Source organism: Opisthocomus hoazin, chromosome 9, assembly GCF_030867145.1.
Source record: "Opisthocomus hoazin isolate bOpiHoa1 chromosome 9, bOpiHoa1.hap1, whole genome shotgun sequence".
NCBI lineage: Eukaryota > Metazoa > Chordata > Aves > Opisthocomiformes > Opisthocomidae > Opisthocomus > Opisthocomus hoazin.
In genome coordinates, this window is record NC_134422.1 from 36,583,000 (window position 1) to 36,865,433 (window position 282,434).

The 282,434-nt window shown below is 45.3% G+C and overlaps 12 protein-coding genes and 5 pseudogenes across 35 annotated transcripts; 3 read left to right on the forward strand and 14 right to left on the reverse strand.

The window, feature by feature from the left end:
- Positions 1-1,089: 1,089 nt before the first annotated feature.
- LOC104327544 (UDP-glucuronosyltransferase 1A1) lies at positions 1,090-75,691 on the reverse strand. Of its 7 annotated transcripts, none has more exons than XM_075429628.1 (5): positions 74,834-75,691; positions 4,843-4,974; positions 4,489-4,576; positions 3,461-3,680; positions 1,090-2,144 (listed from the first exon to the last, which is right to left on the reverse strand). In XM_075429628.1, exons 1-5 carry the CDS (start codon positions 75,668-75,670, stop codon positions 1,847-1,849), a joined length of 1,575 nt encoding a protein of 524 aa, XP_075285743.1. In that variant the 5' UTR covers positions 75,671-75,691; the 3' UTR covers positions 1,090-1,846. The 7 variants fall into 7 exon arrangements, with proteins under 7 accessions (XP_075285743.1, XP_075285744.1, XP_075285740.1 ...); XM_075429629.1 differs by lacking the exon at positions 74,834-75,691 and adding an exon at positions 60,495-61,370; XM_075429625.1 differs by lacking the exon at positions 74,834-75,691 and adding an exon at positions 56,099-57,022.
- LOC104331067 (UDP-glucuronosyltransferase 1A1-like) lies at positions 12,455-26,968 on the reverse strand. Of its 3 annotated transcripts, none has more exons than XM_075429631.1 (4): positions 25,831-26,750; positions 24,019-24,303; positions 16,716-16,779; positions 12,455-12,546 (listed from the first exon to the last, which is right to left on the reverse strand). In XM_075429631.1, the coding sequence occupies exons 1-4, from the start codon at positions 26,689-26,691 to the stop codon at positions 12,470-12,472; spliced, it is 1,287 nt and encodes a 428-aa protein (XP_075285746.1). In that variant the 5' UTR covers positions 26,692-26,750; the 3' UTR covers positions 12,455-12,469. The 3 variants fall into 3 exon arrangements, with proteins under 3 accessions (XP_075285746.1, XP_075285745.1, XP_075285747.1); XM_075429630.1 differs by having other exon boundaries at positions 12,455-12,567; XM_075429632.1 differs by lacking the exons at positions 12,455-12,546; positions 16,716-16,779 and adding an exon at positions 16,786-16,992 and having other exon boundaries at positions 25,831-26,968.
- On the reverse strand, positions 30,459-31,859 carry LOC142362421 (UDP-glucuronosyltransferase 1A1-like; annotated as a pseudogene).
- Positions 32,723-33,659, reverse strand: LOC142362420 (UDP-glucuronosyltransferase 1A1-like; annotated as a pseudogene).
- On the reverse strand, positions 35,848-38,930 carry LOC104337109 (UDP-glucuronosyltransferase 1A1-like). Its single transcript, XM_075430893.1, has 2 exons — positions 37,958-38,930; positions 35,848-36,222 (listed from the first exon to the last, which is right to left on the reverse strand). The coding sequence occupies exons 1-2, from the start codon at positions 38,816-38,818 to the stop codon at positions 36,085-36,087; spliced, it is 999 nt and encodes a 332-aa protein (XP_075287008.1). The 5' UTR covers positions 38,819-38,930; the 3' UTR covers positions 35,848-36,084.
- LOC104337119 (UDP-glucuronosyltransferase 1A1-like) lies at positions 49,337-50,674 on the reverse strand (annotated as a pseudogene).
- On the reverse strand, positions 51,019-52,074 carry LOC142362392 (UDP-glucuronosyltransferase 1A1-like). The gene has a single exon (XM_075430478.1). The coding sequence runs from the start codon at positions 52,039-52,041 to the stop codon at positions 51,103-51,105; it is 939 nt and encodes a 312-aa protein (XP_075286593.1). The 5' UTR covers positions 52,042-52,074; the 3' UTR covers positions 51,019-51,102.
- LOC104337128 (UDP-glucuronosyltransferase 1A1) lies at positions 54,113-55,187 on the reverse strand. Its single transcript, XM_075430479.1, is given in 3 exon segments — positions 54,113-54,555; positions 54,558-54,643; positions 54,646-55,187. Coding segments are annotated over 3 exon segments (882 nt in total). The 5' UTR covers positions 55,154-55,187; the 3' UTR covers positions 54,113-54,267.
- Positions 63,871-97,381, reverse strand: LOC104337167 (UDP-glucuronosyltransferase 1A1). 3 transcript variants are annotated; one of them, XM_075429633.1, is made up of 3 exons: positions 95,333-97,381; positions 92,938-95,049; positions 63,877-64,142 (listed from the first exon to the last, which is right to left on the reverse strand). In XM_075429633.1, exons 2-3 carry the CDS (start codon positions 93,781-93,783, stop codon positions 64,080-64,082), a joined length of 909 nt encoding a protein of 302 aa, XP_075285748.1. In that variant the 5' UTR covers positions 93,784-95,049; positions 95,333-97,381; the 3' UTR covers positions 63,877-64,079. The 3 variants fall into 3 exon arrangements, with proteins under 3 accessions (XP_009941370.2, XP_075285748.1, XP_075285749.1); XM_075429634.1 differs by lacking the exon at positions 63,877-64,142 and adding an exon at positions 79,823-83,455; XM_009943068.2 differs by lacking the exons at positions 92,938-95,049; positions 95,333-97,381 and adding an exon at positions 66,300-67,202 and having other exon boundaries at positions 63,871-64,142.
- LOC104337178 (UDP-glucuronosyltransferase 1A1-like) lies at positions 67,256-69,569 on the reverse strand (annotated as a pseudogene).
- Positions 70,973-72,122, reverse strand: LOC104337189 (UDP-glucuronosyltransferase 1A1-like). The gene is given in 3 exon segments (XM_009943087.2): positions 70,973-71,275; positions 71,278-71,615; positions 71,618-72,122. Coding segments are annotated over 3 exon segments (858 nt in total). The 5' UTR covers positions 71,835-72,122.
- LOC104337211 (UDP-glucuronosyltransferase 1A6 pseudogene) lies at positions 78,212-79,156 on the reverse strand (annotated as a pseudogene).
- A 72-nt stretch (positions 97,382-97,453) lies between the features above and the next one.
- Positions 97,454-102,599, reverse strand: LOC104338528 (UDP-glucuronosyltransferase 1A9-like). Its single transcript, XM_075429635.1, has 2 exons — positions 101,669-102,599; positions 97,454-101,534 (listed from the first exon to the last, which is right to left on the reverse strand). Exons 1-2 carry the CDS (start codon positions 102,512-102,514, stop codon positions 101,517-101,519), a joined length of 864 nt encoding a protein of 287 aa, XP_075285750.1. The 5' UTR covers positions 102,515-102,599; the 3' UTR covers positions 97,454-101,516.
- A 5,797-nt stretch (positions 102,600-108,396) lies between these two features.
- On the forward strand, positions 108,397-152,071 carry USP40 (ubiquitin specific peptidase 40). Of its 10 annotated transcripts, none has more exons than XM_075429895.1 (33): positions 108,397-108,482; positions 108,875-108,915; positions 110,804-111,020; positions 111,567-111,634; positions 112,643-112,756; positions 113,330-113,494; positions 114,055-114,201; positions 117,770-117,913; positions 118,819-118,947; positions 125,257-125,358; positions 125,710-125,817; positions 127,512-127,833; positions 128,343-128,424; positions 129,473-129,644; positions 130,469-130,553; positions 131,703-131,773; positions 132,900-133,219; positions 134,191-134,317; positions 135,071-135,128; positions 135,806-135,859; positions 137,540-137,628; positions 138,310-138,396; positions 139,168-139,204; positions 140,776-140,840; positions 141,419-141,493; positions 143,825-143,951; positions 145,051-145,145; positions 146,409-146,527; positions 147,306-147,371; positions 147,613-147,823; positions 147,963-148,058; positions 148,915-149,009; positions 149,430-152,071. In XM_075429895.1, exons 3-33 carry the CDS (start codon positions 110,822-110,824, stop codon positions 149,536-149,538), a joined length of 3,738 nt encoding a protein of 1,245 aa, XP_075286010.1. In that variant the 5' UTR covers positions 108,397-108,482; positions 108,875-108,915; positions 110,804-110,821; the 3' UTR covers positions 149,539-152,071. The 10 variants fall into 10 exon arrangements, 8 of the variants coding, with proteins under 8 accessions (XP_075286010.1, XP_075286008.1, XP_075286011.1 ...); XR_012764993.1 differs by lacking the exon at positions 108,875-108,915 and having other exon boundaries at positions 108,398-108,482; positions 149,430-151,592; positions 151,669-152,071; XR_012764992.1 differs by lacking the exon at positions 108,875-108,915 and having other exon boundaries at positions 108,398-108,482; positions 149,430-149,755; positions 151,427-152,071.
- Positions 152,072-155,054: 2,983 nt separating this feature from the next.
- On the reverse strand, positions 155,055-160,103 carry LOC104338693 (anterior gradient protein 3-like). Its single transcript, XM_009944760.2, has 7 exons — positions 159,965-160,103; positions 158,888-158,951; positions 158,445-158,497; positions 157,632-157,708; positions 157,069-157,132; positions 156,232-156,315; positions 155,055-155,104 (listed from the first exon to the last, which is right to left on the reverse strand). The coding sequence occupies exons 1-7, from the start codon at positions 160,101-160,103 to the stop codon at positions 155,055-155,057; spliced, it is 531 nt and encodes a 176-aa protein (XP_009943062.2).
- Positions 160,104-167,190: 7,087 nt separating this feature from the next.
- Positions 167,191-235,571, forward strand: TRAF3IP1 (TRAF3 interacting protein 1). Of its 5 annotated transcripts, none has more exons than XR_012765040.1 (17): positions 167,191-167,376; positions 168,146-168,214; positions 172,463-172,624; positions 174,501-174,641; positions 174,800-175,270; positions 176,484-176,561; positions 184,736-184,811; positions 191,293-191,385; positions 197,494-197,587; positions 198,348-198,431; positions 199,065-199,185; positions 199,321-199,357; positions 200,198-200,274; positions 212,477-212,700; positions 215,419-216,720; positions 227,855-229,041; positions 232,347-235,570. XR_012765040.1 is itself a non-coding variant. In XM_075430711.1 (15 exons), the coding sequence occupies exons 1-15, from the start codon at positions 167,254-167,256 to the stop codon at positions 215,582-215,584; spliced, it is 2,016 nt and encodes a 671-aa protein (XP_075286826.1). In that variant the 5' UTR covers positions 167,191-167,253; the 3' UTR covers positions 215,585-216,733. The 5 variants fall into 5 exon arrangements, 1 of the variants encoding a protein (XP_075286826.1); XR_012765041.1 differs by having other exon boundaries at positions 197,497-197,587; XR_012765042.1 differs by having other exon boundaries at positions 167,263-167,335.
- A 9,952-nt stretch (positions 235,572-245,523) lies between these two features.
- On the forward strand, positions 245,524-259,833 carry ASB1 (ankyrin repeat and SOCS box containing 1). The gene is made up of 5 exons (XM_075429950.1): positions 245,524-245,594; positions 245,708-245,854; positions 247,750-248,052; positions 252,535-252,920; positions 254,751-259,833. The coding sequence occupies exons 1-5, from the start codon at positions 245,557-245,559 to the stop codon at positions 254,882-254,884; spliced, it is 1,008 nt and encodes a 335-aa protein (XP_075286065.1). The 5' UTR covers positions 245,524-245,556; the 3' UTR covers positions 254,885-259,833.
- Positions 259,834-282,434: the final 22,601 nt, after the last annotated feature.

Consider the following 282,434-nt stretch of genomic DNA (forward strand, 5'->3'; position numbering starts at 1 on the left):
GAAATGAAAGCCATGGGACGGGCATTTTGATTCTTCCTCCTTTTCTCTCGGCTCCCTTCTTCCACCTACACAAGAGGTTTTGAGTTGAAAAAAAAAAACAACAAACCCTGAACAGCTGCAATTGGGATTTTTTTTTGTTTTAATTCTGTTCATCTGATCTGAAATTAAGGGGGTTTTCTCTTGTCCATGCGGAGAAAGTTGCTGGACCGATCCAGAGCCTGTTTGCAGCAGGATACTCGGACAAAAGCTCCATGAGGACATTTTAAAGCGGGTATTTTTGCATCAGACAGCTGCTGGAAGCCAGCCCCATGCTCAGAGACGACTGAAACCACTGCGGTTGGTGGTGTGATGGGAACTGCAAGGTCTCACTGGGTCTCGTTTCCAGAGGCACAGATGCACTGCTGTCATCTGGCTCCAGCCAGAACCACGGGGACAGCCAGAGCTGTCACCGCAGGAAGGTGTGGAGCTGCAAAAGCTGCAAAAGCTGCATTTCAAAGGCAGGTCAGCTCTCGTGCACTGCAGGGACTCTCCGCGTGTCCCAGAGAAGGGTTTCCTTGCTGTTTACTGGGGGCAGGAGGAGGGGAGGGAAAGGCAGAGGATGAAAAGCAGCAGTCAGCGGTGGTGCTGGCCAGGTTGCAGGTGACATGAATGCCCATGAGAACTGGGCAGTGCAGTGGGGACAGTCTGAGGAGGAGAGGAACTGTCTTCTTGAACTTAACAGCTTTCATCTGCTTTTTCAAACAGCCATCGAAAATAACAGCACCAGGTACTTGGCCGGACTCCTGTGCAAACGAGGGCTGCCATGATGTCCTGGGATGCCCCAGCCTGTTTGGAGCCCTGAATATTAACTTATGTGTAAGGTCTTTTCTGACTCTATGTAGTGGTGGGGGCTGTGGCAGCCTCAGGGTGTAACCTCCCAGCAAGGACCAAGTCACCAAGCAGTGAGACAGGAATGCCGAGAAATAGCTTTTGTGCATTGGAGTGGCTTTCACACCGTGGGGTATTGAAACTTTCCCTTCTCCAGGTCTCTCTCCATGATCAAACAAGCGTCCAGCCCCATATCTCTCGAGTCAGAAAACACAAGAGCCGTTATTGTTAGTATTGGGGATTTATTTATAGGGCTGGGGTTTGGGTCTTTAGCTGAACATCACTTACAAAGAGTAAATCAGCTGGGTTTTATAAACATTGTTTACAAAGGTTTCATCACCTAACAGGTAAGCTCCAGATACAGCACTCTGCCTGATGGGGAACTTGGGTGAAATATCAGTGGCTTTACAGCCACTTCCCTGCTGAAACCTGGATTTTGTTCAGGGTATTGTAAACACACACAAAACCCGTTTAAGATGTGCATCTAGCTTTGCTTGTGTGAACACATATTGTCAGTGCATAACATTTGCCTCTTCTATAACAACAGCCATACAAAGATTTCTAAGTAAGTGCTTGATAAACCTGACAGCCAGACAGTACAGCAAACGGTTCTGCTAAAGCCCTTGAAGCAAAATCTTATGAAAGCCATATGTGTCAGCCGTGTATCTCTCCATTGCATATAGAGGTTAAAAAAAAATAGTGACTGTGAGTCCTCTGTACACCAAGATGTGGAAGCCAGGACTCACACTAATATCCTCCCAAGTGACTGAAGCACTCCTATACAGCTTACTTCTAACAAACAATTCTTAATTAAAAGCAAAAATTATGTCAGTGAAACAACCCCTCCTGTGGTGCTAGTTTAAAGGAACTCTATTATTTCCTGACTGAAAGTCAGCAATTATGTTAGTGAGCTTTGAGATGTTCTCTGATCCTTCTGGTGTGGAGCAGAGGCCTTTATTCTTAGCACTGGTTTCATTTGCTATTGGGACTTTGATTTGGTTGGCTTTCTTGTTCTTCCCTTCTTGCAGCACCACCTGCGGCAGCAGAACAGGCAGCACTTCACAGAAATGAAGAGGGAGAGGAGCACCACGGCGAGGAGGAAGGCGATGACGTCCAGGGAGTGGTACTGGATCCAGTTCAGGTCATGAGCAGCAGGTCGCAGATGTGGGGCCCCTTTGTGTCTCATTACAAACTCCACCCAGTGCACGGCCAGGTCCAGGGGGTGGATGGGTCTGTCGAGGTGAAGTTCTGAGAGACGCTTGATGTTCTCTTTGTACCTGCCGAGAAAAGACGTTGGGTATTTTCAGTGACTTGTGCTGCTAAGACCGAGTTCCCAGAAAAGCAGGATGCAGTGTCAGTTGTCTGATGCCCCACTGGGGCTTCTCTGGTGGTAGTCCACACCACCACACCCTTGTGAGAAGGGTAATGGCAAAGTTATGGGTGCAGAAGCGTGCTGTTTTCAGTGACAAACAAAGCAGAAAAGTTATTAGAAAAAGAAGGAGAAAAGCTTAGTTTGAGCTGTCAGCAAAATGGGCTGAAGGATGGAGGCATCTGACTGAAATGCGAGACTGGGTGTAAAAATGCTGTCCAGGTGAAGAACAAGGTGTAGTAGTATTATTATTATTATTGCTATAAGAACAATTGTTAGGAAACAACGGCAATAAGGTGCCATTTCTCAGAAGCATGGTAGGAAAGAGGATGCCAAGGACTGAGAAGCCCTAGTGACAACAGAGAATGGGAGTGGGGAAGAGGAGGGTATGTCTTAAAGCTCTTCTTTGCTGTGATGCCTTAAAACACCTTGGGCATGCTGAATGCAATAATACGATGCCTCAGCGTACCCGCACATGTTCCACCTGAACTGTGCTGGAATTGTCCAGCCTTGCTGAGCCAGGCAGCAGCTGGCTGGGCTCATACAGTTCCTTATGAGCACTAGGGGGGAAAAAATGACTGAGAAAACTGGTCTGTAAAATAAATGAGTGATAATAGCTATGTTTAGCAAATCCTGCCAGCTGGAAGGCAAAGCTTCCTGACGCAGTACAGCCTCTGGACTACACAAAGGCACTGCCACTTGTCTCCTTCCTCCTGCTGCTGTGCAGACAGCATCTCTGGGCAACACTCATGCAAAGAAAATCAGCCAGGCCATTGAATCTTTCAGGCTTCCCACTGACTCACGTCACCACTGATTTGGGGAACAAAAGCAGTTTGCCACATCTCCCTTCACCGACTGCCTCTTTTGCAACATGGTGTCAACGCTGTCTGCATCACTGCCTGGTAAATTTGGCTTTAAGCAGGTGACGCATCTTTTGTCAACTTGATTTCTTCCATTGCACTTATACCCCATCTTCTCTGATACCTGCATCCTCTCATATCAGCCAGTTCTTGTCACCTAATGATTATAATCCCAGGCATCGAGAAGGACGGCACTGTTACAGGGACAGGACAAGGTTAACCCAGGGCAAGCATCAGCTTCTCCATGATGTAACTTTGATATAAGAAGGCACATGAGAACAGATTAGCATTCTGTTAAGCTGGAAGCTAGAGGGTTGGTGTTCCACAACAGTGGAAGGAGAAGGGCTGTGTTTCTATTACTGACTTTTTATCATTAATAACTGCTTTCAGGGCAGTGGATATGTCGTTCGAAGTCATTTCAAGTATATTCAGTGTCAGTCCTGCTCCCCGTGACTCGACTCGCTTGGCGTTGTCCATCTGGTCTCCAAATAATGGCATTAGTACCATTGGCACGGCATTGCATATGCCCTCGTAAACACCATGTGAGCCTCCATGGGTAATAAAGGCACGAGTCTTGGGGTGAGCTGCGGAGGAAAGAAAGACTTGTTTAGCTATTTGATTTGTGAAGTCACAATAACACATCCCTGGGGGAAAACTTGCACAAAAACGGTACTGGTCGCTAGAAATCAAGAACATAGGGCTGACATGTGCCTCATTACTTATGGACAGACTTAGGGCTGCAGAGAACAGGACATTACAGCAGATTGAATGAACCTTGGGTTGTAGAGCTCTGTCTTGGTTTGGGTAAGTTCTGGAAAGCCTTGGATAATCCTCCAAAGCTTCTCAGACTTCAGGATGAAATCAGAGCCAAGTGAGGTTAGAGATGATGTTACCATTGCTTACTTTTTTACCATGTTTTCCATTTGCTGGTGTTGGAGATCTCCCACAGCTGAGCCCCATTGTCTAACCAACAAATGCAGTCCTGGCAATAGCATGTACAATTTTACCACTTGAAAAGCCCAACAACCTGTCTGGAAATGTTCACTCGGGGACCTTAAATTTTATTTTCAGTCCAGTAGACAAAACCATGACAAAAATCCATGTCTGGGTGTTGAGACTGGCTAGTCGAAGACCCCAATTTTTGACAGTAATGGTAGTCAAGTGCTGGGACACCTTTCCAAAGAGTGTTGTTTCACAATTTGGCAATTCTGAAGTTGGATTCAGATAAGTTTCTAAAAGATGAGCTCTGGTTCAAATAGCCAAGGCTGCAAGGAATTCCTGTGACACACAGTCATACAGGGAGTCAGCACAGATGATGCTAATGGGGCCTTACAACAGCATTATCGGATTAAAAGACACACGCTGGTATCACTCAAGGTATCTCAGACCTACCTAGAAGATCATTCTGTGGCAGCCATTTGACGAGCTTTACGTTCTTTGGCAGGTTGGGGGGCACCTCTCCTCCGTATCGCCACAAAACCTTTTAAGAGAAGTAAACCCAATGTCAGTTCTCAGCAACTGGCCTCTTGCTGCTCCTCAGTGGGTTTGAAAAGCACAGCTAAAAACATCAGTGGGGCACAAAACCTGTTTCATCGTGCAGAGCAGCTGGGGTGATAGTTTCTTCTGGCATCAGGGAGCAGGAGGAGGAAGGGAGGACCAAGCACACTGAAAGCCAAAAGTAATAATGTACTGTATTTCAAAACAGTGTTGAATTTCTGTGCTGGAAGGGGGAGAGGGAAACCGTACCGTTTGAGGGACTGATCCCAAGGCATCTGCGATTGCTATGGCTTTTTTCATAGGAATCTCGGAGACCATGGAGCCCAGCGAGAAGACAACGATGCCATGTTCTCCAGAGGCATTCACAATAGCTTCAAATTCCTGCCAACACAAAGCACATCCTTAGTTAAAGTCCCTTCCATGTCATACGCTGCAATTTTTGTCACGTTCCCAAAAAATCTATCTGCAAAGGCAGTGAAATGAACAGTCAACACACTAAGATTATGATCACAAAAATTAGTTATCTATATGAAAATGAGTCCTAGGAAAAAACAAATGGGCACAGGTGGATGAACAAAGTTATGGAGGTGTGTGAGTGTTTGCAGAATTGAAGCCTGAACCGAGATTCAGTATGGATGTGAAAAAAAATTTACTTTAAAACAGTCGTGTAGCAAAGCCTGCCTGCTCAAAGACATCGGTTTCTGTGCAATAAAAAAGATGCTGTAACAATTAAGGAGATCAATTCATCATACTTTTCCTGGCAACCAATCCCCAGGTGAATACATTGTGGTTTATTTTCACATTTATTGCAAGTCGGATGCTCTGGATTTAGAGTTGATGTTCTTCTTTTCAGACCATGCAGCTGCAAGAAAGAATTAAGATTTTGAAAAGTGTTCTGACAGCAGATAGCTCTAATATCTGGATTTATTGAGTCTACTTTGAGTATGATAATATTGAACCACAGCCAGTTTTTTTATCTGTTTTGTTTGGTTGGTTTAAATAAAAGATGGACTAGGAGATCTGTCACTGGAATCCAGGAACAAAAGGATTCATGTGAAGCACAAAAACAGCCAAAGGCAGGAGCAAAAATCCTGTGCCATAGATAAATATTTGGTAAAGGCAGGGAAGGAAAGACAAAACTGGAGGGAATTGTTGCAGGTATCATTGTTAAATGAGTGTAATAGAATGAACTAAACATTCCCGTAAGTCTGGCAATTGAAATTTTATCTCTAGGGTCTGAGGTGATAACTGAGACTGACTGTCTTCATTGACACTCCGCTATGTATTTTTGTGGCTGACCAGAGTGCTGCGGCCCTCTGTCTGAGGCTGGATCCCAAATCGAAGGAGCCGTCGAAGGTTTGGCGATAGCTGCACCCTGAACAGCAAACCTGATGCTCTGCTGGTGGCAAACAAGTTGCAATGTAGCTCGAATTTTAGGGCTTGGTTCTGTTTTACCAGGTTTCTCTGAAGATGCGCTCTCCATAAAGGCATCGTAGATGTCTGGTTCAGAACTTGTGGCTCAGTTCTGTACAAACTCAGATACCTGGGAACTGCAAAATCCTTCCCAATCTATATATGTGCTTTTGGTACAAAATTCTTTGCCAGTTCCTGATGCGGTGGAACAGATACAGCGATTTCAGGGAGCATTTAGGCCTATTTATTTTCTGTGGGACTAGTCACATCAGTTTTACTCTGTTCTTTAAATGGTTTTGTGTGCCAGGATCTGACTTTCTGCTCAGAAATGCCACTACTATTCTGAAACTTTTTGCATCCCTGCTTTGGAAATCCGTGGGTTATTTTACCAAAGTCTTTTTAAACAGCAGCTTCTTGTATCAGTGGGTGCTGCACACGACCTTTATGAAATAACTGCAGTGGACGCTCGCTGAAAAATAAGAGCAAGCCCTAAGAATTAGGAGGATTCCTTAGTGGCAGATATCCCATATTCAGGAAGTTTGGCATAGTTCAAGCAAAATACCGTTGCAGTCCAGATCTGGGACAGAGTATTTTATACAAAAGAAGATGATCTCTTGCTGCTTCACTGGCTGGTGGGTATTGCATTCAGGTCTGCCCCTAGCTGAAATTCCTGCAGAAGTGGTCCCCTACTCGAGGGCAGAAGACTAGCGTGATTTGACCTGCTGCATTTCCCCAGCTAGCACCAAGTCTTGTAAACAGTTATACGAAATTAAATTACTGGAAATAGGCTGCTGGAAAATATTGAGGGAAAAACCCAGCTTTTCATGCATGCTTCTCTGGGAACCTGGACGTCTCCCACAAAATAACTGACGACTCATTGCACCAGGGGTGCAGAGGTACAAAGTGCTTTCCTAGCCATTTCCACCTGACTCTTTCTCCTGTTGTTATTTGTTACTGCCGGGAGCTCCACCTCATGGTGAGAGCAAACAGTGCAGCCATAGCTAAACTAGGGAAAAAGAGGTAACTAACCTGCGATAACGCTTTTTCCTGAGTGCAGCTAATGCCTCCGATCAAGACCATGTTCGGCATTAGGGGCCTGGGGTACTCAAACACAAAGTCATATTTCATAAGCCAAATAGATGCGTGGCTCAACAACTCGAGCACTGTTGCCTCGTGTTGGAGGAATTCTTTGATCAAACGATCGTACGGTGAGTAAAGCAAGCTGCAAGCCAGGGAACTGCTCAGGGTAGCTATGAGATTGCCCAGGCGTTGGAGGAACGCCATGCGGTCCGTGTAGCGAGTGAAGAACCTAGGAATGTAAGAAGGAGGATTTGGGCAGAGGGTAGCGTGGAAGTCTAGGCTGCACGGCAGTCCCCGTACGAGGTACACAGAAGGTAAGGAGAGGTGTTCGGCCACTATCTGTCCACATGGAAAAAATGGATCCATAAAGACAACATCAAATTTGCTTTCTTCGAGGTATTCGATCAACTGTTTGTTAGACAGAAGTTGTTTGCAGGAATCAAAGAACATGGTTGTAATATTTGCTATTTTTGAGAATTTTTTCAAGAAGGGTTGAGGTGTGAAACTGCTATAGCCCAGCTTTTTAAATTCTGCCTCCACATACTCCTTGGTGTAAGGCACAGAGTATGTTTTCAAGGTGTAAAGCACCGATGAGTCTATCCGCAAATTTATCTCTGGCGCGACCACCACGATTTCGTGTCCCCTCTGTCTGAGCTGCTCCACCACCGGCCGCATGCTGAGCCAGTGGCTGCCGTCGATAGGTATAACCAAAAGCTTTCCAGCTTCTGAAAAGGTCCATAAGAGCAGGAAAAACACAACCCAGGAGGCAAGAGAATTAAATCCTGGATTTGAAGAAGTCATTTTCCTTGTGCTGTCAGCAAAGTTTTGAAGAGCTGCAAAACTATTGCAGGAGGAATGAATCGTGGTGTACTTTGCACTTTAACCTTAACTAAGGTGTTTAATTTTTAATGGACTGTATGTTTGAGGGCAGAAATGTGGGTAATTTTTAACCGTGGGCAAAGGTTGGGTTTATCATCTGTGCACAGTGAAGGCTTTAAGTAACTGGGTAAAGTTGAATGCTTGAATTAAAGTTAGAGGATTCAAATGCTGGAGGGAGAAGTGTTAAGCAACTGGCAGTATGTCGCACGGAAAGGCTGAACAGACTCATGAATGGGAGGTAACGCCTGACCAAGCAATCGCTATCTTACTAGCGCCCAGTTAATTATCAGCTCCCTGCCTTGAGTCTGCTCTGCTGAGTGGGCACAAAACTTGAAACAAAAGTCTGAGCTTTGGATTTCCTTGCACTCTCAAAGTCTAAACAAGAAGCAAAGATTGACAGAGATTTGATACAGAGGGCCTTGATAAGGTTTATCTTCAGATTTGGTTCTGTATCATAGCGGTTATCAAAGTGAAAGCCCTGAGTCTATAGTAGTAAATATGATGCAAACTTAGCAATAACTTCTGCTGTTGCATCACCACCATGGTCTGAAAAACAGAATAAAGAACTTGCATCTTCATTATTTGCACAGCCTGCTAGGGAGATTTAAACAAGTTAGGAAAGGAGGGTAGACAGTTACAATCCTGAAGGCTTCTTTTTCCAGTCATCTTCTTAGCATCTTCTTTTATCTTATCATGCTGTCTTACAGTGCTTCTTGCACAAATTCAGAGCGCCCTCTGTTGTCTTTGTTTGCATACCCTGCTAGGTTTTGGGGTATCCATGCACCTTAACAGTCTCCATGGTACAGTATAAGTGCCTGGGTATATCCACAGAGTTAATTCCATGTTTCCATTTTTTTCCCAATCAAGTCACCTGCAATTAATCAATATTCTACAACTGTTAGGGGTATTAAATCCTATGACCTAGAATTATTTTGTCATTTATCTAGGTATAGCATGAGTGCCATGATCGTCTAATATTATGATGATATGCTTACAACAAGCTAAGCTATACCTAGGCAGCTACATAGTTTAGACAACTTCACCTAAGCTCTCACTGAGAGAAACCCTTCAGCTGCTTGCAGTGCAACAGAACTAAGGTCTCATAATCATCTACCAGAGCCTGAGATTCCCACTCCCAAATCATGCCATCCTGGTATTCAATCACATATTGCCTCAGACACAAATACTACTATAGGAAGCACTTAAAAAAGCAAATCTTAATTATCACTAATACATGCTGTAATACCCTCAACAAAAACAATGACAAACCTTTGATAATGACTTCTTCTGCTTACAGTTGATGCCTCCAACATAGACCATATTTGGCATTATTGGACGTGGATACTCAAAAACAAAGTCGTATCTCATCAACCAAACGGACGCTTTGCTAAATAGTTCCAGTATTGTTATTTCTCTGTGAAGAAACTCAGAAGCTAAGTCCTTGTATTTTAAATAAAACAGATAGCAAAACAAATTCTCTGAAATCCCAGTCAGGAGGTTCTTCACACGCTCTGTAAACATCATGTGATCTGAACTGGACGTGAAAGTCCTCGGCACATAAGAAAAAGGACTGGGACACTGGGTGGCTTTGTAGTCGAAGGTACATGGAAGACCACGCATGAAGTAGACTGAAGGGAGGGAGAGATATTCAGCAATAATTGGTCCACAGGGCAACACAGGATCCATCATAATGGCATCAAATTTGCTGTCATTGAGGTACCTCATTAGTTCCTCATTGTATAAGAGATGCCGACAAGAAGAAGAGAACATGCTGGTCACTTCTGATATATTGCTGAGTAAAAATGTAAATTTTTCTAGAAAGGAAGGGTTTTCAAAACTGTTTTCACCGATGGAATGGTAGGTTCTATCCACAAACTCCTGTGTGTAAGGCACAAAGTACGTTTTGATGGTGAAAGATTGTGAGCTTTTCATGAGCAAACTAGCTTCAGGAATCACCGCGACAATTTCATGCCCCCTCTCCCAGAGTTTCTCCAGAACCACACACATGCTTAGCCAGTGACTTCCATCCTGAGGCATGACCAAGAGCTTCCCACCTTCTGCCAAACTCCAGAAAGAAGGAAGAAGAACAAGGCCGGTGTATATCTGGTACCTCCACATAACTGTCACGGGGCTGTTAGCAGGAAAAGAAATGAACTGTTCCTTCTAACATCTTCCAAGCAGCATATAAAAGTAAAAAATAGTTGTATGTCATGTATATAAACTGATGGTCTTTAAACTTTACCTCTATAAAATGTTCTCTAAGACGGGTTGTTGGAGTTCAAAGATCATGTTTCAAAAGGTGATAAAGGAATTCATGAGTGCTATCAAGGGATCTAAAGCAAGAAGCATTTCCATGCATTTATGATATCTAAATGATTCAGAACAATTGGCAGTGGTTTTGATTAGCAGAGGTCGCAGTTGTTCATAAGCGGATTTTTCTGGATCAGGGTTGTTTGAAGTGAGTCACTGTGCACTTGACTGCCCTGTGCCAGATTAAAGTCAGGAATACTGCTTCCCAACTTGCATGGCCACTCAGCTTCTCTAGTGAGCTTGTAATACAAGAAGCATGTTGCTCTATTGACGTGAAAGACCTAAACCTCCAACTTTCTTTCTTATGCCTGTGCTCAGGAAGGTGCCTGGAGTTCATACAGGACACTCTAGGTGGCAAGCAGGAGCTGGCACACCAAGCAGTGCTGTCACCAAAGTTTGGGTAACATATTAACCAAACACCGTTTTATATAAACAATGATGCAGCAGAATACGCGGTTCTTGCTCAAGAGAGGCCATAAGAGTTCGCAGGTGAGCGGTTAAAGGCCAAACATCTTTTTGATAGCAACGATGCAGCACAATATGCGGTTCTTGCTCAAGAGGGGCCATAAGAGTTTGTAGGTGAGCGGTTAAAGGCCAAATATCTTTTTGAAAGCAATGATGCAGCAGAATATGCGGTTCTTGCTCAAGAGAGGCCATAAGAGTTCGCAGGTGAGCGGTTAAAGGCCAAACATCTTTTTGATAGCAACGATGCAGCACAATATGCGGTTCTTGCTCAAGAGGGGCCATAAGAGTTTGTAGGTGAGCGGTTAAAGGCCAAATATCTTTTTGAAAGCAATGATGCAGCAGAATATGCGGTTCTTGCTCAAGAGAGGCCATAAGAGTTCGCAGGTGAGCGGTTAAAGGCCAAATATCTTTTTGAAAGCAATGATGCAGCAGAATATGCGGTTCTTGCTCAAGAGAGGCCATAAGAGTTCGCAGGTGAGCGGTTAAAGGCCAAACATCTTTTTGATAGCAATGATGCAGCACAATATGCGGTTCTTGCTCAAGAGGGGCCATAAGAGTTCATAGGTAAGACGCTATGGGCCAAACGTTTTTTGAAAGTTCTTAATAACAGCTATTTTTCAAAAGAAGCTAATAAAGTTTGGCTGTGATAGGAGCCAATGGGAAGTCCACACTTGTCTCCTGTGCTTACCAGAAGAAGGGGAGAACAGAGTTTCTGAGCTGCTTCTGCATGTGCTGTGAGAAGATTTCTAAGCCAATCCCCCCCAACCATGTTGGAAGTCCTGTTCTCTGTAACATGCAACCGCAGCCTACAGCTACTCAATGGGGAATAACAATGATGACAGAGCCAAGCTTTTCTTGATAGCAGTAAATTGTATAATTGGGGCCACAAACAGCACAGATTCAGACTGAATATTTGGAAAAAGCCTTTTACTTCTGAGGTTTTGAAAGTTGTGATTCTGTGATAACAGCATGGCTGACACGATCTGATGTGGAAGAGGGTCTCACTCCAAGGACTTGTTTAGATATCCAAATCAGGTTGTTTTGAATGGGATTGAAGTCCTAATTATTCTTGATAACCTAGGCTGAAGCTGCAGCAAATGATGCAATGAAAACCCAAAGGGTAGACAGGTGAACGAAACAGGTGCCTATAAACAAAGCAATGTCCTTCGATAGGGTGAACATGCAAAGGCACGTGAAAACTTTCAAGATAAACATAGAGAAGCAGGTATCTGCAATTTGTGCTTTAAAAAAGGGCCGGAGGAAGCAGATCTCATCTGCCATTAAGGCATATTTCATGGAAAGGGAAAAGGTGGATGCTGAAAGTTTGCAAGTTTACAAAAGCAAAGTAAGATCCAGGAAAGGTAGCAGAATCACAGAATGTTCGGGGTTGGAAGGAACCTCTGTGGGCCATCTAGTCCAATGCCCCTGCCGAAGCAGGGTCACCTACAGCAGGCTGCACAGGACCTTGTCCAGGCTGGTTTTGAATATCTCCAGAGAAGGAGAATCCACAGCTTCTCTGGGCAGCCTGTTCCAGGGCTTTGTCACCCTCAGAGTGAAGCAGTTCTTCCTCATGTTCAGACGGAACTTCCTCTGCTTCAGTTTGTGCCTATTGCCCCTTGTCCTGTCGCTGGGCACCACTGAAAAGAGTCTGTCCCCATCCTCTTGACACCCACCCTTGAGATACTTACAGGCATTTATAAGGTCCCTTCTCAGCCTTCTCTTCTCCGGGCTAAACAAGCCCAGCTCCCTCAGCCTTTCCTTGTAGGAGAGATGCTCCAGTCCCCTCATCATCCTCGTAGCCCTCCGCTGAAAAAAAGCAATTGCTGACTGGAGAAGAGAGATGAGTTTAGATCCCCAAACAAGCACATCTGACCAGAGAGAGCTCTGAACAGTTTCTTCATGCTGTGCAGCAGCCTGGAAGAGTTGTCTTGGAGCAGGTAAGTGATGGGAACTCTCGTTCATGAAATGTCTACCTTTGCCAAAGGTACCTGAGTGTGGTAAGGGCATTCCAAGGCTACTACTAAGTATGTCCTAAAGAGTTTCTTTCGATAGGAGGTTCTTCATGTGGCATGTTAAAAAAAGTGATTCTCATAAGCCATTCTCTAGACAGCAAGGACTGCAGTGTCTAAGGAAACTGCATTAAAGAAGAAGGAGTTTCAGACATCAGTGTAGTCCCATTCTGCAGCCTGTTTAAGCAAAACTTTCCACCTGACAGTAGAGGTGATAATTAAATGACCAGAATCTGAAGGAGGTGGACAGAAGGTATTCTCATGTGCCAGACACTTAGCTTCAGTACCTATGTGTGCACTTTAACATTTCAGCAACAGAGAGGAAAACATCTCAAAGCGATTCAGCATTCCATATGCCCTAAGGCGGCAGTTAACAGGTAGTTAACCTGGAGTGGCAGATGTACTGTTCCCTATGCTAACATACGATGGGCCCTCAAATCTCATATTTGATATGTAATATCTTCCATGCAGTCTTGAAGTTCTGCTAACTTTTCACCCAAATGTGTATTGTCTGTATAACACTAATATCTAATGCTATAAAACAACATTAAAGAGGTAAAAAAAAAAACCAAAACCCACACCTTAAGGCTAAAGGCATGTTCGTAAAAGTTTAAAAGGGTGAAAAAAGGAGAAAGTAAAGCTAAAGTACAGAGTTGAGTGCCAAGGTTGTATGCTGGAAAAGGCACAGTAAATATCTCCAGTTAGGGGAATCCATGATTACATCTTTCATAATTTTACAAATCTTGGCAGTCAGAATGTGCCTCTTATTAACCACCCAAATACTCTTTAAATTCATAGTTTTTATCTACAAAAACATCCGCTGGTGTTGAGAGGCATTTTCTTTTGTGTGCATGGTATGAAAAAGCACTGCCTTTTCTTTGCTTTAAGCTTGCTGCTGCCTCATTTCAGTGTTAGTCATAGGTCAAATATTGGGCGAAACTGCATATCAGTTCCCCTTTCACCTTCACTACACTTTTCAGGGTTTTATAGATCTCTGTCATGGATCCTCTGTCATAGTTCTTTTCATAGGTTTAGCTACACAGCTTATTCCATCTCTGCTTTTGCGGAACAAGTGTCAAGTCTGACTGCTTTTAACAATGCTTCATTTTTACCGTGAGAGATCCAGCTTTTTCTGAGAAATGAGCCCTATTTCACTGTTCTGCACAGCAAACACCTGAAAAAAAATTACTTAACAGGAATAGCTATTTCAAAAAACAGAAACTATGATGTTACTCTACAAAGTGCAAAATATATTTGAATATACATTTTAAAAATCTGAAATAAATCCCACATTCATTTTATAAGCATAAAGTAACCTAACTGGTATTTTTATGATGCCAGTTGATACTTTAAAATAAGGAGTGTCAGTGGTCTTCAAAGAGAATGCCACAAGCTGGAGAAATGGGCCAACAGGAGCATCATGAAGGTCAGCAAAGGCAAAAGCAAAGTTCTACTGCTGGGATGGGATAACCCCATGCCACAGGACAGGCTGCACTTCAGCTGGACAGAAAGCAGCTCTGCAGGAAATAACTCTGGAGTGCTTGTGCGCAAAAAGTTGAATATGAGTCAGCAGTGTGCCTTTGAAGCCACAAAGGCAGTAGCAACCTGGGCTATATGAGTAAGAGTGCAGCCAGCAGACTGAGAAAGGTCATCCTTCTCCTCAGTTCAGCACTTGAGAGACATCTGAAGACATGTACCCAGTTTTGGGCTCTCCAGTACATGAAAGACATTCATGTGCTGGAGCAAGTCCAGCAAAAGCCAAGAAGATCATTAAGACCTGGCGACTATGATGTACAAAAAGGGGCTGAGAAATATGAACTTTCTCAGGTTACAGAAGAGAAGGCTAACAAGAATTATTATTCTTTCTGCTGTCTTTCACTACTTCAATGGAAAGCCATAATGAAGACAAGGCTGTACTCTTCTGAGAGATTGACAGTGACAGGACAAGAGGCAACAAACGCAAGCTACAACACGGAAAATTCTAATTGAATATAATAATAAATTAGATATAATACAGTGTTTTCACTATAAGGGTCATAGATCTTCAAAACTTGACAAGACATAGACAGGAACAACCTGAACTAGCTGGACCTGCTTTGCCTAGGAGGCTTACTGAGACGCCTGCAAATGACCTTCCAAACTAAGTATTTTATCAGTCTATGAATTCAAAACATAGAGAATCCTTTTTAAAGAAAAAAAGACAGGAACACAGAGGACATCAGCAATGACAAGGTGGACCACAGGATGAGCAAAGGTCTCCTCAGATTAAAGTCTGCCTTGCACCACATCAACAGTCCCGAGCTAAGAGTCCCTGAGCCACCTCCCCTAATGTCAAAGCTGCCGTTCAGCAGAGGCACATGACCAATGGGGAGTTTCCCAGAGCTAAATTAATTCACACGAATTTCTCCATTTTGATACTGTGATATTCAGATGCCTTCACTGAAAGGAAAACTGCAACCTCTTCACAAAGCAAAAATAATTTGAAATATTCTTAAAGGAAGAGACATTTCTAACAAAACCTGTGATACAACATTTCAGAGTATGTAAAAGCCTGCAATAATGACAAGAAAAAGCATAGTACGGCCCACCTGAGTTAGGTTCTTGTGAGCACAGTTTACTCTACTAACCATCCATAATCATGTTGGGCATCAATGGTCCAGGATAGTGGAACACAAAGTCTAGCTTCATGAGCCAAATAGGAGCCGAATCGAGGGTTGACTGAAAAGCTGAGCATTGCCGAATCTATCAGATTCATGAAGGAGATGCACTGCTACCCTGGGACTATATCCATCTGCAAATCAAGAACTCTGGTGATTGATAGCACCTTCCAACCCAATGTATTTTTTGAGTCTACCGTATTCCAAAACACAGGAAAACCCTCTTAACAGATAAAAAGTGGCTGAGGAATGAACACCAAGCTTTTCCTGTCTCTTTGGGATGAGCAGCTCCACTGCCTGACTTGTGCCGAGCCAGGGACTTCCATTCACTGGGTTTTCTAACAGGCTTCTACACCCAGGAGGAATGCTGGGAAACAAGGAGTCCTGGTGCAACTGGCAGCCAAGGCTGAGAGAAAAAACTTCTCATCCGTATAAGTGTAAAAACAAGAGTCGTCTGCCGTAAAGCCATAGGAACACTGATTTTTCTGGAGGGTACTTGGCTGTGAAAGTCACTAGATCTAAAGAAGATGCTTGCGGAAGCTGAGACGCTCGTCAGCTAAAGCAGGGCAAAATACATTGCCAAAGATAAGGAGGATGCCACAGCTGAGACCTAGCACGCGCTGTCACGCCATTGTAAACCCGATAGTGGAATTAAGTGCCAGGACAGAACTTGCAGCTTAGATCCCAGAAACCAGCTTTATGCCTATGGGCAAGTCACTCCAAGCAGAAGCACAGTGTGAGCAGCAGTGCCCGCGAGATCAGTGAGAGGAGGAGGAGGTTCACAAAGCAAACATTGCCATGGGCTCTTGCTGCTGCAGCAAGTGAAGTGAACAATCTGCCATAGGAAATTGGTTGTTCTCCTCCCAGCAGACAGTCAGAGAAGGCTCACAAGCACACAGACATCCTCTAAGTAAAGAGAAACGAGAAAGAGCAACCCGGGGTTTTCGTATAGACAGTTCCTCCATGGCACACATCTTATGCCCTTCCCACCATTTTATCTTTCTCCTAGCACTAGCAAAGAGTTGCACTCATCAGTTGGTGACAGGTGTCTGGGGAGAGGTTTCTGAGCAAAGTAATATTAGATTAGGACCTCCTCAAATCTATGCGGAGTTCAGTAGAGCTATACCCATTCAAAACACCACCCCTATGTTTACAGTGTGATACTCAAGATACAGTCATGGAAGGGAGTACTGGCATGTCTGGGCAAAAGAAAAGCAGTATGAAGCAGTTTACTATCACTCACTTAAAGAGAACTTGGATATAAGGTTCTCTAGTGAACATGGGGGAACAAAAATCAGGCATGACCCACCTGAGTTAGCCTTCTGTGAGCGCAGTTTACTCCTCCAGTGATAATCATGTTGGGCATCAATGGTCTGGGATAGAGGAAAACAAAGTCTAATCACAGAAGCCAAATGGAGGCCTTGCGTAAGAGATCTGCCACAGTCACATCCTGCTGGAGGAACTCAGAAGCCAGTTTTGCATATGGTTGAATGACAAAATCACAGAGAAAATAATTTGGTATGTCAAAGATTAGATTCTTCACCCGCTGCAGAAAGTTCATGCGGTCTGTATGTTCTGTGAATGCCCTGGGGACATAAGAAGGGAGATTGGGACACTGAGTGGCTTCAGATTCTAAACCACACAGTATTTTGTACAAAAAAAAAAACGGAAGGGACTGAAATATGCTCAGGCAGGATGTGCCGCAGGGTAGCATAGGGTCTGTAAGGACGGCGTCAAACTTTCTTTCCTCAAGATATCTGAGAAGCTCTTTGTTGGACAGTAAGTGTGCACAGGTAGAGAGGTACATGTCAGCAGGGCTTTTTTTGACCATTCGTAACTTTTGACAACTCTTTCCACAAAAGATGTTTCTTCAACTACATACTCTGAACATGCCTGGAAATTTCCATGCAGCTCTACCTGTGTGGAAGGGACTGGGTACATTTTAATAAAAAAATTCTTCCTTGGCTTAATATGTAAATTTATCTCAGGTGCAACGACGACTATTTCATGCCCGTTCTGACTGAGAGCGTCCAACACCTCCCGCATGCTGAGCCAGTGACTCCCATCCACTGGCACCACCAGCAGCTTCCCACCAGCAGCCAAACTGAGCACAGACAGGAGCAGAACCAGCGTCGCCGTGACCTGCGCATGAACACTAAGCACCGGGGCCATTTCTGCAGCAACCTGGTGAGTGCTGCCCAGAAAGCAAACCACTGGCAGCACTGAAGCAACAGCACCAGCTACACACTTTTAAACCATTTGTGCTTCAGCCTAACTTGTGATCCTTGGAGGTATTTGCTCTGTGGTCAATGGATAATCCCTGTTTTGATAAAAGGCTGCATAATAAAGTACCAGAGTCCAGCGATTTACGAGGGCGGGTGTTAAACTTGGATACACCAGATAAGCCCCATGTGTTTCTATCTCAAAAGCTTTTGCAGCACTATTGCCTTTGAGCAGGATCTGCCAGCCCACCATAGACCCTTCAGGCTCAGGCTCATGGAGACTGAATTTTTCCTCACATCTCCCATGGCCATCACCAAGGCAAAATCTTCTGAGGCCTGCTTGTCAACATAGACGATGCTTTTTACCCTGAGAGTCCACAACCTGCCATATTCCTGCTGATTCCAGCTTGGGAAATACCCATGTGAAGGAGAGGACAATAGAATTGGAAAAGGAAGTAGTGGTAAGGCAGCAAGGGTGCCCCAGGACACACACCTGATGTGCATTTCTCAGTAAATACCAGACCCTACTACAACAATTTCCAAAGCTGTGTGGATTATACCTAACTGCGAGGCTTTGACAGCCCCTCAGACTTGCCTGCTGCAGATCCATCACTCGCAAAGGGAGACAGTACCAAGCAACTCAACTCTACAAAAAATGCCTTTGAACACGTGTAATGAAAGAGGCATCAACAGAACATACTTTGTAAGTGAAAAAGTGTAGCTGCCTACACGGAAAATGGATAGTGTGGAACAAAGTGAGAGAAAAATAATTACTTTCACAGGTATTTGCCTAATTCACCTGAAATGGGAAATTTCTTCATATCTGCAATACAAAATTCCACTCATAAACACAGAAGTCTACCAGAGCAAGAATTGAAAACAGAGAATGACCCACCTGAGGCAGCTTCTTGTGAGCGCAGTTCATTCCTCCAATGAAAATCATGTTGGGCATCAAAGGTCTTGGATAATCTAACACAAAATCTAACCTCACGAGCCAAATAGAAGCCTTGCGTAAGAGATCTGCCACAGTCACATCCCGCTGGAGGAACTCGGAAGCCAGTTTTGCATATGGTTGAAAGAGAAAATCACAGAGGAAAAAATTTGGAATGTCAAAGATTAGATTCTTCACACGCTGGAAAAAGTTCATGTGGTCTGTAAGGTCTGTGAATATCCTGGGGACATAAGAAGAGGGATTGGGGCATAGACTGGCTTCAGAATCTAAACCACATGGTATTAGTCGCAAAAAAAACACAGAAGGGACTGAGAGATGCTCAGCCAGGATCTGCCCGCAGGGTAGTACAGGGTCGAAAAGGATGGCATCAAACTTGCTCTCCTCAAGGTATCTGAGAAGCTCTTTGTTGGACAGTAAGTGTGCACAGATGGAGACAAACAAATCAGAGAATCTTTTCAAGCCTTTGTATCCTTTAAGAAATCTTTCCACAAAAGATCCTTCTTCAAGTGAATCTTGTACAAATGCCTGGAGATTTCCATCCAACTCTTCCTGTGTGATAGGAACTGGGTACATTTTCATGACAAAATTCTTCATTGGCTTTATCTCTACATTTATCTCAGGTGCAAGAACAACTATTTCATGCCCTTTCTGCCTGAGACTGTTCAACACTTCCCGCATGGTGAACCAAGGACTCCCATCCACACAAGTCACCAGCAGCTTCCCACCGGCAGCCAAACTGAGCACAGACAGGAGCAGAACCAGCGTCACCATGGCGTGTGGATGAGCACTAAGCACCGGGGCCATTTCTGCAGCAACCTGGTGAGTGCTGCCCAGAAAGCAAACCCGTGGCAGCACTGAAGCAATAGCACCAGCTCTGCACTTTTAAACACTCATCTCTGCTACAGCTTTACTTGTGATCCTTGGAGGTATTTGCTCTGTGGTAAATGAATAATCATTTGTTTGGTAAAAAGCTGCATAATAAGCATTCATTCCAGCCAAGCCCACAGGCCAGTGGCAAGTGACACACCAGGTAACGCCCATCTGCTTCTATCAGAGGAACAGTAAGGAGGGCCCCAAGAAGGAGGCAAGGGTGCTTCTGGGTGGGTCTCATAGCTTCCCTTTGGCTGAACCTTTTGCAAGTGCAGGAGGTGTGTCACATCCACATCAGCCCTCAGCGTAGCAGAGGCTAATCTCTCCTCTTGGAGATGTAAGACCTGTCCCGTCTCTCCCTCTCTCTTTGAAGACTCATCTCTAGGATGCCTGTGGCGCCATAACAGATGTGGAAGAGTTGTTTAAGATGGTTTCTAGACTGCAAAGACTGATGAAGGTGGAAGCATGATGCCAGGTTTTTCTGCAGGAAACATCACCCACACTAAGCGGTCCTTTCAGCGTCTGAGACCTGCCTCGGGGGATGCAGGGCTGGCTTTGTGAGCTCAGACGATAAAGAGAATCATAGAATCATAGATTCATAGGAAGTTTTGGCTCGGAAGGGCCCCTAGAGGTCATCTAGTCCACCCCCCCCCCCGCAGCGAGCAGAGACACCGCTAACTAGATCAGGTTGCTCAGAGCCCTGTCCAACCTGGTCTTGATTGTTTCCAGGGATGAGGCCTCCACTACCTCTCTGGGCAACCCTTTCCAGTGTTTTACCACCCTCATTGTAAAGAATTTCTTCCTTATATCCAGCCTAAACCTACCCTGTTTTAGTTTAAAACCATTACCCCTCGTCCTGTCACTGCTGTCTCTACTAAAAAGATTGTCCCCATCTTTCCTATAGGCTCCCTTCAAGTACTGAAAGGCTGCAATCAGGTCTCCCCGCAGCCTTCTCTTCTCCAGGCTGAACAAGCCCAACTCTCCCAGCCTGTCCTCATAGGAGAGGTGCTCCAGCCCTCGGATCATTTTTGTAGCCCTCCTTTGGACCCGCTCCAACAGTTCCATGTCCTTCTTGTGCTGAGGGCTTCAGAGCTGTACGCAGTACTCCAGGTGAGGTCTCACCAGAGCAGAGTAGAGGGGCAGTATCACCTCTCTCGACCTGCTGGCCACGCTTCTCTTGATGCAGTCCAGGACACAGTTGGCCCTCTGGGCTGCCAGCACACATTGCCGGCTCATGTCCAGCCTTTCGTCTATCAGTACCCCCAAGTCCCTCTCAGCAGGGCTACTCTCGATCCTTTCATCCCCCAGCCTGTATTGATAGCGGGGATTACCCCGACCCAGGTGTAGGACCTTGCACTTGGCCTTGTTGAACCTCATGAGGTTCACACAGGCCCACCTCTCCAGCTTGTCCAGGTTCCTCTGGATGGCATCCCACCCTTCTGGTGTATCAACCGTACCACTCAGCTTGGTGTCATCTGCAAACTTGCTGAGGGTACACTCGATGTTGCTGTCCATGTCATTGATAAATATATTGAACAGCACTGGTCCCAGTACGGACCCCTGAGGGACTCCACTCATCACTGGTCTCCATCCAGACATTGAGCCGTTGACCACTACCCTTTGGCTGCGACCATCCAACCAATTCCTTATCCACCAATCAGTCCACCCATCAAATCCATGGCTCTCCAATTTAGAGAGAAGGATGTTGTGGGGGACCGTGTCAAAGGCTTTACAAAAATCCAGACAGATGACGTCCATTGGTTTTCCCTTGTCCACTCTTGTTGTTACACCATCACAGAAAGCCCCTAGGTTGGTCAGGCAGGACTTGCCCTTGGTGAAGCCATACTGGCTGTCTCGAATCACCTCCCTGGCCTCCATGTGCCTTAGCATATCTTCTAGGAGCATCTTCCCAGGCACAGAGGTGTGGCTGACAGGTCGGTAGTTCCCAGGGTCTTCCTTTCTACCCTTTTTGAAAAGGGCCACAATGTTTCCCTTTTTCCAGTCACTGGGGACTTCCCCTGACTGCCATGACTTTTCAAATATCATGGAGAGTGGCCTGGCAACTACATCAATCAGTTCCCTCAGGACTCTGGGATGCATCTCATGAGGTCCCATGGAATTCTGTACATTTAGGTTCCTCAGGAGGTCCCAAACATGATCTTCACTTACAGCTGGAGGAATTTTACCCTACTGGTCTCCTTCATGCCATCCATCGATGCAGGAGGGGTGACCAGAGAGGTTGCCAGTGAAGACTGAGGCAAAAAAGTTGTTGACTACCTCAGCTTTCTTCTCATCTGCTGTTATCAGAGATATCTGAACACTCCTTGAGGGGGATTTTCCATGAAACACTTCAGGGCTAATTCTGGCTTCTTTTTTGTCACTGGCAAATCTTGGCTGGTGTCCAGCAGCAGTGGAGTTGCATAAATGCTCAGGTGGAAAATTACAGTGTGCATGAGGATGTCTGTAAGACACCACAGCCACCACCACCACTTGGAGATGGGTTGTATTCCCCAGGCAGCCTTGGTGACCTCACCCCATGGCACAGGCATCTGAATAATATGACTGAAGAGACAGCCAGGGCACTAAAAAGAAAAGCTCAACTCTCCAGGCTCTACCACAGAGCAGCAGAGGAGGCTCTCCAGTAAGAACTGTGTGTATTGCTATCTTCTATGTCCAAGGCACCCAAAGCACATGCCACATCTGAAAGGTTAGCACAATTACCAAGGCTGCATCCGTCCCCTGAGTGCTAGCCGTGCTGTGCTGGACATGTCGAAGCAGACCCCCCTCCATTGCTCCATTCATTAGGACTGAGTTTTTGAGCCTGGGAAGAGCTTTTAAGGTTTTGTGGGCCATCCCATGGGAACTCCTTATAAGAGAAATCCAGCAGTTTTCCGTACTGTCCACAAATTCTGACAATCCCTTAGGCCAGTGCATACAATGTCTCATCATAGATCTTCACTGGAAGAGCCTAGATTTTTCTCTTCAACTGAGCATACTTTAAAAATGAAAAGATACAGCTGCCTACACAGAAAATGGAAAGTGAGGAAGAAAGTGAGAGAAAAATAATTTCTTTCACAAGTATTTGCCCAACGCACCCTACACGGGAAATTGATTCCTATCTGGATCACCACCGCAGTGATTTGAGATTAGGGAAGAGAATGGCACCTTCTCAACCACACTGTGCTGAGGGATGCACACATAAGCTCTTGTTGGTTCTTGTTGTCAAAAAGTTAAGAGCATTTATATTACAGGGATGTAGCAATGCTGATGCTTCCACTGAGGACCATTACTGGCCTAGGATATGCAAACCAAGGTAACATTTCTTCAGCCGAATCGAGGAATGACTGAAAAGCTGGGCATTGCCGAATCTGATAGGATTCATGAACGAGATACACTGCTACCCTGGGAATATATCCATCAGCAAATCAGGCATTCTGGTGATGTATTTTTTGAGTCTACCGTATTCTGAAAACGCAGGAAAACCTTCTTAACAGGTAAAAAATTGCAGATCATGCTTTTCCTGTCCCTCTGGGATGAGCAGCTCCACTGCCTGACTCGTACCGAGCCAAGTGACTTCCATTCACTGGATTTTCTAACAGGCTTCTACACCCAGGGAGGGGCAAATGCTGGGAGAGGAGGAGTCCTGGTACAACTGGCAGCCAAGGCGGAGAGAAAAACACTTCTGATCTGTATCAGTGAAACAACAAGAGTCTTCTGCCATAAAGCCATAGGAACACTGATTTTTCTGGAGGGTACTTGGCTGTGAAAGTTACTAGTTCTAAAGAAGATGGTTGTGGAAGCTGAGATACTCGTCAGCTTAAGCAGGGCAAAATACATTGTCAAAGTTAAGGACGATACCACAGCTGAGACCTAGCAGACTCTGTCAAGCCATTGTAAACCCGATAGTGGAATTAAGTGCCAGGACAGAACTTGCAGCTTAGATCCCAGAAACCAGCTTTATGCCTATGGGCAACTCACTCAAAGCAGAAGCACAGTGTGAGCAGCAGTGCCCGCGAGATCAGTGGGAGGAGGAGGAGGTTCACAAAGCAAACGTTGCCACGGGCTCTTGCTGCTGCAGCAAGTGAAGAGAAGAATCTGCCATAGGAAATTGGTTGTTCTCCTACCAGCGGACATTCAGAGAAGGCTCACAAGCACACAGTCATCCTCCAAGTAAAGAGAACCGTGAAGGATCAACCCGGGGTTTTCGTATAGACAGTTCCCCCACTGCACACATCTTAAACCTTTCCACCATCTTTTCTTTGTCCTAGCTCTAGCAAAGAGTTGCACTCATCAGTTGGTGACAGGTGTCTGGGGAGAGGTTTCTGAGCAAAGTAATATCAGATGCGGACCTCCTCAAATCTATGTGGAGTTCAGTAGAGCTATACCCATTCAAAACACCACCCCTATGTTTACAGTTTGATACTCAAGATAGCGTCACAGAAGGGAGTACTGTCATGTCTTGGCTAAAGAAGAGCAGTTTGAAGCAGTTTACTATCACTCAGTTAAAGAGAACTTTGATAAAAATTTCTCTAGTGAACACAGCAGAACAAAAATCAGACATGACCCACCTGAGTTAGCCTCCTGTGAGCACAGTTTACTCCTCCAGTGATAATCATGTTGGGCATCAGTGGTCTGGGATAGTGGAACACAAAGTCTAATCGCAGAAGCCAAATGGAGGCCTTGCGTAAGAGATCTGCCACAGTCACATCCTGCTGGAGGAACTCAGAAGCCAGTTTGGCATATGGTTGAAAGACAAAATTGCAGAGGAAATAATTTGGTATGTCAAAGATTAGATTCTTCACCCGCTGCAGAAAGTTCATGCAGTCTGTAAGGTCTGTAAGGTCTGTGATCCCCTGGGGACATAAGAAAGGGGATTGGGACATTGAGCGGCTTCACATTCTAAACTACTCGGTATTTGGTGCAAAGAAAACATGGAAGGGACTGAAAGATGCTGAGGCAGGATCTGCCGCAGGGTAGCATACGGTCTGTAAGGACGGCATCAAACTTTCTTTCCTCAAGATATCTGAGAAGCTCTTTGTTGGACAGTAAGTGTGCACAGGTAGACAGGTACATGTCACTGGTTATTTCTGCCTGTTAATGAAATCTGACAAGTCTTTGCACAAAAGATCCTTCTTCTAATATATCCTGTGAAAATGCCTGGAAATTTCCATCCATCTCTTCATGTGTGAAAGGAACTGGTTACATTTTCATGACAAAATTCTTCGTTTGCTTTATGTGTAAATTTATCTCAGGTGCAACGATGACTATTTCATGCCCTTTCTGCCTGAGAACATCCAAAACGTCCTGCATGCTGAGCCAATGACTCCCATCCACTGGCACCACCAGCAGCTTCCCACCAGCAGCCAAACTGAGCACAGACAGGAGCAGAACCAGCGTCGCCGTGGCGTGTTGATGAGCTCTAAGCACCGGGGCCATTTCTGCAGCAACCTGGTGAGTGATGCCCAGAAAGCAAACCACTGGCAGCACTGAAGCAACAGCACCAGCTCCGCACTTTTAAACCATTTGTGCTTCAGCCTAACTTGTGATCCTTGGTGGTATTTGCTCTGTGGTCAATGGATAATCACTGTTTTGATAAAAAGCTGCGTAATAAGTACCAGAGTCCAGCGATTTACAAGGGCGGGTGTTAAACGTGGGTGCACCAGATAAGCTCCATTTGTGTTTCTATCCAAAGAGCTTTGGCAGCACTATTGCCTTTGAGCAGGATCTGCCAGCCCAAAATAGACCCTTCAGGCTCATGGAGACTGACTTTTTTTCTCAGATTTCCCATGGCCATCACCAAGGCAAAATCTTCTGAGGCCTGTCTGTCAACAGAGACGATGCTTTTTAGCCTGAGAGTCCACAACCTGCCATATTCCTGCTGATTCCAGCTTGGGAAATACCCATGTGAAGGAGAGGACAATAGAATTGGAAAAGGAAGTAGTGGTAAGGCAGCAAGGGTGCCCCAGGACACACACCTGATGTGCATTTCTCAGTAAATACCAGACTCTGCAACAACAATTTCCAAAGCTCTATGGATTATACCTAACTGCCAGGCTTTGACAGCCCCTCAGACTTGCCTGCTGCACATCCATCACTCGCAAAGGGAGACAGTACCAAGCTACTCAACTCTATAAAAAAATGCCTTTGAACACGCATTATGAAAGAGGCATCAACTGAACAGATTTCATAAGTTAAAAAGTATAGCTGCCTACACAGAAAATGGAAAGTGAGGAAGAAAGTGAGAGAAAAATAATTTATTTCGCAAGTATTTGCCTAACTCACCCTAATTGGGAAAATGATTATTATCTGCAATGCAAAATTCCACTCTTGTAAACACAGAATTCTACTAGAGCAAGAATTGAAAACTGAGAATGACCCACCTGAGGCAGCTTCTTGTGTGCGCAGTTTACTCCTCCAATGAAAATCATGTTGGGCATCAAAGGTCTTGGATAATCTAACACAAAATCTAACCTCACGAGCCAAATAGAAGCCTTGCGTAAGAGATCTGCCACAGTCACATCCCGCTGGAGGAACTCAGAAGCCAGTTTTGCATATGGTTGAAAGAGAAAATCACAGAGGAAAAAATTTGGGATGTCAAACATTAGATTCTTCACCCGCTGGAGGAAGTTCATCCTGTCTGTCAGTTCTGTTAATACCCTGGGAATATAAGAAGGTGGATTGGGACATTGAGTGGCTTCAGAATCTAAACCACACGGTATTCCTCGCAGAAAAAACACGGCAGGGACTGAAAGATGCTCAGCCAGGATGGGCCCACAGGCTATTACAGGGTCTGTAAGGATGGCATCAAACTTGCTCTCCTCAAGATATCTGAGAAGCTCTTTGTTGGACAGTAAGTGTGCACAGCTGGAGAACGCTATACCAGAGATTCTTTTCATGCCTTTATATCCTTTAAGAAATCTTTCCAAAAAAGATCCTTCTTCAAGTGAATCTTGTACAAATGCCTGGAACTTTCCTTCCATCTCTTCCTGTGTGAAAGGAACTGGGTACATTTTTATCACAAAATTCTTCGTTTGCTTTATGTGTAAATTTATTTCTGGTGCAATGACGACTATTTCATGCCCTTTCTGCCTGAGAACGTCCAAAACCTCCCGCATGCTGAGCCAATGACTCCCATCCACTGGCACCACCAGCAGCTTCCCACCAGCAGCCAAACTGAGCACAGACAGGAGCAGAACCAGTGTCAGCGTGACCTGCGGATGAGCACTAAGCACCGGGGCCATTTCTGCAGGAACCTGGTGAGTGCTGCCCACAAAGCAAACCCGTGCAGCACTGAAGGAATAGCACCAGCTCTGCACTTTTAAACCATTTGTGCTTCAGCCTAACTTGTGATCCTTGGTGGTATTTGCTCTGTGGTCAATGGATAATCACTGTTTTGATAAAAGGCTGCATAATAAGTACCAGAGTCCAGCGATTTACAAGGGCGGGTGTTAAACATGGGTGCACCAGATAAGCTCCATTTGTGTTTCTATCCAAAGAGCTTTGGCAGCACTATTGCCTTTGAGCAGGATCTGCCAGCCCAAAATAGACCCTTCAGGCTCATGGAGACTGACTTTTTTTCTCAGATTTCCCATGGCCATCACCAAGGCAAAATCTTCTGAGGCCTGCTTGTCAACAGAGACAATACTTTTTAGCCTGAGAGTCCACAACCTGCCATATTCCTGCTGATTCCAGCTTTGGAAATACCCATGTGATGGAGAACACATATTAACTGGGAAAGGAAGTGGTAATGCAGCAAGGGTGCCCCAGGACTCACGCCTGATGTGCATTTCTCGTTAAATACCAGACTCTGCTACAACAATTTCCAAAGCTCTATGGATTATACCTAACTGACAGGCTTTGACAGCCCCTCAGACTTGCCTGCTGCACATCCATCACTCGCAAAGGGAGACAGTACCAAGCTACTCAACTCTACAAAAAATGCCTTTCAACACGCGTAATGAAAGAGGCATCAACTGAACAGGCTTTATACGTGAAAAAGTATAGCTGCCTACACGGAAAATGGATAGTGAAGAAGAAAGTGAGTGAAAAATAATTTCTATCACAAGTAATTGCCTAACTCACCCTAAATGGGAAATTTCTTCATATCTGCAATAAAAAATTCCACTCTTATAAACACAGAATTCTACCAGAGCAAGAACTGAAAACAGGGAATGACCCACCTGAGGCAGCTTGTTGTGAGCGCAGTTCATTCCTCCAATGAAAATCATGTTGGGCATCAAAGGTCTTGGATATTCTAACACAAAATCTAACCTCACGAGCCAAATAGAAGCCTTGCGTAAGAGATCTGGCAGAGTCACATCCCGCTGGAGGAACTCGGAAGCCAGTTTTCCATACGCTTGAAGGATAAAATCACAGAGGAAATAATTTGGAATGTCAAAGATTAGATTCTTCACGCGCTGGAGAAAATTCATGCGGTCTGTAAGTTCTGTGAATCCCCTGGGGACATAAGAAGGTGGATTGGGACATTGAGTGGCGTCAAAATCTAAACCACATGGTATTAGTCGCAAAAAAAACACGGAAGGGACTGCGAGATGCTCAGCCAGAATGGGCCCGCAGGGTAGTGCAGGGTCGGAAAGGATGGCATCAAACTTGCTTTCCTCAAGATATCTGAGAAGCTCCTTGTTGGACAGTAAGTGTGCACAGCTGGAGACAAACAAATCATAGGATCTTTTAATGCCTTGGTATACTTTAAGAAATCTTTCCACAAAAGATGCTTCTTCAGACAAATCTTGTAAAAATGCCTGGAGATTTCCATCCATATCTTCCTTTGTGAAAGGAACTGGGTACATCTTCATAAAAAGATTTTTCGTTGGTTTTATGTGTATATTTATCTCTGGTGCAACGACGACTATTTCATGCCCTTTCTGCCTGAGACTGTCCAACACTTCCCGCATGGTGAACCAAGGACTCCCATCCACACAAGTCACCAGCAGCTTCCCACCGGCAGCCAAACTGAGCACGGACAGGAGCAGAACCAGCGTCGCCGTGGCCTGCGGATGAGCACTAAGCACCGGGGCCATTTCTGCAGCAACCTGGTGAGTGCTGCCCAGAAAGCAAACCACTGGCAGCACTGAAGCAATAGCACCAGCTCCGCACTTTTAAACAACCACCTCTGCTACAGCCAAACTTTTGACCCTTGGAGGTATTTGCTTTGTGGTAAATGAATAATCATTCCTTTGATAAAAGGCTGCATAATAAGCATTCATTCCAGCCAAGTCCACAGGCCGGTGGCAAGTGACACACCTGGTAACGCCCATCTTCTTCTATCAGTGGAACAGTAAGGAGTGCCCCAAGAAGGAGGCAAGGGTGCTTCTGGGTGGGTCTGATTGCTCCCCTCTGGCTGAACCTTTTGCAAGTGCAGGAGATGTGTCACATCCACATCAGCCCTCAGCGTAGCAGAGGCTAATCTCTCCTCTTGGAGAGGCAAGACCTCTCCCATCTCTACCTGCCTCCTTGAAGACTCATCTCTAGGATGCCTGTGGCCCCATAGCAGATGTGGAAGAGCTGTTTAAGGTTACTTCTGGCATGAGAACACTGATGAAGATGGAAATGTGACAAAAAGGATATGTTAAGCATCAAGGGAGTTAAGCTGAGTACTACAAGTTCCTGCAAATGCACAGATGAATGATGGTTCTTAGGAAGTTCACCCATGAGATGTGTGGCAGCCTGAAGAGCTGGACTTGGAATAGCCCCTTGAGGCTGGTGCAGAAGGTGTGCTCTTTTGTTACACAATGTCTGTGTCCACCTCCAGCATGAAAGCTGAAGGAGTTGGAGGATACAGCTGTTCCCTCATCAGCCTGCTAAGACTTCTTCTACAATGTCTTTTCCTCTGAGACATCCTAGATGGGAAAGGTCCACCAACGTCTTATTTTGGGAGCAGTGCTGGGTCCATCTCCTTCCTTTTCTCCCTGATGTTTAGTGGGACACCTGTGCTTCCAGATGCAGGGGCAGCTATTTCACACTGCTTCTGCCTGTACACATCTGCAAGCATGCAGAGCCACTGACTCCCACCTACCTGCCCAGTTAAGCAGCTCCTTGTGAGGCAAGGGGCCTGGCAGAGAATCAGCCCTGCAGCGATTTGAGATTAGGGAAGAGAATGGCACCTTCTCAACCACACTGTGCTGAGGGATGCGCACATGAGCTCTTGTTGGTTCTTGTTGTCAAAATGCTAAGAGCACTTATATTACAGGCATGTAGCAATGCTGATGCTTCCACTGAGGACAATTACTGGCCTAGGATATGCAAACCAAGGTAACGTTTCTTCGGCCGAATCGAGGGATGACTGAAAAGCTGGGCATTGCCGAATCTGATAGGACTCATGATGGAGATGCACTGCTACCCTGTGAGTATGTCCATGCGAAAAACAGGCACTCTGCTGATTGATGGCACCTTCTAAACCAATGTATTTTTTCAGTCTACCGTATTCCAAAATGCAGGAAAATCTTCTTCACAGGTAAAAAATGGCTGAGGAATGAACATCAAGCTTTTCCTGTCCCTTTGGGATGAGCAGCTCCACTGCCTGACTCGTGCCGGGCCAGGGACTTCCATTCACTGGATTTTCTAACAGGCTTCTACACCCAGGGGGAATGTGGGGAAAGAAGGAGTCCTGGTGCAACTGGCCCCCAAAGCTGAGAGGAAAAAACTTCTCATCTGTATCAGTGAAAAAACAAAAGTCGTCTGCCATACACCCATAGGAACACTGATTTCTCTGGAGGGTACTTGGCTGTGAAAGTTACTAGTTCTAAAGAAGATGCTTGCGGACACTGAGACTCTCGTCAGCTTAAGCAGGGCAAAATACATTGTCAAAGCTAAGGAGGATGCCACAGCTGAGACCTAGCAGGCTCTGTCAAGCCATTGTAAACCCGATAGTGGAATTAAGTGCCAGGACAGAACTTGCAGCTTAGATCCCAGAAACCAGCTTTATGCCTATGGGCAACTCACTCCAAGCAGAAGCGCAGTGTGAGCAGCAGTGCTCACGAGATCAGTGAGAGGAGGAGGAGGTTCACAAAGCAAACGTTGCCACGGGCTCTTGCTGCTGCAGCAAGTGAAGTATCTGCCATAGGAAATTGGTTGTTCTCCTACCAGCGGATAGTCAGAGAAGGCTCACAAGCACACAGTCATCCTCTAAGTAAAGACAAAGGTGAAAGAGCCACCCGGGGTTTTCATATAGACAGTTCCCTCATGGCACACAACTTGCACCCTTCCCACCATCTTTTCTTTGTCGTAGCTCTAGCAAACAGTTGCACTCATCAGTTGGTGGCAGGTGTCTGGGGAGAGGTTTCTGAGCAAAGCCATATCAGATGCAGACCTCCTCAAATCTATGTGGAGTTCAGTAGAGCTATACCCATTCAAAACACCACCCCTATGTTTAAAATGTGATACTCAAGATACCGTCACACAAGGCATTACTGGCATGTCTTGGCTAAAGAAGAGCAGTTTGAAGCAGTTTACTATTACTCAGTTAAAGACAATTTTGATACAAAGTTCTCTAGCGAACATGGGAGAAAAAAAATCAGGCATGACCCACCTGAGTTAGCCTCCTGTGAGCACAGTTTACTCCTCCAATTATGATCATATTGGGCATCAGTGGTCTGAGATAGTGGAACACAAAGTCTAATCGCAGAAGCGAAATGGAGGCCTTGTGTAAGAGATCTGGCACAGTCATCCCACTGAAGGAACTCAGAACCCAGTTTTGCATATGGTTGAAAGACAAAATCACGGAGAAAATAATTTAGGTTGTCAAAAATTAGATTCTGCACACGCTAGGGAAAGTTCATGCGGTCTGTAAGGTCTGTGAATGCCCTTGAGACATAAGAAAGGGGATTGGGACATTGACTGGCTTCAGATTCTAAACCACATGGTATTTGGTTCAAAGAAAACACAGAAGGGACAGAGAGATGCTCAGCTGTGATCTGCCTGCATGGTAGCATAGGGTCTGTAAGGACGGCATCAAACTTTCTTTCCTCAAGATATCTGAGAAGCTCTTTGTTGGACAGTAAGTGTGCACAGGTAGAGAGGTACATGTCAGCAGGGCTTTTTTTGTCCATAGATAACTTCAGACAACTCTTTGCACAAAAGATCCTTCTTCTAATATATCCTCTGAATTTGCCTGGAAATTTCCATGCAGCTCTACCTGTGTGAAAGGCACTGGGTACATTTTCAATACAAAATTCTTCTTTGGCTTTATGTGTAAATTTATCTGAGGTTCAACGGCGACTATTTCATGCCTTTTCTGCTGGAGATCGACCAAAACATCCTGCATGCTGAGCCAATGACTCCCATCCACTGGCACCACCAGCAGCTTCCCACCAGCAGCCAAACTGAGCACAGACAGGAGCAGAACCAGCGTCGCCATGACCTGCGCATGAACACTAAGCACCGGGGCCATTTCTGCAGCAACCTGGTGAGTGCTGCCCAGAAAGCAAACCACTGGCAGCACTGAAGCAACAGCACCAGCTCCGCACTTTTAAACACTCGTCTCTGCTACAGCTTTACTTGTGATCCTTGGAGGTATTTGCTCTGTGGTCAATGGATAATCACTGTTTTGGTAAAAGGCTGCATAATAAGTACTAGAGTACTTATTATTTACGATTTACGAGGGCGGGTGTTAAACGTGGGTGCACCAGATAAGCTCCATCTGTGTTTCTATCCAAAGACCTTTGGCAGCCTTATTGCCTTTGAGCAGGATCTGCCAGCCCACCATAGACCCTTCAGGCTCACGGAGACTGAATTTTTCCACAGATCTCCAATGGCCATCACCAAGGCAAAATCTTCTGAGGCCTGCTTGTCAACAGAGACAATGCTTTTTAGCCTGAGAGTCCACAACCTGCCATATTCCTGCTGATACCACCTTTGGAAATACCGGTGTGAAGGAGAAGACAATAGAATTGGGAAAGGAAGAAGTGGGGGTGCCCCAGGACACACGCCTGATGTGCATTTCTCGGGTAATACCAGACCCTTCTACAACAATTTCAAAGCTGGATGGATTACACATAACAGCGAGGCTTTGACAGCCCCTCGGCCTTACCTGTTACACATCCATCACACACAAAGAGAGACAGTACCAAGCTACTCAACTCTACAAAAAATGCCTTTGAACACAGGTAATGAAAAAGGCATCAACTGAACAGACTTCATAAGTGAAAAAGTATAGCTGCCTACACAGAAAATGGAAAGTGAGGAAGAAAGTGAGAGAAAAATAATTTCTTTAACAGGTATTTGCCTAACTCACCCTAAATGGGAAAATGATTCCTATGTGCAATACAAAATTCCACTCTTATAAACACAGAATTCTACCAGAGCAAGAACTGAAAACAGGGAATGACCCACCTGAGGCAGCTTCTTGTGTGCGCAGTTCATTCCTCCAATGAAAATCATGTTGGGCATCAAAGGTCTTGGATAATCTAACACAAAATCTAACCTCATGAGCCAAATAGAAGCCTTGCGTAAGAGATCTGCCACAGTCACATCTCGCTAGAGGAACTGAGAAGCCAGTTTTGCATATGGTTGAAAGAGAAAATCACAGAGGAAAAAATTTGGAATGTCAAAGGTTAGAATCTTCATCCGCTGGAGAAAGTTCATCCTGTCTCCCAGTTCTGTTAATACCCTGGGAATATAAGAAATGGGATTGGGATATTGAGTGGCTTCAGAACCTAAACCACACGGTATTCCTCACAAAAAACATGGAAGGGACTGAAAGATGCTCAGCCAGCATGGGCCCACAGGCTATTACAGGGTCTGTAAGGATGGCATCAAACTTGCTCTCCTCAAGATATCTGAGAAGCTCTTTGTTGGACAGTAAGTGTGCACAGCTGGAGAACGCTATACCAGAGATTCTTTTGATGCCTTGGTAACCTTTAAGAAATCATTCCAAAAAAGATCCTTCTTGAAAAAACTCTTGTAAAAATGCCTGGAAATTTCCATCCATCTCTTCATGTGTGAAAGGAACTGGGTACATTTTTATGACAAAATTCTTCGTTTGCTTTATGTGTAAATTTGTCTCTAGTGCAACGACGACTATTTCATGCCCCTTCTGCCTGAGAGCGTCCAAAACCTCCCACATGCTGAGCCAATGACTCCCATCCACTGGCACCACCAGCAGCTTCCCACCAGCAGCCAAACTGAGCATGGACAGGAGCAGAACCAGCGTCGCCATGGCGTGTGGATTAGCACTAAGCACTGGGGCCATTTCTGCAGCAACCTGGTGAGTGCTGCCCAGAAAGCAAACCCCTGGCAGCACTGAAGCAATAGCACCAGCTCCGCACTTTTAAACACTCATCTCTGCTACAGCCCGACTTGTGATCCTTGGAGGTATTTGCTCTGTGGTAAATGGATAATCATTTGTTTAGTAAAAGGCTGCATAATAAGCATTCATTCCAGCCAAGCCCACAGGCTGCTGGCAAGTGATACACCAGGTAATGCACATCTGCTTCTATCAGAGGAACACAATGGAGTGCCCCAAGAAGGAGGCAGGGGTGCTTCTGGGTGGGTCTCATAGCTTTCCTCTGTCTGAACCTTTTGCAAGTGCAGGAGGTGTGTCACATCCACATCAGCCCTCAGCCTAGCAGACGCTAATCTCTCCCCTGGGCAAGAGCTGTCCCTTCTAGTCTTGAAGACTCATCTCTACTATGCCTTTGCCCCCATCTGGAGATATCGAAAAGCTGTCTAAGGTTACGTCTGGAGTGAGAACACTGATGAAGACAGACATGTGACAAAAAGGATATGTTAAGCATCAAGGGAGTTAAGCAGAGAACTACAAGTTCCTGAAAAGCCACAAATGAATGATGGTTCTTATGAAGTTCACCCATGAGATGTGTGGCAGCCTGAAGAGCTGGACTTGGAATAGCCCCTTGAGGCTGGTGCAGAAGGTGTGCTCTTTTGTTACACAATGACTGTGTCCACCCCCAGCATCAAAGCTGAAGGAGTTGGAGGATACAGCTGTTCCCTCATCAGCCTGTTAAGACTTCTTCTACAATGTCTTTTCCTCTGAGACATCCTAGATGGGAAAGGTCCACCAACGTCTTATTTTGGGAGCAGTGCTGGGTCCATCTCCTTCCTTTTCTCCCTGATGTTTAGTGGGACACCTGTGCTTCCAGATGCAGGGGCAGCTATTTCACACTGCTTCTGCCTGTACACATCTGCAAGCATGCAGAGCCACTGACTCCCACCTACCCGCCCAGTTAAGCAGCTCCTTGTGAGGCAAGGGGCCTGGCAGAGAATCAGCCCTGCAGCGATTTGAGATTAGGGAAGAGAATGGCACCTTCTCAACCACACTGTGCTGAGGGATGCACACATGAGCTCTTGTTGGTTGTTGTTGTCAAAATGCTAAGAGCGCTTATATTACAGGGATGTAGCAATGCTGATGCTTCCACTGAGGATCATTACTGGCCTAGGATATGCAAACCAAGGTAACGTTTCTTCGGCCGAATCGAGGGATGGCTGAAAAGCTGGGCATTGCCGAATCTGATAGGACTCATGATGGAGATGCACTGCTACCCTGCGACTATATCCACCTGCAAATCAAGCACTCTGCTGATTGATGGCACCTTCTAAACCAATGTATTTTTTCAGTCTACCGTATTCCAAAATGCAGGAAAAACTTCTTAACAGATAAAAAATGGCTGAGGACTGAACATGAAGCTTTTCCTGTCCCTTTGGGATGAGCAGCTCCACTGCCTGACTTGTGCCAGGCCAGGGACTTCCATTCAATGGATTTTCTAACAGGCTTCTACACCCAGGGGGAATGAGGGGAAAGAAGGAGTCCTGGTGCAACTGGCATTCAAGACTGAGATGGAAAAACTTCTCCTCCATATCAGTGAAAAAACAAGAGTCTTCTGCCATAAAATCATAGGAACACTGATTTCTCTGGAGGGTACTTGGCTGTGAAAGTTACTAGTTCTAAAGAAGATGTTTGCGGAAGCTGAGACTCTCGTCAGCTTAAGCAGGGCAAAATACATTGTCAAAGCTAAGGAGGATGCCACAGCTGAGACCTAGCAGGTTCTGTCAAGCCATTGTAAACTCGATAGTGGAATTAAATGCCAGGACAGAACTTGCAGCTTAGATCCCAGAAACCAGCTTTATGTCTAAGGACAACTCACACAAAGCAGAAGCACAGTGTGAGCAGCAGTGCCCGCGAGATCAGTGGGAGGAGGAGGAGGTTCACAAAGCAAACGTTGCCATGGGCTCTTGCTGCTGCAGCAAGTGAAGAGAAGAATCTGCCATAGGAAATTGGTTGTTCTTCTCCCAGCGGACAGTCAGAGAAGGCTCACAAGCACACAGTCATCCTCTAAGTAAAGACAAAGGTGAAAGAGCAACCCGGGGTTTTCATATAGACAGTTCCCCCACTGTACACATCTTATGCCCTTCCACTATCTTTTCTTTGTCCTAGCTCTAGCAAAGAGTTGCACTCATCAGTTGGTGACAGGTGTCTGGGGAGAGGTTTCTGAGCAAAGAAATATCAGATTCGGACCTCCACAATTCTATGTGGAGTTCAGTAGAGCTATACCCATTCAAAACACCACTCCTATGTTTACAGTGTGGTACTCAAGATACCATCACACAAGGCATTACTGGCATGTCTTGGCTAAAGAAGAGCAGTTTGACGCAGTGTACTATCACTCAGTTAAACAGAACATTGATATAAAGGTCTCTAGTGAACACAGCAGAACAAAAATCAGACATGACCCACCTGAGTTAGCCTCCTGTGAGCACAGTTCACTCCTCCAGTGATAATCATGTTGGGCATCAATGGTCTGGGATAGAGGAACACAAAGTCTAATCGCAGAAGCCAAATGGAGGCCTTGCGTAAGAGATCTGCCACAGTCACATCCTGCTGGAGGAACTCAGAAGCCAGTTTTGCATATGGTTGAAAGACAAACTCACAGAGGAGATAATTTGGGCTGTCAAATATAACATTCCTCACCCGCTGGAGAAATTTCATGCGGTCTGTAAATGCCTTGGGGACAGAAGAAGGGGGATTGGGACATTGAGTGGCTTTAGATTCTAAAACACACGGTATTTGGTACAAAAAAACCACGGAAGGGACTGAAAGATGCTCAGCGAGGATCTGCCCGCAGGGTAGCATAGGGTCTGTAAGGACCGCATCAAACTTCCACTCCTCAAGATATCTGAGAAGCTCTTTGTTGGACAGTAAGTGTTCACAGGTGCACAGGTATATGGCAGATGTTTTTTATGTCCATTGATAACTTCTGACAACTCTTTCCACAATAGATTCTTCTTCAAATAACTACTCTGACAATGATTGGAAATTTCCATCCATCTCTTCCTGTGAGAAAGGGACTGGGTACATTTTCATGACAAAATTCTTCGTTGGCTTTATGTGTAAATTTATCTCTGGTGCAATGACGACTATTTCATGCCCCTTCTGCATAAGAACGTCCAAAACCTCCCGCATGCTGAGCCAATGACTCCCATCAATTGGCACAACCAGCAGCTTCCCACCAGCAGCCAAACTGAGCACAGACAGGAGCAGAACCAGTGTCGCCATGGCGTGCGGATGAGCACTAAGCACCGGGGCCATTTCTGCAGCAACCTGGTGAGTGCTGCCCAGAAAGCAAACCACTGGCAGCACTGAAGCAATAGCACCAGCTCCGCACTTTTAAACAACCACCTCTGCTACAGCCCGACTTGTGATCCTTGGAGGTATTTGCTCTGTGGTCAATGAATAATCATTCCTTTGATAAAAGGCTGCATTATAAGTACCAGAGTCCAGCAATTTACGAGGGCAGGTGTTAAAAGTGGATACACCAGATAAACCCTATTTATGATTCTATCCAAAAAGCTTTGGCAGCCTTATTGCCTTTGAGCAGGATCTGCCAGCCCACCATAGACCCTTCAGGCTCATGGAGACTGTCTTTTTTTTTGTCAGATCTCCGATGGTCATCACCAATGCAGAATCTTCTGAGGCCTGCCTGTCAGCAGAGGCAGTGCTTTTAAGGCTGAGAGTCTACAACCTGCCATATTCCTGCTGATTCCAGCTTTGGAAATACCCATGTGAAAGAGAAGACAGTATAATTGGGAAAGGAAGCAGTGGTAATGCAGCAAGGGTGCCCCAGGACACACGCCTGATGTGCATTTCTCGGTAAATACCAGACCCTACTAGAACAATTTCCAAAGCTCTATGGATTATACGTAACGGCGAGGCTTTGACAGCCCCTCAGACTTGCCTGCTGCACATCCATCACTCGCAAAGGGAGACAGTACCAAGCTACTCAACTCTACAAAAAATGCCTTTGAACACGCGTAATGAAAGAGGCATCAACTGAACAGGCTTCATAACTGAAAAAGTATAGTTGCCTACACGGAAAATGGAAAGTGAGGAAGAAAGTGAGAGAAAAATAATTTCTTTTACAAGTATTTGCCTAACTCACCTAAATGGGAAATTGATTTCTATCTGCTGTACAAAATTCCACGCTTATAAACACAGAATTCTACCAGAGCAAGAACTGAAAACAGAGAATGACCCACCTGAGGCAGCTTCTTGTGAGCGCAGTTCATTCCTCCAATGAAAATCATGTTGGGCATCAAAGGTCTTGGATAATCTAACACAAAATCTAACCTCACGAGCCAAATAGAAGCCTTGCGTAAGAGATCTGCCACAGTCACATCCCGCTGGAGGAACTCGGAAGCCAGTTTTGCATATGGTTGAAGGATAGAATCACAGAGGAAATAATTTGGAATGTCAAAGATTAGATTCTTCACGCGCTGCAGAAAGTTCATGCTGTCTGCAAGGTCTGTGAATCCCCTGGGGACGTAAGAAGGTGGATTGGGACATTGAGTGGCGTCAATATCTAAAGCACAGGGTATTAGTCGCAAAAAAAACACGGAAGGGACTGAGAGATGCTCAGCCAGGATGGGCCCGCAGGGTAGAAAAGGGTCTGTAATAACGGCATCAAACTTGCTTTCCTCAAGATATCTGAGAAGCTCCTTGTTGGACAGTAAGCGTGCACAGTCGGATAATACCTCATCAGAGACGTTTTTTACACCTTTGTATGCTTTAAGAAATCTTTCCAAAAAAGATCCTTCTTCAAATAAATCTTGTAAAAATGCCTGAAAAACTCCGTCTGACTCTTCCTGTTTGTAAGGAACTGGGTACGTTTTCATAACAAAATTCTCCATTGGCTTAATGTTTAAATTTATATCTGGTGCAACGACGACTATTTCATGCCCCTTCTGCCTGAGTCTGTCCAACACTTCCCGCATGGTGAACCAAGGACTCCCATCCACATATGTTACCAGCACCTTTCCACCAGCAGCCAAACTGAGCACAGACAGGAGCAGAACCAGCGTCGCTGTGACCTGCGGATGAGCACTAAGCACCGGGGCCATTTCTGCAGCAACCTGGTGAGTGCTGCCCAGAAAGCAAACCACTGGCAGCACTGAAGCAATAGCACCAGCTCCGCACTTTTAAACACTCATCTCTGCTACAGCCTAACTTGTGATCCTTGGAGATATTTGCTCTGTGGTAAATGAATAATCATTCCTTTGATAAAAGGCTGCATAATAAGCATTCATTCCAGCCAAGTCCACAGGCCGGTGGCAAGTGACACACCAGGTAACGCCCATCTTCTTCTATCAGAGGAACAGTAAGGAGTGCCCCAAGAAGGAGGCAAGGGTGCTTCTGGGTGGGTCTCATAGCTTCCCTTTGGCTGAACCTTTTGCAAGTGCAGGAGATGTGTCACATCCACATCAATGCTCAGCCCAGCAGGGGCTACTCCCTCCCCTGCTCAAGAGCTGTCCCATCTCTCCCTCTCTCCTTGAAGACTCATCTCTAGGATGCCTGTGGCCCCATAGCAGATGTGGAAGAGATGTTTAAGATGGTTTCTAGACTGCAAAGACTGATGATGGTGGAAGTGTAACCAGGGTGATAGAATCAGTTGACTATAACCTTGAACAGTGCTGCTATGTCCCTGGTACAGCCCGACCCACCTAGACATTAGGTCTTGGAACAGAGGGTCTAGTCTCTAGGTAATCATTAACGCTAACCATAGTGGGTAACTGTGTTTTTGTCAAGAGAAATGATGGAGTGTGGTTCTGTGAAACAGACTGAAGAAACTGACCAGGTTTGCCAAGATTGCGAGCCAAGCAGGTAAAAGGTAATTCCGGCAGGGGGAGATCGCGACCACCGACTCACTGACCCCCTACTCAAGTAATACCACCTACTCAAAAAGGAACAATGGAAGAGGGTAACTAAGTCTGCGCAACAATTTACGTAAGAAGCAAGAAAAGTTTACACCAATCGCCAAAGAGAATAATATTGAATATGCATGAATAAAATAAATATGTATATTTTTGATCTATATAAACTGCACGAAAAAGGTATGAGGTATGCATGTTTGGTGGAATTATCCCCCGTGCATCCAGCGCTGCAATAAAGAATGCCTGCCTTTTAACACTACATTGGTGTAACGAGGTTTTATTCCCGGATTTTTGGTGACAGTTTCTGGCGTCCCAGATGGGACCCCATTTGTGAGTACCAACGGATCCGTGGGATCACTGGACCTCCAGCCAGCATCGAGAGTTTCTCAAGGAGAACCTCTGATCACCGGACCGAAAGATTCCAAGTAAGTCCCCTGGAAATTAACTAAGGCATTCTTTTAGCAAGTAACAGAGCTCTTGGTGGGACGTGGGTTAAAGTCCCACAGGAGGTCAGTTAGAGTCCCACTGAAGCCTGCTCGTAAGTCACAGTGAAAGCCATGCAGAGTTGGGCTAAAAAGATACCTCTGTTGGAAAGTCTCTGCTCAGTGAAAGCCGGTGGAGTGGGGCCCAAGGGGGGAGTCTTCAACAGGGGGGGGTGAAGTCTCCAAGATTGGGATCTCCGGCAGGGAGCTGGGATCCCAGAGGGAGCTCCAACAAGGGTTGGGGTCCCTCTGACTAGTGCCTGTTATAGTGCACAATCACAACCACTGGTCGTTTGGGAGATGGGCACATTTCTGAGTAAAAAGCCCATCCCACGGGGTACACCTTTGGGATGTATTCTGAAACACTGGAAAGATCTGGGGGGTGATCCTTTGACTCAGAAGAAATTGATTGAGTACTGCAGTCATTGGTGGCCAAAGTATACCTTGGAAAGTAGGGAAAAATGGCCAGGGAATGGGACACTATGTTATAACACCATCTTGCAAATAATGTTGTTTTGTAAAAGGAAAGGTAAATGACGTAATATATGCAGATCTGTTTTTCACACTGATAAATCATCCGGAGTGGCAGAAGCAGTGTGGGATACATCCACATGATTCTGTGGTGATGGTTTTAAAGAAAGGAAAATCTGAAGAGGATTTTTAAAAGTGTTGTTCTGCTTGTAGTATTGGTAAAAGGTGTTTAAAATATGGACTTGAGGAAGATTATGTTAAGTTAATGATTGTACCTTGCCGGAGATGGGGAGATGATCAAGAGGATCAAAATTTGGAAGCTGATAATCCTTCTGCTTCTCCTATGGGAGGAGGGACAGGGGGATTCAGCCCGGTTTCAGGAAGGACACGGGGAAGGATGGGGGGGGGGGGGTGGCTGAACCGGCTCCCTCCAAGCTCCTCTCCGGGAAGCGTAGGGACTAATGGTCCAGTAGTAGTGAACGTTCTGTTTTCAATAACTGATTTAAGGTCACGGAAAGAGGTTGCAGGTACATATCGGGAGGACCCTGAAAGGGTAGTGAAGGTTATTGAAACAAAAATTAGAACCCAAGACCCTGACTGGAATGATATGCAAGTGATATTGGACACTTTGCTCGATGATACTGATAAGAGAATGGTATTGAATGCTTCTAGAAAACAGGTAGAGGGAGCGCATGCTCACAGGGATTTACAGGGAACAGTGGATCAGAATTTCCCATCCTCAGATCTTGAATGGGACCCAAATCAGCTGGGACCCAGGGGAATGTTAACTAGATATCAAAGGTGGATTTTATTTGGTGTTAAGCATGCGATGCCAAAAGCAATAAATTGGTCAAAAATCTATGAGGTGAGACAAGAACTAAATGAGTCCCTTTCAGCCTTTATGGAGAGACTGAAGGAGACTGCCCGAAAATATACTAATTTGGATCCAGAAAAGCCAGAAGAAGCAACACAGTTGGCCTCCATATTTATGGGTCAATCGGCCCCTGATATTAGAAAGAAGCTCCAGAAATTAGAAGGACCTGAATCGAGAGATTTGGGTAAGATGCTTGAAATAGCTTGGACTGTGTATAATAATAGAGAGAAAGAAAAGGAAGTGAGACAAGCGCGGAGGGATGGAAAATTATTAGCAGCCTTAACTGAAAATAACAGAAGGGGTAGGGGAAGAGAACGAGAAATAAATGTTGGAGAAAGAGGGAAGGTGAATCTCCGATTGGCACGAGATCAGTGTGCTGTTTGTAGGGAAAGCAGGCACTGGAAAAGGGAATGTCCTAAAGCTGGAGAATTAGATCCGACTCTCCGTGCAATCAAGCTGATCACTCTGGATGAGGAATCATGAAGAGGACAGGGGGAGTCAACCCTAGCTGAACCCGTGGTTACATTGAAGCTAGGGAATGAGGAAGTAGAATTTTAGTAGATACAGGGGCCACTTATTCAGTATTAAACACATGTAAAGGGAAATGTAGTCATAAATTTGTAGATGTTGTTGGTGCGACAGGGCAAAGAGAAAATAGGCCTTTTTTAGAGCTGTTGAAATTCAGAATGGGAAAACAGTGGGTAACTCATCAGTTTCTATATATGCCTGAATGTCCATTGCCTTTGTTAGGAAGAGATTTATTAAGCAAATTAGAGGCACAAATCACTTTTAAAAATGGGGAAATTGAATTATTGATACCAGAATCAAAAGCCGTAGAGGCGAGAGTGTTTATGTTACAGGATTCTTTTAAGGAGAAGCAAATTCCAGAAGAGGTGGAAAACGCAGTAATCCCCTTGGTTTGGGCAAATGAAGTTTCGGGACGGTCCAAATTGGCAGAACCGGTAAAAGTGACCTTAAAACCTGGATCCAAACCGGTAAGACAAAAACAATATCCTATTAAGTGGGAGGGTCGAAAAGGATTAGAGGGGTTAATCACTAAATTTTTGGATTATGGACTTTTGGTAAAATGCGAGTCAGAATATAACACTCCTATATTACCGGTAAGGAAATCTGGAGGAAAAGAATATCGACTAGTCCAGGATTTAAGAGCTATAAATCAGATAGTTCAAGATATACATCCAGTAGTAGCCAATCCCTATACTTTACTGACATCTCTGAAAGAGGAACATACATGGTTTACTGTACTAGATTTAAAGGATGCCTTCTTTTGCATACCTCTAGATATACAAAGTCAAAGCATATTTGCTTTTGAATGGGAGAGCCCTGCAACAGGACAAAAGATGCAATTGACATGGACTGTACTTCCACAAGGATTCGAAAATAGCCCCACAATATTTGGAAATCAGTTGTCAAAAGAATTAGAAATATGGAAGAAACAGAACCAGGAAAAGGGAACATTGTTGCAATATGTGGATGATATTCTGATAGCAGCAGAGAGCAAGGAAGAATGTTTTGAAATTACTATCAGTTTATTGAATTTTCTGGGCCAAGGGGGATACAGAGTTTCCAAAAATAAGGCCCAGATAGGAAAAGAAGCAGTGATTTATTTGGGATTTGAAATATCTCAAGGGCAAAGACAATTAGGCAATGAGAGAAAAGAAGCCATTTGTCAAATCCCAGAACCCAACAGTCCAAAGGAGCTGAGAGCTTTCTTGGGGATGTTTGGATGGTGTTGACTTTGGATTCCAAACTATGGACTATATGTGAAACCACTCTATGAAGCTTTAAGAGAATCCAAAGACTTGTATCTGACATGGACACCTGAACGCCAAAAATCATTTAGGGAACTTAAAAAGGCATTGATGATGGCCCCTGCCTTGGGTTTACCTGATCTAAGTTTACCTGATCTAATCAAACCTTTTAAGCTGTTTGTACATGACAGGCAACACCTGGCCCTTGGAGTGCTCGCACAATGTCTGGGGTCCTGGAAGTGACCAGCAGGATACTTCTCTAAACAACTTGACAACGTGAGTAAAGGATGGCCGGGATGTTTACGTGCTGTGGCAGCAACGGTATTGCTAATTCAGGAAGCACGAAAATTGATTATGAGCCAAAAGATGGTGGTATATGTACCACACATTGTGGTAACTGTTTTAGAACAAAAGGGAGGTCATTGGCTATCCCCCAGCAGAATGCTGAAATATCAGGTTGTCTTGCTGGAACAAGACGATGTGGAATTAAAAACCACAACTATTGTAAATCCAGCAATGTTTCTGTCGATGGAAAATCCAACAGAAAGTCTAGAACATGACTGCCTGCTAACTGTTGAACAAGTCTATTCCAGCAGATCGGACCTGAAAGATGAACCTCTGGAAAATCCTGATTTGGAGTTATTTACGGATGAGATCAGCTTTGTGAAAGAAGGAAGATGAACAGCCGGATATGCTGTTGTCACCACCACCGAGGCACTGGAGTCAGGAACACTACCTGCAAATACCTCGGCACAGAAAGCAGAACTGGTGGCGTTGAAGCAAGCCTTGCGAATGGCAGAAGGAAAAAGGGTAAATATACAGACTGATTCCAAATCTGCAGCTGGCGTGATTCATGCTCATGGGGCTATCTGGAAAGAAAGAGGACTGCACTCAGCCCGAGGATCATCGATAAAACATAAAGAAGAAAACCTCCAGCTCTTAGAAGAGGTGCAGAAGCCAAAAGGAAGTGGCGGTAATGCATTGCAAAGCTCATCAATTTGGTCAGACAGCTGTAAACATACGTAATCGATTGGCGGACAAAACAGCAAAGGAGGCTGCAGAACGAGGTATCCTTGCACTAGTATCAGTAAAACAGATTAAAATCCTGAATCTGAAACCAAAATGTAGTAAATTGGATGAACAATTGACAGAACAATTAAAAGTATCACAAAATACAGAAGGGTGGTGGGTAACGCCAGAAAAGCAGGTAATAGTAACCCCGCAAGTTATGTTAGAACTTGCGAAAGAAAAGCATGCGCAGACACATTGGGGTGTAGATGCTATGGTCTCGAGTTTAAAATCATCTGTAGTGTGTGTACAAATGACGGGAATAATTAAATCAATAGTGGCTAAGTGTCCAATTTGTCTCAAAAATAATCCCTTAAATCGGAAAAAGGCACCCTTAGGACTTAAGAAGCAAGGTAACTCCCCAGGAGACTATTGGCAGGTTGATTCTTCTGAATTTCCCAGGCAAAATAGATTTGAGTATTTATTAGTATTGATTGATACATTCTCTGGATGGCCAGAAGCCTTTCCTTGTCGCACCAGCAAAGCAAGAGAAGTGGTTAAAATATTGTTAAAAGAAATAACACCAAGGTTTGGAGTACCAATAGGCATGTCTTCTGATAGGGGACCACATTTTGTAGCAGAAATAGTTCAACAAGTAAGTAAAATTTTAGGAATAAATTGGGATTTGCATATCCCCTGGAGGCCACAATCAAGTGGGAAAATTGAAAGGATGAACCAAACATTAAAAAGACAAATAAGTAAGATTTCTCAAGAAGTATCTTTAAAATGGCCACAAGCCTTACCATTAGCACTCCTGAGAATCAGAATCCAACCAAGATCTAAAGATGGTGTATGTCCATACAAAATCTTGTATGGCAGACCTTATCAAACTCTTAATCCCAGGGGATATGAGAGCAGCACGGGAAACAGCTTTAAAAATTTATTTGATTTCTTTAGGAAAAACCCTCAAAGCACTCCGAAAATACATTGTGCTGACCAGATCGCTTGCTTTGGATACACGTGTTCATCAGTAACAACCAGGAGATTTTGTGTACATAAGAACTTGGTACTCTGAACCACTGCAGGAGAAGTGGAAGGGACCTTTCCAGGTACTGTTAATAACTTACACTGCTATCAAAGCAGAAGGATTGGAACCTTGGATACACTATACTCGAGTGAAGAAGGCCCCTTCATAGAGAATCATCAATACAGATCCAGAGACTGCAAAACTGATCTTAAAATATATCTAAAAGAGGAGGCTATCATTGTAAAATATGGAAAGAATTAATTCTGATTTGGAAACTGATGATGATGGGAGCATTGTTTAAAGTATTAAAAGTGAAAACAAGAAGTAAAGATCTGCTGTCAATAAAAGCAGAACAGTTAATATACTTCCCAAGAACTCTGGAAGAAAATTGGCTCGACAAAATTTTCAATGGATTGGGGTGGAATCTGAGTTCTTGGGTAAAATCCTTAATTAGTACTGGGCTACATTTGTTAATCATCTTTTTACTGATATTACTCATTTATTATTGTTTAAAAAGGAACTCATCAATAAAACAGCCTTCAATTGAACGATTATTCAGACAGTAGCCAACAGACAAAATTTAAGTGATTCGGTCACGACGCTCCCACCACCATATAGTGGATAGTGGATAATTCAATTGTTATAACATCATTATTGACAGTAGAGTATTCAATTAGTGTATAACTAAAATATAATTTAGGATAGAAGTATTGAAAAAATGGTTATTTCCAAACTTCCAAAGGGAGGAAATGTAACCAGGGCAATAGAATCAGTTGACCATAACCTTGAACAGTGCTGCTATGTCCCTGGTACAGCCCGACCCACCTAGACATTAGGTCTTGGAACAGAGGGTCTAGTCTCTAGGTAACCATTAACGCTAACCATAGTGGGTAACTGTGTTTTTGTCAAGAGAAATGATGGAGTGTGGTTCTGTGAAACAGACTGAAGAGACTGACCGGGTTTGCCAAGATTGCGAGCCAAGCAGGTAAAAGGTAATTCCGGCAGGGGGAGATCGCGACCACCAATGCACTGACCCCCTACTCAAGTAATACCACCTACTCAAAAAGGAACAATAGAAGAGGGTAACTGAGTCTGTGCAACAACTTACGTAAGAAGCAAGAAAAGTTTACACCAATCGCCAAAGAGAATAATATTGAATATGCATGAATAAAATAAATATGTATATTTTTGATCTATATAAACTGCACGAAAAAGGTATGAGGTATGCATGTTTGGTGGAAATGTCCTCCGTGCATCCAGCGCTGCAATAAAGAATGCCTGCCTTTTAACAATACATTGGTGTAACGAGGTTTTATTCCCAGTTTTTCGGTGACAGAAGCACGATGCCTGGTTTTTCTGCAGGAAACATCACCCACACTAGGCACTCCTTCCAGCGTCTGGGACCTGCCTCAGGGGATGCAGGGCTCGCTTTGTGAGCTCAGAGGACAGAGAAGAGATATCTGAACACTCCTTGAGGGGGATTTTCCATGAAACACTTCAGGGCCTAATTCTAGCTTCTTTTTTGTCACTGGCAAATCTTGGCTGGTGTCCAGCAGCAGTGGAGTTGCATAAATGCTCAGGTGGAAAATTACAGTGTGCATGAGGATGTCTGTAAGACGCCACAGCCACCTCCACCACCTGGAGATGGGTTGTATTCCCCAGGCAGCCTTGGTGACCTCACCCCAAGGCACAGGCATCTGAATAATATGACTGAAGAGACAGCCAGGGCACTAAAAAGAAAAGCTCAACTCTCCAGGCTCTACCACAGAGCAGCAGAGGAGGCTCTCCAGTAAGAACTGTGTGTATTGCTATCTTCTATGTCCAAGGCACCCAAAGCACATGCCACATCTGAAAGGTTAGCACAATTACCAAGGCTGCATCCGTCCCCTGAGTGCTAGCCGTGCTGTGCTGGACATGTCGAAGCAGACCCCCCTCCATTGCTCCATTCATTAGGACTGAGTTTTTGAGCCTGGGAAGAGCTTTTAAGGTTTTGTGGGCCATCCCATGGGAACTCCTTATAAGAGAAATCCAGCAGTTTGTCGGACTGTCCACAAATTCTGACAATCCCTTAGGCCAGTGCATACAATGTCTCATCATAGATCTTGACTGGAAGAACCTAGAGTTTCTCTTCAACTGAGCATACTTTAAAAATGAAAAGATACAGTTGCCTACACAGAAAATGGAAAGTGAGGAAGAAAGTGAGAGAAAAATAATTTCTTTCACAAGTATTTGCCCAAGCCACCCTACACGGGAAATTGATTCCTATCTGGATCACCACCGCAGTGATTTGAGATTAGGGAAGAAAATGGCACCTTCTCAACCACACTGTGCTGAGGGATGCACATGTAAGCTCTTGTTGGTTCTTGTTGTCAAAAAGTTAAGAGCACTTATATTATACACATGTAGCAATGCTTATGCTTCCACTGAGGACCATTACTGGCCTAGGATATGCAAACCAAGGTAACGTTTTTTTAGCTGAATCGAGGGATGGCTGAAAAGCTGGGCATTGCCAAATCTGATAGGATGGATGAAGGAGATGCACTGCTACTCTGTGACTGTATCCACCTGCAAATCAAGCACTCTGCTGATTGATGGCACCTTCTAAACCAACGTATGTTTGGAGACTACCGTATTCCAAAACGCAGGAAAAACTTCTTAAAAGATAAAATATGGCTGAGGAATGAACATCAAGCTTTTCCTGTCCCTTTGGGATGAGCAGCTCCACTGCCTGACTTGTGCCAGGCCAGGGACTTCCATTCACTGGATTTTCTAACAGGCTTCTACAGCCGGGGGGATCTTAGGGAAAGAAGGAGTCCTGGTGCAACTGGCATTCAAGACTGAGATGGAAAAACTTCTCCTCCGTGTCAGTGAAAAAACAAGAGTCTTCTGCCATAAAACCATAGGAACACTGATTTCTCTGGAGGGTACTTGGCTGTGAAAGTTACTAGTTCTAAAGAAGATGTTTGTGGAAGCAGGGCAAAATACATTGTCAAAGCTAAGGAGGATGCCACAGCTGAGACCTAGCAGGCTCTGTGAAGCCATTCTAAACTCAATAATGGAATTAAGTGCCAGGACAGAACTTGCAGCTTAGATCCCAGAAACCAGCTTTATGCCTATGGGCAACTCACTCAAACCAGAAGCACAGTGTGAGCAGAACTGCTCACGAGATCAGTGAGAGGAGGAGGAGGTTCACAAAGCAAACATTGCCACGGGCTCTTGCTGCTGCAGCAAGTCAAGAGAAGAATCTGCCATAGGAAATTGGTTGTTCTCCTTCCAGCGGACAGTCAAAGAAGGCTCACAAGCACACAGTCATCCTCTGTTGAGGTTGATGTACCTTGAGAGTTAGCATGACTAGGCCACTTAAGCAAAACAGTTAGCATAACTGAACAGGCCGCTGGAAAGGGCAGCTAAGAATAGCAATTGAGAAAGTTCTGATAGTGCACATGATGTGGGTTAGCAAAAACAAAATGTGTTCAAGGACTTGGAGGCGGCCTGTTGCTACTGGCGTTACTGCATACTTACCAATCATAAGGCAATATGGGGTGCGTGAACAGCGCGTGATTTATGTCTGTAGCCTATCCGAATAAGCGTGATCGTGTGTACAGATATGAAAAATGTGTATAACCACGCAAGTAGAGCAATAAAGTGAATCGACTGTGCATTGCATCAATGTGTGAGAGTCATTCCTGTCCTGGCATGGATGCTGAAACTCGGCAATCCTCTAAGTAAAGGCAAAGGTGAAAGAGCAACCTGGGGTTTTCATATAGACAGTTTCCTCATGGCACACAACTTGCACCCTTCCCACCATTTTTTCTTTGTCCTAGCTCTAGCAAAGCGTTGCACTCATCAGTTGGTGACAGGTGTCTGGGGAGAGGTTTCTGAGCAAAGAAATATCAGATTCGGACCTCCACAAATCTATATGGAGTTCAGCAGAGCTATACTCATTCAAAACACCACCCCTATGTTTACAGTGTGATACTCAAGATGTGGTCACGGACGGGGGTACTGGCACGTCTTGGATAAGGAAAAGCAGTTTGAAGCCGTTTACTATCACTCAGTTAAAGAGAACACTGACACAAAGTTCTCTAGCGAACATGGGGGAACAAAAATCAGGCATGACCCACCTGAGTTAGCCTCCTGTGAGCGCAGTTTACTCCTCCAATTATGATCATATTGGGCATCAATGGTTGGGGATTGTGGAACACAAAGTCTACTCGCAGAAGCCCAATGGAAGCCTTGTGTAAGAGATCTGGCAGAGTCACATCCCGCTGAAGGAACTCCGCAGCCAGTTTTGCATATGGTTGAAGGATAAAATCACAGAGGAAATAATTTGGGATGTTAAAGATTAGATTCTGCACGCGCTAGAGAAAGTTCATGCAGTCTGTAAGGTCTGTGAATGCCCTGGGGACATAAGAAAGGGGATTGGGACATTGAGTGGCTTCGAATTCTAAACCACATGGTATTTGATACAAAAAAAACACAGAAGGGACTGAGAGATGCTCAGCCAGGTTCTGCCCGCAGGGTAGCATAGGGTCTGTAAGGACAGCATCAAACTTGCTTTCCTCAAGGTATCTGAGAAGCTCTTTGTTGGACAGTAAGTGTTCACAGGTAGACAGGTACACGAGAGGTTATTTTTGCCTGTTGATATAATCTAACATTTCTTTCCACAAAAGATGCTTCTTCTAATATATCTGCTGAAAACGCCTGGAAATTTCGATGCAGCTCCTCCTGTGTGAAAGGGACTGGGTACATTTTCATGACAACATTCTTCATTGGCTTTATGTGTAAATCTGTCTCAGGTTCAACGGCGACTATTTCATGCCCTTTCTGCCTGAGACCGTCCAACACCTCCCTCATGGTGAACCAAGGACTCCCATCCACCCACATCACCAGCAGCTTCCCGCCAGCAGCCAAACTGAGCACAGACAGGAGCAGAACCAGCGTCGCCATGACCTGCGGATGAGCGCTGAGCACCGGGGCCATTTCTGCAGCAACCTGGTGAGTGCTGCCCAGAAAGCAAACCACTGGCAGCACTGAAGCAATAGCACCAGCTCCGCACTTCTGAAATAATCATCTGTGCTACTGCCTGACCTTTGACCCTAGGAGGTATTTACTCTGTGGTCAATGGATAATCATTGTTTTGATAAAAGGCTGTACAATAAGTACTAGAGTCCAGCGATTTACGAGGGTGGGTGTTAAAAGTGGATACACCAGATAAGCCCCATCTGTTTCTATCCGAAAATGTTTGGCACCCCTATTGCCTATGAGCAGGATCTGCCAGCCCACCATAGACCCTTCAGACTGTCTTTTTTTCTCAGGTCCCCCATAGCCATCTCCAAGGAGAAGTCTTCTGAGGCCTGCCTGTCAACAAAGATGATGCTTTTTAGCCTGAGAGTCCACAACCTGCCATATTCCTGCTGATTCCAGCTTTGGAAATACCCATGTGAAGGAGAAGACAACAGAATTGGGAAAGGAAGAAGTAGTAAGGCAGCAAGGGTGCCCCAGGACACACAATCTGAAGTGCATTTCTCAGTAAATACCAGACTCCGCTACAACAATTTCCAAAGTTGTATGGATTATACATAACTGCCAGGCTTTGACAGCCCCTCAGACTTGCCTGCTGCACATCCATCACTCGCAAAGGGAGACAGTACCAAGCTACTCAGCTCTACAAAAAATGCCTTTGAACATGCGTAATGAAAAAGGCATCAACTGAACAGGCTTTGTAAGTGAAAAAGTATAGCTGCCTACACAGAAAATGGAAAGTGAGGAACAAAGTGAGTGAAAAATATTTTCTTTTACAAGTATTTTCTAACTCACAATAAATGGGAAAATGATTCCTATCCGCAATACAAAATTCCACTCTTATAAAGACAGAACTCTACCAGAGCAAGAATTGAAAACAGAGAATGAATCACCTGAGGCAGCTTCTTGTGAGCGCAGTTCATTCCTCCAATGAAAATCATGTTGGGCATCAGAGGTCTTGGATACTCTAACACAAAATCTAACCTCACGAGCCAAATAGAAGCCTTGCGTAAGAGATCTGGCAGAGTCACATCCCGCTGGAGGAACTCAGAAGCCAGTTTTCCATATGCTTGAAGGATAAAATCACAGAGGAAATAATTTGGAATGTCAAAGATTAGATTCTTCATACGCTGGAGAAAGTTCATGCTGTCTGCAAGCTCCGTGAATCCCCTGGGGACATAAGAAGGGGGACTGGGACATTGAGTGGCTTCAAAATCTAAACCACATGGTATTAGTCGCAAAAAAAACACGGAAGGGACTGAGAGATGCTCAGCCAGGATGGGCCCGCAGGGTAGTGCAGGGTCGGAAAGGATGGCATCAAACTTGCTTTCCTCAAGATATCTGAGAAGCTCCTTGTTGAACAGTAACTGTGCACAGCTGGAGACAAACAAATCATAGGATCTTTTAATGCCTTGGTATACTTTAAGAAATCTTTCCACAAAAGATGCTTCTTCAGACAAATCTTGTAAAAATGCCTGGAGATTTCCATCCATCTCTTCCTGTGTGAAAGGAACTGGGTACATTTTCATAACAAGATTTTTCGTTGATTTTATGTGTATATTTATCTCTGGTGCAACGACGACTATTTCATGCCCTTTCTGCCTGAGAACGTCCAACACTTCCCGCATGGCGAACCAAGGACTCCCATCCACACATGTCACCAGTAGCTTCCCACCAGCAGCCAAACTGAGCACGGACAGGAGCAGAACCAGCGTCGCCGTGAACTGCGGATGAGCACTAAGCACCGGGGCCATTTCTGCAGCAACCTGGTGAGTGCTGCCCAGAAAGCAAACCACTGGCAGCACTGCAGCAATAGCACCAGCTCCGCACTTTTAAACACTCATCTCTTCTACAGCCTAAGTTGTGATCCTTGGAGATATTTGCTCTATGGTAAATGAATAATCATTCCTTTGATAAAAGGCTGCATAATAAGCATTCATTCCAGCCAAGTCCACAGGCCGGTGGCAAGTGACACACCCGGTAACGCCCATCTGCTGCTATCAGAGAAACAGTAAGGAGTGCCCCAAGAAGGAGGCAAGGGTGCTTCTAGGTGGGTCTGATAGCTCACCTCTGGCTGAATCTTTTGCAAGTGCAGGAGATGTGTCACATCCACATCAACACTCAGCCCAGCAGAGGCTAATCTCTCCTCCTGCAGAAGCAAGACATGTCCCGTCTCTCCCTCTCTCCTTGAAGACTCATCACTAGGATGCCTGTGGCCCCATGTGCAGATGTGGAAGAGCTGTTTAAGGTTACTTCTGGAGTGAGAACACTGATGAAGACGGACATGTGACAAAAAGGATATGTTAAGCACCAAGGGAGTTAGGCTGAGTACTACAAGTTCCTGCAAATGCACAGATGAACGATGGTTTTTATGAAGCTCCCGAATGAAATGTCTGGCAGCCTGAAGAGCTGGACTCAGAATACCCCTTGAGGCTGGTGCAGAAGGTGTGCTCTTTTGTTACACAATGACTGTGTCCACCCCCAGCATGAAAGCTGAAGGAGTTGGAGGATACAGCTGTTCCCTCATCAGCCTGTTAAGACTTCTTCTAGAATATCTTTTCCTCTGAGACATCCTAGATGGGAAACGTCCACCAGCGTCTTATTTTGGGAGCAGTGCTGGGTCCATCTCCTTCCTTTTCTCCCTCACGTTTACTTGGAGACCTGTACTGAGGAGTGCACACGTAAGCTCTTCTTGGTTCTTGTTCTCAAAAAGTTAAGAGCACTCATATTACAGCGATGTAGCAATGCTGATGCTTCCACTGAGGACCATTACTGGCCTAGGATATGCAAACCAAGGTAACATTTCTTCAGCTGAATCAAGGGATGACTGAAAAGCTGGGCACTGCCGAATCTGACAGGATTCATTAAGGAGATGCACTGCTACCCTCGGGCTATACTGTATTCCAAAACGAAGGAAAACCTTCTTCACAGATGAAAAAATGGCTGAGGAATGAACATCAAGCTTTTCCTGTCCCTTTGGGATGAGCATCTCCACTGCTTGACTCCTGCCGGGCCACGAACTTCTATCAGGTTTCGCCACCAGGGGGAAAGGCTGGTAAAGAAGGAGTCCTGGTGCAACTGGCAGCCAAGGCTGAGAAAAAAAAGCTTCTCATCCGTGTCAGTGAAAAAACAAGAGTCTTCTGCCATACACCCATAGGAACACTGATTTTTCTGGAGGGTACTTGGCTGTGAAAGTCACTAGTTCTGAAGAAGATGTTTGTGGAAGCTGAGATGCTCGTCAGATTAAGCAGGGCTAAATACATTTTCAAATCTTAGGAGGATGCCACAGCTGAGACCTAGCAGGCTCTGTCAAGCCATTGTAAACCCGATAGTGGAAATAAGTGCCAGGACAGAACTTGCAGCTTAGATCCCAGAAACCAGCTTTATGCCTATGGGCAACTCACTCAAACCAGAAGCACAGTGTGAGCAGCAGTGCCCACGAGATCAGTGAGAGGAGGAGGAGGTTCACAAAGCAAACATTGCCATGGGCTCTTGCTGCTGCAGCAAGTCAAGAGAAGAATCTGCCATAGGAAATTGGTTGTTCTTCTCCCAGCGGATAGTCAGAGAAGGCTCACAAGCACACAGTCATCCTCCAAGTAAAGACAAATGTGAAAGAGCAACACGGGGTTTTCGTATAGACAGTTCCCTCATGGCACACATCTTATGCCCTTCCCACCATCTTTTCTTTGTCGTAGCTCTAGCAAACAGTTGCACTCATCAGTTGGTGGCAGGTGTCTGGGGAGAGGTTTCTGAGCAAAGCCATATCAGATGCAGACCTCCACAAATCTATGTGGAGTTCAGTAAAGCTGTAAGCATTCAAAACACCACCCCTATGTTTACAATGTGATACTCAAGATAGTGTCACGGAAGGGAGTACTGGCACGTCTGGGCTAAAGAAAAGCAGTTTGAAGCAGTTTACTATCACTCAGTTAAAGACAATTTTGATACAAAGTTCTCTAGCGAACATGGGAGAACAAAAATCAGGCATGACCCACCTGAGTTAGCCTCCTGTCAGCACAGTTTACTCTTCCAATTATGATCATGTTGGTCATCAATGGTCTGGGATATTGGAACATAAAGTCTACTCGCAGAAGCTCTATGGAGTCCTTGTGTAAGAGACCTGGCACAGTCACATCCTTCTGGAGGAACTCAGAAGCCAATTTTGCATATGGTTGAAAGACAAACTCACAGAGGAGATAATTTGGGCTGTCAAATATAACATTCCTCACCCGCTGGAGAAAGTTCATGCAGTCTGTAAGGTCTGTGTAAGTTATGACAATGCCCTGGGGACATAAGAAAGGGGATTGGGACACTGAGTGGCTTCAGATTCTAAACCACACGGTATTTGGTGCAAAGAAACTTGGAAGGGACTGACAGATGATCAGCCAGGATCTGCCCGGAGGGTATCATAGGGTCTGAAAGGACGGCATCACTTGTGCTCTCCGCAAGATATCTGAGAAGCTCTTTGTTGGAGAGTAAGTGTGCACAGGTAGACAGGTACACGTGAGAGGTTATTTTTGCCTGTTCATAAAATCTAAAAACTCTTTCCACAAAAGATCCTTCTTTCAACATATGCTCTGAAAATGCCTGGAAATTTCCATCCATGTCTTCCTGTGTGAAAGGAACTGGGTACATTTTCATAAAAAAATACTTCATTGGCTTTATGTGTAAATTTATTTCTGGTGCAACGACGACTATTTCATGCCCCTTCTGCCTGAGAACGTCCAACACTTCCCGCATGGTGAACCAATGACTCCCATCAACCCACATCACCAGCAGTTTCCCACCAGCAGCCAAACTGAGCACGGACAGGAGCAGAACCAGCGTCGCCGTGACCTGCGGATGAGCACTAAGTACCGGGGCCATTTCTGCAGCAACCTGGTGAGTGCTGCCCAGAAAGCAAACCACTGGCAGCACTGAAGCAATAGCACCAGCTCCGCACTTTTAAAACAACCACCTCTGCTACAGCCTAACTTGTGATCCTTGGAGGTATTTGCTCTGTGGTCAATGGATAATCCCTGTTTTGCTAAAAGGCTGCATAATAAGTACCAGAGTCCAGCGATTTATGAGGGCGGGTGTTAAACGTGGATACACCAAACAAGCCCCATCTGTTTCTATCCGAAAATGTTTGGCAGACAGATTGCCTTTGAGCAGGATCTGCCAGCCCACCATAGACCCTTCAGGCTCATGGAGATTGAATTTTTTCCTCAGATCTCCCATAGCCATCACCAAGGCAAATATCTTCTGAGGCCTGCCTGTCAACAGAGATGATGCTTTTTAGTCTGAGAGTCCACAACCTGCCATATTCCTGCTGATTCCAGCTTTGGAAATACCCATGTGAAGGAGAAGACAATAGAATTGGGAAAGGAAGCAGTAGTAAGGCAGCAAGGGTGCCCCAGGACACACACCTGATGTGCATTTCTCAGTAAATACCAGACTCTGCAACAACAATTTCCAAAGCTCTATGGATTATACCTAACTGACAGGCTTTGACAGCCCCTCAGACTTGCCTGGGCACATCCATCACTCACAAAGGGAGACAGTACCAAGCTACTCAACTCTACAAAAAATGCCTTTCAACATCTGTAATGAAAGAGGCATCAACAGAACATACTTTGTAAGTGAAAAAGTGTAGCTGCCTACACGGAAAATGGAAAGTGAGGAACAAAGCGAGTGATAAATAATTTCTTTCACAGATATTTGCCTAACTCACTCTAAATGGGAAATTGATTCCTATCTGCAATAAAAAATTCCACTCTTATAAAGACAGAACTCTACCAGAGCAAGGACTGAAAACAGAGAATGACCCACCTGAGGGAGCTTCTTGTGAGCGCAGTTCATTCCTCCAATGAAAATCATGTTGGGCATCAAAGGTCTTGGATAATCTAACACAAAATCTAACCTCATGAGCCAAATAGAAGCCTGGCGTAAGAGATCTGCCACAGTCACATCCCGCTGGAGGAACTCAGAAGCCAGTTTTGCATATGGTTGAAGGATAGAATCACAGAGAAAATAATTTGGGATGTCAAAGATTAGATTCTTCACGCGCTGGAAAAAGCTCATGCTGTCTTCAAGATCTGTGAATCCCCTGGGGACATAAGAAGGGGGATTGGGACATTGAGTGGCTTCAAATTCTAAACCACATGGTATTAGTCGCAAAAAAAACACGGAAGGGATTGCAAGATGCTCAGCCAGGATGGGCCCGCAGGGTAGTGCAGGTTCAGTAAGGACGGCATCAAATTTGCTCTCCTCAAGATATCTGAGAAGCTCCTTGTTGGACAGTAAGTGTGCACAGTGCGAGAACGCCAAATCAGAGATTTTTTTCATTCCCTGGTATGCTGTAAGAAATCGTTGCATAAAAGATCCTTCTTCAAATAAATCTTGAAAAAATGCCTGGAAATTTTCATCCATTTCTTGTTGTGTGAAAGGAAGTGGGTACGTTTTCATGACAAGATTCTTCGTTGGTTTTATGTTTATATTTATCTCTGGTGCAAGGACGACTATTTCATGCCCTTTCTGCTTCAGTCTGTCCAACACTTCCCGCATGGTGAACCAAGGACTCCCATCCACCCATGTTACCAACAGCTTCCCACCAGCAGCCAAACTGAGCACAGACAGGAGCAGAACCAGCGTCGCCGTGACCTGCGGATGAGCACTAAGCACCGGGGCCATTTCTGCAGCAACCTGGTGAGTGCTGCCCAGAAAGCAAACCACTGGCAGCACTGAAGCAATAGCACCAGCTCCGCACTTTTACACAATCTGTGCTACAGCCTGACTTTTGATCCTTGGAGGTATTTACTCTGTGGTAAATGAATAATCATTCCTATGAAAAAGGCTGCATAATAAGCATTCATTCCAGCCGAGTCCACAGGCCAGTGGCAAGTGACACACCTGGTAACGCCCATCTGCTTCTATCAGAAGAACAGTAAGGAGTGCCCCAAGAAGGAGGCAGGGGTGCTTCTGGGTGGGTCTGATAGCTCCCCTCTGGCTGAATCTTTTGCAAGTGCAGGAGATGTGTCACATCCACATCAACACTCAGCCCAGCAGAGGCTATTCTCTCCTCTTGCAGAAGAAAGACCTGTCCCGTCTGTCCTTCTCTCCTTGAAGACTCATCACTAGGATGCCTGTGGCCCATGGCAGATGTGGAAGAGCTGTTTAAGGTTACTTCTGGCATGAGAACACTGATGACAACGGACATGTGACAAAAAGGATATGTTAAGCATCAAGGGAGTTAAGCTGAGTACTACAAGTTCCTGCAACTGCACAGATGAACGATGGTTTTTATGAAGTTCCCGAATGAAATGTGTGGGAGCCTGAAGAGCTGGACTTGGAATAGCCCCTTGAGGCTGGTGCAGAAGGTGTGCTCTTTTGTTACACAATGACTGTGCCCACCTCCAGCATGAAAGCTGAAGGAGTTGGAGGATACAGCTGTTCCCTCATCAGCCTGTTAAGACTTCTTCTACAATGTCTTTTCCTCTGACACATCCTAGATGGGAAAGGTCCACCAGCGTCTTATTTTTGGACGAGTGCTGGGTCCATCTCCTTCCTTTTCTCCCTGATGTTTAGTGGGACACCTGTGCTTCCAGATGCAGGGGCAGCTATTTCACACTGCTTCTGCCTGTACACATCTGCAAGCATGCAGAGCCACTGACTCCCACCTAGCAGCACAATGAAGCAGCTCCTTGTGAGGCAAGGGGCCTGGCAGAGAATCAGCCCTGCAGCGATTTGAGATTAGGGAAGAGAATGGCACCTTCTCAACCACACTGTGCTGAGGGATGCACACATAAGCTCTTCTTGGTTCTTGTTGTCAAAATGTTAAGAGCACTTATATTACAGGGATGTAGCAATGCTGATGCTTCCACTGAGGACCATTACTGGCCTAGGATATGCAAACCAAGGTAACGTTTCTTCAGCCAAATCGAGGGATGGCTGAAAAGCTGGGCATTGCCGAATCTGATAGGATTCATGAAGGAGATGCACTGCTACCCTGTGACTATATCCACCTGCAAATCAGGCACTCTGCTGATTGATGGCACCTTCCAAACCAATGTATGCTTTTGAGACTACTGTATTCCAAAATGGAGGAAAATCTTCACAGATAAAAAATGGCTGAGGAATGAACATCAAGCTTTTCCTGTCCCTTTGGAATGAGCATCTCCACTGCCTGACTCGTGCCGGGCCAGGGACTTCCATTCAATGGATTTTCTAACAGGTTTCGCAACCAGGGGGAAATGCTGGTAAAGAAGGAGTCCCAGGGCAAACGGCAGCCAAGTCTGAGAAAAAAAAGCTTCTCATCCGTGTCAGTGAAAAAACAAGAGTCGTCTGCCATACACCCATAGGAACACTGATTTTTCTGGAGGGTACTTGGCTGTGAAAGTCACTAGTTCTGAAGAAGATGTTTGCGGAAGCTGAGACGCTCGTCAGCTTAAGCAGGGAAAAATACATTGTCAAAGCTAAGGAGGATGCCAGCGCTGAGACCTAGCAGGCTCTGTCAAGCCATTGTAAACTCGATAATGGAATTAAGTGCCAGGACAGAACTTGCAGCTTAGATCCCAGAAACCAGCTTTATGCCTATGGGCAACTCACTCAAACCAGAAGCACAGTGTGAGCAGCAGTGCCCGCGAGATCAGTGGGAGGAGGAGGAGGTTCACAAAGCAAACATTGCCATGGGCTCTTGCTGCTGCAGCAAGTCAAGAGAAGAATCTGCCATAGGAAATTGGTTGTTCTTCTCCCAGCGGATAGTCAGAGAAGACTCACAAGCACACAGTCATCCTCCAAGTAAAGACAAATGTGAAAGAGCAACCCAGGATTTTTATAAGGACGGCATCACACTTCCTCTCCTCAAGATATCTGAGAAGCTCTTTTTGGACAGTAAGTGTGCACAGGTAGACAGGTACATATCAGAGGTTATGTTTGTGCATTGATAAAATCTAACAACTCTTTCCATAAAAGATCCTTCTTTGAATATATGCTCTGAAAATGCCTGGAAATTTCCATCCATGTCTTCCTCTGTGAAAAGGACTGGGTGTATTTTGATAAAATAATACTTTGTCGGCTTTATGTATAAATTTATTTCTGGTGCAACGACGACTAGTTCATGCCCCTTCTGCACTGAACCATCTAAAACCGCCCACATGCTGAGCCAACGACTCCCATTAAACAGTACCACCAGCAGCTTCCCACCAGCAGCCAAACTGAGCACAGACAGGAGCAGAACCAACGTCGCCGTGACCTGCGGATGAGCACTGAGTACCGGGGCCATTTCTGCAGCAACCTGGTGAGTGCTGCCCAGAAAGCAAACCCCTGGCAGCACTGAAACAATAGCACCAGCTCTGCACTTTTTAAACACTCATCTCTGCTACAGCCCGACTTTTGATCCTTGGTGGTATTTTCTCTGTGGTCAATGGATAATCCCTGTTTTGATAAAAAGCTGCATAATAAGTACCAGAGTCCAGCGATTTATGAGGGCGGGTGTTAAAAGTGAATGCATCAGATAAGCTCCATCTGTCTTTCTGTCCTAGAAACTCTGGCAGCCCTATTGCCTTTGAGCAGGATCTGCCAGCTCACCATAGACCCTTCAGGCTCATGGAGACTGACTTTATTCTCAGATCTTCCATGGCATCACCAAGACAAGATCTTCTGAGGCCTGCCTGTCAACAGGGATGATGCTTTTTAGCCTGAGAGTCCACAACCTGCCATATTCCTGCTGATTCCAGCTTTGGAAATACCCATGTGAAGGAGAAGACTATAGAATTGGAAAAGGAAGAAGTGGTAAGGCAGCAAGGGTACCCCAGGACACACGCCTGATGTGCATTTCTTGGTAAACACCAGACCCTTCTACAACAATTTCCAAAGTTGTATGGATTATACCTAACGGCGAGGCTTTGACAGTCCCTCAGACTTGCCTGCTGCACACCCATCCCTCACAAAGGGAGACAGAACCAAGATACTCAACTCTACAAAAAATGCCTTTGAACACGCATTATGACAGAGGCATCAGCTAAACAGATTTCATAAGTGAAAAACTATAGTTGCCTACACAGAAAATGGAAAGTGAGGAACAAAGTGAGAGAAAAATAATTTCTTTAACAGGTATTTGCCTAATTCACACTAAATGGGAAAATGATCCCTATCCGCAATACAAAATTGCACTCTTATAAACACAGAAGTCTACCAGAGCAAGAATTGAAAACAGAGAATGACCCACCTGAGGCAGCTTCTTGTGAGCGCAATTCATTCCTCCAATGAAAATCATGTTGGGCATCAAAGGTCTTGGATAATCTAACACAAAATCTAACCTCACGAGCCAAATAGAAGCCTTGCGTAAGAGATCTGACACACTCACATCCCGCTGAAGGAACTCCGAAGCCAGCTTTGCATATGGTTGAAAGAGAAAATCACAGAGAAAATAATTTGGGATGTCAAAGATTAGATTCTTCACGCGCTGGAGAAAGTTCATGTGGTCTACCAGTCCTGTGAATGTCCTGGGGACATAAGAAGGGGGATTGGGACATTGAGTGGCTTCAAATTCTAAACCACACGGTATGCCTCGCAAAAAGAACACGGAAGGGACTGACAGATGTTCAGCCAGGATCTGCCCACAGGGTAGAAAAGGGTCTGTAATGACGGCATCACACTTGCTCTCCTCAAGATATCTTAGAAGCTCTTTGTTGAACAGTAAATGTTGACATGTAGACAGGAACATGGCAGAAGTTTTTTTTTGCCGCTCATAAAATGTAACAACTCTTTCCACAAAAGAACCTTCTACAAATATATCCTCTGAGAATCCCTGGAAGTTTCCATCCATGTCTTCCTGTGTGAAAGGGACTGGGTACATTTTCATGACAAAATTCTTCATTGGCTTTATGTGTAAATTTATCTCTGGTGCAACGACGACTATTTCATGTCCTTTCTGACTGAGATGGTTTAAAACCTCCCGCATGCTGAGCCAATGACTCCCATCCACCGGCACCACCAGCAGCTTCCCACCAGCAGCCAAACTGAGCACGGACAGGAGCAGAACCAGCGTCGCCGTGACCTGCGGATGAGCACTGAGAACCGCGGCCATTTCTGCAGCAACCTGGTGAGTGCTGCCCAGAAAGCAAACCACTGGCAGCACTGAAGCAATAGCACCAGCTCTGCACTTTTAAACAACCACCTCTGCTACAGCCCGACTTGTGATCCTTGGAGATATTTGCTCTGTGGTAAATGAATAATCATTTGTTTGGTAAATGGCTGCATAATAAGCATTCATTCCAGCCAAGTCCACAGGCCGGTGGCAAGTGACACACCTGGTAACGCCCATCTGCTTCTATCAGAAGAACAGTAAGGAGTGCCCCAAGAAGGAGGCAAGGGTGCTTCTGGGTGGGTCTGATAGCTCCCCTCTGGCTGAACCTTTTGCAAGTGCAGGAGATGTGTCACATCCACATCAACACTCAGCCCAGCAGAGGCTAATCTCTCCTCCTGCAGAAGAAAGACCTGTCCCCTCTCTCCCTCTCTCCTTGAAGACTCATCTCTAGGATGCCTGTGGCCCATAGCAGAAGTGGAAGAGCTGTTTAAGGTTACTTCTGGCATGAGAACACTGATGAAGACGGACATGTGACAAAAAGGATATGTTAAGCACCAAGGGAGTTAAGCTGAGTACTACAAGTTCCTGAAAAGGCACAAATGAGTGATGGTTTTTATGAAGTTCCCCCATGAGATGTCTGGCAGCCTGAAGAGCTGGACTCAGAATAACCCCTTGAGGCTGGTGCAGAAGGTGTGCTCTTTTGTTACACAATGACTGTGCCCACCTCCAGCATGAAAGCTGAAGGAGTTGGAGGATACAGCTGTTCCCTCATCCGCCTATTAAGACTTCTTCTACAATGTCTTTTCGTCTGAGACATCCTAGATGGGAAAGGTCCACCAGCGTCTTATTTTGGGAGCAGTGCTGGGTCCATCTCCCTCCTTTTCTCCCTGATGTTTAGTGGGACACCTGTGCTTCCAGATGCAGGGGCAGCTATTTCACACTGCTTCTGCCTGTACACATCTGCAAGCATGCAGAGCCACTGACTCCCACCTAGCAGCGCAATGAAGCAGCTCCTTGTGAGGCAAGGGGCCTGGCAGAGAATCAGCCCTGCAGCGATTTGAGATTAGGGAAGAGAATGGCACCTTCTCAACCACACTGTGCTGAGGGATGCGCACATAAGCTCTTCTTGGTTCTTGTTGTCAAAATGTTAAGAGCACTTACATTACAGGCATGTAGCAATGCTGATGCTTCCACTGAGGACCATTACTGGCCTAGGATATGCAAACCAAGGTAACGTTTCTTCAGCCGAATCGAGGGATGGCTGAAAAGCTGGGCATTGCCGAATCTGATAGGACTCATGATGGAGATGCACTGCTACCCTGTGACTATATCCACCTGCAAATCAAGCACTCTGCTGATTGATGGCACCTTCTAAACCAATGTATTTTTTCAGTCTACCGTATTCCAAAATGCAGGAAAAACTTCTTCACAGATAAAAAATGGCTGAGGAATGAACATCAAGCTTTTCCTGTCCCTTTGGGATGAGCAGCTCCACTGCCTGACTCGTGCTGGGCCAGGGACTTCCATTCACTAGGTTTTCTAACAGGCTTCTACACCCAGGGGGAATGAGGGGAAAGGAGGATTCCTGATCCAACTGGCCCCCAAAGCTGAGAGGAAAAACTTCTCATCCGTATAAGTGTAAAAACAAGAGTACTCTGCCATAAAGCCATAGGAACACTGATTTTTCTGGAAGGTACTTGGCTGTGAAAGTTACTAGTTCTGAAGAAGATGTTTGCGGAAGCTGAGACTCTCGTCAGCTTAAGCAGGGAAAAATACATTGTCAAAGCTAAGGAGGATGCCACAGCTGAAACCTAGCAGGCTCTGTCAAGCCATTGTAAACCCGATAGTGGAATTAAATGCCAGGACAGAACTTGCAGCTTAGATCCCAGAAACCAGCTTTATGTCTAAGGACAACTCACACAAAGCAGAAGCACAGTGTGAGCAGCAGTGCCCGCAAGATCAGTGGGAGGAGGAGGAGTTTCACAAAGCAAACGTTGCCATGGGCTCTTGCTGCTGCAGCAAGTCAAGAGAAGAATCTGCCATAGGAAATTGGTTGTTCTCCTCCCAGCGGACAGTCAGAGAAGACTCACAAGCACACAGTCATCCTCCAAGTAAAGACAAATGTGATAGAGCAACATGGGGTATTCATATAGACAGTTCCCTCACGGCACACATGTTACGCCTTTCCCACCATCTTTTCTTTGTCCTAGCTCTAGCAAAGAGTTGCACTCATCAGTTGGTGACAGGTGTCTGGGGAGAGGTTTCTGAGCAAAGAAATATCAGATGCAGACCTCCACAAATCTATGCGGAGTTCAGTAGAGTTGTAAGCATTCATAAAACCACCCCTATGTTTACAGTGTGATACTCAAGATAGCGTCACAGAAGGGAGTACGGGCACATCTTGGCAAAAGAAAAGCAATTTGAAGCAGTTTACTATTACTCAGTTAAAGAGAACATTGATACAAAATTCTCTAGTGAACATGGGAGAACAAAAATCAGGCATGACCCACCTGAGTTAGCCTCCTGTGAGCACAGTTCACTCCTCCAGTTACGATCATATTAGGCATCAATGGTCTGGGATAGTGGAACACAAAGTCTAATCGCAGAAGCCCAATGGAAGCCTTGCGTAAGAGATCTGGCACAGTCACATCCTGCTGGAGGAACTCAGAAGCCAGTTTTGCATATGGTTGAAGGACAAAATCACAGAACAAATAATTTGGAATGTCAAAGATTAAATTCTTCACCCGCTGGAGGATGTTCACGTAGTCTGTAAGGTCTGTAAATGCCCTGGGGACATAAGAAAGGGGATTGGGACATTGAGTGGCTTCAGATTCTAAACCACACGGTATTTGGTTACAAAAAATACACGGAAGGGACGGAGAGATGCTCAGCTGTGATCTGCCTGCATGGTAGCATAGGGTCTGTAAGGACGGCATCAAACCTTCTTTCCTCAAGGTATCTGAGAAGCTCTTTTTGGACAGTAAGTGTGCACAGGTAGAGAGGTACATGTCAGCTCTGCACTTTTAAACAACCACCTCTGCTACAGCCTAACTTGTGATCCTTGGAGGTATTTGCTCTGTGGTCAACGGATAATCACTGTTTTGATAAAAGACTGCATAATAAGTACTAGAGTCCAGCGATTTACGAGGGCGGGTGTTAAACATGGTTGCACCACATAAGCTCCATCTGTTTCTATCTGACAAGCTTTGGCAGACAGATTGCCTTTGAGCAGGATCTGCCAGCCCACCATAGACCCTTCAGGCTCATGGAGATTGACTTTTCTCTGAGATCTCCCATAGCCATCACCAAGGCAATATCTTCTGAGGCCTGCCTGTCAACAGGGATGATGCTTTTTAGCCTGAGAGTCCACAACCTGCCATATTCCTGCTGATTCCAGCTTTAGAAATACCCATGTGATGGAGAACACAAATCAACTGGGAAAGGAAGTGGTAAGGCAGCAAGGGTGGCTTACGACACACGTCTCATGTGCATTTCTCAGTAAATATTAGACCCTACTACAACAATTTTGAAGAACTGGCTGAATGGCAGAACTCAGAGGGTTGTCATCAGCGGCGCTGAGTCTAATTGGAGGCTGGTAACTAGTGGTGTTCCCAGGGGTCAGTACTGGGCCCAGTCTTGTTCAACTTCTTCATCAGTGACCTGGATGGAGAGTTAGAATGTACCCTCAGCAAGTTTGCTGACGACACAAAACTGGCAGGAGAGGTAGATACACCAGAAGTCTATGCTGCCATTCAGCGTGACCTGGACAGGCTGGAGGAGTTGGGCAGAGAGGAACCTGATGAGGTTCAACAAGGGCAAGTGCAGGGTCCTGCACCTGGGGAGGAACAACCCCATGCATCAGTACAGCCTTGGGGTGGACCTGCTGGAGAGCAGCTCTGTGGAGAGTGACCTGGGTGTCCTGGTGGATAACAGGTTAACCATGAGCCAGCAGCGTGCCCTGGTTGCCAAAAAAGCTAATGGGATCGTGGGATGCATTAGGAGGAGTGTGGCCAGCAGGTCGAGGGAGCTTCTCCTTCCCCTCTACACTGCCCTAATGAGGCCTCATCTGGAGTACTCTGTTCAGTTCTGGGCTCCCCAGTTCAAGAAAGATGAGGAGCCACTGGAGAGAGTCCAGCAGAGGGCTACGAGGATGGTGAGGGGACTGGAGCATCTCTCCTACGAGGAGAGGCTGAGGGAGCTGGGCTTGTTCAGCCTGAAGAAGAGAAGGCTGCAAGGGGACCTAATATATACTTACAAATATCTGAAGGGTGGGTGTCAGGAGGATGGGGCCAAGCTCTTTTCAGTGGTGCCCAGTGACAGGACAAGGGGTAACAGGCACAAACCGAAGCATAGGAAGTTCCATGTGAACATGAGGAAGAACTTCTTCCCTCTGAGGGCGATGGAGGACTGGAACAGGCTGCCCTGGGAGGTTGTGGAGTCTCCTTCTCTGGAGATACTCCAGACACGCCTGGACAAGGTCCTGTGAAGCCTGCTGTACGTGACCCTGTTTTGGAAGGGGAGTTGGACTAGATGACTCACAGAGGTCCCTTGCAACCCCTAACATTCTGTGTGATTCTGTGTAATTTCCAAAGTTGTATGGATTATACCTAACTGCCAGGCTTTGACAGCCCCTCAGACTTGCCTGCTGCACATCCATCACTCGCAAAGGGAGACAGTACCAAGCTACTCAGCTCTACAAAAAATGCCTTTGAACATGCGTAATGAAAGAGGTACCAACTGCACTGACTTTATAAGTGAAAAAGTATAGTTGCCTACACAGAAAAGGGAAAGTGAGGAACAAAGTGAGAGAAAAATAATTTCTTTTACAAGTATTTGCCTAACTCACCCTAAATGGGAAATTGATTTCTATCTGCTGTACAAAATTTCACGCTTATAAACACAGAAGTCTACCAGAGCAAGAACTGAAAACAGAGAATGACCCACCTGAGGCAGCTTCTTGTGAGCGCAGTTCATTCCTCCAATGAAAATCATGTTGGGCATCAGAGGTCTTGGATAATCTAACACAAAATCTGACCTCATGAGCCAAATAGAAGCCTTGCGTAAGAGATCTGGCAGAGTCACATCCCGCTGGAGGAACTCAGAAGCCAGTTTTGCATATGGTTGAAGGACAAAATCACAGAGGAAATAATTTGGGGTGTCAAAGACTAGATTCTTCACACGCTGGAGAAAGTTCATGCGGTCTGTAAGGTCTGTGAATCCCCTGGGGACGTAAGAAGGGGGATTGGGACATTGAGTGGCGTCAAAATCTAAACCACAGGGTATTCCTCGCAAAAAAAACACGGAAGGGACTGAGAGATGCTCAGCCAGGATGGGCCCGCAGGGTAGTGCAGGGTCTGTAAGGATGGCATCAAACTTGCTCTCCTCAAGATATCTGAGAAGCTCTGTGTTGGACAGTAAGTGTGCACAGTTCGACAATATCAAATCAGAGATTTTTTTTAAGCCTTGGTATCCTTTAACAAATCTTTCCACAAAAGATGCTTCTTCAAATAAATCTTGTAAAAATGCATGGAGATTTCCATCCATCTCTTCCTGTGTAAAAGGAACTGGGTACATTTTCATAACAACATTCTTCATTGGTTTTATGTGTATATTTATCTCTGGTGCAACGACGACTATTTCATGCCCTTTCTGCCTGAGACTGTCCAACACTTCCCGCATGGTGAACCAAGGACTCCCATCCACATATGTTACCAGCAGCTTTCCACCAGCAGCCAAACTGAGCACAGACAGGAGCAGAACCAGCGTCGCTGTGACCTGCGGATGAGCACTAAGCACCGGGGCCATTTCTGCAGCAACCTGGTGAGTGCTGCCCAGAAAGCAAACCACTGGCAGCACTGAAGCAATAGCACCAGATCCACGCTTTTAAACACTCATCTCTGCTACAGCCTAACTTGTGATCCTTGGAGATATTTGCTCTGTGGTAAATGAATAATCGTTCCTTTGATAAAAGGCTGCATAATAAGCATTCATTCCAGCCAAGTCCACAGGCCAGTGGCAAGCGACACACCTGGTAACGCCCATCTGCTTCTATCAGAGGAACAGTAAGGAGGCAAGGGTCCTTCTAGGTGGGTCTGATAGCTTCCTTCTGGCTGAACCTTTTGCAAGTGCAGGAGATGTGTCACATCCACATCAACACTCAGCCTAGCAGAGGCTAATCTCTTCCCTGGGCAAGAGCTGTCCCGTCTCTCCCTTTCTCCTTGAAGACTCATCTCTAGGATGCCTGTGGCCACATAACAGATGTGGAAGAGTTGTTTAAGATGGTTTCTAGACTGCAAAGACTGAAGAAGACGGAAGCCTCATGCCAGGTTTTTCTGCAGGAAACATCACCCACACTAAGCGGTCCTTCCAGCATCTGAGACCTGCCTCAGGGAATGCAGGGCTGGCTTTGTGAGCTCAGAGGACAGAGAAGAGATATCTGAACACTCCTTGAGGGGGATTTTCCATGAAACAATTCAGGGCCTAATTCTGGCTTCTTTTCTGTCACTGGCAAATCTTGGCTGGTGTCCAGCAGCAGTGGAGTTGCATAAATGCTCAGGTGGAAAATTACAGTGTGCATGAGGATGTCTGTAAGACACCACAGCCACCTCCACCACCTGGAGATGGGTGGACTTGCCCACACAGGCTTGGTGGCCTCACCCCATGGGACAGGCATCTAAATAATATGACTGAACAAACAGCCAGGGCACTAAAAAGAAAAGCTCAGCTCTCCAGGCTCTACCACAGAGCAGCAGAGGAGGCTCTCCAGTAAGAACTGTGTGTATTGCTATCTTCTATGTCCAAGGCACCCAAAGCACATGCCACATCTGAAAGGTTAGCACAATTACCAAGGCTGCATCCGACCCCTGAGTGCTAGCCGTGCTGTGCTGGACGTATTGAAGCAGACCTCCTCCATGGCTCCATTCATTAGCACTGAGTTTTTGAGCCTGGGAAGAGCTTTTAAGGTTTTGTAGGCCCTCCCATGGGAACTCCTTATAAGAGAAATCCAGCAGTTTTCCGTACTGTCCACAAATTCTGACAATCCCTTAGGCCAGCGCATACAATGTCCCATAATAGACCTTCACTCAAAGAGCCTAGAGTTTCTCTTCAACGGAGCATACTTTAAAAATGAAAAGATACAGCTGCCTACACAGAAAATGGAAAGTGAGGAACAAAGCGAGAGAAAAATAATTTCTTTCACAAGTATTTGCTTAACTCACCCTAAACAGAAACTCGATTCCTATCTGCAATACAAACTTCCACTCATGTAAACACAGAGGTCTGTTAGAGCAAGAATTAAAAAGAGAGAATGACCAACCTGAGGCAACTTCTTCTGAGCGCAGTTTACTCCTCCAATGATAATCATGTTGGGCATCAAAGGTCTTGGATTATCTAACACAAAATCTAACCTCACGAGCCAAATAGAAGCCTGGCGTAGGAGATCTGGCAGAGTCACATCCCGCTGAAGGAACTCAGAAGCCACTTTTGAATGTTGTCAAAAGAGAAAATCACAGAGAAAATAATTTGGGATGTCAAAGATTACGATCTTCACTCGCTGGAGAAAGTTCATGCTGTCTGCAAGTTCTGTCAATGCCCTGGGGACATAAGCAGGTGGATTGGGACATTGAGTGGCTTCAAAATTTAAACCATATGGTATTGGTCGTGAAAAAAAAACACAGAAGGGACTGAAAGTTGCTCAGCCAGTCTTTGCCCACAGGGTGTTACATGATCAGTAAAGACAGCATCAAACTTGCTCTCCTCAAGACATCCGAGAAGCTCTTTTTTGGACAGTAAGCGTGCACAGGTAGAGAGAGTACTGTCAGAGATGGTTTCCAGCCTCTGCTATACTTTGAGAAATCTTTCCAGAAAAAATCCTTCTTCAAATGTATCCCATGAAAAAGAGTTGATACTTCCATCCTCCTCTTTCTTTGTTAACAGTGTTGGATACATTTTCATAATAAAATTCACTGATGGTTTTATATGTTTTTTTATCTCAGATGCATCGATGACTATTTCATGCCCTTTCTGCCTGAGACTGTCCAACACTTCCTGCATGCTCAGCCAATGACTCCCATCCACCGGCACCATCAGCAGCTTCCCACCCGCAGCCAAACTGAGCATGGACAGGAGCAGAACGAGCATCGCTGTGACCTGTGGATGAGCACTAAGCACCGGGGCCATTTCTACAGAAACTTGGTGAGTGCTGCCCAGAAAGACTATTCCCAGCTCCACGTTTATAGTCAATCTGTGCTGTGCTTTCTCCGGGTGATCTTTAGACTTATTTGCGCTGTGGTAAATGTATAATCATGGATATGGCAAAGACAGAATAAAGGGTGTTAAAGTCCAGCCAATTTGACAGACAGTAGTCAGAGCAGCAGCCAGTCTTGGAAACACCTACTTCTTCCTATGGAAGGACACTGGCATTTAAGGAAATGAGGGTTCTTTCCACCAGTGGTCTGCTCAAAAGTGCTTATTAACGGATGCTTTATTTTCCAAACAAGAATTTTCAGTATAAGAAAATTCCTCCCCTCCTGCCATCTAAATTATTTTGTATTTGTAGAAGATTAGGAAAATAGTAATGCTTCTCACCATTGGAAATGGTCTAGTTTCATTATCAGTTTTATATTTTGACACTATAATGAAAATGGAAAATTGGCTATCAAAGTTAATTTCCCTGAAAAGCCTCTTTTTGGAAGGATGAAGGCAGGAAGGAGGAAGGAGAAGGCCGTGTTTTTTGCCAGATATATTTAAAACTGGAATAGCCACTCAGAAATACCATTCTGTATCAGTCTGGGAAGATCATGCTCCAGGGCAATGAAAGCAAACAACATTAAGGCATAGACAAGATTTGCAGACAGTCAGCCCTAATTATGAAAATTATTGCACAGAAGTAATTTTGACCATGCGTAATTTACTATGAAGATTGATAGTACACGCCAGAATTCTTTTAAGTACAATTAGTCAACCACTGCAGCTCTAGGTACACCTTTTGCAGGGAAACTTTTCAGAAGGCAGCGTAAGCTATTGCAGATGCTCAGGGCTGGCTAGCAGCTACATAAACCTCCAACAGTTTTGCAGAAAATTTTGTAAGGAATCCATGCAGTGAAAGCATAAGCCTAGACTGACAAAGCAACCAGAACATTACCTGTCAACTGACGTGTTATGACATTTTATTTCTAAATTCTGAGAGGATGATTCTATTAACTGAAAAGATTCATTGTTTTTACAAATCAGTTGTGACAGTAAAACAAATAGTTTCAGGTAAGTATACCGATCTGTCAAATACAAGCAGCAGACCTGCCTGGTAAGACAGGGATCACCCTCACTGGTGGCTATGTGCCTCGTTAGCGAGAGTGCAGTGATAAACTACTTCCACCTAGCCCAAAGAAAACAATTGTGTAAGCAAAAATGCTTAGATTCTACTAATGCTATAGAAAAGTAACTGCAAGAGTGGGAGAGAATTAAACCCAGTTTTTCACCTATTTTCTTTGTCATTATAGTATACCTTACTGCACGTATAAATCCCACAAACTCATGTATACAATTATATACACACAGAACACTTGCAAACAGCATTCTCCCTTCAAAACTTAATCTATTTTATCAAGGAAATTACTGACCTAAGATAATGGCTTTTTCTTTCCACAGCTTATACCTCCGATGAAGACTCTATTGGGCATCATTGGCATGGGATACTCAAAATCAAAATCAATTCTTTTAAGCCAAATGGATCCATGGCTTAAGAGCTCCTTCATTGTTACTGGTCTGTAAAGAACATCTGAGGCCAGTAGTTCAAACGGCAAATAGGCAGAATTGCAAAGAAAGGATTCTGATGATTTCAGAAATAAGTTTTCCATGTGCTGGATAAACGTCATGTGATCTGAGTTGCCTGTAAATGGTCTTGGGATGTAGCAAGGGGGGCGTCTGGACACAGGGTAGCCTGCAAATCAAAACTGCAGAGGAGTCCCCATAAAAAGAAAACAGATGGGATAGAGAGATGCAGAGCCAGTGTTTGTCCACATGGTACAACAGAATCCCTGAGAACAGCATCAAATTTACTCCCTTCAAGATATTGCATCAGATCCTTACTGTGCAGTAAACTGGTACAGGAGGAGACATAGAGACTGGAGATGACTTGAACTTTTTCATAAAGCACAGTAATTCTTTGAAGAAAAGGTCTTCTCTCAAAAAGATCGTTAGCAAATGAACGCATGCTTGCTCCCAGTTCTTCCCTAGTTAATGGCACTGGATATATTTTGAGGGTGTGTCAGATGCCTTCACATTCAAGTTTACCTCCGGTGCAACAATGACAATTTCGTGCTCTTTCTGGCAGAGGGCCACCAGCACTGAGTGCATGCTGAGCCAGTGACTCCCGTCCATCGGCACCACCATCAGCTTTCCACCATCAGCCAAGCAAATCAGAGACAGGAAAACCAAAACTCCCACAAAATCTAAGTAACTGTGTTTACTTACATGAGCCATCTTCTAGACATCCAAAGCCCGTTCATCTGCCCTGACATAATAGATTTTAAGCAGAACCACAGCCCCCTTCCAGATTCTTACATTCCCCCTTAACGGTCGGGCTTTCCCAGCAAAACCGGTCACCAGTAACCATTCAAAGCACGGATGATTCATTTAAGCAAAGTGATAAATCAACTTGGATTGGGCAGAACTGTGCTTGGTATCTGAGGCTCCCTTGGGATGGGTCCTTTCTGATTGATTCCCTGTGGCCATTGATGTTAGACTGAAAATAAAATCAGATTTCGCGAAAACAAAATCCCAAGTCTTTGAGTAGTGCTGGCGCTTGGAAATAACTGGGCTTGCTGAAAGCAGGTGTTCAGATACTTTCTTGCTTTCCTTCTTTTCTTTGTTTCTTTTTGAAAAGCATTTTACAGCTGTTCCGGATTGCTTGTCAAGTTTAAGTTAAAATCAAATTATAAAATTATGCCACTGTACTGATAACTGTAAATGTAACAAATGTAACATGTAGGGGATGCTATCACTTCAGGTGGTCAGAAACAAGTCTTGGTTCTTTGTGAATAATTGGGACGGTTGCAAGACAAGGGATTCCTGAATAATCCCTTTAGGCGCCTGGGCCTTGGGAGAACAGGTATGCAAACTACAGAGATAAGGAGGCTGCAGGATAATCTGAAGACCCCCGCTGAGAGACACCAAACAAACATGTGCGAGGGACATTACCATATATTAATGAATTCTCGGAAAAGCCATTACTATGATACACATTTCTTGGAAATGTAATGAATATGTATGTTAACATAGCATAAATACCTAGTAACTGTGTCTCTTCGGTGCACACGTTTAGAGGAGAGATCCCCCGTGTGCCCGGCACCGCAATAAAGAATACCTGCTTAATAGTCTGCCGACTATTGAGTCTTCAATTCCGGCTTTTCACGGCATCATTTCAGAACAGTATCTGTGCAAATCCTAAGGAAGAGGCTCTGTGATTTACCTACATACAGCTCAGCCCTGGGGCCAGGTACAATATCACGGACAAATTTCTTACAATAAGCAACACTGCAGCAGAGGCTTGCATCAGCAAGGGAAAACCACTGAATCCGTGCTGTCATGCATGACACTTCTTTGTTCTCATCCTGACCTATCTCTCTGTGCCTCTCTCTATCATTTTCTTCTTCCAGGAGCAATATGAAAGAAAAGCCACTCAGTTCCCTTTGTACCTAATTAAACACAGGAAAGCCTGGACAGAAGTGGCCAGTAACACTTCTCTTGTTTCAGGCCAGGAATTGATTTTAAATGGTAAGAGGTGGTGGCATTACTTCAGATGAAAAACTAAAAGCAAGATACCATGTCTGAGCAGTTAACAAGTACTTGTGATGATAAACTTTTCAATCCGCAGGATTATATTTTGCAGTTAGATGAAACTGTGTGATTCAGAAGCATAGTTGAAGAGAACAAGAAATCAGAACCGAAGAATCAGCACTTCTGCAATAAACATTGCTGCTGGACTATGATCTTTGGCCCCTGAGCAAGGTAAGAGTGAGAGTGAGCTTTGCCTTCAGAGGAGAGTCTGAATTTAAGCTGGAGCTGGCCCATGGCCGTGCCTGCAGGCAGGATTGGTCTCACTACTTTCCCAGAGGACCTGACTGGGTTTGTGTCTGAGAAGCCATTAAGCAGATCTGACGGACAGAACAGATGGGAAAAAGCACAACCCTGATAAAAGTGGCCATGTGGGGGGTTGTCAGCAATTTGAAAGAGACTTTTGTGAAAAAAGCAAGATCTGAACACCAGCAGCTCAATAGAAATAAAGGTTACTTTCAACGGGCAGCATTAGGTGAAGTACCGGGAGGAGCAAAGCAAAGCCTGAGGGCAGTTAAGGTTGGCTCCGGGGAAGATGTGCCAGGCTTGTAAAATGCAAATTTGTTTTCTTGTGAAGCTTCACTCATTCATGCAAAGGCCGAGGAATCTGAGGGAAGAGTAACAGTGGTGATGGCCAGGAGGAATCCATTCCCTAAGACTCAGGGAAGACTGGCAATTGAAAAAAGTTCAAGAGAAGAATAGAGGCGAGTCTCGTTATTTTCAAGTAATGTTCACAAGGGATAAAACTTTATCCTTGCTAGGAAATAATGTGATTTATTGCTGAAACAGCTGGATGACACTAACTAAAGATTAATCATCTGCTGAGAAGAGCTGTCTCCTCCTATATCTCCTTTTCTACTTAATCTCTGGCTTCACATGAGGTTGTTCTACCTACAGCACAAGCAAACAAGAATATACATCACATCCAGCAACAAACTAACATACATCATGAGTACCAACAAGCTGACATACATCACATGCATGCCTTTATCAAATGGTTTTTAGGCCACAGATGCCCATGCAACCACCCATCAACATTTCCATATCCAAACTAGATGTCTCCTAAAAGTGCAGTTGAGAATTCAGCTGTCTAGTTTTTGTGATGGAAGCTGTTGTTAGACCAAAAACTTCACCACAAAATATTCAACTCAAACACAAGACTGCTGTTACAGAAAAGAGCACATGATACTATTGCACATAATTCAGCAAGTTTTCAGTCTATCTGACTGGATAAGCAGCTAATGCTCTTGAAGAAATAGTCTACAGTCTCCTGTGTGAGGCAAAGAATTTTTGGAAGAGCTGTTATATTCACGTGCCTTTTTTGCATTAATTCCTGGGTGAGGTGGTCTTTGTGTACCTGACTTCATCTGGAACTAAACACAGCATAGTACGTGATCTGCTCACCGAACAAAATCCCCATGTTGGGGAGACCCAAGGAAAGGAGGTGGAGTCACATCATGTTCTCCTGGTCAATTGTACCACTCCGATTTTCATGTGGATTGGCTATACAGAAAGCATTAATCTAAATTACCTCTTTAGGTGAGAAATGTCCCTATCAAACACGCTCTTAGACCTCACCCAGATCATGCAGATTTACAACTGCCAGAACTTTTCCCTTGTTATACCTTTCCAAGCCAGTCACTGACCTGAGATAACACTTTCTTCTGTCCGCAGTTTATGCCTCCAATGAAAACCATATTGGGCATTACAGGCATGGGATACTCAAAGACAAAGTCAATTCTCTTCAGCCAAATGGATCCATGACTTAAAAGCTGTGTAACTGTCATCGGCTTTTGGAGAAAGTCTGAGGCCAGGCTTTCAAATGGTGAAAAGATGATACCGCAGGTGAAAGACTCTGAAATGCTGATCAGGAAGTTCTTCACTCTCTGAGGGAATGTCATATGATCTGTATTTTCTGAGAATATTCGTGGGACATAGGATGGTGGGTCCGGACTCCGAGCAGCATGAACATCTATGGCACACGGGACACTCCGCAAGAAGAAAACGGTAGGGATAGAAAAGTGCAAAGCAATTATCTGCCCACAGGGTGTCATAGGATCTGTAAAGATGGCATCAAATTTACTTTCTTCAATGTATTTCATCATCTCTTTGTTGTACAGTAAAGACCTGCAGGTAGCTTGAAACATGGCAGAAACCTCTCTGAAATTATGCCAGGTATTTATAAATCTCATCAGGAAAGACTCTTCGCTAAAAGAGATTGAAGTAAGTGAGAGCAAAAGCTCTTCCATCGCTTCTTTTTTGAAAGGTGCAGGATACGTTTTCAATTCATATAGCCCCGTGGAATCTATCAGCATTTTGCTCTCTGGTGCGATGACAACTACTTCATGACCTCTCTTGCTCAGCTCAGTCAGCGCTTGCTTCATACTCAGCCAGTGGCTGCCCTCCATCGGGACCACCAGCAGTTTCCCAGCAGCAGCAGGGCTCAGGCAGCACAAGAAGGGGAGCAGCACTGCCACCAGCATGTTGCAAGCTGGACGGACAGAAACCCATGCACAAGAGAGGCGAGGGGTGGTTTGCAGGCTTTTGTAGCTATGCTCCACCTATGCAAACACACCACTTGGCAGTGCTTTCTGACGTTACCACTGCCCTTCTGACTTGCCTCACATTTCAAGTGTTCACAAGTTTGCACGCAACAGCAGTCACGGTAGGTGATTAATGATTACAAACGGTTGAGACGAGGTTCGTACTTCAAAAGCAGGTTTGCGTGAGCATGAGAAAGGTGTGTTTCCCACCATACACTTCACTCTCCCAAGCTGAGAATGCAGCTCAGTGCTTCAGCCTTCTCCCCATACTAGGATCACAGCCTCACGACATTCTTACCAGCAGCAACCCAGCAACATTTACTGCCATTTACTGACAACATGCTCTAAGGTACCTGGGAATCCATGAAAGTAATGAATGCACAGAGTGGGTGGACAGAAAGACTGCTGGCGTTGCCCCACATGATAGTACTGGGTCTATGAAGATTGCACCAAAATTACTCTTTTCCATCTAGTGTTGGAGTTCTCTGTGCCACTGAGGCTGTCAGAGTAGTCACAGTGTGTAGTAATTTGGTGGGTTTTTATAAGTCCTTTCTTTCCTAATGAAGCTGAGGCAAATTGTACAATGAAACTTAACTTATAGTAAAGATAAATAAGAGAAATCAATGTTAAAGTTCCTGTTAAAGTTTTGGGGTTTCCTTTTTTTTTTTTTAATAACCAGAACAGTTGGTACAACAGAAAAATGAATTATGTTTTTCACTGATGCCAACATGCATTTTTTTTGAAGATAAGCAGCCAACAGAAAATCTTTCCCCATGTCTACATATAACTTCTATCTAACCTCTTGCCCCATTGGGTATAAAACTATGTTGCAAAACTATGTTCACCATTGTACCTCAGATAACATAAATCAACAACATGTTTCTAATTCATGAATTCACAAGTTCACAGCCCATGTCAGTTCAGTTCATGACTGAAACAGTTCACGAACGCTGTGGGTCCAGATCCTTCTCAGTAGTAAACTGCTGGGGTTTTAAATATCGGTGATAACCTCTCACTGTAGAAGTTTAGAAGGAGATGGCTCGGCAGGTGCCTTTGGGATACAGTTTGCTCCTCCAGGTCATTCAGGGCTCTACATCACTGGTGGAGCTTTCTTTCGTGTGCATTTTCTGCATGCTTATTTTCAAGCCTGGTGGGAAAGCTTTGAAGTTATGGAGAACCTGCCCTCCAGAAAGAGCAGCCAGCTCCATCACCCACACTGTCCCCATATCGAAAGTTTATGACACAGGAGTAACTTAATGGGAATTTTCAAACAGCTCAGAAGAAGCAGACCTGTTGCTCATAATCTTTGAAAAGGCTGTCAAGTGAACACTAGAAGACGATGCATTCAAGCTAGACTGACAGATGAAGACAGTGTCTTGCATTTCCCATGTGGGTCATTTATAGACATCTGCTTGGGTCTTTTAATATCCAATCAGTGATCTTTCCCACTCCTGTCTCCATGTCTTTTTGAAAAACCTGTTGTGAGCAACTGCTACTCATTTTCCTTCATTCGAACACGTATTACCAGTTATAATGAACCAAGTGGCACTACAGACTGTCCTGATAAGAGGATTGGCTCTGCTACTTCCAACACAAGCACTAAACACACTTCTCTGGACAAAAGGGGAGGGTATTAGGGCTTTCTTCTACACTATTCTGTTTCAGGGGCACTCACAATTTGCAATACTTGAAAAGACCCTTCCAGCTATTGATCTGCTATAGAATATGCTGTACTTGATTCAGAGACCCGTTTGGCACCCAAAAACCTGAATGAAAATTTACAGAAGACATCCAAACCCAGAGAAGCTTAAAACCTTATTAAATAAGCTCTAAAAGAAGGGGAAGAAATTATTTTAAAATGTATTCTTTTTAGAGGTAGCTATTGGCACCTTGACATAATGGGAAAGACATAAATGAATTAATCTGGCAGATGGATGTGACAGAAAAAGAACTGATGAATAGCTAAAATCTTAAGTCCAATAACCTCCAATGTATAGGAGAGTCCATGAGACAGCTGTGAAGGGAGGACACCATGAGGCAGACAGAGAGCAGACCATGTTTATGAATGTTCCTCAGGCTATGCTTTCAGTCTTTCAGAGCAATATAGCCAAGTCCTCCAAGTCCGGCTTTTGTTGCAGGGAGAGCTCTCATAGAGATGGACATGGCATAAGAAACTCAGACAAAACAGAAGCTAACAAGTCTGGCTCCTGTTGGGGAGGAAAGTTTGCAACTCACCAAAACTCAAGTAAGCTTCAGTTCAACAAAAGAAAGAGCTTATCATTTGCATAAAAGTTAGATGTCACTTAAATTCCCATATTCTATAAGGCTTTAGGTTTGCCAGGATATGACATAATCTGAATGCTGGGTACTAGGAAATAACATTTCTGCATCATTTCTCACTAGCTTTCTATCTTTAAATACCAAGGTGTTGACAGTTAGGTTTTCATGTTCTCGCCTTTTCAATAAACACAAAATAAAATTTTATACCTGAGAGAGATTTTTCTTCTGACCACAGTTTATCCCTCCAATAAAAACCATGTTTGGCATCACTGGTCTCGGGAACTCAAACACAAAATCATATCTCATTAGCCAAACAGATCCATGGCTTAGGAGGTCTGTAGCTGTCACTTTCTTTTGAAAAATCTCGCATGCAAGCTCTTCAAATTGCGCGACCAAAGGCTGACAGTAAACGAACTCCAGCACACGGACCAGCATGTTCTTCAAGCGTTGAGCAAATGTCATTCTGTCTGAATTATTCAGGAAGAGTCTGGGGACGTAAGAAGGAGGGTTTGGACACTGGGTAGCTTCAGAATCCATACCGCAAGGAAACCCCCGCAAAAAGTAGACAGAAGGAACTGAAAGATACTCAGAAATTATCGGTCCGCACATCAGAATTGGATCTGTGAAAACCACATCAAATTTCTCTTCTCTCAAATACTTCATCATTTCTTCGTTGTGCAAAAGGCTCTTACAGTTGGTGAAAAAGAACCTGAAAATTTCTACAATGCTTTTATACATTGTAATAATAATATTCAAAACAGATTGTTCAACAAAATGAGCATTAACAAATGACTTCAGTGCAACAACTAAATGGTCCTCTGCATAAGGTATTGGATATATTTTCACTGTATAATTATGAGGCTCCTTTGGCTTCAGATACAAACTTGTTGACGGTACAACCACAACAACTTCATGTCCATTTTGCTGGAGTTTCCCCACCACTGGCTGCATGCTGAGCCAGTGACTTCCATCCTGAGGTACCACTAGGATCTTTCCACCTTCAGCAAAGATTAAAGATGATGTCAGAAGAAGAAATATCCCAGTATGCTGGTAAGAACACTGAAATGGAAGAGCCATTTTGCTGCAAATAAACTGGAGAGTTCTGCTCTGGAGGTATTCGACACAGTCCTTTACACGAGGGTCCATGCAAGCTTTATCTTAGCTGCGGGGAACTTACTGGTTGCTGAAAAAAATATTTAACTTCCAAATATTGCTGTGTTATCCTTCAATATTTAACTGTAGTTGCTTATATAAAAGGGAAGTGGAGCACACTGTTTTTGAAAAAAGATGTCCCCCTGTGCACTTCTTGTTAATTTTTAAACTTGGAAGTATGTCAGCACATTCCTTCCTTCATGAAACTAAGACAACCAGGGTCGTCATCTTGTAATAATACTTGTGGTTAATACCATTGACTTGGTAAGTATGCAGTGAGGAAACAAGCCTGGTTTTGCTACCAAAAGCAACCTTTAAAATAACACCCAGCAGAGTGAATGGAAATTGCAACACAATTTCTTTTAGCCTGAGAACACCTAACCAATATGCAGAAGGCTGATGTTAACCTCCTATCTCCTGGAAGCAGTCAAACCTGCATGTATTATGAATATATCACAGATACCAGGATGCACCATGCAATCCCAAATCTGCAAAGAACAATCCCATTTGGCTTTTATCCCCATGGCACTTGACAAAAAATAACTAAATTGTGGGTTCGGGGAAAGTGAAAGGAAAGGAGGCCTGCAGTGACGTTTTGGGACACAAAGAAGCAGACTTGGTCTTTAGTCACTGTTCTGAAAACTCTTTGAATGTATTGTGAGCAAGACAAAAATTAGGAGGAGATATGATATCTTTTACTAGTCCCACTGATAACATACAGAGAGAAAACCCCAACAAGGAAACTAGGCATCTGAGTTCTCCTCCCTTCACAGATACAGGCAGTAACATAAGCAACCACACACAGGTGTCTCCTGGACCTCTTCAGCTGTGAGCCCTGATGGAGCTGCAAAATCTCCTTTCCTCTTCCACATTCCTTGCTGGGCAGCAGCCCAACTTTGATCAGAAAAGAGATCCCCTCCTGCTTAAATTAGCCAGGAGCTTGGTAGTTGGACCTGTGGGTTTGAATCCACTCGTAGGGAGGCAGAAGCTAACTCTGGAGTTCACTGTTTCCTGAGGGAGGATCTGATTGCTGGGCTATTATAAAAAGCTAGCTTGGGTTTCCAAGAAAAGCTCTACTAGGGTGGTGTGATCCCTTGTTTGCCAGCGTCCCCTGCTGTCCTGTGGGAACGTGCAGTGAACTGAGGCCCTCAGGGCTGGGCTGGAGGAATGTTTTGTCCTTATGCAAGTAAAGGCATTGCCAGACCAAAGTCTTTTGGCTGGTGCTAAGGAAGAGGTCCTCGTGAAGAAAAGAGCTGATGCAAAACTATCAGCAGCACAAAGTTTTTCCTGTTCCTTCCTTTTGTAGCGGTGGTGGGATTCCCAGCACCTTCAGTATGGAGAAACAAACGCTTACGGCCTTAGGCAATGGGGCTTGTCTCAGTGGACACCCAAAGGGTGCTCTGTGTAGCTTCACACTGTCATGGGCACATGGAGAAACCAGCTTTAGACATGGAGAACTGATTTCTAGAGTGGGCCAGATATGGGAGAGTGAGGGGCAGGGAGCAGTTCTGTAAGGCACAGACTGAAAGCACGAGACTGAACAGATTTACAAATAAATCTGAATAAATGCTGGAGATTTGGAGATAAAGAGTGTATTGCAAGTGCTGAGCTAAAAAGTGACCAAATCCATTTGGAACTTGCTGTTTGGTGTGGGTTTTTTTCTGCACTTGCATATGACCTTCAACAGCAAAATCAGTTGGCTGAAAACAGCCAATACAAAGTTCATCTTCCACTGTCTGTAAATCTCTTGCTAGTATGGCTACACTTTCTTACAGACTCCTTACTTTTTGTACCAGAACACCAGGGCAAAAACTGTGGAAAAGGTAAGGCAGCAACAGCAGGAACAGAAAAAAATTTAAAAAAAGAAAAATTAGAGGTAAACAGAGGAGAGACAAAGAAAGGATTAAATTCTGAGGTTAACACAGAATCAGCTGAGGTCAGATCTAAGCTGGGTAATCATTATTCAGAAAATTAACAGACTGGCTCATTTTTCAGAGCAAGATGGTAGGTTTACAGGTGTTTGCTGTTCATTATCCAGTAGCAAAGGGCACCTGGGCCCCTTGCAGCTTTGAAGGGTGTGGTGCTGGTTACTGACTCCAGTTGTATGTGCAGAGAAGCCTAGTTTGAGGAACAGAGGCTTGAAAGAGTGAGAACTGTGTGCGAGCTCCTGGTATTGGGGAGGAAAGGCTTTCGCACTGGATACGAAGGACAGAAATTTTATGTTAAACAAAGTTGAAGCTTGAGTGACTCAAGACTGCAGATTTCTTTTCCTCCCAGGAGTACCTCTCACCACAAGGCTTGTGTGGGCTACTTCAGGCTGTCTCTTTGAGCTGGCAGGCAGCGTTGCAACCATGGAGCCGCTCTGAGGAGTTGAGACTGCTTGGACCGTGAGCCATAACCATGTTGTGGGGTTTGGGGGCAGGTGTGCTTACCCCTCGCCCTGTGATTGCTTGAGCTGGAAAAGGTACTAAAACTCTCTCAAACCGCTTATCTCTGAGTTGAACTGGTTGCGATGTGTGGATTTCTTCCAGCCTGAGCAGCCATCAGCGAGTGGCACTAAGGGAAGAGGATAGCAGATGGATAGCTCAGCAGCTACTTGTTATATGAGCAGCACCAAAACTAGAACTCAAACCAAATGATTGTTGAGACAGCCTGGAAGTGTGGGTTTTATCTGCTGGATTTGCTTTCCTGTTGTTAGATGAGATTGCTCACTCCCTCAGCTCTGGGTCTTGCAAGCAGGAACAGGTTGATCAAAGGCAAGAGTAATGAAGCAATTTCATTTCCTGGGTTTTGGATGATGGGTGAGGCTTATACATGGAGGAAGTCTTGTGTAACTGAACCCACTCCTTGTATTTTTTAATGCTAAACCGTGTCAGGCAAAAGGATTACAGGTACAACGCATGTTGGTAGCTTCTGATGTGAACCTGCCTGATTCCCCCCTTAGGTTTTACACACTATAGAGATACACTGGCATTTGCCTGCACAGGAGAAGATAGTATGTAGTTTGGCTAGCATGACTTCAGTGGAAAAACAACCCATAAAAGTGATGACATGTTGGCTGCAAGTTGGAAAGTAATCTTACTCTAAGTCTTTGCAAGAGCGAGAAGCAGCAGGCAGCTAAGCAAATCACAGGACACAGATCATTTCTAGGGGCAGCCCTTTAATAAGCCATAAACAGAAACCATACAAAAATGATAGTATGTGATCCTGAAATTATGACTCTATACTAACAGAAAGATGACATTTAAGGTTGCCCAAGTAACTGTAATTGGAACATTTCCTAACTGTTGTAGGGCAATGTGTTTGATATTTGCAAATATAATACTGTTATAACCTTTCTAGATTTTTGTACATAGACTGCCGTTGAATATTGTACCTTCAGACTCACATGACAGAAGGTGTTGTAATTTAACCAGAAGACAAACTTCCCATGGAATGGGAAACTAAGGCAGTAGTGCCATTTGAGATGAGGGAATTTTTGTTGCAAGAACTATGTTTTACATCTTCACTCAGTATCTCTTCTTCAAAATATGGGAGGCACAGGGTTGTGAACAAAAGCAGACTGAAGAGGACAGTGAGATGAACCGTTCGGTTAGAGCAGCTGTTTCAGGTTGGTCTATACTGTGCATTGAAGACATACAGTGCACGACAGTTAAACTTTCCTTTTCAAAAGTAGTGTTGCTTTTACTTGCCTGATGTTGTGTATTTTTCCATTGCAATATAAGGCAGGTGAAATTATTGTCGGCTTTACTGTGTGTTCTGCATTTGCAATATAAGGCAGATGAAATTATTGTCCGCTTTAAAGGTGCTCAACTGCCTTTACAAAAGCATAGTAAACAGATGCTGATGTGATACCAGGCTGCTCTGAACTGCCACTGCGTTCATCAACACCTTGAATATTGCATGGAAAAAGCAACCCTAGTATTTGGTTCATGAACGGAGTGATGACTTCAGTGCTGAAAATGAAGGGTTCCCCTATAGCTGTACTAATCCTAGCTACCCATTAGCAAATTAACAGTGCCCGCAGACATGATGGGATCCCTTCTGAGGCCACACAAAGTGACATTTGGATTGAGCAGATTTTTGAAAAGCATCTCTCTGTGGACCAGATATTTGTTCGTGCTTTGTTACTGCTTAGTGGATTTTTTTGGCTGCTTGCCAAAGTCCTTGAATTCCACTTTAATTGCACATTTCAGAGGACCAGTTAGAAATGTCTCTTTCTCAGAGCTTCCCAGATGCTGCTGGCTCTGGCAGGAGAGTTTCAGAACAGGACCTGTTTTCTTAATCCCTGTGCTGGAGGGACAAATGACAGCATCTTTATTCAGTTGTACTTCTCCTTTAATTCACTACCTACTTAAATCCTACTCAACTTAAATTTTAATGTTTTAAGTTAACCGGTTGTTTAAATGAGTAATGGCTGTTTTAGGTTAAAGAAAACAGGACCAACTTTGAAATGTTGCTATAGCTTAATGTTTCCGAACTTTGCTTTGGTCAAACCATAGGAACTTTGTTTTTACAAGCTGCCCAAAAAAGCAAATTCGCGTTACCTTTGGCTACAGATGAGATATTTGTCAAAGTGTCTCAGGGCTCACAGTCCAAGTTCATTTGCGATGCCCCTCTAATGAGGGACCACTTACCGTGCCAGCCTTCAGGTCCTTCTGGAGTCATGAGAGGATGAGGCTGGCACAGGACCTCTGCTCAGCCAAGACACTGCGTCCAGTTTCCTGCGAGCCTTGTATTAACCCTCCAGACACCCTGGGACTTGGCAACTGGATTTATGTGTCTGTTGATGAATATGTAATTGATATGGAGATGGATGGCTATGCAAAGTTCAGGGCAAGAGGAAATCCGGCCTGGGGCAGACAGTGCGGTTATCTTAGTCAATGAGTAAGTGCAGCTTGTGTTCCCCCATGCCCAGTCCTGCAGTCTCATGTTTCTCCCACTGCCTCTGAGACTGCAGGTTGTGGACGATGCTTATGGCTCAGGAGGGTCAGGAAACTTGGGATTTAATTCCCAGCTCTGTGCTGAATAAGACCTATATGACCAGTTCTGCCAAAGCACAATCTCCTCAGCACCCCGATGCCTCCAGCTCCAGAGCAGGTACTCCACGGGACCATGTGAGATGTGGCAGAAAGGAGCGCTCTCCTGGAATACGGACATAATGCCCCCTTCTTCTGCCTGTGGAAAACTATGGCAAGTGGTGTAACTGTCCTGGGTTTGGCCAGAACAGGGTTAATTTTCACCGGACTCCAGGAAGGGGCACAGCCGGGGGGTGGGGGCTGACCCCACCTGGCCAAACAGAGCCCGGTATTCCATACCATGTGACGTCACGCTGGTTTCCGGTGGGGGGGGCGGCGCGGCGGGAACGCACTCGCGGCTTGGGGGGGCGCAGCGTTCGTCCTGTTTCGGGAGAGCGGCTGTCTGTACGGTTCGTGGTTGTGTTTTCTCCCTATTTGTATCGTTGTTGTTCCTGTTTTCCCTCTGTTTGCTGTTCTGTTAAACTGCCCTTATCCCGACCCACCAGTTTCTGCCTCTTTCTTTCCATTCTCCTCCGAACGCCGGCGGGGGGAGGGGCTGCCGCGTGGCGCTTTTGTTGCCAGCGGCAGCCGAAACCAAAACATTAAATTGGCGCCCAAGCGTTGGGCAGGGATAACGGCAGGGCTGAGCAGCGGGTGTTAAAACTGTTTTCTTACGTTTTGTTAAATTTTGTCATACGCATTTTTCTGTGTTAAATAGTCGCCGGTAAAAATGTTTCTGTCTTTGATCAGATGGCTGTGGTTTTTGAATCCTTATTTGCAGTATGTATTCAATGCCGTGCTGTTCATCATCGCTGGGAAAAAGATCAGGATGATAATTTTGCTCTACTGTACGATATTGACTTATGATATGATAACATCACTGTGCATGAAATTAGTCTTGTATTTGCATGCGGCACTGCGGTCATTTCCGTACCTCGGATCCTATGTCTTAGATTTTGTTAATAATCAAACCCAGCCTGTGGGGAAAACCGAAGGGGATACCTTCCCCCACTCTTTCGCTCCCCCTCTCTTCCTCAGGCTGGTCCTAACTGCTTTTGAGAATTTCGAGTACCCGTGGGATGCTCAGGGCAGCACTCTCCTTTTGTTCTGCCTGCTGAACGGGTTCTGGGTTTTGTTTAGGGTTAAGCAAGTCGTTAAGAACATCCTGCAGAGACCTGCCCCGGGGCTGGATAGCTGTGAGTGGCTGGGTGTGTGGGACAGCACGGGCAGATGTCTAGAGCAGTGGGCACCACCGGTGTGTTTTAAACTCACCCCTGAACAAATACAGAATCCGGACAATCTGGTAAAATATCTGAAAAAAGTGTGCTGCCACCCTGGGAACTCCAGAGAGACACAAATCACCACAATGTGCTGGGGTCTGGCCCATGCCTACCGAGCCATGTTCAACACTGTTCAGTGCCTTAAAGGGGAAAGGGGGGGAAGCGAAGCGGCAGGCGCTGCAACTGGCGCTGCCCCCCCAGCCGGCCCTGCAGCCCCTCCAGCCCAGCAGGCAGTCACAGCCCCCCAGACTGGCACCGCCGCTGCCACAGCTGCAGGGTCTGCCTCGGTTTCCCTGGCAGGCACAGCAGCTGCTCCAGCCCCAGCTCCAGCTGCAGGCAGCGTGGCTGAGCCCAATGACCAACCTGTGCCGGTAGCAGTCGCCCCTGTAAAACTAAAGAAAGACGCAAAGAGAGCAGATCGCTCCGGGAGGGATGACGATGAGCCAGGGTCATCACGGGAGATAGAGACAGAGATCATCACCCGGTCCCTGTCCCTGGGCGAGCTGCGAGACATGCGGAAAGATTTCAGCCGCCACCCAGGCGAGCACATTGCCACCTGGCTGCTGCGGTGCTGGGATAACGGGGCCAGCAGCTTGGAATTAGAGGGCAAGGAAGCCAAGCAGCTGGGATCCCTGGCCAGGGATGGGGGCATTGACAAGGCCATTGGGAAAAAAGAACAAATCCTCAGCCTCTGGAGGAGACTTCTGTCAGGCGTGAGGGAGAGGTACCCCTTCAGTGACGATTTTGTATGCTATCCTGGCAAGTGGACCAATATGGAAAGGGGTATTCAGTACCTGAGGGAATTAGCTGTGCGGGAGCTGGTTTACTGTGACACAGACGATGAGCAGGTACCCACAGACCCAGATGAACTTAAGTGCTCACAATCCATGTGGAGGAAGTTTGTGCGGAGCACACCCTCCTCACATGCTAACTCACTGGCAGTTGTAAACTGGAAAGGTAAAGACGCACCAACAGTGGATGAGGTGGCTGTCAGACTCCGCCAATACGAGGAAAGTCTCTCTTCCTCCCTTGTCTCAGCTGTGAATAAACTGTCCCGACAGTTCCAGCAATTCAAAGAGGATATGTCCTACTCCCCACCTGTGCGGGCCCGCATCTCAGCTATTAGGGGCAAGCGTTTCTCTGCTCAGGAGAGAGAGTACAGAGGCTACACACCACGGGGCACCCTGTGGTTTTACCTGCGTGACCACGGAGAGGACATGAGGAAGTGGGATGGAAAACCCACCTCAAGTCTAGAGGCACGAGTCCGTGAGTTGCGAGGTAAAACAATCACCAAAGGGGATTCTGTTAGGAAAAGTGCCACTCCAGTTTCCAGAAGCCAGCTCTCCAGACCAGGTAGACAGTTTGACCTTGATTCCGATCCTCTGGAGGGGACCTCCAAGTCATTTTTACAGCAGGTGAGCAGCAAATTCTCTGACGAGGATTAGAGGGGCCCTGCCTCCAGCCAGGTGGAGGAAAGGGACAACTGTGTCTATTGGACGGTGTGGATTCGGTGGCCTGGCACGTCAGATCCACAAGAGTATAAAGCTCTAGTGGACACTGGTGCACAGTGTACTTTAATGCCATCAGAGTTCAAAGGGTCAGAGTCCATTTGCATTTCTGGAGTGACGGGGGGGTCCCAAGAGCTGAGTGTACTGGAGGCTGAAGTGAGCCTCACTGGGCAGGACTGGCAGAAGCACCCCATTGTAACTGGCCCCGAGGCTCCGTGCATCCTTGGGATAGACTATCTTAGGAGAGGCTATTTCAAGGACCCAAAGGGGTATCGGTGGGCTTTTGGCATAGCTGCTGTGGAGACGGAAGAAATTAAACAGCTGTCCATTTTGCCTGGTCTCTCGGAGGATCCTTCCGTTGTGGGGTTGCTGAGGGTTGAAGAACAACAGGTACCCATCGCAACCACAACGGTGCACCGGTGACAGTATCGTACCAACCGAGACTCCCTTCTCCCCATTCATCAGCTGATCCGCCAGCTGGAGAGTCAAGGAGTGATCACCAAAACTCGCTCACCCTTTAATAGTCCCATATGGCCAGTAAGAAAATCTACTGGGGAGTGGAGACTGACAATAGACTACCATTGCCTGAATGAAGTCACACCACCGCTGAGTGCTGCTGTGCCAGACATGCTAGAACTTCAATATCAGCTGGAGTCAAAGGCAGCCAAGTGGTATGCTACAATTGACATCGCTAATGCATTCTTCTCCATCCCTTTGGCAGCAGAGTGCAGGCCACAGTTTGCTTTCACCTGGAGGGGCATCCAGTACACCTGGAATCGACTGCCCCAGGGGTGGAAACACAGTCCCACCATTTGCCATGGACTAATCCAGACTGCACTGGAAAAGGGTGAAGCTCCAGAACATCTGCAGTACATCGACGACATCATTATATGGGGCGACACAGCGGAGGAGGTTTTTGAGAAAGGGGAGAAAATAATTCAGATCCTCCTGAAAGCCGGTTTCGCCATTAAGCGAAGTAAAGGGACCTGAGCAAGAGATCCAGTTTTTGGGAATAAAATGGCAGGATGGGCGCCGTCAAATCCCAATGGATGTCATCAACAAAATAGCAGCTATGTCTCCACCAACCAGCAAAAAGGAAGCACAGGCCTTCCTGGGTGTTGTGGGTTTTTGGAGGATGCACATCCCAAATTACAGCCAGATTGTGAGTCCTCTGTACCACGTGACCCGGAAGAAGAATGATTTTGAATGGGGCCCTGAGCAACGACAGGCATTTGAACAGATTAAACGGGAGATAGTTCATGCCGTAGCCCTTGGTCCAGTCCGGTCAGGGCAAGATGTTAAAAACGTGCTCTACACCGCAGCCGGGGAGAATGGCCCAACCTGGAGTCTCTGGCAGAAAGCACCAGGGGAGACTCGAGGTCGACCCCTGGGGTTCTGGAGCCGGGGATACAAAGGATCTGAGGCCCGCTATACTCCCACTGAGAAAGAGATTCTGGCAGCATACGAAGGCGTTCGAGCTGCTTCAGAAGTGGTCGGCACTGAAGCACAGCTCCTCCTAGCACCACGATTGCCGGTCCTGGGCTGGATGTTCAAAGAAAGAGTCCCCTCTACGCATCACGCCACCGATGCTACGTGGAGTAAGTGGGTCGCTCTGATCACCCAGCGCGCCCGAATGGGAAACCCCAGTCGCCCAGGAATTCTGGAGGTCATCATGGACTGGCCAGAAGGCAAAGATTTTGGAGCATCGCCAGAGGAGGAGGTGACACGTGCTGAAGAGGCCCCACTATATAACCAGCTGCCAGAAGATGAGAAACAGTATGCCCTGTTCACGGATGGGTCCTGTCGCATTGTGGGGAAGCAGCGGAGGTGGAAGGCTGCTGTATGGAGCCCTACACGACAAGTCGCAGAAACTGCCGAGGGAGAAGGTGAGTCCAGCCAGTTTGCAGAGGTGAAAGCCATCCAGCTGGCTTTAGACATTGCCAGTCAAGAGAAGTGGCCAGTGCTCTATCTTTACACCGACTCTTGGATGGTGGCCAATGCCTTGTGGGGGTAGCTGCAGCAATGGAAGAAGAACAACTGGCAGCGCAGAGGCAAACCTATCTGGGCTGCCCCATTGTGGCAAGATATTGCTGCCCGTCTGGAGCAGTTGGTTGTAAAAGTCCGTCACGTGGACGCCCACGTCCCTAAGAGTCGGGCCACTGAAGAACATCAAAACAACCACCAGGTAGATCAGGCTGCTAAGATTGAAGTGGCTCAGGTGGATCTGGACTGGCAACATAAGGGTGAACTCTTTATAGCTCAGTGGGCCCATGACACCTCGGGCCACCAAGGAAGAGACGCGACATACAGATGGGCTCGTGACCGAGGGGTGGACTTGACCATGGACACTATTGCACAGGTTATCCATGAATGTGAGACATGCGCTGCAATCAAGCAAGCCAAGCGGGTAAAGCCTCAGTGGTATGTGGACGATGGCTAAAATATAAATATGGGGAGGCTTGGCAGATTGACTACATCACACTGCCACAGACCCGCCAAGGCAAGCGCTATGTGCTCACAATGGTGGAGGCCACCACCGGATGGCTGGAAACCTACCCTGTGCCCCATGCCACTGCCCTGAATACCATCCTGGGCCTGGAAAAACAAGTCCTGTGGCGACATGGCACTCCCGAAAGAATCGAGTCGGACAACGGGACTCACTTTCGCAACAGCCTCATAGACACCTGGGCCAAAGAACATGGTATCGAGTGGGTGTATCACATCCCCTACCATGCACCAGCCTCGGGAAAGATCGAACGTTACAATGGGCTGCTAAAAACCACTTTGAGGGCAATGGGGGGTGGGACTTTCAAAAATTGGGATACCCATTTAGCAAAGGCCACCTGGTTGGTTAACACCAGGGGATCCACCAACCGGGCTGGTCCTGCCCAGTCAAAACCTCAGCGCCCCGTAGAAGGAGATAAAGTCCCTGTAGTGCACATGCGGAACATGTTAGGGAAGACGGTTTGGGTTAGTCCTGCCTCGGGCAAAGGCAAGCCCGTCCGCGGGATTGCCTTTGCTCAAGGACCTGGGTGTACCTGGTGGGTAATGCGGAAGGATGGGGAAGTCCGATGTGTACCTCATGGGGATTTAATTTTGGGCGAGAATAGTCCATAAATAAATTGTATAAAGTTAGTTGTTAAATAACCCTGTCACTGTCTGTTATCACTGTTATAATTGTTATATTTTGTACCAGTAGTAGCATAGTAAGAATTCTCCAGATTAAAGAAGGATGGACTTTTTCGATGAAAACCTAGCAGAGCACAGCGATGATGGAACTCGACCTGGTTTTCAACAACTGGCATCCAGCAACTTCATCAAGATCAACATCTCCTGCAGACTGTGGGCACGGGCTGCACCAGATACATCAGCCGTGAGCTCCGGATGCAGCAAGTGACCGCCCATCACCACACATCACCTCCCCTGCCATGGAAGACCATAACGACAGAGGGAGCCCGAAGTCATGGATTAAATGAACTCAACGGACACTGTAGAGTGATGATCCATAGACTAAGGGAATGATATCTGGAGACAGGAGAAGTGGTGGTGATCAACCGGACAATGGGGGACCTGGGCATGACGTAGATGGTATGGAATAAGGGGTGGATAATGTCCTGGGTTTGGCCAGAACAGGGTTAATTTTCACCGGACTCCAGGAAGGGGCACAGCCGGGGGGTGGGGGCTGACCCCACCTGGCCAAACAGAGCCCGGTATTCCATACCATGTGACGTCACGCTGGTTTCCGGTGGGGGGGCGGCGCGGCGGGAACGCACTCGCGGCGTGGGGGGGCGCAGCGTTGGTCCTGTTTCGGGAGAGCGGCTGTCTGTACGGTTCGTGGTTGTGTTTTCTCCCTATTTGTATCGTTGTTGTTCCTGTTTTCCCTCTGTTTGCTGTTCTGTTAAACTGCCCTTATCCCTACCCACCAGTTTCTGCCTCTTTCTTTCCATTCTCCTCCGAACGCCGGCGGGGGGAGGGGCGGCCGCGTGGCGCTTTTGTTGCCAGCGGCAGCCGAAACCAAAACATTAATAGAAAGGTCTGAGGCTTAAGCTCCGCATGTGAGAAAAGAAAGTGCATCTTGCATCTCTTGACTCTTTCCTAGTCATCCTAACTTTTTGTTTTCTTCTCTGTTGAGCAATGGGCTACCGGGTTGCACAGAATTATCTAATCTTATCATATGATTTTATTTCTGAACAGTAATGATCGACCCACAGTTTACCACTGTGTATGGATAAGTAGATTTTTTTTTTTTTCCTCGCATAGGACTCACTTCACATTTGTTTACACTCTACATTATTGCCTTGCTTCTGGGCACTGTTCAAAGCAAAATAGGAGAAACTCCTCTGCTCTCTGCAGAAAATGTAGTTAGAAAAGGCAGACTGAGGATACACAAGGTTGTTCAAGGTTTGAAACGTGTGATTTCCACCAAATGACAAATGTGAGTGTGAAGACAGGAGATGCCAGGTATAAAATGAGGGCAGGATGGCTCTACCCTCGTAGCAAGCTACAAACTCCTTGCAGTTCTGAGACCTTCAAGATACAGAAGTAAAGACCTACGTCATGCAACCAGCAAGAATTTGCCTCTTAAATCTCAAACTAAGAAATGCCCCTCTTTTGAGACTAACATGAGAGAATGCCTTATTTACAATATTATTCTAATATTCTAATTTAAAATACTATTCTTTATTTGCCTTATTCTTTATTCAGTTCAGTGGACTCTGCATAAGCCTGTCAAAGAGTATAAAAGAAATCTGAAAGAAGAAAGAAAACACCTGTTCAGCTCAAAGATATTGTGCTGCAATTGAGCAGTGATATCGTGTGACCACAATTCAGAAGTGAGGGAGCAATTTCATAGCAAACAGATTTGTGTCCTGCTTTGTGCCTGGAAAGAAATGTTGGGTGTTCTTAATTGTCTTAGACACTACATGGTAACTATGAAAATAGATTTAAATCTCTAGATTAGCGTTCAAAACTCTGCAGAACAATTCTGGTAAAAGCAAATGTCAAGAAATAGGTATGAAAGTTTCTCTGCATTTTGCATAAAAGTGTCTTTTGCCAAATACAAGCTTTTGGGTTAATTCTTCCCATTTCAACACGACATTTATGTTTCACCATAATCTACAAACAGAAACAGCTTAGCAAAGACAGCCAGTTTGAAAACCATGTGTCATGAAAGCAGAGCCAAAGCAAATTATCTGACTTCACTGAGCCTAGAGTTAAAAACAAAAGATGACTCTCAGAGCATGGTCTTTGGGGTTTGGTCAGGTGAAAGAAATATATGTCAGACTCCATGAAAATGAAATCAGAACTGTGTCTGGTTAGTGAATAATATGCATTCACTGAGGACAGTAATTTCTTGCTGGCAGATGAAGTCCATTTTTTGTTGGACTTCTCAGGAAATCCTCATTAATTCCAAGAAGTCATCTCTGGCTCCGGGGTGACCTTATAGCAGCCTTCCAGTACCTGAAGGGGCCCACAGGAAGAATGGAGAGGGACTATTCACAAGGGTGTGTAGAGATAGGAGAAGGGGAGATGGCTGTAAACTAAAAGAGGGCAGATTTAGATTAGATATTAGGAAGAAATTCTTCACCATGAGGGTGGTGAAACACCGGAACATGTTGCCCAGAGAAGCTGTGGCTGCCCCCTCCCTGGCAGTGTTCAAGGCCAGGCTGGATGGAGCTCTGAGCAACCTGGGCTGGTGGAAGATGTCCCTGCTCATGGCAGGGGGGATGGAACCAGATGATCTCTAAGGTCCCTTCCAACCCTTACCATTCTATGCTTCTATAATTCTATGATCTGTCTCCATCAAGGTAATTTGGTTTCAGCCTGTTGAAAACAACTGCCAAAACCTGGTTGTATTAAATCATTACCAGAAGTAAAAAAAAAAAAAAAAGCCAATAGCACTATAATTCCAGAAATGACGTAATCACATTTCTTTGAATAATGTATAATCTGGAGGAAAAAGAACATACCTGAGGAAGTGGTTTCTTCTCAACACAGTTTATACCTCCAACAAAGACCATATTGGGCATCACTGGTCTGGCATACTCAAACACAAAGTCAAATCTCAGAAGCCAAAGGGAAGCAGAGTTCAGGAGGTCCAGCAGGGACACATCTCGCTGAAGAACTTCGGAGGAAAACTTTACTGCATCTCTGTAGTAACTATCACAGTACCAAAGCTCTAGGAAGGAAACTAGTGCATTTTCCACTCTCTGGAAGAAAGTCATGCGGTCCGAGTTGAAGGTAAATGTTCTCGGGGCATAGGACAGAGGGTCTGGGCACTGCGATGCTTTATAGTGTAAGTCACAAGGAAGTCCTCTCAGGAAGAACACAAATGGAACAGACAGATAATTAGCAACTGTCACTCCGCACATAAAAATGGGGTCTGTTATGACAGCATCGAAGCCACTCTGGTTCAAGAACTGCAGGGTCTCCTTGCTTTTGAACAGGTCCTTGCACTGAGCATAGAACACACGGAAAACGTGCACTGACCTGTCGTATAGTGATAGAGCGTTCAGCGGGAAAGGCAGGTCCTTCAGGTGAGCGGCAACATACTCCTGAAAGGGATCATTCAGGTCTTGTAATGTGTTAGACACTGGATATGTTTTCACCGTGTACGCCTGCGTCATCTTCATTTCCCAGCTAACTTCTGGTGCAAGCACCACCACTTCGTGTCCTTTTTCGACGAGCTTTTCAACAACTTGCTGCATGCTAAGCCAGTGGCTTCCTACCATGGGCACCACCAGGAGCTTCCCTCCATCTGAGAGGCCAGGAAGGAGGAGGATAAAAATCCAGGCACAGCAAAGCTGCAAAGTCATATTCCTGTGGTGAGGTTATGGACTGTGAAAGTCTTCTCCTTCAGGCTGCAGCTTGAAATGCTTTTGAAGGAAGCTGACGGGTTTATCTGTTGATTTGTGCTGCTTTGGCATTATCTTCTAGTTAATAATTTACTGCTCTGGGTTGTGGTTTGTGTGGGTGTTTGTTTGTTTTTTTTTTTTTCATTATTTGTAGAGCCAAATGCAGTGACCTCATCCCACGCTGAGTCATTGGAGTTCCTCGGCGTTCAATGGAGAATTAGCTCCTCAACATGCTAGTCAGATTTCTTAGGACTTCTCTCTCGATCGTTGACATGTCCTGTCCTGATGCCTTGGCCAGGACTAAGGAAGGCAAGTCTGGTGTGAAAAAGTCCAACACCACAGTAACAAATGAAAACAGCCTCAACAAATTTCGTTGTGGTTGGAGATATGGGTGTGCAGATAATTTCTCTGAGGACAGAACAGGAGGCCCTCAGGATAAAGGGAAAGGGCAGATGAACCAACTCTTCTGAGCTAGCAGGAGTCTCCACAGTCTACAGACATCAAGAAGAGACACTGAGAGAGGCTGACCAGGCAGCTGAGGGCAGAGATCTGTGAGCTGAAGCCCAGCTTCTTGCTTCAGAGCAGTAACGCAGTTGTTTCACAGCCTACAAGACAGCCCTAAGGCAGCTGAAAACTCCTCATCACTTGCCTATACATCGAGTAGAGGCCAGACATAAGACACGTACTAAATGTGTTTTAAGGACTACTACTCCCTGTATGGCTTGGACTGTTCGGTTTAGACTTGGGTGTGAGCTCAGGTTTCAGCCCTGACTTAGCTAACAAGCAGCTTCAGCCCAAGTGTGGGTTCTTAAGAGCCATCGGCTTTACAGCATTGCTTGTGATGTTGTCGATGCAGAAAAGATTAGATGCCCAAATAGCACCGTGCCTTGGAAAAATAATGCCACCTAGGATACTTAGAGCCATGGAGCCTCTGTCCCTCAGGCACACAAGTTCTTTTTTGTCCCTTCCACACCATGCTCAATGCAACAAAATTCACTGTGTATTGTTTTCTCCATGTTTTCCTATCAGTCTTTATATTTCTTTTCCCCATTTTACAATGTCTGTAACTTTGCCTTGTGTAGAGAAACTACCAAAGAAAGTGGCAGAGAGCAGTTTTCTTTCAGGGTAACTTTTCAGAAAACAAAATATTTGAGCTTCAGAGTAGGAGGAGAAGGTCTGAGGTAAAAGTGAAAAAAAGACTCTCAGAATCTTTTATGTTATTATAAACTGTAAGGAAAAAAAATACGAATAATAACTAATCATTGGCAAGATGACCAGTTTAGCAAACAGCATCTTCTCACAAAAAAAAGGTTAATTTGTACATTTTGTAACTGCACCCCCCCCCCCCGCCCCATTTGCTGAAGAGGGGTAAGCAGAGAACTGGTAGGGACATGTCCTGCCCTCCCCTCCCTTCCCACCAGGACAGTTTGGCAGCCAAACCTCGCAGCACTCCTGACATGAAGAGAGTGCCTGCAAAGGCAAGCCCAGGGCAGGTGAAGTTAATCAGTACCTTAGAGGAGATTCTGAGTGTTTGACAGTTTGCCAGCAACTCCCTCTGTTGGCTTGGTTACCCTGGCAAGGGTTTCGTGATGAGGTTCAACTTCGCTGGATTCACGGGAGCCGGGGATAAGAGTTGCTTGCTGCTCACACGTTGTCACCAGTGAAAGAAGGCAATCGGACCTCGAAATTTGGGTAAGAAGCCGCATAGATGGGGGATGCCGGTTGTGTATATATTGTGAGCAAGACAAAATTTAGGAGGAGATATGATATCTTTTACTAGTCCCACTGATAACATACAGAGAGAAAACCCCAACAAGGAAACTAGGCATCTGAGTTCTCCTCCCTTCACAGATACAGGCAGTAACATAAGCAACCACACACAGGTGTCTCCTGGACCTCTTCAGCTGTGAGCCCTGATGGAGCTGCAAAATCTCCTTTCCTCTTCCACATTCCTTGCTGGGCAGCAGCCCAACTTTGATCAGAAAAGAGATCCCCTCCTGCTTAAATTAGCCAGGAGCTTGGTAGTTGGACCTGTGGGTTTGAATCCACTCGTAGGGAGGCAGAAGCTAACTCTGGAGTTCACTGTTTCCTGAGGGAGGATCTGATTGCTGGGCTATTATAAAAAGCTAGCTTGGGTTTCCAAGAAAAGCTCTACTAGGGTGGTGTGATCCCTTGTTTGCCAGCGTCCCCTGCTGTCCTGTGGGAACGTGCAGTGAACTGAGGCCCTCAGGGCTGGGCTGGAGGAATGTTTTGTCCTTATGCAAGTAAAGGCATTGCCAGACCAAAGTCTTTTGGCTGGTGCTAAGGAAGAGGTCCTCGTGAAGAAAAGAGCTGATGCAAAACTATCAGCAGCACAAAGTTTTTCCTGTTCCTTCCTTTTGTAGCGGTGGTGGGATTCCCAGCACCTTCAGTATGGAGAAACAAACGCTTATGGCCTTAGGCAATGGGGCTTGTCTCAGTGGACACCCAAAGGGTGCTCTGTGTAGCTTCACACTGTCATGGGCACATGGAGAAACCAGCTTTAGACATGGAGAACTGATTTCTAGAGTGGGCCAGATATGGGAGAGTGAGGGGCAGGGAGCAGTTCTGTAAGGCACAGACTGAAAGCACGAGACTGAACAGATTTACAAATAAATCTGAATAAATGCTGGAGATTTGGAGATAAAGAGTGTATTGCAAGTGCTGTGCTAAAAAGTGACCAAATCCATTTGGAACTTGCTGTTTGGTGTGGGTTTTTTTCTGCACTTGCATATGACCTTCAACAGCAAAATCAGTTGGCTGAAAACAGCCAATACAAAGTTCATCTTCCACTGTCTGTAAATCTCTTGCTAGTATGGCTACACTTTCTTACAGACTCCTTACTTTTTGTACCAGAACACCAGGGCAAAAACTGTGGAAAAGGTAAGGCAGCAACAGAAAAAAATTTAAAAAAAGAAAAATTAGAGGTAAACAGAGGAGAGACAAAGAAAGGATTAAATTCTGAGGTTAACACAGAATCAGCTGAGGTCAGATCTAAGCTGGGTAATCATTATTCAGAAAATTAACAGACTGGCTCATTTTTCAGAGCAAGATGGTAGGTTTACAGGTGTTTGCTGTTCATTATCCAGTAGCAAAGGGCACCTGGGCCCCTTGCAGCTTTGAAGGGTGTGGTGCTGGTTACTGACTCCAGTTGTATGTGCAGAGAAGCCTAGTTTGAGGAACAGAGGCTTGAAAGAGTGAGAACTGTGTGTGAGCTCCTGGTATTGGGGAGGAAAGGCTTTCACACTGGATACGAAGGACAGAAATTTTATGTTAAACAAAGTTGAAGCTTGAGTGACTCAAGACTGCAGATTTCTTTTCCTCCCAGGAGTACCTCTCACCACAAGGCTTGTGTGGGCTACTTCAGGCTGTCTCTTTGAGCTGGCAGGCAGCGTTGCAACCATGGAGCCGCTCTGAGGAGTTGAGACTGCTTGGACCGTGAGCCATAACCATGTTGTGGGGTTTGGGGGCAGGTGTGCTTACCCCTCGCCCTGTGATTGCTTGAGCTGGAAAAGGTACTAAAACTCTCTCAAACCGCTTATCTCTGAGTTGAACTGGTTGCGATGTGTGGATTTCTTCCAGCCTGAGCAGCCATCAGCGAGTGGCACTAAGGGAAGAGGATAGCAGATGGATAGCTCAGCAGCTACTTGTTATATGAGCAGCACCAAAACTAGAACTCAAACCAAATGATTGTTGAGACAGCCTGGAAGTGTGGGTTTTATCTGCTGGATTTGCTTTCCTGTTGTTAGATGAGATTGCTCACTCCCTCAGCTCTGGGTCTTGCAAGCAGGAACAGGTTGATCAAAGGCAAGAGTAATGAAGCAATTTCATTTCCTGGGTTTTGGATGATGGGTGAGGCTTACACATGGAGGAAGTCTTGTGTAACTGAACCCACTCCTTGTATTTTTTAATGCTAAACCATGTCAGGCAAAACGATTACAGGTACAACGCATGTTGGTAGCTTCTGATGTGAACCTGCCTGATTCCCCCCTTAGGTTTTACACACTATAGAGATACACTGGCATTTGCCTGCACAGGAGAAGATAGTATGTAGTTTGGCTAGCATGACTTCAGTGGAAAAACAACCCATAAAAGTGATGACATGTTGGCTGCAAGTTGGAAAGTAATCTTACTCTAAGTCTTTGCAAGAGCGAGAAGCATCAGGCAGCTAAGCAAATCACAGGACACAGATCATTTCTAGGGGCAGCCCTTAATAAGCCATAAACAGAAACCATACAAAAATGATACTATGTGATCCTGAAATTATGACTCTATACTAACAGAAAGGTGACATTTAAGGCTGCCCAAGTAACTGTAATTGGAACATTTCCTAACTGTTGTAGGGCAATGTGTTTGATATTTGCAAATATAATACTGTTATAACCTTTCTAGATTTTTGTACATAGACTGCCGTTGAATATTGTACCTTTAGACTCACATGACAGAAGGTGTTGTAATTTAACCAGAAGACAAACTTCCCATGGAATGGGAAACTAAGGCAGTAGTGCCATTTGAGATGAGGGAATTTTTGTTGCAAGAACTATGTTTTACATCTTCACTCAGTATCTCTTCTTCAAAATATGGGAGGCACAGGGTTGTGAACAAAAGCAGACTGAAGAGGACAGTGAGATGAACCGTTCGGTTAGAGCAGCTGTTTCAGGTTGGTCTATACTGTGCATTGAAGACATACAGTGCACGACAGTTAAACTTTCCTTTTCAAAAGTAGTGTTGCTTTTACTTGCCTGATGTTGTGTATTTTTCCATTGCAATATAAGGCAGGTGAAATTATTGTCGGCTTTACTGTGTGTTCTGCATTTGCAATATAAGGCAGATGAAATTATTGTCCGCTTTAAAGGTGCTCAACTGCCTTTACAAAAGCATAGTAAACAGATGCTGATGTGATACCAGGCTGCTCTGAACTGCCACTGCGTTCATCAACACCTTGAATATTGCATGGAAAAAGCAACCCTAGTATTTGGTTCATGAACGGAGTGATGACTTCAGTGCTGAAAATGAAGGGTTCCCCTATAGCTGTACTAATCCTAGCTACCCATTAGCAAATTAACAGTGCCCGCAGACATGATGGGATCCCTTCTGAGGCCACACAAAGTGACATTTGGATTGAGCAGACTTTTGAAAAGCATCTCTCTGTGGACCAGATATTTGTTCGTGCTTTGTTACTGCTTAGTGGATTTTTTTGGCTGCTTGCCAAAGTCCTTGAATTCCACTTTAATTGCACATTTCAGAGGACCAGTTAGAAATGTCTCTTTCTCAGAGCTTCCCAGATGCTGCTGGCTCTGGCAGGAGAGTTTCAGAACAGGACCTGTTTTCTTAATCCCTGTGCTGGAGGGACAAATGACAGCATCTTTATTCAGTTGTACTTCTCCTTTAATTCACTACCTACTTAAATCCTACTCAACTTAAATTTTAATGTTTTAAGTTAACCGGTTGTTTAAATGAGTAATGGCTGTTTTAGGTTAAAGAAAACAGGACCAACTTTGAAATGTTGCTATAGCTTAATGTTTCCGAACTTTGCTTTGGTCAAACCATAGGAACTTTGTTTTTACAAGCTGCCCAAAAAAGCAAATTCGCATTACCTTTGGCTACAGATGAGATATTTGTCAAAGTGTCTCAGGGCTCACAGTCCAAGTTCATTTGCGATGCCCCTCTAATGAGGGACCACTTACCGTGCCAGCCTTCAGGTCCTTCTGGAGTCATGAGAGGATGAGGCTGGCACAGGACCTCTGCTCAGCCAAGACACTGCGTCCAGTTTCCTGCGAGCCTTGTATTAACCCTCCAGACACCCTGGGACTTGGCAACTGGATTTATGTGTCTGTTGATGAATATGTAATTGATATGGAGATGGATGGCTATGCAAAGTTCAGGGCAAGAGGAAATCCGGCCTGGGGCAGACAGTGCGGTTATCTTAGTCAATGAGTAAGTGCAGCTTGTGTTCCCCCATGCCCAGTCCTGCAGTCTCATGTTTCTCCCACTGCCTCTGAGACTGCAGGTTGTGGACGATGCTTATGGCTCAGGAGGGTCAGGAAACTTGGGATTTAATTCCCAGCTCTGTGCTGAATAAGACCTATATGACCAGTTCTGCCAAAGCACAATCTCCTCAGCACCCCGATGCCTCCAGCTCCAGAGCAGGTACTCCACGGGACCATGTGAGATGTGGCAGAAAGGAGCGCTCTCCTGGAATACGGACATAATGCCCCCTTCTTCTGCCTGTGGAAAACTATGGCAAGTGGTGTAACAGAAAGGTCTGAGGCTTCAGCTCCTCATCTGAGAAAAGAAAGTGCATCTTGAATCTCTTGACTCTTTCCTAGTCATCCTAACTTTTTGTTTTCTTCTCTGTTGAGCAATGGGCTACCGGGTTGCACAGAATTATCTAATCTTATCATATGATTTTATTTCTGAACAGTAATGATGAACCCACAGTACACCACTGCGTATGGATAAGTAGATTTTTTTTTTTTTCCTCGCATAGGACTCACTTCACATTTGTTTACACTCTACATTATTGCCTTGCTTCTGGGCACTGTTCAAAGCAAAATAGGAGAAACTCCTCTGCTCTCTGCAGAAAATGTAGTTAGAAAAGGCAGACTGAGGATACACAAGGTTGTTCAAGGTTTGAAACGTGTGATTTCCACCAAATGACAAATGTGAGTGTGAAGACAGGAGATGCCAGGTATAAAATGAGGGCAGGATGGCTCTACCCTCGTAGCAAGCTACAAACTCCTTGCAGTTCTGAGACCTTCAAGATACAGAAGTAAAGACCTACGTCATGCAACCAGCAAGAATTTGCCTCTTAAATCTCAAACTATGAAATGCCCCTCTTTTGAGACTAATATGAGAGAATGCCTTATTTATAACATTATTCTAATATTCTAATTTAAAATACTATTCTTTATTTGCCTTATTCTTTATTCAGTTCAGTGGACTCTGCATAAGCCTGTCAAAGAGTATAAAAGAAATCTGAAAGAAGAAAGAAAACACCTGTTCAGCTCAAAGATATTGTGCTGCAATTGAGCAGTGATATCGTGTGACCACAATTCAGAAGTGGGGGAGAAATTTCATAGCAAACAGATTTGTGTCCTGCTTTGTGCCTGGAAAGAAATGTTGGGTGCTCTTAATTGTCTTAGACACTACATGGTAACTATGAAAATAGATTTAAATCTCTAGATTAGCGTTCAAAACTCTGCAGAACAATTCTGGTAAAAGCAAATGTCAAGAAATAGGTATGAAAGTTTCTCTGCATTTTGCATAAAAGTGTCTTTTGCCAAATACAAGCTTTTGGATTAATTCTTCCCATTTCAACACGACATTTATGTTTCACCATAATCTACAAACAGAAACAGCTTAGCAAAGACAGCCAGTTTGAAAACCATGTGTCATGAAAGCAGAGCCAAAGCAAATTATCTGACTTCACTGAGCCTAGAGTTAAAAACAAAAGATGACTCTCAGAGCATGGTCTTTGGGGTTTGGTCAGGTGAAAGAAATATATGTCAGACTCCATGAAAATGAAATCAGAACTGTGTCTGGTTAGTGAATAATATGCATTCACTGAGGACAGTAATTTCTTGCCGGCAGATGAAGTCCATTTTTTGTTGGACTTCTCAGGAAATCCTTATTAATTCCAAGAAGTCATCTGTCTCCATCAAGGTAATTTGATTTCAGCCTGTTGAAAACAACTGCCAAAACCTGATTGTATTAAATCATTACCAGAAGTAAAAAAAAAAAAAAAAAGCCAATAGCACTATAATTCCAGAAATGACGTAATCACATTTCTTTGAATAATGTATAATCTGGAGGAAAAAGAACATACCTGAGGCAGTGGTTTCTTCTCAACACAGTTTATACCTCCAACAAAGACCATATTGGGCATCACTGGTCTGGCATACTCAAACACAAAGTCAAATCTCAGAAGCCAAAGGGAAGCAGAGTTCAGGAGGTCCAGCAGGGACACATCTCGCTGAAGAACTTCGGAGGAAAACTTTACTGCCTCTCTGTAGAAAGTATCACAGTACCCAAGCTCTAGGAAGGAAACTAGTGCATTTTCCACTCTCTGGAAGAAAGTCATGCGGTCCGAGTTGAAGGTAAATGTTCTCGGGGCGTAGGACATAGGGCCGGGGCACTGCGATGCTTTATAGTGTAAGTCGCAAGCAAGTCCTCTCATGAAGAACACAAATGGAACAGACACATAATTAGCAACTGTCGCTCCGCACATAAAAATGGGGTCTGTTATGACAGCATCGAAGCCACTCTGGTTCAAGAACTGCAGGGTCTCCTTGCTTTTGAACAGGTCCTTGCACTGAGCATAGAACATATGGAAAAGGTGCATTGAGGTGTTGTATATTAATAGAGTGTTCAGCGGGTAAGGCAGGTCGTTCAGGTGAACGGCAACGTACTCACGAAAGGCATTATTCTGGTCCTGTAATGTGTAAGACACTGGGTATGTTTTCAGCATGTACGTCTGCGTCTTCTTTACCTCCCAGGTAACTTCTGGTGCAAGCACCACCACTTCGTGTCCTTTTTCGACGAGCTTTTCAACAACTTGCCGCATGCTAAGCCAGTGGCTTCCATCCATGGGTACCACCAGGAGCTTCCCTCCATCTGAGAGGCCAGGAAGAAGGAGGATAAAAATCCAGGCACAGCAAAGCTGCAAAGTCATATTCCTGTGGTGAGGTTATGGACTGTGAAAGTCTTCTCCTTCAGGCTGCAGCTTGAAATGCTTTTGAAGGAAGCTGACGGGTTTATCTGTTGATTTGTGCTGCTTTGGCATTATCTTATAGTTAATAATTTACTGCTCTGGGTTGTGGTTTGTGTGGGTGTTTTTTTTTTTCATTATTTGTAGAGCCAAATGCAGTGACCTCATCCCACAATGAGTCATTGGAGTTCCTCGGCGTTCAATGGAGAATTAGCTCCTCAACATGCTAGTCAGATTTCTTAGGACTTCTCTCTCGATCGCTGACGTGTCCTCTCCTGATGCCTTGGCCAGGACTAAGGAAGGCAAGTCTGGTGTGAAAAAGTCCAACACCACAGTAACAAATGAAAACAGCCTCAACAAATTTCGTTGTGGTTGGAGACATGGGTGTGCAGATAATTTCTCTGAGGACAGAACAGGAGGCCCTCAGGATAAAGGGAAAGGGCAGATGAACCAACTCTTCTGAGCTAGCAGGAGTCTCCACAGTCTACAGACATCAAGAAGAGACACTGAGAGAGGCTGACCAGGCAGCTGAGGGCAGAGATCTGTGAGCTGAAGCCCAGCTTCTTGCTTCAGAGCAGTAACGCAGTTGTTTCACAGCCTACAAGACAGCCCTAAGGCAGCTGAAAACTCCTCATCACTTGCCTATACATCGAGTAGAGGCCAGACATAAGACACGTACTAAATGTGTTTTAAGGACTACTACTCCCTGTATGGCTTGGACTGTTCGGTTTAGACTTGGGTGTGAGCTCAGGTTTCAGCCCTGACTTAGCTAACAAGCAGCTTCAGCCCAAGTGTGGGTTCTTAAGAGCCATCGGCTTTACAGCATTGCTTGTGATGTTGTCGATGCAGAAAAGATTAGATGCCCAAATAGCACCGTGCCTTGGAAAAATAATGCCACCTAGGACACTTAGAGCCATGGAGCCTCTGTCCCTCAGGCACACAAGTTCTTTTTTGTCCCTTCCACACCATGCTCAATGCAACAAAATTCACTGTGTATTGTTTTCTCCATGTTTTCCTATCAGTCTTTATATTTCTTTTCCCCATTTTACAATGTCTGTAACTTTGCCTTGTGTAGAGAAACTACCAAAGAAAGTGGCAGAGAGCAGTTTTCTTTCAGGGTAACTTTTCAGAAAACAAAATATTTGAGCTTCAGAGTAGGAGGAGAAGGTCTGAGGTAAAAGTGAAAAAAAGACTCTCAGAATCTTTTATGTTATTATAAACTGTAAGGAAAAAAAATACGAATAATAACTAATCATTGGCAAGATGACCAGTTTAGCAAACAGCATCTTCTCACAAAAAAAAGGTTAATTTGTACATTTTGTAACTGCACCCCCCCCCCCCCCATTTGCTGAAGAGGGGTAAGCAGAGAACTGGTAGGGACATGTCCTGCCCTCCCCTCACTTACCACCAGGACAGTTTGGCAGCCAAACCTCGCAGCACTCCTGACATGAAGAGAGTGCCTGCAAAGGCAAGCCCAGGGCAGGTGAAGTTAATCAGTACCTTAGAGGAGATTCTGAGTGTTTGACAGTTTGCCAGCAACTCCCTCTGTTGGCTTGGTTACCCTGGCAAGGGTTTTGTGATGAGGTTCAACTTCGCTGGATTCACGGGAGCAGGGGATAAGAGTTGCTTGCTGCTCACATGTTGTCACCAGTGAAAGAAGGCAATCGGACCTCGAAATTTGGGTAAGAAGCCGTATAGATGGGGGATGCTGGGGGTTGCGCAGCCTCAGGGGAGAGGGGCTGTGCTGGACGGCCACAGCGGAAAGGAGGGGTGGTGGGTCAGCACAAGCGCTGCCTGTGGCCCTGTGGCCCCGACCACCGCGGGACACAGTGAGTGAAGAATACAGGAATGTGGTCAGAGCGTGCAGGGATGTGACAAGGAAGGCCAAGGCCCACCTGGAATTGAAGCTGGAAGGGGATGTCAAAACAAGAAGGGCGTCTTCAACTACATCAGCAGCAAAAGGAAGGCTAGGGACAATGTGGGGCCGCTGCTGAATGAGGCGGGTGTCCTGGTGACAGGGGATGCAGAGAAGGCAGAGCTACTGAATGCCTTCTTTGCTTCAGTCTTCAGTGCCAAGGGAATCCCTCAGGAATCCCAGGCCCCGGAGGTAAGAGAAGAAGCCCACAGAGAGGATGACTTTCCCTTGTTCAAGGAGGACTGTGTGAGGGATCGCTTAAGTGATCTGAACACCCACAAATCCATGGGCCCCGATGGAATGCACCCACGAGTGCTGAGGGAGCTGGCGGATGTCATTGCTGAGCCACTCTCCATCATCTTTGAGAGGTCCTGGAGGACAGGAGAGGTGCCCGAGGACTGGAGAAAGGCCAATGTCACTCCAATCTTCAAAAAGGGCAAGAAGGAGAACCCAGGAAACTACAGCCGGTCAGGCTCAGCTCCATCCCGGGAAAGGTGATGGAGAAGCTTATCCTGGAGGTCATCAACAAGCAAGTGGAGGAAAGGAAGGTTATCAGGAGTAGTCATCATGGATTCACCAAGGGGAAATCATGCCTGACCAATCTAATAGCTTTCTACAATGGCATGACTGGCTGGGTAGAGGAGGGGAGAGCCGTGGATGTTGTCTACCTTGACTTCAGCAAGGCTTTCAACACTGTCTCCCATAACATCCTCCTAGGGAAGCTCAGGAAGTGTGGGCTGGATGAGTGAACAGTGAGGTGGATTGAGAACTGTCTGAATGGCAGAACTCAGAGGGTTGTCGTCAGCAGTGCTGAGTCTAGTTGGAGGCTGGTAACTAGTGGTGTCCCTCAGGGGTCAGTACTGGGCCCAGCCTTGTTTAACTTCATCAATGACCTGGATGAAGGGTTAGAATGTACCCTCAGCAAGTGTGCTGATGACACAAAATTGGGAGGAGTGGTGGATACGCTGGAAGGCTGTGCTGCCATTCAGCGTGACCTGGACAGGCTGGAGAGTTGGGCAGAGAGGAACCTGCTGAGGTTCAAGAAGGGCAAGTGCAGGGTCCTGTACCTGGGCAGGAACAACCCCATGCACCAGTACAGGCTTGGGGTGGACCTGCTGGAGAACAGCTCTGTGGAGAGGGACCTGGGAGTCCTGGTGGACAACAGGTTAACCATGAGCCAGCAGCGTGCCCTGGTTGCCAAGAAAGCTAATGGGATCCTGGGATGCATTAGGAGGAGTGTGGCCAGCAGGTCGAGAGAGGTTCTCCTTCCCCTCTACACTGCCCTAATGAGGCCCCATCTGGAGTACTCTGTCCAGTTCTGGGCTCCCCAGTTCAAGAAAGATGAGGAGCTACTGGAGAGAGTCCAGCGGAGGGCTACGAGGATGGTGAGGGGACTGGAACATCTCTCCTATGAGGAAAAGCTGAGGGAGCTGGGCTTTATTTAGCCTGAAGAAGAGAAGTCTGAGTGGGGACCTTATAAATGCCTACAAATATCTGAAGGGTGGGTGTCAGGAGGATGGGACCAAGCTCTTTTCAGTGGTGCCCAGAGACAGGACAAGGGGCAATGGGCACAAACTGAAGCAGAGGAAGTTCCGTCTGAACATGAGGAAGAGCTTCTTCACTCTGAGGGTGACGGAGCACTGGCACAGGCTGCCCACGGAGGTTGTGGAGTCTCCTTCTCTGGAGATATTCAAGACCTGCCTGGACAAGGTCCTGTGCAGCCTGCTGTAGGTGACCCTGCTTTGGCAGGGCGGTTGGACTAGATGACCCACAGAGGTCCCTTCCAACCCTGAACATTCTGTCAGCACTTGCAGCAGGCAAGGGGCCCGCTGGGCCACCCTGGGCTCGGTGGCACCGCAAGGAAGGCAGCTGCAAATGTTTCCTCGTTGCAAAGAGGGAGCCGGTCTTCTCAGATCACCGGCCAGGCTCATCCGTACTCCCAACCCCATGGCCCAGCAGGTGTCGGGTCTCCCCCAGGCCCGTGGTCCACCATGGCAGCGCAGGCCTCGGCCTCTCCATGGCATCCCTTGCCCCACAGCGGGGCAGAGTCAGCAGCAGGCGGCCTCCCTTCATGCCCCGCAACCGGCAGGAAACCTGGACATCTACAAGTCTATGGGGCCAGATTGATCCACCCAGGAGTGCTGAGGGAGCTGGCGATGGAACTGGCCAAGCTACTCTCCATCATCTGTCAGCAGTCCTGGCCAACAGGGAAGGTCCTAGGTGACTGGACGATCGCCAGTGTAACACCCATCTACAAGAAGGGCTAGAAGGAGGATCCTGGAAACTACAGGCGCGTCCGCCTGACCTCGGTGCCAGGGAAGGTTATGGAGCGGTTCATCTTGAGTGCGCTCACTGGGAATGTGAAGGACAACCAAAGGATCAGGCCCAGCCAGCATGGGTTTGTCGGTTCATGAAAGGCAGGTCCTGCTTGACCAACCTGATCTCCTTCCATGAACAGGTGACCCGCCTAGTGGATGAAGGAAAGGCTGTGGATGTTGTCTACCTGGACTTTAGTAAGGCCTTTGACGCTATTCCCCACAGCATCTTCCTGGAGAAACTAACTGCCCATGGTTTGCATGGGTGTACTCGTTGCTGGATAAAGAACTGGCTGAATGGCCAAGCGCAGAGAGTGGTAATGAATGGAGTTAAATCCACCTGGTGGCCGGTCACGAGTGGTGTTCCCCAGGTCTCAGTTTTGGGTCCAGTCTTGTTTAACATCTTTATCGATGATCTGGATGAGGGGATTGAGTGCTCCCTCGGTAAGCTTGCAGATGACACCAAGCTGGGTGGGAGTGTCGATCTGCTCGAGGGTAGGAAGGCTCTGCAGAGGGATCTGGACAGACTGGATCGATGGGCTGAGGCCAACTGTATGAGGTTCAACAAGGCCAAATGCTGGGTCCTGCACTTGGGTCACAACAGCCCCACTCAACGCTACAGGCCTGGGGAGGAGCAGCTGGAAAGCTGCCTGGTGGAAAAAGACCTTGGGGTGCTGGTCGACAGCCGGCTGAACATGAGCCAGCAGTGTGCCCAGGTGGCCAAGAAGACCAATGGCATCCTGGCTGGTATCAGGAATGGTGTGGCCAGCAGGAGCAGGGAGGTGATCATGCCCCTGTACTCGGCACTGGTGAGGCCGCACCTCAAGTACTGTGTTCGGTTTTGGGCCCCTCACTCCAAGAAGGACATTGAGGTGCTGGAGCACGACCAGAGAAGGGCAGCGAGGCTGGTGAGGGGTCTGGAGAACAAGTCTGATGAGGAGCGGCTGAGGGAGCCAGGGCTGTTTAGTCTGGAGAAGAGGAGGCTGAGGGGGGACCTCATTGCTCTCCACAGCTGCCTGAAGGGAGAGGGCAGCGAGGCGGGGGTTGGCCTCTCCTCCCAGGTAACCAGCGACAGGATGAGAGGCGATGGGCTGCGTCGGGGAAAGTTTAGATTGGGTATTAGGAAGAATGTCTTTATGAAAGAGTGGTCAGGCCTTGGAGCAGAATGCCCAGGGAGGTGGTGGGGTCACCGTCCCTGGAGGAGTTCAAAAACCGTGTGGATGTGGCACTTGGGGACAGGGTGTAGCAGGCACGGCAGAGCAGGGCTGACGGCGTCACCCGACGGCCTCAGAGCTCTCTCCCAGCCGCGGTGACTCCGTGACCCGACCCCGGGAGGCCGCGCGCGGGCCTGGCCTCCCCTCCCAGCGGGCAGCGCGGCGCCCTCCCCGCGCGCACTACGACTCCCAGCAGGCTGTGCGCGCCCGCCCAGGGCCCGCGTTCCCCGCCCGACCTTCGTTCGCGCCCGTTCCCGTGCCCCGCGGTTCCTCCGCGCCCCGTGCGGAGGGTGCCCCTCGCTCTCTGGAGCGGGGAAAGGGGCCGCTGTCCGCTCTCCGGGGCTTGGCCAGGTGCGTGATGTCCCGGTGACGCGGCGGCCTTTAGGTCCCAGCGTGCTTTGCGCGGCACCACTACAAAGATGGCGGCGGCCGTGGGGCCGTGGCGGTAGGCGCCGGCTCGGCGCGGTTCCGGGTGCTGGCTGTGAGCGGTGAGTCGGGAAGCGGGAGAGGCAGGCCGGACCGGGGTACCCGTCCCCGTCCTCTGTCGGTGCCGGTGAGACGGCGTCTGAAGTCCGGGCCGAGCGCCGTGGGGGCCGCAGCGCTGTCGGGAGGGCCCGGTTGCGGCCGGTTCTGCTCGGGAGTGCGATGGGGTAGGAGGAGAGGTGCCAGACACGAGTCACAACGTGGGAGGCTCCCATCGGAGAGAGGGAATGTCGGGCGGGGGCTGAGAGGGGCTTTGGGATCTCCTTTCGTGGAGTCATTCCGGCTTTGGCAGGGTGCTAACAGGGGATGTGCTCTGAGTTGGCTCTGCTTCTTGAGGGCGTTCAACCAGAGGCATCATCCACAGAGTCGTACTAACCTCTTACTGTATGACTTCTAGGGGAAGGAAGCTGCTAGCAGCAGTGCTTTGAGGATCCTGAGGTAAGGAGCGAGGGAGGATTTGGCACTGTCCTGCTGAAGCGCTTCTCTGGAGCCGTGGGTGGGTGCAGCAGGCTGTCAGAGAGATGTTCGCTGTCTCCTAGATGTGCGCTGTTTTGTGGTGAAGAAACCGATTAGGAGCAAGCCGTTGTGCATTCGGATGAGGAAAATAGGAATGGTCATGATCTTTGGATGGTTAAATATTAAAGTGCAGCAGGCCCGACTGAAAAATAAATTAAGGCTGAGAGGCAGTTTGGAAAGAGTGATAAACCTAGCAATTACGTCTTGAAGCGTGGGAGGTGGGATCTTTGCAGGTTTTTGAGGGTTTTGTAGGTGATCAAGATAGAAGAGCTGCATTCAGAGGAGAAAAAACTAATGCAAAGAGATCAAAATTATTTCTTTCTTGTCTGTGTTCGTTAAGAAGGATCTCTAGCCATGTAATTCTACTTTGTGGGGGTTTACAGGGAGATATCTTTTGTATGAAGTGCTGAAGAAGCATTATAGAATAAGCACAGTCAACACTGCCACACTGCTTCATAGTTAGCTGCTCTGAGCATAGCCTTTTGCCTAAAAACTGCTCTGCTCTGGGAAGGACCAAAATGAGCTTAATGTAGTTCTGTTTTATAAAAGGAGTTTTAGGAGATGCCTGAAGAGCTATGAGTTGGTTGAACAGGGAGCTATCAACTGCATTTGGATTCTCAAAAGGCATTCGAGAAGGTTTGCCACCAAAGGCTCTGAAAGAAGTTAAGCTGACACAGGAGAAGAAAGTTATTGCTTGATGATATAATTAGCTAAAAGGTGGGAAACAGAAGATCAGCTGTCACCGAGGGGAGTGAGGGGGAGTTTTTTGTGTCTTTGCTATGGCCTGTGTTCAGCATATCATAAACTGTCAGAAATAAACAGTGAATGCTGAGATGATTAATTTTTCTTGTGACATCGACTAATATATTGCAGTAGAGACAAGTGCCATCAGTGAAACTTTAAAGTCTTTATGCTAATGGGCAGATGAATGAAACAATAGCAGATAATATTTGTTGTAGGTGAGTCCAGAGAGGTGTAGCATGGGGCAGAGACGATCGCAGCCGTACAGTTATATATATACACACATGTATTTCTGTAAAGTGTGTGTGTAGTGGTGGGGTTTGACGTGAACATATGGGAGTGAGACCTTGAGGTAATAATAAACCTTCCTTAAAAAAGGTTAGTTAGTGCTCAGCAGTTGTACAAAAGGAGAACAAAGCAGAGCATTATTAATTTGCTATAGGAAGCTACGGTTTGCAGAGTTCTTGAACATTGTAGGTAGATATGGTCTTCTGATCTCAGAAGCAGGTAAAGGAGGAGCGTAAGGGGTTCAGAGGAGGTAGATAAGGGTAATCGAATATAGAGGATGAGCTCAGTTGTAGGAGTGAATACGTCTTTGTGGAGGCTTTTGTCTGGAAGAGGTGTTTGAGTGGACCATGGTAAAGAACTGTAAAACTGCAAGTGGAATGAAAGTAGACAGGAGAATGGTTATTCACTGATTCAGTGTAACTTATTGATTACTCACTGCTAATACAAGAGCTGCAGAATACCAAATGAAATTACGGAGTGGCAAGTACAAGAGGAAAGGGAGATAGCTTTGGGAATCCTGATATATGCTAAAATGTCACAAAGCTTCCAAAAAGGACTGAAAAAAATTCCCTGAAGAATGAGTTTTAAATCACCCTTTTTTCATATTAATGTACACTTTTGTATGGATCTGACATTCATTTTTATAATGAACAGAATAAGATGAAAAAAGTTACAAGTTCTTTAGTCAGGGCTGAAAGGTTCATCTTGGAGGATTAGAGGTGGATGTATTCAATTGCAGGTTTTGTTAGTAAACAGAGTGTTAAATATTTTTTTTTTTAAGGACTGTTTTGCCTTCATAATGTTTGGGGACTTATTTGAAGAGGATATTTCCTTTCTATCAAATAATCATTGTGGAAAAGAGAAGAAATCAAAGCCCAGAGATTCTGAGCCTCCAGCTCCCAGGGATTTCACCAACCTAAGTGGTATTAAAAATCAGGGTGGAACCTGCTACCTCAATTCCCTTCTGCAGACTCTGCTTTTCACACCTGAATTTAGAGGTAATGTGTTCAAAAACATCTTAAAGTAATGATAGAATTAGTATTTTACAGTGACTTGCATTTCTAGTTATTTGTTAAAGAAACACCACACACAGAGATTGTTTTCAGGGACAGTTTATTTCAGTTCCCTGCAAATAAGTTTTTACAGACTACTCAGAGCTATTGGTCTGTAAAATTAGTATCGTCACTTCTGCACAAAGTGTAAGTGTTGGAAACATTACCTTTTCTTACATGTGGACAGTTAACAGTTTGTGTAAACAAGGGAGGTTATTGCTGTCTATAAAGTGCTGTTCGTGTTTTTGATGAAACCACTGCAGTTCCTGAAAAAACAGATATTTTGCCATCTAAACACTTTCATGTTTACTTCTGCTTTATTGTTATAGCTTGAACCAGTTGTAAGGATCAGTGATGTTCAGAAATTGTTTAGTATCTTAACTTGCCAAAAAGAATAGCACCAAAATGCTTGACAGTTAAAATATAATAAATGTTTAAAGAAGAGACACTGTCTCTTTTTTTTTAAATAGGTATTTTTCTTTACAATTACAGAGGCGCTGTTCTCTCTAGGACCTGAAGAACTTGGGACTCTGGATGATAGCAGTAAACCAGATGCAAAGGTGTTTAGAATTTTCTTGTCATTAGTCAGTGCTGAATTTTGATTGGAAGACTGTTGTTTCAATTTGCATGAAATTTCTCACGAGAATGAATGAAAGCCTAACTTTGCTGCCGAAGGACAGTTTGGTTGGCCAATACTTGATTTTGCACACAGATGTAAGTTTTCAGTGCCGTAAGCTTTTGCTTCAAAAGTAAGATGTTGAGCCTGTTACTGCTGAAATGGATAGCAGAGATCATTTTGTCTTCAAGGGGAGCAGAAACAATCCCAAAGTCTGTACAGTCCTTTTTCAGGTTTTTCTCTTCTCTAATACAGCTACTGTGCTATAACTGATTTGTCACCATGAGAAAAAAAAAAAAAGAAAACCGAGGTGTGTGTAGCCTAGGTGACTGCACTGTGGCTGTCTGAAGGTTTAACAGCCCACCCGTGCGCAGGATGATATGGGACTGGAATTTAATCTTTGTTTAAAAAGTTCATAGTGAAGTTGACTACAAATTTCATTCTTTAGTTCTCAAAGTGACACAACTTGTTGCCTGGAAAATTGTTTGCTCGCTAAGTCAATGGTAAATATAGGTAGCTGATCAAGCTTGTTGACATTAACCGTTCTCGTTCCACCCCCCTACCAAACACTTTACTGAGCGAGGAGCAGCACATGATAAATCTCTATGTCATGATGTCTTGTAGCTGAGTTCCTAGGGTTTAGTATTATGAATAATATCAGAGAAATTTGTCCTTGTTAACTATGGTGATGGCTTAATTTTAGTCCGCGCAGTTTTACTTCACCACAAAATGTATGTTCCATGACTGTATTTGGCTCAGTAAGGTGAGGTGCTGTAGATTTTTGGGAGCTAAGTCTGACTGCTGTTTTGGTATGAATTGAGTAACCTCTGTTATGAAAGCCGTAGACAGTGGTGGTTTATTATGAGTTTTGTACTAAATTATTTTTCTTCTTATTTAAAGGATTGGTTTGAAGACTCTGATCTGTTGGGTATATTTTGTTTTTTATTTCTAGGTTCGAATAATTCCATTACAACTTCAACGGTTATTTGCTCAGCTTCTGCTCTTGGACCAGCAGGCTGCATCTACAACAGACCTTACCGAGAGCTTTGGGTGGAACAGCCACGAGGTACAAATCACCATCAGTGACACCATCATTGATAAACGTTCTCCTGAATGGAGAAGATTTTTTTTGTATGAAGTCTGATGTTTAAGAAATATCTTAAAATACTTCAAGCTGTGGAGATAGCATTGCATTGGGTCAGCTATCGTTGTATACTATTGTATCTCCACATGAAGTACATGCTGATTGTTTACAGCAAGCAACAGAAGAAAATTGTTCTGTTACATACAATTTCAGTAGCTTTTCTGTTGTTTTTACAGGAACATTTTTCCAACAGTAATTAGGGTTCTTGTCCTCAAATACTTAGATTCTTATCTAAATGGAACTGTGTCACTCAGAGTGACCCAGGTGAAAGTGTCTTATGTGGGTTATAGTTTATGTACTTGTAGCTACTCAGGAAGCATAACTAAATTAAGAATAACAAGTAATAATAAATGTAGTAATTTGCTACTCAAGGTAGTAAATATATGAGTAGTCAGTGAGGCACCTGTCTGTCGCACTTAATATATGTTGTTTTTAAGCAATAAGCAAAGCAGATGGCACTATTTTATCTTCGAGTTTGTTTTTTTTATCGTGCAGGAAATGAGGCAGCATGATGTGCAGGAATTAAATCGGATTCTGTTCAGTGCTTTGGAAACTTCCCTTGTGGGGACTTCAGGTCATGACCTTATTAACCGATTGTACCATGGGATTGTTGTCAACCAGATTGTTTGTAAAGAATGCAAGAATATCAGTGAGAGACAGGTAAGGCCAGACAATTTTCCAAGATAGGATTCTGTTCAGACTATTGAAGATATATGTGCTTTTTTTTAAACTCCAAAATAATGACATCTTTCTTGCGTGTTACTGGTGGCCTTGTTGAATCTACATAGTGTGTATTGGTTAGGGTGCTGCAGGCTTGAAAACGTGGAAGTTATGCATGATTTTGTTAAGTCTTGGCTGGCATTTTCTAAACCACCTACATCAGACTATGATTCAGAGTCAGGAAGCATTGCCTTTAGTAGATGTGATTAGGAGAGAACTGAACAGTGGAATAACAACAGTAAAACATCTTTACATTATTTTAGTGCTCTTCGTAATTTAAAAAAACATTCCTTGTTTGGTTGGATTTTTTTTTATTAACTTCTCTTACGTGGATATAGGGGGTTTGTTCCCCCCTTCCCGTCAACAATGAAAGCAAAATGAGTGCTCACATCTGCTGTGGTGAATGGGGTGAGCATCTTTCTAATGTGCCGTGAACTTACACCGCTTACCTTTTTTTTTTTTTTTTTTTTTTTTTTTTTTTTTTTTGTACTTCTGTGTAGGAAGATTTCTTAGACCTAACAGTGGCGGTAAAAGGTGTTGCTGGCTTGGAGGAGGCACTGTGGAACATGTATGTAGAAGAAGAGTACTTTGAAAATGAGAACTTGTATCGATGCGGAGCCTGTGATAAACTCGTTGAAGCTTCAAAGGTAATTCAATGGTGACTCTTAGTGTTCAATTTGCTGATGTTTAGGAACTTTGTTTACGTTGCTGTGTCTGCCCTCTCACTCTGAAATAACAGAATCTGTATCTTTAATCAGATGGTATATAACAAGAGGATGCCAAAATCTGACCTGTTTTTTTTTTTTAAGCCTCAGCAACTATGTCAAGAACAGCTCATGTGACTCACTTCTTTACTTGAATGTTGTTGCAGCCTTTAACATAGGCAGTGGTGAGTGGGATGATATGTAGTTTTGAGAATAGTGCCTCATTCACACACCGGTACTGGCCCTGGCTTTGGGCATTTCAGAGGATGGGCTAAAAGATAAGCTAGAGTGTAAATAAAAAAATAAACAGATCCGTGTAACGAAGAAAACTATGGAAATTTTCTAATGAAGAATGCTAATGGGAGAGAAAAGTAATGAATGACTGTTACTCTGCACAGGGAAATGGGATCTGTTGATCCAGGTATTACATTGTTTCCCTGATGCTGAACAGGTTCTTGCAGAGATAAATTAACACCTTAATAGTGTTTCCAATACGTTCTGTAGTTCTAGAGCCTTCAGGTGAGTAAGAATGTGTTCATGCAAGGAACCATCCAGCTCTTCAAAGACACCGGATGTGTTTTCACAGTGTATGCCTGTGGTGTTCCCATCTGCCAGCTTACTTCTGGTGCAAGTACCACCACCTTATGTCCTCTCTCTGCGAGCTTTTCAACCACTTGCTGCGTGCTAAAGCCAGTGGCTTCCATCTGTGGGCACCACCAGTAGTTTCCCTCCATCTGGGAGGCCAGGAAGGAGGATAAAAATCCAGGCACAGCGAAGCTGCGAAGTCATGTTCCTGGGCTTCAAGATATGGATTGTGAAAGTCTTCTCCTTCAGGCTATAGCTTGAAAATGCTTTTGAAAGAAGTTGACAGGTTTATCTGAGTTGTGCTGCTTTGTGATTATCTTGTAGTTAATAATTCCCTACTTTGATATGTGCTGCGCTATGGGTGAGAACTGTTGCTTTCAAGCTGGTTTTTTTTTTTATATTGCTTGTAAACCGAAATGCGGTGACCCTTTCCTGTGCTGAGTCAGCAGAGCTCCTCAGTGTTTGAGGGAGAACTGTTGACATTAAACCCGTGGTGTTTGTTGAGAGTGATCTCCAGGAGTTCAGGGGCATCCGGACTGGAGTAATCCCTTTGCCTAGTTCCCTGTCATCTCCCCTGGGCACCAGGGGAAAGCTTCAAATGTTTGTTGACTTTTGTATCTTCCAGAGGAGCTGTGTGTGTGACCCCGAGTGCTTTGTTAGATGGTGGCATGGCTGTTAACACTGGTTACTGTCTGTATGCCAGTGCAGCCTGCAGCATCCTTGTGCTGAAAGCTTGTCCCTGTTTGTTGGTTTACAACAGCTTGTACTTGTTTCCCCCACATAGTAATCCAATTTAAGATTTCTTATTTGTCTTCTCATCCATCCCCTTAGCCAGTGCCAGGGAAGGGCAGCACTGTGAGAGCTTTGCGAGAGTTGTAGGTCTCTGAATTGCATTTTTCCAGAATGATATAAAGCGGTGTTTGGTTTTCTTCTGTGCTAGTTTTTCATGTTGTAAGTTTTTAATATAAGGTTGCTCCTTTTTCCTGTTATTCCTACTATTTTTTGTAAAGGGGAGGCAGACATAGGCTGTTAGTGCACTCTGCCTTTGACATACTTTGCCCGCTTCACAACAGCAAAGCTCTTTGGCCTACTGCGGTGACTCTCTGCTGCAGCAAGATAAGTGCAATCCAAACCTTGTGGCACACTTCATGTGGAAGGGGAGTGGGTGAAAAGGCAAGCTTAGGATAAGTGAAGTTAATCAGTGACTCAGGATTCCAGGAACATTTTCCAGTAGTTGATGTGGCTTGGTTGTAAGGGCTTGTTTTAGTTAAAATTTGCTGGATTCAAGGAAGTGTGAGATAAAGAGTTGCTTACCTCTCACATGCGACCATCCACGCAAGAAGATAGTGGCAGCTCTGAATATGGGTGAGAAGTCACTTAGCCTGGAGGGACGTTGGGTCAGCAAGACTGCTGTAGCGGGGAGGAGGGATGCTGGGTCAGCATGACTGCTGCTTGTGGCTCTGGTCCCACAGGCACGATGTGCGTGATCACGGCAGACTATAGGGAGATTCAACACTGGCAGCAAGTGAGGTGCCAGGTAAGTCACTTTGGGCTTGGTGGCAGCAATAGGAAGGCAGCTGCCTAACAGTGCGACCACCTGCCCACCCCTAGCCTGTTTCAAAGACATGATGGCCCATACTTACACATTCCATTCTTCCCTCCCTTCAGTATGTTGTGGGTCTTTGGATGTTATTCTTCCCTCTTTTTTGTCTTAGCATCTAGAGAATTTAGTAGTTGAAGAATCGAGTGTTCCAGAACTTTGTCAAATTTTAGTTGTACAGTCCGATTATCACTGTAAACGTGGAAGAGCATGCAAAAGCCTTTGTGCCACTAAGCTCTGCACAGCTCCAGGGAGTTTCTTAAGGCATGTGTGTGTTCCTGAGAGGCTCTCTAATATGGCTCTGTACATGGAGAGTTGGGTGGAGACATTGGAAAGGCTCAGAAGCATGTCCACTGAATCTACGCTTACGTTCAGTGGTAGTACAAGATGGTTTTGGTTCACACAGGGGCTCCTGATGTGTTCAGGCACCAAGTTGTTCGATCTCGATTAATATTCTTCCTTATTAAAATGTATTGTGTTGGCTTTCGTGCCTTGAAGGTCCTCTTCTGTATAAATGAGGGAGACCTTAACCTTTGCTTGGTTGTTCTGTGGCTGTCTGTAGGGTCTTCTAGGATACGCCTACCCCATGCTGCTCAGGCACAGCATTGTGCTCATTTACTGTAAACCTTTCCTTGCAGCAGAAGCAAGCATGTGAGCTGTGTTGGTAGGTTGAGCTTTGTTCATAGCTATTTTGGTTTTGGTGGCTTCAGGGCCTATGCCAGATGCTGAGTGCCACACTGTTCGTCTAGGAATGGCGAAGCTACCATGAAGCTGTCGCTCTTCCGCAGCACCTGCTGTTCAGCAGCAGTTGAGTGTTTGTGCTCTTTACTCTGGGCTCCCAGGGGCTGTGTGGGACTGTTGGCAGGGACTGTTGCAAGGGGTCCAGAGCAAAGTCTCTGGGAAGATGCTGGATAGTCTGACTTTATGCGTAAGCACAAACCCAGGGGTTTGAGGCAGTTGCTTCTTAGCATAAAATTCAAGAAAATCCTCTCACAAGGAACATGTGGGCTGTGGAAATGTAATTACTGACTAGAATTTCAGCAGTGTCCTCCTGCATTTTCTGTAGGAGGATAAAGTATGGGACTGCGGATCACCATTCAGGGAAGGTGTAGGTCTTAGCAGAGGGAAAGGATCTTGATTGCTTTTAGGATGTCTAGTTGGTAGGGAAATTGAAAATTAAGGAAGACATTTGAAAAATGAAGACACTGGTCATATCTGCCTGGCTGTAAAGAAGCTTTGTTGGAAAATAAACAGTTGACCACAGTACAGTGGAAGCACTGTTCTGTTACAACTGTCTGCTTACAATTTTTTTTAATCATTTTACAGTCTGCTAAACTACGCAAGTTGCCGCCCTTTCTCACCATTTCTCTCCTGAGATTTAACTTTGACTTTGAGAAGTGTGAACGATACAAGGAAACGAGCTGCTACACATTCCCTATCCAGATAAATCTGAGGCCTTTTTGTGAGCAGGTTTGTACTGTTACATTTCTTAAAGTTTCTGCATACTCGGCGGAGAACTGGTACTTAAAGGACAAGTTCTCTTTTATTTCGCATGTTGTCAGGGCAAGATATTCAAGAAACTTTGTGGGATTCTCCTCTTTTTTGGAATTCCAATTTATTTCCAAAAGACCACTTTTTGACTGAGTGGGACATACCTTGTAGCTTTACAAGGGGAAAGGGTAGAATAATGACCTAAAACTTAAGCTGGCGTTTGCTTGAAAGGAGGATTATCACCTGGAAATTGAAATTAAGTTTGTTGTTGTATTGTCATTGTCTGATAATGTCATGTATAAATTTATATACATGTTTTATGTGCCTGTAGTTATTTAATTTTTCTTGGGAGTCTGTCTTTGCATTCATATATATGTATTTTGTTTATAAAACTGAGCTACACGATGGCTTAATAGAGGCAATGTTATTTAAAAGGGCATTTTTCTTATTGAAATGTTGCAATGCAAGCTTGGAAATTTCTTGGTTTTTGCATCTGAGGAAGACTTTTTTGTTTCTCAGTTCGTTTGTATATGTAAATGTGTTGTTTTTTCTCTAGTCTTTTAAACAAAATAAGCCTGGTTATGAAGGAACAGGGTGAGCTGTTCTACTATTTTGCATCAATAATTCACTATTTTAAATTTGAATTTCCAATATTGTTCATAATCATGCTTAAAAAGTTGCTTAATAAATCTGTGCCTTGGTCCGTGGTTTGTGTCAGTCCATGCTTGTGTTCCCCAGCACTGAAAAGCCATTTCAATATCTGCACGTGTGAATACACACTGAGAAATATCTGAAGTGGTGCTGATGGTGTAAAACTGTCCTTGTGTGAAAGACTTACTGATATATATTATTGTTGTTATTATTGTTTGTTTTTTTTTTTTAAGACTGAAATGGATGATTCAGAGTACATGTATGAGCTCTTCTCTGTTATTATACATAAAGGTGGCTGCTATGGAGGACACTATCATGTTTATATCAGAGATGTGGATGAATTAGGAAACTGGCAAATACAAGTAAGTCCTAAAGGTTTTTCTTCCTTGCCTGATACGTCTCATTTTTTTGAAGAAGTATTAAGACCTAGTGAATGAAGTGTACATCCAAACTAAATATTTTAGTGAGGCGTTTAGTGTGCACTTGTGAGCACATTCTCATATGTATTGACATTTCTTTCATATCTTTCATGTGCAAATTGTTTTGTCCAATGGCTCTTAGTTTTTTTTGAGTGGCTTTCATGTTTTTCTCACCGATGATCACATTCTGTAAGAGACTTGCAGTGTGTTGAGTACAAGGTGATTGCTTTTCAGTTCAGCTGTGTTTTTTCTAACCAGATTTTAACAGTAAGCGCCTTGATAGGTTTATTCCAGGTTCTGCCAAGTGAGATGTGAAGAGTAGATTAAATTGTGATAGTGTTGTGTGAAGAACTTCCTTCCTCAACCCTTCTCTTCCACTTAAAAGCCAAGAGGAGGAGAGTGGGAGGGAGCTGGGAATTTATATGACAGGCTTGGTTGTTGCTGGCCTTTGAAAATGAAGGTCAGGACCCTGAAGTGATTGCCAGCATTAGTGCGATGGTTCATATATAAGCAGAAAACCAGTTTCCTCTGGAAACACCTGTGTCTGGTGTCTGCCTGCCAAACACTTCAAGCCTTTCAACTTTTGAATTTGTTGTCACATCCAGACAAGATTGGCAGAAAATTAAAACCCTGAGAAGGAGAACTTGGTGGGCAAATAAAAGAAAGGATGCATGTGCCCTGTCTCTGACAGACTGCATGAGCTCAGGCTTTCAAACTGTGGATCACTGAAGGCCAGCGAGAGAGACCACAGAGCGAGAGAGACCCACTTGATGTGGAGAGGTTGCATGAGCCTCTAAGGTACAGAACACAAACTCTAGGAAATCCATGTGCTTACAGAACTACTGCTTTGGTAGGTGGTGTTGAGGAGATTGTAATCTAAATAGGAGATTTAGGGTACATTACGTGCCAGTGAAATGTTCCCCTTCACTCAAGCAAGATGCAATCTTAGCTTTTGTGTGACTGCAAGACTCATTGGCTGCGCTTGTTTTTGAGGTGTCTTTTAGACTGCGTATCACCCTGGCAAATGCAGATAACACTGGAGAGTCGAACATCTTGCAGTCTTTTCTGTTCAGAAGGTTGCCTTGTACTCTAGCCATTGTAGTAATACTGTTGGGTTCACCAAGATGCCATGTTTATGTTGCCACTGACCTTTTAAGCATTGTATTATTGCAGAATATTTAGGGGAGCATTGCAGAGCGTAGTTCTAATGGCATGCTCACAAGATGGAAGAAGAGGTAGCATTTTAAGGAACTGTGGAATGAAATGTATTTACAGACTGAAGAAACTACTGTTGTAGTAAGCTGTTTGCAACTTACATCCATCCTCTAGTAACTTGAAACAGTAGCTACATGTAGATAAAATCAGTAGCTCCCAAGAAAGTTAGAAAGCCAGCAGTATCAAAAAATTAAGGCATGACCTTTTTTTTTTGGTGAGCATATTTCTTAAGGCGGGGAAAGAGGTTTTGAATCCCATTTACCTGAGAGGAACTGGAATTCCCACAAGACTTGCTGGGACTGTCGTGAGCATTCAGGGAGAAATACAACTGACTTCACATCTTAGGCAGCTTGGATTGTCCTAATACTCTTCTGGCTTTTTGTTCACTCCTGCTGATATAATCTCATTTGTTGTTTTCTTCCTGAAATTCGTGTTTATTGTTATGGGTTTGATGATTGTGTTTGTGTTGGCCTTTTCTTGAACTGGTTGTGCTGTTTGCTTTTGTTTCCTGTTTAATTCCTGTCTTTTGAGAGATTATTGCCACAGGTATTCAGCGTTGACCAGAGTTAATTGTGCGTGTATTTCCTTACTCATTTTTGTTTTGAAATAATGCATTTCTTTTGTAGAAGTAGTGTTGGAGTTCTGTATTGCCATCTTTGGCGTATATGGTGGAACTGAGGAGAAGCTTTGGGTACCTACATGTGAAGATGAATCCCTGTCTTGGGCATCTTCATCTTCTGATGGTACCTGTGATTGGCCCATTGGAGGGCAGTTTCATATATTTATATTACTTTAGTGTTTCAGGGTATGAGACAAATAGTTGCTGAGCTTTGTTTCTGTCTAGAAGTATCTACAACCAAGGATTTGTTCTGTTGTACTCTTCTCCTGGTGCATTCTTTCTGTACATTCAGACGTAAAGTCACAGTCTAGATGCTGAATATATTGGGAAAATACAACAAAATACACACGCTTCCTTGTGAAAGTAGCTTTTTGTTCCTTTAGGTTAACAGGCAGCATATAATTCATGACGAGTAAATTCAGTGCAAAATGTCATCTTTTCAGCATGTGAAATGAGGAGACTGTCTCTGGAGTTAGTGTAGCACTATGACTGTCAACAGACTCAACAGGGGTGCCAGCCAGTGTCGGTATAGGTTGTTTTAGCTGTGAACAGTGTGGGGGTATAAATGCATTCTGAAACTTCGTTGTCTTCTTTCTGCCTTATAAGTTTGATCATAAATGTAAATAAAAGCTTCATATTGAGGAGAAGTACCAGAAATTAAACTCTTATCGAAAGCTGGGAGAAAGTAAATTCATTCTTCTTTATCTTAGCAATTACCTGAAATGTCATTCATTTAAAAGAGCAATACCATTCAGTTATATACAGCCTCGCTAAGGCGGAGTAAAAAGTTTCTTCTTTGCTGACAGAGCTGCTTCTTCCTGCCCCCCCCAACCCCCTCCCCCAGCATTTCACCATGCTTTGATCTTGTAATCTAAAACAATATTGCATCAGCCTTGTATCAGGTAATACCCAGATCATCTAATGGAAGCTGAAAAGTTTGTTTTCAGTCAAACAGACAGTTTGTGCTTGGGGACTATTAGTGTGATTCCTTTTTTTTTGCTACCGTTTTTTTTGCTACCAAGTTCCAGTTATATAATTGAGTCTGTTTCCTTATCTCACTGTTATAATCTTGAAATGTATTTTTGTTCTCATAACGCAATTTGAAGACAGATTTTAGTAAATGTAACATTCTGGCATGGAAAGAAACTTGCAGCAATTATTAGTAGTTTTTTAGCAGCACTGTGCTCTCTGCAAACCTAAGGTTACTGGGGGAATGTTGAGAGTTCTTGGGGGCATGAAATAGCATTAACTGTTTGTTTTGGTTTGGCCTGGATAAATGCCAGGTGCCCACCAAAACTGCTCTATCAATCCCCCTCCTCAGCAGGACAGGGGAGAGGAAATATGATGAAAGGCTTGAGGGTCGAGGTAAGGACAGGGAGATCACAGATTGAACATGGGGTGAAAAGGGAATTTAATTCATCACCAATGAAATCAGAGCAGGACAGTGAGAAATAAAACACCTTCTCCCCACTCCTCCCTGCTTCCTGGGCTCAACTTCAATCCTGTTTCTCTACCTCCTCCCCTCCGCAAGCAGCGCAAGGGGACTGGGAATGAGGGTTACGGTCAGTTCATCACACGTTCTCTCTGCCACTCCTTGTCCCCCAGGGGGAAGACTCTTCACACTCTTCCCCTGCTCCAGCATGAGGTCCCTCTCATGGGAGACAGTTCTCTGCAAACTTCTGCAACGTGAGTCCTTCCCATGGGCTGCAGCTCTTTGCGAACTGCCCCAGTGTGGGCCCTTCCCATGGGGTGCAGTCCTTCAGGAACAGGCTGCTCCAGCGTGGGTCCCCATGGGGTCACAAGTCCTGCCAGCAAACCTGCTCTAGTGTGGGCTTCTTTCTCCAGGGGTCCACAGGTCCTGACAGGAGCCTGCTCCAGCACGGGCTCCCCATGGGGTCACAGCTTCCTTCAGGCATCTACCTGCTCTGGCGTGGGGGTCCCTTCCATAAGCTACAGGTGGATAGCTGCTCCACCATGGACTTCCATGGACTGCAGGGGGACAACCTGCCTCACCATCGTCTTTCATCATGAGCTGCAAGGGAAGGCTCTCTGCTCCGGCATCTTGAGCACCTCCTCCCCCCTCCTTCACTGAGCTTGGTGTCTGCAGAGTTGTTTCTCTCACGTTGTCTCACTCTTCTCTCTTCACTACCATTTTCCCGCAGTTTTTTTTCCCCCTTCCTAAATATGTTATCGCAGAGGTGCTGCCACCATCACTGATTGGCTTGGCCTTGGGCAGTGGTCCATCTTGGAGCTGACTGGCACTGGCTTTATCGGACATGGGGGAAGCTTCTCGCAGCTTCTCGCAGAAGCCGCACCTATAGCCCCCCTGCTACCAAAGCCTTGCCACGCAAACCCAGGACACTGTTTTGAACTGTCAGAGAAGTAAATTTAATTAATATATACTGCATTTCACTTTTAAACATTTTAACTGAGAGATGCAGCTAGAAACACTGATCTTATAAGTTGGTTTTGAAAAGCCTCAAGGGGAGAAAAAAAAACCAACCCAAAACTCTTTTCTTCAAAAGTAGTTGAAACTTGTAAAACAGCTTTCAAAGGCTTAGTGTTCAAGTCATGGCCAGAACTGCAGATTAGTACCAAGTATCATCTTTTTTTAAAAAGTTTGGAACCTATATAGAGGCTTTTGTTCCATCAAAATATGTAGGAGAGTGTTGCCAAAAAGTAAAAGGCAAGCTGTACTGCACCTGCATAGTCTGGCTTTTTACAGCTGTTCTATTTTTTAAATACTTCTTTTCTGAAAATAGTTATCATGGTTTCAACACTCTTTAGACACTCCAGAATCGTGTTTGACCAGTCTGATAGCCTTCTGTGATTACGTGACCAGCTGGGTAGATGAGGGGAGAGCGGTAGATCTTGTGTACCTAGACTTCAGCAAAGCTTTTGACACTGTCTCCCATAACATCCTCCTAGGGAAGCTCAGGAAGTGTGGGCTGGATGAGTGAACAGTGAGGTGGATTGAGAACTGGCTGAATGTTAGAGCTCAGAGAGTTGTGATCAGCAGTGCAGAGTCTAGTTGAAGGCCTGTAACTAGTGGTGTTCCCTAGGGCTCAGTACTGGGCCAAGTCTTGTTCAGCTTATTCATCAGTGTCCTGGATGAAGGGGCAGAGCATACCCTCAGCAAGTGTGCTGATTACACAAAACTGGGAGGAGTGGCTGATACGCTGGAAGGCTGTGCTGCCTTTCACCGTGACCTGGACAGGCTGGAGAGTTGGGCAGAGAGGAACCTGATGAGGTTCAACAAGGGCAAGTGCAGGGTCCTGCGTCTGGGCAGGAACAACCCCATGCATCAGTACAGGCTGGGGCTGACCTGCTGGGGAGCAGCTCTGCGGAGAGGGACCTGGTGGACGACAAGTTGACGATGAGCCACCAGTGTGCCCTTGTAGCCAAGAAGGCCAGTGGTACCCTGGGGTGCATTAAGAAGAGTGTGGCCAGCAGGTCGAGGGAGGTTCTCCTCCCCCTCTACTCACCCCTAGTGAGGCCCCATCTGGAGTACTGTGTCCAGTTCTGGGCTCCCCAGCTCAAGAAAAATGAGGAGCTACTGGAGAGAGTCCAGCGGAGGGCTACAAGATGATGAGGGGACTGGAGCATCTCTCCTATGAGGAAAGGCTGAGGGAGCTGGGCTTTATTTAGCCTGAAGAAGAGAAGGCTGAGTGGGGAGCTTATAAATGCTTCTAAATATCTCAAGGATGGGTGTCAGGAGGACAGGGCCAAACTCTTTTCAGTGGTGCCCAGTGCAGGACAAGGGGCAACGGGCACAAACTGAAGCAGAGGAAGTTCCGTCTGAACATGAAGAAGAACTTCCCTCTGAAGGTGACGGAGCCCTGGAACAGGCTGCCCAGGGAGGTTGTGGAGTCTCCTTCTCTGGAGATATTCGAGACTCGCCTGGACGCGGTCCTGTGCAGCCTGCTGTAGGTGACCCTGCTTCGGCAGGAGGGTTGAACTAGAGGACTAGAGAGGTTCCTTCCAACTCTTGCCATTCTGTGATTTAGTCTCTTACCTCATTGAGAAGGGTAGTTCTCCACAGTATGCGATCTCTATTAATATTTTTGTAGCAAAATGTAGCCTTCCGATCTGCTGAACTATCTTACGTTACCGGGCTCACTATAGATGAATGAATATTTTTGCTCAAGACTAGCACAGTCGTTTTGATGGATGACGCTGGCTGGCTGTTTGTAACTGGCGCAAATACCTTTTCTGTTAAAAGTCCTGTTAGTGGAGGTTCTTTATGACAATATACAGTCCATAGCAGGTGGCAGAGGCAGCTTATCAGAACTTCCTTCACACTGCTAAACTGTACATGCTAATGTTAGTTCAGACGATGATAGAAAACTGCTAGTTGTGTGTGAAACAACAGTATTTGCAAGTCTTACTTTTTTTTTTTTTTTTTTTTTTTTACACAGGAAGAAGAGGACAGGCTGATTGAAGATAAGACTTTAAGAGATGCCGGAAATGCCAAAGAAATAGAAAACCCATTGGCTGTGTTGAAAGGGATTTTAACAGAGGTATGGTATGTAAGGCATTTATTGCTTTGATTTTGAAGGTAGGGAACCTAAAAAAACGTGTTAGTGTGTCCAAGAGTGGGCAGGTTTAAGTGTACAGAACTCTTCTGAACTTATTGTGAAGAATATAAAATTTGTAACTTAACCTGACATTAGTACAAACAGTGGCTCTTCATACAGAAAATTGCCCTTTTTGAGTACTTCTCAAGGTGCTTGCCTAAGCTGTTGAAAGAGGTGATGTTATATTGGCTTATTAACAAAACTGAATGATTTAAGCAATTCAGAATTGGCTTCTTTGTGTTGATCCCTTGACTTTTGTAGCCTTTTTTATGCTAATTTTTAACTTTTCTGTAGGAAGAGTCTAGACAAATTACTGTGGATCAATTAGGGCAGAAATTACTGGAGAAAAAAGGGGTGTCCTGGAATAAGAAATACCGAAAACAATGTGGAGCATTACGAAAGGTAAAATGCGTGTATGTTAATTTGTTTTTTACTGTTAAGATAACTTTACATTTATATTGAATAGTTGGTAGGGTCGTAATTGAAAATACTGGCCCTTGGACTAGCAAGATAGAGCATGTGTAAGAGAAGTCGGTAGACTGAGGAACACGGACAAGATTCTTAAGGGTTTGTCTGTCTGAAAGCTAGTATCTTATTAAAAAATAAGACAGAAAAAAGAGAATTAACCTTACCTACTGAACCTTGTTTCACTTGTGTCTCTGTATGAAGCTTCAACAACACTACTACCACTTGAACATAGAAACACTGATGAGAATTAAAGAAGAAATACAGTACCTCTTCACAGTCATAACAAAAATGAGGTTTTGAATATGTATGCTGCTTTTTGGTTAATTAGGGCATGTCCATAAAATTAATACTTCCAGTAAAATCTTGTTTGTCGAGTTGGTTGCTGTATTTTCTAATATTTTAAGGAAAATACTTCAGCATTTGTGTTATAGATATGTGGAAAATTCATGTTTGACTTTTTTGAATAGGACTAACAATGTCATTTTCACAATAATTATTCAAAAGTAGTTGTGAAATGTGAGTCTCCCATGGAGATGGATGCTTTTCTGGCTTTGGAGTGATAGAAACAAGTTGTGAGCAACCCAGTATTAACCGTTTCAAAGTCTGAGTGCTATTGTGAATATTACCAGAGCTGACTTCTCACAAGTGCCAGACGTATACCAAAAGCACACTGATCAATGTAAGACTTACCTTATTGAAATAACTGTAAATTGTTGTACAATTTTTGAAGTATCAAATGATTTTTTTCATTATGATTGAAACTAAAATTCAGATTTTGGGTGTTTGTTTTTGTTTGGTTTGCAGTTTATTTTTTTGAGGGGGTTGGTGGTTTTTGTAGTTTGGGGGGGAAATTAGAGGGTGGTTGGTGTGTCGCTCCCTGCCCTCAAGAGCCACAGTTTTGTTTTGTGTAATTTGGACACCAAACTTGTTAGAAGTATCTGTATGCTGCTAAAATGAAAGTAGAGAACAGAGTGGATAAGCTGGGTGAAACTGAGCGAGTGGGTTTTAAGTTCTTGAGATGCCGCAGTGGGCAGTGTGAATGTGGGTAAGATACAGCTCAGCAGACCAGAACTGAGCTCAGGATCCCTGTCTGGTAAATACAGAAGGGAGCACTTCTGCAGATACTAGGGAGCAGAAGGTACCAATGTTAGGGCTAAACTGATTGGGATGCTTCTCTGTGTGTCTGATCAGGCAATTGGAAACCTTCTGCTTTGAGAGCATCACTCGCTATGCAACTTTCCAGTGATAGAGAGTGTGCACTTGTGAGAAATGTCCTAAAAGGACTCCAGTGTCTCAAGCAGTCTTTGAAATTCAGAAGCTAGTCTAATTTAATCCTTAGCGATGCATGTACGTTGAAAACATTTCTTTTGCGATTTCTTGCATGATAGTTTGAAGTTATGCAAGAAAAGAAGCCAGTAACAACATATAAAAGATCAGTCAGAGAAGTGGTGGTAGGAAAATTGCATTTTTCTGTCTAAACTGAGGAAATACACGAGCAAGCATCACAAAACCGAGTTTGAAGGGATGGGATTTGTGTATCAATTTGAGGATGAATCAGGTGAAGTAGCTAATGCAGTCTGCTGTATTTAACACTAGGTGTCTTCATCTTTTCTTTGCTTTCCTTTTAGTATTTGCAGAATCATCCTCAGATATTTCAGTACAGTGCTGATGAAAATAAGGTTGGTCTGAAGGAAAAGCACAAGCTCCCGTTTAAGTCAGATTCTCAAGGACAAGATCTCCAAAGCCCTCCTCAGCAGAATGGTGTTCAGTGGAATTCAGGAAAAAAGCCTACAAAGCTAAGGGACAGTTCTGCTGGTTGCCATTGGTTTGATCTGAATGATTCGAAAGTCCAGCCGATCAAGGAGGAGGATATTGAGAAACAATTTCAGGGTAAAGAGAGTGCCTACATGCTGTTTTATCGAAAATCTCAGTTAAAAAGACCTCCTGAAGGTACACAAAGCTCATCTTGATATTCTGGGGGCTTCCTTCATTGAGAGTTTGTTTTCTGGAGGGCAAAGACTGTTTGGCCTTTCTGTCCTTTTCAAGAACTGAAGATACAGTTCTCTTTGTTGTGATCATTTGAAAAAAGTGTTAACTGAAGATAGGAGGAAGTTAACTCTGAGGAGGTAGTGACCAGTTAATTGGCTATAGATAGCATTAACTTTTTTCTAGTACGCCTCACAAACACTAGCAGAACATCTACTGAAACAAATAAAAGTTGTTGCTAATGGCATTCATGAATCAGTTTCCCTTAGGGCAAGATTGATGGGAAGAAGTAAAAGCACTTGTTTGTTCTTTGTATCAGCTTGCAGTTTAATTTTCTGTAATACGAAAGGATACAACATTATTGCTCTGCCTTTTCAATGATTACTGTAATGTCACATCTTAATCCCTTTTCTTGTTTGCCAAAACATATTTTAAGCAGCTGAGACCAAACTAGCCTATATTATTTGTTGCAGCGCGAGGAAATCCAAGGTACCAAATTCCTGAACACCTTCTGAATGAAATGAATGCTGCTAATACTGAGCTGCAAAAAAAGAGGTATATTAATGTAACTGTACCAGTCTTTTAAACAGCATTCTTAATCTGCAGATCTCCAAAGTGATTTAAAATGAAAGAAATTCGTTGAGTAGAGCCAGATGCTAAAATGATTCAATGTCATGGAGGTTTGTCAAGGAATACAATTTGTATTCACACACTCTACCTTGCTGGTTCTCTACCTCCCTGTTAGTGGCGTAACTAGGCATTCTACAGAATTTCAAGGGGAACTTACTTACAATTTAATACTGTAGCATTTTTTTGTGAAAATCAGGGTAATTGTGGAAAGAGAACAGAAAATGTTATCTTAAATGTGTTCATAGAGGGAGTTCTCCATTGGGAGAAGGGGGAAATTACTTGGTTTAGTGTAAAACAACAGATAAATGGCGTCCTTTGCCAGAAAGGTGGAGTAAGGAGCTAGTGGTATTCATGTTTGTGGAAACCTTTCCTTCTGTTGAGCAACACACAGAACTGATGATACGCCTGAATCACAGTTAAACCATCAAAATAGAGACACACACACGAGACACAAGTCTTGTGTGATCTCTCTCTGCTGTGGAAATTTCACTCCCTTCTTTTGTAAATGGTGTATTTGCTGCTACGTGTAGCTAATAGAACTGGATACAGGTATAAGTGAGGAGGGCATGGCTGTGTCTGTCCTGAATCAGTTTCCATGCAGTTTTTCTGTCTCTGCATTTCAGCAGAGCACTGGTCTGGAACGCAGCCTGAAAAAAAACTAGTCTCTGCTTGTCTGACCATGAAGTTTGGCATTCTGTTTAAAAAGGTAGAAGCAAGGTGTAGAAACACACAGCGTGTACTCTTATAGTGCTTATGTGGAGGATGTCTACGCTAGCTCTGTGTTGTACACTGTGTAAAGCACTGTCATCTGTGAGGACCTCTTTGCATACGCCTTCACAGAGCAGGAAATGTGACAGTGAATTTAGTCGTGAGGGTATCAGTTCCAGGACAACTACACAGAAGCATCTCTGAAATAAGCTAGCTATTTGTTGGTGTTAAATTCACCAGTTCATTATTGTGTTTATTCTTTCAGAGCCGAATGTGACTCAGCAAACAATGGCATTGATTTACATCTCCATCTGAGCTCATGTTATAAATTTCACAATGGGGCTTTGCATCCTTCACTTACTTCGAAAGAGAGCGTTGTGGATTTGACTATTGATAGAAGAAAAACGCTAGGAGACCTTCGACAATCAGTATTCCAGGTATTTGCTGCATTAAAAGAATGGAAACATTTTTTTCACTTGGGCTACAACAACACTTATGTATGTATTTATGCTGCGATTTTTATCTCGGTGAGAATTTTTCAACAGTAACTGTTATTTTAGGAGACTAGCAACTATATGGGTTTACACAGAAGGAAACATTGGTTTGAGATCTGTTTTTGAAATATTGAAGACGACATGTAATTGATGAAACACTAATTGTGCAGACTTTAATGCTCTCATAAGCTAATTATTTATATTTGGGCAGCATGTACGTGGGCATGGATTGACGCTTTGCAAAACTCCAGGCTTATTTGTAGCATTTCACGTTGTGACAGATTAGTCTTTGTATTTTCAAGGAGCTGTCTGACCTTAAAGGGAAGTAATCAGAGTAGTTTAAGAAAAAAGAAAATCAGTTAAAAGAAATTATTTAGCTTAACTACGGAATGTGGTGTCTTTGCATTTATTCTCTACTATATTAAATAAATATGACAATTTGTAAAATGCTTTTTTTTATAGACATCTATTTCAAAGCTAGCTTGGTGTCAGGAAACACTGTTTGCTGTTCTCGTACCTCACAACCTTTGGTTAGCATCCACTTGAAACTATTTTTGTCTATCTGGTGACCAGTCTGAAAGACCAAGTCCTAAATGCTTGACTGTCTTCTGTGTTACTAGTCTTCTTGAGGTAAATAGCTGTGACTTGTTATGTGTCAAAGTGAGCTTGGTAACCAGGCTGTAACAGCTTTCAGCAAAGTTGTAATTTTGACTTATGTGACTTACTACTTGTTGTTTTTTATATATATATTTATTCTTCCCAATTAGATGTTGGAATCTTGGGAAGGAGACATGATTCTCAGTATTGCTAAGTCTTTACCAGCAGGACTGCATCTTTACCGTATACTTGATGGTAAGACTACTACATACAAGGCTTCAATGTTACTTATATGTTGTATTTACTGCAGACGTCAAGGATTTCATGTGTAAAACATCTTGGAGAGGTGTATTACTGAACACCTTCAAACCGAAACTTACGTGCCAGTCCACTGCGGTTATTTAGGACACTCTAATTAGTCAAATAAAGGTTTTGAGACTTTTCTGTGTAATCTTTGTTGTGAAGCGTAGGAAGACTGCAGATCTTACACAAGTTAAATACATTTGATGACAAAAATATATCAGTCTGTGTTTTGACCTTGGTTTGCTTATGAATGTTTGCTTTCATGATATTTGCCTAGTAGGTGGAGGAGAGGTTAGACGAGAGGAGACAGGGTGACATCAAAGAAAAATGTAGGTTAGACCTCAGCTGAAGTAGGAATTTTGTAAAGGAAAATGCCTGTGTAAAAAGTACATTAATTTATTAAGAGTATATTAGTATTTTAAAACCATGAGTTCTGTCTCCAGCTTTGCATTGTTAGGCAATTCTAGGTGTTAGTCTTCAAAAGCCTATTCAGCTATTTTTTAGTTTTATAGTCTTTCTGGTCTGTTTCAGAACATGTTCTACCATAAAATAACCTAACTTTCCATGATGTTGGCATCAAAATACAGAGACGTTCATAACTGCTATAAATATTCTTCCAGATGCTAGTACAGTTCTTTAAATGACAATGACTTAAAAAATCTGAATCTGACTTACGGTAGGAAGATAAAAGAAACTGCAGCATGGGCATTAGTATTTCAAAGAATGGGCTTGGAATGTACAGCCCATAACTCATTTAAATCCAGCCTTTTTGTTTTAAATCTATCGATTCGCTGTTAAAGCTCATGTAGATAATCCTGACCAGGCAGCTTTGCCAAGTGCGAACTTGAGCCTCGGTTTGCAAGGGAAATTGAATTGAAACCTTCATGCTGCAGCCCTCTTTTCTTGGTGAGAGCGCTGTACAGGTGTGTACCCACTTGTGTTGCTCTTGCTACATGAATGATCCCTAACTCGTGCACCATAAATGCTGATCACGCAGCAGCTTTTGAGGTGATACACTTGAGACAGCGTAGAATGTGCCAGCTGATGCTGCTTGTCTTTTTTGTGAGAGGGGCAAGAACTTGATAATTTGCTCCCTTTTAGAAGATGAGCTGACACTGGATGGCATTGGGCTGGCTGATGGAGCAGACGTCTTCGTGTGGAATGGGAAAGAGGTAAAAGCACCAAATACTCTCTCTCCTTGTCAGTTCTGATAAGATGCAATCTCCAGACACATTTTTGGAAAAGTCAGTCTGTTCTGCAGATGTGTTGCTGACATCACAGTGTTAGTTTTGGGGACATCACTTCAGCCTCATCTAGGATACTAGGTTTTTGCAGCTTGTCAGGACACCTTGAGTGATGTACAGTGTGCTGCTTGGTAAAATTATAAATAGAATTATACTATGCAGAGTGCGATATGGTCAGATTGAGAAGTGTCTCTAGATATCCAATGTTGGTTACTTTGGAGTGTATTCTGAAAAAATCTGGTGCCTCTTGGTTGGTAGTAATGAGGTAACAAAAACTTATGCCCTGTAGTGGATCATTCCACGTATAAAATTAGATCTATGAATGACTACTTTTTTGTCTCCCTGAAACACTGTGCTCCTTTCCTAGTATTGCATCTTCCTTCTAATGTTAAGGCTTCTGCTTAACTTTCAACTGCTTGCCTCAGTGGTTATGTAACACAGCATTTAATTCCGTCTCTATATGGAATAAAATAATACTTTTAAAAGTGTTTTTTTTTAAAGTATGCATTTTATTTCTGATTGATCAAAAAAAAACCCAAAACCCAAAGAAAATATCTAGTAATAGAGTCATTCTTGTCTTGGTTGTACTTCTGGTATGGTCTTCACTACTCCAGCTTCCTGTGTAGTCAGATTGCCTTCACCAAAGAATTATATTCTTGGCCTAGGTTGAATATCAGAAAGGCCAGATTTTAAAATCTAACTCTCTTTGATCTGCCTCAGTCACACTTTTGGGTAGTTCTTTAATATCCTGAGGGTCTGAATTCCTCTATTCTTAATCTGATAGAGATCAAGTGTCCACTGGTTTCCAGCTACCGTTATTGATATACTTACTACACGTGCAGAGTTGAACGGACCTTAGCACTATGCTTTCACTTCCCAGCACCTTTGAGTTATTCTAGCTACTTGTTCAGTAGGTCAAAGGTGGTTTATTTCTAATGAGGAGATGGGGTCCATCTTTTAATCTCAATAATTTTATTGTTGTCATTTATTGCTGTCCAGTCTTTTCTGTATTTTATTGATCACGACTGCATATATCTTGCATTCCTTACTTCAGGTTGGTGGTACAAAGGTGATGACAGGCCCTGATCATGAACCTGTGGTCATAAACGTTCTTCGTTTAGCGGAGTATAATGAAGGAGGGAAGGGCCAGCATTTCACAGAATCGCAGCACGTCTTTTCATGCAGCACAAAACTGAGTGATCTGTGTAGAGTCTTAGCACCACTAGGAGGAATCATTCTGAAGAACGGCTCAGGACCAGATAAAGAAGCCAAGAACTGGGAAGTTTTTCTTGAAGAAGATATGAAGAAGACAGTCAGAAGTGTTGGTCTGACAGATGGATGCTCAGTGCTAATCTTAGACAGCCATGACCAGAGGTAACCATTATGATAACGAGTGTAATTAAACAAAAAAGCAATTTCAGCAAAATCTGTTTAGTTAAAATTATGCTAGCGCTCTCTCTCTCTATATATATATATTCTTTTAAACTAATTGTTATTTTGAGCTTTCAAATTCAAGATAATGTAATCTAATACTTACCTGCTATTAGATATTTCTTTGCTCTTGAAGTGCAGATGCAGTCACGTGCTTTAACTTGTAAAAGGAAAAACCTAGCGAGAACAACTTGTGCCCAGTGTGCTGGCACATTCTTGGCATCACCTGAATTTCTGAGGTTTGACGTGTGTGGTTCTCTGAGGGACTTGGTGAGATGAGAGAACAGACCGGTATCAGAATAGTATACAGCTCTGCTGAATCTCCCAGTTGAATCTGAAGGTGCCAGGGCAAATTTCTGGTCTCATTTCACTTCCCAGTGTATAGCCCTGAGGTTAGGTTCCTGTTTTCAGAGATGCGTATACGTGCTGCTTACGTAAATTCTGACTTCTTAGTTGAAGCAGCACTGAAAAATTGAGACTAAATCAAGCAGTGAGAGGATTCTTCACCAATAACTGTTTCTGTGTTTATATACAGTAGCAGAGACAGATAAAATCTCAAATTTTAGTTACGACTGGGTATGCTTTTACAGTATTTTTTCAGAAGCTTTAAATCCAGCCTCATGAAGTTACTTATACTCTGAAGTGCCTTCAGAACCTGAAGTCCCATTGAAAGCTAGTTACTAAAGCTAGTTACTAAAGCATGGTTTTTACTAGCATGGTTTTTTTTTTATCCCAACCAGAGGTGCCTGGATGCTGCCCAAGGCCTCTGACTCTTACTCTGTGATGTGCCATCACTTTTAATGACCTAAGTAGGCATTATCTGTGTATTTGAGTGCTTTGGTATTTAGCGATCTAGCTTGGACAATGTGTAGTTTTCCTGTCTGTGACCGTCTTTGCACTGTTCATTTTTACAGCTTCGTGAATGTGTCAAGTGGCAATTTGACTGCTTTTACGTATGACATCAGCTGGCTCCAAGTTAAGAACTTCTGTGGAACAGATGGTGAAGAGAAACGTGTTAAAATTACTGCCACTATTGAAACAGTAAGAAGTCTGATATAACACAGGCAGTTTCTCTGAAAAGCTTGGCCAGTGCGCTTGGGCCAAGTAATGAGGAGTGGGTTTAGCCTCAGGGCTGAAGTTTTTCTGTGAAGAAAATAGGGTGCAATTCAGAGTTACTGTTACTAGAATACTTTTACTGCTGTATAGTAAGACTGTAAGGCTGGTGACTTAAACCAGTGCAGTCTACATTAGTGTGTTGTAGTGTGAAACAATTTCCTTTTTGGACCGTCCTGTATATGTATGTTTGGTGTGGCTATGTCAGCAAACAAAAGCTATAAGAGAAGGGAAGTACTATCTCTTGCTTTCAACTTAGAATAGGAAAAAATGCTGGTTTTCCCCAAGGCTAAGGCTTCTCTGGTACCTTTTCTGCCTTTTAAATTGTTTCCTGTTACAGAAAATATGAAGCACTACTTAGTTTTGCTCACAAAATTACTATTTGTGGAATATTAGTCTTTTGATAAATCCAAAAATTAAATACCGCTTTCTTTTCTTTGGAATACTGTCTTTAAGGAAAGTTTCCACAAACGTGTTGTTATACCAGTACATTTATTTTTTATATATATTTGGTATAATAATGTTAAGGAAAAGTTTTCTTAGCTGTGTATAGTGTTAACAGGAAGAAGAACATAACTAGTGTCCCTTTCAAGTGAAGGCTGCCTTTTGTGGACTGGCATTTGAACAGCAGGTGTGTTACTGGCATTCTGTACTAGAGGTGTTAATATTGTTTTCTTTTAGGTGATGTCAGATATCAAAATGAAAGCAATACGGGAGCTTCAGCTAGAGGAGGAACTAGGTAAGTGTTCTGCTGCTTTACTTTTAGATCTGATAATGTTGTTATTTACTGGCTGGCTTCCCGCTATTTGCATCAGTCTATTCAAAACGGCAAATCCATTGCTGTTAAGTTTTTTGGGGGGAAGAAAGAGGGTGCAAAGGACTTAATTTTATTCAAAACTAGATGAATTTTATTATTTTTCCTAGCTTAAAAAAATAAATTAGTGTAAGTCTTGATTAAAATACATTTTATGAAGGTCTTATTTTTCAGAAGCTGTTTGAGTAGGAATAATCATGTCCTCTTACTAAAGTATTACACTAAAAATTGAAGAATTTTTTTTTTTTTTACCTTAGTCCTTTCTTTAAGATACTCCAGTCTTCTTTCTTGAAAGGTTTTGTGGTTCCCTTTTGAAGCACTTGGTCAGTTTTAGAGTATTTTACTGATTGTGGCTAACAGCTGGCTTCAAAGAGAAAGTAATCCTTCACTGAAAGGATAAACACTAAGACTGTTCACGAAGTTTCTAGAAATCTCTCTCCAGTTGTACTTTTGGTGTAATACCTCCAGAGGGAGACCTCTGAGAGAAACCTGTTGTTTTCATTAACATCAGATATGTTATCCTTCTGAACTTCTGAGCCAAATTTCTTCGAATTTTGATTACTTAATACAGCTATCTCTCTTTCCTGCCCTTTTTATTACAGCACATGACAGCTGTCTTAGACCTGTGAGCGGAAATGGGAAACTTCTTTCTCCAGGTAAATCTATTCATTTAATCGTAATTCTGTAAGAAATTCAGTTGGGAGATTTTAAGCTTCCCTTTGTCCTTTCCTGGAAGTACACATGCATAACTTCACTAATTTCCAGGCTTAACTGAAGCAGTTGTTTGTTGGTTGTTTGGTTTTTTTTTTCTAGTTTTACTGCTTATTAACAGTACCAATACAAAGCTAGAGGTTAAACTTAAATGTTCAGCTTGGTTTGATTACTTGCATTCCTAAGGAGTAAAACTAATTAGCATACCTACCATTATTTATTGACCACGGGTTATGTGCTTCAAGACTGTGGGAATTAACAGAAAGTTCTGTTTCCCATACTTATTTTATAAATGGAAAAGTCATTAAATGACCCGTTTTGAATTTATTTAGTGCATTACAGAGCAACTTTCTAGATATTGCAGGAAACAGTCATTGTTCCAGGTCTTTCTAACTTACATTTCCAGAAACAAAATGCACTAAATGGATTTGTTAGAGTGTTAATGTACAAGGTTGAATTTCATAACAGCTAGAGTAACAAACTGGAGTCCTGTGGTGATGGAGGAAGCACTGTTTGGTTCCTGTTTATTATGAGGGGGCAGCTTGTGTCTGGTGTATGCCACACACTGGCTAGCGTGTGGATTCCTCTTTCCACAAGTGTGGAGGAACATGTTCGTGCCATAGCTTGGTCTTTCCTTGGGATGAGCATGTGATGCCACCTGTCACTATGTAACTGTGTTTCTGATGGCCAGCGTTCAGCAGTAAAGGACCCCCACCTTTCCTCTTGCCGTTGTTGTGACAGTGGTGAGAAACTGAATGGATCAGCTTTGTGCTTGCTGGGAAACATTTTCTGCGACTTCGCTATTTTGCTAATATATTGCATTAGTAAAACATGGCCAGGAAGCCAAGGAGAGGTCAATTCCCCTCCATTCAGTGCATGTCAGACAACATCTGGAGTATTGTGCCCATTTTGGGGACTCCCCAGCATGAGAAAGAAGCCCTTACAAACTAGAGTCAGTCCAGAGTAGAGCACCCAGGATGGTCTGGGAGCTGGAATATACGAAAGAGAAAGGAAACTGGGCTTTTCCAGCCTGAAGAGGAGGAGGCTTGGTGGAGGTGGAGTGGGGTAATTGCCATCTTTAACTCTTTAACGTGGACCTGTAGAGAAGGCAGAGCCAGATTCTGCTCAGAGGTGCACATTGAAAGGATCAGAGGCAGCAGGCACAAGTTTCAGCAAGGGAAATTCCAGCTGGGTATGGTGGGAGTTGAAAGGGAATTCATGTTGGAGGTGGTCGAGCAATAGACACAGAGCCCTGGGAAGCAGGGAGTGATCCATCCCTGGAGGTGCTCAGAGCTTGACTGGAAAAAGCCCAGAATGAACTGATGTGGCTTCAGAGCTGCTTCTGCTTTGAGCAGAGATTTGAACTGGACAGCCTACAAAGACCCCTTCCAACCTAAATTCTTCTGTCATCCCATATACATGGAGTGGTGGGGAGGAACCTTTACACAAATGTTGCTTTGCTCTCATCAGAGGACGCTTACAGATCTGATGTCAACACTGTGGAAATGAAGTTCTCTAAATGTCACTGAATATTTTTGTCTTGCTCTAAAGAGCAGCATAATAGAATGGTTATTTTCAGGAAGCAGCAGCTTATGATGTTCTCTTTGGTTTTGTCCTCCCTGAAGTGCCTGAAGATTATACTGTCAAGGAAGCAGAACTGAAAATGGGAAGCTTGCTAGGGCTGTGTCATGGGAAAGCTCCAACTTCCACTCAGGTATAGTAGTGCTGTGACAGGTATAGTAGTGCTGTGACTGAAGAGAGTCTCGTGCTGCTTTTATGCTTTATTTAAATTTCCCAGTATTTTATGTGGTCCTCTTTTTACTCTTCTAATGGTTGTAAATGGCATGGAAAAAAACACTCAGTGACACTGAGAGTCATACATATCAGCATGAAGGCTCACACCATTTATCGCAGTTGCTGCAGGACAAGACCATATGCATGACCAGTTAATATAGCTCATTTGACTAATGGTAATTGATTTATCGCTCATCTGTTTGTGGTTGTCCATCTTCTATGCTCTGATGTGCATATACTTTTGTAAGGAACATAAAGTAAGAAAAGGGAGATACTGATCTTGATATCTACAAGTTGTAAATATGCAGGAGAAATAATAGTTGTATGTTTTTAAAGATCAGAGTGCTAGCAGGTTTTATCTCATTTGCAGCAGGCTAAGTAAATGAATGGTTAATGAACATCTACTGATGGCCGTAACTCAATTGCATGTGCTCATCTGTTTGTCCTGCTTAGATTGTTTGCTTTAACCCTAAATAGTATCAGTGGTGTTTGACTGATGGCAGGCTTCCAATAGCTGGTATATGTGTGCGTTAGGGGGTGTTATATAAGTATGGAAATACTGTAAAATATGTATTCTGATAGCGTATGCTTGCTTTTTTAGCTCTTCCTATATTTTATTGTTGGGACCGACCAAAACGCAAGCCCTGAGATGGAGATAGTTGTGGAAGAGACTGCCTCTGTCAGAGAGGTGAGTGTAGCTGCTTTTAAAAGCTTTTGTCATGCCTGGCTCAGGTCTGGTGCTCGTGGTGAATTTTGCCTTATACCCGTGTGTCACTTCAGGCCACCAAAAGACACCGAGGCAAAGGGAACTGTGTTTCAACTGCAAAAGGTCATCAGGGAAGAATGCCTTGATCTTTCACCTGAAGAGACATCCTTGCTTTTTGCCAAGAGTGAACATAGTCTGACTGCCTTGTGCCTGGCTCGCCACTTCTGTTATACGCAGCAGTCCTCAGCATGATGTGCGATCATGGCAGAGCCTGCCGCAGTTCAGTGTAGTTCATCAAACTCTGAATGCACAGAGTTGGAGTGAGAGGAGTCAGGAAGAACTGGGCACAGAGCGAAGGAAGCAGTTGTGGTACTGCCAGTCCAGACTTGTGGCACAAAGTGCCCACATCTGCGAGCAGTGGCTGGAAAGTGTTGAATTTGCAGTTTGATTTCTAAAAGGTGCGTTTGTTCAAGTAAAGCAACAAACTGACAGGACACATTCTTGATTTTTAAGCTGGCAAAAGCTGACTCACCTGACACAGTGATTTTATTGCCTGAAAAGAAACTCGGACTTGAAATGTTTGATATATACCTCAAATACACCATGTCTATGTAATTATATTGGTTTTAGGAATTGACTGGGAATTGATCACTCAGTTTTTATGTTAGAAAGTTCTAGTGTAGATTTGCTGAAAACTTTGTATTTCCCAACCTATGCATTGAGCCAAGTCTCACTGTGTGTTTCTGTTTTCAGTGTCTAAATTTAATGCTGGAAAAATCTGGATTATCAGGTGAGTTGTGTTGCATTGTTATTTAATGATTTTTCTAAAAGGGATTTCCACAGCTCTTGCTACCCTAAAACTGCAAGTCGTAAGTTTGTTACAATGATCTACGTGTCGTTGTAGTGTAAGGAGTGGAAAGAATGATAAACTTGCAGTCTTGCTCTGACCGAAGCTGGCTGTGCAGTTGCTCTTGAAAATCAGTTTCAAGCTTTCTATATATGGGAAAATCCCCGGTTCCTAGACTATTTGCTTTGGTGCAGGTGGAGATGTTTGGCTGTTTTGACAAGATTTGCTATTGTAGTATTTGCTATCACTGCCTGAGAGGAACTGTAAAAAATATTTTTTGTTTGCTTTGCAAAAACAAACTATTCAAAATGAGATCACAATTTTGTCATTATTTGGGCATCTGAGTGGTGGCAGTTCCCGTTACTAACCTTTTACGTGAGAATTGAGGAAGAGAGATAGACAGCACTAGCATCACACGTGAATTTCCTGGCTGAACATGTCTTTCCATTGATGCTGATGGGGAGGAAGAAGAGGAGGCTTGGAGTGGCATTGTTTTCCAGCTTTTGTTCTGAACACTCATTGAATACTGAGTTTGTGTTACAGTGGAGTGATGGCTGCAAATTCAGCCATGCTCCTAAAAAATCATACAAGTTTGCCTGAAAGACATTATTGTCAGAATATACATTAATTAGCCCAAATTAAAATTGGATATTGTGCCCTTGTGTACATGTACGTGTGAGCTGAGGTATTTAATGTCTTGGAAATATAAACTTAACCCTTTTCATTTCCCTATAGTATAGGTTTACTGCCAAGAAACAATGGTTCTGTATTAATTGCTTTATTTTATATTACCACTTTTGAACAATTGAATTTGGCCTTTTGTAGAGATTTGTGATCTGACTGCTCTTATTCAATGTCAGACTTCAGTGGATTTTGGTGTTCTTTTTCTTTAAAAAGACTGCAAGGTATTCCCCAGCCCCCTTCCAGATTTATTGCTGAGATGCTTTCTGGGCTTGTTTTTTTTTTTTAATTATGAAAGTCAAATTTTGTACCTTGGAGAGAATAAAATGCACTTTCAGCAGTTATTTTGATAAAATTAAAAGATTTAACTGTATTTGTTCATTCTGTACCTGGTGCTAAATCTAAAAGTATTGTAGTTTCTGGGATACACCATCTTTTTTTTTCTCCAGCGTGAAGTCTCCTCGTAGACAGTTGGGAAGGGGAAGTTGGATTTTTCCTTATAATGTAGTTCTCATTTTAACAAGCCTATCACTGATTCAAATGCTGAATTGGCATGGAAATTCCTTCACTTTCCTCTTAAACCAGGGAAATTAGCTAGGTAGGAGAGGAAGAGACATTTATGGAAATAAGAGAAGACCATTTCTGAACAGCAAAGTGTTTCTGGGGTCTGGGGAAGGAAATTAAGGTGGTACTTCATTCAGTCTGTCAGAGTTGTGTTTGAAAAACAAAAAACAAACAGAAGAACCCCTTCTTAAGGGTTTTGTAAATTTTTTTTTCAAAACAACATTGTTGGCTAATTAGTTTTGCATATGTGTGTTTGTGTTTTTTGGTAGGTGACAACTGGCATTTGAGAAGGATTGACTGGTGCTATGAAGCAGGGGAGGCATTAAGTCAGGAAGTAAGAGGATCCTGGTTTTGGCTTGAATCATGTGGTAGTTTATTTACTCCATTTTTCTGTAGAGACCCCCTGAAGAGAACAGCAGTAAAGCAAACGCGTGGTGTTTTTGTGTGCTACCTTAGTACACACCCTGTTTTATTTCCACAGGACCTTATGAAGACAGCGTTGGGATCCTTATGGTTATAATATAAATCTTGTGCACCTGCCTTTTATGATTAAACCATATCCGCATAGTTTCTGCTAAAGTCTAGGCTTACCATGCATCAAAGATACATCTAGACAGAAGCAGGAGGTGTCAGTTGGTGGAATGCAGGGGTGTGAAGGAAATCCACAGCTCTACAGGGTGCTCTGGAAGGGCTCCTGCAGAGCAGACTCTTGCGGGTGCAATGTTTCTGTGCTGCTGCAAAGCTGTCTCCAAGTGGTGGATGGGAAATGGATATTTCTGTGGTCTCTGGTGGAAAAGCAAAACACCTTGGACCCTTGGCATGCAGGGCTTAAAAAGCCACCAACATATACTTTGGAAACAAAGGATAAGAGCATGTGGGCTTACAAGTATACTGTGCTCTCTATTCCCACAGAATGCCACTCTGAAGGAACTTAATGTTTGCGGAGGAGATACTTTGGTTGTGACTGAAGGAAAGCTTCCACCAAAGGTAAAACGAGAGAGATTGTGTTCTTCAGTCAGTTGACAGTGTCTGGAGACTTCAATATGCCAGTAGTTTTTTTTTTTTTCTCTTGCTTATTTTAAAAATATTTCAGTCAGAAAAATCCTGGTCAGCAATAATGAAGAATGCTTTTTGAAGTTTTGCAGCTTTTTTTATTTCAGTCCACACCTGTAATATTCTGAATCTGTCTGTATTTATTCTTCTTTCAACCTCAGTATAAAAGGCTTTTGCGCATTGCAGCTTCTTCAGCAACTTACCTAGGAGTGTGGTATGGTTGGCAGATCTGGAGGAAATCAGTATTTCTGGCGTGCAAGGTTCTCATGAAGGCACAACTTGTATGCTACTGCTTCCTCACAAAATGACAAAAGTAGAGGAGCTTCAGTGTTTGCCTTCAGGTTTGCACTGAGGATGGCGTTAGAAAATGGAGGGCCCTGCTGGGCGGCGCTCTTGTCAGCGGTGGTTATACAAATGGAAGGATTCTTTGCTAGCAAACCTCCAGCAGTATCCAGGACGGGTTGGGTTGGAAGGGACCTTAGAATATCACCTGGCTCCGATGGATGTTTCACTAGTTCATGGTGCTCAAAGCCCTGTCCAGCCTGGCCTTGGACACTTGCAGGGATGGGGCATCCATAGCTTCTCCAGGCAGCCTGCTTCTGTGTCTCGCCGCCCTCGCGACCAGAGGCAGCTCCTCGGCCGGCCCTCGTGCGCTGCGTGCCCCGGCCCCTTTGGGAGCAGGAGAGGGGGTCTCGTGCTGGTGGAAGGGGTGAGCCTGCGGGATGGCCAGGCACGGAGGCTGGCCCGGTGGTTGTGCGCTGGCCGGGCTCTCCTGCCTGGTGCTGTGGAGGGGAGCCCTGGCACGGTGTAGCTGTGCTGGGGGAGCCACCCGGGACATTGATCCACTTCCATCGGCTGCTCTGGGTCATTGGGTCTATTCACTTCCATCGGCTGCTCTGGGTCACTGGGTGGATTCACCTCCATGGGCTCCACACCATCAGTCGCATGAGCGATGGCCATGGGTACCATGGGGCTGATGGTGCCTCCCCTCTGACACTGCCTCCTCTTCTTCCTCCATGGTTGCTGCAGCCATGTCTCTTTTGTCCCATTTAAAGGTGGGCAGCCATCGTTGTCGCTGTGCGACCTCTTGGTACCAAGCATTCTCGGCATGAGAGCGCCTCGAAGCTCAGCGAATTGTGGGCCAGCTGCCGGGTTCCCAGTATCTGTAGAGCCCGGAACAGAACGCGGTGAGGTGGCTTGTGACATCAGGAGGCCGCTGTCATGGTGATGCCTGTGGCACAATATGGCTGGTTTTGGAGTTGAGGGGGCCTGTGGCCTGAAAGATGCCCTAAAGTGGGCTCCAGCCCCCTCCTCATCCCATGCCTGGGGTGCCCTGGATGAGGTGGTGGCACCAGTGTTGCAGGAGAGTTGGGTGTCCTCGGTGACTCCCCACCCACCCAGCTCCCTGCACATGGTGCAGCCCCTCCATGCCCAACAGGGGCTGAGAGGGGGCAAAGCATCTGGACATCCTGCAGGCACACCCACACTGCACAAGGTCTCCTAGCACTCCCTTTAAGAATAGCCAATGGCTGAGTGTCGTGTGGGCCCTTCTTCCCTGTCCCCCAGTCCTGCCCCTGGAGCATGGAGGGGTGCCACATCTTCTGCACTGAGCCGTGAGGGAGAGGGGAGGAGAGGGCCTGGCATCCTTGGGGCTGAGGTGCCAGCACAACACGAGAAGCCAGTTGGAGGGGTTCTTTGCAAGTGAATATCTTCAAAAGTAACAGAAGTCTGGTCCTAGGACAAACTTGAACTATTCTGCTTTGTCGAGAGATATCTTCTAGGGATGGTTGTAGAGGAGTTAAGGGAGACCACCGATGCTGGTTATTCCTGTAGGCAGCGATAGGACTAGCTCCAGTCCTCATCTAGTTTGACAGCTGTGATATGCCAGTACCCATTGCTATCAACCCTTTCGCTATGAACTTGTGTTTTCACATAGATTGTGCTTTCGTGATTCTCATGCCAAAGCTTTTCTGCAGAGACTTAGCATTACGAGACTCCCAGTTTATCCAGCAAGTTCTGGAGTTCTTCATAAATACTGCTCTTAAAGCATCTGATCTTTATCCACTGTATGGGTTACATAAAGCTCTAGTGTCTGTAAAAGTAGGAAGTGAGAGTTGATGATGTGTGATCTTAGCTGAATGTCAGTGCTTTTGCAAAAGCTCAGAGTTGAACCAGACTTTTCCTTCTTCCTGAGATAAAGGTAAATTTTTTCATTGTCTGCATTGGAACACGTGAGCTACCTGGTACTTTCTGTTCGCTTTTCAGGGTTTCCTGAAAATACCCATTTGGTGGTTCAAATCTTCAAGTCCTAAGAAACATGCAGAAAATACACAAGAACAAGTGAATGGGATGACCTGCAAGATGGATGCTTTGCAGGTGTCTTCTGCAGGAGGTGAGCTTGATCCATTTTTGAAAGGAGTCGTATGGCCTGATGGTGATTGCACCGAGGGCTTTGAGTGAAAACTATGATTTTGATCCAAAGCCTTAAAATGCTTCTGAAACCTACGAGTGACTGTACGAGTTTCAGCAAGTTTTTGGTGAAAGGATCCACTTAGGAGACAGATGCACTTTTTTACCAGGCCACGAATACTGGATGGTACTGTTTGACGTTCCTTAGCTATATTTGGTGAAGGGTAAGACCCCCACTAAATTTTGAAGCAGGGGCTCTTTACTTGTCAATAAGTAAAATGGCTTTGGCAGTACTGTAAAGCACGTTCTCAGTGAGCATACAGGTGTTTGGCTTCAAATGCCAGACCCCTAGTACCACATTTAATTCACTTCAGGCTTTGTTGCTTTTTGACAAGCTGTAAAAGGAGTAATGAGTAAATCTGACACTGAATAAAAGACATTACATACAGTATTTTAACCGGTGTTTGTTCTTCTAAAGGTCAAATCCAAATCAGAAACCAGCTAGGATAGGAAAATCAAGTGAGGGTTGAGAAGAAAAAAGAAAATGAAGTGGGGACAACTGTGAATTGGAAAATGGGAAACAAACCGATTTTCCTTTCTACAGGAAAAAGAACATTCCTCCTTTGCTACTGCGTTTGTTGCAGAGCAGGACCCCTCTCCCTTTTAGAAGGTTTATTTTCATTTTCTCCTTTTTCTCCAACTTTTTCTGAGTTTTACTTTCTCGACTGATGATTTCAGTAGCATAGGTAAGAGCAGATTTGACTTTCCTTGCAACATGCTCTACATTTCAGAGTCATAACCAATAATTCATACTATTTACCAATTTGAGTAACTGGTCTACATTTTGAAATTTGCAGTATAGGATCAGCTGAAGCTCTTCCTGTTTGGCAGCTAACAGACTGTATTTTATCAACTGTGTATTACGTTTCTTGAACTGCCCTCTAAAAAAACAGTGAGGTCAGGTCACTTTTCTAAGTGAAACCTTACTTTGAAGTGATGGTCATCTCTTAGGACGATAAACAAAGTCATGTTGACTCTTGTGTTGTTTCTTTCTTCCTTCCTCCTCTTCCCCCCATCTAAAGATTCACCAGAATACATCCACACAGACATGGATCTTTGTTATGCTGGCAGTATAGAAATAGCAGGAGAAGCTTCTTTGGAAGATCTGAAGATGCAGGTTAGATTTCTCCTGTATTGGAAATGTACAGCAACACTGTGATTCACTGAGCTCTATTAATCATTATTTTCTATTTCCTTTTCCCTTGTCTCCAGTATGTTCTGATATGGCATTTGCTTATATGCCATGTTCGGTGGTAAGTACCAAGAGGCAGTTGGAGCATGTAGCTCAGAGACTTCCTTAGTATGTCCCCTGCAGTTGCCATTCTACCTGTCATGTGTCCTGACCTGCAAAAGCCTTGTTGCACTTCATCTGGAACTTTGGCTTGCAGCCTGATCTTTATTTCACAATGTACAAATTATTCATGAGAAGCACACACATACAAGCACTTCCTAAAAAGCCACTTTCCATTTCTGCATTGTTCCTATATTAGTTTTCCGCGTTGGTTTTTTTTTGGTTTGTTGTTTTTTTCTTTTTTTTGTATGTTGAATCTAATGAATAGAGAATTGCTTTTGATGCACAGAAGGTCATGTTTGTCGTTCAGGAAGGTATAACTTAGTTTCTTTGGCCAGAAACTAAGGTGCCTTTTCATGCTTTTTTTAACCATAAAAGTGTTCTTTTAATCCACTAAAAAACCCTCAAACAAAACAAAAAAACCCACCCAAATCAAAGCAAAAAAAAAAAAAAACCACCCCAAAACCCAACAAAACCCCCCCACAAAGCAAAACCACAGGAAGACATAACCTAATACTGTCATAAGGCTCTTTATTGTTTAGCCAGTTGCTTGTTCTACTTACACTGCCTGGGGAAGTCTCATCTGATTTTGATCCATACCAACACTTACTCTTTTGGGTACCACTTCAGTCTCAGTCTCTGCCAAACTAGTGCTATGAAAAACTGACCATTTGCATCTTGTGAACAAGGAGAACTATCTTAGCATGGAAAGGCTATGGTGTCCTTGATAAAGGCTTAAAGAAGCTTGTTCAGCACTTGGCTAGAGATTGGAGTAATGATTCTGTCAGCCTCATTCCCTCCCAGTTGTACAATTTTGGTTAAAAAAAGAAATTCAGTACTTTTGAAATGTAAGTTAAGTTGAGAAATGTTGGGAGGGAGTGAAGTCAAACTTGCTTTGAGGTTGAAAAGCAAATATGTCAATCCTAGTCACTACCTGTAAGTCTCAAGCAGCAGCTGGTGTGGGACAAATCTAAATACCTTGCCCTGTTTCCGATTGCTTCAGTACTGCATTGAGAATTAGTCAAGGGGTTATCTTTTTTTCAAGGAGACTAGCTGCTGAAGTTGTTGAAGATATGTCTCTCTTTTCAGGTGATCACCTTACCATGCTTCCAGGAGCAGGTTGTCCCACTGCCCTCGTTTCTCAGAGCATGGACAGTGGACAGTAAGCGCCCAGGCAAGCTTTTACGAAACAACAAGCAGCAACTCAAGTAGGTTTCTTATTGAACATGCAGGTAGCTTTGCAACAGACTGACTGTTGACTGGATTGCGGGATGGATTGGTGGGGAAATGAAGCAGCTCAGTCAAATGTCAACAGAAAGCTCCTTTCTGGTTACTTCACACATTTTTTAACTCGAGAGCTGTGGAAGAGGGAGGTGTGAGCATAAATAGATCATTCAATGCTTATTATGCTAAGCTGTATTTTAGGTGTTTTTAAATGCCATGTTTGTACTTGTTATAGTTTGGCTGTGGCTGGCAACAAAAGGGCCACGTGGCCGCCCCTCCCCCCACTGGGCTGCGGAGGAGAATAGAAAGCAAAAAGGCAAAAACTGGTGGGTCAGGATAAGGGCAGTTAACAGAACAGCAAACAAAGAAAACAGTAACAACAGCGGTTCAGATAAGGAGAATACACAACGCAAACAGCAGAACGCAGAGAGCAACTCTCACTGCCCACCGCCGCTGCGCACTCCCGAGCTGTGACTCCTTCCGGCCGCCAGCTCCCCCATGGTATAGAATACCCTGTTCTGTTTGGCCAGGCTGGGTCAGCCCACCCCGCTGTGTTCCCTCCTGGCTCCTGGTGAAAATTAACCCTGTCCTGGTCGAACCCAGGACAGTACTTTTCTGAGTTTTTAATTTTTGTTCCAGTAGCCTCTTGCTTTGGTTTTGCAGATAAGCACAGGTCTACTTGACTAAAACAGTGATTTTTCTACTCAAGAACTTCGAGTATATGACTGGAAATGCTGCTTATAGTCTTTGTTTTGTTTTCAGTGACTATAAGCTGGGTGCTAGAGTGGAAATCTGCGTAGAACCTTTGCAAAAAGAAGAGCATTTGGGGTAAGATTTCAGGATACTTATTTCTTACAGGAATGCGTTTGAGATGAGACTTAATTGAGCAGCTTTTAACTTGAGCCCTGTCTGTCAGGATTAGATATGTCAGTATGCGAGAAGACTTCGGAGCTTCCTTCTTGTTTTCCACAACCAAAAATAAGGGAGGCAGGAGGAAGCGAAAACTGGGAATTGTGTATTCTGAAAGCACGATTCACAAGAACGGTCTATTTTCTCTTCCTGATGACAGCCCCCAGGAACTGCTGCTTCGAGTCCAGATGGGCATACCAGGCGAGAGGGACTACTATGACTCCATGGATTTGGTGTGGGATATCTCCAAAGAATGCACAACGTGGGCACTGAGGCAACGAGTAGCTTCTCACTATTGTCTACCTGTAGATAAAATTGAAATAGCCAAATACTTCCCCGAAAGATTTGAGTGGCTGCCGATATCGAGCTGGGTAAGATCTGGAATGACAGAATCCAACTGTTGTTTTGAGAGAAGTATCTGTTGGTTTGTGCTGCGGTTCTTGAGCAAAAGTATTTAAGCAAATTCCTGAAATGTACCATTTACGAATCTTCCGCTTTGATTTTATTCAGACAAAGCAAATTTCAAAGAGGAAACGGAAGAAAAAACAGGAGAGTTTACAGTCAGCGCCTTATCACCTGAAAGATGGAGATATCATTGGAGTGAAGGTAAATTAACTTGGCTTTAGTTGTTGCACAAGGATTAGGTGCAGGCACTGTTCCCTTTGCAGTATCTTAATTTCTTCCTGTTTTTCCTGCATCCCACTATGTCTCTGTGAAAGTACTGGTATGTGAATCTGGACAATACATTGAGTGGATTGGAAATTTGTTGTTACTGGTGCTTTTTCTTCTTTTTCTCCTGTTCTTCACCAACCTGAGGGAAGTTTCATACTTTTCCCCTTATATCTTGGAACGGGCACTGGAGTGTAAAACCTTAGAGGCTCTTGTGCCACTCTCAGGCAGTGCAGGCAGTCAGTTTCTGCTTATGCTTGAACACTATCCTGAAGAAACGGGCTTATTTTCTTGCCCTCATTTTATTGACTGTCTTTTTTCCAACTTGGAGTAAAATCCAAGAACAGTGCCCTTTTTAAATTTAAAATATGGTTTTTACCCGTTACATTTTCCAAAGAATTATTAGAGATCTATTTCATTATCTAAAAAAGAATTACACAGTAGCATATTGAGCTCAGAAATGACAATAAGGCTTATGTGGGAGACCTCTGAAAGAACATCCTTGCTGGGTTTTAAAGCAGCGCATGAAAAGTCTGATGTCCTGTCCTGATGCATTGGACTATGGAGAGAAATCTCTGAATAAGGCAAATTCACTGTTAAATGCAAAAACTGAACAGAGGAGTCTAAAAAATTTTTTTGCCTGTTTGTGTCTTTGCCACGTAGTTAACTTGAAGGTAATTGCTGTAAAGCTAGTTAGAGGAAATGCTCTGAGAATTAATTGTGTAGACTGAGCAACATGTGGGAAATAGTTTGAGCTTGCAATTTTAATCTGCTAAATCCTTTTTCACAACAGAATCTCCTCCTTGATGACAGTAAGGACTTCAGCACAGTGAGAGATGACGTTGGAAAAGAGAAGCAACAGCAACTTGCATTAGAAAAAAAGAAAAGGTATTGAGTACTTCAGTTTCTTTTTCTTTAAAAGAGGCGAACTGTCCTCTGCTGCTTTTCAGACTAGCTTGATGCTTGGATAATTCTGGGGGACCGTGCTAGCTGGGTGCTCTTAGAGCACACAGTTCCAGTAGTCCTGAAGGAAGTGCTCAGGTAATTCGAACCCCTGGCTTTAAGTGCCATGTTCCTATACTGAGCCTCAGCATATTTTCTCTTGCAACACATCGCAACGTTTGGCCCTGCCTCTGGAGGTAAAAAATGAACTCCCTGGCTGCACTGACCCTGCGCAGGTCCTAAGCGTGAGCTTACAGTGTCATTCTCGCAGCTAAGTGGAAATCAGGTTCCATCGCAGGCTCGTCCTGCTGTCGATGCTAAGGCTCAGCACTAATATTAGGCATCTTGATTTTTCTTTTTTAATAGTCGGCAAGCTGAACGCTTACAGGACCATGTTTTCTCAGAGGAAAAGCTGAATATTAAGCACCATAAACCAGAAGTGGCTCTTTCCATCAATGTGGGCGTTTTCAGATAGCACCAGGAGGTGATTTGTTGACCAGACCGTGTTACCGATGTTCTAAATTAGAATGGAGTACCTCAACTGGACCAGCAAGAGGGTGTTTCGCGAAGTGTCTTGGAGACTGACTGAGACAAACTGGATGTAGGATTCAGCATGACTGATTTTCTTCTAATCTCTCTGGGGAAGTGCTTTAGCATCCCTGTATTAATTGTGGTACTGATTCTCAGGCTAGGTAAATGCACTTTATCCTTGAGAAAACGGATTAATATATTGTATAACCTTTTGATGACTGTTTTCTAATCACCTTAAATGCTTTTTTGGTCAGATGCTGATGTCTTGCACCATCACTACGGAGTTTCCTGGGTTTTTTCATGCAGTCGTAATCATATCTTTTTAGAATTTTTTTTTTCTATCTCTGACCACTGAAGTTACTAGCGACACCAGAATTGGCTTTTGTCTCCTTATATATAAAACTAAGTCTGTAGTAACTAGAGTCAGATTTCAGGAATGAAGGAAATGTGGAATTCTCTAGACAAAGTGTACTAAATTGGCCTAAAAAAAGAGCAAGTTCAGAATCTGTCGAGGTCTAAAACCTGAAGACCTTTTGTTATACAGAACAACAGTGCAGTAACCTTATATTTTAAGGTCACTTGGGCTTTTTTGTTGTCCATAAGCTTCATTAACAAACGAAACGGATGGAAAAAATTGGCAGATCGGATATTTGGTCTTCATTGGATTTTGTTGTACTTGGGGGAAAACGGCTTGTATTTATTTCCAGCACTTTTATTCAGAGGATTTTGCCTCATTTTTTATCTTTTCAGGTGTTCTAATATTCTTTGTTGCATTTGAGAAAAAGTTTCTTTAGGTGTCAGAAAGTTGATGCACAGCCTCTGTAACAGAAGAGCGTGTGTGTCTGTCTACCAGCTGAACTCAGTATCAAAGGTTCTTAATGTTTGCTGAATGCTTGTGAGATTCTGTCTCAAGATTAAGAACGCATGTGAGTGGCTGGTGAGAGAACATATTTTTCTTAGCGCTGAGGCTGGGAATCGGAGTTTACCAGAAGCTGACGTTTTAGCATCTTTATCGAAACTTTTCTAATGCTTACAATACTTAAACTGTGTTTCCCCCACTGTACAGGACTCTTCGTAACTTAATTTCCCATCACATTCAGGATTTTCTTTGAGCACAGCTAGTGCTGACAAGTTAACCCAAACTCTCAGTGGGGTGGTTAATTGTTTATAATCAAATTCTAAACGTGTTTTGAATGATCAGGTGAAAATGGAACGGTAGAAGATAACACGTGGACACTTCTGTGCAGCAGTCACGTGCTGGTGGCATCTAGCGTGTTTGTCTTTTACAGCTGGGAACCGGTGCAAATGGCTTGCCGCATCGAGTGCAGCCTGCTGTTGAACACACTGCAGAGCCTTGCTGAACTGCACACGTGTCCTGAAACCTCTTCCGAAATGAGCAGAGCAATTGTCCAAAAATAGCTTTTGAACATAGCCCAAAGGGTCCTGAATTAAGTTTGTGGTAATGAGAAGACAAAATGGAAGTCCCTTTTGGGGAATACTGTAAACATTTAACCTGTTTCATGTATGTGTAGAAAGTTTTGTATTAGGAAGATGCCAGTACAGCAGACTACTAAACTTTTGGCGGATGTGAGAAGTAATGTGAGAAGATCTCTCCTTTATCTTTTATTGTTTAACAATATTCTGGTATTTCAGACAGCTTCAAGACAGAAACTGACACTCTTAGCTATCAGCAAAAAAAAAAGCACCTTGGAGCATTTGTTTAGTATTTATTTCATTGCGTATCTGTAAAATTCAGCAGGTGGTTCTGTGCTTTCTTAAGCCTTTTCATTCAAGAAGGGCATATTTTAATTTCCTCGCTGTTTTGGTTGTAGGTAGGATTTACTTGAGTCTTGAAATCCTAGTTTTATGGATAGATTTTTCCGACTGAGGTGAGGGCAGCCGATTGCTTTCCCCATCTGATTGTCGCCTTCTTCCATATCAGCAAGTGTTCTTGCGAGCCGGGGTTTACAGAAGTGATTGCACATGCTGGTTACTAAGGTAAGCAAGAAAGGTTTGTGTTTGCACATTGTTCTGTTGCATTGCACTTACTTGACTGTCACTTTAATTCCTCCAGTTCCTTGCTGGACAGCTGTACCGAGCTCAGCCTTCCCACCTGTTAATAACTCTGGTCTCTTCTTGAAAATACGAAACATGGAGAAATTCAAGTATGGACTTACAAGTACTAACATGGGGGCTTTCGTATGTGCCTTTGTTAAAAGTGTAATGTAGCAACGCCTGCACTGAACCGATCCTGGGTTATTTCTAATGTTGGTTCAAAATGCGTATTTTTTTCTTAAAACTATTGTGGGTCATTCCACAATGAGAGAGTTCATAAAAATGGGGGTGGGGGAGAGGAAACACCTTTCTAAAACGGAGTCTTTGTGATGCCACAGTTTGATGGTTATATTCCAAAGCCTGGAAGAGCTTTCATCTTTATTTTTCAAGTGTTCTTCACAAAATAAAAAGTCATTTCTATATGTCTGTGTCTCACTGATACATTGATTGGGAATGGCATGAATTGGTTTCTAACACTGGATGGGGCACAACCTTCTTTAAGCTTTAATTTTCAAATCTGTTCCTAAGACAGCATTCCGATCTCCGTGTGAGAAGTTTCCCCAACCCGGCTGGGGTTGCACTGTGCAAAGACCTGGGTTCAGTTGTAGCAGTGGGGTTTTGATGCAAGTCAAAGTGATTTTTAGCTTGGTTTTCTCCCCTTTTTCAGAAAGCAGGATCTAGCGCTTACACCTCATTGTTTAAACTCCTAGTGCGTGCACAAATATATTCCTCTGGTCTGTTTTTTGAGGGAATTAGTATATATCATCTAGAGGCCTGTTTAATAAGCAAAGTCGTGCTCGCTCACTGCAGTTCTCCCCCAGCAGCCCCTGGGCAGAGCCGTCGTGTTCCGAAGGGCGTTGCAGGTACAGACCCTGAGAAGGCAGGGGGATGGCGGGGGGGGGATGTGACTGGGACAGGCGAGCAGTGACGTGGAGGCTGGGGGCCGTGCCTGGGAGGAGCTCCGTGGTTCTGGGGCTCACTGCCTGCTGTGGCCGTTTCCCCAAAGGCGGAGGGAGGGGGTACCAGGAGTGCCCTCCAGTGCAGTTAGCTGCAGTTTTGGGATTTTGCCAATGCTTCTGCTTAACTTGCTTGTAATGGAAGAGTTAATCTTCAGCCCTTGCCGTATCCAAGGCCACCACATCTGGATGAAACAATATCAAGCTGAGTTTCAAGCAAGCTTGGAGAGACCAAGAGGCGTGAGCTCCCAGCCCTCGAGTCAGTGACTGGGAAGCTAACAACTAAATTTAACTTCTTCTGTTTCCTGAGCGACCCTTGGGCAGCGCAGCTCCCTGTGCAGAGAAATGCAAAGGACATGACGATGATACGGCTCTTTCCTTGGATCTTTGTTACCAGCCGGGCAGTGGAGGCCCAGCAGATGGGTACATTGGAGTTTTCAAGCACCGCTGCTTCTGCTTCTGTTTTGTCTAGGCATTCGTGCCTTGGAAGAGCATCAATCTTCTTGCTCGTTTGTGGGTTGCTTGCTAAGAGAGTATCAGCTTTGTGGTTAACAAATCTATAAATTCCTGCATTACAAAGCTTTCCTATAAAATTTAATTGCTGCCCAAACAGATTTTGACTCTGGTGGTTGTATTCAGCTAATGATCAGTAGGGCTTAACCACCTGCTTCTGCTAAAATTTCCTTGCGGATCACTGGGGAGAAACATTTAGATAAAAGGAAACAAAACTGGCCCTAGGCTGTTGTGCTTGCTTCATTGCTGACCGGCTTTGCTGGAGTTTAGTACTGGTTCCAGTGATTGATGGCGTTTAGTTTCCCACATGGGTTTATGCTGCAGCAGCAGCCCAGCCCCGGGCAGGCATTGCTCGCTGAGCTGCGCTGTGCCACCCCTCACGCTGGCACCCACCGGGATGGTCCCCCTGACACCCCGGGTCCTGTGGCAGGGCCCAGCCCCTCGCCGTCCTCTGAAGGGCTCCCGCCTCTGCTCCGAGCTCCTGCCAGCCCTCCGGTCTCTGCTGGGTGACCCAGCGGTCCTCCTCGCCCCGACAGCTGATCCCTCTCTCTGCATTTGCACTTTCATTTGCCTCGTCTGCAGCGTCTCCCAGGGCTCAGTCTGCCACAGGTCTTGTCTTCGAATTCCACTTTATTTCCCTTTTTCCTGGTGATCGCAGGGAGTCGGTTCTGCATACACCCAGCCTTCTGTGTTTCATGCCGAAGCTGGTGAGACCGCTGTGTAATTCTGCTGCCGTACCCGTCCCCTCTGGCTGCCGTTGCTGGTCGGAGCCACGTTTTGACCGTCAGCCCCTGCCAACAGCCCGTGCCTATGGGACAGCTCCTGGGCGCCTTCTGTGAGTTACACCGGTGTTCTCAACGCCCAAAGACGTTTAACCCTCCTCCCACCCACCAGCCCGCGTGCTCGTAAGGAGAAAGGTGCTTGGTAGCTAGCGTGGTTTGTTCTGTTCCTATTGCTCCTGAGAGGGACAGGCTGTAATGGGGGTTGGTGTGTTCTTTTTGCATTGTGAGTAGGTACAGCCACCATAGATTCTGTTAAACTGACAGCTGTTTGAGTTCCTTAATAAGTGTCTAAGTTGGCTAATAAACTTACTGTTATTGTAGGAAGAATACATCTGTAGCTATCATCTACCCGTGGATCTTCCTTTGGGGTGGCATACAGGACCGTTGAAAGTTCCCCAGTCAGAATTTAAGTGATTTACACGTTGTTTATTTTCATATCGTAGATGTAGTGTGCACGGCTGGAGGCTGAATACGCTTGGTTAACGGCCAGGTTGTGATAAGAGGGGACTTGCTCAGTTCTGCAGAGTAACAGATTTTTTTATTATGGCCATGCACATGAAGTAACGTGGAGAAGAAGGGAAGGAAATCTGGAAAGGAGATGGGCTGATCCTTTATTTTTGTTGTTTTAATTATACAGGAAAAAATCTAGCAAACAATAATAAAACTGTTCTCTGAAATTCGCAGCAGTGAGCACAGCAATTCACAAAGCAACAAAAATACAAAATCTGTCTTAATACAGACTGTAGTTGCATGCTTTTGTTTCTTACTATACTAAAAGGCTTTCAAACTAAGACGGCTTAAAAAAGAGAAAAAAGAAATTGTACTGTGGAAAAATCACTGCAACAAGTACAAGGTAGCTGTGCACGCACAGGACAAACTTTGAAAATGTGTTTAGAATCAAAGTATACTTTCCAAAATTATGGTGGTTGGGGTCAAGAAGAGTTTATAAGCTGTTTGAAAGAAAATGCTTCCCTATTAGTGACAATCCTGAAGTCGTTACGATAAACCACTACTTAAAAATCAGCGGGTGGTGCCTCCTTCTGGGTGTCTGTTGCCCCGTGGGGTGCACCGAGTTCTTGTGACCGTGGCTTCTCTGCAAAGGTCTGCGAGGACGGCACGCGTGTCCTGTGCTGCCGACCGGTGCTGCCCCTTGCTCAGAGCTCAGCGTGCAGAAGCAGCTTTGCTTGTCTCATGTTTTCAATCACTGCGGAGAAAGCGCTGAGATGCTAAGGATGACAAGGAAGATTCCTACATCTACACAGTTTAAGGTCAGAAACTCTGGATACACTCTGGATAGCTAGACTTCTAAAAGGTCTTTAAAAAATTTATATTTTTCAATTTTAATGAGTAGTTTTGACTAGTTATTTTGTCTTAATTCCAGTCAAAACCTGTTGCTAACTTTTGGCTTGTAGAAAATAAGACACTGGTTAGGGAGAATAATTTTTTTTTTTTTCCCTTGGACTGTTTTGTGAACTGCTGTTGGTGGGAGAAGTGTAGATAATGCTATGTTTTAATCAATGCTCCAGGGACAGAGTGCCATTAGAACACACCAGTTCATCTGGTGGAGTTCATGGGTGGCACAGATGTGGTTTTCTGTGTTCTGCAGCAGTCCCGTGAGGTTCGAAGCTTTGTCTGAGTGTCAGACAGAAGTCTGTGGGCTGCTGAAGTGGAAAACTGGAAAAGAGGACTGTGAACCCAAATGGCAGGATTGTCATTAGGCTGCTTCTCTCTGGGAGGAAGGGGGTTGTTCTGTTACCCTTGGCTTTTGAATCTGGCTCATCCAACTTGCTACGCCCTGGGGATTGAGACCTCAGAAAAATGCAGTTCTCTAAGTGTTATTAAAGTGGGCAGCCAGCAGGGGGGAGTGCAGAGACACCAACCCTCAGGAGTTCATGCCGTCCCTTATGAAATAGGTGTTTTTAAACTTTGGTTACCCCTGTGGCAAGAAGTGTTGAAACAGCTTCTGCAGTTCGGGTTATGAAGCAGAGCAGCAGTGCGCACAAGCCTGCAAATGCCTTGAACCGAAGCAGGTGGGGTTTGGGGGCCAAACTTACACGGCGTGTGGAAACTCCGCCGGCAAGAGCTCGGACACTGAGGACAACTCTCCCCGTACTTTACTGCCCTGCTCTTCAGAAACATTCAGCAATGGTTTTTTCCCCCGAAGGCGCTTACGCTAAATTTACTTCATGTTCATAAAGGACTTCGAGCAGACTTTACTGCAGAAATAGATCCAGCGTTTCTCAAGATTCTCTTATATTCTCTTCCTTTAACCCCATTTGTCTTGTAGAAACCTGAGGTGGCTAAAAAGGGATCAGAGCCCGTTTCACTTACAGGTCGAAATATCTTCTGGTTCGTAAGTGTACATCCTGTTCCCGTATTTGCCAGTTAGATCGGCTCGAACTGTCATAGAAGGATCTTGAGGGGGGCGGAAAAACAGTACAAGTTATTAGCACCTCCAGCGTTGTGGAGTGGGGTGGTGGTGAATAATTTTGTGAGGATAAAAGCCCTTTAAAATGGTGTTGATTTGGCTTTTTCATAGCCAGAAAGGTACATCTCGAAGCATCAGGCTCTCAGCAGCTGTAAGTTAATGAAAGAAGTCTACTTCTGAAACCCATCATGAGTAGATCCTCTACGTATGAGCCTCGTCAGGTGGCTCAAGATTGTTGTCCCTTGTCCCCTTCATACCCAGCAGTTTGATGGTAAGTTTGCTTTTTGTGTAGCTGTTGGTAACGACCGGTGATGCGCCTTTGCTCTGCCCTTGAACAGAGCGTTTGTCTTTCATCTGAGGACAAGCTGCGAGTAAGAGGCTGTCTTCAGATCTCGTGACATGGTGCCACGTAGGCAGGAGCAAACTTACGGGATATGTGCTAGCAGTTAACAGCAGTGACATGCTGTTCATTTCCACTAGTGGAAGAAGACTGTCACAGTCCTGTTTTTATGAAGATGGTAGTGGTTTTGAATGTCTAATTTAAGATCAGATTGCTAAACAAGTGCTCTGAAATAAGGACCAATTTTGATTTTTCCAGCTAAGCTGTTCCTTTTGAAAGTCTGGGTTATTCCTACAGCTTCAGTGCTCAAGAGAATAAGAGCTTGGAGTGACGTGAATTCGGTGGGGACCATATAGAAAAAAACACTGCCCTGATTATTCCCCTGACCCCAGAGACTCACCCACAAAGAGGATCCGAGGGACGTAATGGCCGTCGGGCGCCATGTTGTCATCGCTGCTGGAATACTGTTGGAGTTAGAGAGCCTCTTAGTAACAGGTAACTGTCCGAGCACTAGAAATGGGCTGAATCAGCTGAGCTTGCCTCATCTGCAACAACTAACAGTTCTGGTGTGATCAAATACAGTGTTTCTCTGTTCTGGCTAAGCTGTCCTGTGCTAGCTGCTGGGGGACGAGGACAGAAACCTCAGGCAGGTAACTCAGAAAACCTGATGACTGGGTGTTTTTCCCTTGTATCAGAATACTACCTGTGGTTGGAGAACACTAAATGGTATTCCTGTGCCAGTAGGTATGTGAATGTGTGTATGGAGGTGTCTCCCTGCTCCCTCTCCAAGGAAGAACTGTGTTGGTGCTTTGCAAACCCTGTTGTACGTCCCCAGAGAAGTGGGAGAAAAAAGAGAATTTCAAATACAACTTCAAAGCTGTGCAAAGTGAATCCATTTCTGCTTTTAATACGGCTTATTCCACTCCCCAGTAAACACTTTAATATTTTAAAATTCAGACTTACCACCAGATTGAGCATTATAAAGTCCTCCTGAGCCATCTGCTGGATCTCTGGGCTAGAAGCAAATGCTCTCCTTAAAGCTAAAAGAAAGAGAAATGCATTGCTAACATGGAAAAAATAATCTGGATTGCTGCTTTTCATGGTTTTGCATCATCGTATATTGATTGCAAATACATCAGTAAACAACTGGCATTACTTTCTGATGTGCAAATGTCACACGAGGCTCGGAGGACTTGGTTCTCCTAAAGGAAAATGCAAAAGACATTTAGTCCTGGAGAAGCTGAAATGCTGATGTGCAGGCAGATTTCCTCCCCAGTGGCTGAGCAGGTCATGAATGCATACATACTTGAAAGCCATGGTATCAAACAGAGGCAAGGCGATGCCTCACCTCACTGGTTTGACCCGGTCTACTTTCAGGGCCTCTAGAACTTCCCCAGGCTTTAATCATGCAAGCTGATGATTTCAGTGTTTGCTGGTGATCAAGACTGGAGTTGGGAGTAGGCAGGAAGGATAATTGACAGGAGATCAAGAGTGGGCAAGAAGATAAAGGAGGAAAGTTTGGTGTCTGCCTGCCTGTTTTGTAGCCATGTGTGTCTGCCAGGGAAGCCTTGACCCACAGCACGTTACTGCCCAGAAAAACTTTACAGCTGTTTTACTCCCCAGCTCTTCTCAAGGTCTCCAGTGGGTCTACTGTCTCTCCACTTTTCCCTGCGTGTGCTGGAAAGGCTTGACACCAAGTGCTCAAATGCTGAGTAAGGAATGAGGAGTGACAGATTTGGATCCCCCGGGTGGTTTGGAAGGGTTTGCTTTGCTCACCTTGGCTGTAAGGACACTCTTCCAAGTGGTGAATAACCATCAGTGGCTTCTTGCTGAAACGACAGGGCAGGAAAGGAGTGGGGAGGCAATTCGGACCTCTTACAGACCGCACGTGCAGGGTGTTATGGCACTGAGTTGCTCCAGGGATAAATTTACATTGTAAGGAGCAATAGCAGCTGGGCTAGTAGGGAGGTGTGGACACAGTCAGGTACAGAGAGGGTGTATCACTGGGAAGGTGACACTGGAGGCACTGCAAGGGCGTTTGCTCATCTCCCAGAAGGTGACCTCTCACCAAAATCTTGTCCAGCCTCTGTACCGTGTGGCAAAATACAGCTTGTATCATGCTTGCAAGATACTAGGCACAGCCTGAGCATCGTGTTAGAGCATTGCTTTGTTCTGTGCAGTTCAACATACGAACTGGCATAACAAGAACTGAGGATTACCTGTGTTTGGATCGTGCTAAACCTTCTTCGTACGTCTGCACCCATTCAATGTCATCTCCCCAGCCTGTTGAGAGCACCGTTAGTCAGTGTGGATGAGGATGTTCTGCTGAACGGGGAGCTGGAGCTACACATGTAATCGGGCGGCACAAACTAGGCATCTTCCCTCAGGGTGTCCAGCCCCTCAGGGTGATTTGCGGGTGTCAGGAAAGCCCCAAGCAGAAGAGTAAAAAGAAACAGCTGATAGGGAAGGGGGATGAAACTCCAGCCTTGCCAGAGCTCAGGTGGCGGATTAGGATTACAGACAGGTATTTCCAGCCACTCGAAATCTGAAGCCCAGAGTTCCTCCTTGAACCCACCCACCCTCCCAAAGGGCTGAAGCAGGCTTGCTGCTTGCGTATGGCTTCCTGCGATACGGGATTGCTCTGCAGGCGGGGGGCTAGGGAGGGTAGGCAATGGTTTTGGTGTGAGGTGCCTGAATCTTACTTGATAGAGCAAATCTTGGACCTGAGTCTGGAGCCCTTTCCGATGGCTACAGCACCCTGCTTGTGCTCTGCGTCACCCAAAGGAGACCCCAGGGAGGAAGAGGATGTGCCTGTTGCCTGTGCCTGACCTACGATGCTGGCAGGAAAGCAGACAGCAGAGGGGCTGAGCTGGCTGCAGCCTGGCTGCGTGGCCATGGTCTCCTGCGGGGACAGCATGGCGTGGTAGGGGCTGCCTATTGAGCTCAGCCTCTGCAAAGCTGATCCAGCAGCTCGTCAGGAGCTAGTGTGACAGCTTGGCTCTTGGCTCCATCCGCAGCCCAGGTTTGGAGCAAAGCACCTGTACCTGTTCCCAAGCACAGAGCGTGAGGACTTTACCCCTGCTGAATGCACCAGTGCTCTTGGCCACGGTGGAAATGGCACCTGTGAAAGGTGGGTCTGGGCTTCTGCTTTGGAATGGGAACACAGCGGGGGATCTCCCAGCCACTGCTCTCAGAGTTTCACCTGCCTGGATATATGGGTGGGGGTGCACGCTAGCCACCGTGACAGAGGGAAATGGGGGTGCTTCAGGACTGCTGTAAGCATCGCAGCCGCTCACCTCGAGACAGAGTCTGCGGGGTCCGTATCCAAGCTGGGCTTTCTTCCTCTTCATCAGGGAGCCTCTGGATCATTTTGTGTGCAGCCACCGCCATGCCATTGCAGAGAAGGAGAGAACACAGGAATATAAAGGCGTGCATGCTCCTGGCTGGCGAAAACTGAGAGAGAAAGGATCAGCTCAGGCAGGCAGAATTTGACAAATACTCGAAAGTTTGAAGCAGAGAAGAGAGACCCATGAAACATTCATCTCCCTGCTAAGTTCAAGGCTAACACTTGAGCAGAAGCTTGGGGAGCCTCTGGAATGGCTCAGAGGAGTGTTGCAGATCAGGTCATCTCTATTTGCAGGCCTTGCAGCCTGGTAGGTGACTTGGAAAATGCAGGCTGAAATAGCCATGGGGCAGCAGGTGCCCTCTGTTCGGTCAGCAGCCCCTTTTATCATGCGAGATCTCTGTGCACGGTAGTGGTTTTGGCCAAGCAGTCCTCCTCCTTTGGGTACAGCTCAGTGGTGTAATAACCAGCAATCACATCTAGCAAAAGCCGACCCACAAAGAGCAGGTACACGGACAGAAAAGAAATGCCTGGTCCTCCTCAGAGACAAGACAGTCTCATAAAGAGCCATTTACTCAGAACTGGTCTCTCACCTGGCAGCTCCTGCTGATGCTTCGACAGGGGTGTCCTTGCTGCAGCCTCTCCCCTCCAGTCCAGGTAAGGCAAGGTCTCTTTATACCTCTGTATTCGCACAATAGCTGGGTATGGACGTCAGCTGAAATTCCAGGATATCCTGCTCCCGCCAAGCCATAGAACAACCTTTTCACAAAAGCTTTCTTCGGTCAGCCCAGCAGTGTGCATGTTTTTAATCAAGGTGTATTGATTTATGAAAGCACTCATGCAGAGTTTATCCTAGACACACCTAGGTCCTTGGGGGAGGACTGTGGGTCTCCAGGTACAGCAAAGTCTCCCAGCGTCAAACTGAGAGATACAGAGGAGATGCATACCCCTCACGCCAAGAGTGGTGCAGAATGCACTGCTCTTAGAAGATACTTAGCACATTCCTGTAAGGAGAAAATAAAAAGAAAACATGAAATGACAATGTAAATAATGCGGTATGAACTGAACCATTTCGTAGCAATGGGGAACAGCAGCATAATGAAAGCCCCACACAAGGATAAGAGGCATAACTCTGTGGGATAACCAGGACTTGTGTCACAGCCTAAGGAGATGGTCTTCTCCCATCATCAATTTTAAGGAAGTGAAACACCATCTTTCCATTGAGGGTTGATAGCTCTTTGCAAAGATTCCGCTGTATCAAGTGAAAAAGACGGCATTTTCCTTTGTGGAACCAACCACTGGCCTGTCAGGACACCCCAGCTTTGCCTCTGTACACAGCTGTATTGAAGTCTTAGTTTCTATCTGCTCTGTTGTGCTGAATAAGAGAAGGGCTCCTTGTGAGGACCCCTTCTGGTGTCCTGTAGGGTGGGCTTTAGTGTATTGCATGGGCCTAGGAGGTCACGGCAAGGTTTTAGAAGATCTGGAAATATTGCGTGCCCTGTGTTTCTGACGCTTGGTTACTCAACCAGAAGGATGCTTGTTCTAATGTAGCTTTGTGCGAATGCCTTTCCCCGGCACTTTTTGAAGAAACAGCGTTTGTCTGTATTTGAGGTCCAGCAGGACCTGGAGTTTCAACCTCAGTGCTTTCTTCTGCTGCCTGAACGACACGGGACAAGCGCCCGGGGTTGTTTCCCAACTCAGCCTTGGGGCTGGCGATGGCTGTGCTCACAGAAGGGAGGCCAGCCCTGCTTCTTTGGAGTCCTCGGTGCAAAAGGAGGGGTTGGAGCCAGCACAGCTCAAGGGAAAGGAGAGACACTGGCTTTGCTTTGACTTGCCCTCTGCTCCCACCTCCTCTTACCTTTTCATTGAGCCAGTGGATTGCATCCCAGCTGCAGAGGGTTGTGTATACATGTATTTTCTCATACATCACCAGTGGTTTTCTTCTGTCTCCAGTTCACTCGCAGTATCTATACATCACATGTCACCAAGCAAGCTCAGGAGCACCACCCAGACTTCACGCAGCGTTTCACCACCAGCGGCTTGCAGCACATTTCTGGCTCGAGGCTGAGGATGACCATGGCTAGAGCATCACTGAAGCGCCCAAACATCACGCGTTTCTTGAACCAGAATGGTACTGCATGAAATCTGGATGTAAATGGCATGGGAAGGTTGAGTTGTGCGGAGGAAGACGGGTGGTCATTTCAGTAAAATGCAAAAGCCCTGCTTATTTGCAAAGCTAGGCTAGAACAATGCAGGCATGCGGCTGTGCTCCGAATGACAAGCTTTTCTGATTACAAGAGAAATAAAAGCCAGCTTTAACAGAGGCTGGTGAAAGAAAACTAACACACAGACAAAATTAAAAAAAAAAGGGGGGGGGGAAATGTCCAGAGGGTGACGTGACACTTTGTGGAGACGCAGCTCTCAGGAAAGTTACTGTTTTCTATTTCACTGATGGCAGGGCACATACGATAGGTCCACATCATAACTGCTGGCATGATGTATTACATTGTTTCAATAGACCCAGAGGGAACGGTTTCTCCTGATAAAATAAATCTGATTGTGCAACACACACCCACTAAATGCAAAATTCTTTTTATTTGATTAAACAGAATAAATCAAACAAGCCTTTCCATTAACACTCCTTGGGATAAACATGTTGCAGCTTCCTGGCTGCTTACTGTGATTTGGGTCTTACCCAATGCACCAAACGCAACCGGCCAAACTAAATTTATGCTAGAGTCCTGAACAGTCCCTTCATTAAATATCTTAAACAGGTAAAAGAAAGCCAAAACATTTTTTAAAGTTTTGTGTAGAATCTGTACTGAAATGCTCAAAACCAGCAGGAAATACCTATCTAGGAAACCACACGGCTCTGTTTGTCCAGTCGTTATCTCTGCACAAGATGTATCTAGGCTGCGTTTTATCAGTTGATTGCTTTCATATCTGAAAAAATAACTCACAAAGGTAATTCACCTCGGTTTTTTCCCTTGCTTTCCACAATGCAGCGCTCCTGAGACACATCAGCTTTCTGTCACCTTGAGGATGGGGATGGCCACAGCAAGCCTGCTTCACCCTGATCCAGGCAGGATCAGCCAGTGAGCTGCGTCCGCAGCTCTGGGACACGTCTCACCAGCTGGGTTGTTGCTGGATGGCAAAGGCAGGGCAGCAGACCCTCCATGGTGATGGAAGCCCTACAAATACGTCTCATGGCAAGCAGCCAGGAAATGAAACAAATACCAGGGGCCATGCCAAGCCCCAAAGGAGGTACGTAAGAGGCCAGGACCTCAGCTGGCAGAAAAAAGGTTTGCTGAGATCCATCCTGTATTCAGAAAACTAAAAAGATGTAGAAGGTGCCTGCAAATGTATGTAACTTGTCACCAGGTAGGGTGGTACAAAAAAGTTCCTTCTGCTATAAATTTTATCCTTTTGGACGTGGTTCAGGTTTTGAAGTGAAGTGTGTTTTGAAGCGTGAAGTTGCTTTCACATGAGGTGCTGAGGACTTTAAAATGTCTGTCTGCTTTGTTATGGTACCAGGCTGGAGCCATGTAGTCACTAGCATCTGTCAGCATGTTGCACTGGTGAGGTGGAGGTCAGCTGCCTTGGAGAAGAGGGAATGTGCACTGGAGATCTGTCTTGCACACGGGAAAGGAGAGGAGTAGGTTCAAGCAATTGACTGTTCCCAACCTAAGTGGGTGTATAGATGAGCCCCCATGGCTTGTAACCCTTGCTGTTGTCAGGAGAACCAAGCTCGGGGCTTTAGACTGGGTACCAATTTTATGAATAATTTTGGAATGTGGAGACTATATTTATGGTAAAGAGTAAATACATGTAGACAGGCCATCTTGTAGAAGAATATAAGCTGCTTTCAGGGAGTGCAATATGCACTCCTTGCAGTTTTATAACTCTGGCGGCTGCATTTCTCACGGGGAGATGCTGTGTGGCAAAGCTGGTATCTGTTCTGGAGTTGGTGGCAATAGGACAGGAGAGAGATCCGTGATGGGATAAAGCGTATCCAGAGGTGCAGACAGCATGGACTTCAACAGAACTCTATAGCAGCTACAGGCTGTTTTCAATCTACATTTTTCAAGTCACCTTGCAGAACCTGCCAACCAAATATTTCAGGTGTTTGCAGCATCAAAATACAATTCATTCAAATGAGTTACAAGCAAAGATGTACAGCACGATGGTAGTTTGTGTTTCAGCAGTTTCCTGCTGATCTTCAAAACCATGCGGTCTTCACAGTGATCTGAACTATACATTTGATAGGTTTCCCTGATGGGCTGGGAGTAATCTTGGCAGTTGAGAGTAATCCAAAATGTGTGGGACTGCAGGACAAAATTCCAAATCCCACACTGACTAGCAGCTCAAGAGGCAAAACATGACTTTTAAGGGGCAGTAGTAATTCGAAAGGCAAACCAACCCACAGCTGCTTAAAGGATGAGAGGTGATTAGAGAGTTCAAGGGCACGTTGAGTGTGGAAGGCTTCTCCCAGGCAAATGCCTTTGTTTCCATGTTGTGGGATCTTTCCATGAACTTGGTTTGGTTGCTGTTCTTGATGCTAGGGTAGGGGGTATTGTGTGGATAGTTCTTTCGTTTGCGGAACTGGTTTTAATGTAAACTTCCCAAATCCCATCTCATGGAGAACTTTGGTGGAATCCCCACTTCATTTAGAACTCTGCGCAATTACAAACTGACTGGTTTCCTGTTACATTTTTTAAATCTTAAAACTGAGAAACACGGTGAAGCACAAAAACCTGCTAATATTTATCATAGTCAGCAAGTAAAATCTTGTAAGATAATACAGTCTGTATGTCCTTCAATGCTACTGATGTCGTGACACTGGTATCCTCAGGTCTGAGCTAGACATGTCTTTGACTGAGACAGACAGCAGGTGCTTTCTGTTGTCAAGCCGCCTCTATATTTTACAGCAGCATTTGGTAGCTCAGCTGACAGGGGTTGGAAACTGCATGTATACCTGTGTGCACTTGAGCTACTGAGTTCGTAAGGTTATTTGAGACTGGAGATAGAATCCTGCTGTTTGTGGTAGGTAGAAAGAAACAGAGGTAGAGAGCTTTATGTTCCTACTGCTGGGCAGTTAAGCCTTCAATATTTAGCCAGCGATATGTACCATGGTGCTGTCTTGCTGCTTCCCAGCTTATTTCTGCAGAGAAGTTCTGCTGTATTAAGTCAAACTAGTGGCTGGGAAGGTCAGAGCCCCTTGCTGTGGGAGGAGGCAAACCCTGGAAGAAAAGGCAGTGTGTGTTAACATCTATTCCTGCTTGCGACGGTGGTGAAGCGCTCAAAACAGCAAGTTTCTCTGCCACTCTTTTGATGTTAGGATGGCTTTTGGCATATGTTGGACATCTGTGAATCTTCTCCTGAGATGTTTGGTAAGCTGCTTTGTCTCTTATTGATGCTGTGTAGTCAGCTGAATTTCCTGATGACATCTTTGGGTGGATTGGTCTTGGCTTGCCCCAAGCTTGTGAACAATTCTAGTCCAAGGTCCTCAAAAAGATGACGTCTCCAGACTAAACTTAAAGCTATCTGTTTTACAGTCTGAGGGTACTTCTTTCTATTCCAGTGTCTCCCTTTAGGTCCACAGGGATTCATGGAGACTTTGTGGGTTGCTAGCTTTTGGTTGTTCAGTTAAATTGAGTTGTGCTCTCTCGGAGTACTACCTCTTCATCAAAATGAGCACGTCAGAGGCCAAATTTAACAAAACCCCTGAGATTCCTTCTCAGGCATCTCAGATGCTTCACGGAGAGCCAGTGGCAGAAATCCAGATAAACCACACAATTCCAAAATAAACAACCCTCTTTCCTAGAGCAGCTTCTTCCCAGTCTTCTTGCTTCCTCTGAGACCTCTTGCGATGCCCTTGGATGTAAAAGCTGTCAACACCTCCTATCCTTCCCAGGCTCACCAGATCCTGTGGTCACAGCCTGGCTGGGAACCTCATCAATCCACTGGTGTATCGGGCTGGGGGAAGACAGAAACCGCTTCCTTGCAATCACCTGCTCTCGGGAGCTCAGGTGTAATTACCCTGTTGGCGTGGAAGCCAACCGCTTCCCTTCCTCTGCTGAAAAAATAACCTCTTTCCTTGCGTGAACTAACACCAGATAAATGTGATTTAGGGACGTGTCCCTTTTTGTTCCCAAATCTTGATTCATTCTCCCGAGGTTGTTTAGCAAGGCAGGCGAGCTGGAGCCGTAAGTTCAAGCACAGCAGCACTGTCCCTGTGCAGCCCTGCTGACGTTCAGCTTTCGAACATTAATGGTCACGACTGGCTGAGCAGAAAAGTGTTATATTCTCTCTCAGGTTCCCAAACCTGGTCAGGGAGATTGGCAGCGGCGTACAATCACAGAATGTTCAGGGTTGGAAGGGACCTCTGCAGGTCATCTAGTCCAACCCCCCTGCCAAAGCAGGGTCACCTACAGCAGGCTGCACAGGACCGCTTCCAGGCGAGTCTTGAATATCTCCAGAGAAGGAGACTCCACAGCCTCCCTGGGCAGCCTGTTCCAGTGCTCTGTCACCCTCAGAGGGAAGAAGTTCTTCCTCGTGTTCAGGTGGAACTTCCTAAGCTTCAGTTTGTGCCCGTTGCCCCTTGTCCTGTCGCTGGGCACCACTGAAAAGAGTCTGGCCCCATCCTCCTGACACCCGCCCTTAAGATATTTATAATATATTTATAGAACCGGGGGCACAGCCAGTTTTTCGCTTGTCGATGAGGGCTGCGATGGGGTGAGGCCGAAGCAAGTGGCAGGGAGGGTGCAGTGCCCTGCCTGGGCAGAACAGGCCTGCAGGAGGCAAGGACGACGCTGGGGGTCCTGTGTTCTTCTTTGATGGCCACGGCCTGGCTTTGCTAGGGACCGTGATGCGGGATCGGACAATCCTGATGTTGCCTCCATCTCCCTCATCCATCACTCTTACTTTCTACCTCTTTACTGCAAGAACAATTTAAAAAAAACAACCAAACCCACACCAAAAAGAGACAACTGAAGTTTCTGAGCACTGTTTACGTGCTGATTATTCAAACGGGGGGCCGCGGTGTGACCAGCTGTGTGGGACAAGCGGCTTCCGCCGCTGATCCCAAGGCCTAGCCAGGCCGCCGGGCCGGTTGCTAGGGCCGCGCTGCGCCTAGCAACCGCCCCCCCGGCTCTGCGCTTGCGCACTGAGGCGCCCTGCGCCGCGGGGCATGCCGGGAATGTCCGGAGCCGGTGTCGGCGGCGGCGCGGTCCCACCGCCGCTATGAACGAGGCGGTGGTACGGCGGACGCAGGAGTCCTTGGGCAGGGTGATCCGCAAGCCGCCGCTGACGGACCGGCTGCTGAGTAAGCCGCCGTTCCGCTACCTGCACGACGTGATCACCGAGGTGGGCCGGGGACCGGCCTGCGGGCCCGCTCCGCTGTTGCTAGGCAACGGGGCCTGCCTGCGGCCTCGGCCGCCCCCTGGCGGAGTGGCTGCCGCCGCGGCGGGTGGGGTGGGGGGTCCCCCGGGTGCGGGGGGGCTCGGCGGGGGCTGTGGGGGGTCCCCCGGGTGCGGGGGGCTCGGCGGGGGGGTCCCGCCGCCGTTGCGGGGCCCCGTGGCTCGGTCGGTGCTGCGGGGGTGCGCTGCGGGCAGCGAGCGGGCCGGGGGGGCTTTCGGGGGGGCTGGCAGTGGTCAAGGGCAAACGAGGACTCTGGCTCCTTTCCTCGGGCTGCTGGGGGTTTGATCTCTCGTGAAGTCTGCTAGTAGGTTGTCTTTCCACCTTCCACTTTAAAAACAATAAAAAGTCTTAATTTTTACGTTCCCTGAGCTGCTGATTTTGTATACATAATGGCGTGTAAAGGAATCAGTAGGGGAGTAATGCAGAATGCAGATGCTAGCGTTTATGTTCTGAATCTCCTGGTTCACTGACCGTCAAGGTTAAAGGTGGAATTAGGCAGGAGGGGAGGCCTGAGCCATCAGCAAGGATTAAGTCTGGTTGTTCCAGAGCATATTCAGAGACACAGCAGACCTCTGAACCTGCTCTGGAAATAGTTCTAAACGAGGTGTCATCTCCAAAAGCAAGTAAGGCAAATGTACGTCCTGTTGCCACACAGGCTTTATCGACCAGAGGCCTTCAAGTGTTCTTAACTTAGTCCTTTTCTTCTGTTTTGAAGGTAATTAGGGTGACAGGTTTTATGAAAGGACTCTACACGGATTTCGAACTGAAATCAGATAACGTTAAGGTGGGTATGAAACTTCCTTATTTATTTACCTTTAATATGAGGTTTCTTTGATACTTGCCACAAGGCACTTCTGATCTTTTCTGCATTCAATGTCAAGTACCTGCCTTTAGTTTTGTGAAGAAATTGTGAAAGCTGCTGCCTATTGGTTATATTACACAATGCACGGGATGCACACCTAGCGATTGCATTTGTGGATGTGACACAAACAAGCTGTCCTGTGTGAAGGACTATTGCTGTAAAGATCTCAAAACAGTGAGGGCTGATCGATGACCGAATGTAGGTTTCCAAAACATTGTTGTATTTCAGGTGAAAAGGATCATTACGTAGCAAGTTTGCCTTGAATTTGTTAGGCATTGGTAATAAATCACAAACACTGGAAATCCATACACAGCTTTTTGAAGAGTCTTGCGATCCCTCAATGGAATGTATGGTTTTATACTTACTGCTTTATATATGTATATACGCATACATGTACATATTGCATGCATATGTACAGTAAATATTCTTGTTTAATATCCTAGGACTTGCTGAGGCATTTGTCTAGTTTATGCAGTCCACAATAGGTTTATTACAGTGTGCAAATGGCTAATTACTGAAAGAGGAGGTTAATGTTATTGCTGAAAAATGCTTTTCTTAAGTAAAAGGGTGACTTTAGTCTCCATTTACTGCCCTGCTGTTGCCTGCCTCTTCGCTGAGCTGATGCTGAGTTCTCCAGCTACCGACTCGATCGGAGGCTTTGGCTGCTTATTGACGACAAATGACGCAGCGTTTGTGTGTTGCTAGTTAGCCCGCTACATCCATTGGTGATTGTTTAACATAGCAACCGAAAGCATGAGGTCTATGAGCCTGGCTTGTTGTCCATACAGCCAGTTGCATGGTTGTTTGATTTACTTCTTGCAGCTAATTATCGGTCTGATACGTATCTTTATTTCTGTGACTGTTCTTACTGTTGTCAGGATAACTAAAAGCTAAGTTATTTATCCAATGGATTGTTGGTTTTGTTGGTACTGTCCCTGTTGAAGCTTTTCAGTAGGTTCTGTGATGAAGAGCAGCTTAGCACATCCTGCCTCTTCTGGAGATAGCACCGCGCGTTTTACTTGTGAATTGAAAAAGCAGATTTCTTAGCAGCTGCTGAGTAGGTCTTTGTTTGTATCTATCTACTGTGATAGCTGTGAAGTTGCACCGATCTGGAGTACCTCTCCGAGAATTTCTTTCACAGTCCATGAGATGATGGTTTTCAAGAGTTCAGGCAGAGGAGATGAAAATGCTGTAGTGTGTGGGAAAATGTCTCTAGCTGGTGTTCCTTGTTTCAAAACACTGGTCAGGGGAAAGACTTGGCTCTCCCAGGGTGCTTCATGACTGTGATTTCTGTTGGAGTTGTAGAAAATAAGGAGAGACAAAACTACCCACAGAGAGCTGGAGTCTGAGAGCAGCAGCTGGAGTCCATGTTGTAAATAGCTGTATATATTTCTGTGCGACAGTGATCTGCTTTATGTAACTCTGGGGAATGATACTCATCTGGTGTGATGATCTGGCAATAGATGCACGGACTTGGAACGGGTAGGATGCTTTCAGAAAAAAGAGGAGGTTTGTACCCACTGCAGATAGTCCCAGTGCTGTAGTCCACAGTCTGCTTGCTGTGGGCTGGGAAAAATTGATGATTGCTCTTTGCAAGCTGGCTGTGCTGCGCAGTTGCAGATCACGAGGTGCATAGACTGAAATTAGGAAAGCCCAAAGCTTGCGGTCCAGCCTCTGTGGTGGCTGGGGCTGGCTGCTGGTCTGGACATCCTCTTACACGCTACGCAGCGTCGTGCACGGATATGTGCAGCAACTGTCTTCGTTTCTAGTTTCACCTTACCTCTCCCACCTGGACATAGCAGTGGGGTCCGAAAGTACCCACCATTTCTGCTGTGGTACCTGTTACATCTCCACTGCTGGGATAACACACTTGCATGGATAGCTGACCCCCTCCTGTGTAGAAAGAGGTGGGAGGCAGGCTGGAAGCATCCCATGAGCCACATCTGCCCTGCAGAGCATGCACGTGGACCTCACTGAGTTCAAGCTTGGTTCAGGGATATACAGTCAAAGCACTCAATGGCAGAGAGATGTAAGGGACATGTAAAGCGTGAGGACAGCTATGTGGGATGGAATTGCTGTCTGCGTGTTTATCAGAAAGATTCATCTTGTTCTGTCGAGTAAAAAGTTATTTCTCTTATAAATGGAAAGACTGGATATTAGGCTTGCTTTTTTAATCTTGTACATCAGCTTTATATATATACACACACACACAAAGTCTTTATATAAGAAGTCTTACTACTTAGAATAGTGGAGATACCTTTGTTTGAAAACTACCCAATAAAAAATATTTTCTTAAGCTCTCAGCACTGTTTCAGATGTGTTCTATCTGTTTTGACAGAACTTTATTTACTGATGCAGGTAGGAGCTGTAGGTTTCTCATAGGGTTCGTGAGGATTTCTTATATGGACAGAACACACTGATAACGTAACTGCTGAAAACGACGAGGATGTAGGAGAAAATTTTGAATCTTTACTTGAAAACTTGTTTGGTTTAGGATAGGGTCCTGTCTCCTTCTCGGAAATTAATAGGTTATGCATGTCCTTGGCAGGAAGGGCAATTGTTTTAATAGAAGGTTGCAGTATTTCCTTCCTTTGCTTTGTGAATGCAGGGAGCACTGTTGAGGGTGAAGTGTTCCTGATGTTAATGGAGACGGTCTGAAAATCCCAGCTATGTGGCAGTTGTTTGTTTTAATCCTTTAGGAAGAGCCAAAGACGGGAATTACCCTGACTCTGGAGACTGTCTGCCCACACGTTTAACTATCATTTACATTACGTGCTTGGAGCAGAACCCAGTTCTTGTTTCTGGAGAGTGGCTCTGGGACTTGGGATGACACATGAACAGCTCTGTTAAGCTCCAGTGCCTCAGGAATAGATGGTGCTACCAGACAGCCGGTAAAGAGTGTTGGCCTCGCTCAGCTGAGGAAAGACTGGCTTCCGTTCCTTTCCTCTGTATTGGCACGGCTGTCAGATCAGATCCAGGTCATTCTGGATCTGTGCACCTGAGATACTCAGGCAGTAAGTGCAGTGCAAAATCAGGTGTTTTACTGGGTAATTACAAGCGTTCCTTTTCTGAATGAACTGAAATGGTGGTGGCCTGCTTTTCAGTTATCGGTTTGAATGCTGTAGTTTATATTCTTTTGAACTGATGCCTATTAAAACATGCATACAGAATTCTTCTCACATGGGTTTACTTTTTAACAGGCTAATAAAATACTTTCTTTATCTCCACGCATGACTGTAAAGAGTGAATGAGTAGACTTCTGTGCTGGGCCTGGTAAATATTCCTTGTATTTTATTATGCTTTATTAAGAAAAACCTTTTTTTTCCCCCCCTTGAGTATTCTGCAGCTGCAGAGACTTCACACCATGATTTCATTCTCTGGGCCAGGAACCCTCCAATAAAATTTTACTTGGTGGGGTTTGGTTTATTTTGTCTTTATTTTTTCCTTATGATTTTGCATAATCACCAAAAGCCATCATCTGTACTGAAGGACACTTGGGGAGAGTTGTTTGTAAAGTACAATTATAAAACTAAAACACATCTGGTAATCGTGGAGATAAAAATATGTGCCTGTATCCCTTTCCCACCATCTTTCATGTGTTTTCTTTACTCACTATAAAGTCTGGTTTGTAAAGTATGTGTATGAGCATGTAAGTCCCTCAATTTATGCTCATATTAGTCCCATAACTTTGGGACCTCTGTGCTGAAAAACGTTCAAGGCGAGAACTGACCTTCTAAGTGATATCTGCTGTGACAATCCATTTGTAAGTCTTTAGTGATTCTTTTGGTAATACTTGTATGATGTGTTAAACAAAACTTTATCTTCTTTAACAGTTAATCCGTGAAAATAGAGTGCTAGAAGACTTATAGCGGTCTTAAAATGCACTGGAGCTAAATGATAAACATATGAAAAAGACAAAGTTATACTTTCACTTTGGTCATTCCAGTTCAATCTTCATCCATTATCAAAGCTGTCATTTCTTAATCAACAATGAACAGCTAACTATAAACGAGGGGCAGCCCTCTTTCCTGACGTTGCAAACCACAAGCTGCTCTTGTTGTACGGATGCTTTCTGCAGCTGTTCCTCCCGTCAGAGTTTTTGTAGCCTTTAGGTGGTGCATGGAATTGTTTTGGAGTCTCAATATCGTTTCTTAATTGCTCTTTTACCAGGATAAAGATGCCAAAATCAGCTTCCTTCAGAAGGCAATTGATGCTGTTGTAATGGTAACAGGAGAGCCACTGGCAGTAAAACCAGCACGTGTTGTGGCTGGGCATGAACCTGAAAAAACCAATGAATTTCTTCAAGCAATTGGGAAATGCTGCTTAAATAAAGTAAGATGGTACTATATATATTTTATACGCGTAGTGATATATTATCAGAGCTTATTTGTAACAGACTTTATTGACACTCATCTGCTATTCTTAATTACACAGGATACACATTGGGTCACCACTTATTATAATAACAACAGGTAGATGGTATATGATCCTTAGCAGAGTTTGAGGCAGGTCCCCATTCAAATACATTCTGGATATTTTAGTGCTTTTAGTATACACTGTTTTTTATTTTTCATCTTATTCGTTGGTTATTTGATAACATCTGTTAGCTTTGAAGGACAGTTTGAAGCTTCAGGACATTTAAAACTTTGGGATGCAGACACATTAATTATATGACCAGATGCTGCCCTGCCACCTTTGACTTTGTTTCCTTTAAATTGTGAGTCAATCTGTAATTTTCCAATGTGCTGCCTCTTTTTGTTTTTTTTTTTAATATGGAAATGCAGCAAAAGAGAAATTTCACATCCTGTTAAAAATAACTTCAGGGGCAGTTCTTAAAACAGTTGTTGCATTCTTAAATTAGTTGTTGCATTAAAAGTAATGGGGATCCTTTGCTTATAAGTGTTACAGAGGTATTTGAAATACTAAGGTGTTATCTAAACCCCTTGAATTAGTGAATGAAGAAATTGTGTATAACTAACTGTGAAATACTGCAGTGTTTAGAGGCTGTCTTCAAGTTTAGTTTGGATGATCTTTGTCTGATAATCTACTCATTTAAATTTATGTGGTGTTTTTTTTTAATTTGCTGAATGCTCTGAGCTTTTTCCTTATGAATTGCTTGAGATCAGGAAGGGGGAAGTTGACTAACATATGCACAGCGACTGGACGAGTTTGAAAATATCCTTGATGGAACAGCTTTGTAGAATGTTGTGAGGAGGTTTACTTTCCAGAGGATATAGTCTACCCATTTGAGCTAAGATAATTAGCCCCTTGGCTTTTCTTGTGGAACATAAGCTTGATGTGCATTGGGAAAAAGATTTCCTTCAGTCTCTAGCTTGATGCGTTTAGTGTTGAGCTGAGCACACTGCTTGGAGTTATGTAGTTCAGGCAAATGCTGCTAATGTGCAGAAGTTACTGTCCAAATATGAAAACCCACAAAAATTCATAGTTTTTCATTTACAAACCAGGAGAGAATCAGGAGTCAGCCCCCAGGGCAATATCAGTTTTAGTGATCTAAAAGCTGTTCCTGTTTTGGGAAGAATTCTCCAGCAATGTGATGATTTTTTTTTCTTTTTGTTAATGTAGTGAAACTCTGCCACTTGGATATGAAGACATGTTGTTAACTTGCTGTCTAAATGATCTAATTAATAATTGCTTGTTGTCTTAACAAGTAAACTAGACATAGAAGGTTTTTAAACGGTGTAACTACAGCTTATTGAAAGTAATTCTTAATGCACCTTTTTTTTTTCCTATAGTGACTGTTGCTGACTGAACAAGTATCAGGTGAAAGTGAAGTGGCCTAAGAGTGGATGCAAATACAATATAATGTGGTTTTAAGAGTGTTTAACCAATCTAGCAGTCGTGGTATAAGGATTTGGCAGTCACTTACCTTGCCATTTTGAAAAATATTTAAGTTGTTGCAATGAGAATTGCTATTGTGCTGTAATACATAAAAAGCACCATATATTTATATAGCTGTGGTACGTATAATCAAATTATTACAAGAATTGCAAGGAGATGTTTGACATAAAATGGCATTATTACTGCTGTGAAAGTATGTTTCCAGAAAAGCAGAAATATAAGCTTTATTTAAAAACAAAGTAAAACAAAAGAACCCCACCCAAGTCATGTTGATTACAGAGTTAGAAAGAAAGGAGACATTTAATAAACGAATTTATTCATTTCAGTGATATTTGTCTATTCCTTGTAGCTGTCCAGTGACGTTGCTGTAAAAAGGATCTTAGCTGGGGAAAGAGCTGATGCTAAAGGGAAACCTCCGTCCTCTAAATCTCGAGACAAAGAAAGCAGAGAATCCAAAACAGAGGAACAAAAAAGCCATAGAGATAAAGAGGTAGGCATTTGCAACTCTTGTGGGGTACAGGGGCTACTGCTCTTTGCAGTTTATTGTGGGGGTTTTTTTTTTAGCTTGTGTTTTTGTCTGTGGAAAGTAACTGCATGATAGAGTTGCCATGTATTGGAATTAATTTTTAGTTTTTACTTTCTTTTTAGGGTAGAGGAGACACTGAAATTAAAGACATAAGCTCAAGCAGAGACAGAAAACCCAAAGGAGATTTGAAAGAGAGCGAAGAAAGAGAAAAGGAAAGTGGTAAACAGAAGGATAATGAAGACAGGCACAGAGACCTCGAAACAGACACCGTTAAGGAAGGAGAAAAACAAGAAAGGGAAAGAAACAAAAGCAGAACAACCAAGCAAGGAAGAGAAACAGAAAAAAACAGGCGAAAAGAAGAGATAGAACGAGAAGATGATCTCAAGCATGATAAAACACAGAAAAGAGAGAAAAAAAACGAAGAAGGAAGAGAAAAGGACAGACTGAAAGGAAGAGACAAAGATAAGGCTAGGGATGGAGAACGAGAGAAAGATAGAGAAAGAGGGAAAGATCAAGAAAGGGATAGACAAAGGCACAGAGGAAAAGAAGGGGAGCATTTAAGAGAACATGGAAAGGATAAAGCAGAGAAAAAGGTAATTGAAATCTCATTCCAGAGAATATTTGCATGCTGTGGTAGGGTAAAAATGTTGCTCTAATGACCTTGCATGTTTGTATTCTTGCTCATTTAGCAATTAAGCACATTCTTAAACAGCAGTTGCTCTTATGAAGTGGAAGTTTCGGTGTGGATTTGATCTGGTAAGAGCGTGACTGAGGCGTGTCTAACTCCTGTCTCTGTCGTGGTGTATCTTAACTTGAGCCATCAGGCTCATCTGACTGTCCTTCCTGAACATCTATAAGCAGTTTCTTTTCTGAACTCTGCATGTCTGGATTCTCCTGACGACCTTAGATTGTGTTTGGCAGGCAGAGATGGCAGTGGCTGTTGGAATTGTGTACTTATATCCTCATGTGTCTTCCCAGTAACACATGCTGTTGTCACAGCCATAGCCCACTTTTGGGGAAGATGGGGCTGAAGAGAGTTCCTCTGGTCCATAACTAGTCATTAATATCTCTCTGGAGCTTACTACTTGTGCAGCAGGACACACAGGATGGAGTTGTACATCTGTATTTTTTTTTTTTTTTCTGGTTTTCTGGATGGAGCTGCTCACTTCCAGCTTGAATTTTTTTTTTTCCTTTGTTTTCCCCCCTTGAAAGAACTGTTGGGAAGCCCATCTAGATCAAACCATTTCCCTCTTGCAATGATGCTGTATTTGCCGTGAATTCTGCACATCATGTTACATCTTTGACAATAAGCACATCCACCATTTCCTCATACTTCAGGCCTTCGCAGTGTAAAGCCCGAAACTGCTTTAAGAGCCATCTCTTCGTTGCCTTTCATTTTGCTGTTCTTTTTGTCTTCTTTCTTCCTCCTCAAATATTTCCTGTTCTCCTTTTCTGTTGCATACTAGTTCATGGTAGAAGTTTGGGATTAATGCACATCAGGGGTGCTTCTGTTAAGGGGTAGTTTAATTTTCTTAGATGTGAGAAAGCACTTCTCTCAGTACCTGTGTGCTGGCCTTACTGGATTCTTGCCTTCCTGATATTACTCAGAGAGAACAATGTTAAACTGTTGATTTTGCTCAGTCAGTCTCCTATGTGGGGAGGCAAGGTAAAGAGGGCAGGTAGATGGATAAGAGTACCGTTGTAATGTACTCAGTTCTACTCTGTGCTCATTTCCCCTTGCATGTTCTTCAGGTAAGTAGCTCGTTTCTCAGCGCGCTGAATCTAAAGCAATTGATTTCTTTTCAGTCTGCAGATTCCAGGGAACCCACGCTCAGAAAAATGCAGAGGCCAACTACAGACAGCAAGTGCCAGCCAGATAATGAGGTTAGTAGCATAGAAGATTTTGCAAGTTGAATATTGGAAGTGTTGTGTTTAGAATGGTTTGGGAGCCCACATAAAAGGAATGTAGGATTGAAAGTTAGGTAGATGACGAGTTTTAGGGTTGTAATATAGAAGCTTGTCTTTCTGTTTATTTTTATGTTGTTTTTTTGTTTTAATTTCTCTGAGCTAAAAAGTCTACTCGGTTTATTTCGTTTTCCAGATTTTATTTCTGTGTATTGATATTTTGGATACCTCAGGAAAAATATTTATTTGTTCAAAGTTTTCTGTTTATTTGTCTGAATCTTTCCTGAAAAGCTCTTGGAGGGTTTTTTTGTACTTTAATAGAAGTTACTGTTTTGGAAAGAAAATGAGTCCAGTTTTGTGTCTGGCCTGTGTTCTGCAACTGGAAGATGGTAGCACAGAACAGCAACTCACTGGTTGCTTCTGAACAGTAGCTGTTGCTTGTGATACCGTTGCGTCTGCATCTGCTGTTTCTTGATGACCTGAGGCAATTTGGGGAATTATGGAACCATATGGCTAAATGTTTAAAGAGTGAGACTTCAATAAATTAACCTAAAGCAGCTCAGGACAGGAGAAAAAATAGGCAGGTTCCCAAGTCTAGCAGGAGTCTGTGCGGAGAGTCTATGGGCCACTGACATCATCGTGTCTTCTACATGAGATGACAAATTTATAGCTATTCTTTGACTGAAATCCAACCAAACTTTTTAAATTATTGGCACTTGGAGGGAGAGCTTATAAAATTTAGCCTGAAGCAAATATTCATGGCCAAGTTAAACTTCCTGCAAATTGGGTCTCTAATGGAAATTCTGAGCCTCATCCCAAACTTATCGTAGTGCTCTTGGGCACCACAATAATACACTAGGGCAGTAAAGTTTCATTTCCCGTCTTAAGTGCTTTTGGGAGTGATTCCAAGTCATGTGGGTTTATTACCTTAAATCTAGATGACATGCTTTTCCTCTACTTGCTTGCGTAACAGTAGATGCTGCTTAGTTTTTAGGTGATGAAAACACGCAGTTTAGACCAGTGCATGACAAATGGTCATCATCTTAAGACTGTTGGAAGAGAGAAATGAAATGAAAATGCTCTCAATTAATTTCTAGAGCTAGAGAGCTAAGATAGAGCTGCACAAAGTGATTTAGAGGAAATTCCGGCATGAAATAATTGGAAAGTCCGTCTAATGGACTGAGGTTGATCTTCCTGTCCTCACAGTAGTTTCACAGCAGGGTAATGTCTTTATTTCCAGAGATTTTTAACTACTGTAACTCCACTGAAGTCACATGGCAGTGAAACAAGTGTATTAAAAAGAAGGGAAACAATTTATGTCTTTATGCACATAAAGAGTATTTAATCATAGTTTCTAGTCTCTGCTGCATAATTAGTAAATCTTCAGCATCAGTCTTCCTTTTTGTAAATATAATACCCAGCAAGTGAAACAATTTGAAGCGACCCCTCTCAAGCAGGGCCTAATATGCAGTATCTAACATGTCACCCACTCTCTTCTGCCCTGAGGACTGACCTCTTCTTTTCTGGTTTGTTCCTGTCGTGCCTTACCCACTTAACCTGGCTCGTAGTCCTGCTGTCTTTATCCTCATGCTCCTAGCCACAGCTTCTCTTTCTTTCCAAGCCTAGCCTTACATGGCTTAGCGTCGTGGTAACGAGCTATTTGTCTTCTTGATTTTCATCTCGCTTCTTCCGCATTTGAATTAGGCCCTTTCTTCAGATGTGCTGCTTGGCAGCATAAGGATGTTGAAACAGTGGGGAGAAAAAGCAATGGGGAAGTGGGAACTTTTATTTCATTTGAGAAGTCTATGGAATATTCAGGCTGTTTGGCCTCTATGCTGCACTTTCTTTTCATATTCTACATGGACAGCAAAGCTATCACTAGCTTTCCTAGCTTTGCTCCTGTGAGATTAGAAGTCTAAATAAGATTCTATCTGTATTCATGCAAGTCTTATTTTTTCTTGTGGCTAATTATCAGAGGCCAGCTTTAAAATGCCACTTAAGTTTTGACAGGTTGACTTTTTTTTAAAAAAAAAAAAGGTATTTTTCTGGTGCTAAAGAAACTCTGTATGTTATTCAGCATGTAATAGTCATCACATGGGTATCTATAATTTTCTGGAACTAAAAGAAAGCAAGTATAAGTAGGAATGAAGAGGCATTTGGTCAACACATGGCAATCAGAAGACTACTTGGTGCTTCAAGGCTAGCTGTTACATACCAGGCTGTTCGTGATCAGAGTGAGTTGAGTTGTATTCTCTTAGCTCTCAGTCCATCTCAGGTAAAAGTCTTCTTTAAAATGGATGCTTCGTAGCGTGACTTGTTGACCTTCTAAGTAATAAAGATAACTTTGTCTTTTGATAAAAGGTTATTCAGGTCATACGGCTTCTGAGCATATGGTGCTGTTTATATGAAAGTGGCTGCAGAGCAGGGATGTCATTTACCCCTAAGGCCAAACACATTGGAAAAGTCTCTTCCATTTTACAGATGGCTGCTGAAACTCTTGGCTAAAGCTTTTTGTAATATCCTGTCACTTTTGGCCACTCTCTGAAGACTTTTATTTTTGCCATACAAACTGTATTGCTCTGGAACCGGTCACTTCAATCAGCCTCTAAGTCATATCTAATGAACTTCTATTTCTGTTGGAACTCATCTTGACTATATAATGAAACAACTACTGAATGAAAAAAAGACATAACTGCCCTAGAAGGAACAGAGAGAATCGGTCCGTGGAAACCTGCTGGACATGGCTGAAATATTTTTGTTCTGGTGCTGTGAATGACTCTCCCTTTTTGGTGTCAGTTATTCATAACTGGCTCATAGAATAGAAAACCATCATTAAAATCTATATTTAAAAAAGTAGGATTTTTTAATAGTTCATTTTGTATTTGAAAGGTTTTGGTTAGCAGAAGCTAACACAAATAGAGCACCACCTTGCAAGCCTTCATTTAACGAAAAGATAATTGATTGATATTTTCCTAGTAAGTTTTATCACCACAGCAGTCAAATTGACCTTAGCAAGTAGAGATGTTTCCTTGTTGCTGTTGCACACTAATAAATTGTGCCTGTTAATAATGATAGCTGTTTCAGGAACAAATACTGGAAATACAGACAGCTTGGGGGAAAGAGCAAAGAAAGTTGCTGAGGAGTACATAGCTTTCAGTAAAAGCATTAGAAATGAGCTGAGTTTATTGGTTGAGGAATAGTCTGTTGCACAAAATTAAAAGAAGTCTTTATATATGTAGTTGTATTTATATAAAACATATACACACATACATATGTAGTTTTTATTTATATAAACTTAGACACACACACACACACTACAGTATACATGCAAATATACCTCCTGGCACTATGGATCTAATTAGAAGAACAGTATTGTGGAGGGTAAATTGAATTAGATTCCTATTCACAGACTTAATTCTTATTTATTAGTAGCGAACTTGTGGTGGATCTGATGAATTAGAGGGGGAAAATCCCAGTGGCCAATTTATATAATGTGTTGTTCCTCTCCCCTGCTTGGGAGGGAGTGTTTCTTCTGCCTTTGACTTTCGGTGCACAGAGTGGCCGTGGCTAGAGGCAATGTATGTAAGTGTGTACAGAATTAGTTACGAGAGCAGTATAAAAGTCACTGATAGAAACTGTGCATGACATTACTTCATGAATATAGAGATTGGTTGTTGCGTGGGAAGGGGGAGGAATTAACAGTTTGGCAGGATGTCTTTTCAAAGCATATTTCTTTTCTTGACCTGATGAAACAGTCCAGATCTTTGTTTTCTTATGTATTAAAGTGACAGTCAACCTATTTAAAAGTTAATAATGAGGACAAAGCAGCAGATTGGATGGTTTACAGCAGGCTGCTCTATCCTTTCCAAATAGAAATGTAATTACTCAAAACTGGGACACGTGCATGCCTCCATCTACGACTCCGCTGTAATGTGTTTTTTGCAGGATGGTGTAAGATTTCTTTGTAATGGCTCCAGCAACTGCTTTTCAAAGTCTTGGAGCCTCTGAATTTGTAAGAAGAATGACCTATTTTATCTCCCTTTGGAAAGACTCATATCATAAATACTGTGGGATTTATGTTTTTGTGTGCTACCATAGTGATTAAATTTTAGCTGTTACTTTGCACCTGTTGCCAGTGTGCACATGTGGCTCTACAAAAAGGTTAAGCGGTGTTTGTAATCACAACCTGACATAAATAAATGACTGAATCCACTCCCCCAGAAGCCTCAGCACCTATTCTCAACTCCTTCCCCACCTGTGCTAATAATTACATCACCCAAAGAGCTGCTGAAGTTTGCGTATACCAGATGTGGCCTGCGGGCCCGCAGAGCCAGACTCTGATGGTATGTAAGCTTTGCTTTTGCTCCTTGTGTAGTGTTGTGGTTGTGAAAGATGGTAGTAATTAAGATGAACTAAGATTCAGATTAACCACTTCAATATTAGCTATGCATTTTGGACTTCTGTCTGTTTTTCTTTATAACATGCCAGAATTTTCTAAAGAGTGAAACAAAAGTATTGGTAGCTCTGGCTGTGGGTCAAGTAATAATTGTAATAATCCAGGGAAGACAGTGCAAGTGAAAACTAGTTTATGTCAAAGCAGGACTGTGTACTGTCCATTCAGCTAGATTTTTGCAAAGTGTAGGATGTAGGGCTTTCTACTGCGTGATTGAATACCTGAAATTCTGAGCATGGACATTATATTACATTATATTACAATCATGGAGGTGAAGGAGATGTCGTTTCTAAAAGACCTAAACTTAACTGCTGAAGCTGACTCTTGCGTAGACTGCTCACTTTCCTATAAAGCACCTCCAAACTGTTCAACTTCTCAGTTTATCACAGTTTGCATACTGTGATGGTTTGTTGTTAATAAGCACTTCCCCTTTGTCAAGAGCTTCTGTTGCGCTTGTGGCGCATTATAGCGTATAAAAAAGCAACATTTGCCTTCAAAACAAACTTACCATCGTGGTCCTGACACGTCAACTTCATTCCCCTCCTTCGTGTAGCTGTGTCTTCAGGGCCAGTAGGTACATTGTCATAAGCTTGTAGAGGTGGGATGTTTCTTTTGCGTTGTCACCCAAGGTAGCTTGAGTAAAAATACTTAACAGCATCCTATATTTTTAAACATCTCATAGTGTTATTTTCCATTACGACATGTATGGTCCATTGTCCTATATGCAAGATATTATGGAAAATGAATGTTTTACATTGTGTAATTTGATAATTTTCTCTTACTGCTTATTGGAACATATAATGTTTACATTTGCGTAGAAATAGAAGAATTTGTAATTCTCATTTATGTTATCAATATGGTCATTATCAGGAGGGTTGGCAAGAAATCTTGGATGCAAACTGCATGGACTGTTAATTCACACAAACTTCAAAAAAGCAGATAAGAAGGAAATCCTGTGAGGTGCCAAACATATTTCAGGATTTTGAATAAGGTGCAGATATGTATTATAGGTCTAGAAAGCCTAGAAGCATAAAATGATATTCTATAAATCACATGTACTTCATCTGTTGTGTTCAGAGAACATTTGTTCCTTCCTCCTTAGCAAGAAATGTTGCTAATGAAATCAGGGAGTTAGGTAAAAGGCCAGGAAAAGTTATTAGAAGCATGAATGGCTTGCTGGAAGCTGGTGTTTTATTAATATGTACAGTACTGTAAGAAGTGGGAAGCCCTGAATATGTGAAACACTTGGGGTGGTGAAACAGTGGCACAGAGTGCCCAGAGAGGTGGTGGATACCCCATCCCTGGGAACATTCAGGGCCAGGTTGGACACGAATCTGAGCAACCTGATCTAGTGGAAGATGTCCCTGCTGATTGCAGGGGAGTTGGACTAGATGACCTCTAAAGGTCCCTTCTAACCCCAGCTATTCTATGTGTGTGCATATTGGGCCAGATCCCATTGCTGGCTCCATCCTCTGGTCTACATCTAAGCAGAAGTCTGCCCCTTCTTTTCACCAAGATTGGTGTAAGGGCATTGACTGCTTCCTTCCCACCCTGATCTCATATCCAGGAGTTTTGGTGGGCTGGTGGGAGTCCTTCTTGAACCTTCTCTGGAGGCATTTGGGCCCCAGCTGTGCTTCAGGTCGAGTGAGTAGTAAATCTGCAGTATACCCTGGCTATAGTAGTGGCAGCTTTCACGGACCTGCCTCTCCTGACTCTCTGCCTGCTCTTGCCGGGATGTTGTTCTGAGCCTTTTAGCAGGGCAGGTGCTGTAGCTGCCTTCAGCCCCTCTCTAGTGCTACCTGTGCGCAGGCTCAGTTATTCCTTTGCACGCAGGGGACCTTGCAGTCCAGGTGGCCTTGTCTCCTGGGACCAGTGTTGAGCTCATCCCATGAGAGGCTGCTGCTTGTGCACGTGTTCTTCCCAACCTCCAGCCAAGTGGACCTGCTGATCTAACTTGCTCCTTTGCATATGACCATTGAAACGTGTAATGTGCAAAAGTATTGTCAGTCAGGTGTTCTTGATTTCAGGCAGTGCAAGCTATATCCAGAGAAAACAAAATAATTCTCTTGAGTGCTTGCCTGCTTTCATTTCCTGGCCTCTCTGAATCACTTTCAGACTAAGGTCAGAGTCCTCAGAAGTGTCCTGAATTTTCCTCCTGTTCTATCTTTTCCACTTTTGAACTCTTACCCTCCTTCCTGTACCTGTTGCACCTTCAGATCATCCATTGCTTGTCTGCTGGACATTCTGGCAGGACCCGTTTCTTAGTTTGTCCAGGGTCTTTGTCCAGGAAAGTTGCCATTTGAATAAAGGACTGTGCAAGTCTAGTGGCACAGTTTTTTAGTCTTTGTTTCTATTTTGGAATGAAATTTAGAAGGCTTCCCAGAAGGTTAAAGAGGAACTGCATATCTGGCGTAGCTGCAACATATAGGTGATTGTAAGAATAGAATAGAATCATAGAGTAATTTAGGTTGGAAGGGACCTTTAGAGGTCTAGTCCAACCCCTCTGCAGTGAGCAGGGACATCTTCAACCAGACCAGGTTGCTCAGAGCCCCGTTCAACCTGGCTTTGAATGTTTCCAGGAATGGGGTATCTGCCACCTCTCTGGGCAACCTGTTCCAGTGTTTCACCACCCTCATTGTAAGAAATTTCTTCCTTATATCTAGTCTAAATCTACTCTCTTTTAGTTTAAAACAATTACCCCTTGTCCTATCGCAACAGGCCCTTCTACAAAGTTTGTCCCCGTCTTTCTTATTAGCCTCCTTTAAGTACTGAAAGGCCACAATAAGGTCTCCCTGGAGCTTTCGCTTCTCCAGGTTGGACAGCCCCAACTCCTCATCCTTTCCTCACAGCGGAGGTGTTCCAGCCCCTGGATCATTTTTGTGGCCTCTGGACCCGGTTCAACAGGTCCATGTCTGTCCTGTGCTGTGGGCTCCAGGGCCAGACACAGGACTCCCAGAAGGGTCTCATCAGAGTGGAGCAGAGGGGCAGAATCCCCTCCCTCGACCTGCTGCCCACGCTGCTGGGGATGCAGCCCAGGGTATGGTTGGCCTTCTGGGCTGCCAGCGCATACTGCTGGGTCATGTTGAGCTTCTCGCCAACCAGCACTCACAAGTCCTTCTTGGCAGGGCTGCTCTCAATCCCTTCATCCCCCAGCCTGTACTGATACTGGAGGTTGCCGCAACCCAGGTGCAGGATGTTGCACTTGGCCTTGTTGAACCTCATGAGATTCACACATGCCCACTTCTCAAGCTCGTCCAGGTCCCTCTAGATGACATCCCGTCCCTCAGGCGTGTCCATTGTAAGCATCTTATTGCTTTTGGTGCCTCACTGGTAGCTAAGCATTGTATCCCAAGACCAGCAGTGCATCATAGATGCTCTGCAGGTTTCACAAGATTGGTCTGCCTTGGATAGTCGTAGTTCACATTTGGAAGTTTCCTATACACTAACGAGATCTAGTCATCTGGATTCATTTAAAAGAAAATAGCTAGTGTGCATCCAGGAAAAATACCTGCAGACTTTGAGGAAAATAGACTTGACATATTCTTAATCTTATGTGTGTGGGTCAGTTTTGTAAGTAAATATTTTTGATATATAATACACATAGATGAAAAAGCAACACAGGTAAGTAAATTGTAGATATATAAATATATAAATTTTTTACATACAATTATATAAACTTGTGGGCTTTTTTTTTTAATAGAGTGAAAGTCCTGCAGGAATATCAAGGCAGCCTTCAACAAAAGGACCAAGGCAACGCGCCAAACCCGGAGGAGAAGGTAACTAGAGGGAGGATATTATTTCTCTTAAATATGCCGGAGGGTTATTGAATAGGAATACCATAAATACTTAAATATCTGTGTTTGTTATTTTCAGTACTTGTTTTATACTTCCAGTCTGCATTTATGAATCTAATAGACAATTTTTCCGCATGTATTTGATACACAGAAAGTGGTACTCAGTTCAGTTTGCTTGAGTTCCTCATGCACGATTGCACATATAAATTGAGCCTGCTTTTGATATTTATTGGGTTCTCTCTGAATGAGCTTTTTAAGTTGGTCTACAACTATTAGTTTTTCTCTTAGTTTCACAAGAACTGTTTCTTTGCTTAATAATCTAGCAAGTTTAAACAAATAAGCCTTACAAAACTTTGGCTTTTTTGCTTTTTTTTCCTGTCACTGAGGATTAGTGGACAGTATGTCTGAGTTGCTAAATTTTTTGCACGTCACCTTTACATAAAGTCACATGTAAAGGTTTGTTAAATGTTTGCAGCAGATCAATAATCAGCACGGTATTTTTGTTTTACTAAGACTTAAGATATGCTGTTTAAGGTTGTTTAAGTAAGATGAAAGACATTTGTGAGGCAAGATGTGCTTTCCTGTAGGGACAAATCATACAGAGGTGAACCCTGAATTTGTAACTTTTTCACTTACTAATATTTGGGAAGAGTGCTCTTCCTAAATTTGACTAGGGAATCCAAACTTCACTCATTTTCCGAATTTTTCAATCATTTCTCAAGGATATGAAGTCTTAAGTGTTTGGTCTTTAGAAATTCTGGGGTTATAAATGAAAAGGTCGTATTTTTCCAAAACCTCAACCAGCAAAACAAAAACCAACCAAAAGGTATGTTCCCTGAGATTAATGTGAGTACTGGCCAGTGCAAAAAGGAATTTTGCTGGACATTTGTTTGGTAAGCAGTACACTAAACCATCCACGTTTGTGTTACACTTTCTGGGGTTTCTCTAGTGAAAAGATGGTTGGATGAATTCAAGCCTAGCCAGACCTTTCTGAGTGATTTCCATAGCTTGAGATACTTGTGGTACTCCAGGTGTAAGCTGAACAGGTGAAGATAAGGTGTTAAGCAAAACCACTGGCTTGCAGCCCATTTGATGATTAGAGAAGATTTCTCTGAGTATTGAAATAACGGCGTATGTTTGTAGATCTTTGACTTTCTCCAATGTCTGTCATTACAGCTGTGGTCAACTGTATAGCGTCTGGACTAGTGTCAGGCTAGGACCTTGTGATTTGAGATGGAACAGGGAATGTGATCTAGCTATCATCAGTACTGAATCCTATCCCACATCATCTTCCAGAGTAGCTCAACCAGGTGTAAGGAACCAAGCCCTGCTGCATTTCTACTGAAAGTGTTGGGGAAGGAAGGACAGATACTTATTTATTACAGAGGAATTATCAGCAGGAAATGAGAATCTGTAAAAGGCCCATCTCTTTGTGCCAGCCAGGAGTCATCCCTAGTTGTGTTGTGGCCACCAGCCTGGATGGGTGTGCAGAGCCAGGACTCTGGACTGAATCCTGGCTGCACTGGTCTTGAGAGCAGACGTGGAGGTAGCTCTGTAGTCATCTCATCCTTGTGTCAGTGCCAAGTCTGTCAAGACTGTCACTTGTGGTAATAGGTCTGTAGTATCCGTGCTTGCCCATTAGTAGATTGATATAAACTGTAATTGTATTGATTATAAGCCATTTTACCAGCCTTTGGATGATAACCTCTTCTGAGTCTTTGTTGACTGGAGCTATTTAACAAATCGTACAATCATCAATAAACATGCCTCCTCATCTGCCTCGTGCCTGCATTATTCATTTATCTCTGTCTCTTTTGACAAGATTTAAGTGAAGATTTTAGTCTTGAGATGGTTTTAACTGAGTTTAATAGACAGTTGTGCCAGGCTTTGCAAATAAGTAAATAGTTTTATTTTATCTGTTTTATCTGGGTCCAGTCTTGTTTAACATTTTTATCAATGATCTGGATGAGGGGATTGAGTGCTCCCTCGGTAAGCTTGCAGATGACACCAAGCTGGGCAGGAGTGTCGATCTGCTCGAGGGTAGGAAGGCTCTGCAGAGGGATCTGGACAGACTGGATCGACGGGCTGAGGCCAACTGTATGAGGTTCAACAAGGCCAAGTGCCGGCTCCTACACTTGGGTCACAACAGCCCCACGCAATGCTACAGGCTTGGGGAGGAGTGGCTGGAAAGCTGCCTGGTGGAAAAGGACCTTGGGGTGCTGGTTGACAGCCAGCTGAACATGAGCCAGCAGTGTGCCCAGGTGGCCAAGAAGGCCAATGGCATCCTGGCTTGTATCAGGAATGGTGTGGCCAGCAGGAGCAGGGAGGTGATCGTGCCCCTGTACTCGGCACTGGTGAGGCTGCACCTGGAGTACGGGGTTCAGTTTTGGGCCCCTCACTCCAAGAAGGACGTTGAGGTGCTGGCGCGTGTCCAGAGAAGGGCAGCGAGGCTGGTGAGGGGTCTGGAGAACAAGTCTGATGAGGAGCGGCTGAGGGAGCTGGGGCTGTTCGGTCTGGAGAAGAGGAGGCTGAGGGGGGACCTCATTGCTCTCCACAGCTGCCTGAAGGGAGGAGATAGTGAGGCGGGGGTTGGCCTCTCCTCCCAGGTAACTAGCGATAGGATGAGAGGCAGTGGGTTCAAGTTGCATCAGGGGAGGTTTAGATTGGATATTGGGAAAAATGTCTTTACTGAAAGAGTGGTCAGGCATTGGAGCAGGCTGCCCAGGGCAGTGGTGGAGTCGCCATCCCTGGAGGAGTTCAAAAACCATGTAGATGTGGCACTTTGGGACATGGTTTAGCAGGCACGGTGGTGTTGTGTTGACGGTTGGACTTGATGATCTTAGAGGTCTTTTCCAACCTATGATTCTATGAAATTTTCTTTCAATGGTTTTGTGCCCTGGGCGCTGATTTTATTTCTGATGAAGAAGCTACTGTACATAAATCAGTTTAAAATCTCAGTTCAGAAGATACAATAATACCTGTGAATTGATACCTGTTCAAATAGCTAATTCTGGCTAAAGACTGGTACTGTTTAGACTAATGAAGCATGGAGATATCCATACACTAAATCTGCCAATGTCGCTATTATTAATTTATATAAAGAGATTGTGTGTTGCTTGTGTGTCTTCCCAGACATCCACATTTTCTTTGGGTTTCTGTTTTAGTAGGTTGCCACGTGTCTGGGGCAGGATACTGAAGTTCTATCAGAGCTTGGGTAGTGTTTGCAGAACAACCAATAGCCATGTTTTCAAAAGGACTTGGGGAAAAAATTAAGGCACCTTAAATACCTTGGAAAAGATCTGACACTTTGGATATGAATATCTGTTGACTGAAGAACTTAATTCAAGTTGGTGCTTGAATATTGAAAATTTTACATCATGTCTCGTGTACTTGCATCCTGTGAGATTTTAATAATTTTGCAGCTGTCTGGATTCCATTAAATGTAGTCTTATTTTATGACTTAGTGATCTGATCCTGTAAATGTTTTTATTTCCCAAGATTTGAATATTTCTTTTATAGCCTGAGCTGGTGCTAAAATACAGTGGCTGGACACACCCCATTTTATAGGACCATTCCCTCTTTAAAATCAGGATTCAGTTTTTCTGATAACTGAAATATAGTTAACGACTAACACTGTGTTTTGGCTTTAAGGTCAGTATTTTAAAATACTCCTCTCTTCATGATGTAGCAGGGCAGCACACTCAAATTTCAGTTTAGAAGTTTGAGGAGATACTGGAGAGGGTCCAGCGGAGAGCTGCGAGGATGATGTGGGGACTGGAGCATCTGTCCTACGAGGAGAGGCTGAGGGAGCTGGGCTTGTTCAGCCTGGAGAAGAGAAGGCTGAGAGGGGACCTTATAAATGCTTCTAAATATCTCAAGGTTGAGTGTCAGGACGGGGCCAGACTCTTTCCAGTGGTGCCCAGCGACAGGACAAGGGGCAATGGGCACAAATTGGAGCTTAGGAAGTTCCACCTGAACATGAAGAAGACCTTCTTCCCTCTGAGGGTGACAGAGCCCTGGAACAGGCTGCCCAGGGAGGTTGTGGAGTCTCCTTCTCTGGAGATATTCAAGACCCGCCTGGACGTGGTCCTGTGCAGCCTGCTGTAGGTGACCCTACTTTGGCAGGGGGGTTGGACTAGATGACCCACAGAGGTCCCATCCAACCCCGAACATTCTGTGATTCTGTGATTTACCAAAATGATAAACACTTTCTTTTTTTTTTGTTCTAATGCCGCAGAGTTGCAACGAGTAGGGCTCATAGGTACTCCAGTAAGTAACTCAGGGTGTTAGTAAAAGCTTTCTGCAGATACACTGATGCCTGTTGCACACTGGTCTCTGTAGTTACTGGTGATGATGATCAAAGCTTTGTGTATTTTCTAATATTAACTGGAGATAAATAAATGCACAACAGGAGAACACAAAAGGGCTACTGTCATCACTAAACTTGTAATAAACAAAACTGAAGTGGTGAATGGAGGACTAGTTAAGCAAAACCAGGTGTATTTGCTGTCCTAGTAATTTAACCAAGTTATATCAGCGTTTGCTCATCTCTATTATAAACAAATTTCTAGTGGTATTGGAGCAAATGTGGTGGTTTTTATAGTTAATGTTACATTTAATACTATGCAGATGATGACTGCTTTTATAGTTGCAGCATGACTTGCAGCAAAACTTGTATCATGCACTAGAGACCACTTTGCTAACTAAGAAGTTGATTAACAAATTGAACGTAGTGGTTTGGTGTTTTGTTTTAACTTGCAGTTGCTCTTAACTGAGCTCTGAACAGGTTTCCTTTCAGACACTGAATGACTTTCTAAATGGAAATGATGGAGTAAAGTCCTTCACTTTTCCACTGTTGGTGTGGGTACCTTATGGGTAACTTGTAGCACTAGCTGTATAGGTTGGTGATGAATGTTTAAATGCTAATTTCAGGTTTATTAAATGACAATTCATCCTGGCCTTAGTCAGCGCAGGTAAATGAAAGTGCTAGTTGACCTTACTTTGCTCTACGTTAATCTCCTCCTAAACTAGCAGAACTCATCATTTCTGCTGCAATGGCCTCTATATCTTTGTGGATGCTTCCCATGGCCCGGGTGGAGGAGTAGACCCTCCACTACTGATCTGCGTGTTCTGAAAGCTTTAGCTTTATGCTGCATGCAGTAATTTAATCACTGGTTTTGGCAGTGCTTGATGTTTCAACCCAAGCATTACGCAGGGCTCTATCTAGAAAATCTTTTCCTGTGCTATTAAAACTGTTTGGTCATTTGTTCTGGTGGTGGAAATGTTACCTGAGGTTTCCTGGCTGTAGATAAGGGCCCTGTGGATCTGCTCTTTAGCTTTGTGTCACAGTTACCTGTTTGCAGATAAGGAGCCTTGGAAGCGCTGGGTTCAGTTCCTGGGTGGTGCTTTGGGTACCTCTGTTTTAAACACCCATGCTCTTTCTGTGTCTGTAATCTTGCACATTTCTGAATTTATTCTGGTTCTGCATTTTGTGAGAACTGAACATGTTACTCCAAGTGAAGGCATGTGTGTGCATGTGTGTGTTTTTAATGGAAAGACTAAAGCTAAATATGCTGCCCATTCCGTACATATCATGACAGTGTATGAACAGTTTAACTTTTCTTGACTACATGTTCAATGCACAGGTGAATTTCCAGGACTGGCGTACAAATGGTGCTGAACTGTTTCTCCTTTGTGTCCCTCCACCCTGAATGTCTCTCTTCCCTGGGCAGATAATTTAGAAGTCAGCAGTATATCTGAATATGTTAGCTTTCTTCTACTTTGCTTTTGTCAACACTGTCCTGTTGTAGCTGCAAAAATAAAAACTGGTTTAGGTAGCTTCAAAAGTGAGCAGCATTTGTGGACTAGGCTCTTCTATGGCATTACCAGCAAGCTGTGGAGTTCAGCTACTGGAAACCAGCTTTTCTTGCTTGAAATTTCTTGATGGCTTTATTATGAAATGTATTTAAAACTAAAGCCTTTGAAACAAACTGCAAAATTATGCATTCCAAGTAGTAGACAAACAATTTAGTGTATTTTAGCAATTACTTGTACTTTATTAGGTAAATATTGTATTGTTTTCACAGAATCACACAGAATGGTAGGGGTTGGAAGGGACCTCTGTGGGTCATCTAGTCCAACCCTCCTGCCGAAGCAGGGTCACCTACAGTAGATTGTAGAGGACCTTGTCCAGGCGGGTCTATCAGGCTACTAAATAATATCTGTAAATCGTTTGTGAATTGAAGAAGTTGGCATCAGTTTGCAGTAAAATAAGGAGTTCAATCAGCGGTCATGTAAAAAGTCTTTGTGTACTTTGAATGTTATTTATTTGCACTCAAGATAGTTCATTAAACTAGGACAGCCTGAAAGAAATAGGAAGTGTAACAGGTATTTAGCATGGCTTTTTATGTTAAACTTTTATTGTATCTTTGGTTTCATTTGACTGTAAACCCTTCTGTTACAGGCACTGTGGAAACGAAGAGCATGGCAGATAGGATTTCAGAAGACAGTGTGGCTAAACTGCAAGAGAAAGCTGAACCAGCACTTGCAGTAAAGGGTAAGAAAAAAAAAAAAGGTAAACAGAAAGGTAGGGACAATGAAAACTTGGCTGCCTTGGAAAGTCTAACTGGAGTGCTTCGGGGTCAAACTTGAATCCACCCAGCTAAATGACTTCAGGAAAGTGATTTATGCTTAATCCACCTACTGCCCTGTGTTTTAATCGCATCTTGTGATTAATGTCCTTGTTTGAAAAATGCACGTTCTCTGATAAAACAGTTACTTTTATTTTCTCTGTCCTTACTCTTATGCAAGTTTTCAAAGAGACCAGTGCTTACAGCGTCCCAAGGAAAATGCACGGCTGTTGCCTGAATCCCTTGGTGACTTGTTCTGTGTAAGAACTGAATCACTGCACATTGCCTTTTTGTACAAGTATTTGGGAGTCTCACTTAGTGTTTGCATTTTACAGGATTTTAGAGGAAAATTCCATCTCTGCATTCTTATTTCTGCATTTTTTTTTTCAAATTTTATATAGCTCCCAAGACATAGGTTGTTAATGAGGTATTTTGTATCCAGCTACAGTGTACATGGAGCCATAGAAGCAAAATGTAGGAGGAAGAACTGAGATTTAAGCAAAAAGCAGCGTTTTTGTTTTCTCCAGATCCAGATGCTTGACCTAGTTGAGAGAGTTGATACCACGTAAGTGGGAGGTCAAAGGCTGTTTCCTAGTCCACCTGCGGCCTTCAGGGCCTCATAGCTGTGTCAGTCTGATGAAATGTAGACGGTTGGCCAAGACATTTGTGTGACCTTACACAACTGGGAGACCTTCCATGCTAATTCCTTTTAATCTTTTGGAGATGTCTTGTCTATTGGAACGTATCTGTTACAAAATACAATTTTATATTGCTCTGTTTCGAATTTGATTGTAGGTAAGAGGAGTACCCCGGGTTCATTATTGATTTGGATTGGATTCTCAGGTGGTACAAGAACTTTGCATTGACTGTTCTTTGTTTTCAGCTTTATTCAATAAGATAGTGTAACGTACTAGTGCATTAGTGAAACTTGGTTTTCTCTAAGTTTTTATAGAGGTGAAATCTTCATTCACACATTTCATAGCTTTCACAGTTGGAATGCAAAATCAGTTATGACAGTCGATAAGAACAGTCATTGCAGATAGCTAAGTTGGATGCTATTTGGCAGTAATCGTGTCAGTGATCACCTGTCCCTTCTTGCTGTGTTCTTGTGTCTTTAATTGCAAATTAAAGTATGAAAGTTTCCAAAGGAAGAATCATTTATAGGATTTTAAAAACGTTGTTTACTGGCTGAAATAAACTTATTTTTCTTGGTCTTTTGAAGTATTATTTCTGCATTCTGCTTCAGTCTTATGTTCTGTTGCTGAGCATTGAGGCTCTGAAGCTTTCCATTCTGGTTTTGCAGTTTTTATCTTTTTCTTTTTTTTTTTTTTTTTCAATAAGTGAGGATATGTCAGCATATCAGTTCTTCTCCCTTGGTGTCCTGTGTTAGGAATCCTCACTGGCTAGTTCATGGCAGACTCTTAAATAAGAAGTATATGTTTAAAGCTTTCTGGAAAAAGGGCATTTTGGCCTGCCTCAGCTATTTGCTCATACACCCTTGAAGTTAGTTAGGTTCTACTTTCTTTAGACCCGTATGCGTAAATGCACCCACTATGGAAGAAGGGAGGAACAGTTGGATTTCATGGTCACTCCATAAAGTGTAGGCTTGCATGAGGCTTTTTCAGAAGTTGATGATTACGTAAGATTTTTTGGAACCTAGTTGAATTCTAAAATAAGCTTTCGGGGAGGGGGGGGGGATTTCCCTCGTGCTGTTCATCTTCTCTCAGTTTTAATAATTACATTGAGGTGCACATCTCTAGGAGGAGTAATGTCAGGTTCTTTTCTAAAGTTTATCTCGAAGTAACCTGAAGATATTGTCACTCATTCAGTTGAGCTGTCGCAACCGCCTACCACCCATCCGCAGAGAACTGGCGTTATACAGAAAATATGAATATCCTTTCCACCAGCTGGGCAGAGAGGCTGGAAAGGTGGTGTCTTAAACTAAGCCGCACTGATCCAGTTCTTCAGGCAGTGAGTGAATGCATGTGCTAACAAGAGGGAATGGGAAGTGTGAAGGTGGGAGTGCTTATTGGGTGGCAGTGCCATTTTACGCTAGTGGGAAGGTTTAGGAAACTCTGCCCAGTTCACCAGTGCCCTTCGAAGCATCTTAGAAATCAGAGATCAGAAATTAGAAATTGCAAGATGCTTGGGCACTGTCTTGTTTCCTTATGTAGCTGGTCTGTGGTACTGTTTGGTTGGTTAATTGTGTATTAGATTTGTACTGTAGCTAACTCTAGTGGAAGTAAATGGAAATTGAGTGTTGAAACTGCTTGAAAATCACAGTCGCTGTCCTTCCCCAACTCCAGACCTACCTTTGGAATAGGTTAGCTGGAGAGGAGCTGAAGATCGTTCTTCCACAAGGTTTTCAAGGGTTTAGGGGGGATACTTGGGACTATTCAAAAAGAAATATTACATTCTGTGCATTTTTACATTTGTGGACTGTGTAAACTTACTTTGAGGGGTGAGCAGTCCCTGTGCTTTAGTAGTTCCAGATAGCTTGGCATGACTTTCCTCTCAAATCTGTTGAACCTTTTACGTATCTCATTTAACTTTCAGGAGTGTGTGCTTGCATGTTCTAACAAGACAAACATTTTGATCCTCCACTGTCTTTTGACTTTTGAAAAAAAGTTTCATTTCTGATGAGTATGTTCAGCTTAGTGACCAGAACATCAACGTATTTAGCACAGAAGTGTGAGTTTGTTGAAAACTCTCCCTAATGTGTATGTTCTCCCAGCGCTGGTAGTATTTCTGAAGTAAGAAGCTGGCTGTAGTTCTTGTTGTGTGCTTGATATCTTAACTTGGTTAGATTATTATTGAAGAATTTATAGAACTTCTCTAAAAGTCAATGTATTTGTTATTTCCAGATGAATTTGCAAGCAACTCGGGAACATTATAGTGACAAAAGACCAGCACTGAACATACCATTGATAGTTAAAAAATTCTAATAGAAAAAACAATGCATTTTAATAAATGAAACACTTCTCTAGTTTAGTGGTGCTTTTTCGTTTTATGCTATGTATTAAAGAATTTTTAAACTGTAACAAAATATAGTTTAGTTGTGTTTGAATCCTTTAAGTAGACTTCATCTAAGTAGTTTCTATTTAAAAGCATGCCAAAAAGCCCTCTATGAAAGCCTTCTGTGCTTTGGGTTGAGTTGTGGTTTTTTTTCCAAAAAAAAGGTAGTATTTTATGAGCATTTTATCGGTTCTAACTTGAAAATAAGCAGAACCTGCGGGGAACTTTTTACGATATATTGCAGGTAGTTATTGCAACAACCAGATTAATGAAACATACATTTTCCATTTTCTTGATGTCGGTATATGACATTGTTTCCTTCCTTGTATTACTCATGGTGTTTGTGGCTTCTGTTCATATTAAAAGTGAAAGTGATCCTCAAAACCTTTCCTCAAATAACTGGAGAATTGGGCTGATAACAGACGGTGAATCTGGAAATCTCCTGGAAATCTGGTGTGTGTGCAGTCCCTGAAGCATCTCTTGGTTTGCTCTGAGCAAGCGTCACAGCGCTGTGCTGTGGTACCGTCACTGCTCCGTCTCCGCTGGTGCTGTGGGACTGGCATGAACCGGGCAAGGGAGATGTCAGAGCTGCTAATCTTTCACACGGAGTAAACGAATGCTTGCGGGACTCCTTGCAACTGTTGACTTTCTGTCTTGTGAGCAGCTGTTATGTCAGCGTGATGCATGTCAGGATGTAGCAAGAGCAAGAAATCATCTGGGACCTTGACTATGGCTGATAACTGCTCCAAAGGCTGAATTCCTTTAGCAGTCTGCACTCCTTGCTTGATGGTAGCTGTTTTCTTTGAAAACAAAAGTAGTGATTCTTGCAGGTGGTATTTTTGTGGGAGCTGGGTGCGTATAGAGGCCAGGGAGGACTGTACATGCTTCCCACAAACTTGCTGTGCCAAAGATCAGTGATGGCATTCCGGTGTGAGAAGTAAAGCTGTACTATGAACAGACTGAATGTAACACAGCAAAAATTAAAAATCCTGGACACGCTTGCTCATGTCCCCAAGCCTATCCGCATGAAGGCTGCCAAAGAGTTCTTCCTTTGCTCTGACGTAGCTGGGGCACCCACGGTCACCACTGGGCTGTCTCAGCTCCTGTGATTGCGTGTGCAGGCCCTAAGCACAGCCTTTATTTAAAATCTAGTGTTTTATTAAGGAGCAGACCTCTTGTTTTTGTTTCTCCATACTTTAGTGATCTCCATCATGTGGGAAGATGCCTTTCGCTGTGTGGAAGGGGAGTTTTGAGTTTGAAATCCCTATCACATCCGTTAGGCTAGGATGCTAAACGAGGTAGCCAGGGAAGCGCAGGAAGCTCGTGGTACAGCCGGCAACAGAGCACAACTTTCTGACTCGGCTGGAAAAGACCTTTAAGATCATCAAGTCCAACCGTAAACCTAGCACTGCCAAGTCCACCACTAAAGCATGTCCCTAAGTGCCATGTCTACGTGTCTTTTAAATACCTCCAGGGATGGTGACTCCACCACTTCCCTGGGCAGCCTGTTCCAGTGCTTGATAGCCCTTTCAGTGAAGACATTTTTCCTAATATCCAATCTAAACAGGTGCAACTTGAGGCCGTTTCCTCTCATCCTCTCCCTTGTTACCTGGGAGAGGAGACCAACAGCCACCTCGCTACAGCCTCCTTTCAGGTAGTTATGGAGAGCGATAAGGTCTCCTCTGAGCCACCTTTTCTCCAGGCTAAACAACCCTGGTTCCCTCAGCTGCTGCTCATAAGACTTATTCTCTTGTATCTTCCTTATGTTCTCCAGTAGACCATATGTATAACCATAATTTTTTTTTCCTTCAAAATGTAGTATGTGTTCTGTTCAGTAGTTTTAGAGGGTCATACCTGTGAAATGGCAGAGAATACGCACAAACACTTTAGGAAAGTGGAATGCAATAGACTCTGGGAAAGATACTTGCATTTCTTTGCCTAAGTTTGGGCTGGTAAAAACCCAACTGCCTTGGCCACCTTCTTTTGGTGATTTCAGAGCAGAGGGCACTGAGGCGGACAGTAGTGTTAGAGGAGTCCTTTCTGTGTGTGGCATTATATGGAAGAAATACTATCGACCGATTATTCATCTGAGCAAGCTTTCTAGATGGGACATCAAATGCTTTTTTGCCTACCAAAATAATTTGTAGAAACCCTAAAGCAGAAGGTGGTGAATGATGTCCATAACCCTGTGTAGTTAGATTGTCGAGGCAAAGATGTCATTCATCTTGTTCTCTGCCATTACAGAGAATGGTCTAACCCGAGCTTGGCGGGTGTGGGTTCCTGCTGTTAACTGCACTGGACTGCTCAGGGCAATTCAGCGGGAAACCTGTCAGCTGGGAAGGAGTGGTTAAACTGGTTCTGTCTGATTTAAATTGCAAGTAGGGTCAACCCTATGGAGAGCATCACTATGGTGGGATTACAGAAGCAGCCCTCATCCTCGCATCATAGAATCCTTGATGTTGAAAGGGACAGGTGGACGGAGGTCAGCCGCTCCAACCCCCTGCTCAAATCTGGGCCAACTAAGAGTACCAGTAGAGGAAAATAAGAAGGTAAACCAAAGAACAGTTTTAAAAAAAAAAAAAAAAGAAAACAAAACAGCATAGAGGATATAGGGGTTTTTAAAACAGTTTCTCCTCTTATGGTTTTGTAAAATGAGCAACTTGAAATATTGCAAATGTTACGCTGCAGCTGTGGAAGAATTGAGAGAGGTGATGTCATTTTCACAGATGAGGGAATTTCACAATATTAGGAAACATAAAAAAGAAAGAAAGTTTAAATATTTTTTCATCATCCCTTTTGAATTGTAAATGCTCAAAGATCTTTAAAAATGGGAAGTTCACAAGATATTTAACTTTTATATAAGTTTATAGAATTTTTTTTCTAATTTTAAAAGCTTGTCACGTGGTGTATTTCATGAGCACACATTGAAGTATAGTGCTGATAAGATTCAAAATCCTGTCATAAGAAAAGTTAGATTTGCCTTGCCAGCAAAGCTGAAATTGTATGTTTGTTTTGCCTAGTAGAAGGAGAAGTGGAGAACGTGGCTCCTGAAAAGCCTGCAGTGTCTGAAAATGGTGAAGTACCTAATGATCTTCCACCTCAGCCCATCCAAAGGTTCGTTCCTATCCTTTACTCTGTTTGAATCAAACCATGATATGTCTGGAGGCAATACAGTCTGTTTGAAAACAGCAAGGAAACTTGGAGCAGTATGTTTCTGATAGTGGTACCAAATAATAAATATTATCCCCTACATGATTCCCTTTATTTGCTTTCATTTCCTTCCATAAAGAAAACTTTAACATTGTGAAGTGTTTTGGAGTTGTTTTCTTAATCCATAAAGTGCTTCGATGTAATGTTATTAAAATATGAGGGACGTGTGGAGAGTCTAAGGAGAAGAACATTGCATTACATACATGACTTTCATAAGTATGGTGTTATTGATAAGACGAACTTGCCTTTTAAATCATAATTTACTCTTTCTTTGCCCAGTGAAGGCTTGTGTAATTGTGTCACTTGTGAAAATAATTTTTTTTTTTCCGTTCACATTGCAGTGTGTATTGTTATTGCTAAATTTGTTGTTAATGGTAAATAACTGTGCTGTATACAGGTGTTTTTTTAGTGAGACAAACCACTAGAGGTGGTTCTACATGGAATCGTATTTTTTTGTTTTAGGGCGCATTTTCTAGATTTTCGTAGACTTCTACTAGGATAGCAGGTATTGGTATATTGGATTATGTACTGGGGATGTTTTCAGTGTTTTTATACATCAGCTAATTTACTCAGACATGTATGTGTGCATACATGTCTGTTCCTCTGGAGGACATGTGAGGCTTTCTTTTATAGTATAAATGAAAAAGTCTCTTTGTTACTGCAGACGTATTCCCCGTCCTAGCAGCGCAAGACCAGCACCGCCCCGAGTAAAACGTCAAGAAAGCGCAGAACTCTTACCTCCAGAAAGGTAAAGAATGTGGGAGACGCAGAGCAGATGTTTCTAGCTCTTGTGCCACGGTATTCTCAGATCTTCTGTGCCTCACCTGCTGCTCAGCAGCTTTAGGATGGATCGTCCCACCGCTCATTGAGTCAGACTGGAAGATTCAAGCCTGCTTTATTTGTTTTACTGTTGCTGCAAATCCAGTGCATGAGCTAAAAGTTATAGCTGGTAGTCACATCTGGAAGTTCAAAAATATGTTTTAATTTTTTTGCCTTTGAGAACTCTGAAACAGATAACCCTAGAACATTAATCTAATCTCAAAGAGATCCATAAAACATGCAGTGAATATCCAATGCTCAAAAGAGGCTGAAACAGCCATTTGAAACTATGGCCAAATTGGCTGAGGTGATGTCTGAGAAGTGCCAGTCACTAAAGCAGTGTGTTCGTAAGGAAAATATACTTCCTTTGCGAGAGAAGGGTGGCTGTTTTCGGAGTTGGGCTGTGAAGGGAAATGACAGTTTGATGAGCTTTTAGCTGGTACCGCTTTATGTTATGGGAGGGAAGGAGGGAGGAAAGGAGGGAATCACTGTCTCTTCTATACAGATATTAATAGGTTTGGACAGATCTTCAGAAGTTTTCATTTTGTTGTGTCTCTTTCAGGACTGGTAGTGGTAAAACAGTCTCAAGCGTGATTGTAGACCAGCAGACTTCTGATGATGATGATGACCAGTTTGTGGTGGAGGCAGCACTGCCGCTGCCAGAAATGCCAGAGATGGAAAGGGTCTGTTCATGTTGCAAATTAGAGAATCTTTTCCCATACTTTGTTTGTAATTTGCTTAAGTAGATTCTAGCTGAATATTGTATGTTATAGCAATGCCAACTTCTTGCAACTAAAGCTCTCTTCCTGCATGTGTAGGAGCCAGAAGTGGAGCTGGTTGAGGATGAAAAGCATGGTATGTTTGCTTTTACATGTATTTATATACACATAGAATAAAAGCATGGGTTTAAATCAAATGTCAAACACTTAAAATGCTGAATTAAGCAGCAAAATACTTCCTGAGGGTAGAAGCTTGCAACTTTTGCAAGAAAAACATAAATTATTTATCAAACGCAGTCTTGTTTAACTGAGCAGCTGGACTTGCAACTGATGTTAAGTACAGATTTTCTATGCATCTTTAATGTCAGCAGGATTTAAAATTCTGCATATAAGTCGTAAATTAATGTTTCTTAGAGTGTCAGGTACAACTTGTCAGCTCTGAGATACAAGATAGTGTTGGCTGTTCAAGGCAAGTTACAGAAAAGCTTTTAGAAAAATTGGTGGACCAGTTCTTAACAACATTTGTGCTTACGCGTGACCTCAGATCTCTGATTCGGGGGCTTCCATTATTGTTACAAATGGGTGTGATTTAGGCAGATATACTGATCCTCATCCAAAAATTCCGTGCAAGGAAATATTTATACACCTACCATGCAGCTGTTGAATTCTTCCAAAAGAGGGGTGCAAAGGAAGAGCCTTAGTGTTAATACAGCTCAAGGATCTGGTTCTGTACCAAGAGTCATTCAGTAAATGATACTGATGATACAGTTTGATTTAGAGGATATTGGAGAAGATAGATCAAATAATAAATACCCTGTATTTCAGTAATTAAAAAACATAATAGAATGCTGTTCATGTTGCTCTAAAAGTTGTTTACATTTTAAAAAAATTAAGCAGCTGGTTTTGATTTTGTTGTCTGAATGTTTTAAACATTTCAGTGCCAACTAGAGCTGAGAAATACACTGTTTTTTCACAGGTGGGCTTGTAAAAAGAATCCTAGAAACAAAGAAAGATTATGAGGCATCACAGAAATCATCAAAAACGACAGAGAGGGTAAGATGGTAATGGCCTTCGAAGAACTCTGAATATTAAATATTGTAATAGTGACCTTTTTCTCTGCCTTAAATGTGTTTTTTCCGTTTATGATCAAGCTTTCCTCCTTGGTGTGTTATGCTGCTTTTTCTCTCCATTAGTCTGTCAGATATTGTTACTTTCTCTGTGTAGCACTGTCTTTCTCACCTTTAATTTTTATGGTACGGGTTTTATTTCAGTATTTCAATACAGTTTTTCAGGGAGCCTTCTTTAACCTATTCTTCTGTTTTCCAGAACAAAGTCTGCTGATTTCAGCCTTGCCCTAGATGTAGTAGGGCACGCTCTGAATTTGTACAGCTGCACCATTATTGTTTCAATCTTAGCTGTCCTCTGGGCATTTGAAGAGCAGTGTCCTATTGCCCAGCAATCATTATCATTGCCTAAAAGAAATGGGATCTCTGGTGCAGTTAACCATATAAAGTATTTTTATATCACCAAATGTTTCCCTAGTAATGTGCCATCATATCCCAGTGTTCAGGTCTGAATCTATGAAGTGATTTTATTTGATTTTTTTTCCACAATCAGTACTTGGGAAAGTGTTTGTTGTTGTTGCTGTTTTTTTGTCATTTTTTTTTCTTTTTTTTTTTATTCTGACAGCTTATAAAGGGTCTAGAAAGGGTCTAGCAGTGATCACAAACCAAAAGCAAAAAGTTGAACCCCCCTGATTCAGTGTCTTTCTCTTACAACTGGGGAGCTTTTGCTTTTTCAGCCTTGCAAAGCTCATGTTACAAGAAGCAGCAAAAGGCAGAGCATTTCTACGGACTTTTCTGATCCATGGGCCCTTCAGAAAGCTTCTGAATGACTGAGCTAGTTTGATGTGCTGGTGAGGGGGCACTGAGGAATGCACTGCAGAGTGCTGTTACAAAAATACAGAGAGGTACGTAATGTTTTGGAAAAGCAAGTGCTTTTCATGATCTCTTGAGTCTTCAATTCTAATCACGATTTGTCTTTTTTTTTTGATGCTAATTCAGTATTGAAGGGGTTTGTTACCTAGATTCTTTTTCTGGAATGACCTGTAGTTTGGCATACTTCAGTTTTTTAAGATGCTGCAACTCAGACCTCAAGGGTCCAGCTTTTCACAGAGCATTGAGCTCTTTCATACAGCTGTCTGAAATCAGTAGTGACTTTTGAAGCCTTGACCAATTGACTGCCGCCTTTGGCTTTATCAGCTGTAGTAATTTGGCAATGAATAATGATATTATGATAAGTTATGAGAAGAGTGTACAGCGGGGAAAAAAAATATGTCCCTGAGGTCCTAAAGCCATGATAGACAGTAGACTGCTTTAAAAACCTGGTTTTATCTAGAACCTGTATGACTTCATAATTGCCTTTCCAATGTGCAGCAAAAGTTACACAATGTTAGCTTTTAGGATTGGAATTTTGGGAAGGTAAAATCAACAATTCTCTCTTCTTCAATAGAGATACTCCCATATGCTTTCGTGTCCAGTGGTAGTGGGTTGTGCTGTGGTAGTGGGTTGTGCTGCCACACAGACCAGCCATTCCATTCCTTCCCCAGCAAGGTGAGAAAGTCGGGCTGGCAGATCAGACCTTTGGGGGAGCATCTTCTTATCTGAAGTTTGGGACTATCTGAGATGCCGGCCTGCTTGGCTGGAAGAAAATCCCTTTCACGTATTGCAAGGGCTGAGATTACAGAAAAATGAATTCTTAAAATAGGAAAACACCTTTTGTTTTCCTGTTCGTATCTGTTATGAATAGTTGCAGCTTTATCCAACTTGTTGAATTATATACTGTTTGCTATATGTGTGCAGCTTGTCGTGTCTGCGTACTGATCATTGAAACACTGTGGGCTCTTCCTAATGAATATGTCTGATGTGAAAATTTGCCTGCTTGAGTAAGTTCTGTCTTTATATAACTGTTTGGAGAAAAGAAAGGTTATTGGTCTGGTTATGCAGTAGCTCTAAAGCTCATTGCTGGAGAGCATGGCTGGCCCTTGGAGGAACAGGAGATCCAACTGTTCCAGTTCCTGGTGTCATTACTAGGTGGTGCTGTTGAATCATCAGTCTCGAATCGAAGTTTTGGGAGTAGTTCGCTTACTAATATCTTCTGCCAATAAATAATTGTGCTGTAAGCTCTACTGTTTGGTATTGTGTCCTGTCAACTTAAGCACTAGACATAGAAAGGGACAATGGGAGGGGGTTTACAAAACCGCATGGATTTCATGCTCGGGAAGCTTCCTCTGGTCTTTGTGCTAATTTTTCTGGGGTTTTTTCTGAATGAGAGTAACTAACTAACTAAAATGATTCCCTTTTAACCTCTTAGATTCTTTTTTTTTAAATGCACGTGGGCAATTGTGTCCTTCTACAATAAGCATTTAGTCCTGTTGCCCATTTTCAGTCTCTAAAATGTTCGTTCAGTCCTTGTCTGTCTTTTGTTGCGTCTTTTGAATCACTGATCTGTGTTAGTAGAGCTGATAATAGGCAACTAATTCTGGAAAAAAACATGCTGACTTCCTAGTCCCTCACGTGAAATCCTGCATACGATGCTAAGCTCCCGGAATATCATCTGATCTCTCATCCAAGCAGCTGGCTGCTGCTGCAGTAGGCTTCTTTACTGCTACTGCTTTTCAAATTATGTTGAAGAAGTCGTTGCGATCCAGACAGGAGAAGCATAGTTTTCGTGACAACAGAGGAAAAAATCAATGGAAAAGATGATTAAGAATGCTTGGAGTTAGTGACTGAGACTTGACAGATGTAGTTCAGAAAACATGAGCTGGAGACATTTCAGAATCCTGGGAATTTATTTTAGAGGACAGAGACACTATGACGCAGGAGACAGTAAAAGTAAAAAATACATTTCCAACGTGGCATTGCCTCTGGGAATATTTCAGGGACCAGACGTGCAGAGGGTAGCAGGTGGGGGTCTGGCACGCTCGTGTGGCCCTAGCACCGTGAGCATGTCTCATCTCCGAGGGATGTTCCTAACATCGTGAGGAAGGCAGCGGCAGGATTTTTTTCTTGCGAGACTGCAGACCAGCAGTTTTGGGAGGAATAGTTACTGGTCTGTGGAATCTCTCTAGAGCGAGGCAGCAAAAGTAATTAGAAAGAAGGAAGAGTTTCAAGAGGTTTACTCCTGCCAAGTGGTCTAGGCAGGCAAGTGGAACCACGTCCTATTATGTTGATGGGACTGGGAGAATGGGTCAATGAACTCTGGCCAGTATGCTGTGTTCAGAAGACCATAGGTTTTGTGCCAGGTCTAGCTCTCCAGTCTGCTGGGAAGCAGTATCAGTCTGGGATTTGACCATTTCTCCCCAGGCTGTCAGCTCTTTTATTTAATTTGTTTTCCATCAAACTCTCCAGAAGAAATATCTTCTACATCAGCATGCAACTGTATTCCAAAATGTGTTCTGCACTGGAGAGTAAAATGTGATTTTACTTCTAATTTTGGAGTAAGGTAACCAAAAGACCAGTGAAAATTTGAAAGAATACATGCTTTGGGAAATCACGTCTGATGAAATGAAGGTTGTCCTTGTGTCTGTCAGTAAGAATGTTCATCTTCCCTCATTTTGTTAAATTATTCAATACATACAAAATAAATGAAATATTTTCCCAGTTATATTCATTAATCTTCGAAGCCTTGTTCTTCTGCCAGCTGGGAAAAAGAAGGAAGAAAAAAAAAAAAATGTTTGTAGCCTGAGCGCTGGAAGTTTTGGCTAATACTTTATGAAGTCCAATATTCAGCAATAAACTGATTAATGGATCTATGTGATTTATTATGGATTAATCAAGTAGAAATTAGGTGAAGTTGGTGAATCAATACTTAATCCAAATGTAACATTGGTGAACTCTTGGGGATGTTTCACACCTTTATTTCTTACTGCTGACCGCCAAGGAGCATTAATTTGTGTTAAAAGTATTCCTCTGAAACCTTTTTTTGTGCTGCATTTCCCAAACATGCATTTGGTTTTTAAGAAGTTGTAATAAAGAAGCAGAAGAGAAAAGGAAGGACAACTGGGACTTTCATCATCTAGGTTTTGCATGTGCAGAAACTTAAAATAATATACACAATTTTCAGGTCAAACAAAGAGGTCATTCTGGAAATACACAAGATTTTTGCTGCCTTGATTAGCTTTGTTCAGCCTAACAAATTCCTAAAAAGACTTCCTAAATGTATTTGTTTAGAATCTAACCCTCTAATGTTAAACAGAGAAAGAAACAGATGTTACATTTTGAATTCCACTTCATTTATTTGATGTGTGGAAAATGTAGGCAGGTTATTAAATAGTTTAAGCAAGTGGGATCGCAGAATTCACATCTTTGCACTACCAAATACAGTTCACAGGCTTCAGAAAAGCAGCAGCTTTGAGGTTTCTGCAAGGAACAAGTGATATTAAATAGCTTAGCACCTGGCTAGTATTAACTTTAATTACAAATATGATAAATTAAGTATGTAGTTCTAAGCTTAGAACAAATACAATCATTGCTGATTCTGTTTGTTTAAAGTTCTTCAGAGCATTGATTTTTACATTAATCCATCAGCTGCATGACATTGGGTGTCCCCTCCAGTCAATGCAATTAGTAACGTGTCACATTAACCAGATGTATTCACGTGCCCCGCCATTTCAGTATTTGGAAGAGGCTCACCGTTCAAGACCACAGCTTCTCAGCATCCTGCCAGCTTAGTATGTCCTAAGAAATGCTGACAGTAAAATTCAATAGGAGTTACCTGCAGCAGGGCTTCCATCTTTGTGTGACAGCTCGGTTGATCGTGATGTGACATTGAATAAAGCTGCAGCGCAAAAGGTTTGGTGCAAGCATGCAGTTCCTCAAAAAAACCCAACCCTGCAGTCTGGTTATGGACAAGCACCACAGGAGCTGAAATGGAATGGGCGTATGCATGACTGTCCTCGTTACGCTGCTACCAGCTCTCTGAAAAAAACCTCTGGTCCCCAAGTAATTGTGTTATGAGCTGTGAGCACCGGAACGGGATTTTTGTCGCTCTTGTGATATTCCTGGTGTTGTGGCTGTGGCCATTGCACACAAAAACACGAAGTGTTCTCTCCTGTGGCTACAGTATAAACACAGCGTGAGCCAGCAGATGGGTATGTCAAACGGAAAGGACAGATAGATAGAAGTGCAGCGAGGCAGCTGCGATTTCCCTCCTGAGGAGAGGATGCAGTGCGTCAGCAGTGTGCGGTAGGACACAGCACAGGTGACTGGCGCGTACTTCAAGAAGGGTATCGGTGGGTTTGGCTGGGGTATTCTTCTGGGCCATAGACTGGTGTGAAAGCAGTTGGTTAACTGAAGGGAGATGTTTGTGGCAAACCCTTTTTGAACTGGAAAGAGGCCTGCTGCTTCAAGAGGAGGAGGTTGTGAACTCAGAGTTTCAGCAGTGTGAGCAGAAAAGGAAAGCTGAGCAGGACTGGCACCCAATATGCCATCGTGGCTGAATGAATACTGTCTTGTATTGTTAATTACCCCTAGAGCTGTCTCTTGGCATGTGTGTGATCAGACTCGTAGGATTCTGCTTAGCGGGCTGAATGCTGCACCGAATACGCGAGGCTTTGTGAACCGACCTCTGCCCAACACGGACCGGATGGGCAGGAAGGCAGATCGGCGCTGGGGGCTGAGGTGGGGTGTTGCTGTACGTCTGAAAAGTCCAGCTCTTACAGGTATCAAGTGTGAACTGGGGGGAGAAGAAGAACCACCACTACCCCCCAAAAAAAGCCATCTGTAAAAGAGCTGTCCATTTTTTGTCTTATCACAGAATGTTCGGGGTTGGAAGGGACCTCTGTGGGTCATCTGGTCCAACCCTCCTGCTGAAGCAGGGTCACCTACAGCAGGCTGCACAGGACCGCGTCCAGGCGGGTCTTGAATATCTCCAGAGAAGGAGACTCCACAACCTCCCTGGGCAGCCTGTGCCAGTGCTCCGTCACCCTCAGAAAGAAGAAGTTCTTCCTCATGTTCAGGTAGAACTTCCTCTGCTTCAGTTTGTGCCCGTTGCCCCTTGTCCTGTCGCTGGGCACCACTGAAAAGAGTCTGGCCCCGTCCTCCTGACACCCAACCTTCAGATATTTAGAAGCATTTATAAGGTCTCCTCTCAGCCTTCTCTTCTCCAGGCTGAACAAGCCCAGCTCCCTCAGCCTCTCCTCGTAGGAGAGATGCTCCAGTCCCCTCATCATCCTTGTAGCCCTTCCAACTCAGAAGCAGGTCAGACTAGCTCTGGTAAATCTAACGGTAAAGAACGTTGTGTCTCTCCATTCCTTGGCCTGTTACTGAACCCCGTACCTGGCATAAGCAGAAAAAGTATCCTGTTCATTTGAAATGAGTTAACATTTACTGTTTTCCCTGTGTTTCTGTGAAAGAGTTTCTTATGGTGATCCCTAGTGGATAGTTACAATCTACTTAAAATGCAGACTCTGGAAAAAACAGGAAAAGAAAGCACCCTTTATGATAAAAAAATATTCTGTACAATAAAAAAACCCACCTTGTTGCTTTTGCATTGAATGTATCAAAATTACTTGTCCAAAATGAAGTTTCTGTCCTGTCCCATAGAAGGAGGTAGAGGGGAAATGGTCTACCTCAATAAAACTATGATTACTTGGGTCTGTTTTCATACTGGGGCATAATACAATAGTTAAAAGAGGCTGTAGAAACTATTAAGGGCTTGATGGATGTTTGTTCTAATTTGATTCATATTTTAAAACGGTTAATTAAAAAAATGGAAAAAAAAGGAGAAGCTGTGTAAAAGTAAGCAAATACTGTTTCTAGAAATCAACTTTTCAAACGGAGGGGGGAAGAAATCTTATCACCTCTTTAGCTTAGCAGATGTCAGGCACTTCAAATGCCCTCAACAGCCCAGCTGTCGGAAATGGGCGTCTTGTGAATGATCCATTTTTATGGAGCTGTGCACACTGCAATATTTATACTAATTGCTTTAGCGAGGGTGAATTAAACACAAATAAATTCTGGTGGTTTCTAGAGCCCTGTTGATGATTTTTCCCTTTATTGATGAAAAATAAAATTCCTGCTTTTTAATTTCTCAGGTCCCTGCATCCATGTCCACGTTGCGTTCTGTTCGAATTGAGGTAATGGGAAAGGCAGACTTTTTCACCGGAATCCAAAATAAACATTTATCTTGGTGCCTTATGAAAAACACGAAGGAAAGGAAGCGTGTTGGGCCTACAGAAGTGATATAGTCTTTTATATGGGGATAATTTATTGATTCTTGGGCTTTTGTGAAAGGAGAGTTCATTGAGGTGTATGGCCTAATTAAATAGACTGGAACAATTCGGATTCTGGCGTTTTTCTTAAAACTGAATATATCCTGTTACATGTTTGTGCAAAATGAGCAAAGGTGGCATTCAGGACTCTTACCACCCACGTTGCCTGTTGTAAAAAAACCATCTGCCATAATTCTTAGTGATTTAAAAGAGTGTCCCACGTAGATTTTAACCCATAGCTGTAACGACGAAACTGAGAACAGACACTATGGCTTCCCCCCCGCTCTTAATTACTTATAATCAGCAATAGCTGGCAAAGCTTGAGTGCTTCATGGTGATAATTCTCTGTCCTGAGCTCAGCTTTGTGTAGACTGCACGTGCGCCTTGGCTCTCCCTCAGCCTTGGGTGAGTGGTTGGTCGCGTAGCAGAGATCGGGTGCGATCTGGGTGCTTTTGTGGGAATCGGAGCAGTCGAGCCGGGAGGATTTGTTCAATGACCAGCTCGCTGTACTCCCTGGAATTAATTTCAGTTTCTGTGGCGGTGTATCTTGTAGAAAACCATTTAGTCTTTGAACTTTAGAGGTTAATGGGCGACGTACTGATGTTTCGTGAACAGTGTTATAATAATGGCACGAAGGAATGCAGATTAGCTGTTGTCTCCCCTTTCCCCTCTGCTGCAGGTGGGTTCCATAGTGACCCCTGGTCCTTTAACGCCTGTTTAAGGAACAGCGGTGAGGGGAACATACCCAACTCAAGCTGAGTGCATTTATGTGCCTGTTTAACTTTGCCAGACTTCAGCTGTTCATGTTCATGGAGCTACTGGAGAGAGTCCAGCGGAGGGCTACGAGGATGGTGAGGGGACTGGAGCATCTCTCCTACGAGGAAAGGCTGAGGGAGCTGGGCTTGTTTAGCCTGAAGAAGAGAAGGCTGGGAGGGGGACCTTATAAATGCTTCTAAATATCTGAAGGTTGGGTGTCAGGAGGACGGGGCCAGACTCTTTTCAGTGATGCCCAGTGACAGGACAAGGGGCAACGGGCACAAACTGAAGCAGAGGAAGTTCCTCCTGAACATGAGGAAGAACTTCTTCCCTCTGAGGGTGACAGAGCCCTGGCACAGGCTGCCCAGGGAGGTTGTGGAGTCTCCTTCTCTGGAGATATTCTAGACCCGCCTGGACGTGGTCCTGTGCAGCCTGCTGTAGGTGACCCTGCTTCGGCAGGGGGGTTGGACTGGGTGACCCACAGAGGTCCCTTCCAACCCCGAACATTCTGTGATTCTGTGAGTGTAACATGGCATCTCGGTAGTACAAGTGTTAGTGGCGTGAAAGAAAGAACCGATCATTGTTTTTGAACTTCACTCGTGTGAGGAGGGACAGCAGTGTGCCAGCTGAGCTACTGTGCCTTCAGGCGTTGGGAAATTTTTCCTGGGAACTTGAAATGCAAGTGCTTCTCCTTTAGAGTGATACCCTGAAAAAGTCTTGCATGCTCTTACACCACTTGGGTATCATATAGTATATGTTTCAGAGACACGGGATATCTTAACAAGCCTGTTGATTTCCCTGCTGAAGTCCCAATAGTATGTAATAGATTTTTTTTTTTTTTAATGGTATTATGTTTCAGTACTTGAAATGACTTTGGATGGGATAATATTTTGTCCTTTTTATGTCGATTTTGAAGAATTGAACTGTGCAAAAAGTATGCTGGAGTTACAGGGACACTAAAATTATTTTTGAATATTTACTAATGCACTTTCAGGGCATCTTCCCGATTTGTAGAAGATATTCCACAGTGGTTGATTTCCACTTGAGCTTTGCAAGCAGCTGTGTATTTTAGCATGGAATATTTCAAATTGTTAGCTGGATCTATGTTTTAAAGTATGCAATTCTGGTTTTGCTTGTTTATTGAATTGTGGGATTTTCACTTCTTTTTTATTTTTTATTTTCATACTATACTTGCTGGTGTTGAGAAGTGTGGCTGCTTGGACTGTCTAGGTGTCAGGGAGGTCATGCCAACATTACAAAATGTAAAGCATTGAACTTGGCATTTGGAAAATAAAAGTGAAGCATTCTTCAGGTTTTCACACCCCCAACTATATCCTCAGATTATGGACTGATTGAGTCTTCTCACTTCTGAGATAGTTGTATTCAAAACAAATTCCTTTTCTCTTGGCTGTGGCTTCTTATAATGGACAGGGAGGGGAGAAGTGGTAGGGGCTTGGTGCACTTAGGAGGAGAGGAAAAATAAGGCAACAAGACTTCTTCCTGGGAAGCTGTTGGATATGATACAACCCTGCTCTGCTGCTGGAGTGAAAGTGATTATCGGTAACTTCCCAATTACATGTGGAAAACATGGTGCCATGGATTATGCTTTCCATACAGCTTTGGTGGAGCACAACATGTAGCAAGAACGTGACTAGGAAAACCGAGTTAGAGTAGAGAGCAAAGGGTCTGCAACACTTTGAGAGTGCAGATCTGTTCACACATCTTTAGTAGCTACAGCAGGGGCAAAAAATATTTCCAGGAGAGAAACTCTTGTCAACCTCAGATATGTGTTGAGCCCTAGTAAATGGCCGGCATGCAGGAGGCTGTCCCGTCGTCGTCCCTGCCTTCAGGGGCACCCAGGCAAAAGCTCTCTTCTCTGAGGAGCTGCAAGGTCGACAGGGAGAGAAGCCTGATGATGTTGATGGGAACGTCATTGGCCATTGTTCTTGGAGCTTGGCCAAGGAGGGGACCCAGGGGAGAAGATCCGCTCAGCCCTAAGCAGCTGTGCTCAGAACGGAGGTGCTCACCAGCTCTCAGGGGATGAAACGGGTCAAGAAGCAGCGCTTTTATCTTTGTGTGGTAAAGGATAGCAAACACATGGATGGCTCCAGAAAGTATCTAAATAATGTGTTTTATGTAATGTAGTATAATGAAACACCTGCTTCTGTGAGAGAGGTATGGGTCGAGTGAGAAGGAATTAAGATGACTGTTGTTTTTAACAGTTTAGCCAGCACTTATGAATTGACTTAGGAAGCTTAGGTCACAAGTTCAGCAGCATTTGTCACTTCAGCCCAGTTCCTAATTAAACAACTTTAACATTATAAAATCACTGTAAACTCAGAAGTCCCACAGTTTTCACGCGCCATGTGTGTGGTAAAACACAAGCATCAGACGTAAGTAAATCTCAGCCTTCAAATCTTTAGAAGTATTTTTCTAAAAAATATATGTATGTGTGTGTATATATATCTGAGTTCATCAGTAAGCCAAAGGCTGCTGAAATGTGTTTGGCAGTAGTCCCTGCTGCCTCCAAACGCAGCTGAACAAACAGCCCACGGCTCGCACAGGAAGACGGGCCAATTGGGTAGGAGGGCAGGAGGGGACAGCGTGGTAGATCTGGTGTCCCAGCAAGAGAGAAGCACACTGCCACCTCTGTGTTTGTGTAGCCGCTAGGAACCGCGCTTAGGAATGGGCTGATCCTGCGGTTGGGGTGGTGGAGAAAGACCTTTCTAGTTTTCCGGCATACATTACATGACTGAAATGACTTTAAACAAACTTTACTTAAAGCTTTGTGTGTCTTAAAGAAAAACTTGGCTTGGGAATTTGACCTGTAGGGCTCTTGGAAAGAAAGAAAGAAAAAGAAAAATTAGGTTGTTTTTGTGCTGGGTTTTTCTCCCCCATCAAGACTTTCCTTTAATGATGATTGTTGTTTTCAGGGAAGGCTTTCATGGGACAAGATTATTACAGTGTGTTAGTGATGTGGTATCACTTTGCTCTTTTTATGGCATCCTTTTGCTCTTCGTGACTTCGCCGCTTTAGCAAACACTTTCTCTGTATTTAGCTTGCAGTAAGCTAGGAGGCTTCAGGAGATTGACCACAGGGACTCTGCTGGCTGCACATGAGGGAACTGTGCACAAGACCAAATCATTTTTGAGTGGTGGAGTTTATTGAGGCCACATCTGCAGCCTGCATGGTTTTACAACCACTGTTAACTGAAGTACAAGGCACGGAATAACCACCATCTATTTTAGCTGTGCAGCGTGAAGTGCTGTTATTAGGACCAGCATTAGGAGCTGGAAATCCAGGTACAGGCAGTGGAGGGAGAGAAGCATCTTGAAGAAAGCAGTTTAGAGAACCAGAAGGAGTCTGTGCTCTTCAGCACCCACTGTAGCTCCCAAGCAGCAGCAAAACACGGTGGCAAGCAGGTCCGGTGAACGTTGACGGTGCGGTAGCCTGTGACGTGATGAGTGGGGGTGCTCTACTGCCTGCCAGATTTCATCATCATCTTCCTCCAGAGCATAACGTCACCTTTTTCTCGGTGTCGTCATGCACTGTGACTTGCGGCAGTGTTGAGTAAGCGCCTGTCCACCAAGTCCCGGTGCAGGCGCTGGAGCAAGGCGGCGGCAGCCCAGCCTTGGCCCGTGGAGCGCGCAGGGGAGGAGGGAGGGAGGTGTGGTTTACACAGCGGACGCATTGGCACCCAGTGGCAGCAGCACATTGATAACAAAAGTGGCGTTGAGTATTATGTGTCTGCTGAGAGCTTCTGTTTAATGATGCCACATTAAGCCACAGACATTTCCCTTTCAAGATATAGAAATAGGTTGAAGTAAACCATGACTGAAGGCGAAGGAGGTTTTCTCCCCCTTACACCCACTGCTTTGGGAAAGACCATGTTGAGAATGAGAACATCCGTGAGATCATTTACGGGATCAAATGCTGATTTTAATTTTGTGTACTCCTGATCTGAAAAGCAGTTTAATAGTGCTGATGCTGTTGCACAGTTTTGTAGCAGCCTTCTGTAGTGGTGGTAGGTTGGATAAGGCATACTTTCTGCTCCTCTGTTTCTAGACTATTGCTTCGTTTCTTCTCTTTTGTTGCAGACTGCCATAAACGTTTCTCCAGATATTTCAGACTTAGCAGTCTCCAAAGCATTCTTCTTTCAACACCTGATGTGCAGCAAGCATTTTCCCTAGTTTTGATGCTTTCCTTCTTCTTCATCCTTTCTATTAGGAGAAGCCCTTTGTATCGGAAGCAGCTAGGAAGAAAGAGAGAGACTTGGTAGCCAAAGAAATTGAGAAGTTTCAGGTCTCTATTCAGACTCTGTGCCGGAGTGCCCTTACGCTTGGCAGGATCATGGATTACGTTCAGGAGGACATGGATGCCATGAAGAACGAGTTGCAGACGTGGCGGCACGAGAACAGACAGCATGCAGAAGCTCTCCAGAAAGAGCAAAGGTGAGTGTGGTCAGGGAAGGTTTGCTTTATCTCTCGAGACAGGTTTCTGTTTTTAGGAGAGGGGAGAGTTTTACTCATTTTCCAAAGCAAATTTGTCATCAGTCATTTCTGTGGTTTGGAGACTTTTTTTTTTTTCAGTCTGAATGGTTTTTTTAAGTGTTAAAGTCTTAATGTCTTTTCAGCTCCATTGCACATGATGCGTATGACAGCAAAGATGCAAATGTTTATGTGATATGAGAGGGCTTGATGTTTTGTTTTCTTCTTCTTACAAATATATAAGGAACAGTGGGGGAACAGCTTAGTAAACAAACTAGATTTTGAATCGACCTGCTCTCTTTGTGCCATTGAATTCAGCATGTTCTGTAGTGGTGTTAATAACAGTTGTTATCGTCTGCGCAAGGTTAAAAAACAACACTGGAAAGCCAGGAGAGTGAAGGTGATGTGCGTAATAGAAAGAAGGAGGGCAAGCCCAGGAACAGTTTCTTTGGCCTTGTCTCGCCAGTGAGTCTTTATACTCCTTGAAAACAGAACATCCCTTCCAGTTGCGTGTCCTCAGATCTTAAACATGAGCTCATTGTTGATCTTCTTGGCTTCACAGTCAGCCTAGACAGATCTCCTGCTCCCTGAATCCACACGCTTCATTCATGCAGAAGCAAGTACGCTTGGTGTTCTTAGCTAACTCCTATCTTGGTAGGTAGCAATGTGTTAAATGTTGGAAATTTACAGCTGCTGGCTTAGTCCACTGGCTGGGGTGGGAATTAGAGCTTTGGTTCACATATAAAGCGTAATGATGTTAATTCCTTACACTTACATAGCACCTTCTATCCCAAAACCTTGACAGGCTTTAAAACTCTGCTTGGACTCAGAATGCACCACCCCTGCAAAGAGAAAGGAAATGGTATTTGGCTTTATTTTATGGTTGGAGAAACTGAGGCATTGACTCACTCGCCTTTGCACCGCACCTAGAGACAGGGAGCAAGTCCCAGGCCTTTCTCCAGGCATGTGCTTACTCAGAGGATCCGCTTTCGCCTTGCCAAACACGTAATTTATACTTCAGCTGGTTTCCCAGCGCAGTGACAGTACCTGCTTCACTGGACTCGTGTGTCCCGAGTACCCAGGCAAATTGTACCAAGGACAAGACAGTCTCCTCGACATTGGTGCAGAAGGAGAGAGGGAGCGGGAGGAAGGAACTGCCCAGCTGGTTTTCTTTGCAGATTTGTGTCAAACCAAGCTGTGCAATGGCCAGCTGTTTGTGTGAGGCTGCGGGCAGGCTGGCATCCCCTCAGCAGAGCCGCTCAGCTCCCTTTCACGAGCTAAGACTGCTGCAGCGTGTCCCAGCACTTCACAAGGTTTCGTGTGAGATCCTGATCAGATCAGTGTAGGGCTAAGGCATGTCCAGTCCTTCAGGAAAGAACTACGGAGTATCAGGCATGAAGAAGACAATGCTTCCCATATGTGCTGGTATTTGGATGCATGTCTTTGTTTTCTTTGCTTCTGTGAAAGACAGCTGAAGGATCCCACTGGGGAAGTATCAGTGCAATTTCTAGCAATGCTTTTTGTGATTTATGCTAATGTGGTAGGAAGGAGGGGAAAACGAAATGATATTGAGATGCTGATTTTAGCTGATGAGGTCTCAAAGTGACTGGGTAATTCAGAATGACAGCAGGCCAGTTCGTTCCATCATTTCCCTGGCTGCTCGTCTTTCCTGAAGATCAGCAAAGCATTATGGAAGGGGCCAGGTTTGTTTTAAAGCCACACAGCCCCATTCACTTAAGATGCGTCAGTGTACTTGTGGTTAATTAGCATCAGATTTATTAAATTTCCTATTAGTGTGGGATCGCCTCCCCTTGTCAGCAGCTAGCGATGGGTCAGTTTTCATATACTTTGCCTCTTCTCAGACGTCTACGTGCTGTAGCTTGATGCTGCTGGCAGCTGCTGGTGTCTTGCTACTGGCTTGCTGGTTTATTGTAGGAGATAGCTGGTGGCAGGCCTGCGACCTCCACAGCAGTTGTATTTGTCCCTCTCTACCACGTGCTTCGCCCCTTTAAGCTCTTGTGGTGAGGCCCAAGGGGATGGCTGTCACCACGTGTATCACGGTAGGACCCAGGGGCCCCTGTAAAAGGCGGCTGTCTTTAGAATCATAGAATGGTTTGGGTTGGAAGGGACCTCTAAAGGTCATCTAATCCAAGCCCCCTGCCATGGGCAGGGACACCTTCCACTAGGTCAGCTTGCTCAAAGCCCCGTGCAACCCGACTTTGACCCCTTCCAAAGATGGGGCATCCACAGCTTCTCTGCTCCCTGTTGTGTTCAGTCCCGCAGTCAGGTGCTGCTTAATCCCTGGGCCAGGTGGTTGCAGCTTTTGGCTGGGTAACGTGAAAGAAGTCCTTGACGTAGGCATAGTGTGGGGTGAAATAACAGCGAAGCAGCTTTTAGCAGCATTTGAGCAGAGAGCAGGATTTTAGCAGAGCAACTAGATTAGCCAAGAAGTGACTGGTTACGGCTGAGTTGCGGGTGACCTCTCTTGAACAATATTGTGCTCTGTCCGTGTTGCTAGCTTTGCCTTTGTGCTTCTTGTTCTAAACTTTCTTTCCGAAAGGGTGGGCACAACTTAAAAGTCTTTTAGAACTTTCAGGTATTGAATGTACTTTCTTGGGGGCTTAAGTAACCTGAAGCAGCGTAATGTTTCCAATAACATTGCGCTCTCTGTGTCTCTTCCAGCATCACGGACAGTGCTGTGGAACCATTAAAAGCTGATCTGGCTGAACTGGAACAGTTGATTAAAGACCAGCAAGACAAGATCTGTGCTGTAAAAGCTAATATTTTAAAGAATGAAGAAAAAATCCGGAGGATGGTTCTTAGCATAAACCTCTCTTCAAGAAGGTGAAGAAGAGGGGAAAAAAAACCCCAAACCTTGGGACTAACTGACATTCCTACCACATAAAAACAAAATAGAAGAGAAAAATTAAGATATGCCTTGTTTAGACATAAAATGTTTAGGGACCAGAAGCCTGAAAGTTCTATAAAATCACATTACTGCATTGATCTTTAGATGTTGATATTACCCAGGATAATATTACATTCATTGGAATGCTGAAGCTGCAGAGATATTAAAAGAACTTGTTTGTTTAGATGTGAACTGCTGTTACTCACTTACCAGGTCTTCACAGCTCTCTTTCCCTCCCTGGCCTGTGGAGCACAGTTTCTGAGCCACTTCCCTCCACATCTCCTTCTCCTCACTTCCACGGGGGTTACTTTTGAAAACGCTGTCATGAAAAATGGGGATTAAATAGTTCTTTTGCCCCCTTAAAGCAATGTTCCAAACTCCTGCAGGTCAGAAGGTTCCTGAATTCTGTTGGTTATACAGGGATGATGATCTACAAAACAGTGCCATGAGCTCAAGAAGTAAAGCCTTGTGTAACTTGCAGTTCTTTGCCCCATTACAGAGATGATGTCATGTTTTCAGAGCTATCAGGAATCTTATTAGGAACAACTGAAAATGCAATACGAGCATCACCATGTAAGGGAGCAGAAGTATTTTATCTGCACAGGTGTTAATTCCATTTTTATTGCACATATTCATTTGGAAAGGATTAATTTAAGTACCTGTTTCCTCCCAAATGCGCGTTCCTGTAACTTTTTGTACGTGAATAATTCCACTGACTTTTTTAGTTAACTGCAGATGTCTGTGCTGCTTTCCTAATGACCTCTTGAGTGTACTGCACATTAGAGTCCAGCTTTACATATTCCTAAATCTGCAAAGCGTATTAGCGTAGACACAACTGTGTGACACTGCACTGAGCGCTGAAGGCTTTAGTCCCCTGCAAGGCTGTTCTCAAGATTCTGATAATGAATGTGTGAGCACATCTTCTCCTCCCATGTTTTTTGGATTGTGCAAGAAGTGCTAGTGTCCTTTTGGTTTTTTCATTCTTTGACTGGCAAATCTGTGGAGTTTTTTTTCCTCTTCGTTTCTTTTCTTTCTGGACCTGAAAAAACCTACCAAATGGATCATCACCAAATAGTGTGAGTATTTAATGTGCTAAATACGGACATTTTAAAGGGCAGGATGCTTTGCTGCAGGGGGTTTTGGTGGGGGTGGAGGGGAGGTAGGGGCCTTGTGAAGGAACAGGAGACATGTTCTGATCTGTTCTTAACAGCACATGACGCTATGCTCTTTGCTTTTCATTGTCACTTGAATGTTTTTATTTCAATACGGGAACTTAAATGGTGAAGCAATATTATGGGTAGGGTCCTCCTGTGGCCCAGCCCCACGCTGCCACCCTCTCCTACTGTGCATTGCTTGTCACCCAGGGCTGGTGCCTGTCCGTGGCATCCTGGGTCTTATCACAGAAGGAAAAGGGGTTCAGGATGCCCACCAGAATCCCCAGCACTCAGAACTGATGGTGAAAGCCTGTGTGGTCAATATATAATTTCAGAGCAGTTTGAATGCTCCCTCCCTTTTCCCTTTAAATACTTGCATCAAAAAATATAGGTTTGGTTGGATTGCTCAGACCCCTGTTTAGCTGGTGTGTGACCCTGTGGGCCGCTGGTCACTCAGTGCTTCCTTTGCCAGCGCTAGAAGCCACTCTTTAAAAGCACAGAGATATTTGTCACCAGTCCCCCAGCCTTTGTCACCCCCTTGGTGCCTCTCCCACACCCCTTCTGCATCCACAGACAAGACCAGTGCGGTGCTGCTGGAGCCACGGGGCTGGCAGGAGAGCACTGAGAGGAGACCAGTAGCAGGGTGTTCCAGGTGCTCTCCAGGGCCAGGAAGGGATTTCAGCTCTGCCCTGGGTTAAACAGGATTTAAATCATGATTTGCTTTCCCTCAGCTACTCCATTTCACGAAGTTCCCTTCACCAGGCCCCCTCTCCCTGTCTTCCCACCGCCGCCGGGTGCTGCCTGCTCTTTGCACGGTGCCGTGACCCATGCGTTCATTCGTCCTTGCGTTAGAAGTGACTGTCCCCGGAGTCAGGTTGGAAAGCCTGGGGCTCCTATAAACCTGGGGCTTGGAGGCACTGGTTTGATTCCTGGGAGACCTTAGGGGTGACTTCTTGCATCTTTATGCACCCATTTTCTTATGCTTTCCGCATCAAATATCACTTTAAACAAGAATCAGTTAGTGTTAGGGTTTAATAACACGTCTTAGCTGGCGCTCTGTCTAGGTTTGCTTTGTTTTCCAACGCGACGGAACAAAGCTAGTGCCTCGGAGCTGAGGCGTGGTTTCATTTTAAAGGCAGGTTGAGGATGCAGCACCCAAAAAAAGCAAATAAACGTCTGCGCCTGACGAAGGGGAAAGGAGCCTCTCCGAAAATGAGCAGAGAAGAACGTGCGCCTCTCTGCCTGCACGTGACGCCTCGGCCGTGCCTTGGGCTTGCGTTTCGGCTTGCGGGTGGTTCGTTAGCGAGGAAGCTTCGCTAGCGCGGCGGTTTTGGGGTTTAAAACCCTTACGCTGTCAGGCCCCTCTGGCGCTAACGCAGCCTGACAGTTCTGGGAAGCAGGACTTGTGTTTCACGACGTGCCTGGCATTCCTCTCTTGTGCAGGTCGGGAGGTGGCTGCCAGCCCCTCAGGGTGAGGGCTGCGGAATATTTCTCAGCTGGAAAGGTAGAGCTGTCGGGACACCGGTGGGGCGACAGGACCTCCCCAGAGCAGGAGGACTCGGGGCCAGGGGCAGAGGAGGCTGGAAGGGGGCGGTGGGGTGAGCTCCGAGGTCTCCATCTGAGGACATCAGGGAGTGCTCCGGGTGTTGGAGACTGTTCCCTAGGGTGGAAGAGGCTTAGTTCTGTGTTCAATAGTGCAGGGGGAAGGGAGCCTGAAGGGCTGAGGTGTGTGAAATGGGACTTGGATGGAATTTAGGTACCAGAGGGTCCAACTGTCATTGTGAGGCACCCCCTGCTTGCCTGGGACGTCGCCTCTCAATTCTGGAGACACCAATGCCAGGTGTCCCGAGGCCAAATGCACTGGACATGTAGGCTGCTTCTAGATTCAGGCTGAGGTCAAAAACAGAAAAGCCCATTTCTCTGCATTGTCTGCAAGAGTAGCCTTGGGCAAGAAAGCTCAGAGAAGGCTGTTTATTTGGCCGGTGCCTGAAGCTGTGAGATTTGTCTTGCCCATCTATAAGTTACGAATCTCTCAGACTCAGACCCTGACCCTTAGTTACAAGATCAGGTGTGTCTTCCCATCTCATGGAGGCTGACAGGGTTTCTCACCTGTCGTGAAGGGAGATGCTCCGGGGTAGCAGGCTTTGCACACCCCTTTCCCCCCCAGATTCTCACTCCCCACTGGTACCCTCCACATGGAGACAGCTTCTCTAATTCAGCCAGCTTGCTCAGGGGCAGAGCTCCCTCTTGTTTTGGTCCTGATGGGACATGGTCCTGCTTGGAGGCATGTAGATGTGGAATTAACAGGTTTGCAAATGAGCAGCTCTTGCCAGAGCTGGCACTGGAGTGTTGTGTTCCAGCCTTGGAGGTAAATGCTGTGTGGTTTGTCTCTTCCCGGACTGTGGCTCCAGGCTGCCTGCTGACCTTGGAAGACAGTTCTACCACTGTTCACATCTCATTATCCTCACCAGCTTGGGCCAACATCACTATTTTTGCCTTGAAATCTGAAATTCCTGGTCATGCATGTGCAACCCAGGACATACCACCTCCAACACAGCCATGACGCACGTGTCCTCGGGTCAGACCTGGGTTTCTCCACTCCGTTGAGCTGGCACCTGATCTTGCTGCATCTCCCTCTGATCTGGCTGAGCGATACCGATTTGCTGTGAAGAGCAGATGGAAACTCCTCCTCCAAACTAAGCCAGGAGGACTGAGAGGGGGACACGTTGCTTCCTTCATGGCCTGCCCTTGCTTTCAGCTGACTCCTCGCTGCAATTTGCTGTATTGGATTTCTTCCTTCGTGAAGCCAGAATAGTTCAGACGCCTTGGAGACGGTCTCCTGCCTATTGGGTTACTTCCCTTGAGCACATCTTGGAACGTAAAGGGGAAAATGCCAATTACTTTTAAATGCTTCAGAATTGCAAAGCTCTAGCTGTATTTCTGTGTCAGTAGAGAAAGACCTGGCATTTGTAAGCCAGCCAGCCAGCCCCTACGTGATTTAGGGGATGAAGCTCATTGCAACTGGGGTCCCAAAGAGCTTTGCTTTAAAAATGAAAAAGCCCTAGTGATTTTTAATTTTTTTTTTTTCCCCCCAAAGCACCTTGGATCCATCCACTGAGGAGGCAACCACCGCAGCCTGACGTTGCCGAAGAGGAGGGCAGGACCATAGCTGTGTAGAGCCTGGCAACTGCAGGGCTGCTTGGGTGTTTCAGGGGCTTTTGAGAATGCATCCTTCTCCGCCAGAAGAGCCCAAGGGGGTGGGCTAGCTCTGGGGCCTTGCGTATCTTAGATGGTGGGACCCTGCCTGAGCTGAATTTCCACTCTCCCCTTTTCCCGAAGGCACAGGTGGAGACAAGTCAGTCTAGTACGTGTGATGGACTCGGGAGCTGCCAGCCGTGGAGCGGTCCTCGGCTCTCGGAGAGCCCAAGCGTGTCCCACGATGCCCCGGATAGCTGCCTGCAACGCCGAGGCACGCCTCTTCCAGAGTGCGTCCCACCATGTTTGGTGAAAAAATATTAAGAAATAACATTTCCGTTTTCGAGCGAGAAATTTAATTAGAAGGAATTAAAAGATATAGTTTATAGTTTAATTTAATGTGATGAAAAAAGGATTAGCTCCCTCCCCCTCCTACCCAAATCCCAGCCTAAGATGATGGCAGCCTGGCCTCCAATTGCATCCGACAGCCGCAGAAGGGAAACGCTTACCGAGAAGAAAAGGGAGAGAAATTCCACCCCAGATTTACGACTTGTGAAGCGGAGGTTGCATGGGTTAGCCTTATTTTATGTTGCGCTGGGTCCCACAGACTTGACTTTGTTGTGTGCCCGGGAACGGGCTGAAAACTGATTTTTTTTGGCTGCTTTTGCAGCCGCTTCTGTGCTCAGGTGCTATTTTGGGCCACTGCGGCTCTTGGTGGTGTGTATGTGGCGAAGTGTGTGTTCAGACACGCAGGGAGCGCGCGCTTGTCCCGGCGAGGTGGGGTTTTTCCCTCCCAGGCGGTTTCCCCTTTTTGGCATTTTTTTGGCTAGTGATAGGGATTAGGAGCACCAGGCAGAAACGAATGGGAGGGGTCTGGCCCCAGGGACATTGGTGCTGTAGGGTTCGCCCCCGCCGTGCTCAAGGCAGTTGGGTGGCAAGTTCTGGTGTGCAGGAGAAGTGCTTTGCTTGGTGGTCCCTGCTCCAGCCCTTCTCTGTCATAGAGTTTAGAAAGCAAACTTCTGCTTTTCAGGGGAAGAACCCAGATATGGCATCTTCCTTCAGGATCTGCCATGCTCGTGGCGCAGCCTGATGCAAGGGAGCTTTCTGCACCCTCCCAGTCCCGGTGTTTTTGCCCTGAAATGACCTCTGGGGAATCCTTGATCATCTCGGAACTTCAGCAGAACCAGCAAGACTTACAGCACTGGGGAACAGCATAGAATCATTAAGGTTGGAAAAGACCTCTAAGATCATGAAGTCCAACACCACCATGCCTGCTAAGTTGTGCCGATTATCTTTGGTTGTGCCGTTTGTTTTGCTCAGAGGCAAGAGGTGGTGGGGATGGGAGCCCTGCTCTGCGGCGGCACAGGGAATCCTTCTTCTGTCATCCTGGCTGTGTCTGTTTCTGCACCAGGGGTAAGCTGATCACCAGAGCTGGGACCAGCACTGCGCTCGCCTCCTCCCTTTACTGGAGGTTTGGGAAGCAATGTGTCAGGATCTAAATGGGTCGGGCGGGAGGCATGCGAGGCCAGACCAGATGACCCAGTGATCTTACAAAGCCTCTAATCCTACCGTAGTATCTACGCTTGATGGCAAATGTACTGAAGGCGTTCTCCCCAGGGTGTTGCAGCAGAGGCACCCAGAACACATGGGAAGAGGGTGCCCAGGCGTTGTCTGGGCCAGCACTTCACCCAAAGCGAAGCACTGGGAAGCGAACCCTGGGACCTGAAATGAAGTGCAGATGCCACCTTTGAAAATGCCTCCAGCCCTGGAGCACAGGGACTGTGCCTGTTGCATTATTTCAGTCTCACTCTGGCCTGTGCTGGATCAGGGGGAGAAGCCAAAGGTGCTGTGGAAATGCCATCTTCGGCTTTACAGGGGAAGCAGCGCCTGAACGCTATGGTGACAACCTTCTCTTTGAAGCCAGGGAGAAAACGTACATGTTCTGCGAAGGAGTCTCCTTCTCCAAGGACGAGGAATGTCTTTTTCCAGCTGTTGAAAATGTGGACATGTCTTTTAAAGAAAAGTGTTAGTGGATTTTTCTTTTTTTTCCTTTTTCTCTTTTTACAACTTTTTTTTCCTGTATGTGAAAAGGCCAGGTTATTTCTGTCCTTTTCTGTAGGGGAAGTACTTCCAGGTGTGCTGGCTCTGCAGAAGGACAGGACAGGGCTGGCATGAGCTGCTGCTGGTCCCCTACCCTGCAGGTGCGAGGCTTCCAGAGATGGCAGAGGATGTGGTCTCCCTGTGTTTGGGGCATCGCTTGGGTAACTCCCTTCCACAAACCAGAGCAGCTACAACCCTGTGTGCTCACGGTCGTGTGCTGAGGCACAGTTGCTTTTCCGAGGGACATGGAGGCACACACGAGCAGGGTCAGGTGCTCGACTGCTGGAGCAGGATGGGCCTGGGGACCTCGCTGAGCATTGCTGTCCTGCAGGATGTGTGGCTGAGGAGGGTCCCTGCTCTCTCCTTCCTTCAAAGAGGACGTTGTAGAGGCAATGACCGAAATGAGTCTACCCCGGGGGGCCCACACGCCCATCCTTACTGCGAGGTCTGTTAAAGGTTAATAGCGTAAATAATCCAGAGAAGGAAACCTACACAGGAGAAACTACTTACATACCTAAAATAATTGATACAACCTCAAAACTGAGACAAACAGAAGGAATTTTATTTTCCTGAGAAGAATAGCAGATGTAGTCTGCGTGCTGAGGGTGTACCAGGACCTGCTGTCTCTCTGTCTCCCACTGAACCACGTTTAGGGAGGTCTTCTCCTGCAATGCTGCGGAAGGGAACGGCCCTTGCTTTCCATCCAGCTTTTGTTTGAAAGGCTACTTACGGACGTAAATTCCTCCCTCCCCAAAAGGCCAGGAGAGCCTGTTCCACATGACCACATAAACCAAAAGGACTTCTCTTGATTTAATGGAAAAGGCATATTTGAACAGAGCTCTTTTTGTTTCAGAAGACTGACTCGGTCTAGAAGGAAATGGATGGGAAGTGGTACAGGCGAGCGGCGTGGAGGAGCTGCACAGTATCTCTCAATTCCTGGGCTGGCAGCCTAGCCACAGGGGCCATTTTTTGGCTAACGGCTTTAGTTCGGATTAGGTTGGTGGCAAGAGGTGCTCTATTTCTTCTGTGCTTTCAGGTTTCTCTGCTTTTTGGAACAGCATCTGCTGGTGCTGGAGACCAAGTGTCAGCTGTGCTTGGGAGGAGCTGTGGATACACAGCATATTGCAGAGCTGTCTGAGAAGGAGAAGCTGTTTGGATAAGAAGCAGTTGCTCCAAGCAGGAGGTTCCAAGCTAGTCTGGCTTTAACCTAGAGAGAGAGAAAGGAAGTCTTTCTGTCCAATTCAAATAATTTCAGCGGTACTTCCAGTGCACGTTACAGAGCTGGAAACCGGAGTCAACCTGAGGTAGGTCCTGGGTCAGCATTAGTGCATGGAGCATAGGAATGTAGAGGTAAGAACCAGAAGTGACATTGATGGATTGTGAATGAGCGGCCAGAACACAGAGATGCTGGGCTTTGTCTCATCAAATCCTCCTAAAGGCAGACAAGAAAACTTTCCCCATCTGCTTGATGCTTTTTTTTTTTACTGGAGAGATGGCAGTGGGAGAGAAAGAGCCCAAGATGCTCCTCTCTATGATACCCAAATTACTGTACTGACCATCACAGGTTTCTGTGCAATGGTTCTCATTGTAAGGATAGGTGGGAAAGAAATGAGGGGACTGTTTTCATAGTTCTCAGCTACTGTAATGTCTGAGGATGTGGAGAGCAAAGAATGACTCCTCCAACATCTTGAAGCGTCTTGTGATTCTGATGACTGGACATCAGAAAAATGACATTGAAGTCAAGTATGTTTGAAACAACAGACAGTGTCAACAAAGCACTCATGGTTAAATGCATGCATAAAAATGTACAAAGTGTGTCATGGGGAGAAAGGAAAAAGTAAGCAGACTGACAACAAATAGTGAATATAAAAGGGCCATGATGAACTCCTTTCTCCTAGACTTCATTTGCACAGGTATTAAAGTCTGCAAATTTGGGAAACTGGAACAAAATGCTTGTGAAAGTAAGTGTTTCAATGCACGTGTTAACCTGAGAATAATTGCTGTAACGGTGTGTTTTGATATTGCATCAGCAGTGAAGGAAATAGCTAAAGACGTCTGCACCTCACTGGTGCTTGTGTCTGGGAAGTCCCAGGAGGTACTGGGAAATGGTGACTCTGACTTTAGGAAAACGTCAAGCTAGGCAAGAGTGAGCTTGGTGAGCTCTCACCTGGCATATCTCACTCCAGCTTCTACTGGTGCACGCTGAGACCTAATTTCTTTTCGCACTGGTTTTGTAGCCATGTTGGTTCGTGGTCACCGATGACCCCATCCTGACCAATTCTTTGCCTAGTGTGACATGTGCATCTGCACTGCCAGGTCTCTCTGGGGTGGTCGTAACTGCAGGCTCACACCTGGCTCTTTGCGCCTTGTCTCTGCAGAGATTTGGGAGAAGGACGGACAGGACAGGAGAGGAAGAAATGGTGCTCTTACGTATCAGTTAAGGTCTGGAATTCCTTTGCAGCTAATGTGGAGCTTGTCTGTCTGTCAGGATGACTCTTGCTATGCCATATTTAGCTGTAAAACCCAACTGCGCTTGGATTTTCCTCTGCAGTTCTTGCAGAAGGGATTTTCTTCCTGTCTTCGGTTTACCATCCTCTGCAGATCTCGCTCCATTGTGCTTACCTCTTACAGGCCAGCCTCTTCACTGAGAGTTACACTTGGAGGCAGGAGGAGAAGAGGGCTGCAAGGAGGGACAGATGTTATTTAGGTTGGCCAAAGATGCATAGTACTTCCTGGGGTGTGCAACTTGATGTATCGAGAAGGTTTATTTGTTCTAGTCACACTAACAGTTTTGTTCATGCTTCATGTTGCTCCTGGCAGGGCGGGAGCTGCATAAAAGTACCCCAACAGTTTGGGTCTTCAGCAAACAGCTATGGTCCAGACAAAAAAGTCCTGAGAGCAAAGGGATACCTGTTTTGGAGGATGCACCAAGAAACCTTGATTTAAAGTGATCCTGAGCAGCCTGGATGCAGGGAAGCCACTGAGTGGAGAAGAGCCAAGATGAGACTTTCCAGTAGTGACAGGTTTTCTGTGTGATGAAGCTGTGACTATCACCATGCATTGGTTAAGTGGGACAGGCAAAGGAGAGCAAGAAATGCCCCCTCTATGGCCTCAGCATCCCTGACAGGGTCCTGGTGGCTGCAGGGCAGCTCAGCTGAGGAGCACTTCGTGCTGGAGACCAGCCCTGGAGCCAGAAGGAATTCAGGGGCCACCCAACGGCCGGGGCTCATAAGTAGCCCTGTGTTGATCAGGTAGCCTGGGAGGAAGGAAAGGTGTTCTTCTCCAGTTTTAGTGCTCCCTGGCTCTCAGCTTTTCATTCCTGTCCACAGAAGTGTCAAGAAAGGGCTGGTTTTATGTTTAACTCCGTTAGACGGAGGGCTGTAAACTCAGAGCCCACATTAATAGGATACTTGTCTTTTGGAGCCAAAATGGAGGGTGAGAGACCAGGGTGTCTTGCAGCTAAATACTGTTCTATTGTGCTGTGTTTTATATCTGCTGGTAGGAGCAACCAGAAGCTGTGTGGGAATGCGCGTTAAATGTGTTATTTCGTTAAAATGTCACTTTCTCAAGTATCATGTGCTGTATTTGCACGGGGCTTGTGGGCTCTCAGTATGTGACTGCGGAGAGCAACTGGAGCACAGGACCACCCGAAGGCATCCAGACGCTTCCAATGCCGTGCCGTGGAGGAGGGACAGCCCGTGGTGAAAGGCGTGTGTGAACTTCCACTGCTGGTCTCGGCATCCACATCCGCTGCCACCCGGGCTGGCTCTGCTGGTGGCTGGGCTTTGTGGGAGAGCCACTGTGTGATGCAGGAGAGAAGATGTCTCCTTGGTGGGAGAAAAGCATGCTTGGAGATGGAAGGAGCCCCTTCAGAAGGGGCAAAAACCTTCCCAGGTTTGTGTAGATGGGATGGCTTGATGGCCGTGCAGAGCTGAATCCCAGTCACCTGCTGGTGCTTTTGCAGAAAAGGAGTTGGGGCAGCAGGAGGCTTCATTGCAATATTAAAAGCAACAACATTTTTTGAAAGTGTTGGGTTATTAAATGTGAATTTTGGTGCCCAATTAAGGCTGAAGCTTGCCAAGAAGGGAAGGGGTTTTGTGTGAGGTGTCGAACACCCACTGGAGTTCGCTTTCAGCTCACTCCCAGTGTCTGGCCAGAAAATTTGTCCTTTTATTATTATTTTGTGCAAGTGCAAAGTACCATTTCTCATGTCAAATATTTAATTTGTGGTCCTGCCACACCTTTACCTCTCTCACTGTGGGTCCCCACACCTAAGTATATTCTCTCAGTACTTGCTCTGACTGCCTTCTGGAGCTTGGCTCTCTTTTTACACCCTTGCACTCATTGTTAAGGCTGTGGCCACACTTCATAGGGAAAGTTACAAGGTCAAGCAGAAGCAGGTCAACCACTGATGCATTTGCTTGGTGATGGTCCTATTGCTTGCTCTGAAGTCCCTGGGTGGTAAAGACCACCTGAGCACTGTGATACTGCTGAAGTTGTTTAAGAAATTGTCCTTGCTTCAGCTGTATCTTCTCCAAAGCTTTGGGGGATGGAAATGGAGCATCCCAAGAGTGTTGCCAGCAGGGATTAATCAATGTAGACATGTACGTTTATACGTGATCGGCTCTGAATCCTCTGGCTGGAGGTAGTTGCCTTAGAGGTCTTGAGGGGTTTTTTGCTGTAACAGGAAACAAGGATTTGGGTGTGGTGCTAGGTTTTCTCTGGCCAAGAAGATCTGCAGACATCTAAAAGAAGGCAGGCAAATCTCAGGCTCTGGAAGAGCAGCTTATTACTGGGCTCATGAGGAGGGAATCCTGGAGTGAGCCTGAGCCATCCTTAGAAAAGTGCAGAAGAGGCCGTTCAACAGACACTGCCTTGCTTGACAGAAAAGGCATCCAAAACAGCAGGGTCGCCTGAAAGGAGGACGGTGATGCAGCTGCTGTTGAGTTGAAGGACTGTGTCAGCACATCTTCTAGGAGCATGGCTAAGCTGCCTCCTGATTGCTGAAAGCAGCTTTCGCGGTGGGGCGGGGACCTTGTGCATCTTGTGAGCGTGTTGGAGGAAGGCGGTTTGCCACAGTAAGCCTTAGGTTTGGAGGAAGGATAGTCTGACAGGTTGGCTGAAGAAGCTTTGCAAGTAGCTCTTTGCTGTGCCCCAGTCTTAGTTTGTGATCCGTGAATATTCCTGCCTTGCAGTTCTTCTGATCCAATGGTGGTTTGAGGGATTTCTGTCTCCCACACCCTTTTCTCCTGTCTTCTGGCAGCTGCAAGCTGGACATGTGGGTTTCTGAGCCAGAGAACAGAGTGAAAGAAGGACTTGTGCCACCAGAAATTAATCTGTGGGGGTGATGAGTGGGACAACTCACCAGGGCAGGAGGAGCAAAATGTCTTTGGAGGCAGCTAGACCCCTACCTTGGGGTCGTGACTGTTCTGTTTGCCATGTCTGGGGCCCTGGGGGTAGCTTGGGACCAGCGTGCTGCGGTAGCAGGAACAAGGACAGATTCAAATAAGACAAGTGATACATTACCTTTAACACTGAAAACAGAAATGGCTTGGGGAAGCTGAGACAACATTTCTGGAGCAACGTAAGGTTTTTTTAAACAATTTCCTCATTACTTTGACTGCTTGATCTTACAGCCTGAGTGTTGCTCTAGTGTTATTTCTTTGCATTTCATTTCCTAAGACATCCTGAAGAGCAGCGAGTGAAAAATAAAATAAAAACCTGGCATGTATTTTACAAGCTGTGTCGGCTTCTCCCACAGACCCTGTCAACTCTTTGAACCACATCTGCTCAGATAGCTGCGGTCACTGGAAAGGCTCCTACTGACTTGAGGGGGCTTTGAACTTGGCTGGTAAGTAGTGATGCACTTGCAAGCGTGACCAAAAGTCCATTTTGGTGGAAAAGCTCCCACTGGCTCCAGGAGAGGCTGGGTGACAGCCTGGCCGTTGGCTCTTGTGATGGAGGAGCGACCTTCGTAAGACCATCGCTGCTGGCTGCACCGTAAGCTAGCGGAGCTGCATCAGCTATGTACCTGACCTGTACCTCACCGAGTGCCTGACAGCAAGGGAAGGAGAGGCACCTCATTTTCAAGCCTTTGGGGTGCATCAGGGTTTTCAGCCCATGGCTGGGCTCCGGGCATCTTCCTAGAGTGTTTATGGCAGCTCCCAAACATCGCTTTTTTCCTTTGAGCTCCACAACAAGAAGTGTGGTTAGAAATTTTTTTGAATGGGGAAAGTTTCTTGCCTCAGGCCAAGTGCAGAAATGTGGAATGGATTTGGATCAACCTTTTCTTTTTTTCTTTTGGAATTTTATTTAAATAAAAAAAAAAAAGCGCCTTGGGCAAGAGCTGAAGCATGGAAAATTTTGTCCCAAAAGGTGGATGCTTTGTGAAATTATGAGCGTGTGAAAACAGGTGGTTAAACTGAAATGGTTTTACAGATTTAAGTACAGAGGGTGCTACCAAAAACCTGTTATAAATCCTGGAGTGAACTCTTCTTGAAAGGCAGAGGTAGAAGAAAAGGCCATCAGCAAGTAACCTGAACAACTACCAAACCCACAGGCGGCTCCAGAACCAGTAAAGAAGCCAAGCAAAATGAGAAGAGGCTTTCTGAAAGGTCAGCAAGAGAGCCAAGTCCAGGCCCGGGCTTTGGTATTTAAACTCGGTCTCAAAAACTACACCCTAGTGACTGGTATCTGGCTGGGACAAATCTTACTTACAGCACCTGATCCAAAACCTGCTCGAGTCAATGGCAAGTGCTCTGCGAACTTCTCTGAGCATTGGATTGGGGCCTTAAACGTGCAGCCAGGAGGAAAAACACGCAAGGACTGTGCTGCAGCACATTGCATGGCAGAGGAAAGGAGAGCCAGAACCGTGCTGCCCTTTGCCGTGAAAACCAGTGGATGCACTGCTGAAGGTGGAAATAGGGTCCAGGGGAGAAGAAAGCCAAGGTGAGTTGGACGTCTGCAGCTGTGAGCGATCAGGAGGGAAGGCTTTACAGGCATTATTGGTGTCATCACAGCTAAAGGGGCTAATTACATCAAGGCTTTGCTGCACAAGGTGCTGTATAAACACACGACGGGAGAGGGACCTCCTCCCATGCTGACCTTGGTCAGCACAGAACAGGGGTAGCAGTTTCAGCTGCCTGGGTGGTTTCCAGTTAGCACAATGTGTGGCTGGCATTGCCCTCTTTGTGATGGACTGTGCTCCTGCTGGAGCCCAGGGCCTCAGAAACACATCTTCTGGGTGGATTAAGTTAAAGTAAGCAAGAAAATATATTTGCTTGTTCAATTAATGGAATGATCTGTGAGTGAAAGTCCATTTTCAGTGGATGATCATGCATAAACATGTGTGTATAGGCTCGAAAGGATGCTTAACACAATTACTGGCAGACTATTGTCCTCACATTGTTTTCCTATGCATTCATGAGATAAAAAGAATCTATTTTTGCCTTTTTTTCTTATCCCTTCTTGACATGTCCTCACAGAAAGGCAGGACCCCCTGCAACGTGCCTTGGGGAGCCCAAGGGTTAGCTGCAGAGTCCCGTCTAGAAAACATGCACTGGGAAGTGTCCACCTTGGTGCAGAGCTGACGTAGCTCAGCAAGGACCTGCCAGGCAATGAGACGCTGCTCCCCGTCCTCTGACTCCCTCGGGTTCAGCCTTGGCCCACTGAGCTTGTCCCAGAGGACCACTGAGGACAGCAGCGGGGGACAGTGGTGCTCCGACTTGAGGTCTCCTTCCCAGCTTCGTTATTGACGCACACTGGTGTGCTGCTTTTAGGCTCCTCGGGTCACTAGGAATGAGCTGATTTCTGTTGCGTTACTAAAATGTGTGATTATGAAGTGTTATGATATACGGTCTGCAGAGTTTTACAGCTGTGTCTTAAAGGGCTTGTAACAAGGAAAAAAATGGGGGCTTAAACTGGAAGCCTGGAGTGTGGTCAAATTAAGGAGTGCAGTGGCGATGCTAATTAAAACCCCTCAGAGAGAAGCAGGGAAGGAAATGACCTAACTCCCAGCGCTGTCACAGGATGGTTATTGCCTGGGGACAGAACAAGGGAGAGGCAAACCAGGGGCTTGGAGAGACTGGTTTGGGTGATGGGAGATAAAGCTTAACTTCTCCTCTCTCCCCTGCCGCAGAGCAGGTGGGTCTCCTTGCCTTGCCAGGAGGGGGTATACCAGCCATGGAGAATTTACTGGTTGCCTGAATGCTTTGGTGCATGGAAGCCACTGAAGACGTCAACCAATGTGAAGAGTTGCAAGCTGTGGCACTTTGTCCTAAGTATTACCACTGTTTCTTTTCACATTAGACAATAAACCACCTACAGAGGAAGCTGGTTAAATATGTTCCTCTGTAATTGTTATTTTGTCACAGCATGGCTGCAGGTTCTATGCGCCCTGTTTTGGTAAAGAAGGGTGTGCTGGCATTTTCCTGGGAAGTCCAGAGATCAAGAGATGGTGGCTCCATGAGAGTCTGCAAAGGCTTCTTCCAGGTCCTGGGTGTAGGCAGGGTAACGAAGTGTCTGGGCTATAAAGTACAGTTTGCATGGTGAGTAGCAGTGAAAAGAAGGTTTCAGTTCTTCAGGGAGTTAGGTTCTTTTGGACCCCTCACAGTCATAGAATCATAGGTTGGAAAAGACCTCTAAGATCATCAAGTCCAAGTCAAGATCATCAAGTCAAACCATGAAAAAAAATCATAAATGAGGATTGTAATCATCAGAGCAAGAGCTGGAACCTTGTCTTTACCAGCAAGACAGATATGTATGGCTGCTTTTTTCCTACAGAAGTAGATTGTCTTCCTATCCACTCAGGAGTTAAAAATAATCTTTCTTTGCCCTATTGTCTTATCCTTTCTTCATATGTCCTTGACAGAAATGCAGGACTTCACCACAGTGCTTTGACACCTTGCAGATTTGTCTTCAGTCCCTGTGAGGCAGGATGGATCTTGAGGTTTCTCCATCAGCCTCTCCAAGGAGGGCCTTGTTCTGCCACCTAGTTTAGACTCAGAGTAGCATCTCTCGTTCCAAGCCCAGACAGACACAGCATAGCATCCATTGGGCAAGTAACTGTCCAACTGCTTGAGCTTTGTCCTTGTGTGTCCAGGCCTCACAAAAAAAAAATTCCCAGAAAGCGTGACCCTGATGTATCCCTCTGCGGTCAGTGGGAAACCTGCTGCAGGGGGATAGGATGCTACATTTCAGCCTCAGACCTTGTATCCCCCTGGAGAGCTCCAGGCCTTTTATTTGTGCTGTGGCTCAAAGCGTGGCTTTTTCTTCCAAACCAATCCAACTGGAAAGTGTTTAGGAAGTGCTAGCCTTGCTGTTCCCAATTTCATCTGTTCAACACAGTATCTTCCACCTTCTTTGAATTTTAGAAGTTAATTAGGCGAGTTAATACTTTCTGATTGTAGCCATAGCATCAGCATCTGCTGTGGTGAAGGTACACCCTTTTGAGACAACTTCACATCCACCATCGAGGTTTTCTTGGAGTAAGTCGGAGTGAATGAGACTTTTTTTACATGACACCACTCAGCTAGTTGCTGAGTAACACAGCTCGATCCAGGTCAGTCCAAAATCCAGATAAATTTGGATCAGACATCAAGCCCTGCTGAAGACTTGCAGATCAAAGCAAGAAGAGTACTGGGAACACAGTAACATTCACTACGTTGGCTTCCTCTCCAGATCCACAACAGATCTCTGTCAGTCTGGAGCAGATCGTCTCCCTTCCATCGCTCTGATTTAAATGCCTAGCAACTCACAGCATCATCTTTGTACATTTTTGGGTTTTTTTCAACAGTGGAGCTAGGGCTTTCAATAATGCCCATAGGGATCAATAGTAACGATAGAGAAGAATTGCTAGGGGTTAATAATGACTATTTCTCCATCTGTTGGAGACTTGCTTTCTTATACAATCAGGTACAACTGTCTTTCTTTACCTGTGTTACTGACCTGCATCACTTTCTGCATATTTCCTAAGCGTATTTGGCAGTGTGAAATGCCACACCACATTTTGTGGCATTGAAAGACTCCCTTTCCCGGAGTTAAAGAATGGTCCTTACAGATTAATTTGTGGTACCACTAATGCACTATCATCATCTCAAGCGAACAGTGAAAATATCCTGTCACCACAATGAGTAACCGGGGTAGGTTTTTATAGCTGGCAAAGCTGATCCACCATATTCTGAATACAGGAAACCTAACTTCTCTGTATTTTATTTTTTTTCCTATGTCTAAAATGACTCCAACCTTTTCCTCAGTGTTCGGGAAGGATGTAATTTTCAAGGTGGTGAAACCTCACAGCAGCAAGAGCTAAGTAAGTTCACGGAGAGCTGATCACACCTATTTGCAAGAACCCATGCTACATTTACTTCTGGTTTAATGGTGGAGAGGAAAAGGAAGGAAGAGGACAGTTCTGACAAAGGATCTGGCAGCACAGCATGTAAGGTAGGGCTGATTTGAAGGCAGTGCGCAATCAGCCCAAGGCAATTAACACCAAAGATGCAGCAGAACGTAACTAACCTTGAAGACACTGTCTTCTCTTAAGCTGAAGGACTCTCTTTTATTAGGACAACTGTTACTGTCAGAAACCTCCAGCCATGTGGGCTTTTCTTCCAGGACCACGCACCAACCCGGGCTATGTTTCCACCCCTGTAGCTGGCCGCTCTTTTGTGGCCCAGAGTCTGGGAAGAACGACCGGCTCTCCCCTTGTTTAACCTGAGCCTGTTTGCACGCCGCCTGTCACTGTCTCACACCCTAATGCCTCTCCTTTGCTGCAGCCCTGGGATCTGGGTGCCCAGCTGCAGCCCTTGTTTCAAGTCTCCGAGAAGAAAACCAAGTGCAAAACTGCACTTGAAGGTCAGAGAGGATCACACTTCTTCGGTGTTTTCTCCCTTGCTGGCAAGGGGCCACTCTGGAGTGTCCAATTCCTTCTCATTATCTAGAGGAAAAGCTGCTTTTGCCTGCCTTGGGCTTTCTTAGAAGCTGGGCCCTTTTCATCAGGCAAGAAAAGATGCTCTTCTCTCCAAGGTGACCTGGTGCAACTCCTCACACCAGCACCCAGTGGATGTAGGGCAGAGAAAGGCTTTCCAAGCGGGACATCACAGTGCTGGTGCATCACAGTGTCTTCTCACTGGGCTGCTGGGGTATGTCTGTTCTTCCACGATAACAGGGCAAAATCTGAGCAGGATGAGCTAAGCGCTATAAAGTTATCAGGGAAGAAAAATCTGGTTTGCACGTCCCAGCAGTAAGCAGCTAACAGCTTTTCCATTACCTCGTGTTAGAAGTCAAAGCTGCTGAAGATCTGGCCACAACCAGCACCTGAGCAAAGCTTCTGGGCAGAGACAGGCTTGTGCCAAATGGGGAGCAGCTTGTGGTCTGCAGAGAAGAGACAGGCAGGGCCAAGGACCCAGAGCACGCCTGTCCCCGTAGTCTGTGTTCAGCCACTCAGAAGAGCACGGACTCTTTCTTGGCAGAGGAATGAAACGTCGCTAATTGCTAACTCCCCAAGGTCAGGATGAAGTTAGAAGGTGAAACAATAGGCGCAAGCCCCAGAAATAAGGAGTTTAGGGATGACAAAGTAGCTGTGGGCTGCACTTTCCAGCTGTCTTTGTCACATCCTAGGGGAAAGAAACGCTCAAGCCTGACCAAAGCCCCTCCCGGAGGATACATTTCCTGGGAACTCTCACTTTGATGGCTGTGAAATCCATAAAGTTTTTCTTTTTGTATCTGGGAAACTACAGTCAAGCTCCTGCGGGGCTGTCCTTGGTTAAAGAAATGATGGTAAAAATAACTCACAAATGCGACACCAACATGGGCACGTAAATCAACGCTTGGAGTGCCCATTAAGGTAAGGTGCCTGCTTCTGGGAGTTGGGGGGGGGGTTATCTGTGAAGGAGTTAATCCCACAAGGAAAATCCAGTTGAGAGGGAGAAGGCAAGGTCCCATCAAGATATGACTCGCAAATCCATCAGCAGTTTCATTTCGGAAGAGATACAAGGATTTAACGCAGCTGTCAGCAGCATTCTTCAGGTCACACTGCTGCATAAAAGAGAGTGTTAGAACCTGGGACTTAAACTAAACAGATTTCCTATAGGAAACACACACAAAATTACATTGCTTCTAAAGTTACTTTTATAGACATTTTCCCTGAGAAATATTTCTCCCTGGAAAAATAAATTCACAGGATGTAATTAAAACAGTTATATGTGTACACTGGAATGGCCCCCTTTAAGTGCTTCACCAAATGCACCACTAAACAAAGGAATGAAGGCCAGCTTTGTTTAAATCTATTAATAACAATATGTATTAATTATAAAATGAGACATTGTTCTGTTAGTTTATGGTTATGTAAATAGCCTTTAGTAAGGCTGAGACTGGAGTACTCAGCTTTTCGGTTATTTGCGCTGTTAAAACGGCTTTGAAAAATCTACCATCATCTACTTCTTTTACTTGTCAAACCCTGACCTGATAAAGGCAATGGGTATCAGATTCCATACCTCATGGATTCTGGTAATAACCAGGTGCTGATGACTGGTTTTTTCTGCTTTTCTTGCCATTTTCTTTGGTTTTAGCTTTTGTTTAAACAAAAAAAAAAAAAAAAAAAAAAAAAAAAGGTAACTGCATTGTATTAGAGTTCAACTTTCATGCTTTGGGGAACAAAGCCTTAAGAGGTTTGTATTAATCCATCTCTGCACTGAGCGGGGTGCATGGATGCTCCCAAACCTGCTCAGATAATTAGGCACAATGATTATCTCCGCCACCCGCTGCGATGCCCTGGTCCAGCAATGTGTGGAGAATCTACTCACCCAGCTTTGCAAAGCACCTAGGCTGCAACACCCCTTTTCTGCCTGGAAAAGCATCCTCAGGGTTGCAGCCGGACGCCAAGCAGGGGGTAGCTTTTTCCTCATGTGGTTTCTAGCTTTTGGAGAAGCTTTGTGAAGCACCAGGAAGGGAAGGCAGCCTGCTTCATCAGTATTTATAGCCCAGCTAAAATATTCTTCAGAGGCTACGCTGTCTTTCCTTCCCACTTCTCCCACCAGAAGGGCTGTGTAATGTGATACTCCTGAAAGGAAGGGATGCTGCTGGTGTTAAAAGCGGGCTGAGATAGCCCGACGTGCTAGAGATGCTCTCCGTGTGGTGGCATCTTGCGATCTCACCCGTCTGCTCCTGCAGCCCCTGCAGGTTCGGGGCAGCTGGGCAGAGGGTCATCGCTCTGCCCTTTCAGGGAGGGCCCAGGGGAAGTGTCTGCTGGGCCCTCGCAGGAGGGAACAAGCACAGCGGCAAAGAAACATCCCTGCCTGCCCCTCTTCTCTGTGTGCTCCTTACACAGGCCAAACTCTAACTCTCACTTTAGAGTTTATTATACCTGACTGGGTACCTGTTGTTTTTTCTTTGATTAGTTCATTTCTTCTTTTATGCTTTCTTAGTAGGGATACAAGCTAAAAGCCAAAAGTCCACCTTTCTACCAGTATACCTACAATAGATTTTTTTATTGCCATTATTGCTATTGCTATATTGCTGTTCTGATCACCAATAAAACATTTCCATATCCTTCAGGCATGACTGGCTGTGTTTTCTGTGCCTCCCTCAAGCAGAGCAGGGTGACAATTCTAATGCATCTCCAGTCCAGGACCTCTTTTTGAGGGGAAAGGTAAGAACTCGGGGTCATTTCTTAAAAGAAATGTTGCAGGTAGGAAAGAGATGCTGTAAGAAGGATTATCAGAACAGTCAATGTTATTTCTTTACTGGAAGCTGATTTCTGGTAACTGAAACGTTTTAAATAGCCTCTCCAGAGCCACTTCCAGTAAGAAAAAAAAGAAAGAAAAAAAAAGACACAAAAGAAGCAGGGAAAAATGAACAGAGGTTGGTCTGAAATACCTTGAAACAGAAACCCCTTCCCTGGGAGCAAGGGGAGGTGGTTAAATGTGTGGAGTCCAGAGTCAATTTTCATTTCTTAATTAGCTCTAAACCCCCACGCCCTGCCACTGCGAGCGAAAGCCAGGCCGGCCACCGCTGCCCGCGCGTCTCTTCGCAGCTGTTCAGCATCGCCGCATCTGAGCGGGGAAAACAATTGGGGAAATGTTTTATGTTCACACTCCACCTCGGAGGTAGGCCTGCGTCCAGAGCATGCCATAAAACAGGCAGGAATGCCGCTGGTTGGAAACACGCTCATAATTCTTGTGCCCCTCTTTCCAAAAGACACCTTTCTTCATGTAATTGTTTTAAAACCGCAGCATGTTCACATTACCCTCCGCGGAAATCACATCTGAAAATGACTTTGTAGTTTCTTTTTTTAGCATTGGGATTTGAGTAGGGGGCTAGTTCTTGCTTTGTTTAGTTTCCTTAAATCCCCCTTCACCGTAACAGCTGGGGGCTTCTTTTCCCCTTTTATTCTCCTAGGGCTCAATTCAATAAATATACATCCGGCTCCTTCGCAGTCGTCGTCTGGCTTAATGAAATTGTGCTAGGCACTTCCAAGAGAAGGATGTTTATTTTTCTCTGCTGATTTGGTTAGGCTGGTCCAGGTCTCGTGTGCCCGGAGAGCTGCTCTATAAAGAGACCCTTGTGACTGCAGCGGGGGACGCTGTGTCAGCCGGTAAGTGCCTGCACTCACTCAACACTGGGATTCTCTTACTGCGGAGCCGGGGCGCGGGCGGGCGGCTGTAATTTCCATATACAACACACAGGGAAAAAAAAGCACGCTAAGAGCACAGTGTTAAGGTGGGAAAGTCAAGCACTTGCAAGGCAGATATAGCTAAAGCTGTCTGGAGAGCAGGCTTAATTCATCTGTTTATGTGAGCGCATTATGAAACAGTCTCCTATTTTTGCACGGTCCCGTGCTTGTTTTTTAGTTAATGGCATTTTCTAGCTTTTGCCAGGACTTGCCATCTTCACAATGTGCTTTCTCCGTAGACGGCCAACACCACTGAGATGCTGATGCCTGTTCCTAGCTGGGTACAGCGGTGAACTCGGGCATCTCCAAAAGCACAGCCTCTGAGGGAAGGTGGAGGTGTAGACACTGCCGTAGCGGACTTGGTCAGCCTTTTATCACTAACGCAGGTTTGTGAGTTCATTGGTCAATGCTGGTGAGACCAAATTTCGCAGCAGACCTCATTTGAGACCGCAGTCCTATTCCAAGTCACTGGGAGCTGCACCCTCAGGCCTGGATCTGGGCTGCCTGAAATGTCTTGATGAGCTGGACCAGATGATCTTTAAAGGTCCCTTCCAACCCAACCCATTCTATGATTTCTATGAAATAGTCACTGTTTGACTTCTCTGTGTGTCAGGAGACAAACGTTGGTTTGGGACATTTTGCATCTTTGTAGTGAAGTATGAAAGCCTGGCAACGTGCAGTGTGGATGGACCGATGCAGAAAAGCCAGCTGCATTCAAATGCCAGCAGTTCAGGGTGATTCCTGTTCGCTTTGGGCCTGACACTGAACGCTCACAGAATAAACCATGCTCTTTGCCCGAGAGACCTTCAACCAAAGCCACAAGGCAGAGGGAGGTCATGCCAGCGTTGCCAGCAATAGGCATTGGGAAGTCAGGAGTCAGGCTTCTCCTGACCCTTAATTCCTGATACGAAATTGATTTTGCAAATCATCAGATTAAAAACAACACACGTATTTAGTTCTTTCATTTTTGCCTTCCCATTCACTGTTTCAAAGTTTTCTACCCAGTGATGGGGCCCTCCTGTGTATTTTTGAATGAAAGCTGAGTGCCTTTTACAGCATCTCTGGCTCTGCTTTCCGTGACATTGGGTTAGGAAATGTCTGTCTTCCCATGGAGGAGGGCTCAGGGAGCACCAGAGACCTGCCAACAACCATGAAGCGAGAGGCAGGGGTGGGAACCTGGATGCTAGGAGTGGTAGTCTGCTTTCTTCCTACTTGTATTGCCCTCAGCTTCTTAAACTGCAGCCTTGCTTTGAGATGAGTTGGTCTTGCTGCTTTGAGTTAGATTTGCTTCCCACTTTGCTCCTGATGGAAACATTTGATGGTTATTAAAAAAAAAAATGGAAGTGATTCCTTCCAGATTAGGTTCTCCTCCTTTTTGATCTGCGAAACCCAACCAAGTGTTTCCGTTATGGCAGCTGCTTCTCCCTTCAGCCGAGGATGGAGATGGTATGCTGCAGGCTGGAGAGGTTGTCCATCCATCGACAGACGGCTGTCGGCTGTTGGGTAAGCTGGTGTTAGCTCTCTGGTGGGTACACCGCGGTGTACAGGAGACTCTGGTCCAGAAAAAGAGAGGATGAAACCAACTGACTAGCTGTAACTTTGAACAAAGATGCCAATCCTGTCTCTTCTTGTTTAACATTTTAAAAACAGGAAAGCTTTTCAGGTGAGACTTGTCTCCTCTGCATTAACGCTCCTCTTCTGATACAGAAAGCCCCGGGGCTGTACCGGGCCTTTCCTTTGCTAGAGACAGAGTCTGCAGCCTTGCCATAGCTTTTATGAGAGCATCGGCGTTGCCTTGCCTTTGACAATTTTGCCTAGGAGCTTAAGTACATTTTCAATGTCTTCAGCAATGGCGCTAGCAAAGTGAAGGACAAACATCCCCCTATTACCCAGCAGCAAATTGTGTCATGGTCTCTTTATTTCTCTATTTGGGGATTAATTTTGTTCCTGCTGGAGCCAGCGTCTGCTCTAAACCTCAGATACCTATTTTTTAAAAAATTATTCCTAAGAGTGCAAGTAGTTGATTTGGTTTATTGAAAAAAATGTATGAAACGGGGAAGGATTTCCATTGCTAAGTTTACACAGGGATGTATCCACTTGGTGAAAGAAATCAGAGCTGTGGGTCCAACAGGTGAGGGAAGAAACACCAGAGGCTGGGCATCAGGCACCTGATGGAGCCGGGTCTCCCATCCCACATCGCCTCCACTTATTGCTTCGATCAATAATCCCTGCTGCCGGATAATTCTCGCTGCTGATAGCAGCTTCCCTCCCCATTTCCATGCAGACACGCTTCCCGTAACTAATTTATTTTCCTCTAATTATTTAATAGCCAGGAGACTGAATTTCCTCTGCTTACTTAACGTTATAAGTGGAATGCTTTAGCCATTTGGTTTGCTCTTCAGCACAGTGTCTTTGGCATTTTTCAACACTGAGAGCAAAGGCAAGAAGCCACCCTCCTGAGAACAAACCTGCCCCGTGTCTTTGCCTGGTGGACCCTGTCTACCTCCTCTCCAGCCTGGAGGAGAGGCTGCACATCCCACAGCACAGGGGCTGAAGATGTCTTTGCTCAGGGCAGCGGGATGAAGTGGACAAGACTCAGAGGAAGAGGGAGGGGCGGCGAAGGCTGTAGAGAAGCATTTTGCACACGCATTGTGTATGTTGGAAATGAACTTTTCTCCTCCCCAGCTCTTACAGCTCTCTTTTTTCCCTGCTCTTGCTTTTCTTTGAGGTATTTCTTCTGCCAATTCCACACAAGTGGTGAAAGAAGTTGTTCAAAGGGCAAAAATGAGAGGGGGGGAAAAAGCTTCCCAGTTTTATTTTCCCATCAAAATCTGAATAGTTTCTGAAGAGAAAAAATAGAGAAAAATATAAATACATCCCTTTTGTCTGCAAATTCCCTGGTGGGAGTGGGGGAGGTCTGACTGAAAAGTTCCTGCGTGACTCATTTCTGGGCAGCTCTTTGCCGTCAATGGAAACTTGTCCTCAGCAGATTTTATGTTATTTTCTAACCTGCCTGCAAGGAGGTGTTTCGTTTGTTGACTGAGGTAAAGGAGGTGCCGAATTCTCCTTTGATATTCCCACATCTGCCATCAAAGGAAGGCTCCAGATGGCCATTTCTCCTTGAAAACAGTGATAAAAACTCCACTGGTGTTTTCCTCCACTGCCTCGTGCTGGGAACATCTCTGATGGTGCCTCAAGCTGTTGATGATAATGGCTCAATCACAGTAACGCGCCTGGGAGAGTAAATACCCACAAGCATGCTTGATTCATGAGCTGGGGACCTGTGGCCAAAGAATGGGCTGCATTCTCTCTCAGACTGGGCATGCCTGAGAGACTGGAGTGGTGCAAGCCCTTCCTCGGGTCCTTCATGCTTTGAGCTAGGCTCTCCTGAGGAGTTCCCACAGGACAGTACTGGGCTGCTGAGAAAGGCTCCGGCTCTGGAAATCCTTTCACGCCCTCAGCAAAAGTGAATGCTAGGAAAAGGATGAGCAAAAACCATGAAATCCTGCTCTCTTTCAGGTGGTCCCATAATTTTATTGGGAGAAACAAAGGGGGCGTGTAGGACAATGATTGTCCTGTTTCCCTATAAACGGGCATCCTCTGGTCAAGGCTAAGGATCCCAGACACGGTGTGACCCACACCTCTCTGGGCACAACCAGTATGAAATACAAAGGGGATTTTGGCCATTTTGCCTTCATGGTGTCGTTGCGTAGTGAAGCCAGCGTAAACCTTCCTTTGGGACCGTGTTGGGGCTGGCATTCCCAGTGCAGGCGAGATGTTCGTGACCTGCCAGCACCCACATCCAGGCTACCAATTTTATCTGTGTTTATCCCAGTGGTTCTTAAGTTGATTTTAACCCTCCTTCCTCACTTGCAAGACTGACTGTACCAGTCTGCTGGGAGCGGCAGGGCTGCCGTTCGTCCCTGTCTCATCTTGTGCCATGCTGAAGATGACAGGATTTGCTAGTCTCTGCCTTTCTGCAGTGTTATGGTGCCACCTCCGCTCCATGTCCTCCACTTTCTCGTGGTCAGGATTGAAGGAGCAAAATCCTGGATGCCTGATGGAAGGTCGAAATACAGCTAGCTGATGCATTAGCCCTGCCTCTTTTCCCTGAAGACAGTCATATTTAGGCATGTCAAGGCACATTTACAGCATAATTAACTTACTGGGCTCCAAGTAACCTATCTGCTGTCTTCTCTGTGATTACAGCCACAGTCCTAATGACAATCCCGGATGCTGGGATTAAGTTCTCCTCCCATCTCTCACTCCTGTTTTCTGTTGCAGCCCCTCATTAATGTACATCTTCATGTCCACTACAGAAACTGTACAAATTCTGCAGAAAAATGTTGAGCTGTGCTAAAAATGGGGGGGGGACAGGGGATTTTCCACCCCGCCCCCCCCGCCTTTCCCCACAGATGCATTTATCACCAGGGCAACTTAACTTCAGAGTTCACTAAAAATTCAAGCTGTTGGCTTAGATCCAGGAAGGGAGAAGTTTTATAGACTGAGCTAAGTGTGAATTACAGTTACGGTTACGGCATTTTTTTTCTTACTTTCTTTCTTTTTCTTTCTTTTTTTTTTTAAAGAACAGCTTGACCGTTAGTCTGGCACTGAAGCAGTTACAATTGCTAAATACTTCATAATGCTGCTTTCTTCTGCTGCTTGGCAGGTCTGGGAGGAACCCTGAGGGGGGATTTAAAAGATGGTGCCTCTGGAAAGGGCGTTGGAGGTGGCGGTGGGGCTAACCACTCATTTTAGTTCCAGGTATAAATAATTGTCCTTTTCAGTCACAGAAGAGAGTGCCCTGTCTGGCTGCAAGACCCTCAAGATGTCCTTGTTAATCCAGAAACGAGAGAGAAGGAGATGCCCTTCTCTTCTCAGTCTTGTGCTGTGCAGTCTGGCACTAAATGCAGCCACTGGCTTAATTCCAGGACGTAAAAGCAGTGGGTTAATAGGAGTTCACCCCTCTCCCCTCTCTTCTCCTCCAACACGTCCAGGTGAGACAGACTTTCTACGTCCACAGAGGGCTTTCACAGCCCTGAAACTGGAAACTCTTGTTTGCAATAATCCCAGCGACAAAGTGCAGAAAGAAGGGTTAAGCCGCGGGTCTTTGTACATGCACGCCCCATGCTATTCGCTTTACAAGTGCAGGCTGCTCCCAGGGGCTGCTGCCCTGCAGAAGGGAGACCACTGCTGCCGGGCCGTGAGGGGCTGGTGGCAAGGGAGGGAGACGGGAGGGTGGGCTGTGCGGAGAGGAGCAGCCTGGGGGGCACGTGCCCAGGTGCTGCAGGGCTGGGACTCTCTAGCTGCGCCCTGATAGATGGGACAATCCCTTTCTGATCTGGGTGGTGCTTGGTGGGAATCCAGCACCCTGTTTTCAGAGATGGTGAACACCCCATTTCACTTGGAGAATGAGGAGCATGGTTGGGAGAGCATGGCAAGTGGGAGGGTGTCTGCTCAGGAGAGGCGGTAGGAAACGTCAGTGAACATGGTGGGGTGGTTGAGCTAGCTGCCCACAGCCAAGGGCTCCTCCAGAGAATCAGAGGGAGTTTTCTTGCTTTCTTTTTCTTCTTTTTCATTGCTTCAGTGTTAGGAGCTGGAGAAAAGGTCTTACCTAATGAGTGAGCCAGTGTGTGTTGGCTGTGTTGGATTGCTGGCTATTTTTAGATACTGGAAGCTCTCCTTGAGAGAGCCACCGGCTCCAATTGCTGGGTGGATTGTTTTTCGAGTAGGGTGGGATCAGTGCAGCCATCCGAAAGGCCACCCACAGATAATCAACTGCTGGCCATGGAGGGAAGAGGGGCCAAGTGAGCTCACGTGCCCTGGCTGCTTGACCCTTCTGGTGGTGGGCCTGGCCAGGGCAGGTTTCTAGAAGTAACGTGCTCCAAGACAGTAGATCCTGATATCTTGCGCCAGTGGAGGATCTGCCCAGTGTACCTCAGACAAGCAGCAACTGCCTTTTGCTGTCTTTAGAAACAGTCCACGGACTTCAGCACTGCTCCAGTTAGAGCAAGCATTGATTTTTATTAGGATTATGGGATAATTCAGGCTGAAATGAACCTCAGGAGGTCATCTAGTCCAACCTCCTGGTGGGGCAGGCTGGAACAGCAGCCAGGGCTGGCCACACCCTGTGCCCTTAGCTTGCAGGAGATATATCTGGTGGGAGCTGTCAGGTGTGCTGGACCTAAAATTACTTCTCCAGACTTGGCCAAATGCTAACCTGTTTGCAAATTTATATTTTTCCATTTTACCCAGAGTGATACAGACTTACATTACTTTGTATTTCTCCACAGGATTTCTCTTAGACACCTACAGATTCCCAGTGCTGGCCAATTCTGAGACCGAGACAGCAATCGCAGTCACTCCCTGTCCACCATCCCTGTATGAGAACTTGTCATATCAGATTGGGGATGGCTCAGTTTTCAAATGCTTTTTTTTGCAGGGGAAAGAAAAAAAGCCTGGTTCTGGAGATAAGCTTCTGCTAGAAAGTATAACGGTATATGGTATGTAAAAACTTTTCTGCTTTCCATTGCAGCATGCCTCTAAGTACATAAGTACAAATAAATATGTGGATGAGAGCAAAGGGAGTGGTTAAAAGGAGGGTTTTTCTTCAAGAAGAACTGAATGAACCTAGAATCATGAGTGATCCAGGCACTGCTGTTCCAGCTTCGTCTGTTCTGTTTACAAGCCAGTTTGTTCCTCTCCGGGGCTCCGCTCTGTCCACAGGGACAACTACCATACTGAGAGTAAACACTGCTATGTCCTCTGCTCCCCTTTCTTGCCTGTCTGCGCTTTACCCATGGGAGAACAGCAAAGCGTCAGCTCCGAATTACACAGAGTAAGTAAACAAATCTATTTTAAAGAAAAAATTGTGCTGAGCAGGAGCAGCCTGTTCCTAAAGAGTTCTGAAAACTGGCATTGCGTTCTTGCTGGGAAGGCACTAAAGTACAAAGGTTTCTGTCCCTTGCAGTAACTGTCCCCTTGTGCACACGCGCAGGCATTGTGGTTTTTGGTCAGGGGCCATGTGTATGAAAGCCCACGGACTAACGTGCCTTTTTGCTCTGGGTGAGACCTCATTGCCGGCCAGCAGTCCAACACAACGCTTTGCAGCTGGAGGAGCTCATTAAATCTAGTCCCGTTAAATCCGTAAGGGCTGCAGACGATGCAAGAGATACAAAGCTGATCTGGTCTGTCTTGTGCTGTCATCAGGCGCAGCAACAGGGAACTGAGACCTATGTGGCCACTTCCCTGCCCGCGGGCAGACACAGAGGGGGTCACACAGAGCCTCTGTGACTGGATGCAGTTGTAGATTGGGGTAAGAACAAAGAAAGGAATGTGCTGCTGACAGAGGAGCCCAGGGAAGGGTGGTGGGTCAGCTCTGTTGTCCCAGGGAACACGGGATGCTTGCAAAGCAAAGGCATCTCCTGAAGAGTGGGAGATGGGTAGGCAAGCCCACCTCAGAAAGCCCTGCCTGAGCCCGTCCCAACCCTAGAAAGCCTTTCTTGAACGTGGGAGAGCACGGGCCAAGCTGAGGGCCGGAGCTCCACCTAGCCCCCATTGTCTGGTTTCCAGATCTGGTCCCTTTAACTCAAGGAGGGCCAAAAAGACATTGAGTCAGGTTTCTGGACTGGCAGCCAATTCTTTCCAGGGGATGTTTCTTGGCCTCAGGTCTGTCTCGTCTCATGGCGTAAGGATTGCAGGCAGGGGAAGGTGGCAGCGCTTGCCAGCACCAGTGGCTTCTGAAAATCCCATCGCTTCCTTTCCCCTTTTGATCTTCCACTGGGCCAGGCGAACAGGTTTGATTTGCAGATCGTGCCTCTCTCCTCCGTAACACTTACAGGAAACCCTGTTTGCAGCCAGAGTCTGGCGTCCATGGGCCAACAGCCCGCCACGGAGCAGCAGGAGTGGAGCCGCGGGAGAGCGAGATGGACGACCACCCTTCCCCTCTGGCACTGGGGACTCGAAGACGCGCGCTCGGAAGCCGAGAGCGTCTTTTGAGAGCGGCTCCGTGGCCAGGGCGCCGACACGGCGAGCCCTGCCCTGGGATGAGGAGGGCTGTGGTGCCAACCGCTCTCCTCGCAGAGCTGCCATGTCCCTGTGCGCATCCGTTCCTTGGCGGTGTTTCCGCAGCCGCCATCGCCTTTCCGCTTGTGGCTCCATCCACCCTCGCCAGGGCCCTTCTCTCCCTCGGGCTCGCAGCGACCTGACGGTGGGACAGGCCTGCTCGCAAACGCGAGGCCCCCAGGAGCCGTGCCAAGGAGGGAAACCAGGGCGGTATGGCCACCTAAAGCCTCCTCTGCAGCTTGCAGCTGCGGGAAACCTCGTCCAAGCCTCAGAAGGGCGAAGCTGTCCGCCACAGCAGCTTGGTCTGAGGTGGAGATGGCCGTGAGGGAGCTGGGACCGCGCGGTGAATCACCAGCGGCCCCGTTTCGGGAAGAAGCAGCCCCCAGGCCCCTTCACCAGCGACCGGGCTCTGCCTGGCTCCCACCAACACCCCAACAGGCCCCAGAAGCTGGAGGCACCGGGCTGAGGGAGAGCCGGGCCGGGTCCCTGCCGCTGAGGCGCCGCCGCGGGGCGGGTCTGAAGGAGGAATTGCCCCGGCCCCGCTCCCGGCTGCCGGAGCGGAGACCAACCGCCCCCCCCCCGCCGGGGAGAACCACCTTAACGCGGAGGCAGGAAGCCGCCGGGCCGGCAGGCACCAATCAGGCCGGCCCGGGGGGGGGCGGGCGGCGGCGGCCGGGGTCGGGGGTGGGGGGGGGGGGCTGAGTGAGGCGGCCCGGCGGTGCCAGGGGCAGATGGCGGAGGGCGGGGACCCGCCCGCCGCCTCCGGCAGGTAACGTGGGGGGGGTGTCCGGGGGCTGCTTTCGGGCTCGCCTTCTCCCGGGGGGGCTCAGCCTCCGGGCGGGGCTCAGCCCGGCTCCCCCCCCCGCCCCCGTCTCTCTCCAGCGCAGGTCGTAACCTGAAGGAGTGGCTGCGGGAGCAGTTCTGCGACCACCCCATCGAGCACTGCGAGGACACCCGGCTGCACGACGCGGCCTACGTGGGGGACCTGCCCACCCTCAGGAGCCTGCTGCAGGAGGAGAGCTTCCAGAGGTGAGGGAGGGGTGGCGGGGGGGCTGCTGACGCCCGCCTCGGGGACCCTCACGGGGTGCGAGGTCCCGCCGGAGCCATTGCGGGTGATGGCTCCCCGGGGCCGCTCGCCCCGCTTCCCCGCAGCCGGCTCCTCTCGGAGGCACCCCCCACCCCACCACAGCCCCAGGGCCCGCTCGGTTCTTAGGGGAGAGGTGCCCCCGCCGCCCCCGACATCGTCTCCCGGAGGCCAAGCTCCAGCCGGTTGGCGGCCAGGTCGGGCTGGAAACGTAACACCGTGAAAACAGGAGCCTGCGTATGATGGGGAAAACACACGGAGGGGATTACGATCGAATATAAACCTGAAACACCCCGCGTTATAAAATCTGCCCGGTGCTGAGTCTGTGACCGTGGGGATAGTTAATTAATTTTCCTGCACCACGGAGAAAGCTGCTTAGAGTGCAGAATGTCTCCCAGCCTCAAAGAAAAGCGCTCTTTCAGCGAAAAAGGAGGATGAGCTGTCCCCTCTTTCTGCCACCTGGGCCGCTGGGGCTCTTCTGAACCTTGGTCTGAGATTTTTTGCCTTGTTTTTGTCCCATGCCACGTGGGAACCCTGTGACAGCAGGGCCAGGCATCCTTCCCTGCAGGAAAAAAGCAAAAGTTTGGCAAGAGGAGGAGGGCTGGACCCGTGGCACCATCACACAGGTGATGGAATGAGCAGAGAAGTGACTTCTTTGAATTTGAGGGTAGGTATGGGATGGAGATCTTAAAATCTCCAAGGTTAAAGGGAACACGCTTGTCATAAGGCTTGACAGCTGAGGGCTCAATGTGGGGTTTATACTACTCTTTTTCCTAAAATGTGGTCAAAAAAAAAAAAAGTTGTGGCGTTGCTTTCCTAGCAAGCTCTGTAAATGCACGGTATAAAAACTGCTTTGTCCTGTACCAGTTACGTGGGCCTGTATGGAGTGAGCTAGAAGAGCAAATCCGCTGCTGTGCTGGCCAAAGAGCACTTTCACGAGCCTTCGCTGACCCTAGAGAAATCCCTTCCTCTCTGCGTGTTCCTGCTAAAATGGTACCCGCAGTGATTTGTGGAGAATGTGGGAGGGAGATCTGAATGTTTATGAGGTTTGTAGAGCTAACCTGAGATCTGGATGACCGTGGCAGCTGATACAGGTTATTTCAGAGGGGATCTAAGCAGCCGCCAGCCAGAGCCATCTCTGCTATAAATTGGAAAAGGTTCTTACGCCAATACAGCCGTCCCACAAGGATGCTAATGGCCTACTTACACTGTTCAGGGCAGGACGGCCGCACCTCCCGAGTTTGCTCCTTGCTGTCAGAGCTGAATTTCCCTGGATATGTGTTGTGTCATCCCATGGTGCCTGGCCGAGTGTGGATGTTGCCAGCGGTGTGATACAGATGTACACCTCCATTTCCCTACATTGCTCCTCTCCTCCCATGTCCTTTTGCTGTTTCCCTGCTGCTTTGACAACCTGCGGCCCCTTTTGGAGCAGTTTGATTTAAACGGTGGCAGTCCCCAGCTTGGTCACCTCTGATCTGGGACATCTCCCTGTTCAGAGGGAGTATTTTATCTTTTTTATTGGAAATTTTGACTGAGTTTTGAGCCGGGGTTTGTCCCTCACTGGGCGTATGTGGAGCTCCTGACACAGCAGAACTGCGATAAAGCCCATCTTCCAGGTACTACTCCAGTACGTGCTGTGGTCTCTGGCTACCTACATGCAGTGCATAGTCAAGTTGTTGGCAGGAGCTTTTCAGGGTTGCTAAAAAGTGCCAAAATTGGGGAGGAAAAACTTCAAGGGAGCAGTTTGGGCTCTCCCGGCCCTTGGGGGCTGGGGGAGGTGGGGTGGTACAAGGTGACAGGAGGGCTTCTCTGACCCACTGCTTTTCCCTGCCGATGCCAGCCGGATCAACGAGAAGTCGGTGTGGTGCTGTGGCTGGCTGCCCTGCACGCCGCTGCGCATCGCCGCCACCGCCGGCCACGGCCCCTGCGTGGACTTTCTCCTCCAGAAAGGAGCCGAGATCGACCTGGTGGACGTGAAGGGGCAGACCGCCCTCTACGTAGCCGTGGTCAATGGACACCTCGAGTGTGCCAAGATCCTCCTGGAAGCCGGGGCTGACCCCAACGGCAGCCGGCACCACCGCAGCACCCCTGTCTACCATGCGGCACGCGTGGGCCGGGCAGACATCCTCCGGGAGCTGATCAGGTGAGAGCTTGGGTGCAGGCTGGAGATGGTCCTGGTGGGAAGAGGGGTGGCTCTGCCTCCTGCTCCTTCCTTTGGGATCTTTCCCCCATGGGGCTTGGAGCATCCATTCGCTCCTCACGTGCCTCCACAGGCCTGGTGAAGCTGGCCAAGAGGTGGACAGGAAAGCGGGTGGAGAGGTGCCCAAAGGGACATTCTTGTGTTCCCCATCGCTTGGCCCTGGCAACAGGTCTGTGCCCTGCTGTGTGACTCCCATGACTGTTCTCCTAAGACAAAGCCCAAGAGGCATTTCCGTTTCTGAGCCCACTATTCAGTCAGAGCCAAAAGTATCTTCCCCTCAAACTCCATTTCCACTGCCAGCTCCGTGTCCCTGGCTGAATTTATGAGGCAGGTGGATCCCCCAGCGAACCAAAAGCTGTTCAGAAACACTTCTCTTCTTTGTGTAGCTCTGCTGCTCTGACCGTTTACTGTCACTGGGAGGAGAGATGCTTATTACTGGCACGGTCTGTTCTTGACTGCCCAGCGTTTGCCCATCTCTAGGACGCTCTCTGCGTCATCTGACTCAGTCTCCCCTTGCCGGATACCTGATGCACAGCTCCATCAAAGGGGTGGCATCTCTGGGGCAGGGAGTGATGGCTGTCACTATGAGGTGATGAATGGGTAACCTTAGCTGGCTGGTGGGTAACTGGTGACCTCCTGTCCCTCAGTAAACTTCCTCTGAAGCACAGCAGCGAGTGGGCTTAAGGTCTGGCAGCAGGCTGTGCAAACTTGAGTTTCTGCGTCCGTGGCATGCCATGATAGTTTCTAAATTGGAAGCTTTTTGTATAAGGGACTGTGCTGACCAACTGCGTGGGCTGTTGACACCAAATAATAAGGGATCATAAGCGGAAGATGTAGGTTGTAGAAAGAAATAGTGAAAGAGAAGAAAGCTTATTTGGATTCACACAGAAACACTCTCCAGCGAATCACTTCAATGACCGCAAATGCTAGAAAATAACAGCAAAAAGGATCTGGATAGAAAAAATTTCAAAATACTTGGGGATTTTCTCCTTTCCTTTTTGCTTGCGGGGAAGTTAGTTTTCTTACAAGTGCAGCTTTAAGGAAGCTGGCAAGTAGAAAGAAAGGGAGACGGTCCCCCCTGCTTGCTCCTCTCTCAGCAAGGTGCGAGAAGGATGGCCCCGTCGCCGCGTGGTGGTTGGTACAGGGTTCAGCTCACGTGCTGCATTCCCGAGAATCTCCCCCGATACAGCCGCCGAGGCAGGGTGAAATGTATGTAGCAAGTGGTATTTCAGCAGCACATGGAGGGCTGATGCACTGATTTATGTGTCTGCTCCTTGGGATACCTTTCCAGCAATATTAAAAGCAAGATGTTGGAAAACTTTCAGGATTAAAAATTAACTGGAGTTTGTCCAATGTCTTTTTATTAGACGATGTCTCTCCCAAGGCTGCTAAGCTAATACCAAATTGTCAGATTGCCCAAAATTTCAAATATCTTGGAGTACAGATTTCGCAGATCTGTTCAGACTTGCTTACTTTAAAATGCAATCTTATGTTGCAAAGCTCACTCAGAGATTTTTAAAATGTTGATTTAAGGGATTTGGCATGGGGAGTGCGGTGAGGAAGACACGTTTACTGAGATACAAGGGTATATTTCAGCATATTTGACTTGAGAGAGCCTCAGTGTCCTGAAAAGAAAGCCCAGCCCAGTTCAGGCTTGCTGCAGGTGTCTAAACATCACCTGATTCTTTTTTTTTTTTTTTAATCATATGGTAGCACAATCAGGATTCCTGAATCCTACCGCAATTGCTGAACCAGCTAACCAAGCAATAGGTGAAATTGTATCCATTAATAGTAAATACACACATAGTTATGGAATGGCGATCCATTTTATAAGACGTCTGGCGGAAATATTTATGGTTATATTGCCAGGGTATAGATTACTTTCCTAACAGCTTGTGATGTGATCATGCCGCGATGGGATCAGACTGTTGCATTATCCTTGCAGTGCAATAGAGGGCTGACCCAGCGTATTAAGGACAAGAAGATGCTTTTGCCACACTAAAAATGGTGAGAAAGAAATCTGACAAATCATCCTGATGCCTCAGGCACATGCCTAACTGGGATAAAAGCAGAATTTTGTATTTTGCTTTGAATTAGGGGTTTCCACCCAGAATTTTGATAACAATAATGAAAAAAAAAGGACTGAAATGAAGGGGTACCTGCTGTCTGGTCAGGACCATGGCCGTAGGATGTAGTGGCCATACAACAGCCCTATGAAAGTCCCACAGCAGCACAGATGACTCCATCCGAATGCTCGTGTAGTCTGATTTTAAGAGGTTTGTTTATCTACAGGGAACATGTGCCGTTGCCTGTGGAGAACGGACATATTTTCTTATTTAGCCCTCCAGGCTCTCACTTAGTGAGATGATGCATCTGAGTGATGCAGACTGAGCAAAGTGTTGCGAAAGTCCACGAAAGATGGGACTGTCCCCTTAGTGTGCAGTGATCCCTGGGCCAGCTGCCTGGCCTGGGAAGGGAAGCTCGGTCCTGTGGCTGGTGTGAGGACCAGCTTGCACTCAGCAGTGTTGTTACTGTCTAGATCCGTCCTTTTTCTGCATTTCTCCACCCCGCTGGTCTCCTGAGATCTTCTCAGCCAGGATGTTCATGCTTGGGAGATCTTATGCATTGGGATAAAAATATGCTGCATGCCATTTGCAGCTCTTAGACAAGTTTCCTCAGCCCTAGTTCTGTGTGTGCTAAATTTAAATGAGACTTCCCATCCTCAGAGTTGAAGCATTTGGTTAAGTCTACGCTGGATAGGTACCAGCCCCTACTGGGTTCAGCGAGAGCTGTGTTTGCCTTGAGGCAGAATTTGTCCCCAGGTGGTTTCCTTATTTGTTTTGTTAACTGCAGAAAGGAATATATTGCTATCTAGGAAGACAGAAAAATCTAGTTCTCTGAATGCTCAGTCTGCAATTTTGGGAGGGGGACTGGTGGGTGAAGGAGCCTTTTATCCCTGTGTGGGGATCAGAGACGAGGCTTTGCTTGATCCGCAATGCTGCTGTTAAAACCAGCTACTCCTTAGGGGATTGCGTTGTCTTCCTCCTTGTTCCTGTCCAAGCTGTGTGTGAATTAGATGGAGTTAGTGTCCCCACTGCTTGGGTGTTACCCAGCCTGGGGGAAATCAGTGCTTATTTCCACTGTCTCTTCCTTCCTCAGCATTGCTGTTTTTCAAATTCCGTGCTTTTCCAGAGAGTGACCCTTGGCCTTTTTGCTCCTGTTTATTTGATCACATTCTTCACTTCCTCCGAAAAATGAAAAGAAATGCAGCCAATAAGCCTTGTTTTCTGCTCGTGCACAATTTAGTGCCATCTCTACTTCCCCAAAAGAAAGACGCTGCAGGCACTGCTTCTGTTTGATGACGACGCTGATGTCCATTGAGCCGGGCTCTAGCCTGCTGGCATGCCTTCTCTACGCCACGGCAAGCCCGAGCCCGCTGTGCTTTGGCCGCAGGGCCGATGGAGCATTTGGCACACCGTGGCACCGTGCGGCGAGGTATGGGTTTCTCTGTGGGGTAGAGAGAGGCAGGAGCCAGTTGCAAAAGGCTTGAGAGGTTTGCAGCTCATGGAAGTCTCTCCTTCAGCGCCCGGAGTGCTGGCCAGTGAACTTTAATCTCTCCGGCGGTATCTAGCATAAAATATAACCTGTGAATGGAGCTGTGCGGGGTGGATGGGGAGAGCGGAAGGTCTGATGCAATTATTTTGTGTTTTTCCAGTTTCCTACATGCTCGGAGTTGGCGGGTACATCCTTTCAGCTGAGCTGAATACTAGGGAAAAGGCCTCTTTTTGACTCCCTGGTGGGATTTCTGATGAGATTTCAATCACCCCAGCTCCTTCGGGAGCAGGATTTTCTCATATATGTTTCACTGTTGAGCACAGATTTCTGTTTCCATTTTCCTGCTGTTTGTGACAGTCAGATCGATTGCCGGGATTGCGTTTTGGCCTGTTTTATCCTGGTGGGGAAGTTATTTCACTGCATCTCTTCAACTGAGTCATTTGGAAACATCCCTGCCCCCCAAGCCGGCTCATTAGCATCCAGCATTACGTGGTGCTGGCTCAGAGCTGAGCTGTCCCTTGTGCCAAGGCCATGCTTGGCGCATCCTTCAGGAGGGCAAGGAGAGATGTTCCTCAGCTGCTCCTCCTCTCTTCAAAGCCCGGGCTGCTGTGGGCAGAGAAACAGCTTCCCTTCTTGAAGATGAGACTGTGCTGGATAAAGCATGCCTACTCAGAAGCCCCTCCAGGCCCATCTGAGGGTAGGTATGGGCGGTTCTTGGGTGGTGGGCCACAGAGGTACCAAAGACAGGCAGGGTGCTCACCCTCCGGGTGTCCTTCAGACTCATCCCCTGCCATTTTGTCACCATGGGCTGCAGTTGTGCTGCTGTTGCCCTTGTTTCTGAACCTCCGCTCTTCTCTTTCCCGCACCCAGGTACGGTGCAGATGTGGACGTGAATCACCACCTCGCTTCCCGGGTCCCCAGCCTCTGTCTGCGGCCTCTCACCACGCTGGTGGTCTGCCCGCTGTACATCAGCGCTGCCTACCACAACCTCCAGTGCTTCCGGCTGCTGCTCCAGGCTGGAGCCAACCCGGATTTTAACTGCTGCGGGCCCATCAACATCCAAGGCTTCTCCCGGGGCTCCCCGGTGTGTGTGATGGATGCTGTCCTGCGGCACGGCTGTGAAGCGGCGTTCATCCATCTCTTGATTGACTTTGGAGCCAATCTGAACCTGGTGAAGGTGGAGGCCTTGGGAGTTGAATCCACGGGAAGGGTCAAAGTCAACCCTGAGGCTCTGCAGGTGTTCAAAGAAGCAAGGGGTAAGTGGCTTTGGCTTACTGAAGTGGTGCTGGTTTTATCTAGCTCTGGTGTGACCATCCTCTTTTGGGTCTGGTTGTTGAAATGCCTTCAGCCAAGTGCAAAAGGATCGTGTAAACAGCTTATACCCAAATGAAAAGTGTAAAGCAATTCTGACACACACAAAAGATAACTGGGATTTAACGAGCTGTTAAGGTAAGCGTTAATGACTTCAGCACCCCTAATAGGCTCCCGAAGAGCTGTTGCTGGCCAGGCAGGTATCAGGCAGGAGAGGACCATGGGACTGGCCTCTCTGGATCCCTGGCACGGATCCTCAGTGTTGCTGTGCTGCTGCCTGCCTCCAGGTCTGTCAACACTGATGTCTCAATCCAATGGCTTACCTGTAAGCCTCCAGGTAGACTCCCTGTTTTTCTCCTGTTGCATTTTGTACGTTCACGTGGTGGTTTCCCTCTCGAGTCCTTCAGCTACCAATGATGCCTATCTCAGCAGCGCAACCTCTCTCTGTAATGTCATGTTTTTAATCTTTCTCCCAGCTCTTTTCCATCGCCTAAGCGTGTCCTCAGCAGCCTGAAGCAACGTTTAGGCAGTGGGGTCCTGTCAGAGCTGGATTTTGGATCTGCAGACCCACAGGCGGGTTATGGGATATCCAGTGAGACCCCATTCTCCAAAGCCATGCAGATGTACCCTCACTGTTCTTGAGCAACCTTGTGCTCTTAAGGGGGGCCCAGGGAGGGACCCCAGAGGTAGCTGTATCTGGACAGGCTACTTGGGAAGTAAAGCTGCAAATGGTGGTAGCAAGTGGCAGGAGGGAGCTCAGATGATGATGGAAAAAGGTGGGGGAAAGCTGGCTTTTTTAATTTAACATCCTCTGGGAAGTGAATGAGTTATGAAAGAAGTAAACCAGAGCCTCAGACCTGAACATGGCTAAATTTAGCTGTTATTTCTTTCTTCTTACAACTAAAGGAACGTCAATACAGTGCGCACCCTTGTTCCAGCAAGGGCAGCACCTTGTAAAACCACCAAGCTCAGCAGCGGAGTTTCCCTCTTGGACTCCAGAGAAATTTCAAAGGAATTCAGGTTGTGGGATACAACCCCCAGCCCTCACCCTGAAGTTATTTGGCTTTGCACGTGCCTGGTTTTTAAACCTGCCTCGACTTTTGCTGAGAAGAGCTGTATGTAAGCTGGAGCAAGTGGTTTCCATTAAGCCTGGGTTTAGGAGGCAAATGGGACTCCTCAGGTAGCGCATGCAAGGTAATGGAATGGTGCCTTGGAGGTCCAGTTGCTGAATCAACATGGACACCACTGTCCTCTTGTCCATTTTCCTGAAGAGCTCTTCATGAACGCAAAAGAAGCCCTCAAAAGAAAATGGGATAAGACCTGATCTGGCTGACAATGCTGTTGATTCCCAGGGGGCTATTTAGAGCAAAAATAAAGTTCACGTAATTTTAAAACGGTCCAAATAGTATAAAGCCTCTCACAGCCTTCCCTGGTGTGGATTTGGCAGTGATCTCCTGAACCCTCCCGTGCAGGGACTGGCTCTGTGGTCGCAATCCCGTGCAGTCTCCAGCTTGCCCTTCCAAACTGCCCGTGTAGCAGCTGTCGTGGCTCCAAATCTTTGGCCAGAAGGTTTGGCCTCCTCACAGGGAGGATTTGTGCACTCTCAGCTCTCCTGCGCTGCCTTCGTGTTGCTGTGCGGGATGTGGCCTCGGTGTATGGAAGGGGTAAATGGCTCCTCAGCTGTCAGACAGGGCTCGGCACAGTTTACACATTTTTATCCGTCTCTCGTCCTCTCTCTGTCCCTCAGCAGTTTTTCTCTGCTTTCTTTATTGCAGGCCGCACCCGGAGCCTCTTGTCTCTCTGCCGCATAGCTGTGCGAAGAATACTTGGCAAATCTCGTCTGGATCTGATCCATATCCTTCCAATCCCAGACCCCATTAAACAATTTTTACTTCATGAACTCAGTTAAAGGGCAACTGGCTGCTTTCCGGGACAGTTTGATTTGGTAAATGAGTGTGCTGATCAAGCCGGGTGCCAGTCCTAAACCTTCTCCCATGGTGAAATACTGTATTGCTCCTGGAGTGCACATAATTCCCTGCCCCTGTGATTTTCCCCTCCAAATTTAGGGTGCAGTGATTTTGTGTGTCTATTCTTAAGCTACTGGTTATCTAACTGGTGATCTCTTGTTTGCAACTGGTTGGGCTATGAGGCCCGTAAGCGTGTGTGGCTTTTACATGAGCAAATACGATATATCCTATAGCTGTTAGCATATGTCTGTCTGTATGACTCTACCTCTGTTACTGCTCTGTGTTACACACACCTTGGGTCTCAGCAGCACTTCTGCATGAGGAAAGTGTCTGTATTTAAGCCTTTCCTCTTCCTGTAGCATCCGGGGAGTCTCACCTTGGTAAGGGTTTTACAACAGCACTGTTCTCTGTCTGCTGTCAGTACCTGGCCTTTCTCTTCCATATGAAGTTTGTGGTTGCTGCTGTAAATGTGGGTGTATTTTCTTCCGTCCTCTTCTGGTGTGAAATGTGTCAGGTTTCCTGTCCAGTGCTGTGCATTACTTGGAAAATTGTATCCATGTCTCTACGTGCTGCAAGGTAGCTGCTGACTTGGCTTTCTTCGTGTAGAGGCCGCATCGCACGGGTGGGAGAGTAGCAGAACGTGTAATCCTATCTGGTCTGAGTCGTTTCTACAGAGCACCAGATCTGCCGTGGCAGCTTGGCTCTCCCTCCAGCACTGTGATGGACAAGCCCGGGGCTGGCCGGTCCTCCTCCCGACTGCCTGGGACTGGCTCAAGTCTCGTGACCACTGCCATGGCACGAGTGAGAAAAAGTGGAGAGAAGAGGAAAAGGTAGTCTCATCTCTGGAAACGGATAGCTACGCGGCCTGTTGTGGGAATGCGATCCCTGTGGCTCATTCGCCACTGCATGTGTTGGTGGGACAAGGACTGTGATACTTGGATGAAGCCAGCACGTGAACCTGAAAGATTTCTGGGGTACTTTTGAGAAAAGCAATGGCTAAGTTGATCTTCTGTTCACTGTAAAATGGGTTTGAATATTTGGGAGTGACTGGGAGTGGCAGTGCAGGGGTTGCTAAATTAAACTGCTGTGTTGCTGTGCTGGATGATAGTTGATGCAATGTCTGTGAGCCTAGCTGTGTGATTATGAAGAAAAAGACAACAAAATGATCTCTAGACTGCCTGCTTGCAATATTGCAGAGATTATGATGTTACTGAAGGCCCGGTAAAGTAGCTGACAATGCACAGCACGTCTAAATAGAAGCTCCTCCCTACCTTGTACTCCATATCCCACAGCGGCAGTATGACCAGAGAGAACTCTCCCAGATCCACTTAACAGGTCTTTTTGTTCGCATACTGCTTCTGCGAGCATTGTGGAAAAGGGAGAAGAAAGGACTTTTTGTGTTTTCTTGAAGAGTTAGGAGTTTATGTGCTTCTGAATGCAGTGTTGCATCCAGTAGCCTGGGCTCCTTCGATTTCCAGTGCCTCTACATTGCTGTTTACCTTTATGTCACAAGCTCACAGGAGAGTGTCGTTCTGCAGTGAGTCGACAGCCTTTCATCGGGATCTCAGGGTCAGCCAGTTCCTTAAAGGTAGCGATGGGGTCATTGTATAGGAAACACTGTCAAAATAGCAACTTTAGAAGGGCAGAGATGATGGTTCTTCAGGATATGGGGTGAAAACCCAGGTGATAATAGGTACTTGCTTTTACTTTACTGATCCAAGTCCTTTCTAGTCCCTGTGTTATGCGTGGTTATTTGGACAATTTTTCTTTGCCAGATGTTCTTCCCATGCCCATGCAGTTGGCAAGGATATTTTTCCAGATGTGATCCTAAAGATGTTAGGGATTTATTTACTGTATGCTATTAGTGCCATTAGTTCCAACCAATCAGTTGTTGAGAGGTGAGTTAAGCATGGGATGACAAGGACGGTACGACAGACCCTCCTGGGAATGGAATCTAGCTCTGGTTACTCTTCTCGTTGACCCCCTGCGGTAACAGGGAAGTGGGGTTGTTTAAGCTGCCTTGCATTTTGATTTTGGATGCCTTTGGCCAACAGCCTCTATAGGAGTAGATCCTCAAGGCTGCTGCCTGGGCTTGCCCCATGGACTTACCAAATAGGTCTTGACACTACTTACAAAATGTTCTTTTTCCAGAGGTATGAAGGAATGCAAAATCACAGTTCAGTTTCTGCTCCTCCCACTATAGGATGTGTTTAGGGTGGAGTTCGATAAGCAATGATGGACTTTTTTACATGTTGTATTGTCTGCTGAAGAACATGTGCCTTTCCAAGATGCTTTCAGTGAAGGGCAGGAAAAACACAGTCTCTGATTGTTTCCTGTTATTTAAGTTCCATGGCCAGGCCTGGAAGGTCCAGCTGGCCCCTTACATTGCGCTGCTCACTGATTTTAGGATAAGGTGGCAAAATTTAAACTGCTGAGAACAGGCGAAAGTGTGGTGATTACACCCAATGCTCAGGTACCAAAGCAAAGGATGCTTGAAAACCTTCATCAGGTGAGATATAATGGCAAAGATGTGTAGCTGTAGGTGTGCTTTCACGGTGAGAAGGCAGCGGTTTTGCACTGTTTCCTTTTCAGGCTTGCAGATGGTTTAGGTTTGCACCATGCTGGAGGCCAGGGCAGCCCATGAGCATGTTGCCTGGGAGTCGTGCGTTTGCTTTATAGAAGTGTTAACATGCCTGAAAGATGCAAACAGGTTGTAAAGCCTCTTGTCACCTTGCTGGTGGAACCATAATGTTTTGCAGAAGCACGAGCTGAACATACTGTCTGGCTCCATTGTAGAGGCAGAAAATGAGGGAGGTCATCTTGAGAAAATGCCATGGCAACAGCTTCTTTGGGTCGACTTTCCCCCCCTTGATTTTTACTTGTTCAGACAGTTTTGCAAACAGGTCACACATTAGTGCCTTTTGGGAGAAGGTAGTAGGGTGGATGTGGAAGGCACATTCTCCTCTGGGGAGAGCTGACTCTGCCGGGAATGAGCTATGGTGAAATGCCACGGTGTGGATGATGGAGGGTGCCCCAAAGAAATTCAGAGAATTTAGTTGTTACGGGCGTGATTAACACAGTGCCTGATGCAACTCAAGTATCTAGTTAAAGCTAAGCCTCTGCAGATGACCTGTTACAATTCTCATTGTAGCTGCCTTCAGTATTTGATCTGCTGACTATTGTGCCCTTGACTGACGCAGTCCTACAACATGCTTATGGGTAGTCAGCCAGTGGCACCCTGACCAGTCTAGCAACTGTGCTCCGTCCCAGAACCGTAACTCCCATGTGGGTGAAATTGAGGAGAGCACCCTCTTCCCATACTGATAGTGATCCCTTTGTAGGTCCCACTGGTAAGCTCAAGCCATGCTGGGGCTGGGAACTTAGACCTGTGTTAGTTTACCGTTCTTTGTTTATAATTTGAGATGTGATGATCGTGGTGCTCCAGCGGTGTGCTGAACGTTGTATGTATGGGTAGTTCTTTTGACCGCAAGCTTGAAGGACTACATGGGTCTTCAAATCCAGCCAACATGGAGTTCAAACCATTCCCCTGACCATGGATATCTCCAGTCCCCAATCCACAGGTCAAAGGATGGTTCTCCCAACCCAATAGCAAACAGGCTTGAAGTTCAGTGATCACTTGGACTTTTGCAGAATCAAAGCTTTGAAGTGCAGGAGACGTTTTGCCTGGACTACCCATCCAATTCCTGTTTTAACTGAGGGACTGTGCCTCCTGCAAAGGTTCTCGGCGTTAAACCTGGTTGGTCTTTCTTCTGGCTTGAGGGCCTGAAAGGAGTCCAACTCGGGGGGACAATTCACATAATGTTAAGCCCTAAGTGCAAAGACTACTGTTAGAGTAAGTCCCTACGGACATTGGGGGCTGAGGCTGCATAAAGCCAGATTTCCCTAAGTGAAGTGGTTTAATACACAGAAGATCTGGAATTTTAGTTGTAGAGAGATAATAATGAATCTCAAAATGGATTCATGATATTCACAGACCTTGATGTCCTGTCCTCTAGGGCCAAAAGCTATATCCTCTGGCTGTCCCTGTCCTTTTAAACCCAAGGAACAACAGTCTTCCAATATGAAATCTGAGTAGTATGTGCATATTATATATGGTCACACTATATAAACAATGTTTATTTTTGCCTTAACTCGGACTTCACCATTTCCTCCTATGTAGCAAAGCTTTTTCTTTTGTGAAAGTATTATTTTCCATGTTGTCCATGGGGCATGTTCAGATGACATTAGTAACAGACAAGTATCATGAAGTCATGGGTGGAAAAATTTAACACTGCTGCAGTGTGCGTCCCCTGTATTGAAGAATCCCTATTGTATTTGTGCATAATATGTACAGCGTGCATTGTGTGGCCTTGCTACAAGCTTGGGTGGGATAGGATAACAAGATTTGGGAAACGGTTAAAGAACCAAAACAGATCTGGAATAGACAAAGCAGTCTTTTTCATGTGGGCTTTCTTCTTGTCTTTGTTGCTATAGGGGATTTCCAGAGCACGGAATGCTGGTAGCTGGTACCCAAATAGAATTTCCTGCTCTTTGGGAGTTTTGCAAAAGGCAGAGGAACAGCATCTGTTGGGTTGAAGTGGTTTGGTTCCCACCCCCCCCCCCCATCCCCAAAGCCAAAACTTCTTACACCAAAACTAGCCTTTGAGGTACTGTACCTCTTTAGCCCTTCGTGTTCCAGTGAAGAAAGCAGCATAAGAACCTTTCCAGGACAGAGTAGAGGTGACAGAGTCCCACTCCCAGAAGTGCTACTCAGTGGTCTGTTGGTTTTGCCTGGTGTAAAACGCTTGTGCGCAGCGCGGGAGCAGGTAGAAGGTTACCTGTGGCGGGCCTGGATCCACGTGTAGCTCAATAAAGATGTTCCAGCGCAAGAGCCTGGCTGTCTGCCTAATCACTTGCTTCGCCGTGGGAAGGGGGACCACTGCCCTGTGCAGGGGCTGGATTTGCGAACGCCTGAATCCCGCCGGCCTGGGAGCCTGGAGCTGACTCCTCCTCATGTTTTGTAGCCGCTGGAGGGGGCCGGAGAACCGCGCTGCCTGCAAGGGGGCTACGGGCGAGCAGTGCTTTCCTGCACCATTGCCAACCCCTGCCTTGCCAGCCCTGGACTGGAGGGACGTGGCAGACAAATCGAAATGCAAACCATCGGGAATGTGCAGCCGAGGGTCCCCTCTGCAGACTGTACCCCCCCCCAAATCCTCTTTGATGAGCTTGGCGGTGCCGGCCTGCCCTTTCCCTGGGGTGCCGTGGCAGCTTGCGGCGGTGCAAGGTGGCTGCTGTCACCCGCTGCTGCTCAGAGCAGCCCAAAGCTCTTGGCTTCCCACCCGGCCCTGCAAAACAGGCCGAAGAGGGCTCTTCAGACCTCGCGTTTCTCCTTCTGCTTTCTTTCCACCCTGCTCTGGAAATGCAGCTCCTCAGTTTGCCCTGGCATGAAAGCACGCCGAAGTTGGTGTAATCCCTCAAAATACTGATATTCTTACAACTTCGCTTTTTCCGACGTTTTTGTTGGAAAACTCCCTCCAAGCTTACGCTGCAAGCATTTCTGATGGTTGCTTTGTTCTTCCTAGGGGTTAGCAGATGGGCAGGCTCCGTCTGCAACACCCGGACACTTTGCGTTCTTCAGCTCAGGTAGTAGAGAGAGCGTTTCAGGTACCTGAGGATTTAGTCCCTGTAGCTATCTCCAGTCGAGGGCACAGTCCCTTTTTTAAGATCCATGCTATTTTTGCTTGGGAGATGTTTGTCCAAGCTGGTGCCAGTGTTTTCTCTAAAGGCAAAAAGAGAGGTTCTCCTAAATTGGAAGAAAGCGATCAAATGGTTTGGAATTATGGCGATAGCGATTAAAAATAAAGCAAAACAAGCCCTAATTTGAAATTCTGACAGTTCCAGCCTTGATATTCCCCTTGCTCAGATGCGGCTCCCTCCTGCCTCCCGGTGCATCTTCCCCCTAGGCTTATGCAGTAGCCACCCCAGGTTGGTACCCATGACCTTGCTGGGTGGGTGCTCTGTGCTGCAGCTTAGAAAGAACAGGAGATTTAGCGTCAGCTGGCAGAGATCTGTGTGCCTGAGCGGCAAACATCGGGACAATAAACATGGAATTGTTTGAAGGGCTGCTAGACTCCAGCCGTGATTTTGCACGCTCTCAACCTGTCCCCTCTCGGTTATCACTCTGGAGTAGGCAGGCTGGGGTTTCTGGTCACCTCTCACTGAATTTCATGTATGGCTGGGGAGAAAAGCCCTGGGTGAGTCTGTCCTTGGTTTATATAACGGCATCGCAACATTTTCCTCATTACTGACACTCATTAATCTTATCTTAGGATCTAATGTGGAGTTCCCTTTCCTGCAGCAGCAAGGAAGAGATTTTGCCTTGCGCTCTGTGATGTTCAAATATTTGCTCTGGGCTATGAGAACCGACCGAGACTGCAGTAAATCTCAGGCAGTCTCAAAGCATTTCCTCTAGCATGCGTTACTTCCACTCCCCAGACGCTGCTGAGGAAGCCCCTGCTAGTTTAACTGCTTGATTTTTTTGTTCCCTATCAGCTCCTTCAGTCTTATGTCCCCCCCCAAATGAGCTGTCTGTCCCCTACAACTTGCAACCTGGAAGAAAAATGAGAGGTCCATGGCTCACCTGCGGTGTGCCTGAGAGACGGGGCAGCACGCACAGGGTACCCAGCTCCTGCACCCGCGCAGCCCCCGGGACCATCGTTGCGCTGTGGAGCTCATTAACCCATCTCCAGGTACACGCTTTTCCTGCTGCTTTCAGCATTTTTTCCCCCCAACGTATATGTACGAGCCTGATTTGTACTGTTCTGTTTTGCACTTTTTTTTCACTTTTTTTTTGTTGTTTATGCTTCAGAAACAAATGAAATCTGCTTTTGTTTACTGGAAAGTATGCTTTATTTTCCCATCATCGAGCATCTGGTGTTTGTAAAATGCACAACAAATCTTTCCAACAGAAAATCAGCCAGCCTGAGTGTGCCTGGCCAGGAGTTCACGTGTGCCACGATCCTTATCTTAAAAAGGTACGAAAGCATCCCAACCCAGAAAGCACCAGCCAAACACGCCGCACATGAGTGAGTGAAAAGCTACAGGTAAAATGCTGGAAATTCACAGTTCCCATCAAACGTATGTTTAGCAAAGGCTGTGAGTTACTGCAAGCTCAAGTTAGCCTTTGGCTGAAAGCTTTGTGCAAGAAGGGGGCAGTGGCGGGTGGTAAGTACCTGGGAGCCCCAGTAACAAGCATCTCGAAATATTTTCATAGGATGCTTCTGTCACTAGGAAGTCAGAGAGAAAAATAAAGCCAAGATGGGTAAGATGATGTGGGACAGCCACAGTTGTCATCAATTAATGGTTTTGACCATCCCCCAGAAGGTAGCCAGGTGATGTACGATCTGTACGCAGTCCACTCCCCGTGGCACGGGCTTTCTGTAAGCTTTCCAAACATACCAGGGTGAGGTGATGCTTGCAGACATGACATTTTCTCTGATGGCGTCTTGCCACAATCATCTGAAAGCTGCTAAGGGAATTTTGGAAGCTGATTTCCAGCCATGATTCGCTTGGCCAACTCTGCACTTGCCTTTAATTTTAATAATTTGGCGACATCCATTTATTTAACATTTTGCAAAGCGGGATCTGCGTTTTCTCAGAGAAAATCAGAGTTGAAGGATAGTAAAATGCCTCCATAAATTGGAAGTTAAATTAAGAAATTGCTTTAGAAGCACGGAGTACTGTTCTCTCCATGTAGTGGTGTCACTCACGGCATTGCGAGCTGTGGTACCAGCTGGAGGCACAGAAGATTACGGAGGCACAGGGAGTGCGTGGGATTGTTTTGTGGGTGTTTCTGGCCTCTCTGAACTGGTTTTTGTTTGCACTTGGAATGTAGCAATAGATTCATCCCTTGTTTCATTTCCCACAAAACACAGTTTTTACCAACAAGTCCTAATTTTGGAAAATTTCAGCAACTGAATATTTCCTATCAGTATGAAAGCAGCTTCTGAAAGTTTTCTCTTCTACTGGATGGTATCAGTGTTATTCTATGACAATGTCAGTAGCAGAAAGTCCCGTGATGCAGTAGATGCAATATTTCATTTAGCTTAATTTTTAAACTTTTATTTTCAAATTACTAATGGTAGCTGCAGCTTGGGCTCAGCTGGGACATATGTAGAAGCCTCGGTCGTGTGCTGGTGCGTGTGGCATCTCTGAGCAGCGCTTTGTTGCTGGGCAGTGCTGGGCAGGTTGAAGGTGCTGAGCCGTGGAGAGCCTGGCTCTGTCTTGCATGCTGCAGTCTTTGAGCCTTGTGGCTGCGTGCCACCGGTCCTCCTCACATCTCAACACACTCTAGCACTTGGACATGCACCTCCAGATACTTCTTTTTGGGCTGGAAAGGAATTTTGCTTTATAATGAATGTGTTGTGAGACTTTCTGTTGTTTAAAGGCATTCGAGTCCTTACCTTCATCAAAGCAACCAATAAAGCCTCCTATAAATGCTACCTAGGAAAACAGAAGTTTCCAATTACCCTAGCTCCACTCCAAATACCAGTTCCTATAATTACCAACCTCCATTAGCACAACTTTCTTAAAGCCAAGACATCAAAGCAGGGGTTCTTCTTTACCTTAGTCGGTGACTGCCACCAGTCTGGAGGTGGGTCATCTGTGCCTTCACATGTGCCAGCTGCTCTTTCCCTGCCTGCTGCAGCATCTCCATGGCCTTCACGACACAATACCACAGTGCCCTGTCTGAATCACCCATCATTCAAACCAGAACTGTAGCCTAAAGGCCATCTGTGAAGTCTGAAAGTTGAGAATTATTTTTAACTTGGTAGCCTGAGGCAATGTCTGGTCCCTCTTGCTGGGAGTTGTTCTTGCTGGGTGTTCAGTGAACTTTGGGTTTAGTCCATAAACTCTTGGTTAAGTGATAACCCTAAATATTTCATGCACCATAGACTATGAATGATGCAAAGATGTCAGCAAAGCCCGTTGAGCCAATGCAAACAACTCTAGGAAGCTTTACTGTTCCCATTGCCGGTGCGTGAACCTTGTTCCTCTGCTCTCAGAATATGTGCTCGTGCATCAAGAGAGGCCAAAAGAAATGAGGTGCAGGTAAATATGAATCCCACAGTGGTATGCTATCCAAAGACAAACATTAGGACAGTTAAAGGTTATTTGTGCATTCAGACTTCCATAACGCTGATGAGCTCTCTGTGCTGGTTGAACTGCTGCAGATCTGTGTTTGCTCCCCATTAGAGAATGTTTAAAATGCCACAGAAACGTGGTGAATATGCATCATTCCACCCCGAACCAGCACAAAATCCACTGGACAGTCTTAGCTGGACGTACATTCGTGTGGGACCCTCTTCAAGGTCCAACGGGAATATGGACACCGCCACCCTGGAGTTTGGAAGAAAATACTTAGCTGGTGAGGCAGTCATTTCCAAGGTCAGTGAAAATGGTAAACGCACTAGCAAACGGGACGTCAACGGGTGTCCGCTGTGAATTTGGCTCTTCCGATGTTCCTTTTCTCTGGTATGAAAAATGATTCACTCGGCTTTGAAGTACCCGATCTTCTTAGCATGGGTCAGATGTTTTAACATAACTAAGGATATTATATGGGCTAATTAAATCAAGGCATCTGGCATGCATATCATTCTGCAGATACGTTTCCACGGAAAACAGTTTATATGCCGTGAATGTCATGAGAAGATTAGATTACAAATCAGATGGATCCTGTGCTCTTCCAGAGACCACCTCTCTTTCAAATGAAATTTAGGCTACTAGATGGAGCTGGCTAAGTAGCCCTGGCTGTTTGGGTTCCCATTTGGCTCCTGAGCAGCTGATATTTCAAGTCTGCAGCCCCACTCCTCTCTGCGGCATCTGCTGCTCGCAAGAAGATATTCTTGATGTTTCTGTGTAGATGACTCTAGGTGTGCATTGGTGCATCAGCGTTTTCTTTTTCAAGTGCCTAAAGCTGCCCTGAAGTCTCCTCTGTAGCCAGCAACAAGAACAGGGAGAGAGCAACGAGCTCTCGGGCTTGACGTGGCTCAGGCATGTGCAGTGCTGAGGTCCCCTGGGTAGGTACGAACCTGGGAGCCTCCAGACCCGTTTTCTTAGTGTCTCGGGTTTTTTCCTTCACATCACTTTCCCCCTTTTTGCCCAGACTTCCCCAAGTCCAAATTGGGTCACAGTGGGCAAGTGCCATGTCTGCTCCGTGTGATTCACCGCTGGCAGGAATGTGTGATGCCGGGATGCGGGAAGTCCAAGACTGGCGATTCATTTTCCTGCAAGCCCCAAGCACTGACGTTGGTTTATTCCCACTGGGGGTCGGGAGAAAGGATTTTTTTTGCCAAATTACCCCAAATGTTGAAGTCCCTACATGTTTCAGCTATTATTCATGCTTTCTTAAAACAGAAGTAGCCCCTGAAAGGATGGGTCAGAGCCTCCTTTCGTGCAAGTCAGCGTGGTCCATTGGAGAAGCAAAACCAATTTGTACCAGAAGATTTTAATTAGCTCAGGAATTTAAAAGCCCAGCGGAAAACCGGGCTCGGGCAAACACCGTTTTATTTCCATGTCTGAGACAGTACTGCGCCTTTCGCTCTTGGTTTTTTGCTCCCCTGTTCACCTTTAAATTTGACAAGGACTTGTGAATCATGGGCCCTGTAAGCCCACGGTGATCTGGATGATTGTGTCTGTAGTGGGAGCACAGCAGGTCCCCAAGCAACACTGAAAGCCCCGCTGTGCAACACAACGCTACAGAACAGAGATGACCCCGGGCTTTTTGGGTCTCTGGACAGACGGGAGGCACACGGCATCTGCTTTTTGGGTGTCTTGCTGCTTGTGGGACATTCGTCAGGCTGCAGTTCAGCAGGAGCTGGTCTGCTCCCGGCACTGCCAAGATCCAGGAGTTAATTCTTATTCCATGAGAAGGCCAGAGCTTGCATCCAGCCAGTTCCCTGGGGTGCAGAGAAAGAAACTCTCTGAGAAATAAACACAGACACAAACAAACACCAGACTTGGCACATGGCTTCGCAGGCAATGGGAATATCTTTTAGATTCCCGCCGAGGTAATTGGACTGCAAGGAAGCTTCCCGGCTCTGCCCTTTGGCTCCCGGGGAGGGTCCGCTTGCCAAAATGCTTTGTGGTCCCTTGAGCTGCGCCTGGGCTGGACCCTGCCCTTCTGCCCAGTCCATCCCACCCCGGCGCTCGCCTGCGCTCTCGCTGCGTTCCTTGTCTAACCTATTCCCGGGGATGTGCCTTGGACCTCCTCCCCAGTAAACCCACACTCTTCTCATGCATTTTATTCCAACTGTTGGCGTTCCTCGTGAAAAAGCTTCCCTAAATCTCCCTTACATCATCTTACACCTACTGAGGTGTCCTTTCTGTGGGGTCTTTTGCATAGCTGTGGTGGAATCCGGACCTGGCTTGCAGGTGCTGCTGTGTGAAATGATGGCTCTTTTCTCCTCAGCCTTTCTTTGCACCTTTGCATTGCTCCACACCTTTCTTGAAATGCAAGACCCAACCCCAGATCTTACCTGCATTGAATAATACACCAGCATGGAATAATAAGCCAGAGCCTGGATGCTTTCCCCTACAATGACATTACTCCGCAGTGTAAACAGGCCAACATTTTTCAGGCTTTCAGATATCATGGGAATATGGAAACACCCACACTTTACGAACCTCGTCTTTCTGAGCAGTTGCGTTTTCCCCACCACCTTCTGTTTGGTTTCTGCAGCTTTGTGACTACTTTGCAAATCTTAAAACACTTGCCAGATTTTCTCCTCAATCAGGAGGGAGAGGAACTTTGCTCCATACCCCCCCTCCCGCCCCCAAACTGCAGCATTTCAGCAGGTGAATCTCAGCGAGGCTCAGTCCTTCGATGTGCTGACAGAGGCAGCATCCTTGGTGTGTGGTGGGGTGGGTGGTTTGATAACACCCCCTTAGAGGAAAGCAGGAATCGCTGTAGAGCTCAATGTGGGCAGCCAGATTTCAGTCTGATGGTGAGTTTGTTCTGAATTTATCCTGTGTCTCAAATGAAATGATACAGGCTGTGTAATTTTGTTTTTCCTTTTAGTTTGGTATTGATGAAGCTCATTTCAAAAACCAATTTCAAGTGTAAATGGAAGACTGTCCATGCATGGGGGAAGAAAAAGTAGTTTTTAAGTGGGAATAAAAAGGATTTAACTATGCAGAGTCTAATAAATACTCACTTTAAGAAGCAAATGGCAGTTTTGCGGCTTAGGCTGGAGATGCTTTTAAAAAATACATCATTCACCAAAAGGGAAAGGCAGTTTATTTCTCATGGATCCTTCTTCAAGGCAGGAACAGTTTTCCTCAGGACTGTCTCTGTATCCTAGAAGCTCGACCACGCTTCATGCCAAGCAAGGAAAGTTACACCCTATGGTTTTTGAATTACAAATGGGAAATCCATACAGTTTTGGAATAAACAGCAATGGCCATTAGACAGTCTATTTGGTTACTATTTAGTTACAACTGCATAAGGAACAGCTCTAGTGGAAAAAAAAGAAGCAGCAGTAACAGTCAATCGTCACTTTTTTTTTTCTCCCTGCCTGGAAAACTTGGAGTTTTATGGCCTACGGACCACAAATTAGAATTGCAGGCAACAGATAAAGCTTTACTATAAATCCAGCTAATGCCAATGTCTGGTGGCCATTGCAAGGAGGCGGTTGTCAAAATGCGCCTTTGGCAGTTATTGCCTGAGCGGGTTCTTTCCAACTAGCAAGGATCACCAGGTGGGTTCAGACCCCTTCAGAAGGATGGAGCATCCCTGCTGCAACAGCCACCACTGCTCTGGGGACCCCCCGGGCAGGCAAGCCCTGTCCCTTGGGTAGGGACAAATGAGGACGCTGCTGCTCCTCCTGTGGTCAGCATCTGCCGTCCCAGTAAGTCTTGAAGGGCTCCTTCAGCATTTCCCCAATCTCCGTTTTCTCCAAGGAGCCCCAAACCTTTCCTGTCCCTTTCTCCTTAGGAAAGCAGATTGCTTGGCCGGGTAGGAAAACATGAGCCAGCTTGTCTCCAGAAGATTAATCCCTGTACTTGTTTGTCCTTCTTAGTAGAAAGTTTTCTCTAATTTCTGACCTGAACCCATCTGGCTGTAGTTTAAGCCAGCACTCTGCTCTTCACTGTGCCACGCTGCAGGGGAAGGACACAACCCTCCCGAAGTGTTTCATGTGCAGGGGCCAGGATAAGGTCGCTGGATGGAAAAAATGTTTCAGACATCCTGGACTGGAGTCAGTTGCTCAAAGATGTTGCCACTTTAGGACTGGTGAGTTATGCTGCCAAGTCTTCCATCACTGCTCCAGATGCATACGGGACCTCTGTCACATCTGCCAGTGCTGCCGTCTTGAGTACCCAGAGGAGCTTCGTGCACAATGCTTCCATGTTTAGGAAGGAACCCTAAAGGTCTCAGGTTGCCTTGGATATTCCAGTGCCAACCCATAGTGTTTGTTCACAGCTTGGGTGGCTTCCAGCAGGATACAGGAACAGTCTCAGGCAGCAGCTGCTCTTCCAGGAACCAAGAGGGTGGTAGAAAGTGCTGTACCGCCATTAGGCATGCCTGAGACATCGTATCCAGGACCTGATGGTCTTGGTCTGATCCAGTTCAAGGCCACTATTTGAGGAGCAGAGGCCCCGGTTTTGACTTTCGTATTCCTGCTTAGACAGGCTTTTTCAGAAGTACTTAAATGTCTTAAGTGTCAGGGGAATGTATGTTCCTAAATCACTGATGGACTTCGGGAGAACTTGTCACCTCCTAAGCCCACAGGACTACAACTTGTCACATCCTAAGCCAACAACCAACTGAGCTGGTAAATTTTGCTGTTGATGTTTGATGCATGGAGTTCTGCTGGCTTCTCTTTGCTGTTTGAGCTGAAAACTCAAGATCTTACTGGTGGGAGAAAGTGATGAGTTTATCCTTGCTAATAAGCAAGAGCTCTGAACCTTTTTCTTTTATACATGCAATTGTTCATGGTAGCCAGAGGAGGTGTGCAGGGCAGCGTGACACCATTTCCCAGCTGGGGAGTCTGCAGAATAGTTTTCCTTGGATATTCACAGACGGCAGACAAGGATGCCAGGGGAGCATTAGGGGAAGCTTGAGTCCTTGCATCCCACCTTGGGCTTGTCAAGGCACAAGTTTTGTTGCTCACAAAGACACTTGGACTCCTGAGATCTTTTTCAGATTGAAGTCAGAACTTCAAAGGGGTACAGAGCCATTTCAGAGCATCCCATAGTCATTCTTAAGTGTATGTATTTAAAAAATGTGCAAGAAATGTGCTTTTTTCCTTGCTTTCCATGCCAACAACAGGGATGGAGTATGGCTTACAGGGAAATGTATTTCATAATCCTCCAGGATATCCTCTTTTTTTTTTTTTTGTAATAGGGTAATTCCTGGCTACTACCCAGGATTTGGAAGACAGGTTTACGAACAAAGTCCACACAAGGCCCATAGTGATAAGACTATGATTTTGCTGGTTGGCTTGGGAACTAATGTGAGGGGCAGGCACTGTGTTATACACATTTCTTCATTTTTTTTTTTTTTTTTCCCTGTTAACCATCACCATTAGCAATTGCACTGAAACAAACAAATAAGCACATTTAAATATCGGAGTTTTTTCTGTCCCTTCAACCACAAATAATTACAAAATAATCACCAAAGTCTGGTTTCACTTGGCAAATGTTTCCAGGTTTTGTTTTCTTTTTAAAGAATTCTGGGTTCCAGTAGTCCCACCCCCTCACCCCCCGCCTTTTATTTTTTTTTGAGGCAATTTCAGCTGGTCACATTTACTGATGCCTGGCACAGCACGACCAGAAAGCATGTGAGCTTCTTTAATGCATTTCATCTTTACAGCGAACCTTGTCCCTGCCTTTGCTAATAGCCTGAGCACGCAACTTTTCCAAGCATATGTGGCCCCAAACTACACCCCGCTGCAGAAGTGGCAACATCTGCTGGCAATGCAAGTTTTCTCCCAGTTAAAATGCAGGCAGGACCTAACCAGGCGCTGAAAAAAAAACCCCAACCCTTTAATTGGGCTAGTTGCATGTGGCTGAAACCATGTTGAAGCTCAGTTCCAAGTTCAGTGTTAGATTTATGTGCTACAGGCTGATGTGGAGAGGGTCTTGGATGCATGGAGGTCAGTGGTTTGGGTTCACGTGAGTTCAGGAAAAAACCCCACTTTTTCATTTCAGCTTACCTAGTTTCCACCTCTGCCTTTTCCTCGTCCCCCCAGGTTTTCCCTTGTGTGTCGGTTTCAGCCTAAAGAAAAGCCCAAGCTTGCTTAGTTTACAGCTCAAGTGGGAAACAACGGAATTTCATCTGATTTTCACCCAGTGCTATAAATCACTGTGGTCTGACTTGCTGCATGGTGCAGGCCTATGGAGGGCAGGGAACCTTTTGGTAGAGCAGGCAGGGGAAACCTTTGGGTAGAGCAGGCAGGAATATAAAATTCAGGTTCGCAAAAAAAAAAAAAGGAATTTTTACCTGATCGCACAGTGCTGCCCTTATATTGTGGCAGGAGCTTTTCTTTTGCTTGCAGCCTGCCTTGCGTCGGACCCCAGGTGTCCAAAATGAAGGTTTCCCTTGTTTTACTGTTGGAAAACTCACCGGTGCCTTACTGTACCATAGTACCGCTTCATTCAGGAAAGGCAGGAAGAGGTGTCCGAAGACAAGCTGCGTTATTTCATCACCAACATTTTTATTGTGCTGTGTTGTGTGATGCTGTGGGAAAAGCCACCAAGGCAGATTCCTTGGGAAGGCTTTGTACAGACCCCCATCAGCTGCCTTCTCTGATAGCATCCCTCACTTCCCCTGACCTGAAGTACTCCCTGACCCCCCCAGTAACACATCGCCTTGCTCATTTGGTACTTTTTCATTTGGCAACTATTATTTTTTTTTGGCATATTACTTTCCCATTGATCTTTTTTAAAATGGTTTTAGGGTTCTGCAAAAGATGTTGTTTGCTAATTTTGTGTGAGAATACATATAGGCGAAAAGGTGGATGCATCCACATTACATGCTTTTTGTAGGCAATGGAAGTGCCATGTTTATATTAATATTTGTTGCATGTCTTCATTTTTATTGCTGGAGTCTCTCTGTATCACAGTAGACTCCACAACAACAAGCCACTGCTTGAGTCGCTGCAAATGAGGAGTGGCTCCAGGTTTAGGAGAAAGGAAGGTGGTGAGTTCTGGTGACTAATGAGAGGTATGTGTGTTGTGGGTGTTGCACAGCCGCCGTGAGAGCTGCCATATCAAGGATGAAGGACAGGAGACAGAGTGATGCCATCTTACAAGAACAAGGTTTCTTTATGTCATAAGTAAAGTTATGAGTTGTTTGATTGAAGTTTAGAGGTGGTCTGGGGGACCGTTACACTTATATTGAATCTTTTTCTACCTGCTTGGCTTTGCTAACTATGGTTTCCTAGAAGGTGTGTCATGAGGATGAGACAAAATGTTCAGTCTGTGCACGGCCCACCTTTACAGAGGCAGGGAGGGACGCTGAGGAGAGCAATCAGCCTTGGAAATGCTGCAGTGCTGTTTGGTGGCTGTGCTTTGTCTTGGCCTCCCAAGTGGATGGGTGCTCTGGGTCCCTGCCCCACTGGGGACTCCCAAAGGAGACAATTCAGTGCTTTAGGGTCCTTGTGTGTGAGTTGGGTGCTGTGGCCCTGCCTGTGTATGCCCCCATGCTGTGTCTCAGGGAACGTGGGATTTGGTTAGTAGGAGCATTTGCAACTAGCAGGCTATTGGGGCAGGAGACGAGGCTGGAGAGGGCTTGCAGGCATTGGGAGAAGCGGGAGGATGGTAGGCACAAGCTCTGGCCACTTGTGCCATCAGAGATCTCCTGGACAATCTGCACCTTGCAGACATGCAGAGAGAGCACTTGCAGGATGCTAAAGAGCACGGTGATGGGAGCTGGGTTAGTTCAGCTGTCACCTTCGCCATCACATGTATTTTTCCCATCCTGCCTTGCTTTGCAGAGAAGGGCAGAAATACTTCTGTGCTGGTGAAATGCTGCAGATTCAACTTGAAAGACAAAAGTGCAGAAGGGGTCTGGATGTTGCAGCCGAAGATTTGGGGACATGCTGCAGAAATGCCTGTGTTTATGCCGGGCTCACGATCTGGAGACACAGCTCTGTGCTCCTCTTCTCTTGCTGCAGGGATTGGGACATGCCTTGGTTGGAGGGAAGCACACTGGCAAGGTCCTAGTTCCCTTCTGTGGAAGCCTCTCATGATACAAAACCTGCCCTGCTCCCTGCCACGTGGGTGCAAAGCTCAGCCCATGCCTCAGGTCTCAAGCTGAGTCCTTTGCTTTCCTGCAAGATGAGGTAAGGTCTACTTTTCTCATCCAGCAACCCTGCACCACATCCCAAGAGGGTCCCCACTCAGTTATGCCTACAGACATGGGTCCAGAGGTGTCTCTGGGAAGATGTTTTATATCACAGCTATTCTGATTCATACCTTCTCCCTGGGAGCAAGGAGAAGTGCTTGGCAGTCAGCGTTGGGGCAGTACCACAACACAAGAATTCCATGCAGTGAGTGTTCAGCGTTATGTGAAGCAAGGGCCTGAGGGTAGGATGAACTTCATCATCACATCCTAAGGAACAGGGATACCAAAGGGCGGAGTTAGATGGTCTTAATTTCATCTAAGCCTTAAGTTTCCTGTGTGTCTGCAAAGGACTCTAGCCAGGCAATTAGACCAGTGAAGAGGAAGGGCTCTGATGGCCATTGGTGACCTGATCCACACACAGACAGAAAATGGACTCAGATCTATTTTTTTTTTAATTTTATTTTATTTTGTTTTTTCATTTAGCTGATGCAATGTGATATACGCACCTTGGCAACTGGGTTTCTCCACAGCATGGCTAGTTTTACACAGTCACTCTTTTACATTTTTAAGAGTGTTGATGGTGAACAATAGGTTTGGATTCTGCAAGACGTTTCCTTTGAGACGCCAACAGTTTCCAGGCTGCTGAAGCGCTGGCTGTAGCAGCCAACCCTATCTCCTAATCTTCAGTAGTCTTCTGTATCTCCAGTCTGCCTGTGTCTCCACTTGCTGGGGAATTGTTGTGGTTGTTAACACATGCAACTTACTCCTACCCTCCCCAGCTGTGGATTTCCCCACAGAGATCAGTCTTGGTAGAGCACACCAAGGGTTTTGGTTGTAGTTGACTTGAGGTGAGTATGGTGTTTGTCTTCAGAAATCTCTGTCTTTCTCTGCCTGCTTCCTTTGTGCAGGTTCTTTCTCTCTGAGTCAGTTTTCTGGCCAGCTGCAGTTTACTCAGCTGGGACACATAACTTTCCTTTCTGTCTCTTTGCTGAACTACATGTTGTCAATACATGTGCCAGCATTGATGTCCTCTCTGCTCCATCCATATCACCTTCTGACCCGAGTTATCTGCTGGCAGACCGGCTCTAAAGTGAGAGTGAACACAAGCATCCATGCAAATGTTTTCTCATGCAATGGAGGACTGAGCTGTTATTGTCCTGAGAGAGCTCGGTGGGGTTTGGTCAACTTTCCAGGCTGATAATGTGCAGCCTGAGCACCAAGTGCAACAAGGGCCTGAGGGTAGGAGGAACTTCATCATCACATTGTAAGGGAGACCAAACTAGATAGGCTTTTTCCACCTAAGCCTGCTGTTTCTTGGGCATTATTTATTTGCAAACGATAGACGACAGTGGATTTTGACATGACATGTTGTCTGTGTGAAGTTCAGTTCAATACCAAAGGAGAATAGGAAAGAATCTGGAATATTTGTCAAGCTCAGGAAAACCTATTTCTTCTTCCAACTTTTTTTTCTTTTTTTTTTTGTTCCCTTGTTCTGGTAGACATGTCCGCTCCTCTTCTTTCCTTGCTGGGACCTCGGGACTTCTTTTGGTTCCTGGGAGTCCAGAGGTGAATCCTTGGGTGGTCCCAAATGGGGGAGACTTGTTCAGATCAGGAGATCCCTTCTGCTCTAACATTGGCATCCCACTGCAGCAGGCTGCTGGATCCCAACCGTTTGGGGAGAAAATTGTAGTTTAAGCTTTCTGAGGTTATGGGGATCTCCCTGTGTCCTATCAGGCACATGGTATTGGGGACCTTCTGTTTCACAGAAGAGGGAGAGGAAGCATTTATGGTACAAAGCAAACACAGGGATGTATTTCAAGGTGCTTTCCTTGGTTCTCCAAGTTTTTATTTTCCACGGATTTGCAGCAGTAATAGGGCAGTATTATGAGAAGGTGCTTCTGAAAAAGAGGAAGATTGAATTAAACGGTAATTGGTGTTGAAGCCTTGCAGCCAACATGGGAAAGAGTCCAGTGACTGGAAGGAAAAATATTATTAATAATTATAAGAAGATGATGAAGATGGCCAAAATCAGAAATGTGTTCTGTAATCCTCCAAAAATAGTACAAAGAAGATGCCAAACCTAACAAGTGAAGTAAAGCTCTTAGGACAGGGTAATATGCTAAGGGAAATTAAAGCAGTGAGAGGAGTTTCAGACAGAACCTAGCTTGTGGGTGACACCATGGCCTCATGAGTTCAACTATCTTCCAAACGCAGGAGCATCAGAAGGTAGCTCTGGCCTCCAAGATTATTTAATGACATTTGGAGTCCTCCAGCATAGCCTGCTTGCTCCATCAGTTCCTGCCAATAAAATAAGCAATAGTGAACGAATGCTGCTGAGACTTGGACCCATCGGTTCCAAAGTGGGGACTGGGACAGGGATTTTCACAGCAGCTGGAGAAAATGCGTTGTCTGGACTCTGCTGGCACTCTTCTCTGAACAGTGGCTTAAATATTGACAACACCTGATCAAAAAAACAGGCAGTCAGAAGCTAACAAGAGACTTGGGAAGAGAGTTGCTTGTATCCCACAGCAGCCAGCTGGACGGGTGAAGACAAGCAACCAGTGTCAGATGTTTGTCCTGAGATGGCATCCCCTGGTCCCATATGCAAGAGATGACAGATGGGGCGTGATGGCTCACCTCAGTCCTGCTTTTGCTAGCCTGGGATGGGCTGGGATGATCTAGTTGTCTTTTTCAGCTGTAGAAAGTATAATGGGACAGACATTAAATACAGATCCATCACTCATGTCTGCTTTGAAAAAATAAAATAGAAAGTATTGATTAATGCTAGCATCCCAGGCGGCTGCAATGCTGAATTCTCCAGCTCCCATTTTGCTTCCTTCTGATGCATTCTGAGTTTCTCGGCTGTGCTCTTTGTAATCTCTTGCTCTGGGAGGGAAGGCAGCGCCATGACCACACACAGGCTTCGGGCTGCTCCGGTGAGTCCCCAGGAGCATCCCAGGCAGCGAACAACCGGCACCGCCAAGCCCACCAACTACTCTGAGCACCCGGGGTCAGCGACAGTCAGCTGTCCAAACAGATGCACACGTGTGCCGGGACCAGTGGAGGAAGACCCAACAGAACCAGAGCGTTCCTTGGCTTCAGAGGCAGTCTGGTGGCTCTCTGAACCTGCCCTTCTCCTTTGATCTTCACCCTACCTTCCTCTGCTGCTCCACTTCACCCCCGTTTGTTTTTTTCTTCTTGTTTCCCTAGGTGGTTCTGGTCTCTGTTCAAGTGCTGATCTCCACCTTGGAAATACTGCTGTAGGCTTTCAAAGGCTTCCAAGAGCATATCTTTCTTCCAGAATTAACTCAGCTTGCACTGAGAGGGTGTCCTGTTCTCCATCCAGGTGCTTCTCCCCCAGGCTGGTAGACTTCAGCCCATCCTAGGGGACATAGCTAGGAGGCAGAGGCAGCAGGTAAGCACCACTTGCATTTTGCTTGTTTTCAGGTATATTTTCTCACCTATGTTTTACTCTTCCCTATGGGAGTCATGGCTTACTCCAGGGATCCCCTCCTTTGCTGGAGTACTTCCATTTCCCATCTAAAAAGCAGCTCCCTCAAAAAACAAAATGGGACCTAGCTGCTCTTTCTTGCTTTAGTCAGACATGTTGGAACAGGGTGCATACTACGTATTCATTTATCCTGTCTAATACATTTGTTTCTAGTTTAGATCTAATCAAAATGAGACCCAGTACAGACATCTGCCTTATTATCCAACAGTAGGTTAAAAACAATAAACTCTGCTGGCTCTGTGGGAGGGATGTAGCTGGATGCAGGAAGTGGACTTCCAGAAGCTTTCGCCCATGAACCAGGTAATGGGATTTCATGTGGAAAAAGTCCACCCCATGCTCTTGCATCTTCCAGAGCAATGGAGGAGTTAGTCACCACATTCTTTTCAAGACAGCTGTCACCAGGATTTTTACCATAGATGTGCTCAGACACATTTTGTGAGAGTGAGACTTCAACTGCCTGATTAACGAAGGAGAGATTTGCCCATAATCCAAGGGGAGTGAACCTCGGGAGGGTTTCTTTATCAGGGCTTGAAGGATACCAATGGACCTTAATTGCCCTGAGCAGCCTCATCAGGCACCCCCCACACCTACGCCCTCTGCTCTTGATCTCATGGGCTCTCTTCACCTTCAGGGCAGGGCCCCCAGTCCTGCCCTGGGCTACATGGTAAGTGTACCCATCTCTTCTCTCGCCTTGTCTCCTGGATGAACCCTTGTAGACTTATCTCTAGCCTTGTACCTCGCTCCATGTCCAGGTGGTCCTGGCTGGACCTCCAGGCTTTGTCCTTGTGTGGGCCGTCCCTTTGCTTTGTCTGGGGCTGCTGGTGGACCCTGTTGCCAGCACCCTGCTCTGCACCACTGTGTGCAGATGCTGTGGGAGTGCATGCTGTTGATGTGGGACCTGCCTGCACCAGGGTCCACTTTGCTTCCTGGCTTGTCCCACTACGCGGGGCAGCACCCTTCTTGCAACTTGCTCACAGTCTGCGGTGGTACGCAGGAGCTGCTTTAACAGGTTCTGATTGGCTAAAATACAGCTTAATTCCAATGTTGATGTCTCTAATGTAGCTTAAGAATAGAAAATAAGACATTTTTAAAACCTCACATTGTAAGACATTGACATAATTAATTTTTTTGTTTGTTTGTTTCTCCTATGTGTAATCAGCATAAAATTGACATATTCCTGAAATATCCCACCCTTGGGTTTGACAAATTGGCCATGTCTGTTTGGGAGACTGATTATGTTCCTTGGGACAACCAAGACCAACGACTTCTCCAAAGCTTCTCTAGGCGTTGGCTGGAAAGGACAATTAAGCGTGGGATATGTAATGAATAGTCAAAATGGTTGCTCTTCATTTCTTTAATTGAATGCATGAGCTCAACTTTATAACAGGAGTCCTTCACCCTTCGGTACAGGTTTTGTGCATGCTCTGTTCCCCTTTAACACTTCAAGGGAGTCTGCGGGATGGCGAGGTGCGTGCATGGGATGGAGGGAGGAGAGAACAGCTTAGCTTGGGGATATAATCTGGGTTTTGACACATCAGTGAAGCTGAGTGGTTTCTTTTCCTCCTCTATTTTTCTCTTCTTTCATCCGGCATGTATGTCTGCTACATATGTTCCCCTTCACACCATGCCAGAACTATGACAGAAGGAAAGGGCAGAGAAGGGGTGGGGGAAGGGAAAAAAAATCTCAGTGAAGATTCTGTTCTGGAGAGAAAACAGGACTTTATCAAAATATTAAAAGAGCCCCAGCTGGTGCCGATTAGCATAGCTCTCTCTGGGTGAGAGTTTTCCATTTACCTTGTGCTGTTTTTCTTTTTCTGGGCTTCACATGACCTTTCCTGAAGTGCGAAGGTTTTGGCCACCAAGATTAATCTGCTCTTCTCATCCACCTTAGGCTTAATTTCTGAAGCCTCAGTCCATTCACAAGCCCATTGCTCTGGGGGAGCAGGTATCAGTAAGTGTCCCATCCATGTGGGCTGGCTCAAGCTTGTTGGATAATAAGAGATGAAGTTTTCACGAGAACTAATAATGTGTTGTGCAGATGCTCATTAACGGCACAGCGTGGCTGGAGTGTCCGTGTCCCAGTAGCTGGTTTGCAAAGGTGGCAGTGCTAGGCTGGGTCTGACTCCCAAAGCTCTTGAGGGGTGTGGACACAAATGCTCTGCACCTTTGCAAGAGATGCCACTGCGTCCTGGACTCCAGCCTGGCACCAAGCTTTTGCCGAGTGAGGAAAGTATTGCTTATTCATAAATGCATGTTTTTAGGGATATTATTCCTGAATATAAAGTAGAACCAGCTTTTAGAAGCAGAGGATGAAGATTTGGCTGGGAACCTCTGAGCTGGAGGACCAATAACTTGGGAATTGCTCTGAAGTGTCTAATCTGTCTCGGGCCAACAAATGCTGAGCCAGCGCCTGCCGTTAAGTGGAAGTTATTTTCTGCATCCATCAGAGTCCTATAAAACCATTTCCTCTGGGACCTATAGGGACAGCCAGGGCTGCTTTTTTTTCCCCCCAGCAATATCAGTATGTGAGTGCTGAGGGAAGGCGGACGTGCTGTATGACAGATTTAGGGGTAGCCTTGGGGCTCTATCGCCTCTCTCCAAGCAGCTTTGCCAGAGTGCTGGAATTGCCTCCTATTCATCTGGAGAGAAGGCTTGTCTGGTACTGAACAGGCAGAGCTGGTACTCATGGAGTCTAGGTCCTACACTCCAATCTGTTGCAGGCTGCTCGTGTCAGCCCGAGCAGATCGCGTAGTCCTGGAAGACAGGGGAAAGAGCTGTCTTCCTGAGCTGTGGGGGGGAGAAAAGTCAGTGCATGGGGGGTGTCTTAATTGAGTGGAGTCCAAACCCCACAGGGCAGGACCACCTTTGTGTTTGTACAAAGCCTGGCATGGAGGAGCTTGAGTCCCAGATCCCCAGCTGGGGCCTCTCTGCTGAAAGACCTGCGCCAAGCCTGGCTTGGGGTCTCCTTTGTGAAGGTACTTCTCTGGAGACTTCCTCCATGCAAGCTTCTTCCAGAAGCCTCCAGTGGCTTTCTGTTCCAAGTCTTCCTATATAATGCTGTCACCTCTGTAGCTGCACTGCACTTTGTTTGAATCAGATTTTTTTCTCTGTGTCATCAGGGGAATGGACCTTGCACAACTAGTGCAGACCAAGCTTCCTTTAAATGTTTCTGTAGATGCCTTGAACTTTCAGAGATGATCTCCCTGTGCATCCACCCCTCCTCCTCACACTTGCTTCTTGGAAACCTTCATCTGCTTTTTGAAGCAGAACTGTGCTTACTCAACATCCTTTGGTCCCTCTGGAGATCCCAACCTTATACTGAAGCATATTCAATCCTGAAAGGTGCAGGCAGAAGGATTGTGCTCAAAAAGAGCTGCCATCTTCCAGATAATAATCCTGGAGGCCAGCAGCTGGAGGTTCAGCGAGTACATTTGCTTCAAGAGACTGGTGCTTTGGCAATGACAAAGCAAATGAGCAATGGGAAAGGCGACACCCCCACCTGCCAAGCGATGCCTTTCAGCTCCTGCCTTTTCCTGAGCCAATTATTTTGTTTGCCCTGGAAGGCCATTTGCAAAGGCTGAAGGAAAGAAAAACAACCATCTCCCCCTGCCCAGCCCCACCACCTAAGTGCTAAAGCAGACCCTGTGAGATGAAGCAGCAGGAGGTGTAAGTGGGAGAAGACCTGGCAGGAGATCTTATTCTCCGGTTGTGCCTGGGGGCTTTTCCCGTCGGAGCTCCTCGAAGGCCAGTGGGGAAATGATTCCAATTCCAGGCTTTCCAGCTTCCACGCTCATTTAACCCAAACCATTTCCTACTCTCTGAGAGGGAAGCAGGGATGAGGTTTGCAGATTCAAAGAGGGCGGGGGGGACTGAAAATGATATCAGCAGTTTTACAGCCATTTCTTTTCTTGGCAGGACATGAGGGAGAATGTCTCCCCGCCTCTAGGACAGACAGTGGAGGAATGCAAACGCTGAAACATTTTTCAGTTTGCCCTGATTATCTTTCCTCCCCCAGCGGTTTTATTAGGTTTCATAAATTCATCCTGAGAGTGCATATTCCCCCATGCCTTTTAACCCTCTGTGGCCTCACAGGTCACTCATCCTGAGAGATTGCTGGCTTTCCAAGAAAAGCCACTCTTCCCCATCAATGCTGACTCTGAAGGCTGTGGCAAGCAACAGCGTGGTGTCATCTCCATCTAGAGAGAATGGAAATCATTGAGTAAAAGCATGTCTGAGGCAAATGTTTACATCAAGCATTTCTTTGGGGTCATCTGTGTTTCACCTCCTGGTGTGCTCCCGTGCAGACACCTTGCTTAAGCTAAGCCCACTAAGAGGGAGCCCAGAGGAAGTACTGCAGGCTGTGGTTATCAAACCTTTCTGACTGGAGAGTGCTATCCCATCCATTGGTAGTCAGGATCCTGCATTTCGGGCTCATATCTTCCCTGCGTTGAGGCTAGCTTCCACTCTCCTGCTCCTAGGCATCTAAATAAGACCCTCGCAATGAAAACTTGGGCCTCTGTTTCATACCTCACCTGAACTTGTTGACCACACTGCATCCGTTGCTTTAAAACCTCTGCATGACATGTCAGATCCTCTTCTCAGAAGTGCCACCAGCTTCCTGTGCAGCCTTCCATAACTGACTTAGCTGGACTCAGTTTTCCATGCAAGGAAAAGGAAAAAAAAACCACAGGAGAAATAGCTGTCCTGCTGCAGCCCTTGTTCTCATGTATCCATTCACATCCACAGCACTTGGAGAGAGGAATATCTCTCTGCTTTTGCAGTACTGAGCGCAGTGAGAGCTTGCAGCACAAGTGTAATATAAATAACCACTCTAATAATGCGGTGAAATGGGTCGCTGAAGATATGACTGAGGAATGTAATACTGTCTCAGAAGCATTTCATCACGGTAGCTTCGGGGCTGCGCTCCCCCAACGTGGCAGGACAGCAGCAGAAAATTCCTCGATCCCAGCACAGCACCATTGCCTTGTGCCCTCTTATAGTGAGAAGCCTCTGAGGTAATAGCAACCCTTTTGGCAAGAGCGTTTTCTTCACAGCAAGCCAAAATATATCCAATAATACAGGAGGGTCCCATAAAGTGCAGCGTGGTAGGAACCTGTTAAACCGATAACCTCTGCTGGGCTGGTGTGTGGGTTCGTCTAGCAGCCTGCAGCGCTTGCTGAGAGTGGTGATGTTTAATGGAATATTTTATAGCTGGTGTTTGCTCAAGCAGTCTTATTCTGGTGTCAAAGCATTCATTTTCCATACAAGCTTTGCTGAAATTGCAAATATTTTGGGCACTGACATAATATTTTTGATGAAATTCCCAATCCAAAGCTGAGTATATTTCCCCTTGTGGGGCACCATCAGATTCTCTCTGAAGATGGAGACCCATAGCCTCTCTCCGTACCTGCTGAGCCATTCGCAATGTTGGGTCGCTGACTCTGTTGTCCCTCCAGGTGACCTTGGTGGTCCTTGAGAGGGCAGCCCGGATGGGTACCAGCTCTAAACTCACTGTTTCTGCAAGGGGAACCATCCCTTCCCTCCTAGTGAGAGTCTATATCAGCCTAGAAATGGGGTGATTTGAGTCCAATTCTTGCAGCTACAGCCCTTTTCCTGGCAACAGACTTGGATAGGGGTCTTCCCCCCCCCCCCCCCCCCCCCCCGCCAAGATGACGAGCAATAGGAATTGGTGATTTGTAAAGTATTAAAAACATACCTGGAAAAAACCTGCTCCCAGTTAGGCTGGTTCAAAGGGACAGAATTAGTTTATACATGGAGAAAGCAGAAGCATTCGGTGCATTATTTGCCTGCTGTTTGCTGCAAGAGAGGAGAAAGTCAGAAAAGCACAGTGGTAAGCTATGTTGCTTCGGAACAAAATATTTACATTTTTTCCACATTTCCCATAAGGCATTAGCACTTTTCCAAATGTGACATAGGAGAAGCAAATGCTCAGTGGTCTGCAGATCTAATGTTTGCTTAAGTATCAAGACATATGTGCGTATGTGTATACACACACATGAGATATTTTAGTTCTACAATTTAAATTAAGGGTGGGATACCCTTCAGCACTGCATTTCTCAGCATATGGGTTCTTATACTCACTTATTCTTTGTTTCTGCCAATGCCTAAATTGGGAATACTAAACAGCCACAAATATGCAGCTAGCGGAGACACAGGAATTCAATTGGATGGAGCAAATTTTGATCTTGACTTGATATGTTTACAAGGGAAAGAGTCGCTACAGCTGCAGGAGAGGAGATTTCTATGGTGGTATCTGTCTGTAATGTGTAGCATGGCCTTGTTTTCGCAAGTGCCTCGGGGCAAAACTGAAGCTTTTAAACAGAAAACAGCAAGTAGTTTCAGTGCCATGTCAGGGATATACGTATATGTATACATATGTATATATAGGAAACACCTGTTCGCAGATTCTTGACACTGTTTTTAGCTTTTACACCACTGTGGCTACCATGAAATGCCCAGGAGAAGGTAGGTGGTGGGTGCCTGGGAGGAAGCAGCATCCCCATGGCACGGTCCATTGCCGTCCAGGCGAAGGCGAGATCCTGTGGGGCTGGGGAGGTGGCCGAGGGGGGCTCTGACCCACGGAGCGCTCGCTGTGCAACCCTTCGGCATGTGC

Excerpts from the sequence above, each read along its gene's own strand:
- LOC104338693 (XM_009944760.2), bottom strand. The coding sequence starts at position 160,103 with ATGCACGCCTTTATATTCCTGTGTTCTCTCCTTCTCTGCAATGGCATG. Across the intron at positions 158,952-159,964 it reads CCCGCAGACTCTGTCTCGAG|GCTGGGGAGATGACATTGAA; the intron begins GTGAGCGGCTGC and ends TGCTCTCAACAG. Across the intron at positions 155,105-156,231 it reads ACCAGAAGATATTTCGACCT|TGATTGAAAACATGAGACAA; the intron begins GTAAGTGAAACG and ends CTTTCTCCGCAG.
- LOC142362392 (XM_075430478.1), bottom strand. The coding sequence starts at position 52,041 with ATGGCCCCGGTGCTTAGTGCTCATCCGCAGTTCACGGCGACGCTGGTT.
- LOC104331067 (XM_075429630.1), bottom strand. The coding sequence starts at position 26,691 with ATGGCCCCGGTGCTTAGTGCTCATCCGCAGGTCACGCTGACACTGGTT. Across the intron at positions 16,780-24,018 it reads CTCACAGGAGGCTAACTCAG|ACCATTGATGCCCAACATGA; the intron begins GTGGGTCATGTC and ends CCTCTATCCCAG. Across the intron at positions 12,568-16,715 it reads CTCACAGAAGGCTAACTCAG|TCAGCAATTGCTTTTTTTCA; the intron begins GTGGGTCATGCC and ends TCTCTTCTCCAG.
- USP40 (XM_075429895.1), top strand. The coding sequence starts at position 110,822 with ATGTTTGGGGACTTATTTGAAGAGGATATTTCCTTTCTATCAAATAAT. Across the intron at positions 130,554-131,702 it reads TCTTTACCGTATACTTGATG|AAGATGAGCTGACACTGGAT; the intron begins GTAAGACTACTA and ends GCTCCCTTTTAG. Across the intron at positions 143,952-145,050 it reads GCAGGTGTCTTCTGCAGGAG|ATTCACCAGAATACATCCAC; the intron begins GTGAGCTTGATC and ends CCCCATCTAAAG.
- LOC104337109 (XM_075430893.1), bottom strand. The coding sequence starts at position 38,818 with ATGGCCCCGGTGCTTAGTGCTCATCCGCAGGTCACAGCGACGCTGGTT. Across the intron at positions 36,223-37,957 it reads CTCACAAGAAGCTGCCTCAG|ACCATTGATGCCCAACATGA; the intron begins GTGGGTCATTCT and ends CCTCTATCCCAG.
- LOC104327544 (XM_075429629.1), bottom strand. The coding sequence starts at position 61,355 with ATGGCCGCGGTTCTCAGTGCTCATCCGCAGGTCACGGCGACGCTGGTT. Across the intron at positions 4,975-60,494 it reads CTCACAAGAAGCTGCCTCAG|GAATTTGAAGCTATTGTGAA; the intron begins GTGGGTCATTCT and ends TTGTGTTGGCAG. Across the intron at positions 3,681-4,488 it reads GCCACAGAATGATCTTCTAG|CTCACCCCAAGACTCGTGCC; the intron begins GTAGGTCTGAGA and ends TTTCCTCCGCAG.
- TRAF3IP1 (XM_075430711.1), top strand. The coding sequence starts at position 167,254 with ATGAACGAGGCGGTGGTACGGCGGACGCAGGAGTCCTTGGGCAGGGTG. Across the intron at positions 176,562-184,735 it reads AGTGCCAGCCAGATAATGAG|AGTGAAAGTCCTGCAGGAAT; the intron begins GTTAGTAGCATA and ends TTTTTTTAATAG. Across the intron at positions 199,358-200,197 it reads GGTTGAGGATGAAAAGCATG|GTGGGCTTGTAAAAAGAATC; the intron begins GTATGTTTGCTT and ends GTTTTTTCACAG.
- LOC104338528 (XM_075429635.1), bottom strand. The coding sequence starts at position 102,514 with ATGACTTTGCAGCTTTGCTGTGCCTGGATTTTTATCCTCCTTCTTCCT.
- ASB1 (XM_075429950.1), top strand. The coding sequence starts at position 245,557 with ATGGCGGAGGGCGGGGACCCGCCCGCCGCCTCCGGCAG. Across the intron at positions 245,595-245,707 it reads CCGCCCGCCGCCTCCGGCAG|CGCAGGTCGTAACCTGAAGG; the intron begins GTAACGTGGGGG and ends GTCTCTCTCCAG. Across the intron at positions 248,053-252,534 it reads ATCCTCCGGGAGCTGATCAG|GTACGGTGCAGATGTGGACG; the intron begins GTGAGAGCTTGG and ends TCCCGCACCCAG.
- LOC104337167 (XM_009943068.2), bottom strand. The coding sequence starts at position 67,160 with ATGGCCCCGGTGCTTAGTGCTCATCCGCAGGTCACAGCGACGCTGGTT. Across the intron at positions 64,143-66,299 it reads CTCACAAGAAGCTGCCTCAG|GGCATTTACAGACCTTACAG; the intron begins GTGGGTCATTCT and ends TTATGTCCCCAG.